Source organism: Ptychodera flava, chromosome 16, assembly GCF_041260155.1.
Source record: "Ptychodera flava strain L36383 chromosome 16, AS_Pfla_20210202, whole genome shotgun sequence".
NCBI lineage: Eukaryota > Metazoa > Hemichordata > Enteropneusta > Ptychoderidae > Ptychodera > Ptychodera flava.
The window spans coordinates 14,308,321-14,540,461 of NC_091943.1; the positions used below are offsets into that span (position 1 = coordinate 14,308,321).

General features: G+C 37.7%; 6 protein-coding genes across 11 annotated transcripts in view; 3 read left to right on the forward strand and 3 right to left on the reverse strand.

The window, feature by feature from the left end:
* Nucleotides 1-2,682, reverse strand: part of LOC139114987 (baculoviral IAP repeat-containing protein 7-like) — a 7,620-nt gene extending 4,938 nt beyond the window's left edge. The window contains exons 1-2 of the mRNA XM_070676896.1: nucleotides 1,707-2,682; nucleotides 89-282 (exon numbers count right to left, since the gene is read on the reverse strand). Coding sequence (XP_070532997.1) covers nucleotides 89-282; nucleotides 1,707-2,682 — 1,170 coding nt within the window. The remainder of the gene's footprint in view (nucleotides 1-88; nucleotides 283-1,706) is intronic.
* A 20,142-nt stretch (nucleotides 2,683-22,824) lies between these two features.
* LOC139114081 (endoplasmic reticulum transmembrane helix translocase-like) lies at nucleotides 22,825-49,745 on the reverse strand. The gene is made up of 25 exons (XM_070675589.1): nucleotides 49,466-49,745; nucleotides 47,603-47,692; nucleotides 46,360-46,553; nucleotides 45,458-45,686; nucleotides 41,580-41,756; nucleotides 40,846-40,975; nucleotides 40,530-40,585; nucleotides 39,688-39,814; nucleotides 38,978-39,115; nucleotides 38,276-38,396; nucleotides 37,336-37,490; nucleotides 36,372-36,547; nucleotides 35,983-36,093; nucleotides 35,437-35,562; nucleotides 34,933-35,041; nucleotides 33,619-33,728; nucleotides 32,925-33,017; nucleotides 32,168-32,332; nucleotides 31,318-31,452; nucleotides 31,060-31,177; nucleotides 30,312-30,508; nucleotides 29,827-29,969; nucleotides 29,074-29,185; nucleotides 26,218-26,361; nucleotides 22,825-25,242 (listed from the first exon to the last, which is right to left on the reverse strand). The coding sequence occupies exons 1-25, from the start codon at nucleotides 49,718-49,720 to the stop codon at nucleotides 25,132-25,134; spliced, it is 3,522 nt and encodes a 1,173-aa protein (XP_070531690.1). The 5' UTR covers nucleotides 49,721-49,745; the 3' UTR covers nucleotides 22,825-25,131.
* Nucleotides 49,746-49,933: 188 nt separating this feature from the next.
* LOC139114088 (coiled-coil-helix-coiled-coil-helix domain-containing protein 5-like) lies at nucleotides 49,934-55,432 on the forward strand. The gene is made up of 4 exons (XM_070675604.1): nucleotides 49,934-50,067; nucleotides 50,829-50,969; nucleotides 51,446-51,618; nucleotides 54,781-55,432. Coding segments are annotated over exons 1-4 (339 nt in total). The 5' UTR covers nucleotides 49,934-50,065; the 3' UTR covers nucleotides 54,804-55,432.
* A 3,685-nt stretch (nucleotides 55,433-59,117) lies between these two features.
* Nucleotides 59,118-153,808, reverse strand: LOC139114082 (pre-B-cell leukemia transcription factor 1-like). 6 transcript variants are annotated; one of them, XM_070675591.1, is made up of 9 exons: nucleotides 153,343-153,808; nucleotides 153,128-153,201; nucleotides 81,715-81,968; nucleotides 81,099-81,289; nucleotides 79,502-79,637; nucleotides 78,014-78,185; nucleotides 74,147-74,286; nucleotides 72,919-73,053; nucleotides 59,118-67,522 (listed from the first exon to the last, which is right to left on the reverse strand). In XM_070675591.1, exons 1-9 carry the CDS (start codon nucleotides 153,576-153,578, stop codon nucleotides 67,319-67,321), a joined length of 1,542 nt encoding a protein of 513 aa, XP_070531692.1. In that variant the 5' UTR covers nucleotides 153,579-153,808; the 3' UTR covers nucleotides 59,118-67,318. The 6 variants fall into 6 exon arrangements, with proteins under 6 accessions (XP_070531692.1, XP_070531693.1, XP_070531691.1 ...); XM_070675592.1 differs by having other exon boundaries at nucleotides 78,137-78,185; nucleotides 153,337-153,797; XM_070675590.1 differs by having other exon boundaries at nucleotides 153,337-153,797.
* A 1,713-nt stretch (nucleotides 153,809-155,521) lies between these two features.
* LOC139114989 (target of rapamycin complex 2 subunit MAPKAP1-like) lies at nucleotides 155,522-162,908 on the forward strand. The gene is made up of 3 exons (XM_070676898.1): nucleotides 155,522-155,705; nucleotides 157,703-157,762; nucleotides 162,709-162,908. The coding sequence occupies exons 1-3, from the start codon at nucleotides 155,522-155,524 to the stop codon at nucleotides 162,906-162,908; spliced, it is 444 nt and encodes a 147-aa protein (XP_070532999.1).
* On the forward strand, nucleotides 162,712-207,940 carry LOC139114087 (target of rapamycin complex 2 subunit MAPKAP1-like). The gene is made up of 8 exons (XM_070675603.1): nucleotides 162,712-162,848; nucleotides 163,772-163,950; nucleotides 185,367-185,540; nucleotides 186,771-186,883; nucleotides 202,410-202,517; nucleotides 203,443-203,583; nucleotides 204,037-204,171; nucleotides 207,040-207,940. Exons 2-8 carry the CDS (start codon nucleotides 163,826-163,828, stop codon nucleotides 207,222-207,224), a joined length of 981 nt encoding a protein of 326 aa, XP_070531704.1. The 5' UTR covers nucleotides 162,712-162,848; nucleotides 163,772-163,825; the 3' UTR covers nucleotides 207,225-207,940.
* Nucleotides 207,941-232,141: the final 24,201 nt, after the last annotated feature.

Consider the following 232,141-nt stretch of genomic DNA (forward strand, 5'->3'; position numbering starts at 1 on the left):
AGCTTTTGTTGTTCAGGCCAAGAAAATGTAGCCGAGTCAATAAAATGTCAGTCACACAAAATTCCCCACCATCATCCATGCAACTTACCTTTTCTTTAGCGGGTTGAGCATTGGGTCTTGGATGCTTGTCTTTGACATATTTCATAAATACGGTGCCTCTGTGTTTCGACACAAATTGGCACTGTGGAAACCACCTAGCGTGTTCTATCCATGGATCACATATGGCTTCCCAATTCTCCAATTTACCACCACAGTGAAAGCATTGCACAATATCTCTTCTACCTACAAAGAGAACAAAATACAGTCAAACCTGTGTAAGAGGTCACATATGGGACCATGAAAAAGTGACCACTCACAGGTGTCCTTTCTGTAGAGGGTTGGTATGTCATTTACTTTCAGTGTCGGTGATGTGTTGAGTGGAGAATTTACAAAAAGATAACGGAAATACAAGCCAATCTAGTAAAGCTCTTGAAAGTTGATATGCATTACATTTCTGAAACAATTGTGATCTGCAATTTAGATGCAGATATAAAATCAGTCAATCTCATTTTGCATTCTAGTATTGATTGACAGACTCCGGCCTGGTCATTCAGAGTCAGATATGTTGACCATGCATTCCCCAGACCACAGCAAGTACATGTGGCCACTGATCACGTCAGAGAGGTGGCTGACATGTTCTGTAGTGGGGCTGTAACATGTAAAATATTGTGGGATTGCTACAAGAAGACATTACTAAAGAGGTGCATGACCACTCTGCAAGGGTGTCCGTGAGACAGGTGGCTTAAAATTGTTGTGCTCTTTACTACTGCAGTATTTTTGATCATCTTTAAGAGTTTTGCTATTCTCCTTCTACATGAAGCAATGATGCTAATTTATCATATCAATATCTAAAGTTATGAAAAGAACTTTGAACTGATTGTGAATTGTCAAAGTTAACGCAAAGGAACGACATGGAGAAAAGTGTTTGGCCGAAATCCGGGGTTATGCATGTACTGCCATGGCGGGGGCGACGAGGCGTCATGGCGGCCTGGACGGCGGTACCGGGCTCTGGGTACCGTGCATCGGGCAACGTGTTACCGGTCGCCCGCGGCAGACCCATGACAGTACCCCCTGGAACTTTATTGTGTAAAGCAAGCGATATAGAGACATACAGTATCTTTTATTGTGAGCTGCTACCCTGCAGCGTGGCTTTTTTCCCCTTTTTTTGCGGAGGGTGGGCGGGAATTTTGTGGTGTGAACTTGAGCGTGGCAGAAGTTGAAATGGACGATCTATAGCTTTGATCACACTGATATGCGCATGGATAATGACGTGGAAAGGGTGACGCAAGTTGTTTAGATAACGGTAAATGAGGGCAGTTGGTAGATAAGGTTACGTCTCAAATGCATCCAGCCAGTGGTAGGAGTAGGTGGCGCATGGTGACCCATACATGTCAAGGTCTAAACCCTTCTCTCCGTGTCCCTCCAGACGTTAACAATGATTATAGCAAAGCCATAATCACCCATTTCTCTGTGCACATAATTGGCACACATTTTCCACACTTAGAGATTTTCATTCTGCAGCAAATGATATCATTATCACCATTACAGACATGCTGGTTTAGAGTTGTAGCAGCCTAAGAACACTTCTGAAGTGGTAACAAGTCACAGAAAGACTTCATGGCCTTTAGTGCTAATTTTCCATTATTTTGTAATGAAAATTAACCTACCTGTGAAGAAAAATCCTGCCTGTGTCAGGTATTCCTGTGGCAAGCTGCCATTTGGCCAGTTACGGAAGCTGTCTGATCGTGCTTCTATTCTTGCAAATTTGGGATGTTTTGGCTCTTGTGCCTGGGTAGAAGTTTCTGACTCTACGTGGGCATCTACCTCAGCATCCCTTTCGGAACGGTTTCTCCCTATGACTTCAATCCGGCTGGGATCCCTCAGTCGCTGTCTTTCTACTGGTCCATAGTTTCTTTCTGACGGTTGTGAAGTAGTAAGTCGCATTGGTTCATTTCCAACATCTTCACCTTTCGCAAACTTGCATGATGGAAAATAGTACCTATGATCGTTGATTGGTACATCATCTGGTCGCCAGTCTTTCAGGATGCCACCGCACCAGAGGCACTGGACTTTGTCATCTTCCCCAAGGTAGTAAAATCCCGCCTTGGCCAAATCCTCTTGTAGGACAGGAGCATTTCTTGGCCAATATATGAAGGTCAGCAAACGCTTGTATTCACTTTTCAAAACCCTGTCAGCTTCTTTCAGTTGAGGATCATTCTCTAAGTCGAAAACTAGGCCATCAACATTACTTTCATCTTTACCACTCGTCTTCTTCTTTTTCTTCATCTTTCTGCTGTTTGTGCCTTTGTTTTGTTTGTTGTTTGGTTCATCATCTTCTTTGCTTTTTTGAGAGTTCTCTTCTGTATGTTTGCCAGTGCTCCCGAGAGGAATGTTATTTCTGTCGGTGCCTTTCACGAAGTTGCAACTTGGGTACTTCCGTCTGTGAACTTCCATGACAGGTTCAGTCATATCTTCACTTCTGAATTTTCCTTTACATGAGAAACATGCTGTGATACCATCCTCACCTGTGTAGTACAAACCTGCCCTAGCCATTGCAGATGGAGTAACTGAGTAGGCTGCTGGAGATGGCAAAGACCGGAATGTTGCTAGACGAGTAGCTTCGTTGGAAAGACCTGACGCCATAATAACGTCCGGTGACTTTAAGGATGATTCACGGGATTCCTTGAGGACATTATCTGGTTAAGATGGAAAAAATAAGGGCTATGTTAATTAATTTAATCCTCGGATGATGTACATGTATGTGTTTTTCATAAGTGGTAGGTGAATTTGACGGCTTTACAACAACACTTTCACTGCATGGAATTCGGAAGAAATATTATGGTATAGCAATTGACAACTAAAATATTCACATGATATCTACTGGCAGTGGTAAACATAAAATTGTATTTAGGCTCAACAATGCAACAAACTTTCATTGAGTTGACTTGTCAAAAACTTTGCTTCATGTGAGGTCAGTGTAAAACCCAAGCTGCATTATGCGTATATTCTATTAAAGCTACAATACAAAAGTAAATGTATTTTGCCCACCACTGACCCTAATCTAAGTACAAATTATGTCAAAATATGGATGTTCCATATTGTACCAAGCAGAATCATCCAATGGAAGCAACTAATATTTTCAATACTTCTGTTGAATAGTGAGAATTACATGCGGCGAACAGTTCTGGTAAAGTCTGCATAGTTGCCTGGTAAGTTTACCTCAACAAGTTGTGGTAAACTTACGCATAGCTTGAGATTTTGCATATTGATGGATTTTGCGGCGCACATATTGTGGTATGCATACCACGACACTCATGCATGTCCTGGTATGTTTGCTACAAAAGTTTAGGCTTTGCAGAATTTTTTTGCGGTATACTTGCCACAAACAGGATTTACAGTAAATATACCGCTATTGAAGCTGACCCTATGGGAAGCCCCACCCCCAGTAGCATACCCCTACCCTTCACACTTTGCCACAACCACTCACACTCTAGCTACTCATTCTTGTGCTCATGTAAGTTTTCAGAATGTAGCCACAGGTACAAACACTCACACACATTCACATACAAAAGAAAATCTTACAAGGTTTTTCATTGAATTCCTACCTTACATTTATTGCAGATGGAAATGTTAACAAATGACACAAAACAAAAGAAATCAGAAGGTCATCAACAGTTCTTTCACAGGATATCTCCCTTAGTCCTTGGCATCTTCATAACAGTGTTGGCATATCCAACCATATATCGGGAACAGTTACTTTTGATCCAGTTGATTGTTCAGTCTCTTGGTTTACTTTCCGTAGACTACAGAAAAGGGCTAAAAAAAGAAAAGAAAAGAAAAACAAGAAAAGAAACATTAATGCAATCACATATTCCACAGCTACAGAAAGATAGGACTGAAAATATTGTATGCACGTTTTGTGATGTAAGATTTAATGTAGAACTTCAATGAAATATTGTAAATCAATCATTGATTCCCTTACAATATGCCAGCAACATATACGGGTAACGTATGAACAAATGTCAAAAACGGTTAATGAAGATTTCAAAGAAATTTAAGTTTCAAAGAGAGAGACGTCCAGCATGATCTTATAAATAGACGTATATTTCATGACATGAAACTACTAGTTTGGAATACATGTACAAACTTACTAGGTCAGAGTTTTACGTCCACACGTAATCGCTGTGGCATACATACCAGAAAACAATCTGCAGACTTTATTTATCAAAGTGTTGTGGTAGACGTACCACAAAAGAATCTGCAAACTTTATTTACTTAAATGTTGTGATAGACATACCGCAACAAATAACACTGATCACCACAAGTGTGTCACTAGCGGTGACGATCGGTACAGGGTTGATTGAAAGTTGTGGCAAACATTTTAATTTGTGCTGAGTAAATTTACCCAGCATGTGTGGTATGTTTACCACAAAAAATATTCTTCGTACGGGAATTAAGGTACATGTATACCACATGGGATTTGTTTACAAGTAAGTATCTTTGTTGTGGCTCATCAATTTTAACTGATCACAGTCCCTCGTGAGCTATTCAGCCCTGGGACTATTCGCCCCATAGACGTGTGTACATAAGCGAGAAAACAACCAAGTCTGGAAACCAAATGGCTATTTCCTATAGGGATTATGCCACCATGTCATCTTTGACGTTCGATTTTACTGTGAAAAGTAACAAGTTCGTCTATCATGGAATCGTTACGGGGCTGTGTATGGCTTATAAATATGATGATGCATGGAGGTAGAAACTTCTTCCGCCATCGCCACGGTGAACGTACGTTGATGTTCCCATGGACGACTGCAGAGGTACGTCCAAGGTGTTTCTAAATTGCCGTCATCGTCAAAAACCTAAGCTTCCGCAATGACCCTCGGGGGCTATGGCTTCCATAACTGACGTAGGTTTCTAAAACTATATTTCATTTCCCTTCCCCTCAGTCTTTTGCTACACACCAACGACACCAAAGGAGTCTCGCCATAAAGAGGTTGGGAGCATCCGGACTAATGGAAGGAAACCAATTGAAGAGGAATTTTTGTCAGACGTAAGACACCAGGAGGATAAAATTTGCCTAAATAAAATTTGCTTCATGTGAATTATAACGTTTGTGTAGTCAAGCTTAGGGGCCTATAGGCTGATTTTCAGGTTGTTTTTATTTTGCTCTTGTTTTTGGGCAAAACTATTTCCTCCAAAACCTAGTTTGAGGGTTTTGTTTCGGTTTTGTTCTTATTTTTTATCATCATTATATTTTTTGCACAGTGCAATATCGAAGTGTTAATATCGAAGACATGTCAGCAGCATATCACTCATAGTTACTCAACAGGACTGTCCATGCAGCTCTATAAAGTACTACAAAAACAAGACCGAGAAACATTTATTTACTGCAAGAGTATTTATTTGAAAATTATAATACTTATATTGTTATACATGTTCATGGTGTTGTGAAATATAATAAAGATACTGCAATATGACTTAGTAGTGTCTTTTTAGTGTCTTTTTAAATTCAGATCCTCAGTCATGAAAAGCAATACAGAATTACTGGAATAACAATACTGACTAAATTCAAGGTATCTCTTGTAGAAATATCCAAACTGCAGACCTTCAAGATGCATCACCAAATTGACTAATTTCAGGGCCAGGTTACTAATACCCATGTGACCCCATACATATAGGGCCTATCATCTCAAAAACAAAAACTTACCAGATATGAACTGTAAATGCTCACGTGTTTCATTATATATTGCAGTTATGTGTAAATTTGAACCTTTGCCACATGTTTGCAACTTCATTGAAAGTAATTTGATCAACATAATAAACAATATTCACCACAGAACAACTCTATATGTCATTAAGTATTCAAATATGTAATTAGCTGAAATAAAAATAATTAATTTCTTTGACTGCTGTCATTGTATCACCACTTTACATAGCAAGTGTAATTGCCTTTGGTCAAGTCCTTCAAACTATATATTCCAAACTTTGAAAGCTCATTAGATATGCAAACTATAAATTAGCTGACATGAAAACTTAAGTGCGAAATGACTTCCAATATTGATATAACCTGGTATAATCATCAATGTACATAGCATGTTATGCCAACTTTGATCAAATAAATCCAAGTATATATCCCTAATTAGGAAAGTTAATTAAGTACACACACTAGGAATTGGCTGAAGCAAAAATGCTTAATGCCTTTCAATAATGTTAGCATACATAATTGTATCTTTAATGTACATAGCAAGTTCATCAATTTTGGTCATGTGAATTCAAATATATATCCCTAATTTCAAAAATTCATTAAATATGCAAATTAGGAGCTTGATGAAGTAAAAATGCTTAATGACTTTCCAATAATGGCGTATCATAGCATCTTTAATGTACATAGCAAGTTTTGTCAACTTTGGTCTAGTCAATACAGATAAATATGCCTGATTATGAAAGTTCATTAAATATGCAAATAAGGAATTGGCTAAAGTTCAAATGCTTAATGACTTTCAATAATGTTCTATCATAGTATCTTTAATGTACATAGCAAGTTTCATCAACTTTGGTCAGGTCAATTCAGATAAATACCCCTAATTCGGAAAGTTAATAAATATGCAAATTAGGAATTGGCTGATGTCAAAATGCTGAATGACATTTAATAATGTTCTATCATAGTATCTTTAATGTACATAGCAAGTTTCATCAATTTTGGTCATGTAACTTCAAATATATATCCTTAATTTCAAAACTTCATTAAATTTGCAAATTAGGATTTGGATGAAGTAAAAATGCTTAATGACTTTCAATAATGTTAAATCATAGTATCTTCAATATGCATACCAAGTTTCGTCAATTTTGATCGAGTAAATTCAGATATATACTCCTAATTAGGAAATTTCATTAAACATGCAAATTAGCAATTATCTTTCATGTCACCCCTTAATATCTTTCACAGCTGATATATCTTAGTGTGATCAACATTTGTAGCAAATTTCATCAAATTGTGTGCAGTCGTTCTCAATATATATCCGTTTTTTTCTAAAATCATTAATTATGCAAATGAGCAAAAAGTAAGCAAGCCACACCCACCAAAAACTAATCAGTTCTTGCCATTTGCAAACTGAATCTATGTACCAGATTCGATTCTGATCTGATGAGCCGTTTTTGAGATATTGAGCACACAGACAGACAGACAGACAGACAGACAGACAGACAGACGGACGGACAGACAGACAGACAGACAGACATCGCTGCGACATATGCTCAAGTGTGTCAACACGTGAGCAAAAAAATGCTTGGCAACCCTAACATCAAAATTCTTTGACTCTCTAGAACACATTTGTTATTGTACTCTACAATATGCAACATTTCTTTCAAATGGGATCAAAATCCTAAATATTTATAATGGTGTATCACTTAACATCGAACTCAGTTTAAGTTTGAACCCATCTAAGGGACCGTTCAGTTTTTACGGCCGGGGGGGGCGGCAAAATCCAGGGAGGGGGTCATCATAATTTTGGAATCCGCGAAGGGGGGGGGGGGTCATCACTTTTTCACATGTAGGAAAGGGGGGGTCACCACATTTTCAAAAACATAATACCTACAATAAAGTTCACTTTTATGCCATGGCCATGATCGACCCTCTTTACCGGCGGGCTGCCTTCGGAGGCCCACTACAATAATTATACTTTATGTATTACCCATGACCCTCTTAACGGGCAGACGCCTTTGGCAGCCCACTCCAATGTTCATGTGACAGATAATTATACTTTTGTTCAGATTTACAGGTGAATAACTTCAGAGAATGAAATCATGCAACAAATCATGTTTATCTCCCAGAATATTTCTTAACACTGAAACTGCTTTTTGACGGGACGGATACTTATGAAAATTAAGTGACCCCCCCCCCTCTGAGCAGTTTGAAAAATACATGATCCCCTTTGCAGTTTTCAAATTTGAGCTGAACCCCCCCCCTGGATTTTGCCGGCCCATCCCTGGCCATAATAACTGAACGCTCCCTTGGAACAGCCCGCGAAGGAATTCTTTTAGTTAAAAAATACAGCCTTCAATATTGTGAATATTGTTGAGGGTAGCACACTGTAGATCAACTTTTTTAGTATGACATTAGCTTTCGGAGACAACAGTCTCCTTCATCAGATGTACTTGCAGAATGGACAAAGAAGCAAAAGGCCAAATGCATCGTGGGTAATGGACAATGCCTAAAGGAGGTGTCAATGTGAAACAAAGAGTTTGAGCAAAGGTGTAAAAACACTGTTGAATGAGGACAATGGTTGGAACAACTGGGGCAAAATACAGCCAACATAGTTATTTGTAATGTTTTAAAAATCCGTCATCTCGATTGAGTCCTTCTTTGACACAGTCGAAATATTGTATGATTTGAGTTCTTCAGTCTCTCTGCGGATGGTGCTTTTACTACGAATCTTTCTAAGTACAGCCACATGGAAATCATTGATAGAATGTCCGGCCAGGTTAAAGTGTTCGGCAACAGGTTTATATGTTTTGAAGCCTTCAATATTGTCACAGTTTCATTCCAGTGTTCAGCAGCGTCAAGTGGTAGCCCTGCGTACGATGGTGTGTGTTCCCGGCGCTATACGGCCTCCCATCCATGTAACGAATGGAACACGCAGCGTCGTACGCTGGGCCGGCTACGCGTCAAGTGGCGAATTGAATCACCGCACTTTAGGGACCGTTCAGTTTTTACGGCCTGGGGGGGGGCCGCAAAATCTTGTCGCCGGTGTTCAAAAAAATATAGACCCCCCCCCCCTGCATTTTTCGCGAAAAAATGATGACCCCCTTTGTCAGACGAAAAAATTTGATGACCCCACTGAAAAATAACCCAAACCCATATGTCAAATTTACCCGCACGGTTTGGATTTGAAGTCCGGCACACGGCGCATTTTATTCATGTAGCAGAGATGCCAGTGCACAAACTTCTAAGCCACATTCATGCAAACGTATGTTCATTAGGACGACTGTAAGGCAATTTTGAACTTCTTTTCCATAGACAACTTATGTCCATGGACATTGTATAAAGTAAAATGGAGTGGTTTGCCAAAGGCAGCCCTCCGGTAAAGAGGGTCATGGGCCATTACGTAAAGTCCACTTTATTCTAGTGGGCAACCAAAGGTGGCCCGCTGGTAAAAAGAGGGTCGATCATGGCCATTGCACGAAGTAAACTTTACTGAACAGTACATGTACAGTGAATCTACATTTTGGTATAATTCCAAAATCCAATTTCTGGCGAACACATCTATTTGTTACCACCCTAATCTAATCAAGTACATTGATATCAATAATCGAGAGTACATAAATACATGGGTTTACCTATTTTTGTATTGAAAAAAATTATTCATACTTTCCTCATAGACTCCCATGTATAGTGGATGAACATTTTCAGTGAAATTCCATAATCAGATTTCTTGTACACATAATATGCACCTTTAACCATCATATTCTAAATAATCAAGTACAATTATGTTAATTATTGAACGTCTGTATATGCACAAGTACACCAAGTTTTTCATTGGAAAAAAAATTATGCACAATTTTATCATTGACTCCCATGTATAGTGGATGAACATTTTTGGTGAAATTCTAATAAGGTCAAACTTTTTGTCCACATGCCAGTTGTTACAACCCTATTTCATTTAAGTACATTTATGTAAATTATCAAATATCTATAAATGCATAGATATAGTTTTGCATTGAGAAAGTATTACATAGATTCCTCATACATGTATGAGAAAATATATGTATACCATGTATAGTGAATCAACATTATCAACAGCTGATTTTTAATTAAATCCAAATATCAAAATATGTACACACACGCTTGCACAAAAATATTGTGATCCATCAGTAATTTCTGTCCAACCCTTTGAGGGGTAATTTCAAAATTATAGCAAGTCCGAATGGGAAATCTGAGCATTAACACCTTTTGAGTTTGAAAGGAAGGTCATTTGAAAAAATCTAAGCTCTTTTGTGGGGGGATTCTATCGCTCCATACCCTGAGGCGTTTGTGTGTGCAGCTAATTTACTCAAGCAATGTGGGGGGGGGGGGGTTCATGAAATTTTTGTCATCTTGAAAGGGGGTCATCAATTTTTTGGTGCAATGGGTAGGGGGGTTCACTTATTTTGACTGATGCGCAGGAAGAATTTGCCGGCCCACCCCCGGCCATAATAACTGAACGCTCCCTAAAAGTCGCCATGCATAACTTATAAGATCGTCATATTCTTGGTACGTATACAACGCTAAAACGTCGGAATTATCCAAATAGAAGTAGGCCGTCATGCATGTAAGGAAATGTCGAGTGTCCCGCATGGCTAAACAATTCGAAATAATTGCAGCACTAAGTGGACAAGACTGTACCTGCGCACATAGAGCACATGTCATCTATGTGTGTCCATACTGTATGCCGATGTCTGTGGCATCAGTACAATATTATCCAGAAATGCTGATCATATTCAATCCAATTTAATGGTCAGTTAATATCTTAAGCTGCAAAGACTGGTTTCCATGGGCGTGGCGTGCATAAGAATAAGGTCGTAAACGAAATAATGGAAACGCGTAGCCATGAAATAAAAGAATAGCCAGGAAAACCAAATTAAAAAAGAAATCATGTCCCTCACTTCTGTGTCTGTTTGCCGCTGACTGTGTAAATTGGACATCAGACAAGGGAAGGTGTGCTTTCAAAGAATACAGGGAGGGCTATGATAAAATTGTAACGTTTTCACAGTAACTTTAAAATGTGATATACTTGAATATTTAATTTCATGATGGCGTTGCAAGTTTCTTCTTTAGAGTTGATTGCAACACCTTGTAAAGGTTTCATATGCTCTGCAGATACATTTTGTTAATGTCTAGGTGTAAATAGACACTGAAAGTCACTTACTTCCCTTGTCTGACACAATGGAATACATGAAGTTATTGCGCAATTAAGCCAGGTCCATTCATGAAAATATTAATATGTTCGTGGCAGTTAAACGTGACCGATAACCAATAAATTTTTCTAAGCTTCATCATTCGGGCAAAATATTGTATAGAGCTGTTATAAAAATATTTTTATTTGATAAAGGGCTACCTTGTTTACACTGTATAATTTGGGCCACTATGATGTATTACAGCAAAGTATTTTCCCAATAGCATGTTCAACATCAAACTGAACCCGACTGTAATTGTGTACTGCCGCACCGCATAGCAAAGTTCAAGATTCACAAACACAATAGCGTGCCGAAAAGGGCAGCAAACTTTTGACCGTCCGCGATTGTAACGCAGAGAAAATGGGACTTACTGAAAACAATACACGAAACATTCATTTGTACATGATCTACGTAATTGTAATCTTGAAGTAACGTGTCAAAGTTAAAGTTAAGGTAAAGGGCGCCGAATGCGGACGCGCACACGCTTTAGAACGTTTCTGCGCAGATTTAACTCAGGCCTGCCGCAAATTGGTTATTTTGTAGTGCATGTATTTAACATCACCTGTCGTTGTTGAAATTGCGCTTTTACCTAATTTTTTGACCCAGTCTCTTAGAAATACATGTGACCTATAACCTTGTCATATTTTGACCCCCTAGGAAGCTGGTTTTTATTCAATATTAGCGAAAAATTAACATTTCTCTCCCATTTACATGGCGCATACTACCCATTCACCTGGAGATATTGTAAAAAGTAGCGTGGTGACACCCTTTTATTAAAAGTGTAAACTAAATGGTATTATATCAGGATTTTATTCGCCAAGTTTGGTCAAAATGACACCACTCAAAGCGACAGGAAGAAAGTTCGAAAATTATGTAGTGATATAATTTCGATATCGTCATTTTGTAATCGATACTTATGTTAAAATTTCATTACAAACATCATGAAAACTATACATTCGATAGATATGGACCTTAAGTCTTGGTATTTATTAAAATTAACTCATTTGCTAAGCGTTTTATAATTGCTTTCTTTAGTTTAAGTGACTTATATCATTTTTATTTATTTCTAACGACGCCATTTTAACGTCCGTTTCCATGGAAACGAGCGTGGTGACCCCCATTTTTTATTTCATTTTTGCACTTGCACAACCTCCAAGAATATTTGTGCAAAGTTTCAAAAAAATGACACCACAACCTAATTTTGACGTAATTCGTAGTACTTCACCTTAATTGACCCTTTGTTGCCATGCATTGGCGCATTGAATGGATATGAGGTAGCCATAACCTTATGTTATATCTGTAATCTCAAATAAGGTATAAGATACAAGTACATAAACTGATAAAATTGTATTACTTACAGCCATGCCAACGACGAAGATGATTGCCAGGTACACAAAGATGACCACATGTCTATTGTCTCAATTTCAGAGCTTGCCATGATTGCACAACATAAACTTATTCGGAAATAATGATGTAGAAATTGCCAGCGTTTCGCATGCGTCAAGTCTCTGGGACTGAATGAATTGTGTGTGCCCAGTGGTATTGGACACAGCCTACAAAGGTTAAAATTTAACGTGGCTCATCTCTCAGTCTTTTGAGGTCACGACCTCGTAGATTTTGTCCCCTTGTTTAAAGGTCGTAATTTGAACGGAAGTCACATCACATCTGTCAATTTGGTAAATCCGTAACTGCGGCTTAGTGGTATTGCAAAGCAAACCATCAACTGTATATATGGTAGAGTTATTTTAAAGGACAGTTCTTTGGACCAGGTAACATCGTCAAATTGCAATGGGAACTTTCTGTTACGTTCACAGGTGAAGTAACCCCTTTGTGCCAATCAGGATCATCAGAAGAGCGGTAGCGTGGGCAGTTGGCACTAAATTTGGATGTAATTGTTTTCTCTATTCATCTATCAGGTCATAGAGTGGGCACTGGAAAATTCCACTCTGCCTCAGTTTTATTTCATGCAAAACTATGGACAAAGTTGTAACAGATTGACACCTTCGTCGGGGATAAAACCCACAGTAAATGCTTCAAGGAAGAAATATTCAAAGTTAACATTGTAATGATACTTTGAATTCCCTAAGCTCTACAAAAGATATGGAATTCTGTCTTCTGTCACTAGTCAGGTGGCTTGGCAACAAAAACAGCAAGATCGTTACATGTATGACAAAAGTGCCAAATTTGCTACAGAGGTTCCCATATATGTGTAGATCAAAATTAGCTATTGCTCCAAAAATTTGGGCCAGCGGAAGGGCTTGATGACGTCATAAATTCAAAATGGCCGCCATTATATTGCTTAAAAATGGTAAAATTATACGGTTTATTCAGCCAGCTTTCAATATTTTTATTAATAAACAGACGTAAAGATTCTCAATTATAATTGAAACATGAAATTGATGCAAATCAATTATTATGATGACGTCATACAGCCAAAATGGCCGACCAAATTCAAAACGTCCGCTGTAACATTGTCTAAAAATGTTAAAACCCTGTTAATTAAGCCTGTTTTCAGCATTTTATCGCCTGAACTGAAATTAATACCCCAATTACAGACAAAACATATAATTGATGCAAATTAATTATTGAGATGACGTCATAAAAGCAAAATGGCAACCGAAAGTTACAAAATGGCCGATTTTGTAGTTCTTTATGCTTGGTACATTAGCCCATTTACGTGACAATATGATAGTTTTAAGGTAATGTACAATTGGTATTAATATTCCATAAACTCAAAATAAAACATAAATGTATCAAACTTAGCCAATAAGTTCAACACAAGTAACAAATCGAATCCATATAAAGGAAATGAATTCGAAGGTTTCACACACTGGTTCTACTTTTGTTTGTGATACGGTGTAGTGAATATTAATGTGGTTTCGTTATAAGGGAAACATGGTGAGAAACCAATGAATAGATAGTACTTTGACCCTGGTATGTGACCTTGGTCACAGAAAAAAGGTTTTATGTTGGTGATTCCTCCTAGCGGCGTTTTTGGCCAAAGTGGGGTCCCTTCTTCAGTCACTTGAATGGTCTTGTATTCCCACATGCTTAGTTTGATGGTCGCCATTGTTCATCAAAGAGAGATGCCGTGATCTGATTAATTGTTGCTCAGACCGTTCATGCATTTGTGCTCTACCTGTGTTTTAATTTTGCTTGAAGGAGGAGATCTTGTATGTTTTTCTTCCTTTATACGTTATTATAGGTTGTTCGGAAAACCATGGCCAGCGTTTAATCGCCCTTCATTATTTTCCCGTTTCTTATTACATTGTTTGATTAGGCTGGTTTTGATTAGGTTGTGCTGACAAGTTTTTTGTTGCATCATTACCCTTATCTTGTTGATTAAGGATGGCTGACGTTTTGTTACATTAACTTCTTTTGATACAAGCTATGTCTTTCTTTTTATAATCTCGTTGTTGAAGTGTTTTCGTTGAGAACTTAACCTTTTTATGAAGTCCATATTGTTGTTGCGTATGCGAACATATCTGAGTAATTCACCTTTAATGAAGCACTTGAAGGTTGGTGGCAGATAAATATAGGCGGATGGTTTTGTGTGGGTTTTACAGTCGAGCAATCTCTCTCGATTGTGTCTCTGGCATTTGATAGACCACAAGGTCAAGGTATGAGATTTGTCGATAGAATGTTCAAGTATGAATTCCCAAGTTGAACGTAGGGTACAGGGTGTTGCACTCCTCGACAAATTTTCTGAATTTTATAAGTTTATGTTCTGTTTCTAAGTAAATCATGAAAATGTCATCTTTTAAACGTTTTCATAAGAAAATTTGACCGGATTTGGGATTTAATATAACTTTCTCCGTTTCATGGTATGTGATATCAGCTATTTCTGGTGAGCCAGTGCTGCATCCGTAGATTTGTTTATATTTTTCTCAGTTGAATTAAAATATGTTGCGTTTCAGAATAACCGACAGTAAGGCTTTCATGTACGTTGTTGATGGGTTTTGTATGATATCAGTTTGCTGGTTTCAGAGTCAAACGCTACGATCGCTGCATTTATGGCTTCATGTTTGGCACATTTTCTGCATTGATACCACCTCTAATGTTACCAGAATAGAGTTTGCTTGTATTTTTATTGATTCTAACTAACGGCGGGGTTGACCATTTGATGACCCCCATAGCGACACACGTTACCCCACCAACAGATAGCTGCGTTTCCACAGCTAGGTTAGCTACGATAACAATGAAAGGGCAGAATATTTTTCCTCTTGTAATATGATGAACATAGGAGGGCTACTGACTTGTCAAAGCCAACCGGCTACACTTATGATTACTGAAAAGAGAAAGGTAGCATCCTTGTAATTAATGTTTACATATAATGCAAACGATGCTGAAATTTATCACCGGCATCTCTAAGAAGCTACATATTATCAGATACATATTATATGTGTATTATCCTTTTTATCACGTTGTATTTTTAATGTTGTTTGTCTGTGCCATTGCAAGTTTCCCATTTTTAGGGACAATAAAGTTTAATAATAATAATTGAATTTCAAAGGTGTGGAACAAAGCTCATGAAAGGATACAATGTTTAGACTGGCCCCACAATTTTGACATGCAAATTTCATCATTTGAATGAAACTTAATGATGTCATCCCTGATAGAAACATAAACACAGTTGAAAGCTACTGGACAAACGGTTTCAGAGAAAAAGATTTTGAAGTAAATTGAGCAAAAGAATGACTAAACTATTAAGAATCAAAACACTTAAATATGCAAATTTTATGCTAATTTAGAGACAACCTTAAATGTCAGTGTTAGTAATTATAGTAAGATGAAATATACGGTTAGTTTCTTTAATTTTCCACTCCATCAATTAAGAATTGTTTGAAAAGGTTGTTAATTTCTTTGAAATTTCATCTTGCAGTTCTTAGTAGAATCACTGAGAAAAAAAAATGCTTCTATTTCTAAAATCCTTGTTTGAAGTTCATTACTAATCAACATAATTTCTTCAGTCTCTTTCATTAATCTTTGTCTTCTGTTGTAATGTCTTTGCATTTAAAATGAATATGTTTCAACATCTCTTTTCCATGGCAATCACAGATACAATCATCATTTTCCCACCTTCTCTTTTCATACCATACATCCAACCTATAAGACCTGGCTATACACTTTAATTGTGCATCACTGAAATCATTGACTTGATAAATCTTCACATAGAAGGTTGGTCATATTTTAACTCCATAATTTTCATCATTATCAAGGGCAATCTGTTAAATATCTATTTAAATTTGTCATTCCCAATCCTTAAAGTGATTAAAGACAAGGTTTATCCATTGTGAGTCATCCATATCAAAGAGTCTCATATGTTGTTTAAGTTTCATGATATCAAGTCATAGTATTCTAACCAAAGTCACCAAATATTGCTTCTTTGCTGCATGTCTGCATGCTTTTAGCATGAATTTATCCACACAAGTATTGCATTCCTTTAATGGTTTTTTTGTCAGTTGTGCCAAGTACCAGTATTTCTCCACCATGCTCTACTGCAGGATATACACTATGGTTCTAGAATGACAAACAGCAGTCAACTGTATCAGTGTTTGAATGATTGCCAAGAATTGTTATTAACATTATCATTTTCTTAACACTACTGTTCTGATGGCTTTAAATTCAATGTTTTCACCAAAGTAAAAAAATAAGCCTGAATAACTTGCATTTGTAAATTTTCTCATCTTTTGTTGCTATGATGTAAAATTTGTTATAGAATTTAAAACTGATAAATTTCAGCATCGTTTGCATTATATGTAAACATTAATTACAAAACATGCATGTTCATCATTACAAACAGAGTTCTATAGAATCAATGGCAAGTACGGGCAAGTCACTTGTAAATGTTGTTTATAACACATTACAACCTACATTGCTCAGTGAAAGTACCACACATTTAATTTTTGCTAACATGAAATTTTCTGTCCATGCATCTCCTACAGTTGAAGTCTATAGTTTGGTGCAACTGTCACATAGAGTGTAAAAAATGACTGTGATTTGTACAGTAGGATGTGATGAACAACTGATATAATATTATCATAATGCATTACTTATACTCACTCCAAATATGCAAGTACTTCAGACAAAATTTGCAGAGGGCAAGAGATGGTTTGCGGATCATACATACATGACAATACAGACACTGGATTTTCCATGTATTAGATAAGCTCCCATGAGAGCTAAATACTGAATATTGAACAAGCGACCTAACGGCCGATGACACATGTTGATGAAAAAGGTAGAAATCTTTGATAGCTCATTTCAGTGGCCAGAAAAAAGTGGCTAAAATAGCTGCAAAAATACACAATTGAAGATTTCATCATAATTTGAATATATCACATTGGATCATCCCTAAGAACATGTCAACCAAAGCTATCTGACGAGTAGTTTTTTGAGAATGAAATTTTCTGACCAAAAATGGCAAAATTGCCCCCCAAAATAAAAATTGCAGATTTCACCATAATTTCAATATATCATATATTAAAATAATCCCTTGGAACCTGTATACCAAATATCAAAGCTATCGACTTGCAGTTTTTGAGAAACAAATTTTTTGACCAAAAATGGCAAAAATTGCCCCCAAAATACAAAATTACAGATTTCATCATAATTTCAAATTATCACATTTAGTTCATCTGTAGAAACCTGCATATCGAATTTCAAAGCTATCAGACCAGTACTTTTTAAGAAACACATTTTTTGACCAAAAATGGAAAAAATTGCCCCAAAATACAAAATTGCAGATTTCATCATTATGTCAATAAATATCATTAAGATCATCTGTAGGAACCTGTATACCAAATTTCAAAGCTATCAGATGAGTAGTTTTGGAAATACACATTTTTTGACCAAAATGGCAAAAATTGCCCCAAAAAACAAAATTACAGATATCATCAGAAATTCAATATATATTACTTAGTTCATCTATAGAAACCTGTATACCAAATTTCAAAGCTATCAGACCAGTACTTTTTGAGAAACACATTTTTTGACCAAAAATGGCAAAAATTGCCTTAAATTTGCATATTTCTGAGAGAAGATTTTTTTACCAAAAACAGCAAAAAATGCCCCAAAAATAGAAATATGCAAATTTCACCATGATTTGAAGTGAGGTCACCCAAAGTGAACTGCCTATAAAATTTCAAAGGAATCGGACTTGCGGTTTCAGAGGAGAAGGCAATTGTTGACAGACGGCGTTTGACTACAACGGAAAATCAACCTATTTGATAAGCTCCGCATCGCCGACAGCGGAGCTAACAATACCGTCAAGGACAGTGTGCTCACATTTGGTTTGAATTGGAACATCCAAGAAATATTTAAACCAGAAAAACAAGTCATGACAAAAGCAAATAAGGTCTGCAACTTAGGTACTGGAGGTCATCTTTAGGAACATGCATATCAACTTCTATAGCAATGGGACAAACAGATCCTAAATATCCTAAATACAAAGGAAAGGTTGGAGAGTGGGGAAAAAATAAAGAGTGGGAAAAATGTACAAGGGATCTGGTAAAAAGTAATGCTACCTCATCAATCTTCTAGCCCCTACCCCCTCCTGAATATCAAATGTTCCATCCCTTTGTTGATCATGTTTACATAAGACCAGCTGGCAGGAAATGTATTTACAACCTTGGGGATGTTTTAATTAATGCTATGAGTGCTATCATTCGAATGTAAACAGCACTTAAATCAGTTACAGATAGTGAAATGCCTTCCACTGTGGGGGGATTACCACATCTGGAATTATCCTGGATCCAAATTTCTCATCAGTTCTTGTGTGTCTTACATGCAAAAGTTGCAAAAATTGGTTCACAATGAAAAAATTTACCTCAGCTTTGTTTTCTGGATAAAATTTTACTACAAATTGATATTAAATATGACAAAATTATGTTCACAGCCTTCAAAACTCTCTCACAACATATCCTGGGTTGGTGTAGGTCATTTAAGGTCACAAACTGAGAAAATTACCTAAAATATGAAAATTTGGGGGTTTCCCAACACTTTGAGCAGAAAATCTATCTAATAACATCCCTCGGTACTTTTGTACCAAATTACAAAGCTATCAGACAAGTTATTTTGAGAACAAGTTTTCTTGACCAAAAATGACAAAATTGTCTTAAAAATACAAATTTGTATATTTTAGGACAATTTCCACATATCTAACTATTGTCATCCCTGGACATCTGTACACCAAATATAAAAGCTGTCTGTCCAGGGGCTTTAAAAAGTAAATATTTTTAAAGATTTTTTGACCAAAAATGACAAAAATTGCCCCAAAACAGTAATATTTCCAATTTTGTCGTAATTTCAACAATTAGAAGGGTAACACCCTGCAAACACCCAATCCAAATTTGAGAGCAATTGTGCTAGTGGTTTCAGAGAAGAAGAAATTTTACTTAAAATGAGAAAAATAACCAAATAATTCAGCAAAATTCACAATTCGAGATATCTTCACCATATTCATAAAACTGATTTTGATCAAGCTTAGGAACCTGTATATCAAATATCAAAGCTATCAAATAAGTAGTTTTGAATAAAAAAAATTGTGACCAAAAATTCGGAAAATTGCACCAAAATTACAAATATGACAATTTCAACTCAATTTGTATAAAGTTGACTGAGGTCATCCAGAGGAACATGTATACCAACTTTCAAAGCAATCAGATGAGTGGTTTCAGAGAAAAACAATTTTTGACTGAAAAATAAAAAACATAGGGCCAAAGTCCCTGAAGCTACTATAGACATGGATACAAAATTAAGTATTTCCTGACTGTATGAAATTATCTCACTAAGGTCATCCTAGGGACATGTAAACCAAATATCATATAACCGAGTTAGTATTTCATCGGGGTTGAGCTTTTAGCGAAAAAGGAAAATTTAAGCCAGCGGTTTTGAAAAAACAAGCGACTCAACAGTTGACAGAGCTCTGCTGTGTTATGTAGAGAATAACCTTTTGTGACACATGTATTGATGAAGAAGGTGGATATCTTTGATAGCTCATTTCAGGATGGCCTGACCAAAATGGAAAAAAATTCCGTAAAATACAGATTTGCATATTTCATCAGACTATATTAGTCTATAATAGCAAATAAACGAGAGTTAATTACATTCTAATTAAAGTAAACAAGACTTGCTTAAATCAAGATTTACGTCATAAAAAAAACAGCATATCTGTCAGGTTATAAAGAATCTTGAGCTGGTTACCTTTCAATATCAGTATTTTCATCCTATTAACCAAGCACATTTTAACTTTCAAATTAACATTGTAAGTAAGTTCTGTTGAATAAGTTGAGACTGTACGTACTCAGAGAAAGCACACTGAAGAGACAAATGTTTGAAACTTAAGAAGTTCAAGGTCATCAAAAGCATTATAAGGAATCATGTTACACTTTCACTGCACTGTTTACACAGATTGCATAATTGCTATAAATAGCTTATGAGGAATCTTACACTTACAGCCCAGCTTTACCATAAAAACACTATCACTTTGACCACTCTTTTAATTGACCACTCTATTTTTTTCCTCAAAAAGTAATCTTATTTTATCCTTACCAAGTCAACCATAAATGGAAATTAGAACTTTCTCTATCTCTATTTATTTGACCACCCTATCATGACAAACTATTATGAGCAATTTCTTTTAGATAACATAAATGGTTGTTCAGAATATATCAAAGTGGGATTCAGGAAAGTTGCCTTTACATGTTTTAATCCTCAATTCACTATGAACTGTCAAAAAAAGTTGAACTTTCTGATAATTCCACACTAAAATTATTTTGGCTTTGAAGATTTCCTAATTAATTCAATTATTTGAAATCATATTAATTATTTTTTCTGGGTGAATTGATAGGGTTTATACAGTACAAGAATTACATACAATGTAAGTCAAACTTTGACCAAAAATGACAAAAAAATTCCTTAAAAATACACATTTGCATATTTCATCACAATTTGAACAAATCTAAGTTGGGTTATCCCTAGGGACCTGTATACCAAATAACAAAGCTGTCTGACCAGCGGTTATGAAGAAGAAGATTTTTTACCAAAAACACCTTTTTTGGCATTAATTTGCCTATTTTCAACAATATCAAAAAATTAAAAAAAAATAGTTTCTCAAAATCATATTTTTAATCTACACAACAAATATCAAATCAGTAAGTACTGTGGTTCTCAAGATATTTGAGTGGACGGACGCCTCACAAACGGACATACATACATACATACATACATACATACATACATACATACAGACTGACGACGGACGCCGGACGGATACCCATCCCAATAGCTTCTATAGACTATAGTCTATAGTAGCTAAAAATTACCCCAAAATACAAACACGCAAATATCATCCTAAATTTTAAACACCTAATTTAGAATACCTAAAGGAACCTGCACACCAAGTTTCAACCCTATCTGACCAACGGTTACAGAGTTTTAGCAATTTGCAGGGTTTTTCCTTTTTTCCCTCATTTGCATATTTTTGACACTGACAAGTTCATTTGAACAAATTCACATCTCCACCCCTAGGTGCACCTGTACACCAAATACTAAGACAGTAGGTGCTGCGGTTTAGGTGTTTTTGATGTGGACGGACATACATACGTACATACATACAGATATGCAAATCGGATGCAAATGAACTGATGCAGTTTATACGATCACCTCACATTGGTATACCAACTGTGAACTAAAAAAGGGTCATAGTTTTCACATCAGTAAATACAACACTGGTCATTTTGGATTCATTGATGCTACTGGTACTTCATTGTTGCAATCAGCATGTCATATAAGGTAAAGACCTAAGGAACAAAATACAGTTTAAAGAATGTATAACGTCTTGTTTTGAATGATGTCGTGTAAGACAACGAGCTATATTCTGTTGTATCGGAACAAGGGTTAGAGAAATCAATATTTCTTGATATTCATTGTTAAATTCTGAAAATAATGTTTACAGACCTAGTGTGCAACTAGAAAAGCCGGTCTGCAGGTGTGAAATGCTCAATACAACTGATGACAACTGAATTTTAGCCCCAATTAGAATTCATCTCTTGAGGTAGTCCACGCCTCAAAATTGAAAGCCTGTCACCTGTAATCATAATATACCCATATATGGTCAAAGGGGCGTTCCTTGGTATTCAAAATGCCCATGTGAGGGCGCTGTTTTTAAAAAGCAGCCACCCGCTTAAAATCAGTGATTGGTTAGATTTTCTCCTTCCATGGTAACTGTGGCAAAATTGGAACAGGTGACAGCATACCTTTAATCCATTGCTCAAATTTTCCTGAGGCAAACTTTCAACCATTCTTTCAAAATCAAGAATAAGAACAGCGGCGCTGTGCTAATTCAGGTACGAGAGAAACGAATTACCCAACATTTACCGATATCTGAATTTCACAGTGGCCACCATCCCTGTGTTATCTCTATGGAGCAAAATAAAAATCCCCGATTTTCACAAAACTAAGCCAGTGAAAACTTTTCACTCCATTAGCTTCAAAATGAGCCCCCACAAGCGGTAGGTCAACAGAATATTGTAAAAGTTTGAGAGATCGACCAAAAGTCTGTCCCCAAGGCACATTATGCCTTAATCACGGTCGCAGGACAATGCTATAATATTGCAGATAGTTCAAAATGCACAGCTTGCAAAGCTGATATTGTAGTTCAACACACTTTTCCAGAGAAGAAGTAAATTCACTTGTTTTCAGAACAAAAATAATGGCGACATAATCAGAAGTTACACCTCAACTCCATTCAAGTCATTCTGCAATCTGCTTCCTGGCAAGTTCAAGTGAATCGGCCTGTGAGAGTTGAGTGGAAGTAATACGTCAAGAAACAGGCCGTAGCAAAACAAGCAGTCAGTTTGAAGAGGCAGAAAACCTTTATTGTATTAAGGACAAAAAATCACAATTACGAGGGAATGAAACAGCTGAGTAAAAGATGCCCTCAAAACGACAGTGATACTTCAGTAGCCTTGGTACTTGGTATGAATTCTGCACCATTGTTCAACGTATGAGTAACGGATCCATTGCTCTGCAAAGTACCACTTGATGAGTTCACAACTCTCGAGAGTTCTTATCTGCATGTGTGCAATGCTATTTATCCTCTTGTATTGGCAAATTGGTCCTACACCATAGTCTTTCCTGTGTCTGTCTGGATGTGCTCACTTCAGAATAGGGAGTGATAGGTTGCAGCAGTATTCAGAGCACTGTGACTGGCTAGAATAGATTAGTCCATTCCGGACTATTTTCTAGCCTTTCACATAGTTTCGTAAACACTGTTTGTATACAATCAAAGTATTTATATCTATTTGTTTGATTTGGGATCATACTTTATCTAGGCATAAATCAAATTAAAAAAATTAAACAGATCATTGAAATGCGTTAAAAGTTTATATAGTGTGCTCCATTACCATAGCAATATTTAAAATTCACAGGTCTTATTTCTTCACCAATGCTTTGTTTTATGATGGTAAACAATTCTTTTTAAATGTTTTTCTGGTGATTGCGTTACACGTGACAACAACACTCAAAATATGCAGATTGTCAGACAATAATTTTAAGTTTGAAAAAAATAGGTGGATGCCATACAAGAATATAACATATTTGATTTGTGTGTGTGTGAAAATTTCAGTATCATCAATATTTGATAATCATGTTGTATCAAGGATGACAAAATTTGGGAAAAAGTCTTAAAAATGATTTTACAAATCAAATGTGTAAATTTTCATGAAAATATTCTGAGATTAAAGTTTTATACTCATCACAATAAAATGCACCATATCAAGGTTACATTCTGACCAAGATTACAATGTCAAAGTTACACTCTGATCCAGACAAGGTCAAACTCTGACCAAGACAAACTCTGATGAAAACACAGTGTTACCTGTCAACTTCTATCTTTTCCTAAGAAATGAATTTTCAGAAATCTTTAGTTATATCATCAATTTTTATTAACTGTTGGTGGTAGTGAACAAACCCTACTTCTTATCGAATTAATTTGCTAAAAAGAGAGACAGAGGTTGACTACAAAACAGGTATGTACACTTCAAAACAGATGTGCAGGTTCAGCAGGTTTCTTAGCATTAACCCTTTCACCCCCCTCAATTTCTCTCTCTAGAGGTCCAATTTTACAATTGGGATTGGTTCCAACCACGATGGTGAAAGGGTTAAATGGTTTAGCAACGCACTGCTTTCACAGTTTTATGAGTACGGCTAAAGAATGCTGGGTCCATTTTCTGTATTATTAATCACAGTTTGTCTAAGGGAGCTTTTTGTAACAAATGAATACAAACATACCCCCTAGCATAGTGTTGAACTTTACATAACATGGGCCCAGAGTTCTTCAGTATTGCAGAACTGGGTGACCATTCCATATCCCTCTCCTCCCCTAGAAAAAGAGGTCTGACCACACTCTAGAAGTACTACTAATAGGGTTGTTCCAAATGACGTCAAAATTGGGGAGGGGGATTGAAGCAAATCATGTTGGTACAGTGTTCACAAATTACTTTCAATGCAGAGTTGATGTCAGACAGAAAATGAAACCTTTGTGGACTGGTGTCATTTACCTCCACGTATTTCTCTTGAAACTTGCTCCCTTCTTCTCTACACCAACACTCATACACACCCACACATACTACCTACTACACCCTATCATCCCTCTATGCATGTGTGTAGATGCAACCAATCCAATTAAAACAATGGGGTAAGACCAATGGCAGGTGGTGAAATGGTTGATGGACAAAAAAAAATAGTACTGCATTTGGTTCTACTTAAAACTACAGTGCTGATTCAATTGAAATTCATTACTTTTGCTCTTTGTCAGTGCACATTAATAATGTTCTTGATTTCAAAATTTGAACTCGAGTTAAAAATCCAGTTTGATTTCTCAGTCTACTATTCATGATTATTGATAACTTTTCATTTTGTAATAAATAAAATGTTGACATTCTTCACAATGACGAAGGATAAAATGATACACAGCAAATAAAAAGGCACTAGTTTTTGCTATGGAAACAAAATAAGCTATGGCCAATCAACTTCGTCCATGTTAATACTTTGCATGAAACTGACCAATGAGAGGCTTTGTTTCACACATCCTGTTTAATCATTTGAATTGAATTAATGAATCAAAAATTGTCTTGTTCCTGAAGTCTGCTTGTCAAGTTAGTATCCCTGTCTCAGATTGGCTGTTCCCAGGAAATATGACAAGACTCTGTCGATGATGAATGCCATTGCCAAATCAGCAGCTATGACTTCTAGTAGTAGCATACGGAACTGTGAAAAGAAAAGTGACATTGAAATGTATAATATTTGACAAAATATTATATACCAGATTTTATTAATATATGTTGATTTTAATTACAATAACAGGGGCAAAATCATGATCTTGTAAAATGCAATAAAGGTGAAATTTTTAACAATTTTTACAACAAATGTTTTTTTTTAAATAGGTATTATCCAGCTTGTCAACATTGTTTGAATATTGTGAGCATTTTTATAGTTGATAACTGAATGAAAGATGATTAAATACAGTCAGGAATTCAATTGTTCAAACTATCACCTTTCATGAAAGACTTAAACAGGAACTTCCCTTATAAAAGCTGGATTATTGTAAATCTATGCAAAATATGTAAAAAAGCCCCGCTACTGATTGGACGTGACGTGTTTAGTCCAAGAACCCATAATTTTGCCATGTTTCAGGCGTTCATTGTCATTGAATCTTGCATATGATGTCTGTGAATATATAGTGACTAAACTTGAGTCAAAAATAAACTGAAAAAATGTTCCGTTTTTTGTCAGAGAACGCATGTTTCAAAATGTGTTCCCTGTACGACCATTTGACCCCTCTTTGCATATATCACGAAAGTGCCCATCATGATTATTCAAATTTATCATACGGTCAAAGCGATGCTATGAGAATTCAAAAACTCTCGCCCAGTGTATGCAAATTGCTGCGTCATCAGTAATCTCCCTGTTGTGCGCCCACAGTCCTGTAATATCCAGTTTAAAGATCATACTGTTTTCCTTGCAATGCTTCATCCTAGATAACTTTGTGGAGATCTGTGCTCTATATTCCATAGAACATTGTTTTGCAAAGGCTTAGTGTCAAACTGTAAATTCTAGACTTCTCATATGAACCAATCAAAAATGCAGTTATGAGATGGCAATGATGCAAGTTGAAAACTTTGACATCATCTGATGAGTTAATGTATTTTCAAAATTTTTTTTCGCAAGATAATGAACACTTACTTCATAAGGGAATTCCACAATTTCAAAATTAGCTGCAATGTCGGGCAGATAGCCAGAGACCAGAGCCACAACGGCGAGCATCGATATACCAACGCTGTACAGCATTGGTTTGTTCTCTGTAAGACTCTCCATAAAGGGGTGACCCTGCAGAATAGAAGACAAAAAAATTAAAACTTGATTTCACAGGCATTTCTCAGACTACAACAAACAATTAATAGTCGCGCCAGCGGCTTACCGACTACGCATGCACTTATTCATAATATACTATGCGAGTAATCGGAAGTGTACCCTTCTTTCGTGGGCGCCGCCATGGTTTTTTTTGAGTACTCGTAAATAACAAATACGAAACAAATTATTATTATATAACATGCCATTTATAAAATATACCTCTTTTATTAGCCAGTAAATGTTATTATGCACCTTGTCGCTGATACAGAATATCGTTGATATAGATAAAGGGAGAAAACAGTCGCGCATATGAACCGTGGCATACGCAAAGAATGCTGGGATTGAATTTTAGAAAAGCGCCTCCAGTGTCAATAATTAAATTCAAAAATTGCCAGTTTTTAGACGGAACGCTATAGTTTTCAGCTTGCAAGTGGAAGTTGGGCATTGCGGTTACCATCGCAATGATAATGATTGCATGATACGTTCCTTGTTTAACGCAATAGGCTGTTATCAATGTAAAACTTGCCAATTTTTGTCCAAAATTTTTACACGTTACAGAAAATCTATAGGCCTACCTGCACTGCTGCAGGGTTTGACGTCCGCGCGTGTACGTACGTGAACTGCTTTCATCAGAGGGAAACTGGGCATAGTTGTCATATATACGTTTATGAAGTAACAATTAATTACATTTTATCATGAATCAATACAAATAACATTGCCAATCTTAACCCCTGGCGCGACACCAAGGGCTGAGCCCTATATAATATTATCTCAGATACAATAAAGTCATTAATGAAGTCACAAATGACAATGCCACAGTATGAAATCTTGAGTCAGATTAATAAATTGTTATTAAAGAGGATTAAGAGTGAAATCCTCTTTCTACCAGGCTCCACAGACAAACCATAGAAATAAATACAACTTGGGAGAAAAAGTATTAAATGGAGTGCCTATTTATAAGAAACTCTTGTTTGTAAAGATGGGTGTTTTAGTTTTACAGGGACAAAGTCACTCTTTTTTGAGCTTTTTGCATGATTTCTGTTTGATATGAAAAGTACTTTGCGTTGTTCGACTTGTTGAAACATGCTAAAATACTGGTCTAATGCTAACAGCCTCAACTCTGTGTGGCCAGACAAGATTGAACATTCAGTGAAACATTTTATGGTCCGTACCACAAAATCAAGTTCAGTGTACAACTGTCTCCATGGATGGATGGATAGACATTCACTGTTACATAAAGTTTGGACGTCATGCAAGCTTTTGTAATGAAATCTTAATCGGCGGTGCCTTTCATATAGATAAGGATAGCAGCTTTCCCTTACATAGTAGCAATGTTTATTTGTCATAGGAAAGCAAGTCAGAATAAGAAAAATCCAATTTTTGTCCAGTGGTCACAAATAAAATAATCTGTTTGCATTCAGCAAAGTGGTAATTTTTGACGCTTTAGCAGTAATGTACAGTCATCATTTTGTACACAGTGATTTTATGCAAGTATTCCATGTCTTCTTGGCATCACAAAAAGGTCAAATAAGAGTGATGTTGTCATTTTAATATTACAGCATGTATACATGCAGAACTGTTCCAGTTTTCAGTGCATCATGGACGTATCTCACTCTGCACAGAGTGGTAACCACATTTCAAGTATATAGGACAATCACATTATCAAAGAAAGACAATATAATGATTCAATATAATGATTCAATTTTACAGGGCTGTGATTGAAAGTGTGTTAACTTTTTCAATCACTATTTGGTTTGGCTCCTTATCTCAGCAAGAGAAAGCACAATAAAATTGTTACTACTGCATCTAGGATTATTGGCACAGATTTACCCTCACTAAATAATATCTATCGGCAGCGTGTGGCTAACAGGGCCTCACACATCATCGATGACAGCACTCATCCAGCTCATGATTTATTTCAATTACTCCCCTCTGGACGGCGCTATCGTTTTAGCAATAGTTTTTATCCACGTGCTGTTCAAATACTTTCAGATCACAATTTTTAATTTGCAATTGTATTTTTTATTACCTGTATCCATTATCCATAAGATTTTATATTTTACTCATGCCTCCTTCGTATTACTTTTTTAAAGTGTTTTTAGTTATATGTAATATCTGATGTTGTGCTGTTTTGTGTGACGACAGCAAGACAATTTCCTAATGTATATGAATGTATATAATGGCAATAAAGTTATCTAATCTAATCTAATCTAATGTAATCTAATCATATCTTGCTTACACAGGACAATAACACAATCATATTGCCCTGGCATAGGGTAACAATAGAATCATATCTCATTTGCATAGGTAATGTTTCAATCACATCTCAGTTGTACAGGGCAAAAATTGAGTATAAACCTATTACATAGGGATACACGTTAATCCTATCATACTGATAAATCTAAGTACAAACACAATACCAAATTTTACTGAGGGTGATTTTATAATTATATTGCCTTGGCACAATTTAATAATAGAATGTCTCACTTCTCAGAGGGCGGTTATGCAATCATATCAGACCAGCACTGGGTGGGTGATAATGAATAATGTCTCATACTGGGTAATATTACCCCATTCTTCAACATGGTTTGGCCCATACCCATTGCTATCAATGGTGACTGTGGACCGCTTTACTGGGAAATGGGAGGGGGAGGGGTGTTTAAACAGGTTAAAGATGACTGATCTTACCTTGTAGTTCACAGCAAATGTGCAAACTTGTAATGATATGGAAATGATATAGACTGTGCTATTCAGAAGAGTTGGCTCAAAGTCCTTTTCTAAATCTACAAATTTCTCAGCCCTGAAATGAGAGAATGGACAATTATCTGAGAATGTTGATATGAACACCTGCTGTTCATTATTCAGTGTAACTGTGTTGTATTAAATATGTGTTACTGCACCAAACAAATTCTTCCTAAATTTGAAAACGAGCAACTTTAGTAATCCATTATTGATGACCAAATATTTGATCCACCGAAGCAGTCAGCTTATCAATAAAGAAGTGTGAATATATCCTTGCAAATTTGATCATATAGATGTCATGTACAGCAATGTACAACGTTCACATATACACCAACATGTGCTTGCACAAATACATATGTAAACTGCACAGATACCTGCATGTACCGGTACATGTGAATATTCATGCATACATGCATTGCTAGCCACCAACCTATCAATTGGTACTTAGAAGAAGAATTTCATATCTATATATGTATGTGTGTGTGTGCACGCACGCGCAAGAGTGTATGTAAGTGTATGTATGTATGTTTGAGGTGGGTGTGTAGGCATGTATGTATGTGTGTGAGTGTGTGGGTGTGTAACTGTATGTATGCATGAACATATATACGTATGTACATGTATACAAAAGTGGAAGTGTTATACTATGCACTTTTTCTATCTTACAGACGTACTACATACAAATATTACAATATGACTTACTTTGGCGATGATATACTATGAACTTCTCTTGTGAGGTACACTAGACACCAGAAATGTACGGCGAATTGTAAGAGAACTGTTAATATGGTATAGATGTTGAATATGTTGGGTAATGGACGACTCTTTGATAAAGTTTTCAAAGGCTGAAGGAAGAAAAACACAGGAAAGTAACGGATATGTATTCCTATTGTCAATATTGGATGTAACCATATGAATACAGTGACTTATACAGCAAACTTGTGTTAACATTTTTTTTCATTTTCTGTCAAAAAATCTTAATGTTCTATCAGGAAAACCATATAAAGATTATTAAAACATTTGGTTCAGAAAAACAACAAATGTAGACATACGTGCAAATAATTTGAGATACACACTTAGAAACTAACAAATGAGGACGTGTAGTGAGATAAGCTATTGCTAGATTAGTGGATAATCCAGAAAAACAAGACACCGTAAATCAGTCAGTGAAGATCACTTTCACTCACCTTTGACCTTGAAATGAATAAAAAGCACCCAGCCAATAGAAGACCTTGTAAAGTGGCCTGGCTATCACTGAATTTGACGCCATCTAGATACAATACACTCTGACTGTAGGCTAAGATCAAAGCATTTAGAGCTAGGATTTTGAACATCTGAAGAGTTGTAACCAGGGTGCATCGACCCTGCTTGATGATATGGCACACTGGAGGAAAGAAACAGACAAACAGAAGTTATGGTTATGGCCTGACGTGGCCCTTCAAATATGTTTCCAATTTTGAAAATCTTAACAATGTAGCCATCTTTCTCAGCGTCAAGAATTGCTTTTAACACAGAGTCTTCTGGAATTTGTATAAAACTGTCAAAAAATTTTAAAATAAAGAGTAGATGAGGGATAGTGGTCTAACTCAATCATGGGACATAATTATGACATTCTGCAAGGACTGGGATTCTCCAAAATCCCACTGTTCAAATTGTTCAAATGCTTACATATTTTATCACAATTCTAATGTATATAATGCTGGATCATTAAAGCATCTATACATGCAATCTTCATCTTCTTTCAACTACCACTTGAGAAGCGTCCTCTTCCAAGACATAGAATTTTACACCTAGATCAGCTGTCCCCAGAGTTGCAGTACTTGGTGGCACATGTTGCCTAGAAATTTCATCCTCTTCCAAGGTTTATATTTCTTCTAAAAATCTCTGGGATCATATTTGCTGCACTATGAGATAACACCTAAATAAACATCTTACCACACTGTACTGATGATGTCTTTGCTGTGAAAGGAGACGCAATGCTGGCATCACCGAGTCTGACGACTTGAGCTTGCTCCTGTTCTTCAATTTCCTTCAACATGTCATTAAGTCGTTTCTGTTGATAAATTGAAAGATACAAATCAAATCTGGCATCAATCTTTCTGGCTTCTATTTTTACATAAGAAGTAAATATTTATGCACAGAAGAGTAAACAGTTACTTCTGAACATATGATCCTTGACCTTTAACCCCTTACCTTAGTATTGGCTAGGTTCTCACCCCTAGCAACAGCCCTTGTCTTAGCAGCTCTACTGGCAGCCTTCCCAGAAGGCCCTGATGGGACCACCCTATCCGTTGGCGGGTTCTTGATTTCACCATCAACCGAGGAACCCTACAGGACAGAGCAGCAGAAGTGAAATTTGTGCAATGCATAAATAATGAGAGAAATTACTTCACAATGAATGCATTCCATATGCACTAAATGAATGTTGATGAGGAATATCTGATGAGCGTCAGAGCAATGGATTATTCTATCATTCAGTCTTATCAGCATTAGATACTTGGTTTTGAGTCAAGTTCAAGAGCAGGAAAATGGTCTCAAGTTTAGATGATTACCACAGCTACATGTAAGCCATGCATAGCAAATTTACGAATATTATTTCCTGGTTATAGATATTTTTTAACTTGTTCACCCCATTCCCAGTAAACAGGTCCAAAATCCCAATTGATGGCAATAGGGTTGGGCTAAACCATTGTGGTGAAAGGGTTAAAGAACTGATCATTTCATTTTAGACTATGATAATTCGAAACTCTAACTGTGATGTATTACCTCTTACAGGAAAAGCATACCACGTTCAGGTTGGCTAACTTTCTGTAAGCAAGGCTATTGTGGCAGAATTGTGTACAGCATCATTGCAATTCAATATTGGCTTGTTTGTTTATTTTGTTTATTGATTGTTTTAATAATAAGGCATCTGAGATAAGCTTGTTGCTACCATACCGAAAAGTGATCTTGTAATTCTTAAGGTCAATTTTTTTGCCCGCTGGGATATACCTGAGATATGAACTAGCCAGGAACAGAGAATGGAATCTTTATCTTTTTTTACCTCGTCTTTTGTCTTTTTTGTTTTCTTTTCCGGCAATCTTTCAGGGGCATTTGACAGTAAAGCCACTCCACAGTGTGCATGCTTCAGAGCTCCGACGTCATTGGTACCGTCTCCACACATCAGTGTGATGTAGCCAAGACCCTTCAGAGATGTGATGATAAATTCCTGTAAAAAAAACACACACAGAACAGCTATCGATACAACATTTGGTGTGCAAATTTGGGAGTTCTAAGGAATAAATAATTTTTTATGTACACACAATTTATTTTCAAGAGAAGAGCAAACAGAACTGAGTTTACTGTTTCTGAGATAATCTTTGACACTTTGAAATTGTCACTTTAAAATTTGAAAAATTTACCCAGGAAAACCTTGTCACTATGTTTTGGGTACTGTAGACATACTGACCGTGAAGTTTAACGTTACTTTAGAGGTTAGCTGATATATTAATAGGTGTTCATCGAACTATTTGATGTAAATGGTTGCTTGTGGTCTTCTTGTATCTCCTTTATTTTTTTCATTGTTAAGCTTCAAGCTTGATATGAACTGTCTGACATTGACTGATGCAATATTGTCGTACATAGAATGTTATCAAGAAAGCTATTAAAAATTTTACTGGCAAAGAATTATCATAAGTAATGATGTATGTAAACTACATGGAAAACCCAGGTTATACCTGCAGTGTTTATTTAAAAACCACATTTTGGCTACCATGATACAGTAATCAGTGTTGTAAATACATTTTATTCAGAAATATTACCTTTTGTTTGGGAGCAACTCTGGCAAAGACCCGGATCATGGGAAGTAGGGAATTCAGAAGGTTGATGCTGGCACTCTGCATTTGTGTTAGACCCTGTAGAAAGACATGTAGGAGAGGAATGGCCTTCGATCACCAAACTACAAAATTTGACATTGCACATACATGCTGTGTTGGCAATTTGAATACGACACATTTTGACAGATTGTTAAGGTAGAATGTACCTCAGGACAGATATACGGACTCCCAAATAGCCCTTGGAATGAGAAAAATTTCATTGCCTTAGCTTTTTTGAAAAATGAAAAGTTATTTTTCCCCATAGAGTTACCACAGGAATGGTGGCCACTTTGGATTTCAAATATCGGTAAATGTTGGGTGATTTGTTTCTTTAGTACCAGAGTTTGCATTATAGCCGCCGTCTTTTATTCTTGATTTTGAAAGAGAATGGTTAAAAGTTTGCATGGTGAAAGTTTGAGCAAAATTTTAAGTCATTAATTTTTGAGACGCGAACTCCCTTGAAGTACGGTAACAAACTGTATTACACATAGAACAAATAATGTTTCACTTAATGGACTGTTAAAAAATTTCCCTCTGACGGAAAAGACATGGCCAATTTTTATTGTTGGCAAGGAATGGTTTCTTGAATATAGTAATCCTGAAGGCAAGCATATGGCTACTAGTATTTTGGATTGCTTACCTCTCCTGTGACACACAGGTCATAGTCCTTGAAGAGTTCCTTGACCCCGCCGGGTGGAATCATGGGTAATGTAATGGTGTCGTCCACAGATTTCCAGTGCCAAAACGATTCTGATTTAACGAGAATTAGACATAAAGAAGTTTGAAAAATAAATTCTTCTGATACAAGCAACTTGTAATCATCATTGATGAATACAGTTTTAGGGATCACTGATTTAGTTTCTTGTCTGAGGAAGTCTAACTAATACTATCTCAGATGTCTGAAGTGTACAGGGATCTCCCTGACGTTTATTTTTCATGCAGTCAATTCTTTATACAGAATTCTAAATACATGTTAAATAATGGTTCTAAATGGCATGCAGGTGCCACATATCTCTTAAACTTTCTTTGCCAGAGTACTTGATCAAGTTTCACTAGATTGCCACATTTATTTTCTCACTGACACTGTTGACCCAAGCTCATTGAATTCAAAAGCTATGCCTGTGGGCGCATGGTGTTGAGCAGGCAGCCTCATGTCTAGCTAACTACAATGTAGTTAAGCCCATTAGCTCGTGCAGCTACTGTATGTAATTTTGATAAAGTGACAGTTAGGTGTTCCTTGTGGATGGGCTTTGGACGAAGATATTTTTAGTTACTCCTCTTTATCACAGGTGTTGACGGCCTCCCTGGCTATGCATACAGCTTCTCGCTAAGCCAGACTACTCAGTGTGCTGCAGTGTAGTTTGTACAAGGATGGTGACCCTTGACACACGTCATGGCACCTGCCATTTAGGGTGCGGTGGGTGCTATCCAACTGTGTATCATGTTTCATGCCAAACGAAAATATCTTGATGGGTTTGAGCTTATTTCAAATTCTGAATTTATCATCCTAGCTTTATAACTTCATCAGTTGCACACTTGCTAAAAAAAATAATTTGAAGCCATGAACGTGATATGCAATGATGCATTCATAACCATTGTGGGATTGCAATATCAGTGACTATGCTGTCAAGAATTTTATTCTTATCATACTGCAGTGGCACATACCTATCGGTGACCTGCATGCTACCACCTTTGACGGCCTGCAGCGTAAGCAGTAACTTATGTACAATACTGGCACCATAATTACAGTAACGCTGAGTGGCTAATTTCACCTTTCAACTTAAAACTTATTGGCTGCTCATGACTCTCTACTTGACACTGATTGGCTACTAACTTAACACTACTGTTGTTCTTTTTACTATTACTGGCTGATGCTGTCTCTCTACTCAGTTCCAACTGATAATATTTGCACAGTGGCTCCAGCTCTGAAAATAATACAGAGGACCGCTCTTACCTCTTTCGTCTGGAGGTGACAAAATGATTGTGGCTGATTTCCGTGTAAATTTCAGCTCCTTAGCGACATGACAAGCAGTCAATGGGTTGTCACCAGTTATCATGGTCACCTAGAGAACAACAAAATATCATGCTTATGGCTAACTTCCGGAGTAATTGAAAATATCACAGACTCTTTAGTTAAAGACTGTTGCAAGTCAAACGTATTTGTAAATACATTTGAACAACTACTACTTGTTTAATTTTCTTCAATAAATACAAAAATTTCCCCTTATATTTATACAGCTATTTTTTACCTCATTTAAATCGTTATTATTTGCAAAGTTCAACCTTGGAAAAAATTACAAAAATTAACAAAAAACTGTATGTTCTTGACACTGACTTGTTAGCAGAGTTCAAAGTTCTAAGAACAACTTCAAAGGAACAGAGCGCGATCTAACGATGTGAACACTAAAAACATATGATAATGTGGCTTATGTTTTAGGAATAGGTATGAAAAACTTACATGATGTGAAGAACTCTGAATTTCTCTGATGGCTGATTTGGAATCAATTTTCAAGGGACAGGAAATGATCACAAAACCAGCAAATGTCAACTCCGTCTCTACTTCCTCCCTGGCCAAGTCACGCAACTGAAAGTCAGAAAATAAATTACTATAAGTATATTCACATGGTTTTAGTGGCTTGGTTTATGTTATGAGGAAAGTTCTTAAATGAAAAATATCACCAAATTATCAGTATGACAAATGATCTGGTTGGCAGAATCATCATTGCATAACAAAAATAGAAAGGGAAATAATAAACAACTAAATTCCTAGACCTGATACAAGTAGCTTTTAACATATATTTAAAACAAACTGCTCCGTCTATCTACTCCCCTCTTTCAAGCTAATCTATGTGCAGTGATAACTTGAACAAAAGGGTATGTCATCTTTGATACCGTCTTTACTGACAATAGGAGACTTTTCTGTTCATAGTTAGTTCACTTTTCCCAAATTCTATCTAATGTACATGTAATTTCTCTGTAGGGAACATCGTCACTGTGTGCGTACCTGTGAGTTTGACAGTATTCCAAGTTTTCTGTATCCCAGAGCCAACACTCTGGCGCCCTGCCTTGACATCTCAAAGTGGACTTCATCGTAGTTCTCTGGTACTGACGTATACTAAAATGAAAATGGTAAAATGGTAAATTAAGCGGAACATTTTATATATTTCAACAAAATCTCATGACAATTGCACCGTATCCATGAAGGTTGAAGGTCTGGGCATAGACAGATAGCTTTTTGTTGTTGCATGCAGAGGGTAACGAAATTCGATATTACATAACTGAAAAATTTTGGAATAATTATCGGACTTGCTTTATAAAAATGGATAATTGTAATTGGAACTCAAAATATTTGCTGAAGCATTAATGGAAATTTCAGGAAGTTGAAAGTCTCACCATTGGTTTGAGAGTTTCCGGTGCTCCTTTGATGGTGGCGATGAAAGTGTTTTCAGTGGAACCGGCCTCCTGGTAAGATGCAATCACAGACATCCTTCTCAATGCGCTGGAAAAATGAAACCGCTGTACAATCTTCAGCGGCGGACTTCTCGTTTTACGTGGAATGACAACATCATCTGTAAAAAACATTCACGGCATTATAACATTCTTAGTTAGAACATTTCTGCACAATCGACCTTTCAATTCAACTCTAGCAAATTTTATTAGTTAGTTGGAGTAGCACTTTCTTCAGTACACAATAGTTTCTACATGTATATAGGCCAGAAAAATCTTATGAAACGCTTCGAATAAGCTGTATCTTTTTTGAGCATTTTAGAATTTTCACAGCAGTAAGCAGACATTTAATTTTGCTAAAAGAGACATCCTAACCACAATAAATTTTAAATTAGCGATTTGAAAGACTTGGGCAAAATTTGCAACAAAAGGGATCCTTAGTGCCTTGATGAGAACCAAGGTAGTGACCTAGGCCAACTTGCCAGTATTTGGTGTTGCCCAGGGATACGGTAATTCAAGGAGCCGCTCGAATAGCCTAGCTAAAAGGATAGTTTAAAGTAGTACCACCCATAGTAGATTTACTACATTGAGGTCTGTATGTCACACGTTCTCCAGACTGGAAAAAACAATTTTTCATACAAGCAGTAGGCTTGTGTTGCTTTTTTATGTACATATGTATTAATTTAATATTCAAACTTTTTATCGTCAAATATCAAATATCATGTACAGGATGTGGTTACACAACTGGAGTAAGTTCCTCAAGTTATACTGTTTACATAATTTATTTACTTGTGTTTTCAATAAACACTGTCTTCCATAAGCTCTTTGAAACAGCATTTAAAGGGAAGTGTATGTATTTTCACAAGCGAATACTGTCCAGCTGAATTACATTGATCCAAACTGAACTTACTTTTCGTGAGGTTCCAGTCAATGGCTGTTAGTGAGACTTTTTCCAGAGGGTCTCCAACCAATGTGTCATCCAGCTTGGCCAAGGCATGGCATGTCGCAATAACCTGGATGCTCTCTACTGGAGCATTGGGTGCCGGTACCAAACCCTCATTGTTCCTAAAAAGGAAAAATTATGCAAGCATTATTGAGGTGGAATGCACCTCGGGACAGGTATCCGGACTCTCAAACTTTCACACTATTCTTTTGGTCTACCACTTGTAGGGGCTAATATTTGAAGCTATAGGAGTAAATAAAGTCTTCATAGGTTTAGTTTTGTTAAAATCAGAAATTTTATTTTTACCCATAGAGCTAATACAGGGATGGCGGCCATTTTGAATTTCAAATATTGGTAAATATCAGGTAATTTTTTCTCTATTACCAAAATTTGTATGGTGACCCCTGATTTTTATTCTTGATTCTTAATGAGAATGGTTGAAGTTTGCTTAGGGAAAGTTTGAGCAAAAGTTCAAGATTTTCATTTTCAAGGCACAAACTACCTTACTTGCTTGAGTTTTTGTGGAGAGTGGTACCAGGGTATATTGTGCTGGGAATGTCCCCAGTCATGTCATCCGGATATCTGTTGGCATATAAAAACAATTGCTTTGGAGGACACCAGAAATAGTATAAGGGTTGCTAAAATACATTTACAGTAACTTCAAACCTCAGTAGATACACTGACTGATGTTCAGATCCTATCATTTGAGAGGGGCAGTTTAATATTGATACACCAGAAGCATGCCATGTGACTTGATTGGAAAATGAGGGGTTGTTTCATACGTTTGATTGGTTTGTGGCTCAATAATTGGCCAATGTATTTCTTTATCACAATTCTCACCATTGAGGTTGCGAGAGGTTGCTGATTTCAAGTTCAAGGCCATTTGAGGGTAACTCGGTATACTTACTCTAATCCAGCAATGCCCTTACACACCAGATTGTCTGTGGTCAGTGTTCCAGTCTTGTCAAAACAGCAGATCTCTACTTTACCAGCAAATGGAATACGGAATGGCTCTGTGCAATACACACCTGTTGATATACAAATATTAAAGAGTATGCTGACTACTTCTTCAAATAACGCCCACAATACAGAACTTTTCACAATCTGAGATCTATCTCTGATTCATCAGGTCTGCCACAGCGTAGCATAACTTTCAAGGTTTGCAGTGATACTTGTTTTGTAACGATTGAATATGTTTTTTTTTATTTACCAATCAATTTTTTGTAGAAAGGCATACAAATATACAGTTGATGAAATTTGAACATTTCATAAAATAAATAAACAAACAAACATAAATAAAATAAATAAATAATATAAAACACATATGAAAACATACATAAATACAGAAATACATGATGTGTAGACATAAACATACAAACATTCTTACATACACTACAGACATACACAAAAATCTCTAACTTCTGTCTTTTACATCTATGTATATAGCTCCCACTAACATAGGGCAACTGGGAGCTGAACAACCGATGAAATCATGTGCCTTTTGATCAAATTTTGGGACTTTGGTTCAATGTCTGTTTAACTATAAGGTCCAATGGAGAACATTTGCAAGTCAGCAACGTTGTAAGCAAACATCTGTCTGATCACTTACCTAACTTTGTCAGAGCCAGCAGAGATGAGTTGACGGCTAATGACAATTCAATGGGCAGTTCTGGTGGCACCACCGATGTCAGGATCAATGTACACTCTAAAAATAACTTGTAACGATTTCTCTCAGGATCTTCCGTTCCTAATCAAAGTAGAGAGGATAAAAAAAAAATAAATCACAAAACCATAATGAATGTTTAGATCAGAGATTTTCCTTGAAAGTAAGAATTTCGGTAAATTAACAAACAGACTATCCTTCTTTGTTCAATTTTCTGACGCATCAGTTTTTTACCATCATAGAATATTTCCTCAGATGCAAAATGTGAAAATGTTGGCATATCTACACTGAATGTTATCTCGATTCTCTCAGCCATACCACAGAGAAAAATTGGTCATACCAAACCATGACACTAGCCTTGGATACTTTGTATGGTATTCTACACCTGCAAACTACAGCTAAATTGTGGTGATGTGATCAGGTGACAAATAACATACACGTGCCAAAACATTGGCCCAATCCTCTGCATGTTAGTATTTGGCTTGTCCTCGGGTGCCCTTTCCACAAATAAGATGAAACATAAACAGGCAACATAACCCCCTAGGGTAATGCTGCATTGTAATACCGTCTACTATGATCATGGCATTCTACAGTCTTGCTGCCATGTTCATGTGCAAATACGTTTAAAGTTTGAAAACACCGGTGTCCAGACCTACCTTTGATCCAAACGTAACTTGCAGCAGCGACTGCAAAGACTAGCAGAAACAAGATAAACATGAACGTTTCCAGATTGTTTGCCGTCACTCTCTTCACACCATACATTATTGTACTCAGAAGTTTACCCTGAAAAATACAACATCCAACTTGACCTTCATTTTTTTAATTGGAGAAAGTACATTGTCAAAAACTGCTCTAAAGGCTTGGAGTTGATGCTCAATTAGCAAGCATTTTATCTCTAATGTAATTCAAGCTTGATCGCTTGTTCTACCAGACGTGTGATATTTCTAGATGGCTTATTTCTGATCCTCAACTACTTTCTGCAGTGAGGGTCAGATTGAACAGTTTGTTTAGGACCTGGGTTAGAGTTGGTTTTAAGTCTTCCTAAAAGAATCCATGTGGACCTCAGTTAGACAAAGTTAGTCTGTATATGAAAGGGGTTTATTTGATATGAAAAACATAGGGTCTGATTATGAGGTCACAGTTGCTGTTAATTGCGTGGGCCCTGAACCAGGGACCATTGAAAATGATCATACGTGGTCCAAAGAGAGTATTATTTTTGGCCTTGGCTTTAAGTTCTGGTCAAATTGTTTGTGTTTGAACAAGGTTTCTTACAAGACTTTTGAAGTGCCATTTGTAGCTCAGTTTCCAGGAATACAGAACAAGTCAAGTTTTGTATGACAGTGAGGCATGTGAACAGTTGAACTGAAATCAGTGATATTGAGCACGTCTCATCAGTGTAGATTTGGCTTTGTCCTGTCTTGTGAGGTAGTGCCCTGCTAAATGCTGCACCTAGGCAATCCTGCTTGTCTTGGAGGGAAAACTACATACAAGTTCCTACCTGTGATGTGTTGAATCCAGTTTTCAAAACATATGCAATGCATCCATTATCAGAAGCTGTAGACAAAATGAAAAACATTTTGAAACACCATGGAATTCTGGGATGCCCCTATGTGTGAATGACACCAATAAACTCAGCAGAAGTCCTGACAATCATTGTAAAGAAAATCAACAGTCTTTGCGCATTATTTTGAATCTGTCTTCCCTCTCTATAAATGGTATGATCTGTCTGACCATGGAGAATACCTGGGCTGCTGTATTGTAGAAGGATTGCTGGGGTGATGTTTGAGAGTTGGGAGGGTTCTATCCTGCCTTACCTTTGAGTCCCGGTGCTGTCTTACTCGGTGGAGTGTGCTGCACGACCTTTGTGCCACCACTGATGACGTGTAATCTTGCATCTATGTCTAGATTCAGTACTCTGTCATGATCTAGGGTTTCTATCGGCTCCTGGAATCAGAGAATAAACACTGGCTGTACATACTGATGAAAAAGTGAATTCTCTCTAAATGGGAACCTGCAGAAACTGAAAACCTGTGTAAACCGAATGCTTTCTGGTTTCTGCCCTCAAGCAACCTAGTCATCTGGGCTCTACATAGGTTTCTGCCCTCAAGCAACCTAGTCATTTGGGCTCTATACAGGTTTTTGCCCCCAGGTAACCTAGCCATTTGGGCTCTACACAGGTTTCTGCCCTCAAGCAACCTAGTCATTTGGGCTCTATACAGGCTTCTGCCCTCAAGCAACCTTGTCATTTGGGCTCTACACAGGTTTCTGCCCCTAAACAACCCAGTCATTTGGGCTCTATACAAGTTTCTGCCCTCATGAAACCTAGTTGTTCAGGCTGTATATAAGTTTCTGCCCTCAGGCAGCCTACAAACATTGTGTAGACCAAGCAATGTAATATACCAGTTTTTCATCTATGGAACAGAATTGAGGTATGTTACTAACTTAAGTTATTTCAAAAATGACAAGTTGGGAGCTCTGGAGACACAAATAAGACATGCAAATCTCGCTTGTTCAATTTCTGACTCCCTAGTTCATCATGACTGCCTACCTTCATTTGAGGCACTGCCTCACCGGTCAGCATGGATTCATCCACTATGCAAGGCCCACGCAAGAGCAGCATATCGCATGGCACTGGGTTATCTGTCTGGCTCCTGCCAATGGAGACAATGTCACCGGGTACCAACTCATCGGTCATAATGGGCCGCCACTTCCGGTTGCGATACACCTGTCGAGCAAAAAAAGTTTAAATATTTACGGGTCAGTCACAATCAGGTGTGCTAGACGATTTTCATTCGTTATGGACATATATCTGCTATTCAACTGATATTATATTGCTTATTTGTTTCTAATAAATAGTAATAGTTGTATCTAACTTGGTCACATAAAGAAATATTGCATTTATTGTGCAGGTTTGGTTGTACATCCACAAAAATGCCTTTAAAAACTGTAAAAAGTAGCGTTATGCTGTTTCACTTCAAAATGTACATAATTTCAAAATGTTTTTTGGAACACAGTGTTAAAATTGTGGAATTTTTAGCTTACATATGTTATTGCAGAATACCTAATCTTTCTTTCACAAGTTATTTCATGTGATTATGTGCATCGGAACAGAAACTGTGGTATTTTTACCAAAACTGTAACATCGTTATGTTTTGTGTGTTTTGTGACCATAAGTACATATACCTTTAGTTTATATGTAGAAAAATGGGTAAAATATTGTAATATTGAATTTAATTCCAACCTCAACATCCATGGCAAGCATTTTATACACCAAAATTAAAATAAATTGCATATTGTATTGTTTTGTAAATAAATGAAAATGGAGATCGTTGTGGTCGGAATTTCTTGTAGCGTCCGTGACAAACTCATATCTTAAGGACAACAGGACTTATAAAAGATCTGATGTCACAGGCCTAAGTGTCAATAGGTGCCTACCTTAAATAAACAAATTATATAATTACTGTCCCTTGCATTCACTATTAATATTCCTAAAATATGGAAATGTAGCATCCGTGACGGTGTAGCGTCCGTGACGGTGTTTACTACATAGTCATAATTAATAACTATTTAAAACATTTTAAAGCAGTTAATCCACTGAAACATATAAATACTAGTGTGTATTGTGTGTACATACATGGAGTTGGGTTACAAAATGTCTTCAAGGCATGAAATTGTAAATTTGCACAAAATTGATTTTTTAAAAAGTAATAAAACACTCAAAAAGTTATGTTGAGCCTCAATTGTAACACTTAGATGGTGTTTTTTAAGAATGCAGTAATTATATTGAATATGTTATTAGACTTCTAGTGAAAAGACAATGAATTCTGTGCTGTATATGCATTTATTATTGTGTATTCCATTTCAAGTCATTATGTCACGGATGCTACAATAAAATGCAAACATTGTTTTTCAGATTATAAGCCAATCTAAATGTGAAATAACCATCACATTTTATTGTTTTGTTATCACATTTTGAATTTTAAAAAATCAAGGGGGTAAGAAATGACATTTGTGTTAACTCTGTCTCCACCACTTTCACATATTATGAAGGCAGAGAGTACGAACGTAAAGTCGGCGTCATCCTCATCCTCATCCTCATCCTCAGGTGACCTTTCTAGCTGACGCTAAAATGACGCTACTCAGCATCAGCTTCAGCGTCGTATCCAAAGATTGCGGAGGATACGCTACCCGATGATGGATAAATGATAAAATTCGCCCATAACTTAAGAAAATAACAACTCCATTCTTTCTCAACTTTCTTTTGAATCCTAAAACTGGTTCGCAGGTAATATTTTATCGTTAGAATATCTCATATGGACTAGTTTTTTGGAAATGTTCGTAATTTTCAGTCCATGGATCCGCGGATGTGTTTGTTGGTATCCTCTTAACTCTTGCGTTAAGATTTTCCAAAAATTGGTGCAAAAAAGGTATACATGGTCCGAAATGTGTAAAAATCGCCACCATGAGAGGTGATATGAAAGCCCTAATTATTCAAAGGACATATAAAACAATTAACCTGTATAACTATGACTTGAGGCCTGAAAAGTCAAGGTATTATACATATAACCTTTGAACTTTAAGGAAATTAAGGGCTAAGAATGTTGCGTTATAACTACAACGTGAGAAACAGGTATTGAGAGGAGAGGTATTAACTAAATTTTGTGAAATGCAAATACCACTGTGTTTTAATTAACATTTACAGTGATATGAAACTTGGAGCACATTTTTAAAGTGTTTTTACACTTATCATTCCATCAGACGCATTCGGGAATAATCAGATCTGAAGCCGGTGAAGCTAACGCTGTAGCGTCATCCTCATCCTCATCCTCATTTTCGCGTGACCTCTGAGGCTGAGGGATGAGTATGACGCCAACTTTACGCTCATCAGAGAGTACAGATATATTATAGAACAGAGGTCAAAGGTTGGCAGACTACGTCTCTGATCTCCAGCCTCACCTAGGTGTGTGTGCGCCCCATCCTGACAGGTGTTAGAACAGATGCAAGCCATTTGGATTTCTTGGGTGGTGTGTCAGATACATTGTAGCAAATTTTATTGTGGGACCACAGGTCAAAGTTTAACAACCTGTCGCTCTAGCCTGATCTAGGTGTCTAGTTTTATCTTGGTTTTACACTTTAAGTAAGGCACAAGCAATGTTAACTTCTGTGTTTTTTGACGTATTGAAAGTTTATTACTGGTATAGACATTTTTCACATACTCCAACTGATTTTTGCAGTAGTCGCCATAGCTTTCTTGTTCAATTTAAAGAAATTGTCAATGTTTTGACACAATTTTCACAATTTAAATGTTTGATAGAGAAAGGTTTTGGAGAAAAGAGAAAGAAAAAACCAGATTGTTGATTGCTTTTTATATTTCAAATTGACCTAACTTTCAAATTTGATTTTGGTAGCGTCCGTGACAAAATTACATGTCATACTAAACAGAAAATATTTTAGAAAGAAATTCATTTGATTTAACTGAATGGTATTAATATTGTCGCTATAGCATGGTTAATTCATGGCAATAAAACTTTTAAGTACAGCATACCAGCGGAAGGACATAGAGAAGTTGAAAGTCCTATTAAAAAATATGATCAATATTGTTGTATTTCTCACTAAACTTGAGGTTGTGTTATTCATGGAAAAATTAAGTAAATCATACCAAGTATAGCTTATTTTAATGCCAATATGCATCTTTTATATTGTAATAACATAAGAAAGCATTAACAATCATTGTTTAAAATTTTATTATGACATTTGTGTTTCATGTTCAACATTTCTGTAGCGTCCGTGACAGTGCGTCGACCATATAAAACAATGTGCACTGTGGTAAAACTAATGACATTTGCTTCACCAAATTTCAGGAAGATATGCCCCATACCATAACCTTTCAACATATTATTTAACTGGACAGTTATCATGAACTTGAAATTTTGACCTAAGTGACACACTCTAGCGCACCCTGATTGTGACTGACCCGTTATCATTCTACCACTTTCGGAGCAACGTACACATTGAACAATCCATTGAATATGATACAGATGCACTTTGCGTTCCTCTAGCTTGAAAATATCATGTCTACTCTCTACATGCCTATTTTCAAGTAAATTGCAATTACAGAATTAACCCTTTCACCACCATGGTTTGACCCAGATCAATTGTTATCGACGGTGAGAGTGGCCTTGTTTACAGGGAATTGGGGTGAAAAGGTTTAACTTAAACTTGTTGTGAATAGTTGACAAAAGACTAAGTTAGAATTCAATGAAATATTTAGCATACTAAGTTTATATATAGTTAGTTACTTGGGGGGAGCATTATGTTAATCAGCTGATGGGCATAAACCCCCCGTGTTGATGATAATTTTCAGTACATCACTTTCCACACTGATGCTCACTATGCTATCACTAACCACTTAAGTAAAGGACTCACGTTGATAAAGTACGGCTTTTGTCCCATCTTGCGCACTTCTTGCAAGTTACGGAGTTGCTGCTTGACCAGCGTGGCCTCAAACATGACCAGCATCATGAGAGTGAAGACGCTGTAGTACCAGTACTCGTCAAGGCACCACAGGGCCACACAGAAGACTTGAAACACGAAGAACGGAGCTGTAGCTCTCTCTTGAAATAGCTCTGCAAACTCAGGAATCTCCATGACAACCCTGTTCAACACAGAACAGACATGAAAATTTGGAACGTACTATACCAACAGGAATTATTTTATGGATGAAAATCATAACAGTAAGTTTATGGAATGAAGTTATCAACAAAAAATCTTGAAAATTATCATTGACTTGGGGGTTATAAAACCTTTTAACTTAGTGGAGTAGAAGGATAAATGCTTAATCCTTTGAATGCTGTAATTTTTCCACCAAAATTTTAGTGCAACATTTTACCAATTATTATGAATTTTTCTGTAAATTTTTTTGATAATTTTGGACCAGATGGACATCCTGTTTTATTGGCTACAGTTTTTTATCAAAATTTTGGCAAAAATCTGAAAAAAAATGGACTGGAGTATATGTTATAAAGGCGACAAAAATTGACTTCGGTGCTCAAAGGGTTAACAAATCTTGATGGCTAGGTAGTTGCTTCTATGAGGTAATAAGTTTCCTTTTGCATGATTTTCATCTCGTTTTTGCCCAATCTTTATTAATAAATTACAATCATTGATGCTGTTTTTTTGTGCGTCTGAGTTCTCCATAATTTCTTTGATAGTTGCGATGGTCCAAAATTTCATCCACAAAAAGTTTGAAATGTGATTCTCTAAAAAATATTGTGGTTTTAAAGAAACAGAAGAGGAATAAAAATCTTGTGAAATCTCTGATGACTTACTGGTTATTCCCGTACAATTTTGAAGCTTTACTGACAGCGACTTCATCTTGGTAGCCCTTCCAGTGTTGATAGTATTCCATGGAATGGTCCACTGGAAAGTGAACGGGAACAAAGCGCTTCTTCTCCTCTGCATCATAAATGTACTTTGTCTTTTGGAAGGTGAACCAAATGTCTAACGTTGGCTTGTCCGCATTCTGTTTCATAGGTGGTATATTGGAGAAGACAAAAAAGTGAATGGTTGAAAAGTATTACAAATGAAACTATCATAGAAACAGGATACATTATGGCACTGTTGTGTTTTCCATAGCTTGGAAGAACAGAGGGGCAGCCACGTTACATGACCATACATAAGTTGCATATTCTTTTGTTGTCAAAATGCATTCGTTTTGTAAGTTTATTAACATATGAACAGACTGCTCCAAAAACAGAGGGGTGGCCCGTCCGTCAAGATCCCCTTGTGGAAAACCCTGACTATGCACTCTTGATAACTGAGGTTTTGTAGTTAGTACATCTTTGCACAAATAAAACTTTAATATTAAGTATGCTGTTGATTAATCAGGGATAGAAAATTAAGGGGTCCATTATGCATATTTCTTTAATGAGTTAATCTCATTCACTCAAAATTTACAAAATGTTGAAGTCCACAATGTTTCCAACCTTGACCTTCAACTTCAACTTCAAAATGGTTGAAAATGTCTTTATCATTCATCAAAATCTACAGTATTACAGGAACACGACTGAACAGTCACCTCCCAGGTATGGGTAATGCTTGAAGCCCATCTATCAGGCAGATATTAAAAAATGCTTGCAATGTCTTGATCAAACTTCATCCCTTCATTTAGGGGAAGGCTGTTCCAGATACCAGAATAGAGAAAACCATAGACCCATAGTGTACTACACTTTGTGCAATTTAACTTTGTTGTTATACCACTGATGTATTTGTTTTTAATTTTTTGAAACAACATGTTTCTCATTCAAGCTCATTGATTTCATGGCATATATCATATGATGCCACAATGTGAGTAACTACATGTTATAGTTTTCAATGCGGCTGGTTGGGATTCAAAAGTTTTTCGCTCATGCCACTTCTTTTTGATTGTTGACCATCTTGCTAGATAGTCAATTCCTTGTGATGATCTCTGCTTTAACCTGTTAACCCCCGATTCCAAGTTAACTGATCCACAATTGCAATTGATAACAATAGGGTTGGACCAAACCATGGCAGTGAAAGGGTTAAACTCACCTCATCATGATGCAATTTCACCAATGCAGGGAAACCATTGTTTGCAGTCGGCACAACTTTTACCAGAGAAGCTTGATGTGGGTCCTTTTCCTGCATTTGAAATATTTACATCACAATACATAAACAGTCATGGATTAGCTCTATGACCTTGACACACATAAAAAAACTGCTTCTATCAACATGCTACCTTTCACTAGAGTTGAGATCACACTGTTCTAAAATTGATGATAAAGTCAAAACCTTCAATGCCATAGATTGTACTGTCTATACTGGGAACCTATCTGTACACAGCTCAATATTTTGTCTCTCTTTTTTTATGCAATCTAATTCTAGCAGACAGTGTTGCCCACTCTGTAAATGGTAAAATAAGTGAATGGTTGTATGACCACATTTACGCTAACAATAGACTGAAATTGTTTTCCATCTTAAAGGGACAAAGTCGCCCATTTTTTCTTGAATTTTGTTTGATACTACTTATATTGTTTGACATGTTGAAAGATACTGATTGAATGGGTGACCAGGCATATATTTGGCCCCGGTTTTAGACACGATATATGAAACCATCGTGAAAATGAATTAATGGTCATGACCAATTCATTTTCGCCATGGTTTCATTTAATTTGTCTAAAATCGGGGTCGAATATATGTATGGTCACCCATTTATTCAGTATCTTTCAGCATGTCAATCAATATAAGTAGTATCTCGTATCAAACAAAATTCATGAAAAAACGGGCGACTTTGTCCCTAGCTAACTTTTGCAACTCTTCCACTATGTTACCTCTATGTTTGGTTAGCCAAGAAGACAGAATTTGAAACCTGTGTACGATAATCATAACTCAAATAAATCAAATAAATTAACTGCTGGTACCTAATTGGTACTGAGGGAACAAGATTATTTTTGACAAAGAAATATGATGTACAAGTATGTATGTACAGCATTTATTCAGGGCTGTAAAACAAGAAAGCCAACGGTATTGCATTCCTTTCCCTTACATGATGTAACAGTATGTTTTCTCAGGATCAGTAAATCAACATCATCACTGACTGTAGGGAGGTATATCATGACCTTTCACAGTGGCACACTGCCAGTTATACATGTGAGGGTATGACCTGTGCACATGATATCTATAGATAAATATGCTCAGACTATGTAATTATATGCATGAAAACATTCACATAAAAGAGGAATTTTTGCATTTCACTTTTACTAGTGCAAAAATTGATTTACAGGAGTGGTCATGTATCTGTGGAAATATAACAACATGGTAATTTGAGGCAACAAGGTCAAAACTACAAATCTTGCTTTAATCGCTGTGATTCTGTAAACTTTATTTTTTTATTGTAAACTTAATGAAGTGAAAAAATACTCCATTTTTCATACATTTTCGTCTTTTCCCCAGATATATGTTCACTCTTTATATCTATAAATCAATCCTATTTCACAACTACTGTAGATTAATCAATTGAATGTACGTCAACTTCGGCGTAGTACATCCCGCTGTTTAATAGGTCGAAGGTCAACATACCGGCATATTTCTCCATAGTACGGGAGCAATTATTTTTCTTACGAAACAATTCGTTCGTCAATTCAACGCGAATAACGTTACCCTGTGGAAATCATCAATGAAAATGGAGTAGCGGAAAACATATTTTCATCGATGGACTTAGTACTAATTGTGATTATCACCAGCCACCAGTGGTGGTACTGCACTGCCACGACACTACACGGATAGTCCATACCGGACGTGTAACTCAAGTCCAAGTCTATATAAAATACTGTGAAAAAGAAAAATAAGTGCACTGAGAATCGCTTGAGGTGAAAGTAAGGTACTTTTTTGAGGATCGATATCCTACCAACTTACCGTACTGCAAGTAACGGCACATTTCACATGCACCGACCAATGGCAAAACAGACACACAAGAATCTGTACCAGGCCGATGGCAACAACGGCGATCACGCCGGCCTCGAAGTATTCGGTCACACCATAGACGACGAACCAAAAGTAAAGCCAAAGCGTGTAGAGGATGATAAAGGGAAAAACATATCCGTGAAGGAGAATATGCCGCGGATTGTACAAAGAAACACTTTGGATCTCCTCATTCATGGGCGCCGCCATGTTGGAATTAACACCCGACCCTCCAAGTTAGTTAAAATTTGTGCAGCCACAGTGCTTGGTTTCAGAATAATGTTTTACAAAATCACACAACTTTTGACAAAAGCAAAGACTTTCACTAAATTGTATAGAAAGACAAAATTTAAATGATAATTGTACCCTAAGATGGAAATTTTCACTTTCCTGTTCTGCAAGAAGTCTAAAGCCTGCCTATGTCGTTTATGATGCGTGCGCAGATCGCGAAAGGTACATTCGGGGAATCTGATTCCGTGCTTTGATGATTTACGTTATCGACAACATAAGTTAAGAATTTGTTCATCGTGACAGATGTAATTTACCCCGTCAAAAATGTAAGTACATCCACAGGAGACGACTTGTCGATTTCCAGACGAGTCAGTAGAGTAGCTCAGAGCAGTTTTGAAGTTCCGATAGCACGTGTATCGTGTAACTGATGTGCATTGAAACGTGACAGTCGACTATGTGTAATCGGTGGATTGTCTAGTAATATATATGTGAACAGCAAACATAATTTACCGTATATAATGCATAATATGCCAATGCATCTATTGAATTGTTCTGTATATCGCTGACTGTCTGGCAACCAATACGTGACAGCGATATTTTAAGTATAAAAAAGCTTAGAAGCCCTGCAACTCGTAAACCAGTTATCAGTGCAGATCAGCTGAAACAAATATTTACGGATCAGCGTTGAGGGCGCTAGTCACTCAAAAAGAAGTTCATGAAAGCCTTGCGACTATGTTGAAATAAATTTATCTTTTTCAAAAAAAAAAAAAAAAAAAAAAAAAAAAAAAAAAAGAAAGCCCCATAGGATCCACATTTTTAGTTAGAATGATTTTCATGTACAATAAATTAAACTATTTTCCTCTACAAATTATCGCAAACTCCAGGTAAATGACTTTAAAACATACTTGCTTCAGTATCTTTGGTAGGCTGATATGGGGAGGAGCAGGTCGATATAGGAAATGTAAATAAGCACTTACGTACCTTGATACCTTGTTGGATGATCCAGGGAATTCTAAGTAACCATTTGTAATATTCAACAGTGTATTTGGTGTGAAGAACATGAAAAAGCCTTTTTATATTTCCACAGGGACGTTGTTATGCAACTTGTATCCAAGTACTGTATGAATGAGCTGGAGGCATACGGCCTGTGTGTCCAAAACAATCCACAAGACTGGAACTTGAAGTGCAATCAGTACAAAGCTAAAGTCACAGAATGTTCTTCTACACAGTAAGAACGCATGGTTCTATGAATACCTGAAATGTTTCTTGTTTTACAAACATGCTGTAAGGGTAGTGTGCGCCTCGAAAGTGAAAGACAAATTTTAACTTTTGTTCAAACTTTCCTGAATGAAACTTGCAGCCATTCTCTTACCAAATAGAGAATAAAAACCAGGGGTCACAGTGCAAAGTCAGGCACAAGAGAAACAAATTACCTAACAGTTTCCGAGATTTGAAATTCAATTGGCTGCTATCCCTGTGTTAACTCTATGGAAAAAAATGAAATTTTAGATTTTTGAAAAACTAAGCAAGTGAAAATTTTTCTTACATCAAGAGCTTTAAAACGAACCCCCGCAAGTGGTAGATCAGAAAAGAATTATAGAAATTTGAGGGTCCGAATATCTGTCCCAGAGGCGCATTTTACCTCTGACTGGCAGAGATATCATTCTAAATATTTTGGCTTTTGTTCATTTTTTCTCTTCAAAGTCCTGGTGTCCAAACTATAAAGAAAGCGTGTGTGCAAGAGTTTGCGACGTACGATGCTTGCTTGAAAGAAAACCCGCAGAATGTTGAGAAATGTGTAGCAAGTCTTAATCAGTTCCTGCAGTGTGCTGAGAGTGCAGCAGTGAAGCTGGAACAGTCCTTGAAGACAGGATCAGGTGAGATTTATCAGTTTTATTGGAAGATAATCATGAAACTTGTTGTTACCAATGAAATGCTAGTCAACCATGGATTCTAAGTCTTGCTTGCAAAAAGGCCAGGCAGTTGCACTCACAGGATGGCTTGGTATGCATGCTTGTTAGTCCCCACGGACACCGTCCGGGGGGACTTATAGGTTTGGTCGTGTCCGTGCGTGTGTGTGTGCGTGCGTGCGTGCGTGCGTGCGTGCGTGCGTGCGTGCGTCCGTCCGTTCACGCAGATATCTCAGAGATGCCCGAAGCGATTTCATTCAAACTTGGTACAAGGATTACTTCATATGTCATACAGATGCACGTCGATTTGTTTTGTGATACGATCCAATATGGCTGCCAGGCGGCCATTTTATTACGATTTTTTCATGTACAGAGCCATAATTCAGGCATGTTTCAACTGATTTTATTCAAAGTTGGTACAAGGACATTGACCAATGTCATAGATATGCACGTCAATTCTTTTTGTGATACGATCCAATATGGCCGCCGTGCGGCCATTTTGTTACGATTTTTTCATGTACAGAGCCATAACTCAGGCATATCTCAACCGATTATATTCAAACTTGGTACAAGGACATTGACCTATGTCATACACATGCACATCAATTTGTTTTGTGATACGATCCAATATGGCCGCCAGGCGGCCATTTTATTACGATTTTTTCATGTACAGAGCCATAACTCAGGCATGTTTCTACAGATTTTATTCAAAGTTGGTACAAGGACATTGACCAATGTCATAGCTATGCACATCAATTTTTTTGTGATACGATCCAATATGGCCGCCGTGCGGCCATTTTGTTACGATTTTTTCATGTACAGAGCCATAACTCAGGCATATCTCAACCAATTTTATTCAAAGTTGGTACAAGGACATCAACCTATGTCATACACATGCACATCGACTTGTTTTGTGATACGATCCAATATGGCCGCCATGTGGCCATTTTATTACGTTTTTTCATGTCCAGAACCATAACTCAGACATGTATCAAGCAAATTTATTCAAAAATGGTACAAGGAGATTGACCAATGTCATACATATGCGTGTTAATTTGTTTTGTGATACGATCCAATATGGCTGCTGTGCGGCCATTTTGTTATGATTTTTTCATGTACAAAGCCATAACTCAGGCATATTTCAACCAATTTTAATCAAAGTTGGTACAAGGACATTGACCTACCGTATGTCATACATATGCACATTGATTTGTTTTGTGATTCGATCCATTATGGCCACCATGTGGCCATTTTATTACGATTTTTTCATGTCCTGAACTACAACTCAGACATGTATCAAGCGAATTTATTCAAAAGTATTTTTATCACAGACCTAATGAAGAGGACTCTATCCTCTCTGAGGACCTGTAATCAAAGCACCCATTAACAAGTGGGGACTGTGTCATCAACGATGACTTGTTCTACAAAACTTGAAAACACCCCACCTTGTGGATTTATCAACAAAAACAGACACCCTTATATCATATATCAGAGAAAATTAACCCCCTTGGAGAGGGAGAGATAATTTCTAAACGCAGTTACAGCCAAGTCAATGTTGTATAGAGCAACAAAATTGTCTTCGCATATCAAGGTAGTGTTTTGCCATTGTGTGAACTAGCTTACATTCATTACTGTCTGGAGCAACATGATAACTTTTGGGAAAAAGATTTTTCATGATGATGTCATCATCATTTCAAACAATCTCATTTCCAAATTTACCATGGCAGTGCTGTTACATCTCAGAAATTCATCCACAAGGTTTCAAAGGGTTATGCTAATCCTTTCATGGACAATTTTGGGAAAAAGTGCCTTTTTTCTTGTTTCCACTATGAACCGTGATGATGAATGAAATACACCCCCTTTTCCGGGATTTTGGAAAATAAACATGCATGGGTACTTATATTCCCCTGAGAGTGTCACCGCTGGTGTGACTTTATAGGGTCAATGCTTTGACCTAGAATTCTTAAAAAGTGGTTTTAGCCTGTGATTCCTGTGATTTACATCCAGTGACGCAGTCAGATATTTTGAAAATTGGTGTAGTCCTACCTTCTCATACCAAAAAATGTTTTTATTTCCCATTGTGATAGCACTGTGCATAGCTGCGTGTGAGACAGAGATAAATATAAACTCTTGTATGCAAGTCTTCTGTCCACAAGTCCCGTAGTATAATAAAAAAAAAGACAACTACGGTAGCTAAATGTTGACAAATATGCTCCGTTGTGTAAACATGACTTTCCAGTAATATCCAGTTATAAGTATCAGAATATTTATAGATGAATCACATGAGCTCTTGAGATGTTGAATGTCATTCAAAAATAACCAGAGCAGTTGTTCAAGTACAATTATTTTAATACCTATTGTGAGTCACAAACGTCTGTAACATAGAACTCCCTGCCATTTTTAAGTCCAGATAATTTCTAGGAAAAACGTCTTCTCATATTGCCAAGCAGACACTGCAGACACTTCAGTCCTATTTGTGATTCTGTTTTTAAAATTTCAGTGTTTTCTTTAGGTTTCTCTCTCATATGGGGGGGGGGGGGGGAAATCCCCCTCTGCTTGAAAAAAAAAAATTGTGAGGGGGGTTCTCAATGAGGGGGACCATAATAAATTATGCAAATTAAAGTTTTTCAAGGCAGTAGTAAATTAAGGCTATAGAATGGATCAAATGTCAAATTAATGACAGTCTTCTGTTACTTACTTTTATCCATGTAGGAAATGTTTAATATGTTAAAAGTCTACATAAATCATTCATGGAGGTAGTAGGAGTTACCTCCATGAATCATTCAAACTTCATTCATATAAGTTAAAATACAGTTTTGTAAACTGAAGGTAAACCCTAATTGATTGTCTTTCAGCTGAAGATCATGTTTCTGCTGGTATTTTTCATTTTACTGTTGCTATGGGGAGATAGTGGGTAAAATCAACTATTGTGATGTTGCATCATGAGCAACAATCTTGCTGCAGCATGTCACTGTCAATACTCTGCATAAATCATTGTCTCAAGATCTCATTGAAGAAGGAGACAGCATGCGTTTGTGGCACTTTTTGTTTGAACTTGAGGTTTGCACAATGGCGCAATCTGAAGATAACACTGGAATTTCTAACCCATCCTTTTCCGTTTTTTTGCAGGACAAGAATTGAAAAGTGCCTAGTTCTTACAGTGTAATCAAGTACGTAATGGACATTTGTCAGCCATTTTGACTGTTGCCAGTCATGCAGTGTACTGATTGGCTACTTCATATTGTGGGCTGATCAACATCAACAGATCATGATCACCAGTATTATCAAACTCAACCTCGAGTCAGTGTAATTACCATTCACCAACAACTTGGTTACCTTACAAAAACAACAACTGCAAAAATTCAGGGACGACTGTTTTGCTAGTTCTAAATGACTTACATGTATTTTACAAACAGATTTTTTAAGCATTACCAATAAAATGAATTTGAGCATTGTGAGCTGGTATTGCATGTGGTACAGTGGTTTTCTGACACCAGTGCTGCCAGTAAAATTAGCCTAATGGTTCCTATTTTCAAAATTAATTTACAAAAAATGAGAGGAGCAACAAATTTAAAACACGTTGAACCTTTTAACCTGTCAGGCTCTTCAGCACTGTCTCTATCAAATAACTTGCTCATAGCAGGGTATATATTAACATGATATAACAGATTTTACGTTGCACTTATGGACTGCCAAAAAGATTTGACATGAACAGGAAAAAATAGTTTGTCTGTATCAGCTATCGAGACAAATAAAAAGGAAATTGTCCTTTTAAAATTTTTCCCTGTGTGATTTGGATCATTGTTGCGCAGAATGGGAAAGTTTCTTTCTTACCTTGTGCCTTGATTTGGCTGTCAAAATCAAAGTGTAATGAAGAGAGCCCCCTGTAGTTATTCCTGAGAGAGGCAGGATGAAATATGCTAGGCATTCAACCTTTCGGAAGTTTCTGCACAATGTGTGAGCTCATTAATCACCGTTATGAGAAATTAATGAAGAGACTTCCCCTAGAGTCTATTTCAAAGATGTGACAAGTAGCGCCTAGGATAATTTACATCTTGGTGACACCTGACATTGTGTTCACGGTGGAGTATGGTACGGTCCCGTCGGCCTCGAGAGATGACGGATCACCACACGAAATAATGGCAAGACTGCAAACTGCAGCCGGTTGTCCACAGGCAAATATCATTTGGTACCATTGTGGCTGCTATTCTGGTTTACAGTGGCGCATTAAACATCAATGCTGAGCATTTCTTGTCTGGTTTCCCATGTATAGGCTGGACGTATGCCAGACCTTTGAAAGTTTCCCTGAGTGCATTAAGAAATTGTCGTAGGGAGTGATTACATCTGGAGAAAATTGCCAGAAAACGAAGTAAAAGAAGAGTGTAACTGATAGATTGTGTCAAAGTTATGTTGATACTGTTGTGACTTCCAGTGATTCATACCATATAGATGTAAAGAAAGATCAACCACCTAGCAAATGGCCACAAAATATCAAATAGGAATTTAATAATCCTTCTCTAAAGCTTTTACAGTTCACAACTTTCCCACCAAATTTATTGAAATCACGTCTAATACTCCACGAAGTTTAACTTTAAACCAATTCCCATGGCTTCCACTTGACTGTGACGTATTCGTTGACCATCTATTAATTTTGAAATATTATGCTTATATACCATTGTTTGGTTTTGAATATTAAATTTTTAGGCATAGACGGAAAACAAAACTGGTAACAAAAACTCGACTTGGTTGAAAATAGATTCCAGTGCAATATTCTGTGAACTTTTGAAATATTTCCCATTCATATTTTTCTTCTTGTGCCTCCTTAAAAATGATCTAATACCTACTTCATCATAAATCTGGAAAACGAATGGAATTTCTCATTTGATGCCAGAAATGATAAGCAAGGTTTCTCTATATCAGCCCACAATCTGAGAAACGCGGCAGCTCTGGAAAGACATCGCGTGCTCCGGCAAAATGCTATCATAACAACAATCAGAGAGGGAGACCTGATAAAATTGAAATCTTCTCTTTAAGTGAAACCACTGATGAATTCTGGGAAATATGAAATACCAATCTTTTCATATATGAAAGAGATTAGTCAGTCTGTTCATTGATGCAGACGAGTCTCTTGGGGAAAACTGACAATATGTTTTGTGTATGTCTGTGGATAAATCAAAGTTGTGATATGGGATTAAGGCTCGAGTTGTTAGAAGATACAAGCAAGACTGTTGGCTGTGTTGTATCCAAGTTCATGACCGTGTCTCGATCAGTAGCAAGCCAAACAAATACTGTAGCTGTAACATATGCGGATTGAATCCATGTTAGTATTTATCAAGTACTACAGCTGCAACCAAGGTGGGTTTCATCTCCTGGCAGACTGACCTGGATATGGGTTTCCAACACGGAGAATTTTTCGTAGCTTTCAGGATTCTGTTGATAGGTCATTTTCAATATATCGCCCTCTGTGCCCAAACTTTGGCACTATATTGCACATACTGTTATTGAAAACTGAATGATCACAACGTGAAGGAAAGTGTTCATTTTAAGCAGAGCTCCTCAAAAATAGTTTGGCTGATGGAGTCTGGCTTATGTGCAGTTTGATCCCCGTTTCAAGGTGCAGAACTTCAAAATATTTTTTATTATGTCTACCCTGGGCAGAGGGCAATTGGGTTGGCATTTTGTCCCACCTACCCTGGCATTACAGATCACCGTGTTTCATATCTAAGCCAGTTTGATGTGCCGTTGACTTGAGGATTTTCTTAGCTCAAGACAGATATAAAATATTACATGTATTGGGGTACAGCTGTCTGAGATATTTCAAGCAATGATAAAGAGACTGAAAGAGCGGTGAAATCTTTAAAGTTTGTGGCCTCACTGTGGGCCGCAGTGTCGAGGGAGACGCGTAGGTTGACTGTCAAAATGATATAACTCATCGTCTTCAATAAATGAAGAGCACGCTGAGAAATTGTTTAAAGTTGAAAACTTTCTCACGCTGTTTTGCCACCTGTATCCATGGCGATGGCATTTGACAGCTCCCAGAGGCCAAACTTCACAAATTATCAATTTACAACCGAGCAAGCTAGGAGACTAGGGAGACGTGATTTTGAATTGAACTATCCAGATCTGTAGAAGGTCAGCATAATTCCCAAGATAGCAGTGGCTTTTACTCATCCATTCATTGGTGCAGCTCTTGATGGCCAAGGTCATGTGACAGTAGGGAGTCATGACAACTACCTAAATAATGACCCAACAGAGGCGCAGTACGCGCTACATGGGAAAAACAAACCTTATTTTCTTTAGTCTGATATTGAGATTTTTTTTGAAATATATGACATTGGTTAGCTTGATGCTGACAAGACATTCCCATTTCATAGACAATAGCATTTTTAATCCTTTGAGTGCTGTATTTTTTCCCACCAACATTTTAATGCAACATTTTACTAATTTTTATGAACTTTTCTGTAATTCCTCTGATAATTTTAGACCAAATGAACACAAAATTGAGGTCGGCAACTGTCGTAAAAAAAACTTATTCAAATCAGGCCTTACACACATTATGTATGCACGATTATATTCAGACATCAGAATAAAGGTATCAAATACAGCGTACATTCAAACTTTCAAATTGTACAGTCAATACATGAACCACAACTGATATACCAGTGTATAAGAGTCCTGGATTTTCTTTATGACAGCTGTCTATGCAAGGAGCTTAATCTGGAAGTCACCAACAACTGATGTATTTCCAACTCTCAGTAATTTCAAGTGAATGTTGAACCTTCTTAGCCATGTAAATGGCAAGCAGCGATAACTTTTTATAGTAAACTTTCATACTCTTGTGTTTGACAAAAAATTTTCCCAGTCCAGACGAGGCATTGTGGTCAATTTCAGATTCCAACATGAAAATAAAAGGAACAACAGCTGTAAGATACTTTTTTTATATTTTCATTGGTTTTGTTTGAAAACAAAATATGTTTTTCTCTATTTCTCTCCCAACAGTATGTTGAAATATACAATACAGCATTGCAGACACAGAGTACTACGTACCAACATGTCATGTTGTTGCTAAAATGTGAATTCTAGTTTCAACTAATTCAGTTGTCAACAGTAGATGTACATAAACGCAAGCTGTGTAGACAGGAATGCCTGGCACTTCAACACACTCTCTCAGGAGCAGAAAAAGAAACTGTATTTTACTAAGTAGCAAAACAAAAAATGTGAAAATGTGTCAGCTACATCTAAATGGAGCTATAATAGACTGATAATATCACTTGTATTACATTTTCATGCTATTATGATATATATATATAATATATATATATATATATATATATATATATATATATATATATATATATATATATATATATATATATATATATATATATATACACCTTCTTATGGTGCAGGGAAACTATTCGTTATATCATTTCACACTGTCCAGTAATGAAATAAGACCAGCACTCTTCATGGGTTGCAAACAATGGCACTTTATTGATTGTAAGTCTGAAAGACCAAGAGTACACAAAAAAAGAGAAGAAAAAAATAGAACTTTGCCTTTTTTTGTTTGATTATAATCATAAATGGATTAGAAACTAGCTGCCTATTTAGAATAGTGCATATTAGTGACTGAAAAACTCACAGAGCTGAGTTTTGCTTGATTCATTTTGAGGACATGTCTGAATGGTTCTACCCACTGGAGAAGTGAAGAAACAAACTCAAGAGTGGAGATTACAAAAGATAAACAAACAAATACACTGACCCCTCCAAAAAAAAAACCAAAATGAAAAGAGAGGTGATGTAATCATATGTCATGAAATATACATATCATATTTGGGTTCTAATAGAAGGTTGGGGATGACAGAATGAGCCAGGTTTTTACAAACAGCCAAACAAACACTTTCTTTCTTTCACTTTGTCATATTATTTGTTCTTCTGCAGCTGACTGTTATCCTCTGCGAGATGAAGCCAGGAGCAAATGGGAGTATTACGGTTGGACCGTCTTTTGTCTACTGACTTTGAAACCACATACAACTACAATCAGTCAAAATTTGAAAGAGCTGCCATCTTTTAGAAATGCTGCCTTATTTATATAATTATTTTCTGTTTGTTTTAAATATGTCAATGCTAAGGTTGTTTTGAATAATACACACAGAGGATACTGGCCAACACCAGATACATACTTATAGAAACACTATCAATCTGTGTGTTCTGCCCTGCTACAGCTGTATGTTACTGATGCTATGACAATAGGTATTTTATGTCATCGGCGTTTTTTGACTCCTCACAATGACACACCCTCTATATTATCAAAAACTGGTGACTGTACCCAGTTCAAGAGGTTTTTTTTGGCACTACAGCATAGATGAATGTGATTCAAGAGTATAGTCAACACCACATCTGATAAAAAAATTTTTTACAAGACACTCACAAATGAGGATACAAGTGAAAAATCAAACCCAGACTTTCTTCAGTATGCACGTAATGACATTGAAAAATGTACCCATCTCATTGACCTTGCCATCCCTATTTCCCCTGATGTTGGTTCAACCCTACCCTTTGAAACAATGAGAGTAATCTAAGCTTCGGTGGTGAAAAGGTTAAGAGGGGAAAGTACTGCACGGATCCACCACTGTATGTAAGCAGCTGGATGAAAGAGCAGAGCTTTTCAGATTCCTGCCATGGTTTTTTCTGAGAACGAGCAATGCTGAGGTATATATTCACGGGATTAACCCGGTTTTACGTGCATCACAAATGAGTTCTCTGGTAGCTTACAATCAGATTGAGGGAAAAATTTCATACAGCAGGTCTCCAATGAATCAGAATGGATGAACAATGCAGACAGACAAGCTTTCTTGCAAAGCAGAGACACGAACATCCTCGTTACAAACTGAAGTTTGGCCAAACTTTCTCGCCAGAGTTTCTTTTAATGTAGCACTGGTTCCTGCGAATTACGATTCACTTCGTCGGGTGGTTGGGATCACCGAGCTTGATCCGATTCATTTTTTTTGTTATTTGCTGCAAGAGTTATCTGAGAATGAGAAGTCAATTTCCTATTAACTGAAGACTCCAGTCGTTGGGCCATCAATTTGATGGGATTCAGTCAAAAATGGCTTAGATTTATTGGTGTCTCGACCCTGTACTATTCAGAAATCCTGATTAGTGGACGGACCGTGTACCATAGCACAGCATCCAATCTCCACCACTAATTATATAGCCGTGATTTATACAACCCTTCTCCCTTTGATCAGCGCTTTTTTCCACCACAGAGATCCAGAGGTAGTGATGGTAGATTTTTAATTCCAAATGAGTTCTAATCAGGGGTACCGTGTTATTGGTACCTTTTCAGTAGAAAAACCTCGGGATTAAAATGGTGTCTCACTGGCAGTGGTAATTTGCTGAACTTTAATACGCGCAGTGATTTGTGGGCTAGATTTACGGTACTCGGCCGAGGAGGGGAGAAAATGGAGGAGGGGAGATGACGACACTCGATGATGAAATATGGGGATCTTTTGACAGGGTGCGTAAACATAGAAAGAAATATTGAACAATAAAGGGAACGGCTGTCACCTCTACGACTTCTTACGCAAAGACAGCAGCTTGGTCGAAGATCTGAGAATCTCACCTCTGTGGCAAAGGGGATAACAAAACATCAAAAATTTACTTTTTACTCCAGTAGTTCCATTAAAAATCACATTTTCCTTTACATATTGATTTGTTATCCATACATCACAATGAATTGAGATGTCTTCGACCAATTCCCCTGGAGGCAAAGTTGAGAGATTTTCCGAAATAATAATCCCCGACTACCTATAAATTGATTTGGTTTAACATTTGTCATCTTTTCACTGAGCCACGATGTTGTCTGGGAAGTCCCATGGAGTTTTACTTTGTCCAATTTGGTGAAGGTGTACTCCGTACTTTTTAATGCTGGGGAAAAATAAAAACTTGCTAATTTCAAATTGAGTCTCGGACAGCCTCGCTTATAACACTTTACGATCAGACTCGGAATCAGTTGCACTAGACCTCTGGAGCCGCCGACGACTCCCCCAGCGCCTGTACTACAGATGTCATCTCACACCTGGTTCAGGAGGTCGCGATCTGTTATTTAACTGGAGACACGGCTACCATTAAAGTATCCAACTTGGGAAAACAGCGTCATCTTTCTTTCATGAGTTCTGCGGACAGATGCGGTGCAGTTATTTCCTGCAGATTTATATCGCGGCAGGAAAATTCCGCCGTTGTTTTGAAGTTTTTGTGGAGATAAATTGTCGGGGGCTTACGCGGCTGAACGCATGTTGGTTAACTTTGCAAAAGGCAGGGTCAATATTGGATAACTGGTGATCCGTTCAAAAAACCTGCACTCCCCTTTTGAAGTGACAGAAATTCTCATTTCTAATTATTTTACGATTGTTTGTCAAAGAAATGATGTTTTGTACCAATAACTGCCACAGCAAGGCGCACTATGAGGCTTTTGTTCAAAAACCTACCACACAGGCACAAATTTAAAAAAAATTAGTGTGGAAATCACCGCGAAAGCCTGCAGGAAAGGGTAAGATAGGACATATCTTTTCACGACGCTTGCTTGACGGGAAAATATGATTTAATGAAGTCAGGTAAGCTATAAGGGAAACCTCACTCACAGCAGTACCAATAACATGGACCCGCAGAGTGGAAAGTATAAGAAGCCATACATTTCTGCCTGGATATGTACTGTTCATGGTGAGACAGGATATTGTGTCTGTTACTGCTGCACATACTGAGTTCTTGTTTGTCCGTATTGCATGATCTCATTCATATTGCTGCATTTATTTCTTTATAAATATCACGGTATCCATGAGATGGAATTATCTGCCGTCTGTAGAGGATAATTTTGACTGAAGCGTTGAAATTAACACACTTGTACTAATATGCTGTAAAATTTTCTAAGGTAACATTTCGTGAAGTTGTTACAAAATCTTCATAATCAGATTTTTTTTTTGCACAAGGGAACAAATTTGCTTCAGTAAGAGGTTGAAGCTGAGGTGCATTTTTAATTGAGAAAATTTTCTAATGATGAAACGTTTGTTAGAGTGTCTCTCACAAAGTTTCTTGCGAGGAGATGGGATTCAAATTTGTGCCGCAAAAACCCGAGCTAAGCATTCCAAAGTATCTGGTGATTGCAATTCTCATTCAAAATGACTGATTCACCAGAACAAGATAAGCAAAACAAATGAAAATTCACTGACAAAGGTGAATCCGTTGCGATACTCTCTGATTCCAAACTGCATCGTAAAAAACCGCCAGATACACACCATGTCATATTTCACAATTTCCCGGAAATACCCACTGACACTTGCTTATCTCACTGAGCATGCTCAATTCATCAATATGGCTGCCTCTGGAGTCCGGGGGGTCAAGTGTCAACAGCTATGGCCCTATCTGCACATCTGTCATCCTTAGCCCGCTTACTTTTACTCATAAATTTACTGTAACCAGAATTACGGTATTAAAATGGGGGGATTACCAAATCTCCAACAGATAGAACTATACTAAAACACAAAACTACAGCCGAGGATCCTGGCTGAATAACAAAACACAGTTCAACACAGACGTACCACGTTGCAATGACGATAATGCTGGTTACCTGGGATGGCAGTATGTAATATCAAATATTACCCCCTCCCTTTTGAAAAATAAAAATCACAAAATAAAACTGCAACCTAAATATTTAAAACTGTTGAAAATTTCAGCTCATGTTAAAATCATAGTTTCAATGATAAAAACTAAGCTCTCACACTTGATTAAAATCAAACGTTAATACATGATTTGAAAAAAACAAAAAAAAGAAACCTTGGTGGGACAGTGTTTACTGGTGAGGGTCGGTTACATGTACAAGAAACATGCTTTTGGCACATCAGAACAAAGACTTTTGTTTTGTACAGCCAATCTGATTGGCGTGAAAATGAGTTTGTACAACAAGCTAAAGATGGATGGTACAAGCACAGAGTATTGTTTGAACATATTTTCTGCCTTTTTTTTTGGCTCTATCTCTATGCAACGCAACGTGCAGACATCTACACTGCCACTGAGCTGAATGAGTTTTCATTAATATCACAGCAGAGAAATTGCAGTGTCTTTCAATGTTAAAACAACGGCGGCCATTTTGAATGGAAACTTGGCCAGTAGCAAGCTTTAAAGTTTTGATGTAAATTTGTGCAAGAGTCATAAGATTTTTTTACAAGTGCTTTCCAGTAACATCCACCTTGAGCCTCCAAATTTGAAAAGACTGCTGACTGACTGACTTTGCTTGGAGCTACATTATGGTGATTATAATAGATATTATTTTGTACAAAACAGGTAAGATAAGAAAAGTGATGAAAACATATTCACATGGTTTTTCTTAAGTCTATCGGAAAATCTAAAATTGATTTTGGTTTGTGCAATATAAAATCTGCTATTGACCTCAGCTTCACCCAACAATTTTCTTTTTGTCTTGGCACTATTTCATTTTTTCCTTCACATTTATGAAACTTAATATTATACCCTTCTCTCAAGAAAAAAAGGGAATTTGTGCTAATTCTCGAAAAGCATTCTTACTTTTGTAAAATATTCCATCCCTACTTTCCCGTGTAGTGGTCCAACCAATGCATTGAAAATAAAAAGTCTGGACCATCATGTATAAGTATTGGGTAAGTGGGATGTTGAAGGGTTAAAGATGAAAAACAATTGTAACTTACGAACTGGAGCACTCCCTGAAAGGTGGACGTAGATTGTTTTGAATATTTGAAAATTGTCGCATTATAGAGAATTCAGCTTTCATTATAATACCGTGGTATTTCATTCTTCCCCCCCCTGGAAAACGATGTCTTTAAGTATATTTTATTAGTGATCATCAAATTTTCTCTTGCATTTTCAAGGAAGATTTTGTGAAGGTGGCGATGCTTTATTTCACAACGGTGAAACGGGAAGTTGAGAGCACGTTGAGGCAACATGAAGTTTTGTAATCATTACAACTGTAATGTGAGAAGCTGAGCTCCAGTGGAAAAAAAAAAAATTGACAAGTTTGACTTAAAGGTCAACGTGGACTGATCGCATTCAGTGCGAACCTGACATACTGAAAATGAGAAACACAGTTCTGTACATTACAAGGTTTTAAATTGTGGAGTCGAGCTGAGGTCAATCTTTGCACAAATTCTGAGAATATTTCCCTTCAACCATGCTTCTAATCCTATCAGCTTGTTCACTGAGGTTCTTTTGTTTCTTAAAATCCACTTTACAGATGTTCTGTAGAACAATGAAATATCGACTGGATGAGTATAAAATACATTAAGATGTGTACGTACTTACAAGGGAACTCACACACGAAAAACCTGCAAATTTGATTTGCAGTGTCTTAGAATTGTAAAACTTCTACCATTACAATATTACTTGGGAGAAAAAAAAATTGTATTCTGCACAGATCTGTACTTGACCTTAGAGTGACCTTTTTGTCATTGCTTGAAAGTTGGGCAATAGCAGCCAATGAAATTACTTTTCATTGGACATGTGACCGATGGAAAAGACTGTTGCTATGTAATTTGCATTTTACTGACATGTAAAGTTTTTGCACTGGAAAGGGGTGTGATTGGCCTGTATAGTAAAAGCAAAATACACCAGAACACACCAGATATTGTCCAAAATTGAGTGAGTGAAGCTGTCGTAAAGCTTTATGGTTCCTCAGTTCGATTTTGGATCGATCCAAATTTGTTTCATGTTTTTTATCACCTGCTTGACAGATATCATTACGTAAAGAACTGTTTTGTTGTCATTTTGTCTCACATCATGGCGTCTTAAACTTTCTTTTCCCCAGTCACTGCCCATTTGTTGACAACACTGACCTATGACCTGTGACAGAATACAATTGGACTATACCATTACAAAAGACAGGGATGTTGAATTTCACACGCAGACTGACACTAACCTCACATCTTTGTAGTACACAAATACACTGCTCTGGCATACAAACATTCTGCCAAGGCTAAAAATGACAACATTGATGTCTGATACTTATTTATAATGTGGAAGTAACCAACTTTGAATAATAGGTGGGATAAGTTACCTTTGGCAGACTAACAGATCAAAATGATTTTCACCTTTTTTTTTCAAAATTCTGTTAAAATTGTCAGGTTTTGGCTCATTTTTTGTTTTAAAACAAAGCTAATAACGACCTACCATAGAATATATTTTAAGACAGCCTTAAGTTCATCTTAACTACAGTAATTCCCTGCCTCGGACACAAGGCAGTATCTATGTTTAGTACTTTTTTGCAAACTGATTGTCCATAACGGAATTCTGGTGGGAATCAAAAGACAACTGTCGTACTGTTCGACTGATAAAAATCCTCCAAAATTGTAAACTGAAGTGTGACGCTTTCGTATCTGCTTCTCAGATTTGGAGACATCCATCCCTGTACCGTTCATGTTGCATTTCATTTTCAAACCCCCTATGGTCAGGCTTATTCACAAAATTTGAGCCCCTCAGGCAAGGTTAGACCTGCAACTATGTGAACAACCCCTCGGGTTGTTAAACATTATTCCCCACCCCACAAAATTTGCAAAAGAAGAATAAGTTCACACAACATGTTCCATTAGTCAATTTAAAATTCACCGTTGGGGTTAGCAGATAAAAATGGGGCAAATTTTAATTGAGACAAACGGCTGACATTATTTAAACGCTTGCCCATTAAAACTAAATGACATGATGTCGGTCAGTTGTTTGAAGTTACTTGTGTTCGACCTGAAGTAACTGGAGTCAGGGATTGAAACTTGGCTTTACATTGCCTATCAGAAACAGGCACATCATCTGGATTTTGCTGTTGGTTGATCTGACACATCTTTGAGTTGGTAGTGTGGCTGTCATGGTAGTGTGGCTGTCGGCTGAGGCAGAGTTCATAAACACTTTTATCTAGTGGTCAAACAAAACACAAGAGCTCCATAAGTTTATGGATGGTTTTTTTTTGTGGACTTTGGCATTTGGTAAGAGTTATTTGTCACTCTTAAAGCTGTTCACCCCGATTTCTTTGAAAACAGGTCCACAATCACCATATATAACAATGGGTTGGGGCCAAACCATAGCAGAGAAAGGGTTGTCTACCTGACATCTGCTGCCAATCTTGTGCAATTCTGGGCAGTCATTCTCAAGGTAAAACAACTACAAAATCTCTGAGTTCATCGAGATCTTTAACCTACTTTGGGTGATCTGACTGACGCTGCTAATTTACCAAGAAATGTTTCCAGATATTTCGAAAAAATCTACTCAGTCTTAATAGATAAATTCTGGAATTTTGAACCCAAGAAAGAACTGCTGATCTGAACAATGATTACACAGAAAGTACTACGTATGTGGATTGACATTCTTACTATTTCGACAGCAGAGCTAAAACTGATTGGCTCTGAATCATTTTGAATATCAAACTAGACAGAGATGACGTAGCGAATGTTAAGCCAAATTTCAATCGCTGACCTTGGGGGTTTCCCACAAGTGTAAGTTGCTGCAGGCAGTTTACGGTTGCAGAACGCACTGGGCAAAAGTTTCAGTAGGGTGGATATCGTTAATATGTCTCAAAACCATACAACGTCGTACTATGATACTCAGTAAAGCCTTTACCCGGAAAAAAAAAAAACACACACACAAACTGGCCAAAAGACTAATTGTGCTTTCCGTCATCGCTTGATTCGCCGCTGTACGAGCCTTCATCATCACCGTGGCTATTGTAGTCGTTACCATGCAAACCGTGCATGGAAGCGAAATCCAGCGAGTGACTTCGGTCCTCGTTGTCTCCTTTGTTCGGGGACGAACTCTGGCGGCCGCTACCACGATGGTCTTGGCTGGCATCAGAAGCAGACATTGCCTGCAAGTAAAAAAGTGATGAAACAGAGAAACACACCGTCAGTTTGGTTGAATAAATTTTTTTTTTTGCTTCCTTGCCAAATATTAGAGTTGTTCATGCCAAACTTATATAAAAAAATATAGGATGCCAATGTCAGGTATAAGTTAGTTTGTCAAATAATGAATGAAAACGCAAGTGAAAATTTGATCCAAACTGTTAATTTCCACATTGGTATATTCTAGATAAGCCTGGCCTGATACAATATGGTGGCCAGATGGTGCCATTTGAATAGAAGGTCACTTAGTTTCATTTTTTTTTTGGTTTTTTGTTCTCGAAAACATCAGTTTCTCAATGTTTCATCACTTTTTGTACGACAGCAACGTACCGTTCATCATTCCAAATTTCAAGAAAGAGTATCATTGACGATGAAAAAGCAGAGAAATGAAAGTGTCACCAAGAAGTTAGTAAAAACATAGGTGTTGGTTGCCGGTTTTGTCGTGTGGAGAGTTCATGATATGACCAACCAAAGACTGCATTGTCGTCCACTTGAACAATTTTATTTTTAACCCCCCTTGCTTTCCCAAAATTGCTGTACTTAATGATTCCATCAAGGTCATTGCCATTCAAGTTTTCATTCCAGTAAAGACCAGAAGAAGTCTAACTAAAATTGTCCGTACGTACAGAGTATACGCCACAGTTTTGTCAGCAAAATATATATTTAATGTTTAGTCATAAGCAATGGTTTGCTATGTGTGGTACCTTCTATATCAAATGGACCCTCCAGGCCAAGATAAAAAGACTTACTGGGTGTTTTTAATACTTTTTATGAAGAAAAATTGATACGAAAGAGAAGTAGAAAAAGTGAGGGTGTATATGGGTTAAAAGGCTATAGGTGAAAGGTTACAGGGTCAAAGGTAAAAGGTCAATACCCCAATACACTGTAAATTTGTAGGTAGGGAACACGCAAACAATTTACACACACACACACACATCCTTTCACATAAAATATGACGATGGTTGCTGACATTTTGCCTTTATTCACTGAATCCTGACAAAATGTAGACAAAAAAATGTACATATTAAAAAAATGTTCATTTGAAGTGATGTTTACCATCCATAATGCTCCCTCTCAAAAATACAACTCTCAATCTCTGTCTCTCCCAAGTTTCCTAGCAACTACTTCAAAATAGCAATACTACAAGTCAAATTTCAAACTACACGAGTCAATTTACAAAGTTCGTCGTCATTTCTTTTTTTCCCCATCACTTTACAAAGAATAAGACATTTTCCAATTTTCATACAGCTCCAAGAAATAGATGTCGTATTATCGAAAAATAAAAAAAACAGCAGCAGACCTCTGATCCATGACCTTGGGGTCACATGAGAAAGTTTTTAGAGGAAGCATTTCATGTTGTCAGTTTTTTCATATTTTTTTAATGTCAATGTCTGTCTTTAAAAAGTGCAGCATTTTTTTAAAGATGGTAGGTAACTATTTACACTGAGTAATTACACACAAGGAAAGCAGAGAAGCAGTGAAAAAATGTTAAAAATGCTGACTAAAAAAGCTGCCTGTATATTACAGATATGCTGAAACAAAAAACGTAGAAGTGTTACAAACAAGATGTCTGGTTGGAGTGCAGCAGTAGAGGTTTTAAAAATGGTGAACAGATTATCTCACAGATAACCTTAATAAAAACCCATTTTATTTTGACATTTTCCGCCAAAAGTTACCATAAAATGTTCTGACATCTTTAAAGTTGACAAATTTTTTTTTCTTTTTGAAGACTCAAATTTAGCTGATTGTAGCAATTTTATGTTCATAAAATTTGTTACCTCTATGACAAATTGTGAAATCTCCCTCTTTTTTTTTTTAATCTGCCTGGCAGTGTAATTTGGAAGTATCAGTAGTTTTATCAGAAGTTTCAATTCAAAAAATACAATTTATTTCTTAAAAACACTCTGAGTGGAATGCTTTGAGCAAAGAGTGAGATTAACAAGAAGAGCGGCAAGTTAAAATGGACCTTCCAACTTTGAACTATGAAACATTAGCCTCTACACTTTAACCCTTTTGGCTTTAACAGTCACATGGACACAATTGTTTGCATATAATATACACTGAACACTTTCATTTGATTTTAGAGTCAAATTGAAAACCTATGTTTTTTTTTTAGAATGAAAGCATGAGAACAAACTCTTTCGGTTGTAGCACTGTACTAGATATGAAAAGAAACATTCAAAATACATACACTGTATGATTGAAGAGAAGTACACTACATTGAAAATGTTTAAAAATACATGGCAAAACCCTTACTTGAAAGGTCACTGACAACTCAGCTAACGTACATGGGAACTTTTTTAATAACCTTTGTTGTTGTTGTTGTAAAATCGATCGTTTTCACACTTGTATTTCACACAAATCGTACACTGTTATAAATTTTGCAATGTCACAGACATCATTTTTTACTTTAGATGAGTGACCAAGACGTGAACTTTTGACTTAAAAAACTGTTTTTTGTTTTCAAGGGTTTGTATCTATAGTATGCAACAAAAGAGATTTGAGAACCTTATCGATCATCTTTGACTTTTCCAACAGTAAAATTTTGCATATCAATGAGATATTTGCATATGACCCTTGTGTGACCTTACATCCAGGCAGTTTATATGGCTACCATGCTTTCACTTTTGTGATCTTGCTGACAGAAAAGATTCCATTGCTATTTGAACTAATCTTATGATACAGGTTCACTTTTTTTTCACTATCATTCGTGAAAAGTCAGAATTTGACCATTTTCAATCAAGTATTTCAGATTGTAAGGTCACCGAGGGGTCCTGCAAATGGCTGCACGCTGAGATTTGACAAACATTTTCTGAGATGATCTGTGCAAGTATGGCTATTGAGTTTTACAATACTGGTATAGCGTGCCGAAAATTAAACAGAAAAACATAAACGTGCTTTCTATCTCATTCTCTAAGTTGTTTTGAAACTCTAAAACCACCAGTGGTTCTACCAAACTCCTGTACTGTGATTGTACAATCTTGATAGCGGTATTTTACGTTGATGGACTTCAAATGAACTTCAATCCATCAAAATATCTGAATTTAATTAATTACACAAATACAATTGCTACATGTACACCAAAATATACTGTCACAATGCCTCCTAGGATCCAAAACCAAAATGTCTGAACAAGGAAATGTTTCACCACAAAAATATTACTCAAGGAAGGGGATAGACAGCGTGCAAACCTGCTGATAAATGATCTGTCTCCCCCGCCCTCGAGGTTCAATATGTGAGGTACTGGATTTTATTCTTTAAAAAAATGTAGAAACTGTTTGTTAAACATGTCAGTGCGTGGCATCTGAAATCGGGACGCCATTTTGTCTTCTCAAAGTCGTGTCAGTAGTGTAGGTGTGCTCCAAATCCCCCCCAAAAAACACCTAACCTACTCTCATCTATGTTTATGTCGTCTTTTGGAATATTTACAGAATCCTATTTGGCACCGAAAAAAAAAGGCCATGAAACATATGCAAAGAAGAAGAGTGATAAATCTGACAGTTGTCTTTTTTTTTATATGTTAAAACAGACAAAAGGTCAGATTTCCTTATGAAAAATAATATTTGTTTGAAGAAACTTACAGAGTGATTGACTATGAAAAAGACTAGGAGCATGTGATTTTACCTTACAGATGACGTTAAACAAGCTAGTTCATGAACTCATCATATGAGGGCATGACATCTACCTGACAAAGTATAACCTATGAAATTCATTTGCTCAGGTCATGACCTTTGACACATCTCTGTGTCTGTTGTGTGACCAATAGCATCTCATCAGACCTGACTGAAAAAATTGGCGGGAACTTTTGTTTGCAGCGAACAATATGTCACAGCAGAGTTAGTGTACAGAGACTCTCTTCCATGACGATGAGCAAGCTAGAAAGAGGGTTTACTCTAAAACTTTGACACTGAACTTGACAAAATTGATTATCTTTTAATTGAAGAGGGCTAATCTCACAAAATCTGGAAGACTCAATAAATCATGAAAGCCACAAACATCTTGAAGAGGCAAGCGATACGTCATTTGAAAGAAATTTGGCAAGGACACAAAAGGTCATGATGGGATGGCGTTGAAGAGACGGAAGCTTTGAGCTCCCTTTTTCACTACAAATACTGTAACCAAGGTGATGTGTGAATGTTTGGCAATTCTTTTCTCAAGTCACTTTTATTTAATGTCTACCAGAGAGTGGACGGTCAAAGACTAAAAGAGGTAGTCGTGAAAACCAGCCTCAGAGCAAAACGCAAGAAAAGATGACAATTTTCTTTTCTCTGCTGTAAAAAAATACCTTGAAATGCTACATTTCCATGAATGAATACTACGATATGCAGTTGATTTTGAAGATATGCGAAAAAACTGCAGCATGGGACAATGAGCACGGCTCACTTGTCTTAAAAGATGTTCAAAAATTAACATTAAAGCCGCACTGGCTGTGAAAAAGCATTAAAGTTGTAGTGTCTCTAATGCTGTTTGAACATTAATGATTAACCAGGTAAGGCAAAGTTATTTTTCTTAAATAGGATGTTTGGGGTGTTTATATTTGGATTGTCCAAATGAGATTATGGAATGCCTGACCTTTACGGGACAGTTGCTTTGCTTATAAAGTAGTACTTACTTTTGAAAATCGTTTTCTAAATATATTGAACCAAACAGCAATGAAAAACAACTAGTTACCTAGTCAGAGCCTGCAAAAATGTGTGTTAAGGCCATCATAATCACTGTGTTTGGTGCTTTGGGTAACAGGACTAAATAACCAAAAGAAATGTATTTGCTTTAAATCAGCCAAAACTTCGAACAGTATAAATGCATGCTGCCAAGTTGAAAAATTTTAATATGCAAATATATCTGATAACATTCAAATTATGTGCAGCAAATGACATTCCAAAATACAAACAAGACGTCAGAATTCGGTGGTTGACAGATAAAATCAGGAACAATGTTTACAATTCAGTGACAAGTTTTTTTTTCTTACTAGTTTTGTGAATATTGTCCTGATATTTACGATAGGCAAAGCTACTATGCATTGATTATGTTGGCTGGCTGTAATTCTATGTGTTTTGTCAATGTACATGTCATCTTCACTTTACAGTCACCCCTATTATCCTTTAATGAAAGTCCAACCTTGTTACAGAAAGGAACACGGCTGGACAAAAGTACAAATCAAAGATAATTGTTACAGAAGTAAAACCTCATGTTTTAATTATTATGCTATGCTTGTAAAAGCCGCTGCTATTTACACATGATATTGTAAAAAATAAATGACAGCAGAGGATACTGCGATGCATGATTCAGTGAAATAAAAATAATTGTCCATGAGCTCTGTTTTTATTTTAGAAGAGGTGAGAGGTCGTCACGTGGAACCTACCATTTCCCCTGCAGAGGTGGTAGTAGCTGTGGAAGTAGGGTGTTGACCATATCCCATGTTATGTGACTCATACATCCCCTGCTGATCTGAGTTGTACCCACCAGTGGATGAGATGACTTGGCGCAGTCCCGGCACCTTGTTGGAGCCACAACACATTCAGTGTGTTAACATTTTATAGGGGAGGGGAGATTTTTTTTGCGTCTTTTTTTCACTTTCAGAAGAAGAAAGATTTTAAGAAAGCTATATTTACACCGATAAAAGAAATTAGCCTCTTTTCATTTACTAACTACATCACAAAATACCATTAAAAGAGTTTGACAGAGGTTTACAACCCTTTACTCATCATATACAGAGAGAAGCAACTGCAAAAATTTTGATAACTTGCAAACGTTTTGAGAATTTTTTCAATTTTTCCACAAAGCTACGATTTAGATCCAAAATTGGCATGCTTTCTTGCAAAAAGTTGTGGTTTTCTGACAATTTTGTATCGTATCCTCCAGTTCTGGTGGGAAAAAAAACACCCTTGCAAAATGAAGGAGTCGGCTCTTGCAGTGAGTCTGTACTGTTAAGTGTTTACATGAAAGAACATTTTTAACTAGTAAAGAATAAAGAGGTGTGCTGAAGATGCACTACAGATATTTTGCAAACAGCATCCTGCGTGTACATGTCCATACACCACATATTCAGAAATGGTAGGCGCCCGTATACACGCACGCAGCACGCCTGACACTGTTTCCAAAATCACTGTAATGACACGCTACCTATGAAGTGCAAGGGCTGAACACAAAGACCTACAACTCTGTGCTTTCCCAGTATTTGGAAAAGTATAAAGAAATAATATACAATTGTTTAAAATTTTCTAAAAAATACACACACTTTTTATTTTCCTTTTTTTTTGTGAAGAAAAGGTAATCTGTGATGCTTGCCCTGTCAGGCTGAAAGGCAGACCTTGGCTGTTGTGTTGGGAACATTCTACCCTCCACTTACAGCATGGAATATTCCACTTGTACATTTACAAAATGGCAGCAACACCATTTTCATTTGGAAAAGGGGAGGAAGAGGGTAGAAGGACAGGGTCAGAAGCGAAGTGCTCTACAAGACAAGAAGACTCAGTCACCCCTCTTACTTGAGAATGGCGACAACCCTCCCTGTACAGGAAAGATCAAGACAAACATTGTTTCAAGGGGTGTCAGAGAGTTGATTACATGGGTGAAATGCTGGGCGATACCTGTGATTGAACATTAGCTCCGACTTGTGCCCCTGATGTTTGGTAACTGTCGCCATTGACCTGCTGCATTCCAATGAACATGTCCTGCTGGGCACCCATCATCTGTGATTGGGATGTCATTTGGTACGATCCTGATGAACCTAAAAGAAACCCAAAAATAACAATTTTTTTTAAAGAAAAATTATTGATATCCTTGAAAATGCAGGAAACAACAAATACCCTTGTATATTGCATTATCTTTTTCAACCTTTTGAACCCTGAGTTGAGGGTGAATCCTTCAATGATGTCATAGGTCATGAAAGGTCATGGTTCAAGGGGTTAATGACCTTTTCATGCTTACTTGCCTTCCGTACGACTGCTTGCTTTAGGGAACAGAATAGGAAATTGCCATTTCTTGGTGTAATATATTGTAATATATAAGAATTATTCATCTTGCTTGTGTACAGCTAGATCAAATTTTAATCTATGGCGTATTTAAAAAGATGACGGTCTTATAAAGGCAGGGGTTTCTCTTATTATAAGATGAAAGAATTTCCCAAATATGGAGTTTCAGCTAAAAGATGAGAAATTGTATCAATTGTCCACAAGTCGTAACCAAATACATTTCTAAATGTACAAAATAGGATAATTTTAAATCAAACTTGATTCAACTAACAATCTATTTGGCCATGTTAGGGATTTCATAAGGCATCGCCTGGCATAAAAAGGCTCTAAATGAAATATCATGCAGAATGCAGCAACATCTACTGACACTAAGAGATGGGTACATAGTTTTCAGACCTACGTATGGATAACGATATTGCTATTAGTATTGAGATTAAAACGTCCATAATACGGCGACAAACACAAAAACATAGGGCCAAAGTCCCTGAAGCTACTATAGACATGGAAATAAAATTAAGTATTTCCTGACTGTATGAAATTATCTCACTAATGTCATCCTAGGGACTTGTAAACCAAATATTAAAGCTGTCTGACCAGAGGTTTTGAAAAAACAAGCGACCCAATAGTTGACAGAGCTCTGCTGTGTTATGTAGAGAATAACCTTTTGTGACACATGTATTGATGAAGAAGGTGGATATAAAGAATCTTAAACTGGTTATCTTTTATCAGTATTTTCATCCTATTAACCAAGCACATTTTAACTTTCAATCAACATTGTAAGTAAGTTCTGTTGAATAAGTTGAGACTGTACGTACTCAGAGAAAGCACACTGAAGAGACAAATGTTTGAAACTTAAGAAGTTCAAGGTCATCGAAAGCATTATAAGGAATCATGTAACGCTTTCATTGCACTGTTTACACAGATTGCATAATTGCTATAAATAGCACATGAGGAATCTTACAGCCCAGCTTTACCATAAAAACCCTATCACTTTGACCACTCTCTTAATTGACCACTCTATTTTTTTCCTCAAAAAGTAATTTTGTTTTATCCTTACCAAGTCAACCACAAATGGAAATTAGAACTTTCTCTGTCTCTATTTATTTGACCACCCTATCATGACAAACTATTATGAGCAATTTCTTTTAGATAACATACAGGGCACAATAAATGACGGTTCAGAATATGTCAAGGTTGGGATTCAGGAAAGTTGCCTTTACATGTTTTAATCCTCCAAGATGGTAAGCATTTCACTATAAACTGTAAAAAAAGGTTTAGCTTTCTGATAATTCTACAGTAAAAGTATTTTGGCTGTGATGATTTCCTAATTAATTCAATTATTTAAAACATATTAATTATTTTTTTCTGGGTGAACTGATAGGGTTAATACAGTACAAGAATTACATATAATGTAAGTCAAATTTTGACCAAAAATGACAAAAAATTCCTTAAAAATACACATTTGCATATTTCATCACAATTGAACAAAATCTAAGTTGGGTTATCCCTAGGGACCTGTATACCAAATAACAAAGCTGTCTGACCAGCGGTTATGAAGAAGAAGATTTTTTACCAAAAATGCCTTTTTTGGCATTAATTTGCCTATTTTCATCAATATCAAAAATTGAAAAAAATAGTTTCTCAAAATCATATTTTTCATCTACACAACAAATATCACATCAGTAAGTACTGCGGTTCTCAAGATATTTGAGTGGACGGACGCCTCACAAACGGACATACATACATACATACATACATACATACATACATACATACATACATACATACATACATACAGACTGACGACGGACGCCGGACGGATACCCATCCCAATAGCTTCTATAGACTATAGTCTATAGTCGCTAAAAAACATGTCACAATTTAGAATTAATTCTAATATGCTCCTATAATTGTTGGTACATCTCAGACATTAATCAGTTCTAACATTCACAATCCCTTGAAACAAAAACGCCCTGGGAGTCATACAAAGAGCCCATCAACAAAACCACACTTTTGTTCATATACACTGTCACAGAAAAAAAGTCGCCACAGCAAACTGAGATCATATGTTAGTGAAAATTCTAAATGAGTAATGGTGTCACAAATGAAAGAAGTCTCACAGAACACTCGGTATTTCACTATATTCCTGATCCAACTCTCACTTCCATTTGCCTTTTATTTATATCTGAAGTTCACAGCCGAATTTTAGACTTCCATTAAATACTCTTTAAGATTTATGAGAACAGCGGCAGGAACGGATCTGCCATATTTTGTCAGAAAAGGGGAAAATGGCTGAGACTAAATGCTTTCTGATTGGTTTCATCAATCAGAATTATTGTTTGAAAACAATTTGTGACGATTCAGCTTCACAAAGACAAATTATCGTAATTCATTTGATGTGTGTGCCTATTTAAAGATGAAAGAACACCATATGTGTATCAGTATACATATGTGTGTGTAACCAGTACCTGTTGTTAGGAATAAATGGGTGGACGTGTATGTGCTCATGTATGATACACCTTATGATGTCTGTACTTATGTATGTGCAATGTATTTATTGTGTGTGTGTGTGTGTGTGTGTGTGTATGTATGTATGTATGTATGTACATACATATGTATATATATATGTATGTATGTATGTATGTATTTGTATATATGTACATACCTGTGTCCAAGTGTATACTGTGTATGTCTATGCATGTGTGCATATGTATGTATGTATGTATATATGTATGTACGTATATGTATGTATTTATGTATGTATGTATATATGTGTGTGTGTGTATGTATGTATGTATGTATGTATGTATGTATGTATGTATGTGAGTGAGAGTAAATGTATGAATGTTTACATTGCGACTGTATATGCGCTTGTGTGCATATGTGTATACATACATACACACATCAATGTACGGATGAATTTGTATATGTGTGAATACTATATATAAATTGTAATTCTCAAAAGTCTCTGGAGTGGGTTGTATTTTGATGAGTTATCTTTTTCACCTGTGCCATTATGCACAGAGACCTTGAATCTAAAATTGGCACATAGATATACTAATAATCCAAAGATTACTTTTCACAATTTTCAAGCTCAACATATGTATTGGGTAGGGACAAGAAAAACCCCGCTCGAGAGGTGGTCTAATGGAAAACTTCCCTGCAGGAAATTTTTATCTATGGGAGGGAGGTCATCACCATAACAACCAAGGACCAGGCAGGGTATAGCTTCATGTAAGAAAAACAAAACAGATTTATTTCATATATTTTTAAAGCTTAAAAGAAAGAAATCAGACGAGCAGATGTTACTTCAGATAGACGTAACAACATTTTCTGTTATTTCCACGACCCTTCCAACCCTACGGTCTACCCAGTGATGTTTCACACCAAGGGTCAAGTGAGCAGGACTGTACCATTGTGAAGTGGCCGTAGGGGTGGAAAGGTCTGGTGTGCACAGTTTGGAAGCTCCTGCATGATCCTCACCTGTGCCGCTTTGAGACGAACCAGTGCTCTGTGGTTGGCCAGTCGGCGAATGCTGGGTGCTTGCCGCGGCGGCAGCGGCTGCAGTTTTCGCAGCGTACAGGTTCGCTTCCTCCTGGGCCTTACCTATGTTCTTCTTGTATCGGATGCGCTTATTTCCAAACCAGTTTGAAACCTGGAGGAAGAAAGGTCAAAATCACACAAAAGTGAGCACATCTTGTGAAATCTGTGAGGTTTCAGACTAAACGCAGACGGTATTCTAAACTTTACACACACACTTTACTCTGACTGTTCATGTGTTCTGAGGTGGGAAGTATTCACATTGTCGTCTCACAAGTACCTCCTGTATCTTCCAACTGTCTTCTAACAAGTCTCACGGTAATGTTGTCTGAACTTTATTAAAGTGTGCATGCATCCTTGTGAAAAATGGTTGCCGAGTCATTCACAATCTTTGCCAACTACGGGCAATGTGATGAGAAGAACTTTATCAAAATAACTACAGAGTAGTTTCACTTTCAGGACATTTTCTGAATGTCAACTGGCCTTGATGTCTTTACATGAACGCTAAATAATCATCTAAACGTCAATTATTACAGCGAGGGCACGACTTATCGGAACACCAAATTAGGTAATTACACAGCAACTTAGCTGAGCACTTTCCAATTTGACCTGGCATTTACCTAAACAAGAGTGTGTTTTATTGTCTGAAGACTGATAAGATATCCACCAAACTCAGCAGGCAGCTCCCACTGAGTAAACTGATATGCCTACACAGGAACAACCCATTTTCAACTGGCATCTATCTAGTTCATGGGAAAATTGTGAAACAGGGGAATAAATATTATGATGTAACACAATCTATTGTACTCAAATTTTGTCCTGGGCCTGAACCTGACAGGTTTTGCCTCTGTATGTTATTTGGAATTGAAACATCGCAGCATCCCTTGTAAATCTAGAGTTACAAAACTCGTCAAATTTACCACCTTCCATGAGCCCACCACTGACGTTGATGGAACAGTCCATTTTTATCATATGATTGGATGGTTGCTCAGACAGTCAGTGTTTCTTCAATGTATGTAATTGTGATTAAAAAACTGATAATAACATGCATATATACAAAAACAGGACACAAAATGACAGCGGTAAATCATGTTTCAGTTACACTTCACAACATTTTATTCCGGCCCTTCAAAACTCTCCCATCAACTACATGCAGCTGCTAGTCAAAAATGTCTTTTGCAGTGTAGGCATATCAGTTTACTCAGTGGAGGAGCTGCCTGCTGAGTGTGGTGGATATCTTATCAGTCTTCAGACCATAAAACAGACTCTTGTTTAGGTAAATGCCAGGTCAAATTGCAAAGTACTCAGCCAAGTTGCTGGGTAATTACCTAATTTAGTGTTCCGATAACTCGTGCGCCAAGTGTAAATCACTGCGTTGGGAAGTCATTTGAAATTTCCTTTCACACACACACACTCTCTGTGCTCATTTACCTGCGCGACAGTTATGGAACATTTCCTGGCTAGTTCTTCCTTGGCCTCTTCACTCGGGTACGGATTACTCAAATGCGAATAAAAATACTCGTTCAAAACCTCTGTTGCCTGTTTGCTAAAATTCCGCCTCTTTCGTCTGAAAGGAGAAAAAAGAAAGAAAGTCAACATAATTGTAGAAGGGAACCTGTGAAAAACAAATTCAATAATGGACGAAAGGAAACTGTGTACAACATTATGAACGAGGCATAACCACAGACATTATAGAGTGGAAAGTTTGCTTGAGTCCATTACGGGGGGGGGGGGGGGGGGGGGGGGGGGGGGGGGGGAGTATATTATTGCCATTATTTTATAGCTTTGGCAATACTAGGGAATTTGTAGATGCAGAAAACATCTCAGGCCACAATGCTGGATAATCGGATACAGTATCAGTAATAATCTGGGGGATGACATCACAAAATTCACTGGCATTGACAAAGCTGTCATAGTATAAGGCTAAAAAAATAATAGGTTTGTTTCTGGTCATTGACATGTGGCAAAAATGATGCGGCGACGCAATTTTTTTTTATCAATGTTTCTTTTATTTTTGGTGGAATTTGATACTTTTTCCCTTTTTTCCATAGGGGCAAATGAAAAACAGGAAAAACAAGAGTTGATGCGCACACTTTGAAATGATGCGCGCAATGACCAGAAACAAATCAATTTTTTTTTTTTGCCCTAAATATAAATAAGTCCAATGTTCTGGCATGTCAGTCCTGACTATACATTCCCCATTCTTGTATGTGTTCTTGTCTTCACTGGTCTACTGGACCTGTACAATGGCATGTACACTGACTGGTACAAACCAAAACTTTGGTGGACATGGATGGCCTTGGATCACTACTTTGCTCACTCCTGTCAGAGTGCCCTGTGAAACATTGATAAGTACACATACTATTGCTTTTACATTTTTGTTATTTATCTTTTATAACTCTGACTAAAACATACAGATCTCTTCCAAACAATAATCGGGAATGGTCAGTGAGAGGAATGGACTTTGGGGAAGCTTCCACCCACTAATGTTATTGGGGAATTTTTTTTCAAAAATGAATTATTCACACTGCTTTTCACATTGAAAACTGTACCATCCATTCAATCCTTTCACCACTAGATTGTGGTGTGTTCCTACTATTTTCAATAGGATGGGTGGAACCATCCATTGGGAAATAGGGGTGTAGGGGGACGGGAAGAAACCTTTTACAACTGAATTTTGGTACATCCCCAAAGTATTCCTTGGTAAACTTGAACTTATATGGCGAGAAACATGAATGAAAGTGCTCATACAGACTAATCACTCGGCTTGGAATAGCGCTGCTCACAGTTACACATTTGTCACTGAATACAGCTGCACCTATGTGATATTGGAGACTGCTATTTGAAAATACGGACAAATTTTGTTGGTGTTGGTGTACAAAAATGAGCCGGTGAAAACTTTATTTACTTCATAAGCTTCAAAATGAGCCCCCCCTAGTGGTGGGCCAAAAGAATAACACAAAATATTGAAAATCGGGAATCTCTCCCCGAGGCGCATTCTACCTTAAAAAAATGAAATTTGCCTTACCTTGCATCAAGGAACCGTGACCTCAAAATCATGACAGCCTCACATGTGCTTTGTTTGAGTTGCATTTGAATGGCGTTAAATTTCCTATGTATAATTGCCACCATGCGTTCTATTTCTTTTGGCGCGATTGGACGTGTGCGACTTTGTTCACGTAAAAGGTTCATCACGTGGGTGGTAAATTCGTTACAGGCCTGGTAAAGAAAAATATGGGAGGCAAAGATGTTTTAGCAATCTGTTATGAATTATTATACACAAATGACCATGTATCAAACTTTACACTGGCAAAAACATGAAGATATAAGTAAACGAAAAAGCTGGAAGAGAGGAATTTTGCACTGTAAAGTTAAATCATTGGCTGGCGGTACGGTAGATAGACTACAGCAAGTATCCTCAAAGTGAGGGAAAATCGTAAGTACTGTAAATCTGTTAGACTGAGCAGGTCATGCAGCTACTATCTGCACACATACAACAGAAGACACTGTATAGTAGAAAAGTGAATTTTGGCTATCAGCCAGCATTTATATATCATTTACAGTTCAAGATCAAGTCAAGTACCACTGTTACGATCCCACCATTTCTTATCCCCTCGATGGACACGTCACCAACGGCAACCCACCTGTTCATATTTCTCCAACTCTGTGTGATAAATTTGCCTAATCTGTGCTAATTTCGCCCGGTAATCTGAGTGTTCTATTGCGTTGTCTGGCTGGCCGGGTCCGCCGCCTGCTGCGGCATTCGTCGCTGCGACCGCGGCCGCCGAGCCGCCTCCTTTCTCTGGTCCAGCGACGCCTTCTGCTATAAGCATGTTGTCTAACCTCATAAGCTGTGGATCTGGCGGTTCTTCCTCTTGTGCTCCCCGGATACTTAGTACTGAAATAGAAGAGAAAGGAAAACAAACCACATTATTTCTCTTAGTTCATCACATACATGGTATTGATAACTTGGTTGACGAAAATCGGGGAACGATAGTACTTGAATGGTAATTTGTAGATACAAATTCCAATGAGAAATTCAACATTTGATGACCATACGGCTTCATTTCCTTCTCTGTGTTTGTACAACTTCATTCAGTCCAATATGCCTTTCAACCTTTGAGTCCACACACAGGAATTTCTTAAAAGTTGTCTTTGAGTCAACCCTATGACAATACGTGCTGTGTATAAAATTTTGTTGCATCGAAAAGACAATTCTTGCATCAGTGAAGTGTCGCAATTAACTTAGATAGCACACTGGTCTGATCATATTATTTTAGGGTTAGGGATTATGAAGCTGATCATTACTGCAGTAAAAATTTACTGCCAATGTGTAAAGAAGGACACATACTGGACACTGTAGGCCTATCTGTTTACGATCTCGTATTTTCTCAAACTTCTCCTTACACACCTGTGCACTACACAATAGCACTTATCTCCTCAAGACGCTCGAGGGTGACCTTTGTTCTGACCCATTTTCAGGAGTAGCTCATTTCTTTCTCACACTTTTCTTGAACTTTGTGACCCTAAAAATTCCTAATTCAGTTTTAAGTAAGGTATAGTACCCTACATTAGACGGGCAAGAGTTGTAAAATGGATGGCTGTGATGCTTTGCAAATAAAAGAAACTCCTTTTTTGCAAACAAAATGACAAACACTGGCATTCGTTGTACAGCCACACTTATTAACGCTGCATACATATTGACAACTGACACACCATGCATGGATGGCCTGCGTACCTGGCGGCAATGCGCCAGTGTTTCCAACTCTTCGTATTCTAAACTCCTGTTGAACAACCTGACGTCCTTCATATATCAATTCTCTGTCACTTTTAAGGTGCAGTCAACTGAGAAAATGGCGCTGATCGACTCATTGAACACTTGTATTCACAAAATCGAGAATGATAAATAATACCCTTTGCTTTCAAGGAATTCTTGCTATACAAATAGCATGGAGCTGGAATTTGCTGGCCAGAGGGCTACCGATAAGTTTTATTTCCTTCACTTTACTCTTCGGTTTGGTCGCCTTTAGCGTGATATTGGGGAAAAATGTGGTACGAGGCAGTTGCAACGATAACCTTTTAGTGAACCTGGTGTTCGTAACACTCTTAGATTTTCGCAGTTTGTCTGCCTGCTGCATTATAATGTGAGTGACACAAGATTTATTGCTTGTTACTTACAGGGGGGAATTAATGTCTCAGCCTATTTAATGCTAATTTTAGACTGCCGGCAGTTTGTATTGGGATATAGGTATACGAAAACATGTATATTTGTATGTACATATGTATATATGTATTTATGTATATATATATGCCCTTATGGGCCTATCACTAAGTACAACCCATCAAAACATTACAATGTAGACTAGTCCGTGTCGCGTATTGAAGCAGATGTAAACCAGTTTGTTCTTTTTTCATTTTTAATCTTCGGAGCTTGAAAGCATAACTGTCACTTATACTGTATCAATATTTCATCTTTTCATTTTGGGGTTTATCATTTCTGCTGGCAGATGTTTCATACACCATGCAGAACCACTGCAAAGTGGGTTTATTATATTGGCACACTGTTTGTTATTACCTATAGACAGGCACTGGGGGTTTTTAAAAGACACCACCACCAAAATGCCCTGGGGTAGTGTCTGTGGGACATATCCAGCAATACACACAAATGTACATAATTATGAATTCTGATCACAACCGACCAATTGACATCTAAGTAAGGACCGTCAGCCAGTAAATGACTTTTGACAGGTCTGTTAATAAAACAGCATCTGATTGGATGGTGGAACTAACCTCTGACCTCGCACAAAGAAAAGATAAATCACTGAAGCTTGCGAGGCAACAAGAGCGCCCTCATGCTACTGGGGCAAAAATAAAACACTGAAATGTTCAACATGGGAGCTTCCCACACAACCACCAAAAAGTATATGTGAAACTTTCTGATGATTCTTTTCGCATTAAAAATGTCCATAAAATTACCATAAATTAATGAAAACTGTCAAACGTTGCCGCTATAATGTATTTTCTCCTTTCATAAATATTGAATCATTCTACACCTCCCTGACGTTGAAAATAAAATTTGCAAATTCTACCATTGAAATCACACATAATAAATAGCCAAGTGCTGCTGTCAACAATGGTATGCTGGAAGTGGTGGGCTCATCACAATACGGTAGATGCTAAGCTAAAACCGTAAACATCTGTCTTCAATACTGACAGATCAAGTCCCATTTGTCATGTATAAGCGGTGGGGACACATACTGCATGGGCTTACTTACAAAACATGATACAATATGTTGCAATTTGGCAGCCCCTTTTGTCATCTGGGCTAAGGCTTAGTTTTTATTTTCTGTGCTTTTGTCTTTCCTTTTGAAAGGAACATCAAACGGCAACACCATCTGTAATATGTGCATGAGGGGTTTAATATATTGATATTTCATATGTGAAGTTGTGTGGCTGTAAATAAGGTGATTTTTTTTTCTCCCCCGACTCAATTAGTACCACGTATTGACAGTTGATACTGTGTGGCAAATCTTTGGAACACCTTTTTGTTTTGTTTTGTTTTATATCGTAAATAATACTCGGCTCAGTGTTGTCATCTGTGCTTCAATCTGGGGAAGACATGCTCACGCTTTCTGTCAGATGAGAGTGTGCACAAATGATGATACAAAAACTAAAACATCTTTCATTAAGCCTGCCCCTTAAATGGTGAAATTCCTCACCAAATTTGAAGGTGAAGTTATGATTTGTTTTGCATATATGAACAAAACTTACAAACAACAAAACCATACACATATATCATGCTCCCTCCTACCTAAATTAGCATCAAAGACAAGAAACCAACAGAAAAGGGAAACAGCATGTAACAAATGCTACAAATAAAAGGAAACATGCCAGCCGGCGGAATGATTTGCGTTCTAGTCTTCCAAAACATCCAATTTATCATTGTCTTCTGAGGTTCACATGTTATTCTTTCTAATACTTAGAGTGGGAGAACTGCTATATCACCTTTCGGAGAATACTTCAAAAAAAAGACTTCATTGCTTCGCGAAAGCTGTTTCTTGAAGTATCTGAGATGTGGCGCAGACACCGTCAAGATTACCGTCGATGACCACTCTCCTCTTTAAAAGAAGCCATGTCGTTGAGATGTGGATCAATCATAGCCCATCACTTTAACTCCACTTGACACTTTACTGGCATCAAAACCTACCCCGACCAGTAGCGCAGAGGTTTTCAAGGGGCTCATCTTGCATATGTAATGATTTCAACCGCATGAAAATTTGCAAACGAGGCGAAACAATAGTTCATTATACCCGGACAAGTGGTTTGTGTAATCTTATTGGCAAATGATGGCGACTTCAAGTACTTTGGTAACTTTTTGCTCCGTAGAGTTGGACAATATGCTATTTTAATTGGCATATACTAGCATTTTAATTTATACACTGACATGTCAACATAATAAAACTTCCATTTTGTGGGAGCTGAGTCAACGGCAGCATTCATAAGAGTCACATTGGATGACTGACCACACAGTTATTCATAACGCACGGTGGGATAGAATGTTGAATATTCCAAATCATCACCATGGAAACCACCATCACACACAACGAACGGGCCAGAATGATAATGAAATCGTAAGGTTAATGGATGTTTGGTGTTTGAGCTTGGGCAGCGGGTTGACAAGCCTCGGGACAACTAATTCAATGCTGGAGAATTAAATAATGAATACAATTGATATCTCTGAAGGTTCTCCACAAAGCAAGGTCTTCAACAGGTTTTCCTCGTTGCGTTACGAAAAATGAAAACTGCCGTTTCAATAAATTTCCAAATGTGCAGGTGTTTAAGTTTCAAACATGTGGTTTATTAAATGCCTGTAAAACTTTACATTCTGGGCATGGATGAGACTGTACCATTATTTTCTTCCACTCTGGCTCAAAAACTGGGCACGAAGAAGTAAGCCATATATGATGCCTGTGAATTAAATACACAGCTTCCAAGTTGTATGCTTTGTTGCATCACTCAGCGCTGAAATTTTACAGCAAAAAAAAAGATTCTGTTCCCTGTTCTCAAAAACAGCATACAAACTTCTATTTATTCACTGCTTTCCTACAAGATTATCTCAACCTTCATTTTAACCCTTTCCCCCCATTTGTCTGTCTAGAGATCCAACTTCACCATTGATAACAATGGGGCGGGTTCAAACCATGGTGGTGAAAGGGTTAAAACAGACTGCAAAATACTGTCCATTCCTTTGTAAGCATTTATGGGTGTACAAAGAATTATGGTGTCTATTTGCTTCTATTGCTTTCGATACAAGACTTAGAATCATTTAGTTTTAGGGCAAACTATTTGCCGGGAAAAGTATGATTTGAAATTTTTTTACTCACCAAAAATTATACACTGATGTATGTAGGTTCAACGTGATGCATATAATGGTTATTTTTTGGGGGGGGGGGGACCTAATTGTCCTGTTTTTGCTTTTTTTTGTATTAAAAAACAATTAAATATGCAGTGCCTGTGATAGATAATGAATTAGCTCAGGTATATCGCAACAGATTCCACACGGTGCATCCTCACAAGACTCCAACCAGTGTCCATCATCAGTTGCACCAGCTGTCCTATCATTGGACCGGACCCGCTGATGTACAGCCTCGTTAGGTAGACGACAAAGAAGCATTAGCGGCATCATCGATATGCCATATGCAACACCTGGACGGAAAAAACTCTCAGTTACAAAGACCCACAACCAGAATATGTTCCAACACAAAGCATGTATTTCAATACTGGTAATCTTATTAAGTCGCCATCAATCATGGACTACCGCTGAAATATTAGACCTATGGAAATTTTTCTTCTTGTATCTGTCACTGGAAAAAAATATGGCATGACAGATTGCGTGTATGTTTTTATCAAAAGTGAAATTATCGAAAAAGTATTGGCCCAACATACATCATTGTCGGCGACGGGACTACAGAAATGTAAAATGCTCTCTTTTACTCTACATAGTCCTGCGTTTAAGATTAATAAGAGCTTCACTAAATACACTTGGTGTGTTTATAACACTCTATATATGGCATCCCTTGAATTTTTGTATTGGTTGATGAAAATCCAGGAAAATGTGTTGGAAAACTGTTAAGAGACATTGTCAGTACTAAAAGCAAATACTGTAATTTACTTCACATTTTATTATCCATTTTGAGATGGATTAACAGGTTGTTATAATTTTCTAAGTTTTTATTTCACCCTTATATGTCATCCTCATTTTATTGCACCACTCACAAATTTAAAAAGATTGTGGTGTACACACAATACTTATGGAAAAATTGGAAGGAAAAAATAAAAGTGAACGAAGCCATGTAAATTGTTGGACACTTCCATAAAAACATGAATGCACGCTGCAGCTATATCATATTAACTTAGAAACATGTTACATTTGATAGACAAAGCCTGTGAACAGCAAGATGAATTTGCAGATTGCACTACCGAACAAGCCAACATGAACATTTTGAATCTTTAAAACTCACTGAAGCTCAAGCTTTGACCAGGCTTGCATCAAAACGTAAGCATGTGCACACAAAATACCTACTTTTCGCACGGTTAAACCCTTGTATTTGTTTTACAGGCAGAGTTATGCATTGCCATAGCGGCATGTATTTCATTCCAAAAGTACACAAATGTTTTTTTTAATTCTATTATACCAGGCCATGCCGATTTATTTACACAAGACTTTTGACTGACAAAAACTGCAGCAATATAGCGCAAAAGGACTCATCTTTAAAGCTTGTCACTTTCTCAAACATACAGTCACTATGCTCCGACACGATTGAAAAATCAAACGTGTGGAACTTGGCAAACTGCTTATGAAGAAACCATTTCAAATCTCAAATACCACATCAATCTCAAATACCAATTGAGATTTAGGTGTAAGTCTTTCCACAAATGTGAATCTTACAAATTTCAGAAATGGTTTAAATCTGTGCAAATATGTCACCAAAACCTGTTACCAGCTCAGTGTATATTTCCTTTTTTTTAAAATTTATTTTGTCTATCCAAAAAAACACTCAGACACACATAAAAATATCATGTGAAATATGACTGGATCAGGAACTGGACAAAACCTTGACCTTGAAAACAAAACCACCTCCTAAAACTATTTTTCAGAACAGGCACCCCACAAACATGCAAAATCCCTCATCTCCATGTATCCTTGTTCTTTGAAAGGCGAGCAACATTTGGCACATAATTAATATTTTCACCATAGCCCGTCTCCTGGTCACAGCTTGCACTACCCATTCTTGCAGTCTTCATCCCTCTTTAAAGCAGGCTTAGCTGCGTGATCCATCACGGCTTACCCCAGATCCACTGGCTAATCTGTAGCACCCCTCTTTTCCCTCCATGAGAAAAAGTGGAGTCGTTATCCCCCTTTGGAGTTCTGGACAAAAAGAAATCCGGCAATCCCTGCATGGTTGTGTAGTTTGATCCCATTGTGAGAGTTCAGCTTTCCCCATTCATCATTTATCACGGGGAAAGTGTCATCGAAGATACCCGACTACAGACAACTATCCAGGAACCAGCCAATTTTGATGTTTTGATTTTTCCGTGAAATGTGCCAACACATCCTTCTAAATCAACATTATGTATGGCAATGATGTATAAAGAAACGTGAAAAGATTTCCTGACAAAAAATTTTTTAATTTAGCAAAATCGTGACGTTCACTCCAGCTGTACAGATCTCATCCATGTCGAAAAATATTTATCTGTCACCGAAAATTTTATGCCACTCTATGGTCTGCTTTTTCAGTTTCACACTATTACAGGACAGGCGAAAGTTTAAAATGACAAAACTAAATGTGGTCCTGTGTTTTGTGTGATACAATATTGGCTTGATTCTCACACTTACTGCCACACGTGCAATGCAGTGAATAACATAATGATTCTATGCCCATGTGAATTTAAAGATACCTGTCATGGAAAACAATAAGAGAATTACAAAAATACTGCTACTGGTGACCAATGTTTGGTGTGTAAAACCCCGCAATAATCACAGTTTGGAACAACTCTATTATGTACCGTGCGGAGATTGGACCTTCATACGGAGACTTTAGGGGTGGTTTTACTTATGGCATGCACCATCATTTGCACACAAACTGTTTTCAAAATGTTCACTTTACAAGATGACATCCAAATCCATCATGAGTTTTTTTTTTCAAACGATATTTTGACATCTATAAAATTTTATCCTATAATTGTGATTACACTAGCCTCCTCTTCTGACTTTTGAAGTGGCGTTTTTGAAATTTTCCAGAATACAGAGGAAATGACAACATTCAAGTGATGTTGTTTCGGAGTGATCTTTCATTCACTCATGGGACCGTGATTTGCTACAAGTTATCAGAGACTACACTCTACAACGATGCTGTTGCTCCTTCTGGACCCCTAAAAGGAGTGCAGCAGACTTCAAATTCCCTCCCTTAATTGGCGCACTTTGTTAATATAAATTAGTGTGTCTGTTGAAACAGTGAAATTTCTTGAAAATGAAATGGCTACGTGGGGCGAATCCGAGCACTAGAGGACTGAAAAAAGTTCACGAGACTGCCCCTCAGGGATTACTCTGCATTACCCTGAAACTCTGGTCGCACGTGATTTGCCAATTCTGATGCACCATATTGAAACATCCTAATTGCCAAATGCCAAGATAGCTCAGGCATTTTCTAGCAAATTGACGATTTTTATTGTCCATTTTCAACTAATATATCTACTTTAGATCCACTATCACTGTGCAAGCTTTCTGCAAAATGTTTCGCTGACCCAATAGGTCACCTGGTACAGTCGGCATGGCGATAAAATCTTCCGTTTTTTGATATCTGCGATTCCATTTATTATCTTTGTCACGGCAAAACATTAGGAAAATTTTCCCCGAAGTGACAATTTTATTGGTACTAGGCACTTCAGATAATGCTTAGCAAAAGCCATGTGCACGTACTTCCAATCTGGTGGAGTAGGGAGGCAATAATCAATGCACGTGAAAATCAGGATATAACCGTGCACAAAACTTCATTTTGATTCCAATTTTTTATTTATTTTTTAAGGTACCCTGCGTGATCTAATTGCCCAAAGAGAAATCCTTCTCAATTTCCATGTATAATACGTATTATTTCCCGGTCATAAATCATGATATCCTGCAAAAAACCTCCACAGACGCAAACTTTGTGCACGCAGCGTATTCTTTTCCATTTCCCCCCGTTATGATCTGGCTGGTGAAATGGGTATTTATGACAGGGGGAAAATTGTAATAATTCTGACAATGCTAAATGCGATCATCCAAGCTGTAATCAATCAAGCGGAACCACACTAACGTCACTTTTATGGTGGAGTGTCTCCCAAGGTCAGGCCATGGGTGCCACCACTTAACATGGTAGGGGTGGTGAGGGCGAAAACTTTTGGTAGGCATCTTGGTGGGGGGCACGGTAGGGTGGTAGGCATCATGGAAGTGGGGCAGAGTAGGGAGCAAGTGATATTTGAAATGGGATAGGAGCTGAATGGTGAGTGCATGGCAAATCACTGAGGTATACGACGCACTTGGACATGTCAATGTAGAATGATAAGAGATTCTTGAAACAACTATGGCAAGACACAAAATACGACAGGATTTCTGCTGGCATCTACAAAAGCATCATAACAGTACCACGACCAGCAATAGTTTGCATCAACTTAGCGTGCCTCCACCGGGTAGCCTGGTATCCAGTCTCATACTGCGAAAAAAAATTTGATAATTTGATGAAAGAGCCTGCGATTCCCACAGAAGTGCGTGATGTAAGAGCCTGGAGCAACTTATCTCATTACGTATTCAACATCGAGCAATCTCACACGGACGCTGACAGGTGTATTCTGTACATCAAAGGCATTTGCACAGATGTTATAATCTCTGCATATTTTGAAGAATTACTGTTCACTTTACTCATAATTTGAGCTAAGGTTTCGTTAATGACGTAAGCATGCACGTTCAACTTCAGCAGAACCTTTGACAGTGAATCGTTCCTTACTTCACTGTTTTAACTTATTTTCCTTTGTTTGCTATTGGTAAAAGGCGGCTTTAACACCGAACGCTCGGAAATATATTGATGAAAGGACACACATGATTGAAGTCACATTTATTTTATTACATGATTTTCTTAATGAGAAATTCAATATATGCTCTACTTTCTTTCCAAACAATGAAAACCCCACCAGAAAAAAATTGAACGATTCAGTCGCGAGATGGCACGAAACTAAACACTGCGGTGACAATCCTTGGGAAACACCGTACACACCGACACAGATAGCATTACCAGGATGAACGCTATATTGGACTGACACTGTGCAAACAAAGCACATCTCCTGATCCCTGTTGACTACAACTAACCCTCACCTTCCTGATGTTTGTACACGTAATTCAATCAACCCTTTCATCTCAGTTTTATATCTAATGGATGCGGCATTACTGTTTTCCTTTTTAATACACGGTCAATCCTTATTACTCGCCTACAAGAGCGCCCGATCCCTGATTCAATATTCTGACATGATGAAAAAAAAATATCCTTCCATTGAATATCGCCATTGCCATTTTCAAAAGGGATGAAAAACATCTTTATTGGGAAGATAATGAATATATGCATCAATGATGGCTGCCATATCTGCTACAGTGTTTGCTTTCATATTTTAATTAAAATCGCAGATTTGAGTATAAGAACACCAAAGGTACAATTATGGATATTAAGAAGCCTCTCCTCTATGCTGAAATCGCTGGACTTCAAAGGGAAGAGGGCAAATAAGGAACAGATAGTTGAACTTTCAAAACTGTGATAATTTGTTACAGCTTGGCCATTTGTGACTGGAATCCTTTCAAAAACTGTAGAGAAAATGAAGTTTCCATACAACCTTGTTTTGGGAAAAATCAAAAATTGTTGATTCTCGTCTTAGTATTGAACGAGAACACCTGAGTTTCTCTTTGCGACGTATGAGAAGAAATCTAAAATTTTATTTTTTTCTGCGTGCAGGTTGCCTTCACTAGAGGGGGGATCTCGTTGCATAGGTTAGTTCAGCCGTGGATAACTCATCACTTATCAAAAGTAAATAGCACTAGCATATTAAATGCCATGATACTTGATAAGACAATTATACGATGGATGTGACTTGTCTGACATCACCGGTGATCAGTCGCTAACTTTGGGTACACAGGACAACGTACAACATGTGCGAAACTATGATGCTGTGTCAATTATTGGAGTATCAAAGCAAACAGGAGACTGTGAATACTGAGGTCCATATTGCGACAGTAATCCTTTGTTGATATTGCATGATCAGATGTTGAAAATATGACGCGCTGTGTAATATGTTTTTCTGAATTTTTAGTGAATTGCATTCTAGGATGTCGTATTTCACGTGGAAATTCTTTCTGCAGTACGGCAGGCAGGCACTTCTACAATAAGTGTGCCATGTGAAATATTATTTTCAACACTTGGGGCATTGCGGCAGATTACCATGGTCTAATACAGACACCTTGGGGTGTTGCAGTGAATATTATGAGCGTGATACCACTGACACTTGGTGTACTACAGTTGTGTGGACGCTCTTCACAGGCTAAAGAAAACTGGAGTTGAAAATTTGACATTCCCACTCTTGGGGAGGGGGCACATTGTGTTTGAATATTACCCACAAAGTACACTGGATTCCATTTCTAGTCACGGTGATTAATGTCAAGCACCTGCCAAGCCAATATTTTCTTATACTTAATTGATTATTGCTGTTCTTAATGGCTGATATGAACTGTAATTTGATTTTTCAGAAGATGCCTGGATAAAATTTCATGTGGAAATTAAAATTTTTGATCCAATGTTTTTTCCTGTATGATATTAATCAATATCAGCGTGAACCCACATGTTGACCTCTGCTTTGCCTTCAAACCATAATTCAAACGTGTCTCACTACACCTATTTTTCATTCATTTTGGTTTTAATTTTTTGCTAAATATGAAATTCAACTTTCCAATGCCAAAAAATGGTACAAATTCTACAATCAAAAGTAAACGTTTGACGTTTGTATCTTCTTTAAGACAGCCTTTTGTCTTCAAAATATTTCGATACCAAGATTACATATCCGTGACTTCAAAGCCCATGCCCCCTGTCAGTGACATGGCAACCTTGCATAATTTGCTGGTGACACTTTCATTTCAGGCAGTCTTCAAGTCTGTCTCCGTTCCGGCCATTATTGTACAGCACGGAGCTTGACGGGTGCAACCTCACACTTTAAGTCTGGATCTGTGGGATTTGCGATGAAGAATGGAGTAAAACAGCGCAGACATCCCGACTCAAATTACACCTCTGTTGGTATTTATCAAACTCACTTGATACACTTGCAGGGGATGAAGTCGAAACCCTGACATACTCAGGGTTGGAGGAGGGAAGTTACATTTCTACTTATGCACTTAGTTTTTAACCTTTCAAAGACTGTGGGGTGGGGGTGAGGGGGAGAGGAGCTCTGAGAGTACCTTTCTAATTGCAAACGGAGCCTCAGATTTTTTGGTTTAATGAAATGAATATGTTCATATAAAAAAAGGAAAGACCTGGTTTACCCTACTTCACGACGATGCCTAGTAATTCGGATGATATGTCTACACAATAAATGACAACACCATCAACCCTGGAAACTGTAAAATGTAAACGCTGGCTGAAATTTTTCAAAGGGATCACCATCGCCATGCTGACCACTGAAATTCAATTGAAAGTGAGCTGAATTTCAAATGAATTGTTCAATCGTTGAACCTGTCCATCATACTATCATATACACAAGTTCGACTGGATTTGATGTGTCATCTGTCTGTGTCCATCGACAGTCTGCCGGAATCTAGTGGTCAATTTGAACTTGAATCACTCATATCCCTAGAGATGTTATGTGGGCATCTAGTGGTCAATTTGAACTTGAATCACTCATATCCCTAGAGATGTTATGTGGGCATAAAAGGAAAATATAAAACTTCATAAAATAGAGAATATTATTAACTCCTTTTACTACGAAGGTGTAAACTTTGATTGTGTTCTACGTCTATCATCCAATAACACTACATATATACACATTTGCGGTGACTCATAACTATCCTCTCAAAATTTGAATCATCTAACTTCCCTTTGGAGAGAAAAGTCATCTTCCTGGCTTACACTATGCCTTGATGACAATCAGCTATCAGCATTAACTGAAGAGCTCATTATATTCGGTGGAAAATACCGATTTAACGACGATGAAACGTTAGATTCTGAATCCAATCGCTAAATGCGATAACCCTCAAGCCCCGCGCCTTTGTCTGGATGATGGAGAGATAAAATCTACGACGCTGTCCAGACACTGGTTCAGAAGAGGCCAGCAAGTCATTTATAGAGAGGGTGTGACTGACTGACTGGCTAGTTTTTCTCGGTTTAAACTAGGCTTTCTGGCAACATCTTGGCAGCATCGGACGAAATTCGAAGCCACTCCAGCAGATCTAATTAGGAAACTAAATTCTAAGTTGGCATGTTTTTTTTCCGCTGTAATCCGTCCATCTTTGCGTGTGATGTAATAAATGTGTCGGTGCCGACCCTGGAAGAGTTTTTAAGTGATTCAGACATTGTGAAGGATATAACAGAATTCTGAATAAGGAAGGGCTATATCTGTTATTTCATTGCACAAAGACTCCATCTGTGATGAAATGACTAAGGCAGTAGACTAGCTAGTGATAGCTCTGTTGAAAACTTCACTTTTCTAACAAGCTCTGGAACATATCGTTGATAATATCAAGATATCTTTAAATAAATATACAAGTATACAACTCAAGATCTGATAAACTTGTCACTCAATCTTCCCAGGAAAAGTCCAGTCCTGTGGAATTGCACAGTACCACAGCATTTCCTTCCATCAACATACAGTACATGTAGCTTCTATGAAATAAAATGGTGATTGAAAGTGAATTTGATTTGATTTGAAATGAATCAACATACAGAACAAATTTCATGAAGCTATAAACCTTTCTATTTCAAGATAAGCTGTTTATTTAAAGCAAAAAATGCAAACACTGATAAGCTCAAAATAGCACCACAAGACCACATTTTGCAACACATAAGGTTATCTCTCCTGCGGGCACTGAGAAATTTGCATGAGTCAAGGGTCACATAGGTTAAAACGAACAGCCGACAACACTGACCCTTACATTGTTGACCTACATTACGTGTTACCTGAGTGTCATTTTTTATGCAAGAGGTAAATTTTGAACAAAGAAAAGGGACAAATGGTAAAATATTCCTCAATTGTATGAGGCAATTGTGGCAGACAGAAAAAGTTTACCCCTTTCATCTCAGTTTTCCGTGTGTACAGGTTCAACTCTGCCATAGCAACAACATGGTGAAAACCAAAATGGCTGTGGTGAATGGTTACTCACGATGAACGAATGCGATATGTCAGATATTGTATGACCAAACTAGTCTGATATTCACAGACAAGATTATGACTTTTTCCAAATTTTCTTTAACCATCACAGTCATGTAAAATCACTAATTTTTTTAAATTCCTCCTTTCTGACTGCCTTTCCAAGAGAATCGAAAGCATGGTTTCAATTCGGTTGCAAATGTACGGATATAAAAGTAGAGTTGCCACACGACTCATGAAAGTCGACACTCTATACACAAAGACACACCTACATGTGTAATACCATTTTATCTCAATGATCAGCAGATGCAAAGTAGTGGGAAAAACTTCAAAGAATGACGTGTAAACTAATTGTTACAGGCATGGAAAACCCAAATTTGGCACCAATCAGTAACTGACTATCCATTATGCAACAAAACTTACAGAATGAAAATCGGACAAGCAAACCGAGATTTCAGCAGCACAATTGCTGTAAGATCATACCGGTGAGTTTGAACTATCGCCCTTCCTCACTCCGTCACCTACTGTTGCTATGGTTCAAAGACATTAGTGAATGAAATAGATCAATATATCAAGTACACGGCTATTATATTTTCATTAGGGTAATTATTTATATTTCAACTCAATACAGAAAATTGAAAACCAATGAAGTATAACCGAAGGCTACATCGCTTCCTCAGTGCGGTGGGCAAGGAGGAGAGGATGTTACGCCATTTTTATCGCCACTTTTATTGGGTGCATCTTTGGGGTTATTTTGTCCAAAAGTCAACTGATGCTGAGGGTTATATCATCACTCGGGGACTTCCCTTTCTTTCTATCTGCACCCAGGAAGTTCAAGACTAAATGAGGTGCTTGTGCACCCTTTTCATAGTGAGAATCCACACACCACCTCGCAGTGAATTAGGATCATCCAGCTCGGAAGGTGATGTTCGATTATGTAAAGTGATGTAACAAGTACCAGAAGTGGAGCATGAAGCCTCAGGTTGACCCAAGACCCCCCTTCCTCCTCTTTTTGTACTGGGTTGGTTGAACCCCATTTACTGAATGAATGAGGTTAAACCAAGTTTGAACAGGGAAAAGGGGTGGCCCATGAAATGCTTTGCTCACAAGAACAACCTTCATTACATACGTATATTGAGTCTTGACATCCATCTATTAGGATGCCCCCTTTTTTCTCTTTCCTTGCATGTATCTGACCTGAACATACAGTCGCACCGGTGAAATATGTGCCACGGTAATCTAAAAGGTCACAGCCAGGCTTTCAAACGGGACTGTCCCCAAAGGTCTCTTTGTGGGAAATTACACTGTTTGGCCAGCACAGATATTCACTCCGATGCCCTCTGAAGAAAAGTCTCCGCAAGTTTGATAACCTTTTTGTCATGCAGATATGCCGTGTGTCCAATAAAAATGGATGGATTAAGGGGTAAAAAAAAAGTAAACTGATATTTTGTTTTGAGGTCCCCAGCACTTCCAAACATCATAAATCAGCACATCAATCCACACTCTCCGAATCCTGCGGCAGACCCCCTAGCCCTCTTCTTTTTCATCTTATCACTCAGCCAATCATTGAATTCCCGATTACTTCTTCACAGTTGCCGTGTTTATTTTGCATGGTGGAGGAGTATGCCTGGGGACAGGAAGGTCATAAGGTCACCACTGAACCTCAAAAGGACACAATGTTTCAAATTTGTGAAAAAAGAATATCCGTAAACTTAACTCTTTACCATTCTCACATATCTTGTATGTCACCTTCTGGTTCATTTTACTCATACTATCATTGATTTTAAGCGAAGATCATAAATGGCAGGGATTGTTAACCCCAATTGCTTGTTCTTTGTTTTTAAACAGTATAGTCTTTATTTTATGCCAAATATTAATACATGGTGATTTTCGTAAAATGCGCCAAATCTGCATACAATTGGTTTAAATAGAGGTTTACTTGCATGTCCAGTACAACCATCATAAATTTAGATCATTAATTAATGTGAACATATGTATGCAAACATGCACATTTGAACGCACACATACACACACACACACACACACACACACACACACGTTTACAGATACATACACTATCACCTACATGTACATGTATATAAGTACCACACATATACACATATAATACTTGTACATACATATATAGATCTATACATACTAGGACAAAAATACAGACAGAAATACATACCGGTAGCACACACACATACACAAATACATACACACACACACACACAAACACACATGCAAGCCAGTGTAAATGCACTAGTGTATGTACATACATGACTATACATTGTGTCGCCAAATGTAATTCACAACCTTAATAATTCATGAATCATTGGGACCTCTATTAGCGATATGAACAAATTGCAGAAACCATGCAACCGTGTCTTATGATCTTGTACTCTGGGTCGAAGACAATAAAAAAAGTTAGCATAACATTAATTGCCAGATTCTCCTTTAAATGTAAATTTACTATCAATCCTGAATTTTCAAATCAATAATCTTTGTCTCTATATTCCTTCAGCTGTTTTACGACACTCAAATGCATTCAGTATCTACATAAAACTCACAGGAGAAATTGCACGAGAAGTGTGCTCATTTCTCCATCTCTGAACATCCAGCTCAACTGACGGGACATTAAAAACAGAACTTGATGAAAATGTGTCACCGGTTCCAATTTCCCCAGGGCTAAAATGCACATTGATATACATTGTGAAACATCCTCTGATAAGTATGAAGAACTGCCGTGTAAATAAGCTGTTATCTGCATACATGCTCACGCAAACGGGCATGTATTTTTACTTGTTTTCCTTTATGTGAATTTTTAAAATATTTACGGTGTATATCATAGCGAAGATGACAGGTGCAATTAAGAATATTGTGATATGCATGCCTGGCATCGCTAACTGCGCAATATTTCGTTTGGAAGTAAAACACGAATTAACACGTCGATATGAATATTTTAAACAGCGAAAATAACATGATCAAATGCTTGCAAAGAGCACAAATTCAACCTTAGTTTGAGACAAAGTACCCTTTGACTGTTCAGCATGGCTGGACGTTACTGGGGTTCATCTGTTGGCTCTGCCACAAGCATCAGCAATACTGCACTTGGTTGTCATCCAAATTCCCAGAGACAAACCTTGAGTCTTTCTGAGACACAGCAAACCAGCTCCTGCCAACATGAGGCAATCAACGAAAGCAGCCCACACAAGTTTTCATTTCCTGGGAAGCCCGTGTCAAAACCATTTTGGCCGGACCCTCAACCTCTTTCGGCTGATTGTTTCCACTTCTATTAATTCTAATGCACTACAAGTCATTTTAATCACTAGTTTTCGTTTTTTATTTTACGACAGATTATAATTACATTTCTCCCCGGAGAGAAGAGGAGCGAGAGTCTACGGATTAATATGTTGTGGACAGCTCCGTTCTCAGAGTGCATTTTCACTATGATGAAATACACAAACCATTTAATTAAGAAAATGTTATTTTTTTTCCTCCTGAGAGCAAAGGAATATACGACAGTTGTTGGTAGTGAAGGCGATGGAAAGCGGTTTAATACATTTTGACAAGGCAGACTTAATCTTTATATGACAGGAACATTTCTGCAGCAGGAAGACACGATCTGACATCACCAATATCCACCTGTCGGCTTCGATAAGCAATTTTTATTTTTGAGCAACAGTCATTATCAATTTTTTTTTTTTTTTTTTTGGGGGGGGGGGGGGTTTGAAAATTTCCATACACTGGTAAAACTCAATATCTTCGTACTAGATAATCAAACTTTTCTATGTTGAAATTTTGAGAATTCTTTTGTCAGAGATTTATTTATGTTCCTGTCTGATGTGATGCACTTGTTGTAATCAGGTTTTAGTTTTCTGGTGAAAATTTTCACCTAGTATTAGGGTTTTTTTGAACAAATCAATCACGTTACAGTCAGGCCTGATATATATTGTGCAATGTAGGATGCCCTCAACTTCTGCTGAACAATTGACCAGTAGCCAATGTTGCTCCGCTGTGATATTCAAGACAAATTTAGAGAATAAGTGTGGGCCAATTTGTCAATTAAAGGCAGTATGCACCTCGAAAGTGAAAGATTTAGACTTTTGCTCAAACTTTCCTAAATGAAACTTTCAACCATTACTTACCAACAATAAAGACCGTGCAAAGTTTGGAACTAGCGAAACAAACTGCCCAACATTTTTGCAGAATTTAAAATTCAAAATGGCCGCCATTCCTGTGTTAACTCTAAGGGGGTAATCAACTATTGGATTTTCGAAAAACTAAGATTGTGACAGTTTTTCTTTCTCCAAGAGCTTTTAAATGAGTCCCCCACAAGAGGTAGATAAGACACGAATTGTAGAAATTTGAGAGTGAATATCTGTTTTATGCCAAAAACAGGAAAAAATTGCCCATAAAATACAAATATGTAAATTTCACCCCAATTTGAAGAGACCTGATTAAGGTCACCCCTACGAATGTCTTTCACATTTCAAATCAATTGGAAAAGCAGTTTCAGAGAAGAAGACTTTTTGATCACAGGCGGGAAAAATTGCCTCCAAAATACAAATATGCAAACTTCAACACAACTTGAACAAACCCAACTAAGGTCATCTCCAGGAACATGCTTGTAAAGTATCTCAGTACGATTTTACAGTTTCAGAGAGAATATATTTTCAATGTGAATTTGTATGAGGAAGAACTTGAAAAAAGTATCCCATCCCAAGCTACAAAGTGTTAATCTAGGACAACCGGGGGCACAAGTTCCAGGCAAACTATAACTTCACCTGCCATTACAGTCCTGTGTGAAAATTTTTTATTTTTAATGAAATACAAGAGAGTACTTATTCCTCTGGGTAACACCTAAATATGAATATTCTGAAATGTTAAAATCTTCACAGCGCTAACGTGACTGATGACTGCCCACAGGCATGTACACGCACCTCCGCTACAGCTATAAATCAGTCATAAATTTTTATGGATGCAGTTGATGGCAAGGAAGAAGCCATTAAAATATGCAAATGAGCTGTCAGCTTATGTTTGATTAGGGGTTTCCCAGTCTAAGAGGAAGGGGGCAGTACCAAGTGTCAACTTTTATTTATCTTCCTGCATGGTCTCATGATTTGTGGCCGATTCATTTGCAAGTGCAGCCAGGCATATGTTCTTGCAAATGACAGAGGACATCCGATGTCTAGACACGGTTTCCATGACAACCAAATGGCCTAATTTTTTTTTGAGGATCTTCATTTTTGAAAGAACATGTGCACTTTTGACACGTAACTTTGTAATTTTCAACATTTATGGCAGGTGCTGGCTTGTCTGTGCAGCGGGTGAAATTTTATTATGATCAGATTGAACCTATGCCAGAGTTTCTAACTGTAACATTAAAATAACTTTTCTTGTCCTTTTTTTTTTAAAAGGGAGGGCACATATCACTGTGTGATTTAATCATCTTTTAATGGTGTTAAACTCATCCATTTTCATTACCTTTTAGGGGTGCGGCGCTAATTTATGACCAGCTAACTGAGTCATTTTCATAAAAATATACAAATGGCGAGACATTTGCTCCATGAGGGCAAAGGAATGACTCGTATTTGTTTGACTATTGACAATAAAATGTGCACAAGCAGTGCCCTGGTCATAGATTCATTGAAAAGAAGCCAATTTTTTTGGTGGTTATTTTCTCGCACCACCTTCTCGGTTGGTTTTTTTTTTATAAACTTCACGGGTCAGCAATGGCAGAATTCAGGGTTAGAATTTCTGTGCTGTATGTTTCTGAGGACATAATAATGAATGGAAAATGAAATCAGGACAAGGACGTTGCGCTGAATTAGCAAAGGAAAGGTAACTTTCTGCGGAGTCTTCACAATGATTGCGATAAATCACCACCACAGGATGAAATGGTATTTAAAGTGAAGTCAACCGTGAATATTTTTTTTTCCTTTTTCGGTCCTTTTCTTTCTCAAGGAAGGCATGTCAAAGAAAGAAAACAAGAATAAAATGCTTTTTTTTGGCTTCCAAAATCACTGACTGACAGTACACAGCTGTGGATCATGAACGATTCACTTCAATTCGTGCCAGCGATATCACATACCTCTAAATTGAACAAGCTTTTTTTTTTCGGCTGAACAAGAAACATTAACAAGATTGAAGCCATCCAATTTTTTTTTTTCAAGCGGAGAAAATCAAGAATGTGGTTCCATGGAGGGGTTAATTACATCCTCCGAACAGCTTATTAAGGTTTGGTAATATTGCCAGCCACATCAACAATGACAACCTGCTGTATTTAGTCTTCCTTAGGGACAAGCGACACTCAAATCATCAGAAACACACTCTCTCAAGCTACTCTCCTTCGCCGACCTTTCACCTGCGAGTCATTAATCTTCATTCGAGGTAAATTTTCAAAATAGCAAAAACTGACCGTCCATTACTGCATTCTCACCCATACCAAGGCTATTTTTTTTTATTATTGCAGATAGGTTTGCATCTACCGGATGGGGTTACCCTCAGACTAGAGAGAGCCGAGCTCCACACAGATTATCTCTGATGAAATTTGAATCTACTTTTGATGCAAACTACATGAGTTGCTTTACTGGAGACCCAAGTCCATGGAGGCTTTAACTGAGTGCAAAGCTTGCACACACTAGGCACAGTTTAGATTGCTTCAATGAACATTGACACAAAACACGGGTCTTCACAGAGCAGTTTACCACTTTCTGCTTCAGCATAAAAACATGGCCTGATCACACGGGAAGATCTTTACCGTAAAGAAATGCCTAGTTAAAAAAATTCTACTCTCTTTTTCTAAAAAGGTTTTATCATAATTTTATACAATCATGTTTATGATTTCATTTGTTTTAATTATGCGCCTTCGATAAAATTCTTTGTTTGACGTCTGCAGGCCGTAGGTTTTCACACAAAAGGACGAAAAACAAACAATGTTCAAGGTACATGTATTACAAATCAAAAATAACTACTTATTTTTACCTTGCCCCAAAAAACATTGGAAAATTAGTGTGTGCAATTACATTGTGTTTTATTTCTGTTTTTTACTTTTTTACCTGGTGGGAGGGTAGGTTTGAGGGTGGCAAATAAAGAATTTTATGAAAAGTGCCTCAGGTTGCTTACAAGTTCTTCTGGAAATGATAAGGCAGATCTTGCTCAATCATAATTTCTAATTTCAATATTATCTGTCAACAAAACTTATGAAGAAATTGGTGTACGTACTCATAGAATTTCTGACACAACATGACTGTACATGAATAAACGTTTTTGGCATGTTGGGAATTTTCAGTTTCAAAAAAAGTTGGAAATTGCTTTCTGATTTGCTTTCTCTATGGAAGACATAGAACAACCTCTGTTTTGGGTGATTTGATTTATGTCAGCTGTTAATCAAGGTGTGAAATGTCAACATGACTGCAACTTTGTATGTGGACATTAAATTTTTATGCCCCTGCGCGCATCACCTCGTCATTATTATAACGAACGTATAATCTGCCATTGCATTCGGCCCTTCAGATTCTCTGAAGGCAAATTGTGCAAATCTGTATCACCGGAGTATTTTCCAAATTGCCGAACGTTTCTTTTCAGATGTATCTGCCTATTTATTGAGTTTCATAGTGTCATGGTATTCCAGTTCTCTTTATATGGACTTGCTGCAAATTAAAGCATAAATTTGACGGTGAAATATATTTTATGCCATAACTATTAAAACCGCTCGGTACCATCTTGTTTCCACATGCACTGAATTTGCTCAAAATATTGACTGCTGGCTGTGGACTCTCAAAGTCAAGAATAAGATCATTTCAAATCGGAGAACAATCTGACTGATTTTCTAATTTTTTCTTTAATTTGTGACAACAGGGAAATTGCTTGATTTTTATCAAAGATGCTTTAGCAGAGATCTCTTAAAAGTCCTCTGATCATCTTATTGTGTTATATATGGCTTTTACAATCTGAAAGAAGATTTGTTGAACCACATTTTAAAGTAATCTGAAGCTCAAGTGATCAACAAGTCCAGAAATGTAGGATTTTGCCATTTTAAAAAGCTCCCGTTTCCCTGCTCTTGCACAACTTTTCACCTGTCAGGCAAAAACAAACGACGGCAGATTTCTCAAGCTGTCCCCACAGGTTACAAGACTCCATCAAAACCTACTCTGGAATTCTGATATAGTAGAGACGCTGAAAAAAACAATATGTAAACTTCAAGACACCTTGGCCAAAAAAACCACCCTCACGAGCCCCTCTCACCCTCCAACATCTATCCCCAGTGGCGTTTCAACTTGACAACATATCAATAACATCAACACCTCACAACGTGGCCCGAGTCTCTCCTATTTTTTTCACCCTGGTATGCGCTCAATGACTTGCTGTTTCATTAACTTTTATGACTGTGGAATTAACCTGCAGTGTCTTTAATCACCAGGCACACAAACCCTCACGCTGATTAAACCCAACTTTACTATTTTACATCTACATCTGTCAAAAAACCCCTGAAGCATCCAGCATCAAAACTCCCATTGCCACAGAAAGTTTCCTGCGGTAATTTCTGAAGACACATTAATTTTCTTTGCAGGGGCGGGGGTTGATTTTCAGGTGACCTTTTGAAAAAGGCTCTTTTAAAGTACATTCATGGAAGAAGAACTTAATCTGTTCAAGTTCAAGGTGGCCCTTCTTTGTTTGTAAGGAAAAGTTTTTTCCTATTCCTATCTTTTGATACATCAGATGATTTTGCTTACATTTGAAAGACATATGAACAGGTAAACACACAAATACAGACATGTAAACTGCTTTTAAAACAAAATCTAGCATGACCACACATGGTACCATAAATATCTGACTTGTTCATTCAGTAAATATTATTAAACTGCCTCTTCCAAACAAAATTGCGCGTTTTTCTTTTTTCCACATATAGGCCCCCAAAAAGAATTTCACATTCTATGTCAACCTCTTCTACAAAGGCATTTGATATGATCTTCGAACTATGCATGCTTACCCTATTAACTTTGACCTTGTCCTTCAGGTCAACAAATGCTGGTCATAGATTATTTTTTTGTGATTGTGAGAACTGGTCCCTAGATGAGGCAGAAAGTGGTAAATTTATTTTCTTTCTGTCTATGATCATTAAAGTGACCAAGGAAATAAATACTGGTGTGTGTGTGTGGGGGGGGGGGGGAACTTGGGTGAATCAGTACTTCATTAGGCGATCAGCAGGCAAGTATCATATATACATAGTACAAACAAAGTTATTCTGAAGCTAGCATTAGGCGCACTTTATTGCACCAACACTGGAATTTCTAGGCTATACAGGAAGGCATATTTGCGTGCAATCACACACAAATGTGGAGTTGTCGGATATCATCAGCGTTCTTAGCACCCACACTATGCCATGATAAGCACTGAGATATCGTGCCTAAGTACGGCGTAACTGAGCGTTAAGGACTACAGTGCTACCGCAAGGCTTTGACATTTTGAAAACATATTCCAGGGGAGTTTGTCTTCGTCACACAACGGCAGTTGGGGATTTTCTGTTGAAATTTTGCCCTCGTCATATGATCTTTTATTTTTTTTTGACTAGCAACTTGTACAATTTGTTAAACAAAACTGGTTAATTTTTTTTTCAAAATGCCTATTATGTAGTAAATTAATTTAGAAGATAAATATAAAACGTGACTGAAAATTCACTACAAACTGTAACAATGCTCTCATCATGCATAGAAGGGACAGTTAACATCCCTTTTCACACTGTGAAATGGACTGGCCTATTATTACACAAGGTTAGGATTGTTCCATACCAAGACAGAAGGGGACAATTGGACAGAGTATCGCGAATACTGGGAACTGTAGTACAAATTTCTCCAAGTTTCTCTAGGATAGTGTTTTTTTTTCACAATATGCTGGAAAGCGTGCAGACCTGCATACAAATTACAAACTTCTGTTATTCACCTCATCTGGAGAGCCAGACAGAAATTTCATTTTCCCTCCAGAACATGGTATCAACTGGAACTTACAGGAAGTCGACACTAACAAAGAAGAATAGAGGTGCCCTGATTGAAGGTAATCTAATTGAGAACACTGAACAGGAAATCTAAAAGGCCTCATTATGGTGGCAATTCCAGAGGAAGTAAACGTGAAATCCTCGTGATTTACTCCACGGCGGTGATAATAGCCGAAAAGATCAACTATTGTGCTGTCCTGCGATTTCTTATCAAGCGGGCCATATATTCTGAAATTTAACCAATTTCACCGAAAGTGAACTCTGATATTCTGAGAAAGGGTAAATTAGGTGGAGGAATACAGTAAATTTGGAAAGAAAAATGGAAAAATTAGAGAAGAATATTTGTAAACCATTAGGTAGTATTTCTACCTTTCCAAACGATCAATCACACTGAAAGATGGCCATAGAGAAAAAAATCCTTGTTACTCGGAGTCAGCTTTCACACTTTTCTCTTTTTTCTCCTACAGCTCTTGAAACAATTGTGAAAATTTTTTTCTCCAAGTTGGAATACTCTGTTGTTGAATTGTACAGTGTACATAAACGTGAACAACGAATAACAGAAAATGTCCTGAAAGATTCTTTGTAACAGGCCTCTGTAGTAAGTACGGCTACGACGTCACAATTTCTGGGATTTCATTCTATGTCCGCTTACTTAAGTATTTAATTTCTTTGTTAAACATGCACTATTTTAGAACAACATTGTTCACATGTTACAAACTTTAGAAATTTTGTCAACATTGGAGCAGTGCCACATTTCACATGATGACAGAATGGAACTTTTACCACTGTAGTGACAAAGTGTGGCTTGTGTAACGAACGGCTTCGTTTGTTTGGCCTCCATGTAGCAGTTTGATGAGTTCTAATCTGAGCCAATCAGATCACAGTATTACACGACTAACAAGCTTCAATGATGGATTTAACAAATCCTGAAAAATGACAAGATAAGCAAGAAATCACTGCCTAATGGCTTTTGACTTAAATACCAGAATCTTTAAACTCAAGCAGTGTAGATATTTTCATGATGGGTGCATTTCACCAGTTCATTTCTTTTTTCTCTCCATTCTTTCATCAAACTTACACACCTTTACCACATTTTGAACATATGAACTGGTGGTTAGCTAAATATTATTACTTTTTTTTGAAACCAAACTAATTATTCAAAAGTATATATATTGCATATTGTTACAAAAACTGAAGGGACAAAAGTATTAATATTTGATATTTTTATTGTTTTGTTGTAGGAAACAAGTAAATTCTTTTGCTCTTCTTCGTAAAGTTTGTTGAGTTCCATACTAATAGCCTTCAACACATAACACATTGTGTACAATGCACAATTTTACTGTTGACAAATTATTTCTAGTCTGGACTCGCATTAGGTTTTCAACGATACACACTTTCACTGTGTGTGAAAAGTTGAACACTGGACATCTCTACGTGACTTTAGGCAGAGAAAACGATAACTTTTCTACAACACAGAGTAAAAAATGATGGACAATACATCAAAAGTACTAGTTCCAGCTAATGGAGCTTTAAATCACTACAACTTTGTTCAAATGTTGCAACGTCTCAAACAAGTAAACAGTGTATTATTAAAATAACAAAGTATAAGCTACAAATCAAACATTTGTAGTATTGCATATAAATCAAAATTTCACTTAAAATATCACTCGTCTACTATTTCATCATTTGTCCATTGTTAGAAATAAATTTACAGCTTTAACCCTTTCACCACCATGGTTTGTCCCAAATCCATTGTTTTCTATGGTAAAGTTGGACCTGTATACAGGGAACTGGGGGTGAAAGGTTAATCTTGTGTATGCATTATCCTCAACTTATTTGGTATTTTTCCTCCACTGATGTGTAACATTTGCATTTAAAAGACTTGTACAAATTTTTCGAAATAATGTAACTGTGCGTTTACTAAAATTACAATATAACTGTGAGTTTACAAAGTAAGAATCGCACAATTGTAGCAATTGGCACGGGCTGGAATAAAATGTTGCAATATGCAAATATAGTAAAAGGCTACACACTAAACTGGAGACAAAGTAGCAAATTATCTAAGTGCAAGTACAGAAGTGAACAACAACATCAGGAAACTGAAAACGAATGTTTACTTCGCCGGTTTTCCACACAGTTTTTCAAACAATGGTTGAAAAGTATGGCGGATTTTCAATATTCCTGCAAACAGTCACAGCCTTGTACACTAAAACAAAATAATTGTAAGTAAACCAAAAAACCTTGCTACCTTACCAGGAAATGTAAAACACAGACAGCACACTGATCAGCCTCACCCCATAAAGCCACCGTCGTCATGATTAAAATCACTAAGCTCGGCTTCCACCGGCACGTAATTTACGAAATTAACTCAAAAAATTGTCGACCAAATCGTTCCTACCCAATCACACACCCTGAGAATTCCCATACAAAGCAAACATTGATTTCTTCAGGGACGCACACTGACTTGTTTGATATTCCTTGATACTTCCCTTTCCTCCCATTCTATTCAGCAATCATAAATTATTTGATTTCTCCAGGTTCTATCGGCTTGCCTGTATCACCCCGCCAGGAATACCAGTGTATACATAGAGAATTGCTACTCGGGAGTAGCTCCAGGGCTTGCCATAACAAGCGATACGGGCGTACTCTGAGAAGAATGCACTGCTCCTTTTATTTCATATACCATTTCAGTTCATGAAGCATCTTCCTATCGTTTTATTTGAAGACTATACTTTTTTCCTTTTCCATCCTCACGTATGACGTCCTTTGTGAACTATTTCAAAGCAATTTTTGACTATTTCAATATTTTCCCACAAATGCTGGGAGCTTCAAACTTCTGTACTGAGCGACAAAATTTTTCAAGAAGACAACAGATTGTTTCTACTGAGAGGGGCGCGCTTCACATACATCTTGAAATTTGGAAGATGCAAATACAAGAGTGTCACATTCACCCCTCGACTCGCAAATCATGAATCACAGAAGTCAACTTTCGCATGTTATCTCTAAATTCCATTTAACAGTGTAATATCTTGTAAACTACATATTTGAATCCTCAGTTTAATTCAATCCTCTACTTTGTTTGAATGTTCGTTCAGTACAATATGAGATTCAGTTTACCGTGATAACTTTCAAAAGACAACAAAGAAGACGCTCTCAATTTACTGAAAGTGACATGAGGGACTTAGAAGGTGATGAAACTACCGGTACACCCTGACTTATCATCTATTGGGCCTGTGTTGTCAGAAATTCAGCTCATGAAAAATTTGTTAGAGAAAACATGCCGAAGAATTTTTCACAAATGGAGCACTGTGGTCCTTATTGAGTCAGACAAATTTGTGAGCATTTTGACACAATTTATTTGCATATCAATACCGATGCAAATTTGTCCATCAAATTGAAATTTCATTCATAGGGCTGCCAGTTCCCCCATCGTCATTTTCGTCATCTCTTGGAGATGTTTATACAAAAAGAGATCTGCGAATCCCAGAGGTGATTTGTTTTAATAAAATCGCTGTATTGCAACCCCCGATACCAAAGCAGTGACTCTCTCCTAATCACCATTAGCGACAAAAAATTGTTAGCTGATGAAATGAGAAATCAGAAATGACTTTTTTATTCAAATTTTCTCATCTTGGGGATGTCTCAGTTGGGTTTGTGGGTCAGTAAGTTTCTTTCTTCACGTAAATTTCATCCATGGGAATAGCACTCGATCCATACTTTGCTCACAGCACCGCCCTTGCATTTCAAATAGGAACGAATGGAACAAGATATTTTTTTAAATATTTCTCTCATGCAAAGCTAATATTTCACCTCAACAGGCCATTTCTTTTTTTTACTGCAAATGTAATTTTATTATATATTTGCAAACATCCCATTTTTTGTGGTCAATGATGAGTTGACTTGTACAATATATATGTATTGAACAGCATGTACGAACTTGATCGTTTCATGAAGCAGAATTTTTTTGTCAGTTAAATTATTGCATAATTAACGCAATGTCACACGGGTTTAACACAGGTGATGCAATGTAATACTGTACCTTTGTAATTTTTTTTCCTTACTTTTACATGGTACGTACAAGTTCTGACCAACAAACTCTATCCACGCACATGCACTACAACAAAGTAGTCAATCAAGACAATATACATTGTAAGTATATCATGAAATATTTTGTTTGTTGTTATAATATAAGTATTTACTGTTTCTATTTTTTCTCAGTGATAACATGTCAAACTACTAAATGTAAACCTGTATATTTTCATACGAACTCCGAGATTTCATCCCTGTATACTAGTAGTTAAAATTATTGTAATTTTAGAAGGCTAGGCTGATGAATGACTTTGTAAATGTAGTGTCCAACTGGAGGGGAAAAGACGTCTGGTTTTCTTGCTGCAATCTATGGACATGCTGGTGAGAGAGTACATGTATACATGTGTGCAGACATGGATTTTCAAATATATCAACGCACACTTTTTATCTCATTATTTTTTCTTCTCCCTTCAAAGAAAAGTTGTCTCTGCGACTATCTCTTCCCCCTCTCTCCCTGCACCATACAGTAGGGTGCTATGGGACTGTGTAAACTTTGGACGACCCAAGATGATAACATTTTCACTGATGACTGGAATTCAGGAGGTATTCAATGGCCATCTCAATGCAGGAACTTCATATTCATACATACCGTGAGCTAAAGAAGCCACAGCAAAAGCCTAGTCGCTTAACCTTGACTCCTATGGTAGTCTTAAGGTCCCTGAACTTCAAAAGGAAGTGATGCATTGAGAACGGACTGCTGCATGCTGCTGCATAATCACAACGGTTGAATCCATTTTTTTACCAGTGTCCTTGTCCTGGGGTCAGTGCTCCCCCCAAAGTTAAAACATTTCTGAACTTCCATGAGCCAAATTAGATCTTTCTGACATTTTATTATGTCAGCCCTATACCAGTATATATACTATGTAAAATCTTGCGTCAAGAAAGATTTCTGGAGTTAGTGGCAATTAGTTTTATAAGCGTAATAGAAGGCCCCCTGGTATGCAGTTTTACTTTACCATAGAAACAACGGGATTGGGCTGTTGCCATGGCAGCAAAAAGGTTGAAGTTCCAAACGTCAGGTTGTGACGGTTTAACTTTAGCATAGAAACAATAAGCATCGGGCTGTTGCCATGGCGGCAAAAAGGTTGAAGTTTCAAATGTCAGGTTGTATTAGAGAGAAAGTGTTGATGCAAAACTGGTTTCCATCAAAAATAATTTTTTCCTTTGTGCTACATATTATCACTGAAAGTGTTGAAATATGATTTAGTTTTGATGGATAAAAGCTGGTATGTATGTAGGTACAAATGTATCTGTGACATTTCACGTTGGGTGAGCTCTGGCATCACTTTTATGGTAGAAACTGACCTCACGACGGGAAGTTTACCATGTTTACTGTTTAAATTTTGTAACGAAAATAGAACATTTCGATGCCATTTGTTGTATGCAAACATTGTTTCTTTCACACAGATTTCGAATTTCTTCACATTTTCTTGTGTTGAAACAGAATGCAACGCGTGAAAAGAAAAGTTTCACTCCCACCAATACAACAAGAACTTCACCACCTCTCTGTTAATATACACATCTGAGGCATCCCTCCACAGGAAAAAAAGTCACACAACTGAACAGTTGCAGCAAAACGTTTTGGTTACAAAAGAAACTGTTGTCCGGCGTTTAAGTCGCGCCCGGTTACAAAGTCCGGGCATTCAAGAGAATATTTAGCCGTGGCACAATGGGAGCCATTCTTCCGCAAAGGTTGGGTGGGCGCGGATGGAATGATATGAACAACATTAACATGTTGACTTTTCAGCCACTCCATTGACTTCAGTCCCGATGGGAAAAGCCAGCACAATCCCCACAGCAGAACATTTACAACTCTGAGTCAGCTCTCTTGTTTGGCTTGTTATTCTAGGCTATAGTCCCACTTTCATTTTTTTTTTCCTCCCCGGCTTGCTTCTACGCTTTCTAAGTAGACTTCATTAGCTGGAATAATGGGATTTTCTTCCTGTCTCCTGAGACAGATTCCATTGAAGGACATCTCTTCAACGTATAAAATGAAAACCTATAAAGCTAGCTAGTTTAGACTACCTGCAAGCTGAACCTTGCAACCTCAATCAGCAACGTGTCCTCTCGCCAAAGCACTTGAAAATCCACGGATGATGAGGTCTGCTCAACAGTCGTTATGGTATATATATGGTGTATATATCGTTCCAGTGATCTCTAGCTTAAGAGTTTTCTTAGATGCCGGCTTTTCCACGATCCACCCACGACATAATGGCTCTGCAGCAGCGTGACCCAGGAGCGTTTGCGTTATTGGGTGATCTGCGTCGACTGTCTTACTTACAATCTGCATTCATTAGACCCTATCTCATCCATTTCCATCGTAATCTTTTCATCGGTGTTAGATTGCCAGGTACAACTGCCATGTACCTACGCCCAGAGACGGCTCTCTTTGTTTGTCCAACAATAAAATGAAACTTATTATGACAGGGATATCATAGGATGTACGAGTTCAGAGCTAGCCGCTAGGACACAGTCAAAAAGAATGTAAATGCCTCGAAATCTTGTCACGTTCGAACACTAAACAAAATAACTTTTCAGAAGTATTATTATTAACCCTCTTTGAAGATGTAATGCACTCTAAAATAAGATTGCTCACATTCCTGTTTGATTAAATTCTACACCACAGAGCATCTTTTACAAATTATTTTTGAGCTATTCACAACTTTTTTCGTAGTTTCTTTGTAGTTTTGAATGTGACTGTTGAGCTGAATAACATTAGATATTCAAAATGGCTCCCGTACAATGCATCTTTCTGAAAGTTGTAAGACTGATGTTAATTCAAGAAATACTGAGATTTTACACCGTAACTTCCTCAGAATTTGTGAAAGAATTAGGTTCAGAAACGTTTGAAAGGCACTTCTGCCCATTAACAGAAAATTTATCAATGATAAGGTCTGAACTACATCCAAAGAAAATAAAATCTACCTTTCTGATCAGGGTTGCATATCAGGGTGCAGATGCACAGAACATGAAAATCACAATGGTGGTGTGTTTTAATACTAAAACTGATGAAAATACTGACAATTCTTGAAAGATATTAGCATCAAACGTTATAAGTGAAATTTTTCTGATGAAAACAAAAGGAAAGCAAAAATTCAAAGGTATTCATAATTCACAGTAATGCCTGACAGTCTGTCAAAATTCAGAAAAATAGTGAATGCTATGAACACCCTTTCAGTCACATCAATCAACAAATACAACCATATTTTCAAAAACTGGATCAGGCATGATAGATGATAAGCTGTAAACTTTCTCTGGTTGTTTTCCTTCATTTTCACAGCACCTACTACGGACAATATCGGGGACTTGTCACATAAATTGGGTACAAAGGGACCCAAACCGTCAGTCATGGAATAAAAAAATAAAATCAATGCTCATATTCCTGAAAAATCTCCCTGTACCCCCAGGGTTGACAAATGAAATATCAATCTGTACACTGGATAGAATACACTCTCCTTTTTATCCCGGTGTCACACAGGCATCCATTACCACCCCCTCAATGTTCTAACGGGAATAGACACGCAGTTACCACATAAACGGAGGAATTACCCAATCCGAGAATAGGTACTAAATAATACATGCAATACCGGTTACGTGGCTGGAGAGAGTTGCGCTGCGCGAAGTAATGAAGACGGATGACGGGCATGGTTTGCGACTGAATTAGATTTTGTTCAGTATTGTTACCTAATATTATTACATACCAAAATCAATTGAGGAAAACGAATGAGAAACACAGAGCTTGCGCTATGAATTAACCATAATTTGACCATTAATACGGTCTTAATGCAGAATTTTCCCACCTTATTTTACACTATTGCTCTCAGCGATTCCTGCAATCCAAACTGCCCTAGCTTGAGTTGATATTACAGTATAGGCAGATAGATACCGTATCAGGCGACTCTGGCTGTAATTACGGAGACGACCTAGGGCACGAGAGATTTAATAAAAAACTGTGGCTCGTGGCGATTTCTCCCGATCGACTGTATACATGCATGAACTTTTGCGATATTACAACGGTGACTTGGGTCCGATTGCTTCAGAATCAATTCAGCTAACACAAGCATTGCAATTATTTTGAAGTTTATTAGGCAGGGGAAACCAATCAGGTCTTTTTAATTATATTGTGTGGATGTGGTCACATATGGTAATGCATGTTCAATAAATATCCATGTCCCAAAGTTGCACTTTATCAGGGTTTGATCAGTGTGAAAGCATGTCACAGCAAAAAAAAACCCGATGAAAGTAAGGAAGAACTTGTCGTCTGTACACCAGTTGGACAAGTCCTTAACCCTTAAATTGAGCGCCAAAGTCAATTTTTGTCCCCTTTATAAAATATATCCCTGTCAATTCTTTTGACACTTTTACTAAAATTTTGATAAAAAAGTGTAGCCAATGAAATGCAATATATATTTGGTCAAAAATTATCAAAAAAATTTCAGAAAAATTCATAAAAGTTAATAAAATGTTGCACTAAAATTTTGGTTGGAAAAATTTCAGCGCTGAAAGGGTTTAACACCTGACTTCCATTTTGAAGCAGAAGATTCTGAAGCAGATTTCCAATGTCATTTACAATTCCCCTTGTCAACTTGTTGAACAAATTACAACTTACAATAAATTTTGATCTTCCTCATATCAATTTTTTTTTTCACGTAAAGAAACAAATTTTGAAGATTTTTCGGATCAAAATTTATCAGCAAAATGTGGTTTTATTTTACAATATGATATTCACTGGAAATACTGTTAGCACACAGAAACCACTGGAGCCTGAGATGAGGAATTGGCGGAAAATTCTCTGATAATAAAAACAAGTGATTCATATAGTCATTTGTTTTCACTCTTTTTTTCATGTCAAACATATTTACTGTCTCTGTTTACTTTCATAGTTTTATCTTTTTCTCATAAACACCCTCGTGAATCATGCGGTTTACGACGTTCTCGTTTCGGCCAAATTTTATGGAGCTGCGCGAGACCTAATCAGGCAGGAGGTTGGAAAGTTTGCACCGACATCGCGACTTCTTTCAACGGGTGAAAAAAAAGGCAACACCACTGAATAAAACATGCCTGCTGGCGACAGGAGTTAAGAAGGGGGACACAAAAACATATTACTGTCTTCGAAACCATAAAATTTTACATCCACTTCTTGACAATCAGTGCTACTCTGAGAAGTGTCAGGCCGATGTGTTAACGCGAGGAACTTAAAATCAAAGTAAAATATGATTTACTGGATGTTTTACAGGTAGTTAACGTTAACTAGTTGTCAGTTTAATTCCGATCTTATTAACAACCGTGAAAGACTAGTAAATTTGCAAGTTAACAAGTTGGGTGGGTCCAACATGTATTTATGAACCGTGCATCAAATTGTACATTTTATGTTGGCAGTATCTGACAGTCATTCCACTGGCCAATCACTTTTGGTGCCATGGAAAGGCGGATCTGACTGACACTTTCCCTGCTGTACGCTCTTCCGATCCGTCAATGGTTCTGAGACTTCGATGCTGCTGCTGTTGTTTCACCATAAAAGCATAGCTAATTTCATGCAGCACTAGTTGATGAAATTAAAAAATGTGATCTGAAAGAAAAGAAATTTCTCCTGGGAAATATCCCCCTTCCCTTTTGATTTTCCCGGAATTTCATTATGAAACCTCAGTTTTTTTGCAACTTTATCCCATCATCCATACAATACTGCTTTGTAACTTTTTTCTTGTAACTACACATTGGTATTAAAAAAAAAGTTGCATTTTTCCCCCCATGCTTGACTGATCACCATGCTGGACCCATAATGCGAACAACGGCGAAAAATTTGCACCCACAATCGTGCACCTGGACATCCTGCGCGGGCCAAGCCACTTGCATGGCCCAACACAGTGTCCCGTGGGACACGCCAGGGCAATAAACCAGCCTTGCCATAAATGGGCCAAGAGTTCTTTTCACATGCATTCAGGTGTAGAAATACTGGCGTCACGTTGCAAATTTCGAGGTGTGTTACAAATTTCTCATTTGTGTCATATGCATTTTCAACCGGTGTTCAGAATGTAAATTGTAGACCCTCGGGGGTCTCTCCACTGAATGCCATCGGGCAACACACTATTCTTTCCGATACACTATTGCGAATTATTCACCTTACCAGACACTTTCAGTGTTAAAAGCTCATCCAGTTTCATGGCCATGTTAAAGGTCTATAACTTGCCAATCAATAACTGTATATTTGTTTATTTGTTAGTGCACTCACGTCATGTCCAAAACCTATGAAAGTCAAGTCACTGTACTCAAACAGCAATGGTATCTATGTGATTCAAAAACTTACGATTTCTTTCCTGTAAAACTTCCAAGCGTATGCGAACACAACAAAAACGGTTTCATAATCTCTCTAAAATTGTATAAACTTTTAGATTTTTTCCATTTCAAAATACATGAACGACAATGCAAACTATCAATTTAGCAGTCTGTGGATTCTTTGAGCTATTATATATAAAAATACCAAGCAGGATGTCCCAAAAACTGAAGAAAATTTGACATTTCATGAATTATTATTATTATTACTATTATTATTAATTCTTTTACATTAACAGCTTACTGTTACCATCCAAGAATATCATATATGCTCCAGTTTTGATCAGCTTCAAGATCACACAATCTTGCCTAAGTTCTACGTGATTAACTCTTTGAGTGCCAAAGTCAATTTTTGTCACCTTTATAAAATATACTCTGGCAAATTTTTTTCAGATTTTACCAAAATTTTGATAAAAAACTGTAGCAAATAAAATGTGATGTCTATTTGGTCCAAACTTATCCAAAATTTACAGAAAAATTTGCAAGAAATGGTAAAATGTTGTACTAAATTTCAGTGGGAAAAAATTACCGCACTCAAAGGGTTAATTACGCAATACACATTGACAGTTAGAATTTGGTTGTCACTTTGAACTTGGATTTCTCTCATATTCCTGGAGACATCATGGGCACAAACAGTGATGTTTCCATAAACCAACAAATAAATACACAAATGACAGTGATAACATTTGTGAAAACAATCACTGAACTGCCACAACAATCAAATACCAGAAAGCGAAGTCATTTGATTAAAAAACATACACACGAGCAAACAATGAAATTTGTAATGTACATATATTCTTTAAACAAAGTTTTCAAAAACTTTCATGCCGACTTAATCATACGGATGAGCCTCTGTACATATGTGCTGGAGAGGGAACACTATATTTTTAACTGAAGAGCAACAACTTTTGCTACATTCACTGAGTGTAAGGTTAATCAATAATTCCGAGTACCCTTGAATTTTTTTAATTTTCTCGATTTTGGCACAAAATAAAAAAGAAAATCACCCTATCCACTGCAAGCATGGAACTATTGAAGGTTTGGTTGTGCACATTATCATGATCAAAAGCCGCTGGCCGACGCAGTCTAATCTGCAGGCAAGACAGCAAAGAAAGCCCTTGCAGCTAGGACCTGAATGACAACAGAAGATCATAGCATCGGACACAAAGAAGCCGCGAAAATTCAAAATGTGATAATAGACACAGTGGAGAGTGGAAAACACACACACAAAAAGGACACCACAAAGGATGGGGACGATCACAGTAATCAAGACTCAAAGACGGTTGAGTTTCTGGAGGGTTCGTTTCACATCGCTACGCAGTCACTAGCACTTTCAAATAACAGCTTTACCTATTTACGTGATTGCTTCTAGCTCATAGGGTGTGCTGGCTTGTCATTCACAATACGACATGTACAAGACTGTGCATGAACTCAGCTGTCTATCGCAATACTATGCAATCTTTCATGTCCGATAGACCCACCCAAACATAATCTAACTGCTTTACAAGACAAAAGTAATGATTTAATAAATTACATTTTAATATTATTAACAATTTTTTTCCTTTAATGAACTTGCTGTTGATAAGGTTTACAATACAACATCACATACTGATGTCTTTACACATGGATAGTAAGCATGTGGTGATATTTTCAGCTGAAGTTCACGGATTATTACAGCAATCACCGATAGATTTAACTGGCACCATTAAGGCCCTATCATCGACAGACATCATCAGTTGCTAGCCAACTTTTCCGCCACCTCATTTTGTTTGACAGCGGTGTTGGGGGTACGTCGGAAGGAAACGGAGGAAGTACCCTCTGTTCACAGCATTAACGGGACTTCGATTAATTTCAAGGGTACACCCTCCCCCCCCAAAATACGATCTCCCATTTCTTTGATGCCAACATTTTACTTCGAATAATACTCAAAATGCATATTAGGAGCTTTTGGGATTACGCTGTGATGCAGCCTAATCCCTGCAAATGAACACTTATGAGCGTGAAGCCCACAATGAGATGGCACAATAAACCGACTGCAGTCAAAACGAACTTAGTTCTTTCAAGTGCCGTATATTACAGGTGAAATGTGGACGGTCAAACTTCTTTGCAAACTAAAGCTCACCAATATACCTCTTTCTATACAGAGCAATACAGATGCCACAGAAATTCATTTTGTGTTTACTCACAATTACAATTGCAGGGCTTTGTTTCAATTTGATTACTTTTACATCAGAGTGACTTTCTGTAAATTCCTCGTAGAATTTTGATTAATGAAAGAAGTGTAGAACACGATTATCTACTTCTCTTGAGCTGGGAATATACAGTGAAAATATTTAAACCGTGTCAAATCTGCTATTTCTATAGACAGCGATGGTGAACAGCGGCCCCCAGACTTGTCACTTCGTACTTCGATAGAAATTCCTGACAAGATCAGAATAGGGAATCTCCCTGCCCCAATTTGCAATTCAGAAATCAACCCTGGTCCGCAAACAGTTAGTTTATCTGGTTTCAGCTGCCCTGTGCAACAGCTTTTCACCAGTGGCACAAAACACATCAAACTGGATGACAGGTTGGTGGAGGTTTCAAGCTCCGTGTCTATTCTTATCGGCAAGGTAAAAGCAGAGCATACGTTCAGTGTGTGACTTTATATAAAGTCAGAGTGAATGGCTCTGGGATGAACGACTTTAACAGGATTGTTGCCACGTCATTTGATACTCTCGGACAGTTGATCCAACAAGAGAAGGAATCTCTGAGCTATTTTCTAGCAGAGTGCAGCCGAACAAACTCCTTTCCCGCTCAAACAAATGGTCTTAAACAGTTTAGCAAACCCGACCGCCAGCAGTATAATAGCTTCTGTTATGAAAGGACACTTTCTGTTGTTCATTGTACAACGCTAATATTCAATAAAAGGTTCAGCTTTTTTTATTCCCGGAGACTAGGTTTGTTAATTTTGACAATATGCCTCCTAATGCTTGGAAACTTCTTTCTTCCTTTGAGGCAGGTCCAGCAAATACAGTAATCTCTCAATGGCGGATTACGGATTTTTTTTTGTTATTTGATGTAGTTGCGCTGATGTTTGGTCAAGTTTCACAAAGTTGCCGTCGACGTCCCTCGGCCGCTTAAAAAAAAAAATCGTAAATGGGGCCTTTATCCACCAATTACAACTTTGCGAGGACAGGCAGAGAGCCTGTTCAATACGCCACAGACTGCTTGTAAATGGGTTGAAAATCTCCATGATTCAATGTGTGAAGCGATGTGTGTAAGATAGCAACTAAACCAAGCCAACATGCGGTTTGAAAATGCTCTCAGTCGGTATCAGGAAAACACCGCCTTTTGTCCTAGAAAAAAGTCAGGTGCCGGCTAAACTCAACCTGAATAGCCCCCATTTTCATTGATCGCATACGTCGGTAGCCGACACACACACACACACACATACTGTGGGCTATTGACGGCTAAATACAGAATAGCGATTACCCTTAATTGCAGAATTATGTAAAATACTCTTTATATTATCGGGAGCACTGTTCAGCACAAGGGAGTCTGACCAAGTTCCCTTTCATACTATGCCCCACCGATATATAAAAAAAAAACTATTCAGAAACTGCTGAAAACCTTCCTTTAGATGAAATTTCATATCTGAGAGAATATAATTCGCAACGGCCATTAGCCGTGACAGAAAAATGATATGTGATTTATTACCCAAAGCATCCTTCTTTTCATTATTGTGACATGTCTTGTAGCTTTAATAAAAATATCATTGCACGGGCTACCAAGCAAAATTGAACTATTGAATCTGCTTATCGTTTCTCGATTATTAGCGAACATAAAAAGTTGGGGGAGAGCTACACAATCTGTTTTAAAGATGAAAATTTTACTATTTGAGATCGACAATACCTATTGGCAATTATTAGACAATACTGCGCAGAACAAAAGAAGCTCATATCCCTTGCATGACCCATAGTGAACTTTCATGATTTTGCGGGGATGTAGATGACATGGCTTGCACATGGAAATAAAAATTTTCTATACATATATTAATGACACTGAAATTAATATTTCCAGCATTTTTCTTTGAACACAGACTTTGAAGACACTTGCCATTCTAGACTGTTTGACATGAAAAAAAAAGGTGTGTAAAGTGTCAAACTGGTTCAGAGAAGGAAAAAGGGACCGGTTTTATGATGCCTCAAGTCAGTGGTTGATAATATGTTTGTTGCCGATCTACCTGCAGGGCAGTCACAAAAATGTATACAAACCTGATATAGCTTTGTGCTCAATAAAAAAATTACAGTTGTGTAGTTTAAAAGGGGCTCTAGCACCCAGCCTTTTTTTTCTCACATCTGTTGTTTTATGATCAAAATAGTTTATATTGACCCAACAAAATGCAGAAATTTTTGTAACAGTATATTTCTAATGCCAAAATTGTAAATAACTTCTTTGCACAACATCAAAGAACAACTTTCACTTAAAATAGTTTTATTGAGAAAAAACCCATAAAATGTAAAACTTTCAAAAATTTCATGCACTCGTAGTGCATTCTATTTTTGTATTATTGTCCATCAACAAGGGAAATTGAGGTTGACATCGTTTTATTTGTATAGAATTTATATGGCAAGTTTTTAAAAATTTCAAAAAAACAACCCATGAATTTCATCCAAACTATAACAACATTACAAGTTGTCAAGTTATCACACATGGGTCAATAATTTTTGCTTCAAGTAGACATTTCCACTTTTGCCTTTGCTAGGTGAGAGCAGAAACAAAGATTTTTCAATATTATTTTTCAGGAAATATGTGCAACCTGAAAAGACTCAAGTATCTGTATCTACTACGGCATGTTGAAAAATTCAAATGGAAAGAAAAAAAATGTGAATTGTTCACTCACATTCCAATACAGTGCTGGTCAAAACATTTTGGAAATCTGGACTAGTTTTTTAGCGACTTTGGACGATATTTTGAGGAAGGGCAGACAATTGAATGATCACCATCTGATGACAAGTGTACTATAACAGCACCAACTATGTACATGCAGCTAATTCTTGCCCAAGTTTTTGTTTTCTTATGGATTGGAAGGATCAAGCCGGCTTTCCTCTACTCAAACCTCCATTAATGGCCTCTTGAAATCTCCCTATCAACCCAAGGGGGCTTTTTTTTAAGAGAAAAAACCCTTTCCACTAAACACATAACCCTCTCTTCACTATCTCAAAATAAAATAAAGGATGGATAATACACAACAAAACATGCTAAGTCAACTGTTGAAACATTATCTATCCTTGCAGCCCATGCTAGCACACACACAAAAAGAAAAAGAAAAAAAAAGACAAAACAATCCGGCTTACTGCATCAGTTTACAATTCTCATGTAGCTAATGCGTACTCTAGCCTTGGGAAGACAAGGACTGGGAGCATTAACTGGTCGTTTCTGAAAGACTGACAATCACAAAAGCATTCACGGCACAGATGAGGGCTGATTTTTTCACAAACAGTCGCAAATGGCCGGCATGGTCTGTTGACGACTGGAACAAACAGCTCGGCTCTTGCCGGATGATAAAGATATCCCCTTTTTAACCTACGGTTCTATTGAGACCAGGGGGGACTTATTATACGCGTACCACCATTAAGGGCAACTTCTTCAGAGAGTGCCAACAACGTGATATTTTTCCTCCCACCTTGAGATTTTTTTAAACATATGATCAGACCTGGCGACATGGACAGAAATCAGCGAAAATTCTTGAGGAAAATAGGAAAGTGGATCGAGGACTATCTGTATGTCTTGAACTGATCTTGATACTATAGGGCAAAATTGGGTGGTAAAAATGTACAGATAAATGTACCTTTGAGGCAGTATTACCACGCAAGATTATCAAGGTTGAAAAGCAAAGAAGCCATCCACCCAATCCCTCAGATCACAATTTTAACTGCAATTTTAATTGGTTCCATGCACCTGCACCTGGGAAAGCAGGTGTAGCACTCTATTGACCAAGTCTCGGCAAAACAGAAAAGTGAGAGAAAGATTCTCCCGGAACACTTCCTTAAACATGCTGAATGCCTATCCTGTAATTTTGTTACTGAGGGGCGATGACTCTACCGTCTTCGCTGACGCAGGATTTGAAATTATAGATCCTTTTTTTCCTCAGAATGTGAAGATTTAAGAAATCGCTCTCTCAAAATACCCTTTTATAGACGGAGATCATTGTAGAACATGTTTCGCGTATCACGATGGTGAGCCATTGTTGTTATCACTTCATCCGGGCTGTTCAGCTAGTCAGTCTTTCTCAGATAAATCACAAAAACTGTCTTCTTCATCTTTAGATCTCCTCCGGTTGCCTGGGCAACTGATCAACTTGATAACCTTCAATTATGTTCCCGAGCCAGAGTCCTTTTGTGAGCCGGGTCATCACGCTGCAGGTTCCAGGAAGAGTACGCTATCTGTATCCCTTTTGTTACACTTCTTGTACAGTAATACTGCCATCAAAAAATCCCTAATTGAGAGCACATCATTTTGCGGAATGACGGCTTAGAGCCCACTGGCTAATTTTACTTTTTTTTCCCCCTCTTTCCGTGTTTTCAATATTTTGTCTCCTTGAAGCATGGAAATGCAACGTCACGTCGCGATGTGTATTCCAACAGGTGATTTGTTTTGTTTCAGAAAAAATGAATCAACCAATGAATGCGGTTTCTCCTTTGACGGAACGCCAGTCTGTTAAATATTTGTAATTCGGTTCTTTGACTTGTGGGCTGGGGATGAAGTGAGAGTCAAATGGGTTCATCGAGTGTTATTGTTGAAGTTGCCATGAGACACTCACTACTCATCCTTGTAATACTGAAACCATAATATCTGCACACAGACTGCATTTCATTTTGGGTCTGACATCCCTCAATTTTTTTTTTGCTGTTCATTTTATTGAACATCATTCACTTTGGGTTAATATTCGACCTTTCCTTGCAACCATCAAACGGGCCGGCTTACCACATCTAACAACATGACCGTACCGACACTCTAAATAGCAATGGGGGCGAAAAACCCAGACTGCGATGAAGAGAAACTTCATCAGTTGTTTTCATTCTGCGTGAGAGAGTGTTTGGTTTACTATTCACTTTCCATTTCGCACCCACCGTTCAGCTGACTGTTTGTTTTGTTTATCGCTGGAATGGCCCGACTGCAAACAGTCTGTCTCACAAATTTTGGCTGGATCATAACCGTTCTCTATCCTAACGAGGACACAACATCTTGGCCTTCCCTCATCAATTACCGGGCAATTTAAACAAACTACTGTCTCTCTTTGTTTTCGGAAGAGCTCAGCCCTTCTCAGAGCAAAAGGGTGTCCCCCCACAACCACACAACCGGAGAAAAAAAAAATCCAGATATTAGCGGTCTTGTGTTTCGCATTCCCATGGCAACCGGAGGCGCAAGAAAACATTCCTGCTGGAGTTAATGGTATTTCTCAAGGTTTTTACTACCGCTTCAATGTTTTCTTTGCTGAACACATCAGCTCTCTTTGTGTATACTTGCTTCAGAACGCAATCAATCAACAGCCACAGTTTACTGTACCCTGTCAGGCCCGGCCATCGCCAATCCTGAGAGACGTCTCACCCCTCGGACACCCTTCCAATTCTCCGCATTTTTTCTCCCCGATAAAAATAGTCAAATTTCAGTCATTCTGTGGAAAAGGGGAACACGGTATGACAGTGATATCCCTGCGGCAGAATTTTCCATACCAAACAAAGGATGAATCATTAATTTCAACGACCCAAAATTACTTTTGAATGGACTCTGATGAACGTAATATTGATTTAAGTGCCGGGACCGGTACAACTGTACTTTACACTCTCTGTAAGCCACAAACAAGTCTTGACACTCCATCTTGATTTCTGATCACTTTGGTTTTTCTTCCTACGATGAGATTACTCCAAATGGCCAACAAAAATGGAGCATCTTGGCTCAGGAGTTGGAAAGAAATTGTGCCAACTTGAAAATTCATAAACACACGAAGAAACATATGAAGGATGTTCTGAACAGTGTGTTGAGTCATTACCTCACAATTTTCCTGCATTTTGATCCAAACAAAGTACTAAAGAGAAATAGAGTAAAGAAAAAGAGACAAACTTATGATAAGCTCACCCTTTCCTCCCTACAGAATAGTACATTAGTCTAACTTCACAATCAAAAACAATGGATTTGTACCATACCACTGCAACGACGGGGTACACACTGCGCCATTTAACTGCAGTGATGATTTAGAACAAGCGCTCGACAAGAAAACTTTCTGTGAAGATTTTAATTACATACCAATTACTCTCTGAATGTCTGAAACCCATGATTAAATGATGATGCTGACTGTGACACCTGTACTAATACAAAAGCGGGTCTCTAAATCAATGTGTCGTAATATTGATAAATCAAACAGCCAACAATAAAAAGAAAAGAACAAAAAAAAATTCTCGCTTTCTGCCAATGGTGTCTGTAATAGGCAGTTTCCAATGACGCTTCAATGATTTGCAGTAATTTCCAGTTTGTTGCCGTGATCCATTAATAATGGTCCTGGGAAGGGGCTGGAGAGAATTTGAATGGGACGCAGAGCAGTATTTCACATGGGTTTGGCAGGTAGCCTAGAGTCTTTCAAAATTTAGTGTTGGTAGTTAGCTGGGTGGAAAAAAAATGAGATCGTTCTGGTTCAACTCTTATCTGTGCCGGAGCTCCAATCGTGCCATTACAAATACTGACTTTTACAACCCACTCTCTACAAAACAAGTCATCGTTGATGACACAGTCCCCACTTGTTAATGGGTACTTTGATTACAGGTCCTCAGAGAGGATAGAGTCCTCTTCATTAGGTCTGTGATAAAAATACTTTTGAATAAATTTGCTTGATACATGTCTGAGCTGTAGTTCAGGACATGAAAGAAACGTAATAAAATGGCCACATGGCGGCCTTATTGGATCGTATCACAGAACAAATCTATGTGCATATGTATGACAGACATCCAGCTCTATGGGTTTGCTCAGAATTAGATATATGCATAATTAATGAGGTACAGTATGAAGCATCATAAGGTCTCCCATCATACCATATATGAAGGGTGTACCACTTGTGGTTCCTGAGTTATGGACAAATATGTATATTTAAGTCAAAGGTCATCGACGTCATGTGACATTTTGTCAAAAAAATTGTAGTGCTAAGTTATCCCTATATACCAAAAATCAGACCTCTAGCTCTATTTGCTTGCTCAAAATTAGATATGCACATAACTAATGAGGTACAATATGTGGCGTCATAAGGTGTCCCATCATACCATATATGAAGGGTGTAGCACTTGTGGTTACTGAGTTATGGACAAATATGTATATTTGAGGTCAAAGGTCACCGAGGTCACATGACATTTTGTCAAAAAAATTGTATTGCTAAGTTATCCCTATATACCAAAAATCAGACCTCTAGCTCTATTGGCTCGCTCAAAATTAGACATGTGCATAATTGATGAGGTACAATATGTGGCGTCATAAGGTGTCCCGTCATACCATATATGAAGGGTGTAGCACTTGTGGTTACTGAGTTATGCACAAATATGTATATTTGAGGTCAAAGGTCACTGAGGTCACGTGACATTTTGTCAAAAAATTTTATTGCTAAGTATCCCTATATACCAAAAATCAGACCTCTAGCTCTATTGCTTGCTCAAAATTAGATATGCACATAATTAATGAGGTACAATATGTGGTGTCATAGGGTGTCCCATCATACCATATATGAAAGGTTTAGGACTTGTGGTTACTGAGTTATGGACAAATATGTATATTCGAGGTCAAAGGTCACCAAGGTCACGTGACATTTTGTCAAAGTGTCTGAGATATCTGCGTGAACGGATGGACTCATGGATGGACTCATGGACGGACATGACCCAATCTAAAAGCCCCCTTGACTTTATCTTTGGGGACTAAAAACTGTGTAACTGCATCCTTTTTGCAATATGAATACGATGAGAAACTAAATTTTTATTTTTCTTGGCCTTATACATGGGAGTCTATGGACTGCCTTATACATGGGAGTTTATGGACTGCCTTATACATGGGAGTCTATGGACTTCCTTATACATGGGAGTCTATGGACTGCCTTATACATGGGAGTCTATGGACTGCCTTATACATGGAAGTCTATGGACTGCCTTATACATGGGAGTCTATGGAGGTGAAAACTAAAAAGTCCTCTAACACGGCCAAATTTGATCGCATTGTGAAACAAATCGATGTGCATCTGTATGAGGTAGGGTACTATCCTTGTACCAAGTTTGAACGAAATCGCTACAGGCGTCTCTGAGATATCTGCGTGAACGGACGGACGCACGGACGCACACACGCACGCACGGACGCACGCACGGACATGACCAAACCTATAAGTCCCCCCGGACGGTGTCCGTGGGGACTAAAAACTACGATGCTCGCAAAACTTTTATGATGATGGGGCTAAAATTCCGGGGAATTATGATTACAATGCAGTTCATTGAGAGATGGCTACGTTTTCTCCACTGAATTGATCGCCGATTTGTACAAATGCGCTCTTTGTCACCAGAGCACGTATTCCAGTTTGAGAAACAATTCAGATCCATGAGGGCGAGCCATATCGTTTTCAAATTGAAGATAATACGATTTTTCATAAAAAGCCTTTCCTTTCAATTGCACTGAATACAAGATACATTTGATGAAAAACAGTACACTTTACCATATTGCACAAGAAATACATTTAGGGTTCTAATATTCACACATGACGCATGATTCCATATTTTTGCCCAAAATGTTCCGTAGCTGCTCAAAACGTCAGCTGGCTGCTGCAGATGACAGAAAGGTTGGCTATGTCAAATGCAAGTGTGCTTTACGTTCCATTCAAAATTTGTGAGTTTCATAAACATTTTACGACACCAGTTAATTCGGAAGTGACAGAAAATATCGTTTTTTAAATGGGCTTGACAACAAATTCATAACTTTTCCTGATTTATGACTAATCAGGCTCATATTTTCTGCCATTGACCATAGACTTTCAATATAAGAGATCAAGAGTAAATGCTTGAAATATTGTTTCACTAAAAGCTCCTGTGCAAGGGAGAAAACTTCGAAGAATTCATATCAGATGAGCAATTGGCTGGTCTTTTTCCTTTTAGATCACTCAATTTATTTTTAGTATTTGCAACAAGATGGTTTCTACGGGTGAACATTATATTTACACAAATAGTGTAACTTCTTCCTAACCGATAAATCGTGCATGATGACAGGTATGAAAATTTATCAATACATCAAAACACTGGTAAGCAACAGTTATCATTTTGCTGATTATCTAAATGTACAGAGGCACAGAAGACCTGAGACTTTTCCCAGATGTCTGGTCTGAATATGTGAAAAGCAAACCGTAGAATATTTCTGTTTATCTTTTTGTAAAAATAAATATCCTGACAGATGGCTATTAAATTAGGAGAAGAGAAACTTTCTTGGCATTTTTTCAAACTCTGAATGGAAATGATTGTTTTGTGTGAAAGCTTTGCCTGTGGTCGTAAGTAGCCATTGAGGGTCAAAGGTCAGGCAGAACTTCATACCAATGCAGTCTCTTCATATTCTCCACCACAACAGAGTACGGAAAGACAGTTAAGTCCATTCTGTTATCAGACTGAGAAGTGTTTTGTGGAAATACCCCTGTAAATACAAGTACTGTGGGAGGAGCGTACAGGTTTCATTCCCTCCCAGTGTAGATAGATACCCTCCTCACCCTGGGGCAAACTATCTACGGAAGATGAAACATTTTCATGATTCAAAACTGACAACTGAAGACGAAATAATAAAGTTAGACTTTGTCACAGAATCAACAATGAATATATTGCAAGATCACCATTACTTTTTCGTTACTTCCACAAATGCCAAAACGTGAACTTTTCTACGACGTCTATGTTATCAATTAAAACAAGCCCACCTATTTTTCCTCCACTCCACAAGACAAATTCTTTTGTCTCAGGGCAATTTTTTAAATTTTATCTGATATAATTTGAGAAGTTAATTTACAAGGGCCTAAACCTTGATATATGCTGAAAGAGTAGGTTGACAAAACATCCTCCACTTTTTTCTCACAGAACAGACAAAGATTGTTGTGATAATATTTCTGGCAGCCATGAGAGAATTATGCTAATGAAGTACCATACTGGTTGAACTTTAAAGCACTGTAAAATTTTAGTTGACGACATTTATCCATCTAACATCTGCAATGATCAATTTAATTTGAGTTTATGGCTGATTTCAGACAGGTATTTCACGGATTAAAAAAAACCCAGAAAATCATGTAAATTTGTCCCTTTCACTGTATTCTGAGGCATTGTATCAGCCTTGTATGAAAGACACCCAATGCCAGCATGCAAGGTCATAAAGAGCAGGCAAGCCAAATGCGCTTCCAAAATTGAGGACTGAACTTTCTACTCCATAAATCACTAAAAGTATTTCTTGATGGTAGTATTGACCTTCGCAAGGACGAAAACTATCTGGCAAAATTTCTGGAGCACTGACTGTATCTGCTGGCTTGCTATAGTAATTCATTCGGCCGAGACTGAAACAAAAACAAATGTAAAGGCGGAACATTGAATGTTAGAATGGAGAGGCTTTCTTGGCTTGCATGTCTAGTCTGAGTTCAATATTGCAACCTCTATGGGCTACGACAGGCGGCCATTTTGAGAGATTTAGCAAAAACCACTTTCATTAACATGGAAGGAGAAACAGATAAAGCCAATACATATCTGGTTTTTCCTTGGTATAAAAATAACACGGACCTGATGCAATAACACACTCGTATCATCACAAAAGTGCAAAGATGGGAATAAATCTGATTATGGAGTTTGAGTCAGGAAAACCTACGGGGAGTTGGGATTGACCATAAATATTTTATTACCAGCATGATGTAGAAAATACAACGGAAAAATACTTTGTCGCAAGAAATCATTTAATGATGCTAGAAGCCCAGAAAAAACATCACACATTTTTAGGAGCCGGCTACACTTGAAAACACATTATGATCTTAGTGCACTGTAGTTTTCATGACCAAAAAACCTAAATCACAGTTGTAAATATAAGGTGTATAAACTTCCTCGCAATTACGTGAAATTCATTTTGATGGTTGCAAAAGTCTGAAGAAATACCTCCTTAAGAGCTCTGACAGTGGACGAACATGACGGTTTTGACTTGAGGGAAAACCCCTCTGCCTTGATTTACACCTGGATGGTAAAATAAGCCAAATCAAAGTATTCATCACGACCGTGTTGAGGAATAAACTTATTAAATATTGATAAGTTTTCATCAAACTCCCATTTGTTTCCCGTGATCCATTTCACCAAAAAAAAATTTTCCATGTTATTGCCAAACCTTCAGGGAACGCAGCGAGCAGTTTCAATAAAACGCTACAAATGTTTCCGATGAAAATTGCTTGTCTTGCCGCACTCTCTCGCAGCCCCGGGGTCATGGGAGATTACAGCGTGACATTTCTGCATAAACGACTTGCCTGTGTACACTAGATGGGGCGGCAATTTATTTTTTATGTACAGTGATCTAGGCTTTTACAGCATCTTCTATGATTGACGCTTCAACAATACGTAAGTACAGCGCAGACACCACTTACGTGGCATGAGCTCCCTCGCCTCTGGCATTAGCGGCCCCACATTCCTCTCTCTAATATTCTTACTTAAGATACGGAAAAAAACATTTTAGAAGCCATTAAAGACACGGTACCATTTCGTTAAACTAAAGTAGTTATGCGTTTCAGTCTTGGGCTATCAGTCAGTACATTAGCGATATGAAATTGTGAGAAAAGGCCACTTTTTATATACACATGGACATATATTCTTTGCCTGAAGTATCCAGTCCACACCAAGCTTCATATATTCACCCTATTGCCCTAGGTGTATAAACTTCACCTTTTCTTCTAAGCTCTCTCATTTTGCCATAATGGTACAAGTGTGACTATAAAAAACTGCAAATACAGTTTGCCTTGAATCAATGCAATGCTGCAATGGCCAATCCAGAATTCTGATTTATCACACGAGCATTATCACTGCAACCTATCCAAGCAAAAACCACTGAGGCGTCAGAAGTGGTTGCAATGCACCCTGGGAAATCATGGCCCCGGCAAGAAAATTTACCCCTCTTTTGAGAACATGTTTTTTTTCCTTCCGTAGGCATCTGCTGCGCATTTCAAGCAGACATGTTTTCTCCGAAGAGAGAATGAAAATACTAGAATCAGTGTATGGACTGGCGCGAGCAGGGAGTCTGCTCAAGTTTCCTTCTCTGCTAATCGTTTAACAATACCGTGGAGACTGACGATGCCTGGCCATCTCGCATGATGCCCAGTAGGGGTCAGCAAAACTCCCCCTGCCACGGCTGCATTTTTGATGTATTGAATATCGTTCCTATCTGGCATCAAACCTGGAGGTGGCTATTAGATTTCCATTTTCTGAAAATGTTTCTTTTAAAGCGCACGCAAGGATGTATAGATTCTTACATGGCACAGTCACTCTGTGCCAGTTCTTCGAGGTGAATAGCTAGCAGCTTGAATTTGCAGAACCCTGAATGAACACCTCATACACTGTTCAGTGCTTTTTGCTGAGGTTTTTGGAACATCAACGAATCATTTCGGAACCCTGGTGCCATTTCTAATGTTCCCTTGTCCAATTCCACTGATAGACCATGGGAGCCAACACCAGTGAAAAGAGCTTTGAACTCTGATAAAATTTACCTTGGACCCTCACTGACAAAAACACTGCCATCATTGTTGGTTGAACTATGAGTTAGGTTATCTTCTGTGAAATCACATTCAGGTACTGTGGTTAGCTGCAGAGAAAAATACTACAATCTAATGTTTCTTTTCTTGAACAATCACCCGGGGGTAGGGGTTGGGTGGGAGGTACAAGGTTGTCTGAGTCAGGCTACCACCATCCATGGATAATACAGGGAACGCTTGAGGGAAAAAGCTGGAGAAATTCTCCATACTGTCTGTCACATTCATGGGTATGTTTTTGTACACACAAATTCGTCTATGAATTACTTTTGGCTTTTGAAAAATTCAGCACACAGCTGATAATATATATTTTCTGGTCAAAATTTTTGAAAGATGTACAGGGGAGGAAGTCGGTGAGGGAAAGACAGGTAGAGGGAGTCAGAAAGGGTTGGCATACTAACTGCACACACATGTATGGTATTGCATCATGGGAGATCCAATTGCAATTTGGCTGGGATAAAATACTTTCACATGCTAATGATGATGGTAGCCAGCATGTTTCAAAAAGTAACACCCTCCTGAATTTCAATATATATATATATATATATATATATACGAAGTACTTTGGTATTTCGACGTGCTTGCATGCTCAAGCATGAGCACCCCTGTCATCCCTATACCCTTCACATGGTCCGAACCTCTCCACTGCAAACAATGGGGTTAAATCCATGATGTTAACAGTGAAAGGGTGGTTCATGTACTTCCTGGCACACTCCCAGAATGCTGCTACACAGCTGCCACGGAATTACGAGTGACAGACGCAGCTCAGCAAAAGAGCACAACCTCCGAGCTGCGCCAGCACTGAGTAACGACGCCAAATTTGATTAGAAACGTGCCAAAAATATGATATGAATTAAAGTGCTCCATCATTTATGGTGTTCCATATTGTCACACCTGCTCTAACAAAAATACACAATCTACATAATTCAACAATTCAGCAATTACCCGTTATTGGTGTTTTAACACACTATAAATCTCCCGATCAGAGGTGATGCCAAACTTAATCGAAACAGTTCTTCCTTTCCATGAAAGACCGATCGGGCGACGGAGCTTGACAGTTTGTCAGGGAGCATATGGCTTTCCTCAGACAATGTCACTTGAGGTGTTTGCAGAAACGATGCCCCCTCTCAGTCAAGAGCACCTTGTATTAATCCAAACCTCCTCCCCTTGTCTTGGGCAAACACAATCTCTTTTGAACAAATTTAATCAATAAAATCCCATGCAGTATTTGATTAAACAGTTGTTGGCACACTCACTTTTTTCTAAAAAGAAATCCGAGGCACATTGAATAAAAATTTTTACACTTTTTATAAAGTAAAATCGAAAACATGAAGGACAATGAGCAACTTGTAAAGTATAGCTTTCTCTGCTATTGTCATCAAACATACGACTTATCTCTTTACATCCCCATTTCTCTTTATGTAGGCCCACACTCACCGCTGCAAACAATAGGATTGGATCAAACCATGAGGGCGACAGGGTTAAAGACAGTTGCTCAAAGGTGCCAGTCAGTGGCGTAGGTCCTTGTATCCAGACTTTCAAACAAGTGACGCTAACAACAGAGCTCAAGCACACCTTCAGTGTTTGACTGCACAAATATCATAGTGTCGTAAGCATTGCTATAAAAAACACACTTCAAGAGTCTCAATGGCGTTTTATCAGTCTGCTATAAATACATATACATAGATAAATATGCAATTTTGTCAAACTGTTTGGGTTGTTCTTGATAAAAATGGCCTCTGTCGATTGTTTATGTGATCCAAATTGCTATCAGTAATATAACAGCACCAATGCAGAAATGGTTATGGTTGATCCATCTTTTCTTTGTCTACAAAGCAATAGGAAAGTTATTAGACCAAAGGGTTTAAAACCATGCCTTTTAAGTTTGAAAGTACTATACAATATTGTGTTTGATACAGAAAGACCAGTGAATGGGTGATGAGCTGGCAATATCATCAGTCATCAATTTGGAATCAAGCAATAAACTCAAAACGTGAAATACATTGAAAGATGTCAACAGTATGGCGCAAAATCAAAGGTCACGCATCTGACTGAACTGTGTGGCTGGATACACGTCAGTTCTCTTTTGTCAGCCAGATATTTTTGCAGAGAGAGAGATCAGGCAGCGCGATGTAGCACTGCATCAGAAGTATCACTCAATTTGATATAATTGCCTTGTTTTAAAACAACTTTATAAATATTTCCATTGTGACAAAATACTGAAACCGCACTTGTTATGTCATAACACGCATGAATTGTTTAGTGCTGAACTGTCCATTGTAAAATACTACAACAGAAAAAAAATCATTTCAATATTAGCTTTCTAAAAGCTTTTTTTTTCAACGTTTATCCTCTTTCTGTTTTTAAAATTTGCTTTGAAAAGACTGAAGTCTAGATGACTTCAACGGACTTGAGCCAGGTATGTATTGGTTGAAACTTTTTAAAAGCAGTGCACAGATCAAAAAATATCCGTGAAGCGTAATATATGTTGACTTGAAGAGACAACTAAACCTGAACATGGACTGTAAAATGCAAAATACAACATACTGTTGGCACACGTCTAGGACAGCACACTCTCTTAAAATCTTCATAATATTTACAATGACGAAAAAACAACTGTTAACTTTCAACTACATGTTCCCCTATTATGTTTGTTTGTTATCCTTTCCTCCGCCTTGAAAAGGAAAAGCACTCATCGTCTTTTTCGCAGTTTACAACTGAATTGTATTTCTGGGCGATTTTGCGAGAAGCTAACATTCATTCTCAATTTGCCCCTGTGCATCGACATGTACATGTAAATCTGCCCTAACATACTGTACATACACTGCAAATTTGTGCATGCTTTTGCACGCGATTAAATTCACGACATACAATGTATACCCTGAAAGGAAAATAACAGCCTTGTTGTCTTTTTATGTCTCACTTTCATCCTCCCCCTCCAACCCCCCCCCCCCCCCCAAAAAAACATGTACAATGCTATAAACTTGTTCTGAAACTAATCCACAAATGGACTTCTGTACAAATGAGAATCTGAATAGCCATCCAGCACACTGCATAGCGGTGCCACCGATATAGCCTAGGGTCTCTATCATTATTCTTCTAATTTCCTGTTTCCCGGTTCCTTTTTTCCTCCCCTCCCCAAGCCAATTACGCTCAGTATTGTTGGAGCCAAACAAGTCTTCTTTGGGATTCGCGCTGCTCCATATATGCTAGAGCGCTTATACACAGTATACATCTCCACTGAGAAGACAAAGAGCACAAAAAAGCTAGACTTTCCATTTCCCCCCAGGAACTACAACCCTCTCTCAGGAAAGTTACTTTTTTACCCCTCTGGAGCTGAAGTTTACAGGATGTAGAGCCACTCCCCCTTTAAAATGTCCACCGCTAGCTTTAACCGCACACTTAATCAAAAATTTACCAAATTATTCGATAAGTCGCCTAAAGTATATTTTGACATGAGTACTACAGACAGCAGACCAAACCACAGGTCCCAAAGCTCGGTATACTAGTTCTAAATAAAGGCACACTTCAAATGAAGTTTTATCATTTTTTTGAAAATATTTTTATATCTTGAGGGGGGAGGTGGGAGTTTTAACAAGGAACCTCAGAGAACAAGAGTGGACTGTGCAGGAATAATGGTAAAACCTGTTATGCAAAGTAGAGAAATACAGCCACGCTAATGTAAAGTCTACTAGGATATTTAGCATGTACACACCAGCAACTGAAATGTTTTCAGTCTGGAAGGCTTCTCAGTGCAATGTTTGTCTATGATGTTTGTCGGAACAAGGCATACTGACTTGATGACAAGCACTAGGTGTATCAATTGACTGGTTGGTATTACACTGCCGGGGACTGGGGCCATCACCACCGCATCCCTCCCAACAGTTCTGGCTGCTTGGAAACCACAGGGCCATTTGCCGGTTTAGGGTTAGGGGTTTTGGGGGGTCACTGCCGACTTGATGTGGAAAATTATGGCCTCTCTGACACCCTGAGAATCTGGGGCACTGTGTTCTGTTCGATCTGGGAATGTCAAGAAGATATAGGGCAAGGTTTGCATGGTAAATTACTTGCACATGTCTGGCGTGTGAACATTCGGTGAAGTTTTGCACCAAGACTTTGCACATTAAATTATTGAACATTTGCCCACATTGTGTATCAAATTTGAACACTTTCAGTAACCAAAGCATGCAATTTCAACTGAACCCTGCAATTTGAAAAGAAGAAAATGTTTGGGGTTTTTTCGTTTTTTTGTTTTTTTTATAATATTTTTACACATAGTAAATAGAATATACATGTACAGCCAGGAGAATTCATAATTTTCAACTAGTTGTTTCAGATTGGTTTAAAAAGCATCATCATCCATGATACAAAACTAACAATATCGGAGTTTCAATCTAAATTGTAACAAAATTTATTCATCACATAAATAAATACAGATAAGGCATTCTGCGCCCAAGGAGGAAACTTTCCCATAACTTTCTTAGCTACCGAAAATTAAAACCGGCATCACCAATGGAAACAGTCGCTGCAAGCAAATTAAACACGGGCCTCGGAGGAAATATTGAGAACTTGACAGTAATTTATGAAGAAATGAAAGTACTGAAAGGTACATGAGAATTTATTTGAATTCTGCTAATCAGGATGTGAAAGCAGTCATCGGGCTTACCCATGCAAGATTTGTGGTATGGAAACCGTTTTGAGTGATTGCTATGGTTACCACTTGAGTTCAGTGAAACCTAGTAACAGCCAAATTTGCAGAAATGACGAGAAATATTCGCAGCAGAGATTTTGACGTTCCAGAAGTCCTGTGTAGTTAAGTTAGTTACTGTTTTTCTCTGGAGGAAGGGTAAAATTGCCAGAGAACAAGATTTTTTCAAGTGTTAGCTTTATTCTGAAATGCTGTCTATATGTGTGGGGGGGTATGAGTGTTGAAGTCTGGGAGGCACGACAAGGTAGCATAGAGTGTTAGCAACAAAGACACACCTGCTCACAGTTGGGGTACATTTGAAAAACCCATCACAAAAACGCGATATTCATTCTCAGAAAATAATTCAGCAGTTCCATTTTGAGGAACTACCAAAGAGTAAACACAAAAATAACTTGTAAACAGACTTTTTTGCAGTTTCACAAATCAAACGCTGGAGAACCAGCACTGACTGCAACACACACCCACCACACACACACATGGTCATCTTTGATAATACAGGATGCGGAGTGTTTTTTTTATGCCTACAAACTTCCAAGTCTCATTGCCATCCTCACATCTATCGGCAACCTTTTTCACTACTTTGTGTACAATGCCAACACTGACTCAGCGGGCATCTGCATGTTCTTCACCACCTCTTTAGCAGCCCGCTGCCTGACGTCGACAAGTCTGGCCCGCACAAGTTAACGACTGACCTAGAAAATCCTATCCCCTTTTTCTCTGTTCGAAGAACACACCCAAACTCAGGCACAGATAATTGATCCAACCAGTACAGGTTTTCATGTCTCTTTTTTTTTTTCCCCTCGGATTGAATGACTACAAACACAGCCTCATTAGAGGGGAGTACGAGAATTAAACTGAAGCTATTTGCCTCGTCAAAGAGATGAAATCGTCGGCGTAGGGTTAGTGTGGGTTGATTCCATCGCAATCGGCCATTACAACCATATGCACCTGGCACAGATAAAGAAAACTTCGGGAAATGGAATTGAATTTTTTCACTGATAACACCTGCTAAGTGTTCGTGAATTGACAGGACTGTGCATTCTTGACGTGTAGATTATTTGCACAATAAATTGGAATTCACAGAAAAGTAACCTTTTCCCCATCCTTTCATCATGATAAACTCATTCAGTAGCGAGATATGCCCTGCACGAAATGTGTTTTGAGAGGGAAATTATGGAAATTTCTTGATAACACTGAACTAAGTTTAATAAAATTTCAAGAAATTTGCCACTTGAGAGATTTTATGATAAGCACCATGGGTGTTTATATATCTCTCAGTATATCGATCATTGACAAGAATCTTCAGGAATGTTCGCCCGACTTTTACGATTCCCGACACTGAGGAACAACTATCTTTCGAGACAAATTCTAAGAGAATATGGAATTTCTCTGATTGTGATCCAATCGGCATACCACTCCACGGTCACAAGATTGCCAGATGCCATCAGCCCATATGACGAACTGAAATTCTCGATGACTAAATTAGCAATAAAGATAATGATGTACTATAACAGACAATCTGCCAACGACTACACGTTCGAGAACCATTTCTCTTGGCTTCAGGAATTTGGCCTTGCCCTAAAAATACCTGATATACATTTAAGAAATCCATGGTATGTATGACAAAATACAAATTCAAAATAAATAGATATTCTCAATGACTTTGGATGACAAAATTGTAGGAAAAGCTACGGAAAGAAGATATTCGAAGAACCGAAAATGCTTCCTCTATTTAAAAACTGAAGAGAATTTTGATAAATTTTATGTTTACATCACTTTTACTGTGTGTTCAGTATGTGACTTTAAAGCTCAATTTGCTGTAACTTTTACAGTATTTTCCATTATTTTGTTTGATATAAACTACATTTTTTCCCCTCCTAAAAATGTTAAAATCCCAGTGTTTCAGATTGTGAACACAGCTTGCACGCATGTACCAATACAGCAATGTCCAATGTTATTGTTTTGAGTTGAATTTGAATCCTGACTGGAAATCGTTTGTGAGCAACAACACTTCTTGTTGTACACATTTGTTTTTTGTGGTAAATGGTAACAGGAAAATTAGAAAATGTATGTGTTTTACAGAAGAAAATATGATGAAAATACTATCAACAGAATTTTGTCGTGATATTTCTACAGCGCCTGCCATGATAAGAATCCACTACCGCAGCCAAACACTATGTATTTGACTTTTGAGTGTTTGGTGGACGAAATGTTTCTTTCCAAGACTTGTTTTTCACTAAACAACAAACACTGGTGCCTTCAGAAGTTGTAGAGAGATGCTCTGAATAAAATTATAACAGCTACAGTTTTCTGTTGGTTTCACACCCTCTTTGCCTTACTTTCCAATATAAACACCAGATTTACATGTGTGTTATCGCCAAAACACAAACAGCGAAAGATGAAATTAATGGCAACTTTCAGTACACAGAACAAGTTTCTTAATCAGCGAAATTCCAACTAAAAAAAATGCAGATGACTGTCAAGAGATAGACACTGATTGACAGATTTACTTCTAAATACAAGCCATTACTCTCGTCCTTTGTCTCAATTGAAAAACTGGTTTGGAAGACATTTTATATGGGCACACGTCCCTATCTATTCTGGGCAGCAAAATAGAAGAAACACACCTACAGTAAATGTCAGACAACCAGTACTGAGGAAGGTGTGCTGCACAGGCCATTACACTGACAATGAAATTTTGATTAAATGGTTTCCAAGGAAACCAACTCAGAACATACAAGTATTTCCATCGGCGAGAAAACGTCAAGATGGATTCTGTCTTGGAGGAAAGGCACACCGTGAACACCTGGGGGGAAAGCAGCTATATTGGGGCCAGCTCTCAGTGTTCCCAAAGGGTGGGGGTATCATACCTTGGGGGCTATCTGTCTGTTACAACAACCCCCCTCCCCTGAAGGTAGGCATTGGTATTTCACACATGATAGGCTGTGTAGCCTGCAGACTTCCCAAAGGAATGTGTTCGACAATAGTAATCGATTCGAACAGACACTCCGTATCTGGCAAGGAAACAAAATTCGCCTTTGATATATGTCCATTACCTGGGATGACTTTCGTATAGCCCTCTCTTTAATTTACTTTCCTTTAGAGAAAAAAAAACAAAAACATTTTGCTGATTTACTGGGTCAATTTACAGCCTGTTCAGAATTTCTAGCTGGAGACAAGTATTTGTTTTGTTTTGTTGTTGTGGTGTTTCGTCATTTTAGCACCTACAACAAAAAAACAATACAAGCACGTGGGCACCTCTTACAAATAGTCAATAACTCTTAAAGTTTGTGTAAACTCACTGCTGAAAGACATTTACACTTGTTACTTCGGAAATATTGTTTGGAATTACAATGATGATGAAAACAAAATTTGAAAAAAAACCCCGTTCTTTTCCAGTAAGGATTTCAAAATTTAATGGCTACTTATATTCTCAGACATCAACCATGTACTATTGAGGTTCTATCACCCTGTGAAAATTTTTTTTAAGTTTATCAAAACTCGTCGCTGGAAATGAGTTATGTCTGGTGATCCACCACAGTATCACCTCCATAATACTTTGAGTTCAGCAGCCCTGTAGTGTTCTGGCCATGCAGCATCTGCACCAACCGCGCCCAGGAGTACACAATTATCGTGTCAAACTTTACATGTACAATGCACAGCCACAGACAGTTGTATATCACACGAGAAAATTAAAGGACAGTTTTAAAACATATGGACTTGGCTGGGCAAGACTGAAAGACAATTGTTGAAAGACATGGTTATAATTACAACAGGGAATGACTAGTTGGTAATTTGAGGGGAAGGGGGAGTCTGGGGGTGGCCACTGAAGCAGTTCATATTTATCAAATTCATCAGATGTGCAGGCAAGCTCAAACGGGAAGGGAGAGAAACTGACATGACCACTGGACTTCAAGGGGTCTTTCTTGAGATGAATTCTTGATATAAAACAAAACAAGAAACAAAATAAATTTATCAAGGTCTATGTTTCTAACATGAGAAGAATTTGAAGTCTGTTTTTTTCCGAGGAGAATTCCACGATAAAGCATTCCTGGTTTTCTGATGAATGGCACGCGGTGACCTTCCCCCACCTCTGTTCCAAACCGACACCTTTGCTAATGCTCCCTATTCATAAACGGCACCTTCTAAAGTTGTAAATAACATCTGATACTTCATACTGGTGGCGTATCTCCACTGGGAGTACCCCTGTTTACTCTTGGTACCCTGTCCAAAACATCTTCCTTCGCTCAGGGAGCAGGCAACATACACCCTCCACTCGCCCTGGCGAAGGTCTGGCCAACTTCGCAAGAATGTTTACAATCCATAATTACTGCTGTCCGTGGTACATTAAATAATAACGAATTTTCTGTCTAGTGTACGTACTTTTTCTAGTTTTAACAAGGTCTTCTGCAACCCAGCACCAAAAAAATGTACGCACCAGTCAAAATATTTTTCATCCGATCCACGAGCTCTACTGCAGCATGAGTATTTCTTGCCGAGTGCACATGGCTGTTTGAGAGTATCATCCCGGAATGCCCGGAGTTGTGGGTCTCGGCATTCCTGGTGCCAATACCATTGACAGTCAGACTTGATTTATGAGCACAGCGGGAAAACGACAGGCCAGCAAAAATCATTCCATTTAACTTAGGATTAAAACTGAAATGGCAGAATCTGATGCAGACAGTTCGCTCTTCTAATGACAGATTAATAGAGAACACAGAGAGCCGGCTAAACAGCTCATCAAACGGCAGTCTCCCAAGATGTCTGTCAGATTTACCTATTCCTTTAATTAATGCACAGCTTAGCGCATTGTATTATGGCCTTACGAACAGTAGATTAAGCCAGAGCACTGGGCCAGAAGATGTAATTTGGAGAAAGATTAATTAACTATGAACTGTTCGGCTTCACTTCACATCCCTGTTGAAAGTATTTTCCATTAGGGGGTACAAATGGGGAAATTCCACCAGAAAATGGAGTGGAATACTAAATTTACCTCTGGCTGAGGATGCAGTGAGTATGGGGGATATATTTTTTGTGTGTCCTTTCTGAGAATTTCCTCGTTACTGGAATCAAGGGCAATGTGAGATCAGGACAGGCCTATTAATCATTCTTTGTATACATTGCCGTCTGGCTGGCTATAAACACAGAACGTCAAATTGGTTTGAGGTCTTTTTCAGCCCCCCCCCGACAAATTTTCGCCACCAGGATCGCGCGTGTAATTATTTTCGAGACATGGGGTGAAAGTGTAACCTCAGCTGCCAAAAGTTACATTGTAAAGAGAACTGCAGCATCATCTGACTATCGCTTGTCGGCAAGACCGGTGGGTGAACTCAAAAAAGACAATAGTGATTAGGGTAATAAGGGAGCCTTCGTCTCCCCGACAGAAGTGTACTCAAACCGTTTCATTTACGCACGTTTGACTTCAACTCTGCCGTGTTTAGTCAAGCCGATTTAAATCATCATTGTACCTAATTCACACATGCACACGCACACACATACAGTATATAAACGTCATGCACACGCAGAGTCAAATCTTATCACATGACTGAAATCACCTGACCAGCCAAGGAGTTGATACATGTACAAAAAGTTGCCGAGGAAAAGAACCTCGCACACAAAATGCCTACTGAACAAAAATGGCCAATCTAACTTACCGTATTTCACTTTATTTAGCATGACCTAGAAAACTCTTTCATTGTCTTTAATACCTGACCTGGAAACTCTTCACTGTGTGACCTGAAAAAACTCAGCTTTCAGCGATAAATAACTCAGACACGACCAGGCGTAACTTCTCGCTGAATGTTGAAACTTGGTGAGATGTTACATCACGATTGTTAACATTCATAACATTGGTAAAATTGGATTTATTCCATTGTGCCAATGCTCAAAAGTACACACTTCTTTTCAGAAACATTTGTTCAGCACTGTACATGGCTGTAACCATATTAGTTTCTGACAATCTACACAACACACACGGGTGCGTAATTCCCCATCCCAGGCTTTCACAACCCTGTGTTTCTCTAGCAATTGAACAGATCAGCTGGGTTTATCAGTTCTGCTAGCAACATTTTGGAGTGAGGGGTTTGTTGGAGAAAGCGTACGGGAGCTTATTCTTCTGCAAAACAGACCTTCTGTGTGTCTACTATATTACAGAAGTGTACTTATAGCGAGGGCATCTATCACTGTATGCTACATGTCAAAATATGTAAATAATGATGCAATTTACCAAAATACCTGTACAAAATTTGAATGACGGTGAATCATTGCTCGTGACAGATGAGCACTGCAGAAGCTGCCACACTTCACAAGAACAGTTGGTATTGACAAAAATTAATTTCTGGAGCAGTCTTTTCATTTGATCAGAGTGAACGCTCCCTCAAATATACACATGTACAGCATGCTGCTGCCAGCCTGTACCACTGTCGCTCAAGACTAGAAAAGTGAGTTTAATGACTTTTTTTTTCAGTGAGTGCGTACATCCATGTGTGTGATACTGAAGGAAAAAATGGGACGATAATGTTTAAAATGGTTTATCTCCGAGATCACTGCACTGCAATGATTGAGGGTAGTCAGTTCTAACATATGGTGGTTTCTGTCCATAAAACGCCACAAAAACAGTGTCAATTATTCGACTAATGGATATACACACGCACACATACACACACAAATAAAGGCTTGCTGACGCAATAAAAACCACACATGAAAACCTTCAGCAACAAAGCGACAAACTTTCTCACCGCTTTCCAGGCTGAATGGGAAGCTAGACCAGTTTTTTTTTTTCAACAGTAATAAATGCGAACAAACAAAAAACATACTTCAAATGTGCAAAACGTGTTGGTAAAGAGACCGGCAACCCATGTCGACAACACAAAGGATCAGTCACACATGTGCGTGCAACGCTGTCTTCTATTACGCTGATTAAACATATCGCCACCCCTCTTCCAACGGAAACTCTGGGATTGAAGCTTATAAATTTTGTCAACAGGCTTTATCCCTATTTCACAAATTTTTTTTTTCGATCCGGTTTTTGTTTTATTTTATCGGTGATGCAAAACCGAATCACCTCATCGGGTCTGAATAGTAGACGTTGTTGTGGCCCTGAATACATATTCATGACTTCAGCTCCGCTAAATATGAGGACAACATCTGTTAAGTTTTGTTCTCGGATGACTATTTTTGAATGTAAAACAACCTAAAAAGAAACCTGCCCCCAACTCTTGTACAATGGGCTGTTAGTTTTGATAAGTGCAGCGGTTAGTGTGTACTTTTCCCCCTTTCAGTACAACAAGTCACAACTGAAGGGCTTCCCCTATATCATAGCCGGACCAAATTTGCTACTGTTCATGCCTGACTTTACTTCTCCTTCTCACTGATATTACTGCGATAACCATAAACAACAGAAAACAGAAACTCAAGATTGAAGCGATTTTTTTTTTTTTCTTTTTGCCTGGCCATGACCTTCGCACCTTCACTCTCAAAATATTCAAACTTCACCCTTAACATCAGAGATAATGTGTGCAAAGTTTGCATCTGTTGATAATACCTGCAAAATGTCAATATTTGCACAGGCACACACAAACACCCAACATTGACATAGATTTAGATATAATATACACCAAAATCACAGGTGTCTTCCAAGGAACTACAAAGCCAAATAACATAGTGATGAGTATGTCTTATCCGTCTCCTTAAGTATGTGTGTGTCTGTGTATGAATATATATATATATATATATATATATATATATATATATATATATATATATATATATAATATATATATATAATATATATATATATATATATATATATATATATATATATATATATGTATGTATGTATGTATGTATGTATACACACGCACACACACACACACACACAAGTGTACATATTGACATTATTTGAATTATTGTTCAATATTCCTACTAACTGATATTTCTTGTTTCATAGTTATTGCTCCTCTTCAAGAAGTTACCTTTTTTTTCTTTAAAGAATTAGCTCTAGCTTAATTATATTTGACAGCACCAATGCCATCAAAATGCTTGAAACCATAAAGGATGACAAATATGTATGGATCGGGAAAATAAAAATAGACAAATAAATCTCTCAAAATCGTGATAATAAATTGCCACACAACAAAATGGCAGCCACCAGTCCCCGATGATAACCTTAAGGGCTTGCCCGACACAGTGTAATCTTCTCTCGACATAGAGTAATCTAAAAATTCCCCTCTCAAAATAGTGGGGACACATTTCGGAACAGACGCAATTTAAGTTTGTAATCAGCACAAAGCTTATAAGAGATTAAAGGTCCGGTCCTCTGTTCTGAACACAAAATTTTCGACATATAAAAAAAGAGTTGATGGTCCCCCAGAGGAGCTTCAAGACTTGTTTATCTTGATTTTCAAAACATTGGTTTCTTCGAAATTGTGTCTTGTCACTTTTATCTAGTTTCAGGCAATCAAAATGATTCCTGGCTTAGAGCGACTTGCTAATGGGTTAGAACAATTTACTGGCAAATTCTGAAACACTATTTTTGTGTTAATGTAGTGCCGTAACGCCAACGAAAGCTCTACAAGCCGTGGAAAGCTTCGGTGGCATGCCCTCTGTCACGCTGAATCCATCAGTGTTGCCTCACAAGACATTTTACCCGAGCCACGTTTTCCAGCAGAAGACCGATCCCCATTGGCTAAATCAAATTTTCTCATGATTTGCTTGCAAAATGGATTACTGCAGCCGGGGCCGACTGTTTTGCTAAAATAACCACTCACAAAGACTGAAATCTAATCTTATAAATTCAATTCCGTTTTCGTTTTCTCAGCATTGTGCGCCATGATCACAGCGAATATTGGAGATGCCCAGCCTGTCTTTGTTGTGAATCTACACAACATTATTGGGGTCAGGCAAAATTGCTACATTACAAAAGGCTGGCTACATCTCCTGGGGTTGGAAGAACAGGATAAAAGCTCTAATAGCAAACCATTAGTCTTAATGCACCGTATTGGCTAAACACAAAAAAGCATTAAGCATTGGAATAGGCCAGACTCCACTCCGAGCCGAGATCTCTTGCCTGGCATCCCTTTGGTATCGTAAGACTTCTAACAACACTGAACCAGGAAAAGAGAAGCTGTGCTTGGCATTTGGAAAGCCATTAATAGGAAGTGACACCATTATTAAATGAAAGAAATTCACATTTATGAGAAATTGGTAATAGCAGTAGAAAAGTGGGTCTTTCTTTAATGCAAGGGCAAGGGTCGGAGGCAAAGTAATACGGGGACAAAGCTCTATTTGATAGTGCGTTGCTCTGTAAACTGTCTACAAACACACTTTTTTTGTAAGTCTCTGTCTCAATGCCCTGTTTTTGTTGGCAGGATGTTTTGAAAAGAATTTCTCAAGTTGTGCAAAAATTTCTGATCGTGCTGCTAACATACAAGTGAGAGAGGGGGGCAACTTTTGCGACAGCAGAATACACAGACATGTGCAGACACATAGATACAGAGACATTGAGTCACACGGTCATGCAAATCACCTGCAACCTCTCTGTTTGTGATCTGCTGGGCTGAACTTACATGTCTTGAACTTACAAAAGCTAACATACCAAACACGATGAGACGCTGCACATTTCCAAGCACTTCTACAACACAGAAACTGATTTCTATAAATTGCTCTTCGTAAAGGCTGGAAAATTTTTTTTTTTTTGCCGAAAGATTTGAAACAAAATTGATCTGCTTCAGGAAGCATCTGATAATGCCCTTTTCTCCCGTGATGTATTATCGGATGTTTTTGATAAACTTTCTGTCAATCAAAATTTTTGAAGTGTGAAAATTTCATCGAAAGACCAAACTTCCCTCTGGGGAAAAGTCACAGCAAGCTTAACTCGGCCATGCTTGCAACGCACTGTATGAATTAAAAACTAAAACAAACAAATAAATTATGGTTTAAAATTACATATTTCTCATGTTCATTGTTTGCGGAACTCGGGTTGACCTATGTTCGCTGGAGAAAAAAGATAGTGTCGATTACACTGACCAATTACATTCTTCCAATTATCAAAATTGGTAAATATGACAATCGAGGCTTGTAATTTATCATTTTGCAAAAAAAATGACGGCTGGTATGAAAAAATTGAATTACGTTCTCCCTGACCTGCCATCGTATGAACATTACCATTTGATTTTTGGATTTTTTTAATATTTTGAGGCTGACAGTGACAATGGCTTTCATGGAATTTCAGTCTTTTCATATAAGGCTTCTAGTGTTCTTGATGGGCAGAATGTCAGGCAGTGGGCTTTGGCCTAATCAGCTGTTAAAACAAAATAAAGATCAAGTTATCAGCGTCCTATTATCTGAGCTAAAGAGTGAAATTCGAAATTCAATTTACAGTGTGTTTATTCTGCTTGGGGAGAGCCAGCCAGGGCTTCCCCTGCTTGGCTTCATTTACTGGCAGACTGCAAGTCGGCCATGACAGGTCTCCGTTCCCTGGACTGGCCAGAAAACCAAACCTGACAGATTAAACCTGATGTACGTCGTTGCGAATCGCTTTCCCACTAATTAATATGACAGAACCCCCCTTTGGCTTTTCAAACGGCAGGGGAGCCCCCGCTGACCGTAAAACAATCCGTGTTCTGACACCGTGTTCACGCAGCTAAACATCGCTACCTGGTATTAAAACGACAGCCCCAATCATAGCACGCTCCTCGGAGAGACCTAATGCGGGCTTGCTGCCTGGATCCACATTTTATATAATGTAACCAAGTCATAACATCATGTTAAAGTTACTGCATTAAAACACTTTTTTCCAAACCACCCGAGGACAGGAAGGCAAGGCCTGCGCGCACAGGCAATTCCATTCAGCTTAATGTTATATTGACACATACATTGAAAAGCCAGCCCTTTGGGCAGTTCATTTAAAACTAGAAGAAATTGAGTTCTGTACATACACGTCTGTCATCTTTCTGTGGTGTATCTACAGAACACAGCCCCAAGCAAGAGCTGGAAACAAAACAGCGTCTGCACATATCGCTGAATAGACACAGCAAAAAAAGCGGGGACATGACACAATGGCAAATATCCTCTAAAGAAAAAGGAATTCTAATGTAATCGCGAAAAATTTAAACAGGCCTTTAGACACGGTAAAATGGAATTAAAAGGTTTAATTGTATATAAACTGATTTGGAGAAAACAGAGTGCCAGCATAATGTAAGACAGATATTTACTTTGTATTCAACGGAGCCATTCATCACGGTTACACATTCCCCCTAGTTTTATGATCGCATAAATGTCAAGATTGCCCGACTCTATCTATATAATGAAAATAAATATAGAACAAAACAAGCTATTGCCATTTATCACTTTGTGCACCGGAAAATAAATTTGAAGCGGAAACATCCTTAACACATTGTCTTCTTCAATGCTTAATGCGAAGATTCAGAGCTAATGTCTTCCTCACACATTCAGCATGATGTGTGCGTATGGACTCGGTTTTGAATGCTTGTCTGCCTGTGTATTTTCAGCTTCTCAGTATATCCCTGACAGTCAGATTTACCTCAAAATTCACATATTTATAATCCATCTGTTAATCCATACTTTTTAATTCCCCATCTTACTAACTTATATACATTTGAAATTTTATTGCAACATTTCTTCAGAAGCCAAATAAATATTTCATTTAGATCAGAGTTGTTGCTAGATTTTTTTGAACTTTTTATAAAATTGTAAAAGAAAAATATGCATGGCTTGAATTGACAATTTTCAACATGCTAATAACAAAATATCACCTCAATAAAGCATCGCTTCACACCTTCCACCAAAACAAAATATCAGAAAACACAGATTTAGCCACAGGTTTTACACCTTCTACTGTCAGATCATCAAATAATTCAAAGAAACCCATGTTCCTGTTAAATCAAGGAGGAGAGGTCATTATGGCTATGACCAGGTTATTATTGCTTACATAAGGTCATTATCGCTTAGACCAGGTTATTGTAACTTACATCAGGTCATTATCACTTAGACCCAGGGTCATTATTGCCCAGACCACCTAATGCTCTTCCTATAAAGAGAACCATTGTTGATAAAGCTATAAGGTAGAGCCTTTAAAAGTAAATGCCATGGCCATAAAACGTATTAGCAATTACTTGTGAATAGCCCAGCAAAATCTGGGCTTTTTGTATTCACCATGCATATAACATCCAGGTAATTTTTCCCGCCAAATTACAGAAACAAATATTCATGTTTGTTGTCAGTTTTCTTCTTATGATTTTATAAATTGTTATTCACTTGACGCAAAAAATAAACATTGACATTTTCATATGAAAACCAAGCATTTTGAAAGATGATAGTTGCCTGAAGATCATATTCACAGCAAATCTCGAAGCTAATGTCAACATCAGTCAGGTCATGTTGATAATATAATAGTCTACACATTTTAGTAGGGCACTTTTTCGGGCTTTTAAAAAATTTAATACAGGTCTTCCATTTACACTTCACAGCTGACTGTTTTGACAAGTTTATTGTATAATTCCCACTTTGCGACCATTTTGCAATAAAACGAACGTAGGTATCATGCTTTTTCCCTCTAATCTGAAAAACTGATTGGTGCAATAACACTGAACTCATTCCGGGCAGATAAAAACTGGAAGCCCTTCCTGCAAAACCAATCTCCATTATGAAATAGTTCTTTTTGGTTGGCCTGTTGGGAGATACTAGAGAAGACAATTGTAGTTTATGTACGACCATCAAAATGCCTATCACCCTCAGGCAATTTTCAAAAGATCAGAAAAACAACACGGCCATCTTGTTCTGACATTCGACATGAGTCACTTACCATGCAATAAAATCCTCAACATTAAACTAAGTGGAGGGACATGAAATTTTTACAACTTTGGGAGTTTGACAATTTTCAACTTTTGTTACTGTTATATTTGATGAACTGTGTACAGAGCGATGTAAAAAGTGATGTACGACCGACTCACAGAGAGCCCACAAATCAGTCCACACAATGCTGCAGTGTACACTTCTCATGCGATCACTGAACGAGTGCACACGACATGTCTGTTTGCTATTTCTGCTCGGTGAACATGCAGGGCAGTGACAGACGACCGTTCATATTGACCTAATAATGGCCTTTTCAGCATTTGAGATGTTCCATATTCAAGGAACTGGTTCCTTTTTTTCAGTTTTCAAATCTGCACTTAAATTCTACATATCAAACTTGTTCATTTTCCTAAATTCTACATATCAAACTTGTTCATTTTCCTAAATTCAGAAGTATAAATTCGCCCACCACTTCTGAAATTCTACCTTCCTTTCCGCAACTCTCAGGTCGGTTCTAAACAACGGAAACACTGTATACGATTCGATATTCATAGCCTTTCCTGCAGCTCGTCTGAATATTTCTGTATACATCATATTTACTGGGAAACATAACACAAAGACTATTAAGGACAAGGAGGAAATTATTAATTCATTTCTAAAACAAACATGGACCTTATCCCTGTTAATTAATTTTCCCTCATCTAAAGATGTGACATTTTTACTGTATGTGGCCCAGTGACGCATGGTTTCAGTTGGGCTAAAAATGTCCTTTGTTTTACATCTTATGCAGAATTCAACACATAATCTCTGAATAGCTTTTGACACATCAGACTTCAGCAGCCGATAAAATGCAACTGCTGCTGTATGATGTCTTCCTACCCATATTCACATCATTTTAACAAAACTTGCAGAGATGATGCTGTTGATGGGTAATTCTATGAGCACAAATTTTATACCTCGACGATGTGTTATGGAAAAAACAGTCCACCGGCACACAACAAGGCTAACATTGTCAAGGTTAACATATTCTGGAAGGACAGTCCTTCGTCAAGGGCAATTAATTTTACAGTACACAGCCATGAACGCTCGATGAAAATTGTCAATCATCTTAGAAAAAACAAACTGCTGAGATATTTTATAAATACGAATGAATTCAAGGGAATTGACCTGTTAGCAAGCACTTCTTGAAAATATTGGCTGCAAAGAACAAGATATATGCAGGCATTATTACAGTTTTGGTATAGAGGTTTGAGCTTCGAACAATGAAAATCAACATATGGTGTCACCAGGGTAAAATGTGTCTTCGTAAGCTAAATAACCTACACACAGCCTCTGCACATAATGAAAAAAAAAACTAAATCTACACAGAAAACATGCATGACAGAGCTACAGATAACGAAGTAATGCTCCCCAAATAAGAGAACACGAAGACGCAAAAAAAAAAAATCGAATCGTGCAATCAATATCCAACTTCTCATGATTTCCCCAGACGCTTTCAACAAACTGAGACAGGAACGATATGGTGACCATGTACAAACCGCTACGACCAACTGAGTACATTTCCCAGAGAATCACAATCGATCTAGAACAATAGATACCCTGTCTGCGGCAGTATTCCGACTGCAGTGATCTGATGCCCTGATAAAGAATGACTCCCTCTCCAACTACCACCAAATAAAAGAGCTTCAGCATATCATTTTGTTTTTTTGTCATATGCTTTGTAGGGGCCAACAGTGATAGTCGGCGATCAGCTGATAGGGTTCACAGTTTTCCCCCTGTAACACGCATACATACACTGAGCTCGCTCAAAACAAGTCTCCTGTCCTTCAACATACGGAGACCACACTTGCTGATTCTGTTTTCAGAACTCTTTTCGTACAATTATTCTTGTCACAACAAACTAGAAGATGTATTTTAAAATAACAACACAACTTATCAAAAATAGAATTATATCTGTTTGTGCTGAAGGAGAGAATGGACAAAAGTGGTCTTTAGCCCTTATGGCCTACATTGCCACATTGAATTAGCATCACACAGTAAGTTAAGACAGTTTTACTATGCTGCTGTAGATAAACGGGTAGTATGTTTCCACACACAGATTTTCAAAAATACACTATTGGCTCCAAATGGCAACCAGGTCACCTACACTTATTTTTTTCTCGCTGCTAAATGCAGCAAAAAGAAAATATCAGTGGTGAATGTATATTTTATGTTGACATCTGTTGGGGACTGCTTTTCTCGGGGAGCACAGCTAACAATTGCAAAGGTTTCATAAGCAATGATAAAAATTTATTACCAATGGAAAATTTCAAATAAAATGTCAGAAAAGACAGATTTAGCCACAGGTCTTACAGAAGAAGCTGAAAAAAGCTTTCTTTACATGTATGGTGAAATTTGCTATCAATGCAAGTTTTATGTCCCCACTCGTGCGATTTTCAATGCTGAACGACCAGGAAGGTACAAAGTTTCAACTTTCTATGCGCTGGCTGGATTTGCTTTCTAACTGACTCAGCCATGACTTCGTAAGTCTGTCTGTTTGTGTTCGTATTTGTGTAAAAGACCTGTCATATTTGCAATTCAAGACCTTCGAGAACACAACATCGGTAAACGTTTGCCATTTCGACCTAACAAAAAGAAAACAGTTGCAAGTCAGACAAAGTGTTGGCCATGCAAGGCCACTGCCAAGAAGGTTACAATCTTTCAGTCAGCTGAAAAAGGTATAACATTTGCAATTTTCTTAGCCTTAAATTTCTCTGGAGAGAGAAGAGAGTTGTCTGTACAACGATCAAATGAGCGGATGCCCTCTGCTACCTTTGCTGAAGGGACAGATATTTTTAAACAGGGGGAACCCACAATTAATTACTTCTCATCTATCAAGTTCATGGCAATAAATTGTCAGTCAAAATACTACTCCCAATATACCATGTTTGAATGTTCCGTCGGTTCAGTGAAGAAGTCAAGACTTAGCGAGCCCAACATAATGGCCTTGGTGAAACTCTTCCCAATCCCAGATTCAAGCCCATCTACTTGGGAAAATTTGCATCGGAAAAGGTACAGATAGGAAACTAAATGCCTAGCTAATTCAAATTTGAATTTGTTTGTAATGTGAACGAATGCACAACCATGGCTATCAGCTAAATGAACTTTCCCGAGTCAGCGTACGATTTTCATCAGATTGAGGCCCTCTGTGGCCAGCCGAATCGTCAAACGTCTGGGTCGGTTGTGTACGTTACTGCAAAATTTTATGTCAAAATTCAGAAAAACTTTAGATGCACTGAACAAACAATTCACTCTGCTTGTACAATGTGACCTGGTCTTGCACTGACCCGAAAAGCACTTGCCCTAAGCACCAGAGCAGACACAAGAAATAAAAGTTGAGAGATGCACAAGATCCAAATCAGTCCTCTCTCAGAACCAAATGAGTCCACACTGACGACAAATTTAGTATTCATCGTCGACTTCAAGTTGAGTATTTACGTTATTACGCCGTCTTCACCAAAGATAAATCAATTCCCTAACTGACCCGAAAGCGTTGGAATGTTTTTGTTGCGCAGCAGACATTGATTGATTGATAGGATGGCCAACGTTTAAAAAATGACAAAAAAGTTTAGGTCTCGAATGAGCCCAAGGGATGCGTACCGGTTTTTCTAAGACTCGCAGGACTAAACTTTCACAACTGAATAACACAACATTTTTGACCAAAATTGAACTGAACTAGTGGCAACTGAAGCGATTTTGACAACTTGGCAACACAATTTGGGTTGTAACTATTTGTGTAAAGCATCAACTTAGAGATGTTCCTTGTCATACTGCGGGTTTTTGAAGCGGTTTGCCAAGCGCCTTGACACGCATAAGTGTAACCCTTTTTTTCTGGAAATCGAGACTTCGAAGAGGCCGCCAGAAAAAGTAATAACATCAGTGTGCGGATAATAACAGCGAAGCCAACAACCCGCCATCTGCACGTTTGTCTTGCATTTGCTGGTCAGCGGTAGTCTATGTGGCGCCGTTATGAATGCAGAAAGTATAGCTATGCTGTGTTGTGGTGCTCGGTCACTGCAGCCAACTTGTGGCGTTGATGTTGCGATCCATGAATTCCAGTCCCTATGTCCCGAGCTCCTGGCTAGACAGCACTGCACTGGCTACTTCCTGAATTTATTACACGGGAAATTGCATTGGTTCAAACTTGTTGCCTGGATTTCATGACTGGATTTCAAGTTGCAGGGTAAGTTCTATGTTTTTTTTGCAATGCAATCAACCCGACGAGAAACTTCACAACGCGCTGAGTGTGTGAATCTCGACGCAAAGTTCGGAAGCGATATCGCTGTCCACCCGACGTACGGTACGGAGTGAGTAACCGCTACACAACAAACACTCAACGGTGTGTCTGGTCCGCGGTGTCCTGAAATGCCCGCTTGTCTGGCGGCTTGTATAAGCTACAAACTGAACACGGGCGCTAATAATCCAAATTTAACAAGTGTGTCAGCAATAGGCATTTTCATGGCGTCAAAAACTGATGCACAGAATGCGACGCAAACATTGATGTGACATCGTACGGTTTGTTACACCGAGTGTCAACTGCTGCATGCACAGTGCAGTGCACAGTGATCACTCGAGACAAAAAATTATAGCGACGTTCCTCGCCGCCGTGCTCCGTTCATGGCCTGCTATGTCATTATTCATGGCTATATTTCACCCGATAGAGTGCTTTGAATAATATTTAGTAAATATGTCGGTGATTGACTACGCTATCGTGGGAAACACTGGCCGCAATATTTTGGAGGGAAATGTTCGAATCCTGATCGAACCAACATGGCGGCTGCCTTATAAACAACGTGAAGCATATACACACACACATACACAACTCGCTCCCCGACACCGTACGCAGAAATTTGTACTGACCTGTTTTCTCTTTAATCTCGCATAGCACGTTAAATAACGCAGGCTTCATTCGATGACAGTTCAGGGCATGTTTCCTGTGAATGGAAACAGAAATATCGTGTCAGGGGCACGGTAACTGCGGCGATCGACCGCGACCTTTTGCATGCAGGAAAACGGGGATCGACAAAGTACAGGAATTTCCAGGGATTTTGTTCAAATTTCACACTTACTCGTACCTTGCCTGTGCTTCATCCAAGCTCTGGTCAGTGATAGTCATAATCTGCTGGAGGATGTCGCCGATCTCTTGCTTCCTGGTCTCTTGTTCGGCTGGCAGATGCTGGTCGGCTGATGTCGGTTGCATGTGCGAAGACATTATGCCTGAGTGAACTACGCTTGGACCAACTTGAGCCATCGTCGCTGGAGCTAGCGATTGTTGCATGTGCCTACTGATTTGAATTACTGAGTCCTCCATCCAAAAAACATACAGAATGTCACGCTCTTTTTTACCCTTCTCCCCTGATCGCTTGTATATTACTCCACTGGCGCGCCGAAGTCACTTCAAATCCACCGCTCGATGGCCGTCAGGGCCTTTTATAGACGTATACTGTGTAGTAAAGTTGGTAAAAATGAAGTATTTGTATTCTCTGTTTGACGGAGGGTGGGTAAGATCCCAGCTTGACGTCTCTGTAATGCCACTCAACTCAACAAACGTGTCAACTTGCAAGCCACTAAGCTCCGCCCTTATACTTGATTGACAGTTTCTATAGCAACTCATTAAAAGACCTTTTATGATGTTGATAGTGTTCATGTAGATGATGCATAAAATACGAGTTAGCTCCTAAATTATTGCGTCTAGATTGACTAAATTTAGTTTTCCACGTTGTTTCGTTTGGATAAAGCCAGGTCTCTAAGGGAAGCTATGCATGATGAATTTTTCATGTTACAAGCCGGCTGCAGAGAGAGACGGTCCTAGAAAATCGTGTCGCTCTTCTACCTTGCGGGGACGCAGCGGGGATACGCCCGATCTGCGAACTTTACCCCGTTCACCAACGCTCTTTCAGGGTATACAATACATAATGTGCTAAAGTTAAATCGTAAAAGTGTGTGAAAATTGCTCAGAGTCGTGCAAATCGACCTGAAGAAAATTTATCTAATTTTTTTAGACACGAAATTATTCTCAGTTGGCTAATTTTTACGTTTTGCCAACGCTTCACTCCTTCAACAATCGTGTTAATTTACAGATGGTCTTAGCGAAAAGGGAATTCCCATTGCTGCGGAACATATCCATTTTAATGTTATTTTGAGAATTATAAAAAATGGGCTTGGTTTTGATTTAAATAATTATAGCATATAAATAAGGAGTTCTTATCGACATTGTTTTGTTTGTTTTCACATCTACATTAAGCTTTTTACCCATTTTGATAGTTTCATTTATTTTACATTTACCAAATTAAGAATTCATTCCGAGAGCATAGAGTTATTACCTGCAACCTGTCACACGAGATGAGAAATTGTATGAAAATAATTATATGATATACAGGTGCAAAACGTGACAAGAAGCCCAGACATTTGCGTTCTGCTATATCAAGCTTGTTTGATTTGTGGAGTTCATGTGTAATACCCAAGACCCTTGTAACAACAACTTTACTGTCCCTCCCTCGGTTCGTCCTACTTGATGGCAACACAATTTATGATGATTAGAGGGGATTGTCGATTATTCTGATCCACCACTGCAATTTCCCTATGCCATTTAACGTGCAGCTGATTTCAGTCGTATAGATACTGGCGCACAATTCAAAACCCGCGGAATAATTTATTGCGATGGAATTTATGGACCATTTCACTTTATGTTTGATGTCGAACGTAAAATCGTCTCAAGACCCAAACGTAATCGCTACTTGTCATTATTGGTAAAGTTGGCAATTTGTTCAGTACTTCATTTTATCCAGAAAAAAAAATACAATTTCAAATATTTTATTCCAGCGAATAAAACTGAAGGTGTTTATTCAGCGGCCAATCAATAACCTTTGCCTCTCTCAGTTATCCTCCGCTACTCAGATCTAGTGTTTACATATTTTACAGTAGTCATACTGAGAAATTTAACCAAGTTAGGGGGTTCGTGTTTTGAAGGAAATTCAACATGGCGGAACATCACGGAACATGATTCTCTACTGCATCCGCAGCGACATTTTCCGAAGCGTTTTGGTGTTTTACATGCGGTTAGAATGCCACGAAGAGATAAAGAACAGGTGGAGCTGAACAGAGAGCGATAAACACGCGCTGACCGAACCCACAGCTCCCGACCATCCCATTTTTGCGTCACGATATATGGACGAGTCGGTGAGCCGCAGCTCAGAGCGACCACGATCTGACGCACAATCCAAAGTTTCATCAATTGTTTGCTAATTTATCAGGATGGCTCTTTTAGACGATCCATCGTTCATCATCGCCCATATCAGGCACGCGTACTTAACGAGCGACGACACTGGAATGAGCGAAATGGTAATCGTTAATGAAGATAACGACTACAGGGCGAGAGAAAAAGTCAAAGACAAAGGTCATAGTTCAGAGGTCAATAAAGCAATTCTCGACGAGTACGGTAAGAGACATATGAATTCATGTATTTACAAGTCACTGTTGAAATTTCCTAACATATTATGAGAATAATGAAATGCTAGTGTGGAGTTCCGCCAGTCAATAAGGAAGTTGTCGTTTTATTTACGAGTGCTTTCTTTCATCAACAAAGTTTGTCATAAGAAATTGCGAGAGGCAGTATGATTGAAGAATCTATGCAGTGAAAAACTTTGATACTTGTTAACACTCAGGCTGTGCATTATATCTGTAGTTGACGCCCAGTGTTTCAGTGTCACAATCTTTTGTTTTAAAAGATATCAAGGCATTTTACCACCTCTAATTAGAATTGTTGTATAATTTTTTCAAAACAAATACTAGTGTATACAATTTTTGGATACTTTCGCTGTTCACCAATATCTGCCCTAGCCAAATTCATAGACATTATAAAGATGATACACTTACAAAATAACACCTTTTTGTAGAAAACCTTCTATTTGATAGAAATGGTACCCTCAGCTTGTAGGTACCAAATTCATGCCTTGATAAGAATTGGACAATAAATCGTAAATTATGACCAGAAAAAAGCTCATCTAGACAAGAGAGAGCTGTTGATATATGTAAGGGTCATTATCCTGACTTCACCTCCAATTTATCCGATTTTTATTGAAAAGTGCCATCCACTTGTACAGAGCTCTGTCATAAATGGCTGCTTACATAGCATACATGCTTCTCAATATGACCCCATTATCTTGAATGGAAAATTTCAGAAGTGAGTGACACTAGTGAGGATATAAAAAGGAGATGATGACTATAATGCTTGGATAAATTTTCATCACAGCAGAATGAGAAAAAATGCTATTTCATTATTGAACCCCATGGCTTGAAGGATAATAAAATTACCTTTTTCCATTTAATTCACAACAGGGCAAAATCAAAACTGTATTGAATGTTTGCCACATGCAGGGATACTATGGAACAGTTGGAAAAAAAAATTGCAATCTGTAGGATAGTGTATGTGATCCTGGTGTAAAGAAATGAGCTGTTTAAAATGTCAACAAGATTCAAACTGTACTTTGTGACGGTGCCTTTTTTTGTCTGCTTGCTTGCTCGTTTTGTTTGGGTTGTTTACTTCTAATTTTAGTAATTATAATGCATTGTTTGCAATTCAGTCATTCGGTTTGTGGCCATCCTTTGTAACTTATGTTAGAATGGCTTGCGAGGAAACAGAAGACCGTAGAGCATTTTAGAAGATAGAGAAAGTGGCACTTGAATATGTAAAGGGCCAATAATGCTAACTTTTGATGATTTCTTCACTAATTTTGTTTTTAATGTCAACCCTAATCCCTTCTTCTACTCCCCAAAGCATGTTGAGATACACAGTATTTTCGGATTGTCAACTCGGCCTGTACATGTCTAAAGTGCATTGTTATTGTTGAAAAGTGAATTCTGGTCCGGACAAGAATTCAAACGTAAACAATAGGAGTGCATTTTACATGTATGGACACTATGTTGGCAAGCTTAATAGTGGGCGTTTCAACATTCTTTTGAGAGTAGAATAAGATCTTGTGATTGACATGCAAAATAAAAATGATGAAAAAATCAACAAAAGTTAGCCTTACTGGTCCTTTAAGTAGAAAATATTGCTCGGTTTTTTGTTCCTACTGAAATCTCCAAATTATTGAAATACATATCAGTCAGATGTGCTTAACAGAGATGGCCCACGAGCAAAAAATGAAACCTGTCTATATTGATTAAACCCTTTCATAAATATCAAGTAACAAGGTTTTCAATGAGGGGATTTGGAGGGTTGTGCCACCCCTCTGTTTTTAACAGTTTTCTATTCATAGGTTAATAACAATACAAAAGAATCAATTTCTATAACGAAAGAATATGCAAGTTAAACATCATTATGTAGAGTAGCCACCCTTTGTTTTTCAAAGCTGTAAAGAAGACTGAGCAGTGTACACTGAGAGAACAGAAATTCAACCAATACATAAAGGTTGACTTGAATTCCCGTTACAGGCTATCACGACAAAGACAATTATGCGGAGTCGTACGATATTGAGAGCAGTTTTGATATTGGTATCCGCATGAGATCAATACAGCAGCCAGACTGGAAAAGTTGAAACAACAGAGGAAAAATCAGCCACGGACCAAGCACATCCAGTGGAAGGACAGAGCAGTACCATATACAGGTATGCGCCTCAGTGTTTCATCATTAAAGATGTACGGTATTGAGATTACACTTTCGTAGAATATATTTTATTTATATACATGTATTGACATTATACTTTTGTAGAATATATTTTATTTATATACATGTATACACACTAAGGATGTGGTATATTCAGCTTGTTGTCCAAGAATTATATTAGCATGTGTGTGTGTGTCTGTTTATATATGTCTGTGTGTGTGTGAGCAGCCAGAGAACTGACCACCTTTTGTGTGAACTGTTACCCCCCTAATTTTTATGCTTAATTTGGTCTGCCCATTGAAACACCAGAACTACTAGTAAATGGCTGTGTACAGCATTCCATGACAGCGATCCACATCTGGGAACTTTGTTCAGTTGATACAATTTTTTCTGTCGGTGTCTTTGAGCGCAGTAATGACAATTACAGGGACTTACCCTGAGAGTTATAGAAGTTTTCATGGAAACCAAATGATATACAATACCAAGAGCACATATGTCACCAGATTTGATGCTGAGTCTTTGTGGAATCCTAGCCAAAACCACCAATAAATAAAAACCACCTAGGCTTACAAACGTCGTAAATGTAAATATACGAGGGAACATGGGAAAATAGATTGTAAATTTGCAATTAAAGAGCTACAACAATCAATAAAACTTCTTGAATGATTCCTCTCTTCAAAGATACTGACAAGTCAGTCAGTGGAAGTCAGAGGCCACAGGATGTAACCTTTGACCTCTGTTGGTGTAAAGTATAATATTTGGCATTCTTTGGGATTTTTTGAAGTCTTTAGTGTGATGTCTTTGGGAATCAGGACAACAGAAATATAGACCTGAGGAATAAAAATGTAAAGTTTGAAAACTGGAACAGTGGGACAGTACTTGGGAAGATGTGAAACAGCAAAGGCATATTCAAGAGCAAAGACTGAGAGGAGAGAGAGAGTGTACGTATGTTATGAAAGACTTGCTGCAGATGGAAGTGGATGAATAAAATTCAGTCCTAGCAAATGGTGGTAACATATTCTGTGGTCAGTTGCGATCTCGTGTTAGTGCAGTGATGGATATGCTAATGCTTCAGTCTTTGAGAATTGATTACTTTCTCTTGATCAAAGTAAATATCAAAGAAATAACATAGGGGTTGAAAACAGTGTATTCTGATATTGTGCTTCCTATAGTAAAAAGAAAGTTGATCTGAAAAGTGCATTGGTAATGTATTTGCATGTACAGTAGTTTGGGTAGAAGGTTGAAATTCAGCAATGCAGTTCCGGTAACAGTTTTCTCTAAGTTATGGTGGTAAATTTTTGAATATTTTTTTTCTTCGCCAATATAAATACAGACAGGCAATATAAATGAAGTCATTGGGTGCAGTTTGAGACAATGTTAACCTCCACTGCTTTGCCTCACATTAACGATGGAATTGGTCTCATCAATTTGCATCATCGTCATTACACACGTCAGTTTCAGTTTGTCTCGCATCAATTTTTTCGCTTCATCCTTAGCTGGCACCAAGGCATCCCGGCTAATTAGCGGCAACTCCCCTCTTTCAGGGAAATGCATTACACATGCATTGATACATGAAGGCTAAAAGAATGGATCTGTCACTTGTCTGGACTGGGACAACATTGATACGTGTCGTACCAAGCTGAGATCAAATATATCGTTTGCTTTTTATCAATAAGTAAATATATTGCTTTCTTTTGAGAGGAATTTCAAACACGAAATAATGCAAATCCCCAAAGACATCATTTTGTAATAGGGAAAGCTAAAGCTCCAGTAACAAAGAAAAACGCAATGAATTTTCTCACGATTCAATTGGTGCAGAAAATTTAGTAAACTGGGAGAAAAAGCTTATTTGGTTCCTCTATCAATTCTTTGTAATATTAACAATGTACCAGAGAAAACCATGTAAGCTCTCTTAATCCATTGAGATTTCATTTATAATCTAGGTATAAGTAGAAACTTTGAATATTCATAATTTTTCAGAAACGTGTAGAATTTTCCACATTCTTATTTGTAGTATTTCAGTTGGGCCAGCGAAAGACCGGCAAGATGTATACTGTGAAAATTTTTCAGGTGCATAGCTTCCACCGTATTCTGTAAATGAACGCAACAGACTTTGAAAAATCGCCCTCCCCTCATGCGAGACGATATGCGCACTGGTGGCAGATGAGGGGAAAAGCAGTTTATGTCGGAAAAAAAAAACCATTTTCTGATCACATACACTGGCAGGACACCATCATGGGATTACACGATGTTATTGTGGGCCATTGAGTGCTGCATCCACTTACAGACTAATTCTGTTTGGTTGGCTTGTTAATATCAAACGAAGAAATGAAATTGATGTACGATAAAATTGTCCCCAAATCAAATAGCTCACTAGAGCGTACAATTAATCAGCAGTCCATTGTAGACGTTGTAATTTTCTGTCCGCCTGTACTGTATGTGGGACAGTTTTCATTATCATTATTACCATAACATTTCTTTTTGTCGACTGAGAATTTACAGCAGTGCACACAACCATCAGATTGGTGGAAATGCTGCTATAAGCGCTCACTCTGGTTAGTCGTACCATAAAAATTTTTAACCCAATATTATCAGCATTGTCTGAGCACATGTCAGCGGGTCAAAGGTCAGTTTACACAGGTTTAGTGATATGGAACCCAAAATAATCTGGAAGGTGCCTGGCTTTGTGGTACAAAACACAAAACCCCATCTTTATCTTTCAACTATCAGATAATGCATTTGAAATATTATTTCACATCTGATATTGAACAATACATTGTTTTATAGAAGGTTAGCGCAATATTTTGGGGAAAAAAGAACAGTGACAGTCTTATTATCAGCATTTGTAACAAAAATCTGATAAAGTAAGGTTTTTTGGAGCATAATATTTTTTTTTCCAATCTAAACTTTTTGAATTAAAAGCACGTCTCATAAATTTTTCAAGAGACACGTGGTCCAACTGATTGTTGTCGCATTTATTCCTGTGTGATCATCATCGGTTCATTCCTGTACTTTTAACCCTTTCACCACCATGGTTTGGCCAAATCCCATTGTTGTCAATGGTGATTGTGGACCTGTTTACAGGGAATTAGGGGTGAACAGGTTAAAGCAAGTGACGCTCAATGGTTGTACTGATTGTGAGTTGGAAATAGATGCCACATCACAAAATAGGCAAAACATACAGAGTGCACAATCCTAGCTACATGAATATGCACACTGATAATGCATAATTAACATCAGATTTGCATGCTATATCAATAATTATCAATAAATATAGCATGTGAGAATTAATATCACCGGGCCACACTTCAAGCACAAGGTGCGGAAAGAAGGCGAATTTAGAACCAAGATAATGTTGAAACGTTAATTCCACCGTAAAGGACGGCAGATCAAGCAACTTCTCATGTTGTCATTTGTTTCTAATCTTCACAGTAATGTTGGTTTGATTTATATTTATCGCGTATGACTTCAGCATGGAAGGGATTAGCTGCCACTCTCTTTAAACATGAAACCGGCCCATTTAAAAGGAATTATGGGAAGAATATTTATTTGACCAAATGATACACTTCCATGAAGAGCAGGACTGTGCAATCCCAGTGTTTCGTCAGTGGGGCTTTGCAGTCCCGGTGATTTGGTCAGTGGGACTCTGAAATCTCCGTATTTTGTGCATTTCAGTATGTATTTTAATTGTTTATTAAACAAACATCTATGGTGGTTGAATATGTTCATGTTGTACATACGGTAGACTACTCTTTGAAAGAGTGCCATTTTCTCTTGAAGACTTGCCCCCACAACATGTAGTGCCACTTACCACTTGAAGCGATATAAAGCTATGTCTAAAAATTGTCGTACATGTTCCAAAAAAGACAGATTTCTCAGAAATTTCGGTCTCCTGACACATGTTGCCACTGTTTTGCACACATTTTTAATAAACAACAGTTTTCAAATGATGAGTATAGGAAAAATGCTCCTAGGCTAACTGTGTAATGAATGTCCATGGATTCATTGGTCTATGGTGTGTGTGTGGTGTTGGTTTTCAACTTCTGTAAAACTTACTTTCTGCTATTACTGTACTAAAATACAGGTGGAATTTACCTCGGGGACAGATATTCGGACTCTTAAACTTTTACAATACTGTTTTGGTCAAACAGAGACTAATTTTGAAGCCCATTGAGTAAATAAATATTTTCATTAGCTTATTTTTGTAAAAAATCAAAATTTTTATTTGTCCCCATATAGATAACACATGGCAGCCATTTTTAATTTGAAGTGTCGGTACATACAGTGGGCGTTTTGTTTCTGAAGTACCAAATATTGTATTTGACCCCTGATTTTTTTTATTCTTCATTGCATAAATTTCCTTATGGAAAGTCTGAGCAAAAGTTTAAATCTTTCAATTTCAAGGCATTGATACCATAAACAACAAGAAGGCCATGGTTTTGTAAATTTGTGGTTACCGTAATTCTTTATGACAATGAGAAGGTCACCAGTAACACTTAAATATGATACAGACATCATATTAGTCTGTTGTCAACATGTTTCTCAGTTCTACCAATAATTAACCCTTTGAGTGCCAAAGTCAACTTTTGTCGCCTTTATAAAATATACCCCTGTCAATTTTTTTCAGATTTTTGCCAAAATTTTGATTAAAAAGTTTAGCCAAAGAAATGTGATATCCATTTGGTCCAAAATTATCAAAAATTTAAAGAAAAATTCATAAAAATTATTAAATTGTTGCACTAAAATTTTGGTGGGAAAAATTACAGCACTCAAAGGGTTAATGTATCAAGCCTCTCCTCATGTTTTGTACTTTTTCTTCCCATTTCAATTTCAGATGTAGAAGGGACCCTTTTTGAGAAAAGAGAAGTCAAAGTTCAAAAAGCGAATGGCATATCGGCTTTAGCTGTGCAGTTGGAGAAGTTTCCACACCAAACCAACAACCCATTCAATGAGTATGCAAAGTTTGATGGAACAGTGAGTCCCGCTAGAACTTGTATAGCACACATGGAGAACAGTGGGCCCAGTAGGAAGTAGTTGTTCAATGCCTTGAACTTAGGGGATCCATTGGAGGTTGGGATTAGGGTTTGCTTTGGGGTGGGGTTGTAATAATAATCTTGAAAGATGCACCCTGAATCAATGTCTGACAACTACCTTCAAGCTCAATTAGCTGTGACATTTTGATGCATTTTCCATTAACTTTTGTCACATTTGTGAAATTACCAAAATTTCGCCCAAATGCATCGCATTCAACTTGCGAATACAGTAAGTATGTAGTGTCCTATGTATTGCTTTGTCAGCGACTGGATTTTAGACTGGAGTCTAATATTTTGTCAACAGTAACATTGCACATGGCAGACAATTCATTCTGTTTATAAGTCTTTTACTTTTAATTTTCACATACTTTCAGGAGAAGAACGGAAAATTGTACTTGCTTTTCAGAACAAAAATTCAAATTATAATCAAAGTTACAGCTATTGTTTGTCAAAAGTACCCCATGCTCAGTTAAGTCCTTATCACACCTGGCTGTTTTTGACAAAGCGATAACTTCAGTGCTTTTGAATCAAATTGAAGGTTTCACTGGTCTTGTGAGACATTACAAACTTATCTCTATCAAGTGGTTCAGTCGAAAAATTTGGATGAGTATTAAATAACAAATTTTTGTCTTCAGATGTATCCACAGTGTAAATGCTTTTGTTTGTTTGCATCAAAGAGTGAAATGTAGAGTTTGAAAAAATGTCTGTTTCATTTGGCATTAAAAAAATCTCTGACAAATATCTGCATAAAAAATTTGATAGGCTTTTTTCTGAGGCATTGACGGAAAAACAACGAAAAAAAAAGATGACCTGAGAGTGTCAGATCCCCCAAGTAAAGATATCCGACTGTCTTTTTTTTCCTAGATTCATATCAACAGTACTAGTATCAATGTAAAGAAGATCAACATTTATCTGACCATGCTACTACCTCAAGAGAGAGCGTACCCAATGACCGTTATAGTACTACCATCGGCCAGAGTTCAAGAGTTGATAGGGCTGATATGCTTCCAGTACACCAATGAAGGCAAACTACCGCTACTTAAGTAAGTCCGAGAGTCCCGTTTGTTGTATACACAGTCTTGTGTGACTTGGCATGACTCGAGTGACCATGTCCCAGTATAGCCTTGTTGGCAAGGTCAAGCGTTGGCAAGTTTACGGCTGAAATCTATTGGACTCCATACGACTGGCTTCACTTGTCACACTAAACATTGTGAGAAGGAAGTACAGTTTCATAAGAACCCTGCCTTGATAAGTGTTTCTTGAGGTCAGAGGTCATCGCTGTCAACAGCAGTATTAGAAACACATCTATTTTCTGCCTACAATAGTTATATGCTGAAAGATATAATAATTTATAATATGGTATTTTAATCATACATTGTATACACTATAATGGCCATGATTTAACTTAAGTTTATTCAATTACTGTAAACTACAATGCCTGGATATAGATGGAGTGCGTACGAACTTAAGTGGACAGCACATTATCAATCATTCTTATTTGTAGCCCTAACTAATAAATGACCATTTAGCATACTGATTATTGATATGATATTGCTTGTGGCAGACCAGTGTTCATAAAGCGGACAGGAAAACCGAGCTCATGGTAAGCTGTAGTAAAATTCAACATCATCTTAGGGGGTATGTTTGTATTTACGGTACTCATCATGAAGAGCACCCTAAGACCAGCACTGATAACTATCACTGTACAGACAATAATGCCCAGTGTTCTACAGATGTGACAGAGAATTACTCGATGTTTACTTCAGATATGGCCAGTAGAAGCAGGTGTCTATGCTTTAAACAATGTTAATATAGTTGTAAAAGTATCGGTCACTGCTTTGCAAATGCAAAGAATTGTTTTTGATCTACAGATAGCTTGCAGGGTTGTTTAAAGGGGCAGTTCTCAATCCCTGGTTCTTGCATTAGTTGTTGTTGACATTGAGTATTTACTTAGTGTTAGCTCATTGCTTTCCTTTGAATTTTTTATCATGATGGTGAACTTTCTTTTAAGATAAAGCTGATTAAATGACCTGCCCCCTTTAACCCTTTCACCGCCATGGTTTGTCCCAAATCCATTGTTTTCTATGGTAAAGTTGGACCTGTATACAGGGAACTGGGGGTGAAAGGTTAGGGTTTTTTGATAGGCGTGAAATTGTCAGTGATAGGTGGCAAGTTAACAGCAAGAATTCACAGAGGGGGTGTCTCCCCTCATGGATGAGAAAACTTTTGACGAAAAAATAGCTAGCAATAGTATGTTGAGTTTGGTTACTGTCTAAAAATGAACCCTTTTAGCCCGAGGCTTTTTTACACTCCCACCCCCACACAATATCAGCAATTTTATTTCATTTCCTGTTAAAAGTTAAAAAAACACAAGTCAATTCAGCCTCAAGCACCAGATAGAAAGGAAAACATTTTATCCGCTATAATGTAGGATTACATTGTTTGTTAATAAATGTCCAATTTTATAGATAAAATGATGCTCTAAAATTGACCTCAACAAATGGCCTTTCTCTTTTGACCAATCACTGAGTGTGTTAGTGAAACCCCAGCTGGAGACCAATAGAGATGCATGTTTATGATGATCATAGCTGAGTCTCTTAAAGGGCAGCATGTAACGGTATCATTGATTGGATAATTTCACAAGAACATACCAGCATTTCAAAATCAGCTTCAAATCGATAATGTGATGTCACGTTTAAGGGGAGAAAACCATAAAAGCAACTAGATTTTACAAAATGGCTGTTTGAGGCAAGCTGAAATATACATGTATTTTTGTAAAAGTAATTTATCTGTGTAAGATATAAGGGTGCCCTTAACTCGATGCACTAGATACATACCAGGAACTCCAATGTACTTCAGAAACATTTTTACAAAACCTGATGGTTAGAATTCATTTAGTAAAAAAACATTTTACGTGAAAGTACATTATATCATTGTTATAATCAACAAATATCACACCTTGAATGGCAATGTGGTGCAACCAATATATTTAGCTGATTTTGTGAAAAAAGTTCAGAAAAAGCTGGATACTTAGTTGCTTTGATTGTTTTTTTCTAGGAAAACAGTTAGTCACAGGGTTGCTAAAGTGTATGTTGTTGATACAGAGAGTAGCTGTTTTATGGGAAACAGTTTTGGACAATATTATTTAGTGAAGCTCATAAAAGAATACGATACCGAAGTTTCTGTATTTAATTTCAGCGTATTTCTATAAACCTCTCACCATAATGGTTTGACCTGAAACCATTTTGATAGCAATGATGAATGTGGACCTGTTCACGAGGAATTGGGGTGAACAGGTTATTAATGGAAAAGAAGTAAACGTGAACTGAAAATTCCTGCAATGCTATTGGCCAAGTAAACATTGATTGCTATCATGTACTTGGATAAGCTGTATGCTCACTTACATGCGTCTGCTGTACGGTATTGTGCCCTTGGTCCTATGTCCTATGTTACCAAACAAGGTGCACAAGTCTCTGATTATTCAAATGAAAGACCCTCCATGGCCAATTCCTTGTGCAATATGACCTCAGTCAAGAAAATGTGCATCTGGACTATTTTCAATGCATAATTTTGGATTTTTTTATTTCTGTACCGTTTCTGTCACCACGTCGACCTGATGGATATTCATCTTTGCCCTTGAACATGAACTTTATCCATGACTGGAGGGAGGTGCTCTCTGCTTTCCAATTGTTCCGTTTTCTCCTTCACCTCAGCCCTCCAGTCCTTTATTCCTGTAAATTATTGAACCTTCCACCTTTGTTCTCACTCACCATAGTCTCAGAGAAAGTTTGCCATAATTGAGATGACCTCTTCAAACCTGTGTGCTTTCGACGGTGTTGTTTCTCACTAATGGAACCGAGCACAGTCTTTGAAAGATATGTGGTGATCAAAATTGATGTCATGAATAATGCATGAGATAAGTAGACAATGAAATGGCCAATCAACTATCAATTTAGACAAAACAGAATGGATGGTTCGTCAAAGGGACACTTGGATCTGGTCTCATCTGATGTGTAGTTTAGATATTGGGGCATAGCAATTGTGTGTACATTGAAGGGGCAGGTCATCTGTCCGTGGTTTTACTAGGTCAATGAAATATGTACGGTCCATCCACTGTCAATTATCTTCGTACATTTCACCGTAATCATTTAAGACAATGCAATTGTCTTGAACAGGGAAAGGTTAGACCTTGTCCTTAGATATAAAGATGAAAGGGGTGATATCTTTGCTTCTTGAAATCCATAACCAGTATCGCAGCAGAAGAGTTCTCTCATTCAAGAGGAGAATGCCAACTTTCTTCATGAAATGTTACACTGCTCTAATGCTATTTTGCTATCATCAGTAATCGACGTTGTTGTCATCGTCATCATTGTTGTCAATGTCACGGCCATGCCATTACCAATGCCGTCTTTGCTATCATCGTCATCATTATCACAAACACCACCATCATATCCATCATAATCGTTATCGTTATTTCCATCTTTGTAGTGACCATCAAAATTACCGTTATCATCCTTCTCATCATCATTATCATCACCACTGTCCCCATCGTTTTGTCATCAGCGGCCAAGAACTCATGATTAAGAGTACTTTCCTCCCTGTACACACCACAGTGACTGTTTACCGTGTGGTGCGATAACTCTTCTTGTGAACAGCACCATATTCCAAGGTTGTCTAAAGCCCAGCTGAGCAGTGTTCTCGAAGGCATCTGTGTGTGGAAAATGTGTGCCTCGCATGCATGTATGTGTTTGTGCTCGATCACGATTTGTGCTGCGTGGAGCGGAGGTGCCCAAAGGTGTAACGCAACTCAGATATGGGCAGTCAGGTCATTGAACCACCATTTGTGGAGGTAGAAGTACGGCTGAGTTGTTTGAGATGCAAACTTCTATGCAGTTGTAGGTTGGAATTTAATAGAAATGTCATCTCCTCCTCCTCCTCCTCCCCTTCATCATCATCATCATCACCATCATCATCATCATCATCATCATCATCATCATCATCATCATCATCATCACCATCATCATCATCATCATCATCACCATCATCATCATTATCATCATCATCATCATCATCATCATCATCATCATCACCATCATCATCATCATCATCATCATCATCATCATCATCATCATCATCATCATCATCATCATCATCATCATCATCATCATCATCATCACCATCATCATCATCATCATCACCATCATCATCATCATCATCATCACCATCATCATCATCATCATCATCATCACCATCATCATCATCATCATCATCATCACCATCATCATCATCATCATCACCATCATCATCATCATCATCATCATCATCATCATCATCATGCACAACCTTCATCATCTGTCTGCCTAAGATAATTTATCATCGATATTTACCTTAACCCTCCCACTCCTTTTCACTGTGTATAAGCCCACCCACTCTTTTGAAAACAATAGGCATGTAATAAATATGGTAGTGAATTGGGTAGGTCACAAGTTAGTGAATTTACAATAGGAGAAAAAATTTTGTGGAAAGTTGGTAACCAGGTGTATTTGCAAGTAAGACCACATTTCACCAGTGTCGACAAAAGAGGAGAGTTTCTCTCCAGATCTCGTGAATCAAAAATCCAATCGCGAGGGACGACGAGAAAATTTCTTAATGAATTCTGGAGGAGAAATTCATTTGATTCGATAGCAGAGATGACCACCAAAGGCTAAATCTTCAAAATGAAAAGCATAAATCAGCTGTCCCAGATATCAGCTCTAGATTGATTCATGGTGTAAATCAACTCTCAAAGAGCTTGAGTTTTGATCTGGTTGTGTATGTCTGCTGGCCCTGCAGGACAAGTTAAGAATCTGATGCAGTATGGAAATTTATGGCTCTCCATCGACAAGGAAAGTTATTATCTTGATGGAGATGCCCGAGTCTGATCATTTAATATTTTTTCAAGGAGGGCATCTTTCTCTCAAAGAGAACAATTCGGTCCCAAAATTTATTGCAGCAGCTGATTTAGATATTGAGTGCTGCTGACTTGGGAGATCTCATTATTTTAGCCCTTTGTGCCACAAGCGCAGAATGTAGCCATTGGACCTAGTGTCTGTGTGTGTGTACGTGTGTCGGTCTGTCAGCTGCTAGTTTTGAGCCCATTATCATGTAAGAAAACAACTTAAATTTCACACACTTTCCAAAGTGTACGGACTTTTCTCAGACACCAACCTTCCTGTTTTTATAAATTTTTCTGACATAATGGACATCCTATACATATTTACATTCTAATGTGATGCCACTCACTGAACAGTATTTGTCAACAGATATTCTGATATAGACTGCGCATCTGTCAGTGAAAGATTGTCATCAACCAACTGGTTAAAAAGTAATGATTTTGCTGTTCCTCATCATTTTACAGAGGAAATCCATCGTGCATGTTTGAATATGACTTCAATGTGTAAATGCATAGTGTGCATATCCATGATTTAAATGGCTGATTGATTTAAAAGTACCACTGAACAAAATGCTCAAAAATTCAACAACATCACATTATAGCATTAGTAGTCTGGAGCTTGGTAAGGGATTTGGTTTTGGGGATGTGGGTGTGGGAGGGAGGGTCCACCAATTATAGTTGAAGTGGTCTTTTCCATGTTCTTTGAGCCATTGGACTAAGGATACACTGACAAACTTCACAGATTTAAATTGTTTTTCTGGAACCTAGATGGCTGAAACACACATTTGTTATTAGACAGCCCACGCTGTGCTATCTATCGCAAAGTATTTTCAAGATGAATGTATTATACTCATCTATACTATCATCCTTGACAATACGAAGGGGCACAGGGTACAGACTAATTAATCTGCCTGTCATGTCTATTAATTAATGCACCAACTTAGGAAAATTAACTGCGGGTACTAATTTAAAAAATATTCTCAGGATGGATGGATTGATACAAGTGAAAGCATATGCCTGTGCATATGTGCCATTCGGGGGGGGGGGGGGGGGGGGGGGGGGGGGGGGGGGGGGGGGGTGAATTTCAAAACAAAATAGGGCCAACAATGTCAATGTGAAGCTGTGTGTTACCTGTAATTCAATATTCCATGTGCTTTCTCTGTATTCAACACTTTTGTGCGTTGCTGTACCAGTTTCCAGTTAATTTCAGTTGTACTAGGTTTTTTACTTTGCTTCATTATTTTTTTAACTTTTCCTGTGCATGAACTCCGGGAATCCTGTGTGCTTGCTTGGCGTGGAAGGATATAATAATAGCCCACACAAGATGATGAGAACAGTGTATACATATTGGCAGTTATGATCTTCTCAAATGTCCTAATTTCATCAATAAAAACCATTTCACAACCAGATAGGAGTCTCCTACTGAATTTTATGAGCAACACTAAAAAAGTATTTATTCTCGCTGAACGTATGTCGGCAAACAGAACATTACCTTGATGCAACTATGGGTATTGCGGACGGACACTTTTTTTGTGTGTTTGATAGTCATCCCTTATTTGCAAGTAATCGTCCAATATCTTTTAATAATGATGGTATGATATTTTCGGAGGGAAATCCCCACCAGTGGTCCCCTTCAAGAAGCAGAACAATAGGGAATTATTTACCAGGAAGTTCTGAGTGTTTCTTGTTGATAGAAACACAAGAAAAGTAGTGCTCTTAGTGCTACAGAGCACTCACCTTTTCTTATTGCCTGTACGACCCTTGACCCTCCATTGGTAACCTTTCGTCTTTTTCTTGGTAGCGAGTGGAACAGTTACTAGTATCCACATTACCCAGATGTGGACATTTTTATTTTGACTGCTGATCATTCAGATATTTGATCAAAATATAAAACGATGTAAAGTTAAAGGCGGTAATTTTTAACAACATTTTTATTGTTGTCCATAAAAAACACTTACTCTTGTTCTTCTCCCTAAAGCATGTTGAAATAGAAAGAATTTACTTTGCCAACACAATACTTTGCAAAATCACTATTGACAAACGAATTATAGTCTGCGCTAAAATTCAGATGTCAACAATGACATTGCTCAGTACATACATGTGTGCAGTCTGTTTTGACAAGTTGAACACTTGGCAGTTTGAAGCGATATCAGGAGTAGAAATATAAACTGCATTTTACAGACAGAATAATGACATTTGAAACTGCATTAAGAGTTACCGCTAATGGAGCTTTAATTTGACCTGTTGGGATAGGAGTTACAATAAAACAAGAATTTAGATAACATATGTTCAGATAATGGTTAGTCCAGTGTGTAATGTAGGTCACCGCCACATCCTGTGTTTCTGGGATATTGTGGCCCTATTACGAGACATGCTGGAGAGTTAGCGAGTTTATGTGCAAAAATGTGAAGATTACATGGCAAAACTTGGCCTTCTACAGGTGGTACGTACAACTCGTGTAGCTGTTTCTGGCTTCACGGTCTGTAGGGTTGTTTGGGTGTATTTTTATCAGGAATGAACTCAGGACAGTAGTATTTATGATGGGCCTGGCCTAGCCCCCTTGATGGCAGCGCAAAGACTGGCGTTTCCTGGATCACTGAAGTATTTACAACCGCCAGGTCTGTCCGCGTGTTTGTGATCGCAGATTTTTATGACAGTCGGCATGAACTGATTGCAGGGGACGCTTAAAATCGGTTGTGTCACCACAGAAGATACAAAGACATCATTAGTGTCTCCATCCTGGTCTGTCCCTTTCCAAGGTTGCCACTAACTGTAGATAAACTGCTGCAAATGCTTTTACGAGGTATAATTTCCGAAGTACATGATATAGAACACACACAGGAGAAGCCACAAGTTTCTTCACCTCGATGAAACCACAAACATGATTGACCCAGTTCTGCTGGTGGAATTGGTCACATATCATATATTTTTATTTGCAGCAGCTCAGGCGTGTTTCTTTCCTTCTTTTGCTGATTTCAAGTGTTTGCATATGAGCTGTTTATTGGTTTCTTCTGCATAAAACCACGTACAAACTTCTAAGGTGATATTTTTATCCAAAGTAAACAGGTGGACTCTTTTTGTTGTCATCATGTGAAACAACGTGCAGTATTACAGTTTGATTCAACAAACTTTCATCTCAGTGCTGAACTCATTGGAAGATGCCCTTGCGAGCTAAGTTTTTTGGATTACGTCAATGTTTACATAATCCAAAAAAGAATGAAATCTTAACTTCACCATGGTAAGTCATGTAAACAGAGACATGAATGAAAGATTAAATAGATGAAACTCCCAAAAATTATTTTTGCTGAAATGACAACTTTGAAATCTTGTTCCTCTGGGAGGCCATAGCTAGTACTTTGAACTCTTATTCATAAAGAGTTCCAGATAAACTGCCATCTCCTCGTTTTTTTCTGTTTCAATTGATTTCTTTTACAAAAAAAGTGTCTGTTCATTTATCCTGATGATATCACAGGAAGTTACAATTAATTTTCCACACTCAATCCTCTTAAAATTCCCCCAATGTTATGATAAGTAAAGTCCAAGGTTATCATACCCCGTGATTATGGACAAGCACAACAATATATAGATAACCCATTTTCCGCTTATCAAGGGGTGTTTATTTCTGAATGCTAAACCTGTGATAGGAAAATGCCTACTTAAAAGCAGAAATTTTGAAAACACAAAAAATGGTACATGTATTACAGCTGTTGATTAGCAGTTGTGGCATTTCTGTATCAACCGTCAGGTAGAATCAAAATTTACCTATAAGACTCTGTGGTGAGATAACATGAAGTGTGTCTGAGTGGTCATTTATTCCCGGCCCATCATGAATAATTCATGCAACTTGATTTGCATATGAATGTGTATGGATGTGTGGGTGTTTCTTGAATTAATAAAGGGAGGTGGCATTTGCAGATCGATAGTGGCAAGCAAGAATCGTGCACAGGTAATTCCTCATGGATTTCACTGTTAACAAAAAAAGATGCAGTGATTCAAAGAAAATTTTGTGAAATATCTTTCTTCATGTAGGATGATTAACAGCTGGCTAGATAGTTTAATGCATGACCATTCAAAAATTATAAAAATGAAATAAATTATTGTAAAAAAATGGAAAAAGTGAAAATCAGGTACAGTAGAGAATTTTGTAAAGTCTAAAGGAAAAATATGATTTCTAGAGAATCCTGAGTTGATAGTGAAATAAATTTTGTTCCTGTTTTTGAAAACTGCATTTCACTTGTGAGGGGAATGAGTTTTTTCCGTGTGGTATTTGATGGTGACATTTTGCTATGTTCTGTACTTTGCTCATTTTGCAAGCACGTCAGAACCGTGCCTCCAGGCTGTGTGTTTTGAGAGGGACGCTTTTATCTCTCCACAAGAAATACAACCTCACTAAGTAAGCCTAAAAGTGTCAGTTTCCAAGGCGTTCATATTTCACTCGGCATGGTGTCCCACAATTACGGCGAGCGATTTTCCTCTGATTTGGCAGGTTAAGTTTAAAATTAATGGCCCGACAAACAAAATGAGAAATACGAAAATTTATCTGCTGAAAGTTTATCGTTCACCAGTAGGCTGAAATTTGTGCCATTTGTAACATCCGTCAGCCAAAAGGTCCTTAGCTCTTATGCATACCTGAAGGAACATCAGGAAAATGGGTCGTTGCAAATTCTCTTGGATTACCTATTTCCAAGATTTACCCATCTGTAATTCAGTTCATTCCATTGAATCCCAGCACCCAAACCCAAGCTGATGCGACTCCACCCTGTCCAATGTCCGCATCTCGGCCACTTCAATGCATCTGTTTCTAACACTGAACCACTCCCATTCTCACCTGCCGTATCCCACCCCCAAAAGACTCCCTCACTTTTTCGCCAAACCTTCCCTTTACGGTATCTGCCTCCAGTTCCTGTCACTGTAACTCCAAAGGGGCTTTGAAGAAAGTCTCTTCTCAAAACCTCAGCTCCACATCTCATCATGCAACCTGGCTCGCATCTCTTCATCCTAAAGAAAAAAACTTAGCTCATCTCAGCTATCCTTTCCTGAAAAACAATATCTCTATTTCATTCATCTGCAAAAGTGAGGGACTCAACTTTCTTTGATCTTCCACCTCTCATATTCTGTGCCAGTGTGATACACCAATCTTTAATGCTTCTTCCATACCTCTTACAGCAAACTCAATGACTTTGTCTCTGATCAGCCCATGCAGAAACGATGAACTCTTTTTCCCCTGCAAAGCAGTGGTCCATATCTATAATTTTTTTACAGAGTTGTCGTTCCACATTTACTGCACACAATGGGATTTACAGGGTGACATACCGGTACTTCAACAGTGTCCCACTGCTGTTCATAGATTTCCCATACCCTGTTTCTGATCAAGAGCACGCCCAGGTCTCCAACCTCTTCTTACCCATCCAACAACACACAGAGCACTTTGTTTCAGTGTCATAGAGGTCAGAGTTCAAGATGTGTCGGCAACCCATCTTCTGCAGTAACAGACCGACAGGCATTTTTGTGTTGTTCTAACTTGATACCAATGAGTTGTGATTAAATGTATCATTTTTTCATTCTTGTCAAATTTTCAAATCCGTTTTTACTTGACAAATTCAACCAAAAATTCTTTTTCATGTTTTAATTTTCCCTCACAATACTCACGACTTTTATCCATGGAGAGGACAAGTTTCAATTATTGAAAATTTGTGATATTCATGATTTGTAGCTATTGTTCCATGCACTATTTATGGTCTTGGAGCACACTCTGCATACTTCCAGACTTTTGAAGCATCTTTTCATTTGCTTTGTCATTTTCTCAACTGTCATCATTTATTTAGATCAAGTCGGCAATGAATATTCATTACTGAGACACAGACAAATTGTCTGCCGCTGAAACCAGCTCGCCATGCCGATCATTAATTGCTGAAACGCAAATACCACTTTACGGCGTTCGTCTAAATTTTAAGCAACAAAGGGCCGCTGGATCTGTATCTCTAAGACGTGGAGCTTACGTAGGCTTAATAACAGTGTACAAGTCGTTGGTGATTCACATCTCAGTTTTATTACCAAGAATCGTACCTATGTTTGGATTTGTGGCACAACACTCTAGGATTAAGGGAAACGAGTTTGAGAAGTACGATTCGCCGTGTCCCACTGTGGGCATTAGGAAATTCAACAGACTGACCATGGGCAAGGATGTCATTTGCCAACAAATGGAGGATGGAATGAGCATCGAGTCTTGGGTTAATGGCGAGAGGTAACTGACCATTAAAACGAATGAAATCACCCATAACAAAGGAGACAGCAATCTGTTTGTAGAATAAAAAACAATGCCCTGTTAATATCCGCCTGGAGAAAGACACGATGCCTTCAAAAAAAACTGATCCCATTCACCGCTTAATGGAAAAGACATGCAAAAAAACCCATTAGAACAATCCCCGTCACCCAATTTGCCGAGAATATAACTGTCTTCAAATGATGCGCTCTTCCCATTTGCAAGACACGTGGATCAGAGGAAAAAAGTAAAAGACGCAAACTGATTGGCGTAATTGCTGTCACCTGCCGACGGGGAAACGCAACAAACCATTAAAACATAATACCCATCATGCAATGAGGGCTGTTATTACTTATTCCCCATCACTCATAACAATGTAGCTGTATTGCAAATACCTGTTGTATTTTCACAATACAGGACAAAGGAGCGGCAAACGAGGATTTTGTCTTTCTTGTAAGGAAAACATCATATACCTAACCAGTATCAATCCTTTGCTATGCTGAGATTGGAAGATGTATTCAGTTTTTTTTCTAGGGGAGAAATGAAAAAAATTACGATTCTTTGGCATATCAGACACTGTAAAGTAGGTGTGAAGTTGAAGTAAGATAAAACTGTACACCAGCATTGTCAAGGTAACAGGATATTTTCTCATCACTTTATTTATTTAGTTATTTATTTAAAACGCGCTCTACGACCCCCAGGGAGGTAAGAGAGCACACCAAACTGTTGAAAAATAACAATATAAAAAATACAGTAAAAATATCAGGCAAGAGTACAAACACAATAAATAGTAAAAAAGAGCTACAACAGCAAGATACAATAGACAATGCAAGTACAAACCCAAGCAGACAACAAAACAGACAACATAAAAAATGCAATGAAAAATACACTAGCTAAATTCAGACATTACAAGCCTGGTGAATTTAGTGAGATTTGAATGTTCAGACAGAATTATTGCTATTCAACCCTTTTCCTGCCAAGTCCATATTTCACCACCAGGTCAAGATGGTTAAAATTAATGAAACACAACGTATTCCATATGATGTATTTTAACATAATACTGTACATTTGAAGGCTGTTGAAAACATAATACTGTAAAGTTGATTTTTTTTTGACAAAAGATACTATAACATACCAAGCCAAGTGGGTGAAAATACGTCATGTTTTGGCTCAATACCGCTTTTTACTGACTTGGCTGATGGAGAAGTGATACAGTTATTACTGTCTGGCAGGAAAAGGGTTAAACAATTTCTCCAGTTTTAAGTGTTGGGTCTGTTGTAGAAATGTCCTGTGATGTATTTTTTTCTTTCTTTGTCAAAATATGGGCAAGTGAGACTGTATTTGCATTTCAATGCAAAGTGATGTACTGTCCAGCAGTTCCACCTTTCAGATTAGACACTAGACAGATAACAAAATGAATGGCTATCTTTGATTCTGGAGCCAATAGTAACAAAAGCTAATTCATGTGGTTGGATATTTTCGGTTATTCCTTGATATCATGCATTCCTTATAATTATTGAATGCCATTATGTCAAGTGCACGTCTCTACAGTACTTTGCACAGCTTCTGTCTAAAATTCTTCATAATTTGAAAAAGGAAATGTACAAAACTCATCTAAAATAAGTGATATTGTATATGGCTCTCAAAAGAAGATTAGGACAAGTAATCGCAACTTATATCTTATCTCACTTCATATGTTTCAGATTTTTTGTGTCAATGCTCACGTTTCCAGTGTATTTCCAATTCCAGTACAAGTGTCATTGACCGATAAAAACTGGAAATCCAATACAGATTCTGTCACAACGTCTTTTCTAAATTGAGTCGAGGAATTTTTCACGAGGCGTGATGGATTATGAAAGCCATTGTGATTACGTGTTGCACAGTCCATTCTGCAAAATGCATCTCCTTATAAAGACCGTTAACGCTGATCTATCAGTGATGATATATCAAGAGGCTTCCCTTTTGTCAAATCAAAACTTTCCAAAGAAGACACCCTTCATGAAGTGATGACTTCCTTCTTACAAAATGTGGAATGCACCCCTCCAAAGTGAATTATTCTATGGCCTTCCTGGTTCATGTTGTGCTCTGGAGTAAAGTGGCGATGCATCTCTCGGTGGCTATATCTAATATCTATCTTGTACAATTGACACGCTGTCCACACTACTAACACTGCTCATTCAACAAGCTACTCAACGAAAGTGTTTACTCCAGTCAGTGTACATAAAAAAGTATGACTGACAAAATATTAGCTTAAATATGACGAACAAGCTAGATAAATCACAATTAAATGTTTTATTTTGGTCAGTATATTTTTGAGGCATGATGAATTATGTTGCATAGTCCCTCCTGCAAAATTTTGGTCTGTATATTTTTGGTCAGCATATTTTTGATATTGTGGGAAATAGTTTTCCCATGAAAACTGCAACTATTCTTTAGACGCCCTGCATAGATGAAAGGTAAAAAAAACAAGGAATATGATAGCCCTTGTAAATTTGCACAATTTTTTAGTTTCAGATTTCTATGAATGTTAAAAAAAAGCGGGATTAACATTCTAGTCGTCAGACTTTTCATACAGCATTGTTTGATCAATGCATGCCTGTAAAGTATAGTAATTTTACTAAATTTAGTTCCGACATTAAGACGTAACAAGATCTGTCGCGTGGATTGAAATATATGACTGCCAACACGCCGCTGAAAAGGCCAGGCGCTGGTGTAGATTTTCAGTATGGTTAGAAAGATAATACGTGGTGTTGGATAATATGTACACAACTTTCCATGTGTGGTGAATGATTCTATTATCGTATCGATGCATTATTCCCCACCCATACCCTGGAAAAATATTATCTTCCAAAATTGCCGGTTATTCTTATCACCAATTCTATATTAGTTTTTTCCCATGTTTCAATTTTGAAGTGCATAGCAATTTTTCACGCCTTTCTGCTGGGACCTCACCTTTCACATCGAGAAAGAATTGGCAAAACAAAACTGAATCAAAAGGCATTTCCCCTTGACTGAAATCATTGATTGATGGAGATAGAAATTATTTCTGAAATTTTCATGCAGGAATGATGTTTGTTACTATTTTCAGTCATCTTGGGTGTGCCATTGCTGCTTCTTCTCGAGAGAATAAGTTATGATTTTTTTTGTACATACTTCAGAATCCCGCTCAAGGATGTGCTTTTGGGATGTATGAAAATGTTAAAACTGATGGTAGTCATCTCAGAAACTCTTTCAAATTTGTAGATTTTGAATTCAAAGTTGTCATCACAGAAAGGGTGATTAAACACCTTGAAATCTACTTTTACCCATTTCAGCTTGTTATTCAGTAAAACTGCTAAAAGTCGTTTAAAAGATCCATTCATTTAGCACCCACATACATCACCGCACCCCTCCGCCCAACAGAATGCCATACTGATAATTTCTGAGATCAAGATAGTGTCCATGCCCTAAGCCACCTCACCCCATACCATCCTATTCTTTGCTGAGCCAGCGAAGGTCCCTGTCCCCGCTTTTTAAAGGTATGGAAATCGATCCCAGGGCCTAGGAGTGAGTGGCACATGTAAAACAGTGTGTATCTTTGCGTCAGAGGCGGAATAAATCTATTTATCCAGGAAATCTTAATCCCGACTGCTATGTTTGTACGCACATAGAGCCAGTCGACGTTAGGGCACAAAAAAACGACACGAGGAACAAACAGGCAGTGGTTTTGAACAAAATCAATGTACCCGGTACTTCACCGATGTCTGTAACTCAGTACGTGAAAATATTCGTAGCTTGACGCACTTTGAACATAGCTCGTAACAAGGGACAGTGGAAAGCCCACAGAACTACGTGTACAACTATAACAGCCACTCATGTAGTTGGCGCTCAGTGAAGATTTTTCCGATCAACAACTTTGACGGATGATGGACTGACCTTTTCTACCACAATTGTTATCTCCCTCGATTCAGCACAAAATTTTTGTATGGACTGTTGATGCGGTGTTTACAGTTGTTACGTGGTGGTAAATCCTAGTCGTATTTACGACTGCTGCGTAAACAGTCACTGAATAAATTTTGCACGCATTTACGAGCACTGGATATTACTACCGTTTTTAATCGAAAACCGTCCGTATACGCGTATGACGGTTGTGACAAAAACAACACAAAGAATCTGGCGTACATTGTTACTGCATTACTTTGACCAAAAAATCACCCAAATGCCGAACGGTGATCATACAGAACTCTGCTGCAGGTTTCTGGACGGAACGACCCTAAACGACCGGGTCCCAGTCAGCTGTGCCGGGCTCGACGTCTACTCTATCAGCGTCAACTCAAACTTTCACTCCAGAAAACTTTACCCCACAAACTGGGAATATACTAAATTTACCTTGAAAAAATTTCAAACTGTGTATCGTATTGAAAAAATCTTACAGGGGCCACGGCGCAAATTAAAAAACCAATAAACCTCAACAGAAACAGTGGAATGATCATTAGTGTGCAAGGTCGCTGTATTATATGTCAGGGTGAAAAAATCGAGCTTTGAAATTTCTGGACGGCACAAACGGCGGGGCAGAATTAGACAAGATTACGACCAATGTGTTACCGCCGATGGCACATAACGTACTGTTGATAGCAGGCAGTTCGGTGTCCTGTGAGAACACGATTCCGAATATATCACGACTGTTGATTTGAGCTGCCTCCGATCGAAAATTTTTAACACAAAGACATGATATCAATAATTTTGCGAGATTTTAAGTACCCGCTGTCTTCTCGACAAATAGCTGCGATCAAGATCATTATGATAGAAGCAATTGACCGCCGAACACCTGCTTGCTGTTCTTATACACAACGTGTAAAAACTTGTTATTCCTGCTGAGAAATACGACAGCAAATATTGCAATGTGAATTTCTTACTATCTTCCTCGCAATGGTTTTGCATCTGTGTTTATTTTATCACGGTCACTGGACCATTTCTGACGATTTTTACTAACAAAGAATCAGTTCACACTCATCGTGGGAACACATTGCAAAGACGTTCACAAAATTTTCATCACATTCATCACATTACCGTAATCCCCGTTTCAAAGACGTAGGAAATGTATAATGATTTGTTTATCTTGAAAAATCCCGAACTGTAGCCTCTAAATACAAAATGATTTTTCTTCTGAACAACTTCTCGACAACTTTACAATCACACTCTGATCATCACATGACAGTTGTAACCGTACATGTGCTGCTGCCAATGGAGAATCAAAAGACTTCAAATCAACAGTCAAAACGTATGGAAAAAATATCAATATCCAAGCAATGTAAAACAGAGTACTTTTGATAAGGTCAACTTATTGTATATTATAAAAAATCTCCAGACCACTCGGAACAGCGTAAGATTATGATCTCACTTATTCGAATACTACACTCGCACGGTAGGGTAAAAATATGGGAACTCAGATCGTTATATGGTGCTTCCGTCAAACGAGTCCGCTTAGCTAAAGACGGCAAAAATGGTAAAAAAGACGGTAAAATGACCATAATTATTATTGCTTATCTCTGTAAATTTTGCCGACTATTCGTTAGTAGTTGTCGAATTTCTTGAGTTTGTCCGAAAACTATTTCAGTGAATGACGTAAGTTTCAAGACACCCGAGTGCGAACGCAATATCGATATTGGGATAGCAAAATCAGTCACAGACAATCGAGGAAGAACATATAGAGTCTATTAATCTGCGATTTAATCATCCTAGGTTACCATGACAGTAAAAAAGGTAATGTTGTGCCCTGGTTGGGAAAGAAAAATTGATTAAGTTTTCAAAAAAACGTCAGCTAATACTCGAACAATTAGTAAAAAACTAGCTCAGAAAAACGTATAGAGAAGAAAGACATCACCGATCACGGCGATCTTCAGACCTTTTATCATGTTTCAGTCTGAACGGTCAACATTTGATGCTATAATCTATGTCAAGTGTCTCTTTTTGGTCAAATCCGACAGAGATGAATCAATCACGATTTAGTTTCATCGCCCCGACCCGACAGGAAATAATGAAGCTCATGGGCACCTGTATACATGTAATCGTGGCATGAACGTATCCAATGCCCGTCTACTGCATGAGCCATTGACCGTGCATCGCGAGCTAACAACGGTTTTGGACGTCACGAGAGCATTTTTTTCGCAGTCTGTGAGCGGTTGAGGTAAGCTGCTACATGTAGATCGGAATCGAGTTGATTTTGGCCGAAAACAGTTAGAAAGTAGTTTTTCGTGCTCCGTCCAAATTGGATCCGCATGTTGCCGGTTTTGTCCATGGTAATCAGCAGAGCTGTGGTGGGAGGCCGTATAACGCCGGGAATACACGTCATCGTACGCAGGGCTAGGCCACAACATACTTCCAAAAGCGATCTATCGGAAAATATCGTACTGCAGGTCAACACACACATCACCCATTCATAGGCCTACAGGTACACATATCAACGAACAAAAAGGGAGAGGCAATCCGCTTGAAACCATGAAGTAGTCCGTTTGTGTCTGAATTCATTGAGGCGCGTGTTCAGTAACCGTTGTCAAGTTTTTTCGTTCAGTAGTAAGAATCGTTTATTCATTGTTGACATCGTAATCGATCCGATGTACACAACAAATGTTTGATCGTTTGCACCTTTCCGCGTCCCCTCGTGATTGGCAGCTGTTTGAATGCTTTCATCTATTGTTTGTTGGACGCTTCGAACACAGCATCGAAGCAGTTTTGGCATAAAAAATCAACTTAAAATGGAAAAAATGAGAGAATTTCGCCAACAGGGTGATGCCACAAGTATTCACAAAACGTAATATGTTGGAACAGTGCTTTAATTTACACCATGGTTGTTCAAAGATCCAGATTTTCGGGAGCATTCGTTGACGTTGTTACCATGTGCCACTCATGTTGGATTATGAATCCCCAGGGAGATAGGGGGTATTTATAGGCTCCCCCTGCCTTTAAGTTGTTGAAACCAAACAATGATGTGGCCGTATTGACATTTTATCAGAGTAGAATGCTGGGCAAACAGATACCCAGATAACCAATGTTTACACACTCCTACCCCATGACTGTTCAAACGATGGCCTGATGTGACCTTTGCAAAGTTCAAAGTTAAATATTAAACGAAGCAAAAGAGAGGAGTGCATTCTGCTGGTTTTATGTATGAAAAGAGAATTTGAGCCACTGAAGACCATAAAAGAAGAGGGAAAAAAATGATTATTTGATAAAAATGAAATATTTTTCTGATCAATTCAAAACTTACTGAACAAAATTCAGTTTCATTTCTTCGGGTTAATACAAAGGTTAACCAAATTTCTATATTTGTAAAGCATAACCCTACTAAATATGTATAAATATGTAATGATTGTGAGACGGATCTAACTACAATACAATTCATACAAGCAAGTCGCCATAGAACCTCTTGAGCAAAATCTTCAATCCTTTCGAGTACACCGGTCTATCTAGAAAATTGAATTCCAATTGACAAAACCACAGTAATGAGGGCGATTAGAACAATTGTTGTATCTTATCTTTGAATACTATACAGTTTGACATGTAATGGGGTCTGCTGTATGCACGTGTGCAAAAATAAACTATCAGGGGAGGAAAAAAAAAGAGATAAAAATAACGCGTTTAGACAGATTGTAAAGAAGGTAGGATGGACACAATAAAGATACTGAAATCTGGTTTTTGTAATCACCCCGCCACAAGTTGACTGCGGTCCAGCTTCATTATTTCCAGTGGGTCGGTTTGAACCATGTAGAGAGAAATAGGGGTGATGAGGTTAAAGACCCAAGCCACTTTGTTCAGAAAGTGTTGAAAGTTGAGCCAGCTGTATTTTGAAAACATACCATCAAACACGTGCGGTCAGCTGAAATTAATAGTTCAATTTGTTAGCAAGGGAAATGTTTATAGCCGCTGATTATGGACCCAGGCGTTCATTGAACAAATTGAAAATCATTTCCCAGACAATTTTTTTCTCAGCTGTTTTAAATCACCAGTGTCAATGAAATTTGGGAAGTTTTCCAATTGTAAACCAGGAGACTTATACTCTTATTTTTTGCCATCCCAGTGCCAAGCTTTGAGGAGAGACTATTCCATGCCATGATGCGTTTTTTTTACGTTGGGAATTTTCAACATAGTCACTGTTTATAAGCACAACACAGTAACGTGTTTTAGATTTTCACACATGTTAAAAATCATGTGATGTGCTCCGCCGAGAGATTCTACCCTGCCAGTATTTTAATCCAAAACAAATGTTTGTCTGAGCGAAAATTTTCACTACCGGTCCCGAGTCGGTCGACTGTCACACTGGTATGCGGTTGCTTGAACCCAGTAGGTACGGCCAGAGTTAGCCAATTTGGAATCCCTACTTGAAATGGGTGTGGCTGGATCTGGCCACCAGACAAGTGCCCTGGGATCACCAGAGAGTGCCCTTATATCGGGCGCTTGTTTTTGTAACTGTGCCGTGCGTGTTTATTTTTGTAATATTGCTTTACATAAACGGCGTACTAAATCAAAAAAAGTGTAACATTATATTAAAGTTATGCTACTCGCATATTGGGTGGTGTAATGTCTTTAATACTTGTGTGACGTCTTCCACGATATCCATACGGCATCTAACACAGCTGAAAGAGGGTTCTTTGACCAAACAAAATGCTACAAATCTCATACGGTGAGGGCTGTCGTCAAAAAATAGAGAGAAATCCTCAGGATTGTCAGTGAGAAAAATATCAACTTTGCAACGTATCATGTGTCAGAGTCAAGTTCACAAAATGCAGACTTTTTTATGCCATTCTTTTCAGATTGTCTCCTCCATGGCTAATACAGACTACAGTCTTTATGATAAACACAGTCCCTCTATCCACCGGTCTGGAAACGTGGCTGGTTTCTTTGTGACACTCCGTGATATGAACCAATACACGATTCACACCTTAAACAAAGGGCACTCACAATGTTCAACTGGCCGCTATATCGATGTCGCTACCCCACGATCCTATGACAGCCGCAATGTGATCGTTCAAAAACATGACGTTTGTGGGTTGTTATTTTAAGAATATCACAAAACATTACAACTTGTTCACTTTAGAAACACTGAACAATTTATTTTTTCATTAAATGGGTAACGTTGCCCCTCTAGATAAAGCTTGAAAGGGACCACACATTATGGTTGCATTATGATCACGATCGAAAAACAAAATGACCATGCACTGTTCGCAAGTGTCATGGACTATTGCCCGAAATCAAGAAGACAGGCAAAATCAGCTGAATATTAACATCGACAGCTGAGTAGTTCATTACCAAACTTGTTATTGTGTTGACATGATAGCATTTTGTAAAAGGTATTTACTGTGCCTGAGCGCGAGCATACGTATCGAGAGTTCGCCATATTGACGCTACATGGGAAAATATATATGCGAAAAAAATCTACGTGCAAAAATCTACGTGCATTTCTGCAGTTGTCGTTCCTATTCTGCTCAGTTAACAGACATAATTTCACAGAATATTACACAGAAAACATATTTAGATCATATTGGAGGCACTGACTACTAGCATTGCAAGAGAAATGGACGACAATTTTCCGGTGTGTTTCCAGCCGTGCCTGAGCGAGCGTACGTATCGAGAGTTCGCCATATTGACGCTGCATGGGAAAATGTGCGACCACACAACTAAAATCTACATGCATTTCTGCAGTTGTCTTTCCTATTCTGTTCAGTTAACAGACATGATTTCACAGAATATTACACAGAAAACATATTTAGATCATATTTGGAGACACTGACTACTAGCATTGCAAGAGAAAGGGACCAAAAATTTTCCGGTGTGATTCCAGCCGTTGCTTGTGCTACGTACGTCAACACACTCGCAGCGGTCAACCCCAGAAATTATCGCACACTATCATCATTTACGATGGGATAAGGATCACCAAAAACACACACCGGTTTCAGGATATGATAATTTCTGTCTTCGTGTCGTAGATAGACGCAGAGAACACTTAATAGAGCCAAAAACAGCGAAAATTCGAGAAAAGCGTACACACAATCGGGGACTGTGGCATGCAGGACAAACCCAAGCTACGCATTATCACGTGACTGGCTCTCGTATCGCGGTTCGGCTGTGCGGTCTAGGTGATTGACACCTTTTACAATAGGCGTTTCCAGACCGGTGGATAGAGGGACTGTGTGATAAACCATCATCTTGTTGCGTTTTACTGAAATTAGATGCCACATTTTTCTATACTTATGGTGATTTTTTTTTTCTTTTGAAAAAAAAACAAACAGGGAAAGCGTAGAAGGTTACAGTTTGCACATTGCAGAAGATGACGGCGAAGTGGACACTGACTTTCCAGCCCTGGACAACCGTGAAGTCATCTCCAAATTTGGCTTCCACTCGCTCGCCCTGGTGGACACCGGAAAAGCTCCAGAGCCAGATAAAAAGGAGATATACGTCACAGTGTTAGTAGAATCCTATCACCCCTATCTTTGACGATAAATGGTATGGTCCAGTCATAATGTATGGTCAGCTGGTGAAAAGATTAAAAATAAATGTGGGGTGGCAATCAGCAGAAAGCAAAAGGGGAAGTAGTTTTGTTAAAGACGGATGTACAAATACATATTTTATTACTCCATTATGTTCTCATATTTGCCTATAAATTTATTGAAATGGGAAATTTTCAATCAAAGAATCTAGAACTTTTTATTACAGGATTTCTTATTCATGTTCAGCATATGTACAGATTGATTTTATGAGTTACAAAAACTGACCTTAAAAATTCATCAACCCGAAGAGGTAAAGAAAATTGCCATTATCTCTCACATTCTTGTATTTGAAAATTTACTGGCCATTATGGCAATGGCCAAAATTAGATGTGAAATGTTGTAGTACTCCAAAGTAAAGTGCATCCAATCTTGCCTATTGTAGTACTGTACATGTCTATGGGTGCTGTTCATAATAGGTTAAATATTAACATACCTCTCTTGGGTATGACTGGATTGTCACATAGTGTTAACACAGCGTTTTTCCATTTTTTGAAATGAAAATTTACAAAAGGGCATCTAGTGATTCGACGAAACTGTACTTTTCCAGTCGTCACATGCTACTGAAACAGTGTGTTCCATACAAGTCGGTTTTAAGGCATGTTCAGTGTTGAAAAGATAAAACTGATACAACAAAAATACAGGTGAACAGCTCACATTTGTAAATTCCGTGTAACTTAAGGTAGTATGCGCTTGAAAAGTGAAAGACTTAAACTTTTGCCCAAACCTTTCATCAGTAAAACCTTCAACCTTTCTCTTACCAAATCAAGAATAAAAATCAGGGGTCACCGTGCAAAGTTTTGAACTTGGGAAACAAATTACCCAACATTTTGCAATATTTGAAATTCAAAATGGCCGCCATCCCTGTGTTGACTCTATGGGAAAAATTAATATTGGGATTTTCAAAAAATTTAGAAGGTGAAAAGTTTTCTTTCTCCAATAGCTTTAAAAAGAACCCCCATAAGTGGTAGATTAGAAAAAAAGAAAAAAGAATTGTAGAAATTTGAGAGTCCGAATATCTGTTCCCGAGGCACGTTCTGCCTTAATAGAAGATCACTCTTACAAATCAGAATGGCTGATTCAGTATCCCTCGTAGTCCAGCTTATAATGGTACCACCCTTCTTTCCCAAAATCTCTTGTATCTGGCAGGAATGCACCGTATAGCGGCTTTTCCAAAATCCAAGTTGACAGCTTCAATACAACGATGCGCGAAATCTTACAGAAGACTCTAAAAAGGAGAAAGGGACATGTTAGGATTGGAGGTAAGCAGATCAAACTATCAAAAAACAAATGTGTTCTGACAGACTACAAGAACTGTACTGAAGATGGCTTCTGTGTGAGTTGGCCTTCAAGCTGTACATTCAGTGTTCTCCACAGCTGTGGAAATGATAGGGTGACTAATTTACATAACAATGCATAATAAGCATATTCTTTTGTTGTGAAAATATATTATTTTGTAAGGTTATCAGCATATGTATAGATCACTTGAGAAATGTAGGGGTGGCTCATCCCTCAAAATCCCGCTGTTGAAATCCCAGACATGACTGTAGGTAGCCTCAAATATCTGGCCAGACTTTTATGTCTGTGTTGGATAGTCCAGCTTTCACCAACGCCTTGCTCAGCATTGTTTTTATATCTCACTATCAATTACTATCACAATGACATCACAAAAACATTTTGTGCATGTTCATCGAGGGGGGAAAAAGCTGAAACCATTGTAATAAAGTGTACTATCGTTTGGCCGCACTGACATACACAGTGGACGCATCGCATCATTAAATCATAAATTAATACAAATGCAGGCTTTGATGATGCTTGACTTCAATTTGAAGAGTGACAAATCGTCTCCATTAACGTTCATCATCTCTGTATCATCCTCATCAAGCTGACATGGCCAGCAATTTCTGAGTTGTCGTGTGTGTGTGTGTGTGTGTGTGTGTGTGTGTGTTGTTACTGTGGAGTAATTTCAGGATGTATTGAATTTTCCTTGAATAATTCACAGACAGACAAAGTGTTTTCTCCAATGCAGTGAATAGTAAATATGGAAATCAACAAATCATAGATTTGATATATCTTGATATAGTTTCTATTTACTGGTAATTGTATTTGGAACTCGACACTTGAATGACATATATAGATTTCACTGGTGTGTGTGTGTCTGTCTGTCTGTCTGCCTGTGTGTCTGTATGTGTATATATACATTTATATATATATTATATATATTTATTTTTTATTTATTTGATGTATAATATTTGTTTGTTGTGTCCATGCAAATGTATGCATCTCATCTAAATCTGCCAGTATGTATAATATTGCACATATATATATGCACACATGATTGGATGTATGGCTCTTGCATATAGGTATATGTATGCTCATTTAAACATGGCCTGTATTGTATCTTGTGAAGATTTGTACTCTTTGTACATATTTATTATGATGTATGTGTGTGCCTATATATGAACATGTCCACAAGCAACAGGCGAGTTTGTCTTCTCTCATCAAAAAAATAAAGGATATGTATACTGATTGTTCTCTGTCATCAATTTCATTTGCTATGTCCATATATGTATGTGTGTGTGGGTGCATATATGTATACCAGCCTATACATATACAAGCATTTATGTATTTGTATTAGGGATAGATAGGATTTTAGTAGATGACATATGCATGCGTGCTGAGTGTTTATCTCACAAGTTATGTACACAGACGTGATTGGTGCTTGGAGGTCATATACCAATTTATAATTTGTACAGCGCGTGCACACACATGCACACATACACACACACACACACACACACACACACACACACACACACACACACACACACACCCCTCAAGCACACATACACAAATACGCATACCCATGATACCCACATGTATACAATCCAAATTTGTATCTAGAATGAGAGAAGCTTGAACATTTGCATGAATCATGAAAGACCACATGAGCATAGAGGCATCTTTAATGCAATCTTGATTGTGCATACATACATGAGTGCCCATGTCTCTGCCGAAATGTTTACCATAAGCATTTGTGTTTGAATCTTTGTAGTATCACCAAGGTTCAAAACTCTGGTATCGGTGTGTGACTATTGTAATGCTTGGCTGGTGTAAATCAACTGTGTTATTTTTAGTCTGCAAAAGGCAAATATAACATTTGCACTCATTACTATACAAATGGTCGGCCAGAGTGGTCTCAAGTGTGGCCCTGCAGTGTGCTGTGTTATTTTCAGCTCAGTCAGTCTTATTGTCTGTCTAAGAATAGACACAAAAATTTTGCAGATGAACACCTTGGCAGGGAAACGGCTCTGGTTCATGTTTGGTCAGTCACAGTACATTGCCGAGCAAAGCAAAACAAAACAAAAAAACTACAGCATGAAAAAAAGGCACTGAACCCTGGAAAGTCTTTTATAGCACAATCTCAAGTATAGTATAGGGGACAGAAACGTTCCGTGAATGGAGCCTGCAAACAATTTCTTTTGACCAGGTTTGGCGTAGCGTGTCCCCAAGGTTTTTGTGTTCCTCACAAATCTCCACTGTACCAAGGGTTAATGAGAATTTTGAGCAATTAGACTTTTATGGCTTCCTATAAGCTTGTTTGCCTCCAAGCAAAAAAAAAAGTACTGAAGGGCGCTGATGTGAGAATGTCACAAAGTGACCAAAAGGAAAAAAAGGTGGCTTAGAGTGCTTGGTGAAGTCACCTGTGAAAAAAGCAAAACCCGAAGGAAAATAGAGAAATAAACTTTGAAATTCTTCGATGTTTGATATTGTGACTCAATCTGTGGCTAGAAGTGTAGATAGAAGTTTGAAAAGTTACTCAGTGTTTCCTCTCATAAGAGAAAGGTAGTCGGACATTTGACCCTCAGATCACTCAAAAGTATGTACGCCACATTTGCCCTTTGAGGTAGATTATAATCTACAGTGTCATAATTTTTGGTGAATTTTTTGACATTTTACGGAAATGTTTTCGCAAATTTGAAAAAAAAATTTCAGCAATTTGCCAAAATCTGATAGCAATCTAAATTACTTACTGAGGTGATGTGTCTTGCATTCCATTGTGGTATGCTAAAAAAAACAGTATAATTTCTATTATGACTAACACCGTAATTTTGCAATATATAGAGTTCATCAATCAAGACATTGTTGCAAAACAGAGTCTCTTTATTGGATAATTTCACAGCTAATCAATGATAAATATACATTTTGTTCCAGTCATCATTTTGATGTTCAATCTGACCATTGCATGGGACTTTTTCGCATGTAAAACATTTCTGAAAATCTCTTCTGTTGTTGAGGTGAATGGAGAAGCTGTTATATTTTCTCCATGAAAGCCAAAACAAAAGCAGAAAAAAATTGCGGAGAGAAATTGTTGTCTACTGGTATCATGTCTCAAACACATAACTTCAAATGAACTTGCTGTGTTGGCCTTGACTGCCAAGTTCAAGGAAACTTCCGGCCGCTCCACGTTACCTTTCATTTCAATGATTAGCCACAGAAGACTTTTTCGCTCAAAATTTGCCCGACGAAGGATCAGGGTAAAGTGATTTTTATGGGACAAAAGCAGGATGTTATGACTTTTGGTTATACCCGTGCTTTGAACAAAATAAAAATGTTGACCTCTTGGAATCAGCACTGTGAAATATCGCAAGGTTAATTGGATCACCTCTGATGGGTGCATTTTACAAAAATGTGCAATGATTCAGAGAGACTCTTGTCTTCCTGCAATTCAAGATTACGCTTTCTCGCTTGCAGACAGCTGCTGTTTATCTCAATTATGCAGCAAAGTTGAAAATTTGAAACCAAGATGATCTTATTCAAAATTTTTGTATTACCGGTTGAAATAAACAAAAATAATCAAATAAACAAATAAATAGTTCACTGCCTCGGAAGATTGATAACTTTAATCCAGGAATGTTTGTTAAGGCCATCTTGTGGTCTGTTCCAAATTTATTGTGATGCACTTTTTTTTTAAATTAAAAAAATTTATGGAGGAAATGAGATCATACTTTTTATGTTATTTGCTTTGTAAGGTGGAATTTGAAATTCTCTTAAGAAATTCAATCAACGTAATAAAAAAGACAGTGGTGGTGAATACTTGGCAAAAAAAATTGAGGACAAATTTATCATTAATGAAAATTTTTGATGGGAAATGGTGGAGTGCGGCTACTAAGTACTGGATGTGTAATATTGCCGAGCGAGCGAGACTATTGTTCACTGAAAGTAGGTACAGGTTATTAAATGTAGTGTCACTAAATGATTTATAAGGCAATCCATCGTAATTTCCTATCTAAAAATGATAAAGTCTTTTCATGCCCGGAATAAAAGAATAAAAGCAGAGTTTACAGAGACAACGAAACCATTTGGTCGGCTCGATCGCTGCTCCGTGCATAATACATTCAAGGCATATAAAAAACTCTCGGCTCCGTCATTTTCTCCATAAAAAAAAGTAACAGCCTTCAACTTTGAATGTCCCCTTTGTTGCGAGTGAACAAGAGCGGTATTAAAAAATATGAAAAATGATTGACTATTACAGATGTAATCACAGGGCATAAATCAAATAGTACTTTCTTAATCACAGCAAATATTAAGTGATTTTCAGGTTAGTGTTGGAAAAACGATCTCATAACTCGCGCCGTGAGCGCAGAAATTTATGAGTGCTCTAACAGTGGAAAGTCTCCAGTAATAACCTTTAATGACCTTTTGAACTGATATTAACAGTTCCATCAGTAATATTTCATTCACCGCTCAGTAAATAGCCCACAAACTTGCAAAATTGAATTAAAATCCATAAGCTCATTTCCCATTCGTATAGAAACGTTCATTTATCAATGCGAATGGTTTTTTTCTCTTCTGAAAGCATGACATTTGCTAGCAGTGGGATGCTCGTTTCTGAAGTTTTTGACCCGAAAATGTGTCCAGAGGTTCCGGTTGAGAGAAATTGATTTGAATATATTTTTTTTTTCTGTATGCTCATAGAGTTTTACAAAACGGTGATATCAGTGAAATCCAGGGTGCAAAGTTATCATTCATTGTATTCACAGTTGCCTATTCGTCCTGCGTTTTCACTCGCACACAATTTTTCTTGCAGACTTCACTAGCCGAAATATCTTTAAACGTAGTGCCAACAGGACTTTCACACCCCACATCTTATTTGAAACTGAAGTAAACATGCCCTTTTCAAGCTTTCTTTTATTATCAATGTACCAGATTTCAGAAACCTGGATATGAGAGAGAGAGAGAGAGAGAGAGGAGAGAGAGAGAGAGAGAGAGAGAGAGAGCTGTGAAATACGCATGTCAACATGATGCAGTCACGGAGCTGGTTATCCCGTGACCCCATCATAATCTTCAGAATCAGAAAAACAAATCAGATGTAACATCAATGTTAATATTAGCCAATTATTAACCAGGCCGTGTGCAAATATTGAAAATGACAAACATGCCAACTGCTGTAGATTTATTGCCAGACGTGTATTAGTGAGTGAAACAATGTACCTATGCTCTGACACCATATCAGACCAAGTTCTCATAAATTTTTTCTCTCCATATGCATAGATTTTGACTCTGTGACCTATGTGTTTCGCTTAGGGTAGAATGCGCCTCGAAAGTGAAAGACTTCAACTTTTGCTCAAAGTTTCTCTGAGAACCTTTCAACCATTCTCAACCCAAATCTACAATAAAAATTTGGGGTCACGGTGCAAAGTTTGGAAGTAGCAAAACAAATTACCCAACATTTTGCGATATTTGAAATTCAAAATGGCTACCATCCCTGTGTTAACTCTACATGGGAAAAATAAAATTTCAGATTTTTGAAAAGTAAGATGTTGAAAGTTGTTCTTTCTCCAAGAGCTTTAAAATGAGCCCCCACAAGTGGTAGATTAGAAAAGACCTGTAGAAATTTGAGAGTCCAAATATCTGTGCCCAAAGCACTTTCTACCCTAAAGTAAAGGTGCATATCTAAATTTCACAGTGTAATGTTACTGATGCTAATCACTAGTTACAAAACACACTTTCCTTTATAAGTACTGATGGGCAAGATAATTTCATTTGCCTCTCCAAAAACATTTTCGTTTGTAACTACTGATTGGCTTGATCGTCTCATTTCCCTCTTCACAGAATACATTTTCTAGCATTCTGTGATGAAGTCTATTCTTGTATCACAATTTACTGTGAGAAATACAGATTGTTTTAATCCAAGTATGTCATATGACACACACATCATAAAAAAATCCCCATTTCACCACCGATATTTGGTTTAACCCATATGTGCATCTGTGGCAAGGGTGGACAGATACTCTAAATGGAGGAGAAAAGGTTAAGGTAGCGGTAAATTTTGGAACAAATTCTTCGGGATGTAAATACAACAGTTTTGTTGCTTGGATCATCATAGTTTCTTCAAACCACTATGCAACATTCTTTGTATTTATGTAACCATTGACAACACCACAGTCTGCACAGAAAGTTGTTTGTGTTGTCCTAATAATATAGTTTACCATGAAGATATAAACATATTATCTGTATCATGTATAACTGCAAAGAAACATATAAAAATTAACCCTGTGAGTGCTGTAGGTTTTTCCATGCAAAATTTAGAACAAAATTTTACCAATTTTTACAAATCTTCTGTAATTTTTTGATAATTTTGGACCAAATAGATATCAGTTTCCGTTGGCTGCAGTTTTTCATCAAAATTTTCGGAAAAATCTGAACGGAAATTGATATTTGAAATATATTTTATAAAGGCTACAAAAATTGACTTTGGCGCTCAAAGGGTTAAACTATGTACGACATGAGTTCATTGCATGATTCATAGTTTTGAAATTGTTTCCTTGTAAATATCTGAGGAAAATTGATGTTTTAGAAAATTATTTCAGTCAGACTAGGGGGACAGTGGACAGCGGAGGAAATACCTAAATGGGCAAAGGTGTGAAGGATTCCATAGCTACTTCCTTAACTGCAAATTTATATGAAATCTTTGTGCAGTATCGCTACATCTGCTCACAGTCCCTCCTGAACTACTGAAGTCACTGGCTTCTTCAAAATTGTGTTTATTGTTTCATATCTTAAAGGAATTAAATGGCTTGTTTGGGGTTAAAATTTACCTCTAGCCTTAGCCTTGTTTACTGTAAGGAAAAAATTTCAACAAATATTTTTAGAAACTTCAAATTCTTCAAAGTTTTTCAGTGAATTTTTTTGTTTCTGTTCTGTTTCTTTAAATATAATAGCTTTTCTGACCTGATTGCTTATAAAGTTTTGAAGTGTTTCAAATGTGGAATTCAAAGCAACATTGTAGTAAGTTGATAATGATTGAAGTTGAAAAACAATTTAGATTCTCGTCATTACTGTAATCTCCCATGCTGCAAGTTGAATATGAATTACCATAGACTCAGACTCTGTTCATCGTAAGTTTAACGCTTTCCACCAGGTGTTTTTCCTTCAACTTCTTAATAATCTTCCCTCAACGTGTGAGAACATGTTAGTTTGAGCATCCCTTGAAACTAGATTCCCTCTCGATATAAAGACAAGGTAGAGTTTGTTATCTCAGCGACCATTCCTCTTCAGATGGCATCGCGTTCAAACTCCGATTTCAATTTCGGTGAAATCGCTCTTGTAAAACTAGTATCTCTGACTTGCTTGCCACGCGTTGATAGATCTCCCCCGCCTGACCAGTAACAGTTCTGATCAGATTTGCCCTTTGACCCCATGACCTGCATTAAACCCGGCAGTCAAAACACATAAGCGGATCATAAAGTATAATTACAATGATTTGAAATGCTATACATAATAAAGCAGCCCAATGTAAATATCTCCAGCAATATTCATCTGTTAGACCCACTTTCTGCTCTGAAGATGAAGGCATCAACAGTGGCGAATTCTCGTCATGAACAGCGAGGAAATGTGAACTGTCAAAAAAACCGGGGGGAAACTGGCCATTATGAGTCAGCTGCAGATGTTAATGTTCAAGCAAAGTTCACACTTAACACCTGCCCAGAGAACAAAGACCCTGGTGTTAGGAAATTAACACTTCCAGTAACGATTCACTTTTATCATAAAAGCCGCAATTGTCAAACAGACTATTTGCGCCTGTACCTACTTAAAAGGTAAACATTGCATATTTTATTGAGTTTTCAAATTAGTGTCAAAATTTTTTGTGCACCTACACCTCAAAATTAAAAAAATTAAATTCTTAAAGGAGCCATACATGGATTCCTACCCGCAAATGTTTATTATTCAGAACATCATAGAAATTATGAGCATAGAGCAAGCATAAATATGTAGTAAAGATTTCGCAAAGGGAATTTGTAACTGTAACCCGACCCTCCCAAATTCGCATATCACTGGTTGATTTTACCCATTGTCGAGTATGGCAGTGGTTGGACCTCAAGTGCCAGGGACTCCGGAATACAAAAGGGAAAGTTGACTGTTGTCAAGAATGCTGGGAAGTCGCATTGCTGACAGACAGTGCCATGATGCATATGCTTTGGAGAATATTTACCCTCTAAATATGCATGGTTTTATTTCTGAATATGCTCACAGGACAATGCAAGTTTTGACATTTCATGCAACTTTTGAAGATCTGGGCAACATTTAACCCTTTCACCACCATGGTTTGTCCCAAATCCATTGTTTTCTGTGGTAAAGTTGGATCTGTACACAGGGAACTGGGGGTGAAAGGGTTAACGTTGCCTGTTCATCATCACCTCTGTTTAATACATTCCTATTGTTCTTTATCTTCTAGTTGTTCCTGTGCAGTGACACTCAGGGAGGACAGAGTCAAGCTTAGACTACAGAATCTCACTGATTTTGACTCTGCAGTTCATTCAGTGGTTCTTATTCCCATCTACTGAATGATGCTTTTTATGATTCAGTGTCTGGTCCAACTTGTTGCAAAGTTCTGGCCATACATGCATGCAAAATGTTACGTTGTATTTACACATTTTGCAGCTCCACCAACCATGCTTTATGATGTAGTAGAAAAGAGATCTCAAGCTATAAATATCATTTATAATAATTTTTTTCTCCCTCGTACAGTGGGGATGTGTATACAATAATGAACATATTGCCTTTTACAGGCTTTAAAAACCCAATTGAGGATCATATTCCTGCATGATGACACAGGTCGCCAGGGGTTCAAAGTTCAAAGGTCAAAAAACTACCCTGTGGTCTTATTGCCACTTGCAAGGTAGTCAGTGAAACTATACTAGTCACTTGTACTTATGATATGGCACTTAGAAGAATTGAAATCAACCGATACACACTCACCACAGTCTCTCAATAGATCCACAAAAAAAGTTCAGTCGCAGTAAATTCTACCAATGTGACCCAGAATTCATCTGAATAAAACTTATACACCCTGTCAAAGCATACAGATGATACAGGGCACAAAAATGGAAGTTGCCCACAATTATTCATATGGAAATAATTTCAGATCATAAAAATTTCATTTCTGCTGCAGATAATGACTGATTGAGCTTTGTTTTCAATTAGGAAATTGTATCAGGGAATGGCCTGCCTTTATTGATATTGGAATGAGTTATAGATGATAGTGATTTTATTGGACATTGGAAGTATTACCTAGATATTCATCATTTATGATCACGCCATACTACGCCAAGATTGGTATGTTCCGTTGTAATCGGTAAAGATGCTCTCTGTATCCAAAAAAACTGTTTCTTTCAATCCACCAAGCGTGTCATCGTTTCCAGGAGAAAAAAAAGTTTGAGCACTGGCTCAAGGTTTGATGAAGCATCTAGTCAAGTGTAGCTAATTTGATTGCATATTATTCTGTTTAATACCCCATAAAGAAAAAACACATGATACCTATATTAGGTTGGATATCTGCACAGGATTTTAATCAAATTTCACTCGCTTAAACCAAGTTTTGGGTCCAGGAGGTGGGAGGGGATAGCGGAGGGGCAAGGTTACCTTTGTGGAAATAGAAGGTCAGAGTGAGAGGGGTTAAAGTTAATCTGAACCTGTTCACCCCCGATTCCCAATAAAGAGGTCCAGACTCACCATTGATAACAATAGGTTTGGGGCAGACCATGTTGGTCTAAGGGTTGAATGAGTCATCCAGCATATGCTGAGCATAAATATTAAGTATTTTACTGCTTGCTTTAGACTCTAGCTGTATATCAGCAGAGAAATTAGACTAGTGACTTGACACGTTTTCCGAGGAATGGAACCTAGTAATCAGGGGGTAGTTAATTGTATCGCGGTCTGTCATGGTTGGTAACAGCAAACTTGAGGTGAGACGTGAAACAGATGAAATTCCGTAATAACTTTTTCGAGTGAGACGTTTTCACCCAAATGAAAGAATATTGAAAATTTGGCCAGCTGCCTCGGTGAGTAATGAGGGTGAGATTATTGCTTTGTGCAGGAATGGCGTGATGAGTTTCCTGTATTAGTGATGCAATAATTTTAAAAGATTTTGATGCAGCATGAAATATTTGGCTGAAAGAGAAGCATATTTCTAAACAGAAAAACAGACTTTCAGAAACAGATATTTATGAAAATTACACCGATGAACATCAAAAACAATTTATTCATGAAAATGAACATCATGGTGAAATTGTTTTTGATACTATGTTCTCTGTGGAATCAAAACGAGTCTTAATACTGCCAGATGAATGTCATTTGGAATCAAAACGAGTCTTAATACTGCCAGATGAATGTCATTTTGAATGTCAACCCTAGTCTCTGTCTGTTACCTTTCCAACAAATATAAGTTTTAAGGTAGTTGGTGGCTCAAAATTTAAAATTCTTTAACCTTTGCTCAAACTTTTCGTTAGGAAACTCTCAACCATTCCCTTTCAAAATCAAGAATAAAAACAGTTCACAACATAAACCTTTGTACGAGAGAATCAATAACCCAATATTGACCACCGCTTGAAATTCAAAATGGCTGCCATCCTTGAGTTAAGTCTATGGGGGAAATGAAATATTCGATTTTTACAAAAATAAGCCAGCAACAACTTTATTTACTCCATGAAAATTATAGCAATGAACTTCAAAATTAATCTAACAAGTGGTAGACCAAAAGAGGTTTGAGAGTCTGAATATCTGTCCCCGAGGCGCATTCTACCTTAAAACAATATTGCCTCATTAATATGAGCAAATTCCTAGTAAGCCTCCTATTCCTTATCATAAGATGACAGTGGGTATGGATTGTAATGTCCAATGGAGGGTTTAGACTTTTGGCAATGGAATTTTCACAAGAGGCACGGAATTCCCAAGTTTTGAACCGTTTCACGACCCCCCCCCCCCCCCCCCCCGAGATTTTGGTACAGTCCTATTGATTCCTATTGCAAGTTGGATGTGCACACAAGTAACAGGGGGTGGTAAAAAGCTTCTGTTGGTAGAGATTTTAATAATATTCGCATGGTATAAAATCGCAGGACAACACCAAGCTCTTTTGATTGCACTTTGCATATTTTTGCTCCACGAAAGAAGTGATTTTGTGACATCCTTGTAACTGACGTGTACTTACCTGGTGTTCACCAGAGATTGTACCATATCATACAGATACCGCATACATCCAAAACAACATCTCTGTATATCAGAATCATATCATATGAGTAGTTTTAAGGTCGCATCTGTACACACAAGTTAGCCATCAGTATCAGGACTCAACATGTTGACTTTCTGTTGACAGATTAACTTTACACAAATAGCAGAATTCACATAAATAGTGTCATATGATAGTGATTTTTGACGTACATCCAAAATGTTTTTCACATTTGACCGATACCTGTATAGTAGAAGAATGTCTGATTTGTGAAAACCCAGTTCTCGTAACCTTGTACAGTAGCTATCAATGTATAAATACAGAATTGTTCAAAAGTCCCCTTCTCACGTGATGTCATTTTGCTGTTTACAGTTGAAGATAACATCATGGAGAAGTACAATTTTATTGAGATGAACTTCCTCCGATGAACTTCACCCATATAACATTTATCTAGATTTTTTTGTCGTTTATCTTGAAGGCCATATGTCATATCTGATAAACACTGAACACTGCCATCTGAATGATTTCTCCCTCTCTCTCTTTCCATTTGGAAATGAATAACATTTTTCACAATGGCATAAACTCCTAATTTGTCGTCATGGTTACCAGCATTGCGGCAATTGATGCTGAGGAGCAGATTCACCTCGAAATGGTGTTCTGTTTGTACGTCAGGTTTTCAATCACAGAATTACTCCCATCCAACTCACGCAATCGGATGTACCTGTTGATATTAAAAATTCAATAAATATTGAAGAAAATTTGCATTCAACGTCAAATATACATTTTATATCTTTTAAGAAAGAGATTCATATTATCAGTCTGTTTTTATAGAAATATTCATGGTTGATGCCCAACTACTAGAATGCCATGATTACGGTGTGATCAAGCAGATACACCATATCGCTGAATAACAATTTCCAAGGGTTAATATTAATTACGGAAGACCTATCCAGATTTTCTAGAATCATCTTCCGTTATATATAAATAAATATTTGGATAATCATGTAAGATCATGTTTTCAGCGAGGAAATGGTAAAGTCTTACTTGGTCGGTGAATTTACGACCAATTTCGTTTCGAAAAACTCGGTATTGGGAGGCAGATTAGCCTTGACATGCTCTGGTGGTCGTATTATGAGTTTCAACTGCTGACGTTCGAGACCTTCACATCAGATGAAAATGAAATTATGCACAGATGCTTGTCTCAGTCAGTTAAAAATACTCAGAAATATATTTTTTTAAATGATCATGGTTGTGTTAAAAGCCTTTTTAGTTTATTTATTTGCAGGGTTTTTATTTTTGTTTTTTTGTCAAAACTTTATGAAGAGATTTAGATCTTGTGTGTGAATTCACAAATGAGAATTTTCCGGTGAGTCTTGCGGAACACAACCTGCAGGAGCCGAGTGAGGCAGGTAAATACACGCACGCGTTCATGCTTGTTCATTTAAACGTGTCCTCGTTGTATTTCACGTTTGCAGCGGGGAGAACAGGAGACCGAGCCTAATGACATTGTTTATAACTTCCGTATCTCTGTCTGACTCTGTCTGAAATCATAACCATTCAATAGATCCCACACATCCTACTACGGAGTATTCATTTCCTTGGATGCCAGCCAGCGTTTGACACACCATTGGTTTTGATGGCAGGACCACGAAAATGAAATAAAATGTTTCTCGTCAAACCAGGCCCCAGAAAATGCCCCGTTTTTATATTGCCTGCTTCTTGTTCTCACCAAGTGTTCAATGAGGTCTCCAATGGCAATAAATTAGCAGCTATTAAAGCTGTATTAGGTGTAAGGTTTTTCACTGCAGTTGTCATACGACAGTTGCTTTTATTTTGCGTGCGCACGTACAGTGAAACTGAACTTGCGCATTGCTTCATTAACTCCAGTATGGTGACATTTCATTTCATCTATCACATTTTATCACAATTCAGTTTTTTTCTTTTTTTTTTTTTTATTTCAAATGTTGGTGTCATATGGTTGTTTGTGTTTTTGGAATTAATGTCGCTGCATGGAAAAAGAATTTTTCTAGCATGACCGTGACTCAGTACAAAGTGTTCGTTTTTGGATGTCAAGTATTAAATACATGACTGTTGCAAATATCTTTACTCTAAAATCAAATGCTGCCTATTACATTGTGATGTCATTCTGATTAATTGCATAAACGAGGAAAAAACAATGAACTGACACGTACGCTCCAGGAAGTGCAAGACCTGGGACAACAATCAGAAACTGCTCTAAGGTTTCAGGATTTCGCATTTAGGGCCATGACAGTCAAAGGCAGTGACAGCTAAAGGGTTGAATACACTCATGCCATCAAAGATAAGTTTAGAAACTGTGATAAAAAGATAGAATGAAAGGGCGATGGTACCGTATCGGGAGAGGGTGATAATGGTGTGAAACAGACAATACAACAGGAAGGATGAGATAAAGAGAAAGATACAAGTCAGACGAGAACCACTTGTTCGCTGCATCGATCAAATTATACCACGTGCTCTGCTGTTAGTAACATTTTAATAGCCAGTCATACACTTTAATGCAGTTCATTATATCCTTCAATGCCAACTCCTCTGTGCATAGACCCCATTTACCCTTGGGGGTTTGGAGAAAAAGAACGGTCAAATTCCTAGTAGATTCTGCCAACCTTGCCGTGGATGGTCCCAGCATAGCCACCAAGGCTGTACGTGTTTGTTTCATAGGACATCTGAATTTCATATCAGTCAAGTATCAGAGCAAGTGTAATATTAATAAGGATTGGGCTTCTTTGTTAATCATCTGCCCTCAAATTTAGGAGAATGTCGAGAGACGCATGTCTGTACATCCAGCTATATATCACACTAAATGGGCAACTGGACCAGACGTCTTGGATTTGAACGCTCTGCCCCTGCTACTCGGTGTCAATACCGCGTAAATCTTATCACTGCCATGTGGTCAGTCAGCTGGCCTGATCCTGGCCTGTAAATCTCCACCCAAATTGGGTTTGACGTTTGCGCTCCAGGATGTGGTGAAAATTTAATTTACTCATAAAAAGTTCCCAACGTCTAAAGTACTGTACTAATTGATGGTGAAAGTGAGGCTTAATGCCCAGTATTTTGACATAATTTGCTCGATTACTTAAGCGGGAGAGCAATATGGCCTGTCACTTTCACCTGTCTTGCCAAGCCACACACGGTAAAAAAATTCTTTCACTGTATCTAAAAAGACACGAACCAGAAACAGGAGAGAAAGATATATGAAAGCATAAATGATTACCCGATGAAGGAAAATCGGAGAATTTGGAACGTAGGACATATAATCTGGTTATCAATCCATCGTGATAATGGGCAATTTATTTTTTGCCGGCGGAATTTTCTGTCTTTGAGCAGTAATAAAGGGAAACTCTCCAGCATCCACGACGACTTGCCAGATTCCGGAGCAGGGGCGATAAATAAAACCATCCAGGTGATATTACAGAGGAGTGATTAACAGGTTACCCATTAAATACTGATACTTTACCCATTAAATACTGATACTTTCTCCCTGAAAGGCTTTGTTGTTGACATGTGTTCAATAAATATGTATGAAATATACAACTTGCATGTGCAAGTATCCGACCTATGACCCTAACTTGACCCAAGGCACATCTCGCAGCTTTTTTTTCCTTCCATGGCAGGAAAAATTTTATTTTTGACAAGCTACTTTCCTTTTCAGGTTCACACACAGTGATATAATCTTACGGCTGTGATGTAGCTTGATGATTCAGATTTCGAGATTTTGTTTTATTCAAAGAAAAATGTCCATTTTGTAGCAGTGTCTCTTGTCTTATCAGCAGCTACTTGAGGTTCAGGAGTGCGTTCCGCTTTAATGTTTGATTCATCTGTTATCACTTCTTCTTCAGGGCTATCTCTGCATGTTGAGCAGAACAAAATAATCTTTTTATCAAAGTTTGATAATGACGGGTTGATCAAAGTACAGGAACAAATGGTTCATTGTTAAGCTTAATCACCAACATCATGTACACCCAGACACGCATTATACATGACCCATACATTTATACACACACACACACACACACACCATAGACCCTCAGTTTTTCTCGAGGGTCTATGCACACACACACACACACACACACACACATACACACACACACAGGCACCACTTTCTGACACATACATGAATTATGAATGATCGCACAGGTGAACCCAAAAACCCCCCAAAGATTCTGGTTGTGAAACATAATGTTTTCACCGTATGTCCTAATAAGGTTGACTTTGCTGGATTGTAATTTCCCGTTTCGTTACAGGTCCAGACTATGTATTAGAAAAACAGAGTGAGCCGGGTGTTGCCGTAGACCTGGACAGTACTCTGGAAAATCAAAACACCATGGAATTCTGCCTGGTCAGGGAAAACAGTGAGTGGTTACGTTTCTCAAAAGAAAATGTTTTGATCAAAATATTTTAATTAGCAATTTTCTGTGATTTTTTTAGTGTAATAAACTTGGTAATGGATGTGTGATGATTCTGTTGATACCTCTGTGCATAATACAGAGACAAGCTATGGAAATTACGATACAGAAAGCAAGCATAGGCACGTCTCATAGTAGACCAGTTGTCTGGAAGAAATGAAATATTTCTGGCAGACACGATATTTTCAAAGGCTAATGATATACACCATTTTATGCAGAGTGAAGTGATATTTAACATACAGTTGAGTCATCCTCAATTACTTGAAATGTTAAAAAATGTATTTGCATCACTTTGGTACGGTGGATTTCCATAGAAATTTTCTCATTTTACTTGATTCTTCATTGTGGAAACAGAGGATTTGAGATAAAGTTTACGATTTCAGAACTATCAGAGAGACAACTTCATTTGAAGCATGTTTTTGGAAAAAGTGAATTCAAATCAAATTTGTAATAGGGTGATCATAGGAAATTTAGAACCTTCTTGAAATTAACATAGCAGTAGTGTAGATTTCTAGTAAGCAAAAAGGCCAACAGCAACTCAACAGGAGTTTGGAAGACACCAACATTGAAAAGATGCCACACAAACTCCCATCTTTTATCGTTCTGCTTGCTAACCCCCTTCTGAATCCATTAACGGTGCAGTGCATTGTGGGTAACACACAGTCATGCAAGACCAAAGTAGGCGACTGATATGTGTATGTGCACTTAGAGGCGAGGATAATCCGCCTGTGCGAGCAATAACTCTGGGGAATGCGGATTTGAGTGGCAAAGCCCAAGCATATCGTTTTGTCAGAGTTGATTAAAAGTACATAAATCTCAAGTTCAAAATGTCAGGACAAAGTACAGGCGATTGTTTGTCACTCAATCACAGGTATCCGTGGTGACATGGTGCACGACGAGGACAGCCATGAGTTTGATCTGAGTGGGGCTTCGTTCCTAGTCGGTTACCAGTACAAATCCTACCGTGCCCACATGCTGCACAAGTTCAAGACAAACACTGAAGTCCAGCTAGGTAAGGTCAAGTTCAAATTGCATTTCGTACATCCCTTAACAAATAAAATTCAGTTCACTGAAAATTGAATCTTTTTCAGTGTGTACTTCAATTTTCAGACAATTTGACCCCCCCCTTGAAAAAGGACAGATAAACAGCTATGCACTTGGAAAAAATAGACAAACTGAAAATATGTGAAGTAAGACATGTAAGTGTTATCTTTACCACTGAGCCACAAAACAACTGATGCTGTGAGAATACAAACTAAGCAGGGAATCTGTTCAAAACACACCAAACAAGTTTAACTATACTTGGCTTCATTATGAGCAATGGATTGAGCAGAACAAGCAAATTAAAAGTGTTTCCCCGGGAGTCCCAACGTTAATCTGTAGCCCTTAAGTTAGTGATATTTTCCTTTTGCTGGGTCCACCTTTCTGCATACCTGGGAATATTTCTCCTCTATATCATTTGCAGGGATATCAGGAGACAAGGTTGAGATCGACCCAGTGTCACAGCAGAAATCAACCAAATTTTGGAGTCGTCAGAAAGCCGTGTCATATGAAGCCGACAGCATTGCGTCATGTGACATCATTGACGAAAAACACACAGGTATGATTCTGGCAAATGATATCTCACACTTGACCTTTGACACAGGGGTAATTATGATTTGGCAACGTTTTAAGAATGACAATTTTGGATACTAAACTATTAAAGTTGAATTAGTTATACATAATTCAGCCTGATTCAATACACAAACTTAAATCCAGTTATATTATCATTTACTGCATCCATCTGAGGAAATCAATTTCTAAAATATTGGAGCAGGAATTTGGTTACCATGGCAACATAAAGGGAGTGTTTGTTGTGTGTTCCTTTCTTCTGAAGCAATATTCAAAACTCGATGTCAACTTTGTTCTTCTCATACTTCTTTTGAAACTGTCATCTGGTCCAAATTTCCATACGACAGTGTGTCAGAGCTTGGACCTCCACATTGGGAAATAGGGACGCAAGGTTGCCAAGGAGGGTGAAACCACTGGTTCAGTAATTTCTTGCAGTCTTTGGACTGATAATTGTGTACACCCAATGTCCAGCTGTGCTAGGCTGTTGACTCATTCCAGTGTGAAAAAATAGCCCATGCCCATACACAAGAGCTTTTCAAATTATTCTCAGAGGGAGTGTGCACAAACAGCATGACAGCTCTTTGGAAATTATATACGTACCGTACCTTCTCCAGTCATGTTTCCACATCTTTTAACAACTCAGCCACAAATTTTATGCAAGAAACTTTTTTAGTCCAAATTTTTCTGCCATCTTTCCATTTATTAAACAGAGGATAATATTCTTCAATATTTCCTTGGCAAAAGGTATTTTGCAAGCACTACCCATAAATCATAAGCGCAGTCCCATGATTCATATTGTGTAGGCAGCTCTAAAATAACTGTAGTCTACAGTCAATGAAATATGCCAACAGACTGTAGTGGCGTTTGATAATTCAATTTTAGCCGTGCGTTAATGATTTAATGTAATTTGATTGCCCTCCAGCAATTTCCAAGTCATACTTTGTACCCACTCACCACAGCGGGGAAAGGCAAAGACTTCCGTCAACCTGGCTTGAATTTCCAGCGTTCAAATATCGGAGAGGAATTATGTAAACCCCATTTTCTTCATCAGGATGTATATCCTCACAACGTGTCAATTTGTCGAATTTCATAAACACAGTAAACACAGAAATCCATTTTATTGGCTGATATTTTGTGCAAATACAGACTTTTTTATGCTGACTGGAAAATTTGCCCATTCTTTCATCTAAATAAAAGAGAGTAAATTGTCTGCAAACACTCGGTTCTTTTGACAATTCCATGCTTATTTTCTTGTAATAATCTTTCTCTGTCAACATGCTAATTACTAAGAACACCTGATGCAGAACAGAAAATACTTTTTCCATGATGAAAATTTTTGATGTGTTTGCTGTTTATTGTAAGGGCAGCATTTGGAGAAGTGGATGAATGAAATAAATAGGATTACCCATTATTGCTTTTAAAGACATTTTGAAGTGCTCAAATATTCACCTTAATCAAAAGATAATGTCACATATTTGTTCTTTAAAGTTTTTTATTAAATTTGTCATGAGCACTGAATGAAAGCCTTTACTTGTTGTGTGTGTGTGTGTGTGTGTGTGAGTGTGTGAGTGTGTGTGTGAGTGTGTGAGTGTGCAGTTTCTGACACAAATATTTGATATTTTGAGCATAGAACATGTACCTATATTTAAATATTCTTAAACTCGGTCATAGACTGCTGAAATGGTGTCTTTTGAAGAATTTTTCACAAAATTCAGCATGTTTGTTCATCGTATAAGTGAAAGCACAACCCACTTTGAGCCCAGGTGTCCTGAAGTTTTCAAACATACCCAAATGTAATAGTTTGCTTTTAGTTTATCATTTTCTGCATACAGCCTTGTTTCCAATAATATTTCTTATTTCATCATCCTTTGTTTTGAAGTTATGAAACAACATATTTTCTCAGCTGTATTTTGTAAGAAGGGTGGAGAGTTTGAAATCAGGACTGAGGACCGTATGTTGACAGAAAAATTTACTGTTCGTGGCAAAAATTCAAACAATACAGGTGTGCAACATTGCACCTATTTCTCATCTTCGAATACGAAAAATTAATAGTGGCAATATGTAGCTCTGAACATTGATATATTCTTTACTTTCTTTTTCAAACTTTTGCGGCCTTTTGCTGCCTTAAATGGGAAAAGTAAAACAAGTTGTTGCAGAAACTACTGACGTAACATATTATTGGATGACAACTTGATGATCATTTGCATACGTTTCTCTAACTTGCCATATAAGGAAGCTATGAATATTTATGTAAAGTACACAGTCGTGATGATAGCCAAATATGGAAAGCATGAATATTAACAATTGGCAAAAGTGAAAATTTTTAGTGACTTGAAAATGTTTTTAAGTTTAGAGAGTAATGTAAACACAAATCATTTGTAAAAATGGAGGTAACATCAGTCCATCTGAAGCTATGTTACCAGAATATGAATGTAGCTGGCGAGATTTCCGAAAATGAGTTTTGTCTATTTTGGCAACAATACATCTCTAAAGGAATGTTTGATATTAGCCTTTAGTAACACTTCATGGTGAACCTGTCGGCAGGTCAAGGAATTGGAGCACAGGTTAAGATTGCTCTTTTTGAATTACAGTTGTATTATTTTCATGTGATCTTTGAACCAAACCATCCATGAACCATCAGCGTTAGAATGCTAGATTATTGCAGATTGGAAACAGTTGACCCAGCGTACACTTACCAAAAGCAGGAGTCACGCAGCCTACGTGCATTCAATTATATTAATTCAAAAAAGGAAAAAAAATCTTGGCTAAATGAGGCATGAAAATCTCACACCATCATTAAGGGAATCCAATTTCATCAGTTTATGTTCTCACTTTATTATTGCGTATATCGTTACAGGAAGGACGGTGTTCCGGCTCACGTATTTTGCCGGTAATGATTTCAAGTACCATGATTTTGAGACAAGTACAAGCACCGCCACCGAGATCGTCGCCAAAATAAATCACATCCTGGAACTGCGAGCCAGCTCCATTCGCCGCGAGTTCACCTCCATGAGGGGCAAGAAAGGCGTCAGGAGAACGTGACCTATGACCTCCGTGAACTGCCAGGTACTCGCTGGTTTTGTCAGCGAAAAAAAAAAAACACCTTTAGGGGAAAAGATTTTGGATCATCAGAAACTGGAGAGAAAATAATTGCTTTTTTGTGGAAATGGAATTTAGAAACCTTGGACAGGCTGATTAAGTAGTCTCGGGGAAAGAACATATAATTAAAGTTGGTGCGAGGGTCGTTGCAGCAGAGACTACCAAGACTTGGTTTCTGTATTTTTTTTGTACGCGTGTTATTCGGAAAGGGCACATTGAGATGTGTCGTTTCAAAAACTGGTTGAGGTTTCAAAAGTGCAATTTTTTTTTAAGTGCCTGTTTTTACGGTTACAGTCAAAGTGATCAATGCTGTGAACTCCTGTACTCTTTGAAGGGAACACAGGGATAACTGTAAGCCAGTGTGCAGATCGGAATCGGATGGATTGATTTCTGTCAGGGAGGGAGGTTGTCAAGCTGTGAGAGAAGACAACACAGACATGCTCACATTTCACTCCTTCAAACCCCCCTGGTGTCTAGTGGTATGGTCCAACTGTATTTTTTGGGACAGAAGGGGTTATTCCAAAGCAAAGAGGGGTAGGGGTCACAAGAGTGGAGGAAAATTCTGTGAAAATATTGAATGTCAATAATGACAGATATTGTATACAGAGAAACATGAATCTTGATGTCGACAATACATGAACAAAAAAGTTGCATTGTTTTATGTAAGAGTGTATGACTTTTTGTTGTAAATATTATGAAATTATTGCTTCTTTCTCCTCGGGAGATGAACACTGCAATGGACTGCCTCATTCTCCAAATCAATAAAGTAGCAAATTATTTACAAGTACTTCAGACAGCGATGAGGACAGGTTGTAGACATGGTTCATTTCTGCGAGTTGACGCATCAGATTTCTGCGCTGTGAACCGGGTTGGCTCTGAACATTGGCAGACGTGAGGAATTGCACAGTTGGCTTCCCCTGAGAGTGAAATATGTGCTCCTGTGATGTATTTATGGTCTGAACGTACAGGTTGATGGCGAGTTTTTTTTTGGTTTGCAGCTATAGCTTGGGGGGTGGTGGGATCGTATGTTCGTCGGTGTGACAGATATGAGAGTATCACCAAGCGGGGGTGACTGCCTAATGGCAGTCTTTATTGGGACAGGATGATCAAAGTCATGATCAATCATGAATGGAAACAGTATGAGATTGCTGGGGTAAGAGAGAACCGTTGACAGACACGGCATGGGATTCGGATTGAGGAAGAGAAAACCGTCAACAGAAATGGCCTAGGATTTGGATTCAGGAAAATGGCAGTTTGCTGGGCGGCAAATGAAATTTTGGAGTCGTCTACAATTAATAATCTAGGAAGCATCAAGCATTCTTTGAATTCAGCCATCTTCACTGATAAGAAGATACTCAAAACACTTGGAAAAACAAATACTTTCAAGCAAAAACCAGGTTATACTGATCAAATGCAAGTACTGACCAAAGATACCAGGGAAGAGTATTCTTCTCACCTACAGTCAGAACAATTTTCTGATCTAGACAGATTTTAGTCTGGCGTTGTGTGTTACAGTTTCCATAAGCAGTTGCTATTTGTGTTTTTTTTTGTCTTGATATGTAAACTTTAATATTTAAAACATTGAGTAAACTTTACTTCTAAGGTAGCTACGTTATTCAACCCTTTCATACCCATTTTCATCTTCAGTGGGTCCAACTCTGCTGTAGAAAGCAGTTGGGTTTTACCAACTTTTGGCATTGAATAATTTCCCAGAAACAGATGCACTCCACTCTGTTGCTAAACATTTGAAGAAATTTTAAAAGATGTCGTCTTTCTGCTGTCAGATTCACAAGTTGCAAATTTGCATTGCAGAATATGTATATATATATATTTTTCAATGAAGCTATAGAAATCTAGGCTGAGCTGATTCATTCCAAAATTTGCTGTGCTCAAATTTTTGACACACTGATTTACCTTCTGATCTCAAAAGTACATGTATATTACAGTTTGCTCACAAACGATCAGTAGTCAGATGTAGTGGGAAGAGTTTTAAAAATTTCAATTTTTTTCATAAAAATTCTTGAAAGAGTGTGTAGTTAGGCGGCTTTGGCTCATTACATGTATTCAGTGCTACCTCCTACTGTATTTATTTTTGACAGAAGCTCATGAGAAAGCGCCATCTTCACAAACTTTATCTAGAGTTCACGTTGCTGAAACGTGCTAGAGCTATAAGCTACAACCTGATTCTACGGTGCGTTGAAGATGGGTTTAGTTTTTGACAAGGGATGGGGTTTAGTTCGCATTCACCGTGCTAGGTTTTACAAGTGAAACTGAACGCTTTGCAACTGTGATTGCAGGGAGAGTTAAGTTTACAACTTATACTGCTTGACTGGCAACTCTTGTCTTTGTCACTGTGTCACTGATATGGATCAGGTTGCCACCGAGGTTATGATGTAGTAATTTACAACTGAAACCACGCAACTTGCAGCGGTAGAAGGTTTGTTCTATGTGTGACGAATTATGAATTGGCGATACCCTTTGCTTGGTTTGTGAGACGTTTTACACTAACTTGCATCCTCCGGGGAAACTCTGTGTGATGAACTTGTGATTGGCAGGTGGTATCAAACAGATCCTGATTTCAACCGGGCAAACGGAGCAAAATAGCCCCATATTGTTGCCATGGTGCAGAGTTGTGTTGTATTGTTTTAGAAAGTGCCAAGCAGTTGTGCTGTATTGTTTTAGAAAGTGCTAAGCCAGTTCTCTTGTCTTGGCATAAAAAAAATTCTAACAAAAAGTTAAAAAAACAGCAATATTTTTCAACTTGTGTAGGTTTTACTCACTTCTTTCGCAGCTGTATTTTCTTGCATAACCCTGAACTCACAAGTCACAACATACCTGTCACAAGTCAAGTTTTGTACAGCCATGATATTCAGACATTGACGGACAAAACACAGAATCATGTAAATGACTCATAATTATTTGAGATCAAGTTCATATACATGGGAAGTATTCATTATTTACAATGCAAGCGATGTTACCTCATTGTTAATCATTTTTACCTCCCATTTGCCATACATATATGGCAATTGGGAGGTTATATGGTTGAAAAAAGTCTGTATGTGAGATGTCTGTCTGTATGTATGTATGTATGTATGTATGTATGGATGTCTGTCCGTCCAACGCAAAAACTCAAAAACCGCTGCACGTATTGAGCTGATTTTTGGTGTAGTGATGCCATATATGATGTAGATGTGCCGTTGTTAAAATGAACTTTTTAGTCCCATAGATATGCTAATGAGGTAGAAAAAAAAGCGAAAATGGTCAAAAATCAATAACTCAGGAACTACTCATCTGATCATTGTCATATTTGGGTTTTAGGTACCTTAGGTCCAGCTTATTTAAACATATAGATTGATGTCAATATTTGATGCTTTCTATTTTTAATGAATTTTTTTTCTTTTTTTGCCATTTTAGTAAAAAATCTTTTCCTCTTAAACCAATGGTTGGATTGCTTTAAAATTTGGCATGCAGGTACCTTGTGAAAACTCAAAATAGAATTCATCAAAATTATGGCACAATTTGCAAATTTGTATTTTTGGGCAATTTTTGCCATTTTTGTTTAAAAAAATCTTCTTTGAAACTGTGTATGCCATTACTTTCTAATTGGGTGTGCAGGTTCCTAGGAGTGACCTGAAGATGACTCTCTGAACTCAAGCTGAAATTTGCAAATTTTGTGGTACTTTTTGTCATGCTTTCAAATTTGGTACATAGGTGAAATGTAGTAGGTCATTCATTCAAAGTCAAGTACTGCCTTGTGAATGAGCAGATTATGATTGTGCCGTTCCAGGCTGAGGTGCTATTTATAGGAATGATGCAATGTTAGACGGTAATTGATGTTTACTGAATTTGACTACATTGTAAGTAACTCTTGTACTGTATAAATCCTATCAATTTACCCAGAAAAAATAATTAATATGATTTTAAATAATTGAATTAGTGAGGATATCAACAAAGCCAAAATAATTTTAGTGTAGAATTATTAGAAAGTTCAACTTTTTTGACAGTTCATGGTGAAATGCTTACCATCTTGGAGGATTAAAACATGTAAAGGCAACTTTCCTGAATCCCAACTTTGACATATTCTGAACCGTCATATATTGTGCTCTGTATGTTATCTAAAAGAAATTGCTCATAATAGTTTGTCACGATAGGTTGGTCACATAAATAGAGATAGAGAAAGTTCCAATTTCCATTTATGGTTGACTTGGTAAGGATAAAATAAAATTACTTTTTGAGGAAAAAAATAGAGTGGTCAATTAAAAGAGTGGTCAAAGTGATAGGGTTTTTATGGTAAAGCTGGGCTGTAAGATTCCTTATGTGCTATTTATAGCAATTATGCAATCTGTGTAAACAGTGCAATGAAAGTGTTACATGATTCCTTATAATGCTTTTGATGACCTTGAACTTCTTAAGTTGCAAACATTTGTCTCTTCTGTGTGCTTTCTCTGAGTACCTACAGGCTCAACTTATTCAACAGAACTTACTTGCAATGTTAATTTGAAAGTTAAAATGTGCTTGGTTAATAGGATGAAATACTGATAAAGATAACCAGCTGAAGATTCTTTATAACCTGACAGATATGCTGTTTTTTTACCACGTACATGTTGATAAGCAAGTCTTGTTTACTTTAATTAGAATGTAATTAACTCTCATTTATATTATTATAAGCAGTAGTATCAAGTTGATCAAGCTAATATTGACAAGTTGGTCGGCTGTTGGAGGTTAAAAGCTGTAAAAATAAATGTATGTATGTATGCATGTCTATCTGTTTGCCTGTCTGTCTGTCTGTCTGTTTGTTCATAGACCTGCGTTTTTTGGAGGGTCTATGGTCTGTCTGTATGTATGTATGTATGTATGTATGTATGTTTGTCTGTCGACATTAAAAACTCCTAAATCGCAGCACCTACCATCTTAGTATTTGATGGACAGGTGCATCGAGGGGTGGAGATGTGAATTTGTTGAAAGAAACGAAGGGGAAGGGGAAAAAAGGAAAAATCCTGCAAAATGCTAAAACTTTGTAACCACTGGCCAGATTTTGTTGAAACTTGGTATGCAGGCTCTTTATAGTGACTTAAGGTACATTTCTTCAAATTGTGGTGAAATTTTGAAAGTTGTATTTTTTGGGCGATTTTCCCGTTTTTTGTCAAAAAATCTTTTCTGAAAGCACTCATCCCATTGCCTTGAAAACTTGTATGTATGATCCTAGGGTTGACCTTTGTCAGATTTGTTCAAATTGTGGTGAAATTTTCATATTTGTGTTTTTGGGGCAATTTTTCCCATTTTTTGTCAAAAAATCATTTTCTCCCAAAGTATTAGTTGGATTGCTGTAAAACATGATAGTCTTGATCCTAGGGTTGTTTTCTGTCAGACGTGTAAAAGTCATTATGAGATGGAGCATTTCATATTGCTTGGGTATAAGATTAATTGGGACTTGCAATGGAATTTTCTTAGTCAACCTGTAAGAATGCAATGTCATGTGTGTACTAGTAGTTAGTATCGCTGCAAAATGGGAGGACAGTGTCATTGACACTATTTTTTAATAAAAAGCACAGCAAATTCAAGACGAGAAGAATGAGTTGTGGGAAAAAAGAAAATGATACAATAAAACAAGAATACAGAGAACATGAAACACGTTTTGCTATCGTGATATCATTTTAAATATTGTATTGACAGTCATGAATGAAAGTGTGGATAGACATGGGATGGGAAATGCATAGAAGTCTTCTCAAAGCTAATAATGTCTGTGTGTGTGTGATGTAGTGTAGTAGAGCCTACAACTTTATTATAAGTTAGAAAGCACCTCAGGGCAGGCAGACACATATTTGGATTGTCAAAGTATATATACAATTTTTTTTTAGGCTACCACTTTGTGGGGGCTCATTTTGAAGCTCATGGCGCAAATAAACTTTTTCCCCAGCTTACTTTTGTAAATTGAAAATAAGAATTAAATACAGCGTTGGTGGCCATTTTGAATTTCAAGTGTCGGTGAATATTGGGTAATTTGTTTCTCCAGTACTAAATTTTGCACGATGACCCCAGAATTTTATTGTTGAATTTGAAAGGAAATGGGAAGTATTCATTATTTACAATGCAAGCGATGTTACTTCATTGTTAATCATTTTTAGCTACTATAGACTATAGTCTATAGAAGCTATTGGGATGGGTATCCGTCCGGCGTCAGTCTGTATGTATGTATGTATGTATGTCCGTTTGTGAGGCGTCCGTCCACTCAAATATCTTGAGAACCGCAGAACTTACTGATTTGATATTTGTTGTGTAGATGAAAAGTATGATTTTGAGAAACTATTTTTTTAATTTTTTGATATTGTTGAAAATAGGCAAATTAATGCCAAAAAAGGTGTTTTTGGTAAAAAATCTTCTTCTTCATAACCGCTGGTCAGACAGCTTTGTTATTTGGTGTACAGGTCCCTAGGGGTTACCCAACTTAGATTTGTTCAAATTGTGATGAAATATGCAAATGTGTATTTTTAAGGAATTTTTTGTCATTTTTGGTCAAAACTTGACTTACATTGTATGTAATTCTTGTACTGTATAAACCCTATCAATTCACCCAGAAAAAAAATAATTAATATGATTTTAAATATTAGGAAATCATCAAAGCCAAAATAATTTTAGTGTAGAATTATCAGAAAGTTCAACTTTTTTTGACAGTTCATAGTGAAATGCTTACCATCTTGGAGGATTAAAAAATGTAAAGGCAACTTTCCTGAATCCCAACTTTGTGCCCTGTATGTTATCTAAAAGAAATTGCTCAAAATAGTCAATAGAGATAGAGATAGAGATAGAGAAAGTTCTAATTTCCATTTATGGTTGACTTGGTAAGGATAAAATAAAATTACTTTTTGAAGAAAAAAATAGAGTGGTCAAGTAAAAGAGTGGTCAAAGTGATAGGGTTTTTATGGTAAAGCTGGGCTGTAAGATTCCTCATGTGCTATTTATAGCAATTATGCAATCTGTGTAAACAGTGCAATGAAAGTTACATGATTTCTTATATGCTTTTGATGACCTTGAACTTCTTAATTTTCAAGCATTTGTCTCTTCAGTGTGCTTTCTCTGAGTATGTACAGTCTCAACTTATTCAACAAAACTCACTTACAATGTTAATCACAGATATCCATCTTCTTCATCAATACATGTGTCACAAAAGGTTATTCTCTACATAACACAGCAGAGCTCTGTCAACTGTTGAGTTGCTGTTCTTTCAAAACTGCTTGTCAGATAGCTTTAATATTTGGTTTACAAGTCCCTAGGATGACCTAGGTGAGATAATTTCATACAGTTAGGAAATACTTAATTTTGTATCCATGTCTATAGTAGCTTCAGGGACTTTGGCCCTATGTTTTTAATAAAAAGCACAGCAAATTCAAGACGAGAAGAATGAGTTGAGGGAAAAAAGAAAATGATACAATAAAACACGAATATAGAAATACATGAAACATGTTTTGCCATCGTGATATCGTTTTAAATATTGTGTTGACAGTCATTAATGATGGAGAAAGTGTGGATAGACATGGGATGGGAAATGCATAGAAGTCTTCTCAAAGCTAATGTCTGTGTGTGTGATGTAGTTTAGTAAAGCCTACAACTTTATTATGAGGTAGAAAGCACCTCAGGGCAGGCAGACACATATTTGGATTGTCAAAGTATATATACAATTTTTTTTTAGGCTACCACTTTGTGGGGGCTCATTTTGAAGCTCATGGCGCAAATAAACTTTTTCCCCAGCTTACTTTTGTAAATTGAAAATAAGAATTAAATACAGCGTTGGTGGCCATTTTGAATTTCAAGTGTCGGTGAATATTGGGTAATTTGTTTCTCCAGTACTAAATTTTGCACGATGACCCCAGGAATTTATTCTTGAATTTGAAAGGAAATGGATTAAAGTTTCATTATAAACACTTTGAGGCACATGCTACCTTAAAGAATTCGTTAAAGAAATCATAGATACTGTGAAAAATACGCTCAGGAAATGACATGTTTTTATCGATATCTCGCAATTCGCGCGCAATCGCCATGTCAAATATCGACCGTTGGCATTAAAAAAATGTGTTTTAAAAATGTTACCAAGTGGGAGTGCCTCTTTAATATACTGGCAATTATTTTAGCTAGGGGTACAACAGATATGCTTACACTTGTTCGGTCTACTTCGGAATCAAATTCATCAAAGTGGTATGATGAAGTTAATTGTTGCAATAGTCCTTGAAGTTAACCCTTTTAGTGCTGTAATTTTTCCTACCAAAATTTTTGTGCAACATTTTACCAATTTTCATGAAATTTTCTGTAATATTTTGATAATTTTGGACCAAATGGACACCACATTTCATCGGCTACAGTTTTTATCAAAATTGGCAAAAGTCTGGCACATATTTTATAAAAAGCAACAAAAATTGACTTTAGCACTCAAAGGGTTAATTTTCAAATAGCTCACTTGAACACCAAGAGACATTATAGCTTTAATGTTCGACAACCAGACCTTTGTACAATAGTACACTTAGTAGACCCCTCCAAAATCAAATTTTCAAATCATTTGCTAATGCTTCACTCCAGGAAAATGTACATCAATCTCTTTCACAATGAGAATCGAGGACTCCATGCAAATGTTTTTGAATTTTTTTTGATATAACAGCAAATTAGCCCAAATTTTCTAATAGTTGAAATTCAAAATGGCCACCACTTTCTGCATGAAATGCTATGGGAAACAATGAACTTTCCATTTTCACAAAAGTGAGGGAACATTTTTCTAAAAGTTCAAAAATGAGCGCATGCAAGCTACAGACCAGCAAAAGAATTGTACGAGGTAAAGAAGTCAAAGATTTGTCCCAAAGGCAAATTCTGTCTTTTCACATGTGACACGCAAAAATGATAACTGACACTAATGGAGTGGAGAAATGGGAAGACAAACAATCACAGACAACTAAATATCTATTTCTATAGATTCATATTCCCTTTTGTTCATGACGTTTGCTGACTGTCAGATCAAGTACAAGAAGCAATGAGTCACTCAATTTTTTTTTTCTGCCCAGAATTTCAAAGTAAATTGCATAAATGTTTGCCTTGAGGTGACTTCTCGGATGATCGGAGTTTTCAAAATATTGGTAAAGTTGTGCATAAGTTTTTGTTAGTCTAACAAAGAAATTTGATTGAATGGCTTGCTTGTTTAACTGCGCTGTCACTGCACTTTTGCTTAATGACAGAAGCTACAAAGTAAAAAACTTTCACAAGTTTCCATGCCCCTGAGCTTCACATCTGACAACAACATTCCTTCTTCAGTAACCCTTTTCCTGCCAAGTTCATATTTCACCATCAGGTCAAGTTTGTTGAAACTAGTGAAGCACAATGTGTCCCATTTGGTGGATTTTAACAAAAACTTGAACATTTGAAGGCCCCTGAAATCATTGATACTGTAAACATGATTTTTATAGACTAAAAGCTGTTGGAACAGATCAAGCAACATGGGTGGAAATACTTACGGTTCTGGCTCTTTTCGCTGAGTTGGCTGATGGGAAAGTGATACTGTCTGGCTGGAAAAGGGGTAAAGTCAAATAATAATTTTCAATCACTATAGAGCAAAACTACCAAGAGCACTTGGAAAACTTGATTTGAGGAAGGGCACTGGCACTTCAAAGTGGCCAATTGGATATCTCGTAACAATCAGGCATGGATAATAAACCAAAGTCCTTGTCACACTACATATCATTGGTCAACTCCACAATATATTTCTTGATGCAGGCAGCAAACCGCTACCCACACAACATGTCTTTGTACTGACTTAATCATTTCTCCTTAGTATTTATTTCTGAAAAGTAAAACTTCCCGTGCAAATTAGCTTTTATTGCCAATGTTGAGAGTCGCCAATCGTGGTTGGAAAATGTCATTTGCATGAGGAGTGCCATTTGTACTGCACAATCAGTGAATAATGACCATGATGTTTTATAGATTGCATGTCTCTTATTAGCTCATATTTGGTTTTATATATAAATACCAAAAAGAGCTGGCAGATCGTCCATGTAGCCGACACGAACACGAAGTGTCTGTTACCGGCTACCGAAAACTATGAAAAATAGTAAAGAATGAGCTACAAAATCACTATCAGTTTTAAGTTGCAGGTAGAATAAGTCTGTGCCTTTGTATAAAATACTATAAAAATAGTAGAAAGTGAACAACCAGCTGAAAGTTAGTTGAGGAGACCTTAACTTCATATCATTTGCATCTCATTGTCGGCTACATGGACTGTGTGCCAAAGAGGCTTATATGATGAGTCTGAGTGGCGTCTGTGTCTGTATATTTGTGGGTATGTGCGGATGTATGTCCGTCACACACAAAGGCTCCCATAGCGCCAAAGCTACCGTCTCAGTATTTGGTGTACAGGTAGATGTAGGGGTTGAGATGTGAATTTGTTCAAATGAACACGTCAGTGTCAAAAATGTGCAAATTAGGTAAGAAAAAGCGAAATTCTGAAACAGGCTTGAAACAGGCTTACTCCACTGACTTGAGTCATTTCCTGTCATTGTTTATGAACTGTTACATATTAACAGACCTGCAGTAGAGGGAGGAAGACCGTCAGTAGAGGGGAGGAAGACCGTCTATGGTCAAACTAAGGGGGGCTAGCTGCCTTTCTGCTATGCATGTTGCTAAAGTTGACCTCCAGTACCTAAAGTTTCGGACCTTAATTACTTTTGTCATTCTTGTTTTTCTGGTTTAAATATTTCTTGTTGTTTTTCTGGTTGTACTGTGCAGAAATCATTGTCATAACATCAACGTAGAATTTTCCTGCACTGAACAGATAGAAACAACATTTATTGTTGATCTTTGGTACCCATACTGGTATATACCAATTCTGATCAAATTTGAGCGACACCGTATAATTGCGGTATTTTATTGCCTTTTATTATCGCCTTTTATAAGTTTTGAAGTTACAAGTGGACTCTTTCATGCCCCAAAACCTATGATGATGTTACTCTCTCTCTCTCGGTTTCTCTCTCTCTCTCTCTCTCTCTCTCTCTGTCCCTCTCTCTCTCTCTCTCTCTCTCTCTCTCTCTCTCTGTTTACACATCAGTGCACAAATAAGGATCTGTGGATGAGTACACTATGAGGTCAGCGTGTACAAACCGCTGACATGCGAAGTTTCATGTTGACTGCTGAGCTGTACGCAAAGCAACACAGAATATGGAAATTACAACAAATTGTGACATTCGTGTGGTGCGTGTATTTCTGTATGTCTCATGAAAGCAGACACAACTGACACTGTCCCTGTGATGTATTTCATGTGCCTGCGTCGGAAACTGAACGACTGCATGGTCAATTTCAGTGGTTTACACTTTCCCCTGGTACAACCAGTATTACTGGGAGCAGTCCCCATTGAGGATATGGAAAAGTGAAACATGAGGGAAGTTCATATTTACAGGCAGGATAGCCCATCAGATTTTGGGTCAATTGTATCCCCCCCCCCCCCCCCACCTCCTACCTCCCCCAACATATCACGAAACAAAGCAAATACCAAATCAGGGACGTCACAAGACAACGTATCAGTTGTTGGGTCAATTGTGCTCCACAATCACAGAGCCAGCAAAACCTGGTCTGGGGACAGCTTACTGATACACTATCTTTATACACTATCTTTACCCTGATAATGTTCTCTGGTAAGTCAGCAGACAAGCGTTTGTCATTCTCAAGTGGTTTGCGTTTAAAACAAGTCACTTCAATGAAAGAAAAGTACTTCAAGTAGCAGACACGGCGGAGTCAAAAAATTTGTCCCGAAGTTCTCTGACATTTCTGACTCGCCAAAATTTTGAGATTGGTTGCGATCGCTGCAAAAAACCTCGGGGCGTAAGCTACATAATTTGGTTGCAGAGTAACACCAATATTTTGCTTTGATTTCAGATGTTGCCAGCTGGGAGCAAGGTTTGGTGCTTCTTTGCTTGTATGCCTATGTAATTATTTGAAGATTCGAGTTAATGACAAAACATGAAAGTAATATTTGTGTGGTCAGGTGCGATGCCAGACCGTACCATACCTTACTCAATGTAACCTAATTACAGAACTGACAGCCCATTTCCTAGTTTGGCATGCTTTTGTCTTCAACAGGAATTTCCATCCGGTTTGTCGACAATCTTTTCACTTTGCAATATTTGAAGAAGGCCCCCTTGACATATTGGGTGACTTGTAAAATATTTGCCTTTAGGAGACACCATTTCAACAGAACATAAAGTAATATCTGGGACGTTGGGTTTTGAAGGTGACCTGAAAAAACGGTCACCCATTACTGTGCTATTTAAATGTGTAAATATAATCCTTAAAAAATAACTAAGAAATTCATACTGGTGTCTAAAACTACAAATAGTCTAGAGCAGGATGTATGAATCATCATCATTAATACAGTGTCATTATTTGATTTGCATATTCAAATGTTGCTCATGAATACGCTTTAAATAAAATTAATCCAACCATTCAAACCCATGCTGTGATGCTTCCAGTATTACATGCTGCCTAGTCGATAGTTTTACAGTCAATTTTTCTTGTTGAAATCGTGTACCAAAATTTGTAATTCTCTCAAAATTAATGAGTTTTTACCATTGATTTATTTTCAGCAAAATAATTTCACATTTCTTGAAACTTTCAACTGTGAGAAATACTTGCCTTTCAAAATTGAGGCATGAAAATCTGAACGTTAATATGTTGGAGTAGCATCTTAGTAACAGTTTATTGAAAAAACAAACCAGAAGTAGTATATCAATATCTTGAAGTACATGTATCCATTTACTGCTTTCAGGGACTTTTCTCATTATCTTTGCTTTTCACTGTATTTTTTTATCTCAGTTTTGTTCAGGATATCGAGTGCTGTCGACTCTCTTGTCAGTTTTCTTGACTTGGAGTCTGCGGCTGGAGTAAGAGAGACGCGAACCGGACACAACTGTGACTGCTTGATAAAGTTTGATATCAATCCCCCGAGATACTTGAATTACAAAATGAAAAAAAATACAATCACTATATTCCACATTGCTCCTTGATTTCCATATAATATAATCCATATTACCGTAAAAAAACCCTATTAATTCAACCACTCTGTTAATGCGATCACCCTATTTTTTTTCTCAAAACATAATTTTGTTTTACCCATATCAATTCAACCACTTATGGAAATTGGGACTTTCTCAAGCTCTAATAATTTGACCAACAATCATGACAAGCTGTTTTGAACATTTTATTCTTGATAAAATACACAGAACAATACAATGTACAGCATAGAATGTCTACGTCGGGACTTCAGGAAAGTCACCTTTATATGTTTGGATTGTCCAATTGAATAGTACTTAATGATATAAAAGATTTCATCACCGATTAATGATAAATAAAATGATTTCATGGAGCAAAAAACAGAAATATAAAACAACAGGTGGTCAGGCTGGATTTACTGAAGAACTGTGTACGAAAGAAAGAGGGGAATAACTTGAAATAAAATTGGGTCAGATCTCAAAGTTGAGGTGTGTCCACTGTATTGTTTGCAGTTGGAAAGGATCATGAACAAATATCATATCCTTGAGTTCAAGCTGGTATTTGAGCTTGTGTTTACTTGACGTTTGTTCTCTCCGCCGGCATTGTAAACTTGCCATAGTGACACTGAACTGTGTAGTTGATAACTTTAAGTCAGAGTGCAACTCAGGGACAGATAGTCGGACTCTCAAATTTTTACAATTCTTTTCTGATCTACCACTTGTTGAGGTTCATTTTGAAGCTCTTTGAGTAAGAAAAACTTTCACTGTCTTAGTTTTTTGAAAATCAAAAATTTTATGTTTCTCAATAGAGTTAACATAGGGATGGTGGCCATTTTGAATTTCAAATATTGGTAAACCTTGGCTTATTTGTCTCTCTAGTACAAAAACTTGCACAGAAATCCCCGATTTTTATTCTTGATTTGAAAGTGATTGGTTGAAAGATTCGTTAAGGAAAATTTGAGGCGAAAGTTTAAGTTTTTTACTTTCGAGGCGCATACTACCTTAACTACTAGCAGATTCTACTGGTACACGTGCAGTCTCAGCATAAGTGGTCATCCTTGATCTCTAGACGAAAACACCGTGCACCCCCTCTTTCCCTCCCCTCCGAATCATGCAGGTAGTACATCCACCCCTCTTTTCAAGTAGGCAGGTCCGAATTTTCCACTGAGAACATTGAGACTAGACCACGGTGGTGAACCCCATATTCTAGATCCACACGTTTTCTAAGGTTTTCCGTTCAGACACAAACTAAATGCATCTCTTGCACAGTTGAAGATTTGTCGTGTTTTTGTTTCAATGCAATTTCACAACTGCTTCTGCTAGAATAAGCAAAATTTCAGGTTTACAATGGTTGAAAAATTGTTTTTACTGATAATTTTGGTTCAGAAAGTATTGTAGCTGGAAGGGTCGAGAAGGGTTGGGCTTTTAACTACTTTTTTCAAACTCTTAAATGTGAATCAAGACAGCTATGACTGCTTTCCCTGTCACATGTGTAATACATTTCTTATCTCTAATAACACGAGAAAAATTCGGGACGGCAGATTTTCGAATGTGAAATACTGTAAAAATGGTGGGTCTATTGTGTACTTTAAGGTTATATCTGCACAACCGAAGGTGCCTTGCACTGTAAAAAACTAGAAACATACCCCCTAGAACAACCTTGAATTGTAATATGGCTCTCAGTGACACCAGTACTCTTCAGGTTTTGCCTTCAGTGTCAGCTTCCTGCAATACGAGTTGATTTTCGAACATTTTCTAACGGACATTACTGAAAGATGTGATCAGATTTATCTGGTGTCACCACACTTTGAGACTGAACGCCAAAATTTCGACATAAGTGATTTATGATTTCTATTGTGGGATCATTGCTGTTCACTTCTCGGAAACAAACCTTGTTTGCAGGATTGAATGAATGGCAGTTGGTTTTCTATTACATGTCGTATTGACACAGGGCCAAAATATGAGAAAGTATACAGCTGTGTATTTACAGAGCAAAGATTTTTTTTTTGGCAAAAAATTCTGGCTGATTCATTTTTAATGAAACTGAAGTGCTGGTATAGGACTGGTTTCAAAGCGAGTGCAATAACCACTACACAATACCTGTGATGTCAGTTTAGTTGACTTGCCATCCAAATTTTATCTGGAACACAACTTCTCAATTTTATGGGAACTTGACCAAAATTGTAGATTGAAAATTTTTTTTCTCATATTCTTGTAAGTTTTTATATGCTGCAAGCCAGCATTTGCTTAAAATCAGCATACGCTATGAGTGAACGACAGGCCAAAATAAAACTTCCAAAGCCGAGGTGAGAAAAGGTTTGTGATAATTTGCAGTCGCTAAAGTAAATGTCAGAAAAATCAACCCATTATCTGTCTGTTTAACCCACAATTGTGACATTCAGCTAAGCCGAGACCCTATTGCTCTTCGTGCTGAGACATGTAGATGACATGCCCGCATCTCCTTGGTAACCATAGTTTGGCTGTTGATAACCTCAGGGTGACCTTAGGAACTCAATGGGTTATACAATCAACGGCTTTTTTTTATAGTCTGCCTACACTACTTCTGGGCCCTAGATGGTGAGTGATAAGCGGTGTGTGTATTGCCGATATCGCCTCATTGCAGGTCGATATCACTCTATCGCCGCAACTTTAAAGTTTCTGCTGGGGCCAGTCGGTTTTCAGGATGGTGACACGACCCTGACCTATATCAGCTCATGACAAAAAATGTACTTCCACGTCTGTATAGGTCTGGGCGCGAAGCCGTCTTTGGCGTGCGCGTACCACAGTACAGGACATCCCTGCTATTTAGATGACTCTGCTTCAACAGCGTATTAGTACCTGACAACATAAAGATTACAACTTAACGAACTATTTGTCTGCTTGCCTAACACTAATGCCATTTTAGGTGTGTCCCCAGCTTCAATAGTTTAAGTACTTCATGTCTTAAATTGATACAATTAAATCTTTGTCAACCATAATTAAAATATTTTCCTGTCATAAATATCTTCACGCGCAGGGAAAAACTGTGAAAAAAACCCCCACTTTTTTGTCAGAAACACATAAAAAAACAGTTTCTGATCCATATTACTCTCTGAGATCAGACCTGCCGCTACGACTTATGAGGGCTCACCAGTGCACAGAAGCAGAAATCTTGTCTGATGAAATCTAAATGTTCCTCACTTGACGAACATCATAGTCATTTGACAAAAATCTTGAAAAAAAAATTTTGTAAGAAAATATAGCGTACTGCCCTGAACCAAGAACAAAATGAATGAAAATCCTGGCTGTCTTCATGCAACCAAAGTTCATCCAATCATCACATGATTGAAACTTAGGAACTGAATTTATGACCCACCTGTTTTGATGTCACCAATGGAAATAAAACAAAATAAACAGAAAACTCGTTGTGTATTGATTTTTTTTGAGAAAGCCATTGCAGAATGGGCTTGTGTGTGGCGTGTTCATTTGTCATTCATTCTCGATCTCCAAATTTATGGGTTTATGTTTACATTTTTTTGGACGCAAAAAAAGTGTTAAACAGACCAGAAGTGATAGCTATGATTACTCTCCGATGACCTCTCACCCTGAAATATTCCTCCTTCAAAATTCTCGCCATTTGTGGAAGCCGACAGTTTGTAAGATCGTGTCAGATTAGTGTCACGCTCTGCCATTTATCGGGTGCAATATCGCGACAAATGCCAAACTCCTGATTTTGATATGAATTGTTACGAAGGAAATGTTTAGGCAAGAATTTACAGTAGTAGTTTACAAAGCCATGTCAGGGTATACATCACTTGGTAAACTACGTGTAAGTGGCGTACGCTTGCCACTTCAAAAACTCAAAACAGATTGGCATTTTCACAAACTATGTAATTTTATGCATCTTGTGGCTCTACAAAGATGCATAAACAATGTTAAGGGGAGAGAAAAATTCCATGAATAGTGAAAACCTCAACAAAGTTAACACGATACCTTGGTAAGAAATGTGTGCAGACTTTGGATAAATTAGCGAAATTGTACATTCCAGATTGACTGTTTTGATATATTTATTGAAAGTCCTCAAATATTTTTTTGTCTACATTTTACAAAACTGGGTCAGAACCTGTTATCCTAAGTACTAAACTGGTTTCTTTCAAATGTTTTTTTTTCCTTTTGCCCACCCACCCTAGTGAAGCCTTCGTCACCCAAATGCAAAATGGTGCCTCCCAGCCAACAATCTGGATCGTGTGTACACACACTTCAAAGCGTCATGGAAACGTGGAAGAGAGTTTGAATGTTTAATGTCGAAAAAAGTGTCTTGTTTATATTCTGTAAAAAGGTGAAAAATGGGTCCAGAGTCAATATTAGAAATGGCGTTCCGTGGTGATATTTGTCAAAGCCACCGGGGCCAGCGTTTGAAATGTTCCTGTTCACTAGACTTATGATAGTGAAGGCATAACAGAAATTAATAAAATTCTCAAATCTATGTGCCAGCAATTTGTTGTAAAAAACTTGACTTCAAACCTGGTGAATAGGACAATCTGTGAGAACTTATCAAAATTACAGAAATTACAGCCTTCAATGGCAGTTAATTTTTGCAAAGCTCAATGTTATCTGTGTGCTGTAAAACTGCACGTACCGGTACTGTTTGACAGTGCAGCATAGCCGTACTTTATTTATTTTCAATTCATTTTTTTTTCTGCAAGGCTAATAAATGCCTAATAATACCTCAAACAACAAGAATAATTAAAATACTGCTTTTTGCTATCACGGAAATATTCAAGGGGAACTTAATACTTCCAGGAATTGGGGAAATTTTGTGGCTAAGTTATAATAGCCAAGTAAGGAGAAGTTTTGCAAGATGAGTAGATAAAGAGGTACAGAAAGCTGGCAAGAACTGATATTTTTTCAGAGAAAATAATGATGCAAGTCACTCGCATAAGCAAGCACTGGTCTTTCTGCGTGAACAGCTTGAGATTTTAAAACATCACCAAATCAGCTCCAAACATGTCCTCAATACTCAACAGCCACAGGCAGTGTGTTCAAGAATTTGCATCATTGACACAAGCTATTAAAGGGCCAGTATTTGTACTTTTGATAATTTTGTCACCATTTTTGTTTTGAATGTCAAGCGTAATTCCTCGTTTTACTCCCCAAGGCATGTTGATATACACAGTGTTCAGCTTGTCAACTCAGCCCATACGTGTATGAACTGCATTGTTATCATTGACAAGTGAATTCTGGTCCGGACTAGAATTAAAATGTAAACAATAACAATGCATTGTACACATAGACGCTAATATGACAAGGTAAATAGTGGGTGTTTCAAAATTCTTTGGGGAGAAGAATAAGAAGTTGCAGTTGATATACAAAATAAAAATAATGAAAAATATCATCAAAAGTTACCGGTAGCATTACTGGTCCTTTAATCAGCTGAAATAATTTTCAAACACCAGAAAACAGTCGCCATAAACCACGCGACACTTGGCCCTGAAACAAAGATTTTTCAAGTTTGAAAACACAACTTATGTTTTGGAGAAAATATATCACTACCAAAGCGAAACATTTACACAATAATGCATCTTATGTGACACCAAACAGCAAACCTCTGTGACTAGGGTGCTATGTAATACCCTCAAGAGCAAATTTGACATACCACTAATGAACAAGAGGTCTCCTTGACACGAGAAAAATTTTTCAACCATAATGCGATGACATGAAGCTAAAGGAAAGACTTTTCTGATAAATAAACTAGAATGGTTTAGAAATCCCTTTGATGGGGCGAACAGGTCGAATGTTAAGACCGGACGAACGAAATGTCCGTACTTTTTGATACTCTGCTTTGTATGTTAATATTTACAGACTGTCTCTACCAGTATGGTGTTTTTAGAGATGCATGCTTCTCAACAACATGCTGATTTTTTTTTTTTTGAGCCATCGGAGGAAGATAAATGTACAGAGTTTTGCGATGATCAGCACTTCTGGGTATACAGCTATCTCAATTCTATTTTTGGTGACCAAGCCAAACAAGCCCATTGGCTGAAAAGTTCAGCCTAGATTTAGCCATAACAAACAGCAAGTTACATAATAAATTGACTTGTTTAGACAAAAATAGGGGGAAAAATAAGGCCACCTGCGCCTTGAAGCAGAGAGAGTTGATCTCTCCTGGCAAACACAAGTACTGGGTTGGGTAATAAATTGCTTTGTTTTTGATGCAGAGGGCTAAATTTGGGCTGCGGACTGTTATACATGGGATGAAGGTATTATCATTAATTGTAGAAAGCCTTATTTTAAAATAAATTTATTAGACTCGGGATAATTCTGACTTAATCACACATTTTCGGAAACGGTTTGAGTTGCATGGGGCAACGTTCCTGTGTCACGTGAAGGGGTCACAAAGAACATTTTCTTCACAACCATTGTGTAAATGTTTGAAGTCTAATGTATAAAGTTAGAAGAATCAAACCACACACAGGAAAAACCTTGTCGTGCACCTCGAACGAGCTTTGTTATATGAAGTGTCACTGCATCAAATTTTACAGGGTCAAAAATATACTTTTCTGTTGGACAAATCAGATAGATTTGTACAATAAGAGAATGATATCATCCCCCTGTCATATTATTAAAACAGGGACTCCGTCTAACTATGCAAATTATGCTTCTTCCATGATAGGTAAGACTGGACAACAGTGGGCCCACTCAATGTTATTTTTCAAATCAACATAACCCTAGGGGGTCAAGTTGCTTCACAGAGCAATGGGAGTACCCCCTAAGAAAACCTATTTAGTATCTATGATGAGGTTTGGCACCAGTGTTCTGCAGGCGTGGCCCGTTGTATGTAATCTGTAGTCTGAGCCAAAAGTTTTGTTCAATGTTCATTCTGTTCAAATGACCGTGGCCGTGGCCTTGGTCACTTACTGTTTGTGTGAAAGTGTATACCTTTTCAGACTACATCATACAATTACAACCTGATAGACAACCTGAAAAAAAATGTTAAGAGGACATAGGGTTTGTGGACAGATATTCGGACTTCCAAACTTTTAGCTTCTATCGTCTACCACTTGTTGGGGCTCATTTTGAACCTCAGGGAGTAAATTATGTTTCCACTGGTTTATTTTTATGAAAATCAAAAACTTTATTTTTCCTATAAAGTTAAACACAGGGACTGTGGCCATTTTGAATCTCAAATATTGGCAAATTTAAGGTAATTTGTTTCCATAGTACCAAATTTGCGTGGCAACCCCAGATTTTATTCTTGATTTTGAAAGAGAATGGTTTAAAGCCCCAATAGCTGTGGATTTTATGCATTATTTTCATGATTTTATTATCAAACCAAAGTTGGTTTGTGTATGTGCCAACTGAGGGACATATCTAGAAGCATCACTGCTCGCTGATTTGGACCATAATCAAACAGTGCCACTCTCATAAAATGGCGCCCTTGCGGAAAAGTACAAAAAATGCAGTGTTTCCTGCACATACACATTGTGATCATAAAAGAAACAAGCATGATACCATTTACTTGAATGCAGAACACACGATGGCCGACATTTTGTTGTTGTAATCTTTATTTCAAGTTCTGTCACATGGTTGGTTTTTGAAAATTGCGGGAAATCTAAAATGATCTTGAAATGTTTGAATTTACATGCCACTTTCAACACTTATGAAAGTCTTTAATGGGTCTTGTTCAAAGAAAACTGTTGGAAAACGGGGGATATTTTGAGATCGGTTTATTACACATTCACAGCTATTGGGGCTTTAAAGTTTCTGTGAAGAAAGTTTGAGAAAACTTTTAAGTCTTTCCACTTCGAGCCACATACCACCTTAATGTACGACACAAACCCAATTGAAACACCGTACATGTACACGTCTGATAGAGATTCTGAAAAAAATGGTGTTACAGTAGAGTTTTGCAAAATGGTGAAAAGTCTGTCTTGAGCTCTGATTGCCTTGGTCAAATTGATTTCTGTGTGAAAGTTGACATTTAATGTACTGTGTACCTATCCAATACACCATGCAGTTAGCTACCTAACAATGACGCTACAAACACTGTGTATACAGTTTAGAGAATGGCAAAAAGTTCAGAGAAGAGAGAACGACCATTACCCCTCGGAACTCCCCGGACAAGGATGATCTGCCTGGCAGTTCCATCTGAAGAAACAGGTTCATGTCAAACAAACTGTACAAGACTTTTCTAATTGTGCGCTGATTTATTGAGTACAAAGTACACAAGACATAACCCGATGTATATTTCCACAAGTTGCCCCGAGTCACCGGAGTCTGGAGTGTTAAAAAAAAAGTGAGTTGATGGTCTGACAGCGATAACAAAAAGGCATTGAACTCCAAAATTAGACAATCCCCAGACTCTCTCAAAGGAGAAGTTTTCAATTTAGTGTATGCTTTTCTGTATTCAATGTTTGTCAGTACTTTTTTTGAAATATTTTCAAATGCCTGGGAGTAAAAAAGTGGTTTAAAAATGGATTACTCATTTGATATTCAAATACTCCATGAACAAAGACACACTACCACTCTGATGTTTTAGAATGGGTTATTGCTTTCAGTGGAAAACTGATTCAAATGTCTGTTCCCTCTGCTGGCCGTGGTGGCTCAAAGACAGTCAATGTGTAAAATGCTTGATGTAACTGAAAACAACTCTCAAGTTTTGTTTATTTTCTATCTCTGGGACTGATGGACAGTTGTTAACAGTGACCCTCAAACACAGTCAAGGAGTTAACTTTAAACTGTCAGTGATAACATTTTACCAGTCAGGGTTTGAAAAAGTACCTCTTGTTGAGAATGAAAAGTCAGGCAAAACAAGAAACAAATTGAACTAAATTATTCCGAGGGGAAAAAAAGATTTTTGTAACTTATTCAGCAATTTGAACAAAATTAACTTATTGTTAAAAATTATCGCATTAAACTTTAACACCTTCCATACTTGAATTTTGGCAAAATCTGACGTTTTAGTTCATTTTGATCCACTGTGTATAACGCATCAGCAACAAAAAAAAAAAAAACATTTACAGGTTCTTCACGTGTTGGGATTTCATCATTATTACACACTGAAGTTTAAATCGCTGAACAAGAATGTGAAATATCTGTGTACACACTGGAGCTTGCAGCAGGCATTTTGTCCCATTAAGGCACAAAATTTTCTGCCACGAGGCATTTTTATTGCATGGTGAATGTATTTACCAACGCTGAGAACCAGCGCATGGAAAACATTTGGTTAGCCTTGGCGTGTACACAGACTGGGTGAAGGCCATTGAGATCTCTTTTTAACTCTCATTTCTTGAAGTTGAGTTGGCGATCACAACGGCTTAGCCGAGGCACCTGGGTGTACGGCAAACACCTCTGCTGGCGTGCAAACAGTTTAAAACACTTTTAAGAGTTCTCAGAGCTGTCACAATATTTATTGTGGCATTTTTAATGACTTTTCCCTGTCTGGCTGTCACAGTGCGTTCCACAACCTGGTACCAGTCATTACTGGGAAAAGGTTGCCGGCACTTCAGCGTGCCCCGGGTCAACAAAAAGAGAGTCGGCTCAAGGAGGTTCCTTCGGAGGTTTCATATGAGCTGGTAAGGACTTCTAACATTTCAATGTCAAGAATGGGAGCGCCTTGCACGGCAAATGTAGTCATAAGCCAGGGATCTCCGGAAACTCTACAATCGAAAGGGCTGCGAAGTGTACTCTCCTCGAAATTCGAAGAGACGCTGGAGAGACAATATTGTCCACTGTAGCATTTTCACCATTTTGAATGCAACGCTAGCTTTTCACAATTTCAGTTAATCAGAGCAAGTATAAGCTGTCTATACAAGCATCTCCGTTACTTATATTTTTATCCAGATGGATTGAATTTTACCTCGACTGTGGAGAGTTAACCCTTTGTAGTTGGAACGCGAGCTGCTTTACAGGTACCTAGATCTGTGCCAAACTTCGCATTTCACATCAAATAATGTTCTCTAAAATTTGACTAACAACCGAATTATGCGACTACATAACCGTCACGTAATCACACTCTGCAGGCCACGGCAGATTTATTATTCGAATAGCCTACAATGATTTCCACTTGAAAGGGGGTCAAAGGTTGCCCTAAATCATTCCAATGCGTACTCCTAACTCCCAACAGCGGTATTTGAGGATTAGGCGATATCAGGCTAATAGATATGCCAACACCAAAGAGATTCACTCCACTGCCCAAGCTATGTACATTAAAAGTTAAAAAAAAAAGGGGGGAACACAATAGATGTGAAGACACACAGACAGGAATTTCATCACCCCATTTGAAAACAAACCTATTATAAGACAAATGTGTTCATGGTAACCCCTCGCACTATTAACCATGCAATTACATCATTCATCGCTCTAATTTATTTCTGATTTGATATTTTGCACTTTGAAAAAACATCTATCACTTTGTTGCGACACAACTGCGACTTCGTGGACTGTTTTATTTCCCTCTCTCTCTCTTCTTTTCTGGCACCTCTCCATGTTTTGTCTCCAGAGGGCAGTATGATGATGATGATGCACATATTTCAATTTTTTTTTGCATTCAGCCACAACACGGCACAACTTGTTGAGCCGTGGTTCTGCTTCAGCTAGTTAGAAAAATAATTCAGTTTGAAGTGGCTGTCTCGGCCGCTTTATTTTTAGAAAACTGCCATGGAGATGTTTCAGTTCAGCATTGTTCTTTCAGTTTTGATCCCCAGGGCTCTTGTCCTATTTGTCCCGTGCAATAAAGGCATTGAGATATTCACTCGCTCCATTAAATGTGCCATTTAAAGTTTTTTTTCAGGGTGACGGGGACAATTTTTCTTTCAGCGAAGATACTGAGAGCTGCTTGACTGAGCTTTTGACGAGGATGTTTTGTGCAGTCCGAGTGACTCTTCAACAAAGGGACGGTCATCTCTACCGTGAACACACTGTTATTACTGACAAGGGTCAATTAGATACTCAGAAAAATTGATGACCCCTACTTCAGACTCTGCAACTGTCCTAGTCAAGAGTAGTCTTTCATTCAACAAAAAAGGAGAGAAAAAAGTTAGGCCGGTACGTTTGTTATCTTTGCTGTGATGAGGAGGGGCAATGGTTGGAAAAGTTCAAGTCTAAATTGTGTGTCAAGTATATTCATTGATTTGAAGGAGTTAATTGAAGCTCTCCTTCTCAGATGAGTGTCCAATTTCACTCTGACAGGACTTGTGAACTTCTGTTGATTGAGAACTTGACGAGATTACACGCTAATGCGCTCCCCGGGAGCAGCACAGATTTCCCTGGTGGGGTGGGAAAGTTGATCAGAATGCATCAGCAACCTGTTCACAGAACCACAGCAACAAACTCTAGGACGTAGAAATCACGAAGACGCTAAAAAAAAATGCAATTGCGCCTTCCTTACATGTATTAATTCAAACACACACAGAATTTCAATTTTAGTTCTCACAAGTGAAAAGTGAAGTCTTCCAAGAAATTGTATTTCCAGAGAGTTACAAATCTGAAGAGTGAGAAAAATCTTAAATGCAAAAAAGTACAATGTGTGTGAGTGCAACTACAATGCTGAAAAACTGCCAAGGTGTAGTGAAATTACTTGTAAATAAGACAGAAAGACATAAAAAAGGCCATAAAATCATCAATTATAAACAATATACTTTGGTAAAAGCAAATATTTATTGGAAATGTTATAAAATATGAACTAGCAGAAAATCTGCCCCTGTTCAAAAAATGTCTGCAAATGCCACTATTTTCCACAGAAATATAAGACAATGCAGTTGATAAGTGTCTAAATCATATCAAAAATTTTGCCTTAACGTGAGAAAAACTATAAAACTATTCTTGGCAGTGAGAAGCAATGAGATAGAAAATAGAAATGAAACTGGT

Coding starts and splice junctions, on each gene's coding strand:
- LOC139114081 (XM_070675589.1), bottom strand. CDS start 49,720: ATGGCGGCGCCCATGAATGAGGAGATCCAAAGTGTTTCTTTGTACAAT. Junction 45,687..46,359: donor AAATTGTACGGGAATAACCA/GTAAGTCATCAG, acceptor TGTGTTGAACAG/GGTTGTCATGGAGATTCCTG. Junction 39,116..39,687: donor AAGTTACGTTTGGATCAAAG/GTAGGTCTGGAC, acceptor TACTTTGATTAG/GAACGGAAGATCCTGAGAGA.
- LOC139114088 (XM_070675604.1), top strand. Junction 50,970..51,445: donor ACAGAATGTTCTTCTACACA/GTAAGAACGCAT, acceptor TTCTCTTCAAAG/TCCTGGTGTCCAAACTATAA. Junction 51,619..54,780: donor GTCCTTGAAGACAGGATCAG/GTGAGATTTATC, acceptor GTTTTTTTGCAG/GACAAGAATTGAAAAGTGCC.
- LOC139114082 (XM_070675590.1), bottom strand. CDS start 153,578: ATGGAGGACTCAGTAATTCAAATCAGTAGGCACATGCAACAATCGCTA. Junction 74,287..78,013: donor TTCGTCTCAAAGCGGCACAG/GTGAGGATCATG, acceptor GGTTTCTTTTAG/GTTCATCAGGATCGTACCAA. Junction 67,523..72,918: donor CCACCTCTGCAGGGGAAATG/GTAGGTTCCACG, acceptor TTTTACTTGCAG/GCAATGTCTGCTTCTGATGC.
- LOC139114989 (XM_070676898.1), top strand. CDS start 155,522: ATGGCTCTTTTAGACGATCCATCGTTCATCATCGCCCATATCAGGCAC. Junction 155,706..157,702: donor AGCAATTCTCGACGAGTACG/GTAAGAGACATA, acceptor TTCCCGTTACAG/GCTATCACGACAAAGACAAT. Junction 157,763..162,708: donor TGAGAGCAGTTTTGATATTG/GTATCCGCATGA, acceptor TTTCAATTTCAG/ATGTAGAAGGGACCCTTTTT.
- LOC139114087 (XM_070675603.1), top strand. CDS start 163,826: ATGCTACTACCTCAAGAGAGAGCGTACCCAATGACCGTTATAGTACTA. Junction 163,951..185,366: donor GGCAAACTACCGCTACTTAA/GTAAGTCCGAGA, acceptor AAAAACAAACAG/GGAAAGCGTAGAAGGTTACA. Junction 185,541..186,770: donor AAGGAGATATACGTCACAGT/GTTAGTAGAATC, acceptor TGTATCTGGCAG/GAATGCACCGTATAGCGGCT.